We start from the raw sequence: 288358 nt of genomic DNA, 5'->3' as shown, positions 1-288358 counted from the left end.
GATAGAGCCACACTCAGATGGCTTCAGGAACCATTGAGGGAGACTGTTAACTGGTATTTCACACTATGGCAGCAGGGCCATATGGGATAAATCTGCAGTCTATATCTGCCATGAAATGTATGAGATTGGTGAGTTGGTGTATTTTTGTGTTGTTCCAACCCAGCCTCCTGGCAATGGGTGTACCTGGGAAACCAGTGAGTGTGATATATCATCCATGGTGACCTGATCTGGGATTTGGCTTCATCCCAGCAAGCCAGGAATGGTGGTGGGGTAGGGGATCAAGAACCTCTCTGCCCAGCGAAGGGGCTCCATATATGGGGAGGGCAGTGAGATGTCTCCCAGATCAGCCTCCATCTGGGAAAAGGGACAGTATGCCAGGAAAAGCATGCACACAGAGAGGGGAAAACGAAATAGATGGCTTCAAAAACTGACAGAGTGAAGAATTGAGAGAGCTGGATAGGAGTAAGAATTCATGGGTGGAGAGATGGATTGATAGGAGGGCTGACAGAAAGAAAAGCAACTGATTTAAAGGGATGTTGTTTTAATCTGCTCTTTTGGCCCAACAACCACCATTTAAGCTTTTCCTTCCAAGGTTGAGCCTCTGTCCCCTGTGTCTTCCCACTGATGTGTGTGACTTGTGCATGTGTGTGAGAGAGGGCTTGTGTGTAAAAGGGTGTGAAATGGTCAAACTAATTCTCTCCACTAAAGAGAACCTTACCCTCTGTCTCTCTGCCCCAACCCCAATCACAGCACTGCTATTCAACCCTACCCATACCATGCCTGACAGGCCTCTTGATGCACAGTGTGTGTATTATATGATTAATGGCTTTAAATGGTGTGTCTCTCCCCCAAAAACTATACATTCTCGCATAACACATATTATTTAGCTATTAAATAACTTTGAAAAAGTGAATATATATACTGAATATGACAGGGGGTTGCAATCAGTTTTACCTGATTGATTTAGTTTAGTTTTTTGACCAAATTCTATATTCATCTATCAAAACTTTTCCAAGCAAGTGTTTAAATGTTTCTGTGCCACTAAAGTGTTCTACTTTGAGTCTGTCCTGTAAAATAAAATGACCCCATAGGTTGTCTGTGCATGCAGTTTATTATCACCCATAGTTATGTTTTATTGTTGGGTGACCTTCAGCTGTAGAAGTAATAATGATGGGAGCAAAGTTAGGTGATGTAACGTTCAGAGTGACAAAGTCCACATGGGGTAGAAGGATGGTTTCTGGATCAAGATGTTTCTGGTGCCATATACAGTCAGCTCCAGTTGACTATGGGACTAAACCTGTCCCAATGGGACCCTACCTAAGCTGTTTTTATATAATAATGTCAAGTCAAGCAGAACTGCATTAATGTCTAAGCCAACTTTTAAAAGTTAAACAATATGCACATAAACAGCTGTTTGAAGTAATAAAAAATAATTCAAAATTATTGCATGAATATTACTAATGTATTGTATTATTACTTTTCTTAGCTGTATTTGTAAATCCATAATAGAACTGTTGTTGCTGTTTTGCATTTTCCTCATGGGGGGTTAATAATTGTCTAGGTTATTTTTGTGTCTGCTCTCAAACACTCCCTCTTGTTATGGCTCACACTGAGCTGCCTTGGCTCTTGTTTGCAGTGACAAACTAATCAAAATATTACACTGTAATTGGTGGGTAGTGATGTGTAGCCTGTAATTACTGCAGTCAAGGTTGCCTTTATTCTCCAGCACCATTGTTGAGGGATGAGGGAGAGGGTCAACATTGTGCAGTGTTGGAGGCTACAGTTTGTCAACAATTGAAAACTTATAGTAATACCAGACTGTTAACTCTTTAACATAAGATTGAGATTATTGTTGGGTCATTAGTCAAAGGGACCTTTTATGGACACAATCTGTGCAAACAAAGTATGTCTCTTTTATTTGTGCTTTTTTTTTTTGCTCAGTTTCCAGGTATTTGTCTTCACATTGAAGAGCCTGAAGAACTAATTCATGTCAAAAAATGTTCAATTAATCAACTGTGATTAAGTTTTATTATGGGTATTGTATAGGCTTCAAAAAATAACAGGTGACATTAGGTATCAAGCACACAGAGCTGTTCACTATTCATTGCATTCATTGCAAAGAAGAAATAAGATAGAAACAGTAGAAAATAAAGACAAACAAACCATCTAAGGAAATGACTGAATACAACGGAAGATAGAAAAAGAAAATGCAATGAGTAGATTCAATGTCTTAAAAATTAACCAATCTAGTGTTTCATTTCTTTAAAAACTGCATGAACCTTTGATGCCTCATGGATGAGAGCATGTGTCAGGAAAATGAAAAGGATTAGACAGTATTATATGTCAATACACATTTCCCTCAGAATCGTGAGGTCTATTTGATGGGCTAAAAGCAAAGATTTACAATTGTGGGCTTTTGTGTTACTTCAGAAGTCTTTAATGCCAAGTCTCTATGCTTGAAAAAGGATCACAGCTTGCCATAATATTGTCACCAAATGATGAAGCTGTTTTATAAACATGAAAATGTGAGGCATTGAGCCATGATACTTTTCTCAATCTCCTGCCTGTGACCAGATATTCTTGCTGTGACCTCTTTAGCAGCCTCATAGACATATCATTCTCTTCTGCAGGCAAGAGACTGATTCCTTTATTACTGAATATCCATGTATAATTTGAGATATACCGCCTCTACATTTTGAACCAGTATTTTAAGTGTACAGTATGTGTCCATGCGTGTCCCTAATTCTTATTTTTCCAGCATATGGATTATTACTTATCAGCACTTAAAAAGCAGACATAAAATGTCTTCTCCAGTGACATATAATAGTAATTCAGTCCCCTATGATGCATACTAAAAATTAAATGCCTTCTCTCACCAACCAACACGCACTTTTCTAGCCTACTTTAGCAGATAATTTCAGATCCCCACATGAAAGCCTTTTCCATTAGGTACCGTAACAGAACTCTCCTGTTGCTCAAACATCCCAGATGAATCTAACATTGCAACTTTGGACTATGTCTCCCTTTTGTTTGTTCCACCAAGGGCCACACTTGTTATTTTTGGGTAATTAATTTAGAGCCTGTGTGCCTTGTTTGTTCCAACACCATAGCATTGATTCATGTTTACACCTAAACGGCACAATTAACAGATCAATACCAAGTGGAGAAGCAGGGAGCTCTTCAGTCAGCCTTTGTTGGGCATAAATGAAAGCACATCCACACACATACAGTATGAGCGCACACACAAAACAGTGCCCCCTAACTACTCCATATGCAGATGTGCATAAGTAATGACTGCAAGGTAGACAGGGACTGAAAATGAAGACAAAGCAGTGCTACATGTTTATTTACCAAGCCATGTGGTGAAAAATATGCTTTGTCCTTGGATGCTTAATTCTTTGAGTATTCAATCTAACCTTTAAATAGTGTGTAAAAACATTAACGCCCATTGCTGCCATTTATTCTTCCATTACTGCAGCTCACATACACATCAGTAAAGCGTATCTGATTTAAAAGATGAGAAAACTTTACAATAAATAAGGTGTGTAAGGTGTGGCTATCCACATGGGAGAGATGCAATTTTCAGCTTCTGCCAGGAATGAGTCAGCTGATTTGTGTCACAGTGGTCTTGAGATGTGAGTGGCACAAGCATCAGAATTTGAACAAAAACCCAAGAAAAATGGACACTGAGACCAAAATTGCAATGAAATAATATAAAATACCCTAATAGAAGGTGTGGTGGTGAACTGTGTGAGAGGGGACACTGGATATAGGAGTGTAAGTCACATCAAAGCATGTTGTGTCATATTGTGTGATTGTGTGTGTTTTAGAATGACCACCCAGTGCTGGTCAGGTATGATGGATGTGAGGCAGGCAGGGGGTTGATTGCTGTGGTGCCACCCCACCCCAGGGAGGGATGAGGTTGAAGGTCTCAGCTCCCTGATCACCAGGCGGTAGATGTGAATGGAATGATAGAGCCTTTTAATGAGACAGCGTAAAGGTCAGTACGTGTGCAAGTGTGCACGTGCCCACACAGCATGTCTGAAAATGTGCAGGCATGTTAAGGTGGAAGAGAGGCGGAAAGTCCCCTAAATCTAGTGACACATTTTGTATTTCAGCAAAATAATCTGAGGAATAATGCCTGTTTTTTACTCCTGGCACACACCCAGTAAAATGTAACGTATGTGTGTGTGTGTGTGTGTGTGTGTTGGATCTTTTCCACAAACTACAGCAGGCAGCTGCTGCTGGGTGGAATCATCTCCATACCATAGAACAGCCAGACAGGCCACTGTCCAACAGCGAAGGATTTGGAGGATTTAAGCTCAGTGAAGGTGAGGCACTCAAACACACACACACACACACACACACACACACACACACACACACACACACACACACACACACACATACACACCTTAAACTGCACATACTCCAAAGAGAAAGAAAAAAGGACACCGGCAAACCAATTGAGTTGGAGGAAGAGGATTTTGCTCCTCTCCTCTTACCTCCTTTAAAGTGCTCTATCTCAGCAAACCACATTTGTTTTATTAATTTAATGTCACATCAGTAGGAGTCTGTCAGACGGCTAGTCCAAAACTCACTTTGCAGAAGTTTTTTTTTCCGTGTGCAAAGTACCGAACAGAACAAAGCATCATCATGTAATAACAAAGCAGGGAGAGAAAAAGAGAGAGGGACAAAAAGAGGAGGGGTGCAGGGGGATAAAAGTACCCTCCTTCCTCAGATTAATTTGCCCTTTAGATAAAAGTAAATCTAGTAAAAGACACTGCAGAAAAAAGGAAAATTATTAATGTTTTTCTCCTCTAATGTGATTTTCAGTCTTAATATCAAGGATGAATAATAACAAAAATTGGGTAAGATTTTGTGTTTCTTAGTGGTTTGGGAGCTTAATCCTTTTTAAACATCTCTTGATCTATTGGATCATAAACAAGTCACCTCAAGTGAAAAATATCTGTTTGGGAGTTAAAGCAAGAATTGTACGACTTCTATCTATCTCAGTAATGTATGGTTTTTCACTCAGTGGGGACATGCAACAACATTTTGATGGACTGTAGTGCAGCTGTCGTAAAGACTCCCCTGCTCTTGCTCTCCACTGCACTGTCATCTCTCACGTGTTTGTGTTGTGTGCATACTTTGGCGAAGAGGTTCACCTTAGATGCCGCTAGAGATGTAATTGGTTTGTTAATGGAACTAAAGAAGATGCGTGTGGGTGTGTTTGAGCGAAGCAATTTAACAGCAAATGAACACATGAATAAACTTGGAAAGGACACTGAGCAATTTCAGTGCTTTTAAAGTTAAACCCTAAAACCCTATCAGTATCTACTTGTTTTCAGTGACAATGTGATCCAATCATCTAAAAGTACTATATTTCTTTTCTAAGCCGACTACAACAATTGAAAATTGAGTTCTATGATATCTTTGGAACTTGATTATAGCAGTAATAAGCTATTTTTTATACTATTGTCAGAAATATTTCCAAATAAGCTGTAGACAATTTACAGTGATGAAAATGGTCAAGAAGCTTATAATCACATAACTAAGCACAAATGTCTTTCATGCAGCGAATAACTAGTAATGAGAACCGGGTGAGCCTGAAATGGACATGTAGTGTAGTTCCAGTCCTACTGTAGCATAACTCACCTATTAGGACAGCTTACATCATGTTGTCTTACAAAACGAGGGGGAGATCTTGCATGGCAGTGCATTGAAGACACCGAAAAGATTATAGCCTCTTTATCTTTACAGGTTATTAACATTAATAACGAACAAATGGGAAACAACTGTAACTGTCTGTAAGTGAGACTAAGCTATCTTTTCTGATTTCTGATCGTTATTTTTCATTTGACAGTCTTTGCTGCACCTTCTGCTGCTTATTTTACTTACTTTTGCCATGTATATGGCATGTCATTGTCTATTGTGAGCAACAGTCCTCACCTTTTCACGGTGATGAAAAAAAAAAGAATACTATTACAGTGCTGGATTCAGACGGACTGCTATTATTATCAATGTGCCCAATATCACTGTTACATCAGAGATGAGAGGGTGCTAATATGTTCAGCCTTCTTTCCTTGGATTTCTGTGTGACCTCCCCAATCAACATGTAGCCATCATTTTTCATCAGCACTGATTGTTGCATTCTTGCTACATGCAGTTGATTGCCCACTTTTGTATGTTCATCAGCATATAAACGTTTAGCCTCATCATGCTCAACCTACAGAGATTTCCCACATTTCTGCTCAAAATGAGTCTGTATTATCCTTCGTAGCCAAGGCTTGATTAAATAGAACCTTTCTGCCATTTCAATAACTCGATTTGTTTGACTACTCTGAATTATCATTTATCAGTTATCATGTTTCTGCTTGAAGGTGATGTTTTAAAAACCCTGTTCAAAATCTTATTGAGGAATATTCTGGTCCAGGAAGGGTAGAAGCTTTTCAAAATAACTGAAAGAAATGAATCTTTAACTTTTAATCTTAAAATTTCATAAAGAAGATTGCCAGTATGAAATGGTCAATCTCAAATAAGGCTTTACTCCCCCTGTGTGATGTTGTTTTTCCCACTATTACCGTTCCACTGGTGATGCTGAGCCCAAGAGGGGAGCGTTTGATGTCGGAATTGGTATCTTGCCACAGATGTGGAAAATAAGAAATGAGATTTGTGGCCTCTCCAAGGGATCAGCATGATTGTGGCAGCAGGTTTGCTCTGCATTCTTGACACTGGCTGGTACTCTTAATCTCAATAGCCCTTTGTCTAATTCAGACCACAAAAGAAAACTTTCCCCAAAACCAGCGGATAGCAGTGATATTATAGACTGCAATGCAACATGCTCCCACTGAGCATTGGTGACATTTGTAACATAAAATAGTAGGGTGTTAGTCTAGAAAATATGAGAGCTTCAGTTTGAAATTTCTCTCCCAGGTACAGGAAAATGTCATATTCTTAACAACATACTGTGTAAAAAGTGAAGCAGACTCGTCTCTGTGTGATTTTAAAGTTCTACCGAATTAGCTAGACTTCTACTTAAAGCACAAGGATGAGTAGCAGGACCTTTACATTCTGTTACAGTAGAGCCTCTGAAAATATTTCAATCTATGCATGTTCTCTCACCCTCATCCTTTTTGAAGTACAAAACAATAAATAACATAAAACTGAAAGTAAAAAGTAGATACCAGGCAGACAGAGAGAGTGTGTGATTGGAACGTAATGAAAAATGACTGATGAAAATAAATCAGTGATGAATGATGATGACTCCCCTAATATTCTTTAGAGGGAGACGACAACAATGAAACATTAATATCACTCAAAGCAATGCATTTTTATGGGTTGCTAAACCTGTTTGAATCACATGAGTTTCTGTCCCACTTGTGTGAACAGCATCTAGGAATCATGTTGAAAAGAGAACAGCGCAATGTATAGTATATAATGCATCTGTATAAGTACAATAAAGCATTCAAGTCCAACCAGTTGAAAAACATAGTCCTTTTTGCCAGCCAAAAGAAATATAAAGTGATGGTAAAATATTTTGAAAGGAGATCCCCATTTACGTGGATCGATACGTAATGACCCATCTACTGGAATCTGAAATATTGCCTTTTTTCCTCAGTGCATTTTAGCTTCTACAAGTTTTGCATTCTTCTTCCAAAATCTCAGCTTATCCTATGTTTTACTGTGTACATGCATATAGTGTAAATTTAAAGCAATTACCAAATCAAACCTTATTATTTCCCCCCTGTTTCTGCCTACCAAAGAAAATGCTCAAGTGATGTGAAGTTTCAATTCTTCTATAGCAGCTTTTGTGACTAAGCTCCAGTGTTGCTAATTCATAGCCTACAATTATGACTGATTTCTAATTAGCACTCATCTGGGCAAGACAATTAAAAATAACTTCAAAGGAAAACAAAAAAAAAAAAACATAAGCTTGAAAAAAAAAATATCTAAGCAGAGCAGGAACTTAAATAAATGACTCAGTCTTTTTCACAAAAAACACTCGCACACATACAATTCTATATGGCTTTTCCACCAGCGTCATGAGTATCATTCAAAATTATAAATCATCAAATATCATTATGCCCAGCAGTTTAACGTTAGCCAAGTGTACTTTATAATCTTTTCTCACAGTTCAGGTATTACTTTGTGTGATTATCCACATCTATAGGATGCCACCTAACGAGCTGAACTGTCTACAGTGAAGAAAACAACTCATGCAATCCATCTCATTATGATTCATCCCCTCTACAAGTAAGATGAAAGTTATTGCTGGGAAAATTATAAACAAGATTTCTTCTCTGTGCGTCACTTCTGTCCTGACCATTGCCTGATTGCTTTGTGAGCACGGTTTAATTGCCAATTAGGGGGAGGCCAGGACAGCAATCACAATAGGTATATGTGTGTTTGTTTGTGTATGTATTTTAATATGTGACTGTAGCAGATGAGGTAACTAGCTGTGAACCTTGAAACGCTGCTCAACATGTATGTTGTACATTCAGTAACCTTCATTGCAGAATACCAATGCTTTTGAATGCAAACTTTGCTTAGAACTAAATAAATTATAGCTTAAGAAAAATTTACTTAAAGGTCATGGCAGTAGTATCCATGGACGTGCATCTTTCTGTACATTTCCTGTGGATAACACATTTACATTTATGCTGATATTTTTTATCTGTCACATTATGCAGCTGTCTATAATTTAGCAAGAGCTGTCTTTCCTATTACTGACGAGAAGCAATCAAGAGAAAAACAACACCTATTACCAACAATGATTTTATTCTACTACCTTCAGTGTAATCCAAAGAAGAAAAAAAAAAGGTTGTGGCTAACGTGCACAGACTGCATGGAGGTCTTTGTAATCGTAAACCACAGGTATGCAGCACAGACTTTATCTATAAGCTGATGTTTTTTTACCATTGTGCCTTTTTCGGAGCTCAAAATACAAAGCAGGTCATATCACACACAAAGCCTCCAACGAACCCAGGAACCAGGAAACAACACGAGTAAAAACAAAAAAATAACTGCAGCAAAATCCCTCAGAAGGTCTGCCATAGAATTTTAGAAAGTGTTTGATGGCACAGAGGCATATCCTATATCACTATGTCACAACACAGAAAGTACTTCTTAGTACGATAATACCTTGTTAGTTCTCATCTGGTTGTGTGATTTGTTGACACTAATGAAATAGAAATATTATAACAGCGGTGTCTATTAAATACTCACATGAAAGTACTAATTACATGGTAAAAACACTGATGACAGTGTATTCCTGTGGCTTTATGTCTTCCTGCAGTTTGTAAATCCTAGTGCTGACTTTGACCTTTTCCAAGTCTGTTTTCCCGTTTCAGCCTTCATTTTTAGTGGCTTTTACTCCACCTCTTCATTATTATTATTTTTTTATTACAATAGAAGTGAATTCTTAGTCCATTCTGGCTGACTGTCATCCTCTCATCCTCTTTACTAAAGTTGCAGGTTTGGATTGATCTTAGTGTTTATCATACTCTAACTGCTGAGTCTTTGGTTTGGCAGATAATAAGGATGATTGTGTTGCTTGAGATGAGCAGCATGCTAAACCTAAATCATGGCATATAATCGACTCAAGAGGGCTTCGGAAGTTATACTGACATTCACTCTCAGGTTCACCCCAGAAAATTCAATTACCCCTTGCCCTGTTAAGTCCAGTCCATGCTGACCTGGACTCATGTCCACATTTGGGTTACTATATTAATGGGGAACCCTCTTCTGTCAAGTTTACATCCTATAATTTAAAACTTTTTATACGTAATAAAAATTTGATTGGTCAAGTGTCCCTAATTAAGTGGCCACGTCTGTAACGTTTTATAGCTACCAAGTGAAAATGGATTGCACTGTGTGTGTAAGTAATGTCCTTCACCGACTGTGGCCTTGTACCAAGTATCTGGCTGAAATCCCTACATACACTATTGATAACAGAACAGCAAAAGGCAAAACTAGCCTATTTTAGCATACTTGCATCCTCTCAATTTAACCCAGTTCAGTTTTTGGATGAAAATTCCCCTCTTAAGAAAGCAGCTGCTGCCACCATCTTTTGTAATATGCTCAAATCAAGTCGAGTCAAGTAGCTTTTTATTGTCATTTCAACCATGTACATTGAATACAGTCCAAAGAGAAGCGAGACAATGTTCTGCCAGGACCAGGGCGCTACACAAAGTGGTATATTCATCTTTGGATTATATAAACAAGTAGTTTAAATTAGTCTCAGCTATAGTGATGTGTGAACAGATATACTAAGATGTACAATAAAAACCTAATTCCCTTTTTAGAGAAAAGTTTTTGGTCAGTAGTCATAAATCACTGAGAGACAGTACAAGTTTTCTTGATTTTGTAAGTTGAAAATTTGGAAGCAGTTGATGAAGTTTCAAAAGAGGTCATAAATCAGAGTGGTTTAATTTCAGAATAATTATATTTTCTGTATTTCCTGAAACTTGGGAAGATGCATTTACTTTGTTGTTTTAATCAGTTTTATGATACAAACTTTCAAGTCCATCTTGACTCCTTTTATGATTTCTTTTATCAATGAGCTTTCATCTACAATTCGAATCATGAAATTTTTGAAGTTATAAGGCACAATCCCTGAACATTTTATGCTTCTGTTGCATTTAGTCAATCTGCCATAACTTCAGCTTGTGAAGGGAAAAGTGAAATTCAAATTTCTACAAATGCTCCTACTGTACCCACTGACATGATGTGACCATCAGTCCAGTGACAGATATTGCTCAGATTTGCTGGCTTGATTGGACTCGACACACTATGCTGACATTTGGCAAGGACAATTGATTATTCAATAACTCCTGTCAGGCCATGATAGATTGCAACTGAATCACAGGCAAGGTGCACTGTCTGCTTCTTTCGTAGTGGCTGCACACTGTTCTGCAGTTCAGTGCCAAATAAGCGAAGTTTACAACCACAGTCATTTGAGATCATGGGATGTTTCACTCACTGCAGTCACTGTGTTTTACTGTGGATTTATTGACCTGTGACATGTTGTTGTCACTTCTCACATCATCACTGATCAGTGTTCATGATTGAACTACAATGTTTCCCTTGGATAGTGTAGCCCCAAACCCCCTGTGGATACAGTGTCATGATTTTTTCAAAGGAAAGCATTGGGAATCATTATCATGCTTATCATCATCTAACTACTGAAGGTACAGGTTAAATTCTTCTGTTGCTAAAATAAGAGTAGCTATATTCAAATATTACGATTTAGATCAATAATGGCTAGAAGATGCAGAGCAGCAACACTGCATCACTGTGTACAAAATGGTAATTTGGTGCAGCTCAGTGTATGCAGCTTGGTTTGTTTAAACTCTTAAACAAATCTTCTGAGCTTGTGTCCTCTTTTTATTATTAGTGTCCAAATGCTTAAGTTCCCACACCACAAATTAATTAGTGCACGCTCACAAATACCCCACAGCGTTCCATCATTAAACATTCTTCAAGATGTAAACAACTATTAAACCAACTTCCAAGTGCTTTTGAGCTTGGTAAAGAAGACTATAAAAATGTACCTGACTTTTTATGATGTACAGTACATTTTAATTTTAGTGAAAAGATAAAACCAAAGTCACTGACTCTGCAAAGTTCTTTGGAGCCCATAACAACAGTCTACTCATTTTTGCTAATGCATAGATTTCGACTGTACTTATCTCTGCAGAAAAGTGTTGAATAATTTTAGTCTGCCATTGGCCGCTTTTTTTGGCAGAGGAAAAAAGGAGAAACATCTCCAATGAGAATGACATTGAGGACGCATCAATCTGATACTCTGTATGGGTATCTGCCCTGTTGACTGGCCTAAATAAATGGATCAGATATGGCCCAGACGTGACCAATCCACAGTAAAATGCTGTTTCTAAGTCACCGTCATTGTACGACGCTGTCTTGCCAAGAAAAATGACAGCATTAGCCATTTCAGGATATGCTCCAAAATGTCATTTGTTTAGCAGCTGTAGTTATTATGAGGCTTGTCCATCAATAAAAGAAAGTGATGTTGTTATAGAGCCACACACACCACTGAGAGATGGGTCAACAACACATAAGGCCTAGCAGCTCACTGTGCAATTCCAATATCCAACAAACAGTCAGTTCTGTTTTGCTTTTTTGTTTTTTTTTTTTTTTCAACAATGACTCAGATTGTCCCCTAACCTTATCCAAGGAGGTATTTTTGTAATCATAATAAGATCTTCTAACCTGGACCTAGTAATACTGTAATTTTAATGCAAAAACTGTGTATTTTTGTGCCTTAACATATAGGTACAATGTTTAAAATCTGAAAGATTTAGCGGCATCTAGTGATGAGATTGCAGAATGCAACCTTTTAAAGCTTCTAGAATAATGCAACATTTGCAAATACCTGAAGAAAATGTTGCTGTATGAATGCCTGTTATAATCCAGAGGTAATGTGTAGTTACAGCCTCACATTATAATACACATAAAGCAGTCAGGCTCATAAGCTCAGTATTCCACACCCTATGGTTTATGTCCAGTACCAACGCACACTGTCAATGCAGAAAGTAGCATGTCCTGGGTTTAACAAGACAGAAAGTGAGACTGACTTTAATGTAGGAGACTCAAGTTTGTGCCTTGTCATAAACCGACAGTTAATGTTTCTGCTTTAATAATCTTTCTATTACTGTAGGCCGATGTTTTAGTTGCCTAACCCTGTTCACACCTTAACCACAATTTTTCTTTGCCATGACATGAAATTTTCCTTGACTAGCCCACAGCTGTCATGCATAAATATTATAGAAAAAAAAAACATAAATGAATGTAATCATTAGTTTTGCAGAATTCTCCATCATTGGTCTCAATGTAGTAGAGATTCATGCAGTAAGGTGTTCAGATCTGTAGTAAAATATAAAAATGAAATAAAATAAAATCATTGGATGGGCATTGAGTCTCAGTCATCATCTTGAGTTCCGAGTGGGCTTAATTACATTTTGATAATTAATTGTTTATCTTCTTAATGTATCATCATTGCTAGCTACCTTAATGTGTTTAAACTAGAGTATTACCAAGGTGAATACACCTTTCACTTGTTTTTAATGATTTATGTTTATAGTGACATACTGTATTCCAAATATAGTAAAGGCACAGTAGGCTATAGTAGACTGCTGCAGTTAGTGGTGCCAAGCTGTTAATTTTTAAGCTAAATTTCATTTGCCCCATTTCTCCAATCACCTAAGTTGATTCTCATGACCATAGCAGTTCAAAAACTCAAACTGCGGCAGCACTTTATGACGAATGCTTTTTTTTCCACCCAGGTACAGTATTCAGTAGTTTTTTGCTCTACCCCCTTGTCCAAAAAAAGAACTGGGTATGTATTTCAAAGGCTTCAGAAGCATCAGTCTTGGATGAAAGCTTCGCTGTTGATTCAAACATTCAGTACCATCTGAGCACTCCTCCAATGATGACATATGCTCTAATCATTGGGTCATGTCACATCTGATGCTCTCACCAACATCAAAAGTCCCATGTTGAGATGCAGAAATTCTCGGAGAAGCAGAGGAAGGAGAAGTGAAACTGACTTCCTGGATTGGTTAGGTTGGGGAGGAGAAGAAAACGTTTGACACTTCCTTCTGTGCTTTCCCAATTTTGAAGGGCTCCAGGATATGAGGAGAAATGTGTAGCTGCTGCTGTACCTCTAACATCCATGGGAATTAAGCAAGAGCCAAAATGGGTTTTATTTCCATATTTACAGAGGTGCATGAGAAAGTCATAAGGGAGACAAGGCACAGTGTGAGGATCATAGGTCTCAGGCTCAATCTCAGATACTAATAGCTTGCAAAACGCTAGGCAAGCTGACCTAGTTAAAGCCCTTTAAATGCACTTTGTTAATATACTGTGGAGAATGTGTTCCAGTGTGGGCCTTTGAATGATTGGACAGATATCAGCCACACATCTCTCTTTACCTTGTGTCTTAAATGTACTTTCACTATGCAATTTAAGTCTCTTCTCCATTAATTAAAACTTTGCAAACATAATTTATATAGAGATGTTGTTAAAACATGAAAATTTGTCAAATTTATTCAGCTGTCTCAAAGTATTACAACTTTATTCTTTACTGTTTCAGCAGAATCTAAAGGAGGACCACTTGAATGCAAAGTTCAACATTTAATTTCCCCTGGACAGGTAAGTGCAATTTACATGATGTGACATTTGTTAATGCAGGATATAAAGATATGTGACAAATGGGTCATTTTTATTACTTGGACTCAAATTGTGCTGCTGTGGTCATGGCTGTTGCTAAGCCATGACCACAGCAGCAGCATACTAACACTGAGGTCAGTTGTCTGAAATGTATTTATGCCTGTGCATGTAAAATCAGTCAAGGTGCTCTATTTATAAATATGGAACTACTACAGCTTTTTCTAGAGTGCACAACATGGGGTCACTGAGCCCCTTAACCAAATCCAAATGGTTACATTTCAAATAGCGTATGTTTATATACAAGTGCGATAACCTTAACAGCCTGGAAATACATACAGAGCCAAACACAGTGTTACATCTCTAATGTTACCGCTGCATGCTAATAAATACCAGGATCAGGTCTCCAGGTCCTCACCGGCTCTTGTCTGTCCCTGCAGGTACAGCAGCGCATGTAATTCCGGGTAAATATGACCTTCAAGACCAATATTATCATACCAGTAATTTTATTTTTAATGTTTTATTTATTTGTCACACTCTAATATTCGATTGTGTAGAGAAAATGGGTGTGATTAATGAATGTGTGGCATGGAAACTTGCCCTACCACTAAAAAATTGTAAGTGGGAATGACAGATTGATCTCGTCTCCCCACTGCCCCACACACAGGAAAACCCACCTGTTAAAGACACTGCCAGCGATGCACTGCGGAAACCTAACACATACAGACACACACAAACACACCAACTTGGCCACACTGCACCTGATTACAGCCCACACATGGAGAAAACATACACACTGCTCCACTTGCCAAAAGAATCACAGCACATTGATGAGAGCAGTGGATGACTAATGCCAGAAGGAATAAGGAAGTCAAAGCCTTTTAGTGGGTAAAGAGCAAAAAAAAAAAAAAAATACAGTTTTCTGCAGAGTAGAGTTGACTACAATGTGGTTGCTCTGCTGACTTATACTTTTACACACTACAACTTCAGTCTTCCAGTAGAGCATTTGAATATTAACATCGCACAATACATTTTTTTGTAGCAGGTAGGTACATGTGGTGTTAAAAATAGATGAGGTGCATCATTGAAAGACCTTTTCTGTACTTCTCTTTCTGACTTCTCCATACCCCCCAGCTAACCCTCACATCCACTCGCCTGAGCGATCCAGTAATAGCACTCTGTTCCCCATTCACCTTTTCACCTCTCATAAGGTTCAAGTATTGTGGCATTGTGTGCTTAGTGCCAGGTACATCTCTGCCTCTAACCCCGCAACCTTATCTACCTTCTTGCAAGAACACGCACACACACACACACACACACACACACTTTGCTGATGCACACTTAAACATTCATATGCATCAGTGTGCACACATCTCGTGCCTTTGAGGGGGCACTGCCCCAGTCATAATGGCATAAGGCTGAATTCCTGAATTGATGTGATGTCCGATGTAGACTTCAGTAAACACACACACACACACAGACACACACCAACACACGCATACACGCAAACCACCCACAGATTTTTGAGGGCTTTTTTTGCATCACTGCTTTTTGTCTCTGAGGGAGAAGACTCCCTCTGTCCTGACAGGGCTGTAGTGAACATCGTTCTGCACAAATATATGACTGCATGTGTGGATACAGCACAGTATGCTCAATTTTCAAACTGGAGTGTGAAAACCGTCATATTAATATGTTAAATTAGCACAATCAAAACATTTTTTTTTCATAAATTACTCCTGGCTAATCCGCATTATGGTGTGATCACAGTTTGTGTTGTGTGAAAAGTTGCAACATGTGATTCTCTAGCAACTAATCTGAGGTGTAATTCGCTCTTTAGAATTTTAGAAAAGCTTTAATTATACTATTAGGTGGTGAGAACAAACACATACGCAAAAGCCTGATTCACTGGAGACATTTACATCTTTAGAAACTAGTTTATCTTCATTTCAAATACTTTACAATTTTTTTGACAAGCTCATTTGTTTGTTCTTGCCTATATGATGCAGTAAATAATCTGTGTGTGGTTGTCGTGGGTGGCCATCCCTGTGACAATAAACATTATGCAAACTCCCCCATCTCGGACAAAAAGAAGTTATTCACATATTTTATGTACTTATCTTATATACCTGGAAGTATTGAAGGAGAAAAGTTAACTATATTGCTTTGTTACCGTGGTGACAGCAAGCCAGTTGAAATATCTCTTGCTGATTACTTGTGAATGTGTTCAGTTCTGCATGAGCCCTGAGAAATGGACTCTGCAAGTAGTGAATTACAGTGGTAGTAGATGCACTTCCTGGCCAATAAGAACTTAAATTCAAATACACATAATGAGACTGGCTTTGTTAGGGTAACCATGGTGGAACATCCATGTTAAATAAATAAATTAAAAAAAACAGGAAAGTGTACAGGCCGCTCAAAGTAGGTTGCATTCATCACAAGTGTCTGGCCCAATACTGTTCATCAGGCGGACCTGAAAAGGGGCTTAGGACTAATAACCTTGTGTCACACAACAAAGATTTACAGGAACCTTTGGGCCAAGTTGTGGGAAACTATTATGCAAATTTTGCACATTATCTTGCTTTTCCTGTCTTCTCCATCAACAAAAACTGTCACTAATGTGCTCCGCCTGCTGTGTGGGCTACATCCAGACAAGAAAGAGACAAACAAATTCAAGCAAATAGGCAGACATGAGTAACTTCATGTTTTTTTATCTATATCTGTCTCTTTCTCTTTCTTTCTGTTTGTCTTACTGGGTCTTTCATCCTGACACATAGAGACACTTTGTCAGACTGATGTATGCTCACGCAAACATGCAGCATAAACAAAAAGACAGAAAGTAAACAAAAACGAAACCGAACCGAGATACGCTCCTTTTACTCTTCATGTAACCATATCTGTATGGACAGATCTGCACAGATAATCAGGCCTGTCTGCAGTTCTAATTACACTCACATCTGACATTTAGCCAGCCACACCAAGATAAACAAGCCCTTTGGTGTCACATCTCTGCAATCACAAGGGTGACACTTCGGCAATGACAGAGGGCAAACTGACACACTGAGAGGTGACATTAGAAAAATATAAAGTAAAACACCCACTGTGGTGTACAATTTTTACTGCCCCATAGCATAGAGGCCATAATATATCTGTTTCAGGTTGAAAAGGTTAACGGTGCATGCCAGTAATTCAACTATTACTTTACAGTGTGCTCAAATTTCTGGCCTTCAAAACTCGCTCCACAGCGTCCACTGTGAAACATATAAAACAGTCCTCATGTAACACCCACCTACTCACATTCTCAGCTCCTGAGCGAGGACTGCAGTTCCAGTGAACAAAGGGTATTGCAATAAATTCCAGATAAACAGCCCAAGACGCCTTATTCTACAGCAAATGACAAAGCAGCAACGTTATGCACTGTGATCACTTCTTCCTTTGCCTGAGAGTTTCTGAATGAAGGCTTTTGTTCTCTGATTAGCTAGCTCGCTTGTCTATGTTGTGACTTTATTAGTTGTTACAGGTCAGTGAAGCGCAAGCAGACGGCAGCGGTGGGAGGTTGAAGCAGTGCCAGAGACTTGTGTAGGGAGAGCTGAGTCTATTTGGTGTTGTTTTATTTGCTGCTGATTGCTGGTAAAGGTCATGAGGTCACACATCACATAATGCCAAGTTGTCAAGGCGTTGTTGGTTATATTTAGTGTGAAATTATTTGACAAGTTTCTAAAGCAGTTGAGGAGATTTTAGGATGTATGTGTCAGTAGCTTGACAAGCAACTTCCTATAAAATGAAATTTGACACTTCTTTAACTGGTTTGCATTGGGAGGATGTTCAGGATTTTTTTTTTTTTTTTTTTTATCTCAAAGCTGCTACATGTATAATTTGAACTGTGTTGACTTATCATTCATAGTTGCAGTTTTCTGACAGTTGTTCCACAAACAATCCCAAAATCCACATCAATCATTCAATCAGTATTTCATACTTTGTGACTATTGCTCTGCTGTCTGGAAGGATATTGATAAAGAGAGAATTTTATCTGACAAACACAATTCCAGTCAAGACTGTGACCGACAAAATAGTCTTAAAGACAATAGAGGTTGAATTAAGGCAGTTAGCTAAATGCTTCGGATAGCAGTCTGGTAAGACACCAAAGGACAGCTCATTTACTTGAACATAATATACTGTAGCTGTGAGCAGAGATGTTTCTTGACAATATGATAAAGGATGAGTGTAGCCTATTTTGTGCTTATTATCCTCCATATAATAGAATCCAATTCTCAAGATGTGACATTATTTCGGAGGTAAAAGCCCAGGCCCAAGTTATGAGAGTTCAGTATTTGATTTAGTTGTGTTTAAGCTGAAGCTGAAAGCTGCCAGAATTTCTAATACATCCAAGATTTGCTCTGATATTGCATGATTTGGCTCTTAGCTACATCACAATTACAAACTAAGCTTGTAGGTTGTAACTGACTGAGTGAAGTGGCAAACTTTGGGGCAGTGGATAGAGAAGGTGTTTGGTTTATTTGAACAAAAAGCAGTGTGACATTTGACATGAGGCTTCATTGTGATTATGACAGTTGCAGAGAGAGGGGAGCAGGAAACACACTTGGAGAAAATTACATTATTTAGTAGGAAAATTAATACAAGATGTCACTGTCAGGTAGTCCTGATACAGAGAGGCCTATATAGAAGCCAGTGTAATGAATCAGTCACTGACACATATATCATACACAGTATAGTTACACTGCTGGTTGGGAATTGAGGATGCAGCACCAAGATATTTGTGTAGTATTATAATGAAATTGGACTGGGTGCAGGAGATAGAGTACTAGACACGAACAGGACATAGACAAGACACAAATTTATTCTGAATAGTGCATCAGCTGTAGTTTATCTTGGTTTGTAAATCACACAGTGTGTGTGTGTGTGTGTGTGTGTGTGTGTGTGTGTTGTGCAATTCTTGCAATTTAGGATTATGCTGCCTTCAGGTGGTTGTTGAAAATATCATTTATGACTTGAGCATTAACTAAATATAACAGCTGATGTTTACCTTCTTTATTCTAGATTGCCTGTTGCTGTGGATACCTAAGTGCCATTTTAAGCAACATTTTGTTGTAGCTGCATCTGTATAGCAAGAAGTGTAAATCCTGGATTCTGAAGTGAAGTTAGTCAATATGTTTTGTTAATGCACTGTACAAAGTCCACAATATGAATACAACATGACGTGGCTGATAAGAGGCAAAATGATAGAGTGGGTTTGAACATTTCTATTTGGGGTTCTTTTGTGTCTGCCTGTGTGTGTCATCTCCGTGATGGACTCGTGATCTGTCTGGGGAGTACCCTGCCTCTCACACATACCTGTGCTCCAAGTGCCATATCCGTCACCATGGATGCGTCAGCAAGGGAACAGACACAAAAAAGTGGAGAGCATAATAGGACCGCAAAAGAGGATGGAGATAAACCCAACAGCAACATCTTGAACTAGTTATAATTCCCCCGTCTCACATTACTTCATGTAGAGCCTCAGTTGCTCCTGGTAATTGCACAAGTTAAAGTTAGAAGTATCATCAATAGAGGAAACTCTACTGGTTTTAGGCCTGTTTGTGGACATCTGTGCAATTTTCTCTCTGCAGCACTGAGACTGTTTCATAAAAAGGGAACACCCTGTACAGAAAGCCTTTTGTAAAACTGACCTGATAGGTAAAAAGACATCATCTAAAACTTGGAGCTTGGCTAGAAGGAAATAGTAGGTTTTATTGTGTGTAGTCAGTGTCTTTTGTCAAGATTCTGGCATCAGAACATTGTACAATATGAAGCTCTACAGAAGTAATCTAGTTAAAATAATGTAATGCAAATGAATATATCAATGATTGAACCAGCATCTTTGTTTGGCCAGTACTTACAAGAAGATGTTTAAAGATATTAATTGTGTAATATGTAATAATAATGAGGAGTCACGCATAGTGATATACATTGTCTGACTCTGCATTTTATAGAGAGTTTTACTGCACAACTTAAACTGTTTTGGTTCATGAGCTCCAATCCTACCCAGCCAACTTTATCATCCCTTTCAATGGTCATTATTAGTTGTTATCAAATCCATAATTATGCATCAGATTGAGCAAATGGCCCTGCCCACTTATGGGCTTATATGCATTTCATTGACCTAGCTAGACGACCTCTAGTGGACATATAAGCCAAAATGGCTAATGGTGAAATCGTTGGTTAGATTTAGTTGCTAAACCTAGTGTAGTTCTTAAGCCTCACCAAATATGTTTTTTTGTTTGTTTTTTTGTTTTGTGACTTGTGTGCTATTTTATACATTATTGTAACCAAAGTGGCAAAAGTCTAGCTCATGACACCTATTGAGTCAAATAGGAGGTAGAGTATGGCCCTATAACCCATGTCTATACTGTTAATGACAAATGGATAGTGGCCATTTAATGGGATGACATGGGGGGGGGGTCTCATTAGCCGGTGTCCCGACGAAACACACTACCTGCCGAGGCATGCTACTTTGCGAGTCTGCGCATGCGCGGAGTAGATATCTGGTTCGGCTTTTCCATGCCTATAAATCCATGCTACCTTGCTGTGGAAACTCATTTCGCAAAGATTTTGGCTGGTGGTAAGTATTATTTCAACTTTCTTATTCCTCATTTTGACCTGTAAACATGTAAATATTTGTATGTACATTTTCAGCAATAAGGAATTAGCTGATATTAGCGTGCAGTGAGTGTTATCTTTAAACAAGCGTCTCTCGTTATAAATGCGTATGTTGCTGCACCTTTTAAGACCATGTTTAATTTAAAAGTTAAACACATCATTAAACATTGTGTGCTCTTCATTCTTTACCCAATACAGCTATTTGTTCCTTACTTTTTCTTGATTAAGCCGATCATATTTTTTACTATTAAATGAGGAGAAACAAACTTAACTCCTCAGTATATTTAAGGTATTTCTTTTGTAGGTTTTTTTCTTGTTATCGTCATGTCAGCTATTTAAGCAATTTGCCTTGTAAATACTTTTCTTGTTATAACGAGATATGTATCATGTAATAACAATAAAAACACTGCTGTGTCATAAAGTTATCCCGTCTCTCTGCATAGCTATGGAGAACAGGTGGGACGAATTGTACGAGTTCATCTCTCTGGGAACATACCCATCTGGGTATAACAAGTCCCAAAGATTAAATCTTAGGAGGTACGCCTCCAAATTCACAGTAAAGGGTGAGTACCTGAAATACATTCAAATGTAACTAGTGTCTCAGCAAGATAGCTCTTTTATGATTCTCGTTCTTTAATGAATGTTTAATGAATGAATGCTACCCCTGCTCATTTAGTTAATAATACAGGGGTAGCATTTTTCGATAGGGTAGCGCGACTCGATTCGCGCTGCGGTAGCATTTTTCGAGAAAGCAGCAAGACCCGACAGAACACCGGATTTCTAGTCTCAGTAGAACCCAGATTTAAGTCTACTGCATCTACTGCTTCCTGCTCTTCACTATGGTGATCTTCTAGTTGCATTTAGCACCCTCAGATCAATGAATTTTTCTCAAGAACCAAAGCAGAGCTGATAGAGAAGTTAATATTGGATTTTTGCTTGCTGCAGTAAGTACTCATATACTGCTAAATGTATACAAATGTTGCCTTAATGGGTTTTAGGATATGTATGCAGGCACGCTTTGCTAACACATTCATGATATCAACTTTGAAAGGTGGAGGCCAAAACACATTCGTATGAATGCATAAAAAATGAATCTGATTGCATTTTCGAATGATCTTACAAAGAAGAAAAAAATGTAAAGACTAGTAACAGAACCAAAACAGAACTTAAATCATAAATATGTAATGTTAGTGTAAGCATATCTGAGGGTCAACCACAGGAAAAAATACACAATTTGAGCAGAAGTTGTGTAATTCCTTTCAAGACTCAATAGCAAGAAGTTAGATGAGATTGGACAACTATATGTGAGAACAGAAAGCAAAGATGTATTCATGTAAAATGCCTGTGGATATATTTAGCTTTCTGTAAGCTTTCTGTAACAGTGCTACAACTGGAGCTGCAGTTAGGGCAGCTTGGGGCAAGGGCTAATGAAATTAGAACAAGTTGTCAAGCTGGGGTGACACTGCAAACTGCTGTCATTAAGACTGGACTCCTAGAAACTGTGTTTTTCTTGGGGCTGGTTGACATACACATCAACAAGCATAACCACAGTACATGTTATGAAGAGCTCACTGGAGCGTCTCTGTTATATCTGTAGTATAAGTTACTTTGATGTTTCAGGTCATTGTCATGTTGTGTCACCTAACCTTTACAGAGCTTCAGCTGCTGGACAGCCACTCAGTATCCTCTAACATTACCTTGATACTTGGAAATTCGGTTTCGGTTTGAAAACCAGGCCCAGAAACAGGAAATCATGATGTTCCCTCATTCCCTGATTACATACTGAAAAACGTGAAAGCACTAGTTCGTATACATTTGTGGTTTTACACTGTAAAACTCTTTTTTGTATGGTTTTTTTTTTTCTAAACAATTTAAACTTAATTTTTTTAGCCCACAAAACATTTTCCCAGTAGCAATGTGGAATGTCAAAGTACTCTTTGGCAAACTGATGTGATGTTTTCTTTTCTTTTGCTTTTGAGGACCTTGGCTTCTTCTGTGCAAGCATCCATTTTAATTTTCTTATTATAGGCTCCTGAACACAGATGCTCCAATGACTCTTTCACTGTCACTTCAGAGTTGTCTTTTGTAGTGTATGAAGTGTTCTATGTCAGCGTATCAACATAATCCATGATTTTCTGATTCATTCTTGATTGAGCTCTATGTTTGGTACCTCTTGACTCCAAGTACATTTCATCCTCAGTAACACTGATGTCATTGGTCAAGGGAATCCACATACTTTTTCTAACACACTGTGGCTGTGACAAGAGCAATACACATATTTGTGCTTCATTAGTTAAACTAGAGTGAGTTTGTTCATAATTGTAACTTAGATGAAGATCTGGCTGACTGATACAATGATATGGGAACAGTGCTGAAATGTATGTAATCTGCGAATGTGGACCATGCATGGTCAGGACTAAGGTAAGCTTTATGAGTTTTGCTGGCTGATGGGGAAACTGAGTTGGCTAGGCTATAGTGGCCATGGAAGTGTAAGTATAGGCATCTATTATTCAAGACATAATTATGCAGTGGGCCGCTTTGTCAGCCAGTCAATCAGAACCCAGCTTTTCATTAGGCTGGCTGTCATTGCACTGTGCTGGAGGCATGCCTCATGCACACATTACATGAACAGAGACACACACACAAAAAACAGTGAACAAAACTAGACACATACGCACCTATGCACACATACTGTTCTCTCTGCCACTACGCTAAACAAGAGGAAGCTTCAAGAAAGAAGTGGCAGGATGGCATGTGCTCCCTCTTTTCATTTTCCTACGCTTTTGTCAAATAGTCCCCCACTGAGACTCAATTTAAATGCCAAATGAGACTGATTGGATTACGGTGGAGTGAAACCTGAGAAAGGCAGTATGAGAGAGAGGAGAGAAAGAAGATATTAAAAAGGTGTTGAAGGAGGGCAGAGATGAAGATAAGAGGGCAGAGAGGTGAGGTGCCTTTAAATACAGAGCAGCCTGGCACCATATAGATCGCACACACACAGTGCATCTTCCTTGACTGCAGCAGATCTTTGAATTAATAATTAAATCATACTTAGTGTCAAACTGGCACCACTGTATGTACTATGATGATTGAAAAGTTGAGCCCTCATTATATACTATAAGTTGTGTGAAGTAAAAATTATAATATATATAATAGATAATATAATATAATATAATATAATTATCCTAAATTTACATAAAAACTATAGCTCTGACTTCCTGCTGTCCCATGTCCATACTGCATATGTATTGGTCATTAACTGCTAGTTACTGTAAATGTAATCAGAGCAAAAGTTTCTCACAGACTGGAGAAATAGTTTCATGGGTTATGTCCCAAGTCTTTAGTTTTTCCAATTAAGAAAGCAAGTAGTGATTAAGTTTCCTCTTATTGCAAACAGACTCCTGATTTCATCACAGGCTCTTGGTCTAGCACATCATTTAGATGAAGTGGATAACAGGATACAGGAAAAGCATATTACTGTGTTCCCATAAAAGTGGCCTAATATCTACACTAAATGAATTACTATGATGAGTATAAGCATTGTTACTTCGTCCTATTTAGACATCAGTGAAAGAATGCTGACGGAGCAACAACACAATAGGAATTTGTGATGCTTTCTCCACTTTCACTGTGGAAAAACTCATCACCCCCTTGATCCTATCCTATTAACTATCCATTCATTATTGATACTGCTTATCCTAACAAGGGTCACTGGGGGACTGAGACCAATCCCATCTAACTCGGGTAAAGGGCGGGGTATACCACCGAAGTATCAGGTCCTGATTCAGGGGCTAGTGAGACCTTGGGTGTGGGAAACATGCTATAGGCCAGTCATTTTATTCAAAATAAATAAACAAATAAATAAAATAACAGAATTTTCCAAGATATACCCTGCCTCTCACCCAGTGTCTGTTGGAATTGGCTCTAGTCTCCCAGCCCATCACCCTCATAAGCAATATAGATAATGGATGGGTGTTTCAGTAAAGAACGAGTTTCATCCTTTGTTGAAGTTTGAGAACAATTTATAAAACTTTATGGACCATCAGTATTTCACCACAACAAACTAAATCAAAGCTGCTATAACTTGAGTTTGTTGGATTTGTTGAATTTCCACTGCTGTAATACTGTCTCCTTTGAATAAAACAATGTATTGTTTCTGATACATAAACTCTAAAATAAACAACAGGGCTTTATAGCGTGGCATAAATTCTACTAGAATGCATACGGTCCCTGGGGATACAAGAAAGAATGAACTGTCAAACAGAGCTACAATTAGTTAAAGCTCTCCTCCACACTCTCTCTCTCTCTTTTGAAAATGCCAAGAGAAGATGGTATGACTGAAAGGGCAACGATGGAGACAGTAGAGGGGCAGGCAGGCACAGGATCACAGTCATGGAGAGAGGAGGACTAAAGAAAAAAGAACAAGACAGATTTGGCAAACCAGGATATATTTGGGAAAAAATAGATATACCAATATGCAAAAGGAAAGTGGTTAGAGATTAGAAGACAGGCTAGAACAAAGTTGATGACTTCCCAACAGCCTGACAGAAAACCACTGCGGGAAGACAGAGAGCATGAACTGCTGCTGTAAGGCCTGCAGTTTGTGGTTTGCATGTGTTTGAGAATAGTCTCATGAATATGTATGTCTACATTTCATTTGTATACTGTATGTGCCTGTGTGTATCTGAATGTTTGTTCTCCGTTTGACCAAGATGTCTCATTACCAAATGTGACGGGTGATGAGCATAGAAAGGAGGAGGAGAAGGGGTCCATACTATAAACCTCGGGATCAAAGCCACCAGCGTGTACTTAAAAAAATCAGCTCCACTCCACTCCAGAGAAAAGCAGCGCGCAGTAATGATGTTGACTCAAGTCTAATCCATGTGTACACTTCTTCCTCACTTGGTGTGCCTAGAGAGGGAGGTTTGTGGATGTTTTATTTCGAGAAGAAATGTGCATAATAAGCAAGGTGACAGGGGACTGCAGTGAGATACAGTATAGTACACCAAGGCCATTAGAAAATGTTTGAATAATGTTGTCTAATTGGTACCCAATATGTTTGGGAGCAAACAGGAGCAAAGAGAGCAGTTAGCTATATTTAGCAACAAGTTAAGTCACTGAGCGCCTTGCAGTTGTGTTTGGCCTGTTGAAGAATGTATGGATCTAGAAATACAAAAACAATTTTGTTTTAATGTTTAGAGCTTTAAGTGAAATATTGTCAACCGACTTCCCTTTACTGCAGCATTACACCAGTTAAATTCCACACTGCTTACTCCCAGTTTTCCCCATGACTCTCCCTCCACCATGGAACAAAAGCAAATGAACAATCATTTTTTAAAATCCGTGGCTCTTAAACTGTTATTCAAATTGTAGACAGATTTATTCATTCAGAGCAAACAACACATGATCAAGCTGCCTGCAGGTGTGTGTGTGTGTGAGGGTGTGTGTGTGTGTGTGTGTGTGTATTTTAATTATGAAGGGGAGGTGACGGGTGTGATGTGCGTAAAGCACAGGGAGACAATGGTAGTGAAAAGCAAAGGTGACAGTGTGGGGCACAAGAGTGAAAGGAGGAGGAATTTTTTTTTTTAATTCTTTGCATGTTTTTGATGATAATAATTAGAATTTGAGATGGAAGACAGTTTTATACAGATAAGAAAATCTAGCCTGAGCTGAAAGACAAGAAACTTTCCTTCATGAATTCACTGGACATATAGTAAGTAGTGAATGGTCTTAAAAAAACAAAAAGAATGTCCAGTTTTTGTGAAAAAAGTCTGATATTAATATGTAAAGCAGCAGTAACACTTTTTGTCACAAGAAGGCCTATTGACGCATCCAGCAAATACAGTATCTAGCAATATTAGCAGTTAGAATATAAGTCCAGCTATTATAAAAATTCACCAATGTGTGAAACTATCACTTAGCTCTGTGCTCACCAGTATGAATCACTGTTTTAACATGAAACTTTATCATTTGATCAATTATTTATTTATTATTTATTTTTTGATTAGTGTGGCCTTAAAACCTAATATCTAATCTATTTATTTGGAGGATATCACAGTAGATTGCTTATTTCGGGTTGATTTAATATGATGCATGTTATATTGATGCACATCCTGCCTCATGACTGATATTTAAATTATTATGCTAATGCTAATGCTATTAGGGTTTTTCAGTATTATTATTCAGCATTACAGAAGACACAAAAGAAGAGCCATAGAATAGGATCAGTGAAACTTTGAAGTATGTGTACATTACTTTATCTTAGTGTGGATTAACATATCAAAAATAACTGAAGAGAAAAAAAAATAACACTATAAGCAGAATAGAATTGCTTCAGTATTCCCTCTAGATAGCATAGATAAAAGTGTAATTAAAATCTGTAATCACCTGACATCCAACAGTACCACTGTGAGGCCTTCAGGACAACTCTCAGAACATCTGAGCAAAATTATAAACCCACAACATAATGTAAAATAAAACATTATGGGTAAAATTACACACTTTGTGTAGATTTTTTTTTCTTTTTGGCTGTTTAATAATCCACAAATGAAAGCATAACAAGGATGAAGGGAGACTTGTGTCTATTATACCAGAGGAAATATTGCATGTCTACCATCATTACAAACCCTGCAGCCACCTGCCTTGTAGCTAATTAAAGTTATTATGTTGCCCTCACATCAATTTCTCTCCTCTACTGACTCAGAAATGTCAGGCAACTGTGTTTTTGCCCTTGGTTTGGATTAACAGGGGATTTGGTTTGCCTAGAACTTCCACCTTCTTAGGAACAATCCCATTTCAAGTCTCAAAGGGTTTTGTTTTATGGATAATGTCACCTTCCATTTTCTTGAAATGCTTTACAAAAACGTCATGCTTGCCTGAGTGACTGCCATTTTGTGTGTTTGTGTGTTTAGTTTGTCTGCATTGAACTACAGTAGGTATTCCATTTTTTTTTTTTTTTTTTTTTTACAATGCAGAAATGTTCTTTGGCATGGAACTAAAGCGATCAGTGGAACGTGAATGAAAGAGAAGCAGAAATGAATCAACAGCAGGGACAAGGGCCTTGACTGCCTTTCCATCTGATAATGCTTTTGATCAAATGTGTCAAAGAAGCATAGCTGACAATTACCTCTTTACCGCAGCACTCAGGAAAAAAAGCACTCACACCATTTCCAGCCACATACACTTACACACAAATATACAAACAATCATTCTGCCATTCGTCATGCCATTTGCAGAGACCACTTGGACCAGCCCCCAACCTGTTGAACACAAAGCCGAGATAAGATGGGTTTAGGCTCCCTGTCTTTCTTTGTATTTCTCAAGCAAAATGTCAACAATACAAGATGTCCAGGGGAGTGGCTAAATACCTCTCCTCTATCGTCTATCTATCCTCTGATCCCCTTTGATGCCATGTCCTTCCATTAAAACTGGAATCTAGTCTGTTTATCTTCTGCTTTCTCTGCCATTGTCATGCAACTGCCTGTGATGAACTACACAGGGCTTGTCTTGCCTCTGGGCATGTATATGTGAGCACATGTCTTTGAGGATGTTGCCACACACATGTGTAAATATGTGCATTTTTGCAGGTAAGTGGCTGTTGATAGTGCTCCTGGCATTGTGCACAGCGCCTTGAGTGGCATGTGGTATTAAAAGTGTCAGTGTCGGGTGACATGACTGTGATAAGGAGCCAGTGAGAGTCATCCTCATTAAACATCAATCCTTCTTGGCTCATAGGCTTGTTACCCAGGGCAACACCCTGCATTGTGAGACCTGGAACAACAAACAGTGCAAAAAAAAAAAAAAAAAAAAGAAGGGAAATTAAAAATAAAATAAAGAACGATCTGGTAATTGGCTGTTTTTTCTCTTACATGAATGTGATGCAATGTCTTGTTTTATATACATCTGATATGCACTGAAGGATTCATTGCTTTGATACTTCTATAGACAACATAGGAGCAGATTACGTCGAGCAAGAGGTGGATGTGTTTGTTTATTGTTAGCCCTAAATTAAAGTCTAGTCATCTGTTAAGTATTATAGGATTAAAATAGTTTTGTTACCAACTGCAGATGGTGCTGAAAGGGATTTGTTTGCTTCTTGTCTTCTGTGTTACTCTCATTCATTCGCTTCCATTAACACACAAATTTACACACACATTCACACACACACACACACACAGATATTATGGCAGGGAGGGAGTATATCAGTTCTCAAACCATTCCACTATCTCTATGTGCTTATCAGCTGTCCTTAGAGCACTAAATAGAAGCGCTGTGTCTGGGGATTTCTGCCTGACAATGCTGACTCCAGATGCTGCATTGTGTCAGCGTATTAAAATACCTGCAAAGATTTAACAGCATTGCAGCTACAGGTGTATGACTCTGTTTATATGAGTGTCATATGGCCTTGCTTAGGCACGCTTGCAGTGTCTTACTCCGTACTGTGGATGTTAACAAGCACATGCATGCTCACAGCTAATGATCAAAATCATAATCCTGTTTTTCGTGCACATTAAATATACAAGAGCTTGTCTAGGTTCATTTAACTACGGCTGCACGTGGCATGTATGTTGTAAGGATAACAGGAGAACACATTCATGGACAGTGTGAAATACCTACATGTCTGTTACTTACGGGTAACAGATATGCCCTGACATCATTAAGCAGTATAGCATTTTATTAATTTACATGTGCTGCGTGTAGCAGTCTTGGGTTTCAATGGAACTGGACATCATATATTTAAAATGTGCTTGGTGTGATGCTGGAAAACTATGAAGTTGCTGCTGTGGATTGTCTGAAGAACAGTAGTAAATGGAGATTTACATAATATTAAAAATCTGAAGAAGATCTGAAAAACAACACAAACCCCTAATTATTAATATAATAATAATAACAGTAATATGAGTACACCAAGCAAGAAATTCAGTAATGACAAAAACAAATATGGAAGATGGGGACAATATAGTTGCCTCATTTTGCAGCAAAGGTAATTGTAGTTTTAGACTATAGCCAGCCATGCTATGTAAAGTACAACTCCAGTCTTGTTGATGCAAGCTCAATGCACTTCATAATAGGTCTTGTGAAATTAGCTATGTGGGAAGTGCAGTTGACTAAAATTGCCAGAAATCAATGTGATGAAACAGCAAGATCACTGATTATTGAATTAAATTAGTGAGTTATCATAACCCCATCACAGTGAATGGCAAACATTAGCTGACCTGTCAGATATTTTGCCTTATACTGAAATTGTGTGTTATTCAGGTTTAAAATTGAGCTTGTGTACAGTGTGTGCCTAGCTTTAGATATAATCTGACATGTACTAGTAACAGTACTTCATTCCTTGTTTCTCAGGAAAGTCTCCTCAAAAAACTCTGCTTTTCTAGTGAGTCACAGCCAGATTCATTTTAATGGCAGCATTTTTTATTTTCTCTGGAAGATAATGCTGGAGTTTGGTGATGTAAACTGTGTAGTGATATTGATCTTGCAAAATGAGATGCTGTAGCAGAATCCCAAGCAAATTGAAACACCTTTTTTCATATGCTCATTTTGTCAGGTGCAAAATGAATCACTTTGGAAAGTGTGTGCTCCATTACCCTGTCAAAAGCGAATAATGTGCTTGCTTATCGATCAGAGAGATGCAGAATTGGCCAGCATGTCAATTCTCACAGGGATTTCAAAGACCAATCAAGTGGTTTCCTACCTCAAAGAACTTCATCTTTGCAGACTGGGAACTAGGTTACTTCTATACATGACTCATTGCTGACCATCTCCTCATCTTCAAAGAGCCTATAGTGTCATTTCGCCCTTCTGCTCCAGCTACTAAAACATATCGCTCTTCTACATCCCATGTGTTCCAGCAGCCAATCACATGGTTTAAAAGCTACTGTCGTGCTAATTGTTTTCAGGTTTCTGAGCCCAGATGCCTCAGTTCAGAGGCCACATTGGATCCAAGCTTAGTGATGAGTCACTGGCTACGGGCCTGGCACTAGTTTGGGTTATGTCCTGCAGTTGGTTAATTTACATGCAGAAACCTGAGGGCTTTGGGGTTTGGTTTTAAAAGATTAGGTTGGGTGGAATAATAGAGAATACATTGATTAAAAAGATTTTCTTTTTAATCAGTAGTGTCCTGAGGCCTTGTGCAAGTCTGTTCTGCAAGTGTTATTGGGAGTGCTTTGCTTTATGTTCTCTATTTATACTGAACATTTTGCTCACAGTCAGCAGTATTGGATGGGGTGGAGTGCTGGATACACTCCACCCCATCTGGGTGAGTATGAGAAAACACAGATTCTCCTCCTATTGCTCTTTGCCACCGATCTATCCCTCACTGCTATTTTTCTTCTTCAGTGTCACAGATGTCACAGGTATGACAGAGGTGCAGGGGTATATAAATCATTCCCAAAAGAATGATATCAAATTCAACATTCATAGACAGTTTGTTTTTTGGAAGATTTTAAATGTGAAGAATTAAGTACGTCCTAGATTACTTGTAATGATTACAAACAGGTAGTATAAGAACCTGAATGAATGTAGCTCTTGCAGCTATACGCAGTTGTCATAGAATTGTAAATGTTCAAAGTTAGAGTACTTGTTAAGAGTACTTGTGTGACCACTCATTCATGTTGGCTTAAGCACTGAAGATCATTCATTCTTGACCCTGAAAAAGGCAGCTAAGAACACAGTTTTACCACAAGGTCCAATCAATGGCTCCTTTTATCCTTATTTTTTTAGCCATCTGTTAGACGCATATGGGCACTATATATTTCAAATTAATTCCATATTACCCTAGATCAGTGTGGTCTTTGTCTGAAAACAGGGAGATGAATGACAAAAGCCTAGCCTTAACAGTGCTGTGATGTTGACATACCAGCCCCATGACAATACTGTGCCATTAGTAGTGAACCTTGATCCTGACAGAGCTTTTAAGACTCACGTCTGTGGTCCAATCAATAGCAGATAATGCAGTGACCCTGCAGTGATGCATTAAAAAGATGTGCCACAACAAAAGAGGGAACGCTGTTTAATTTTGAGGGTTTCCTCTACAGTGGAATTGACATACTCCATATTTCCATTTAAAAAAAAAAAAAAAAGTGTATTGTACCTTAATCCCTAACTGAAGATTTAATGTCTTTCATGTTCAAGCTAATCATTTCCCATGAATAACAAAACAAAACAGTGTGACCGATTATCTAGTTTAGAGTGGCAGAGAAAAGTGATATCCACATAATTTATCTCAGCACCATGCTGTCTTTTATAGCTCGTTCAATTCAGTAACATTTAGCGGGCTGTGCTGCATTGATATGTCTCATGCAATATATGTTTACACATTAATTTTACCTTAGGGTGTACATGATGTACTGTATATGCCTGTACACCTTTTTTCCTTTAATCATTCTGTATGCAATCCACACATGTTTAGAGACCACAATACATCATCATTTCTCTGCTGGAAGTGAAGGGGTGGGTCGGTTGCATATAGATGGCTGAAAAATAGAGACTAGAAAATGCGTAGGAAATTCAGTTAAGTCAGCCTGCATCTTGTAGCATTTTGCTTTTTTTGTATTTAATTTTTTCTATGTACTAATAACTAACTATATGTACAATTTTTTTTATGTGCATGATCTCTATATTTGCGATGTTGAGTCAGAGATACTGGCAAAATATGTGAAAATTATTTCCTATAATAGAGATAAAGTACTATTTTAGTGACATTAAGCAGTGTGAATTAGTATGACTGTAATTTTATACACCTTGGATGGATAATGTTTGAAAGCAGAAACAGCAGAGCAGTGCTTGCTACAGCACCGGTGTGCTAGAGTTGTTTGCAATTTTAATGTATAATATGGGTTTTTGTTTATTTTTTAACCATGAGTCTCATCCTTCCAGCAAACTTTAGGTGGTTTAAATCACTATGCTTTATATTTGATGTGTAAATGGAGATTACACCTGAATGACATAATGAAATAGTTGCACTTGCAAAAGACTATACATGTACATATAGTAATTTGGTCCAATTACAAATGACACGTGTTTGGTGTCGTCAGGGTGCCAAATCCATGGTGGCTCTTGTAGCTATACGCAGTGCAATGTAAGAAAACACTTGCAAGTACACAAAATTAAGAAAAAAACTTCACCAATATGACAGCATAGATGCAGCATTTAGATAGAAAATGTGCTGTGAGCCTAGGTTTCTGTTTCCTGTCTGACTCTTATTTTGGTGTTTTAGTTTCCTGTGTTCCCTAGTTTAGTTTTGGGTAGCTCTGTTTCTTGTTAGTTGATAGTTTTCACCTGCGTTAATTTGTCTTCAGTTCCGTCTATATATACCCCCTGTGTTTCTTTGTTCTTTGTCGGAGCATTGCATTGTTTGCAGCCATGTGTAGAGGCTTTTGGTTTTGTGTTCGTAACGCTGAGTGGTGTTTTGTCTGTCTGCCTGTCCGCCAAGTGGCGGAGATAATTTGTGTTCTTTTTGTGCCTGAGCCCTGGACAATCCAGGGAGAATAAAATCTGCTTGTCCTGCACTTGGGTCCTACCTCTCCTCCTTCATTATCACACCACCAGTATCATAAAGGCAAAAATAGAAAAAACGTCCAAACGTGCAAACATCCTATCAGCATTGCGTTTCTGTATTTGATTGTGCAAATTGGTGTTGAGCTCTCAGGGTCACTACACTAAACAGTCCTAAACAAACTCTTTATCTTTAGATAGTCTTTATCTTATCAATTGACTTGTGAGTTACTAAATAATAATCCATTTGCACTCTTATCAGAAATAGGTCATTCCTTTGAAATCCTGTTTCTTGTCACCCGTTGAATGGCAGCTGACATTCAGTGGCATTTCAGTCCTGTTAAATTCTCTATATGTCGAGTCTGCTGCATGATACTGAGTTGAGAACATCTGCCACTTTTTTTGTGACAGCTCATCACTTAGTTCTGTCAACCAAGATGTTCGTAAAATGTAACCCAGAATTTTTCGGGTAGGTATAAAATAAGGTTTGATAAATGATGTTGACAACAAGCAATTAATTATGCATTTTTGATGTGTTGCAACAAAACTTATTTTAAGTTATTGTTTGTGCACAGTGTATTTCTGCCTAAGAAAAAAACATAGTTGTGACCAAAAAGCAGGACTTTCAGAAGACTGGGCAATAGGGAAAATTTAATTTAGTTAGATGGGCATTGTTTTACTGTGGCATCAATTGATGCACATTTAATCCCCAACACACCATCTACCCTCCTTTGATGGTCCCTGCAGTTGCCACACCGGGATACTATGGACCAGGATTGATTTTAATCAGGGCTGTCACTGGATCAATAGGAGTTTATTACCCCCAGAAGGAGCAGTGGCAAGCAGCGGCAATGAAGCTCACCCCCCCCTTGGGAAGTGTAGTTTCACCAGGCTTCATCATCCAACCTGCGAACGCACCTTAGGGACCATATGGTATGGGAATAGCAGCTTTTATTGTGTGCAGTAAATCCCATTGTTATTCATCTGAAATGTGACAGTTTGGCCAACATTGGTATCATGAAGGGAAATTGAAAGCAGTGTCACAGCAGAGTACATGTTATAAATACATTAGCAGAGAGCACATCTGCGGTTTTGTCAAATATGAAACGATGTGGTCAGAAGTGGATACACAAAAGGGAACCAGAACAACAGCGCAAGGTTATTTATTTGTGCTCAGCATCCTGTCAGCATGATGAAACAGTCTGTTTCTGTGTCTGGTATTTGCGTGTACCAGGCGTGCTTTTGACAAACAACCAAGCAGCAGCATTTACAGAGCAGCATGCAATATTAGAATCATTTAGAGAGACCGCTGGAGCCCACTTCCCACTGCTATCAGAGCACTGGTTTTCAGTTGCCCAGGTGACCAGTATATAATTGTGATTAATTGCACTTTTTTAATAAGCAATAGCTTCAACAGTTGTCTGCTAAAGCAATGTGAGTACACATATCTATGTGTATTGGCTGCTGATGTCTTGTATATCTCAATACAAATAAAATGTTTCCGTGCCAAGCGGTGTGCCTCCATGCAATTGTACATGGTCATATTCACTTGGGGGTTAAACAATTACAAACAAGAGAGGTTTCTCCCCAATATTGTCCTCATCCCTCATTGTCCCCACCACTAGTATTTGTCCAGTGATATATGAGGTGAACCTAATACTGTTCTCACCAACCCAATGTCCTGATTACAAACAATTATTCATTGTTACTTACAGTAATAAACGGGTAATGGTGCCTCATAAATCTGCTTGCTGGTACTCCCTTTCACTCCCAGAGAGGTGTTACCAGTTGGCCCATTGGGGGATGCGGGACTGGGTACACAGGATGGTCAATGCCAATGTCAAATGTTTGACCTGCTTCATTGTTTTTTGTCCGTGACATAAAAAAGCATAACATTAATATTTACTAAATGTGAACTATAAATGTTTACAACTTATATTACTACAATAGAAACTTAAGTGTCGTGTCATAAAACCTATCAATAGACAGGGACAGCATTAAGATGCATGCCTGCCAGGCTCTGATTGGATGACTCTGATTAGATGAAAGCAGGCCTTAAGTGTGTGGAATCAGATTACTGAGCATAATTAAGAAGGTAACGTTAAATTATCTGCTGCAAGGTTTATGCATTCAATTACACCCAGGCACTGATGTTGTTGAAACATATGATTAGCACGTGGCTGGGGAGCACTGCTTGAATGGTTGGCCAGTGTCAGGACGTAAAAAGGGAGAAATAAGGGATGAATGTGGGCAAAATATTGTACTTATGCCATTTGAGCATATGATTTATGAAATGTCCTTTCACTAATTCAAACTTCAATTCAAAGCAAAACTTTTACACCAGATCAACATGTTTTTCATTTCCATGTTTTTTTCTCCCACATATCAAACGTAGACACTCATATGCTACATTCCTGGACTACCTTGCAACAATGCAGCAGTGTTACCATGACGCTACTCCAGTCAGTCATCAAGGACAGCTCGTTGAAATTCTGGTCAGCTCTTCCCTTTCTCCCTCACTTTCTATCCTCTATCCTTCCAGCCCTCTCCCCTTCCACAGCCAGGGTGAAGCGGCCGGCTTTTGTTAACAGCATTACATAAGTGCTTGATGAGAGAGAGTGAAGAGAGATGGAGGGGACAAACACAAAGAAAGAAGAGGGCCAAGAATCTGAAAAAAAAAAAAAAAAACAATAACCCATGTATATATTACACAGATAATCCTTGGTAAGTCACTTATTATGCGTTTTTGTAAAACAGGGATAAAATGATTAGGAGGCCATTTGAACAAAACCCTGCCTGTCTCCCTGTCTCTCTCTCGCCACCAAGTCCACACACAAATCACACACATCCATTCTTCCACCAAACCGATGATGATTGCCAGGAAGCACTTAGCTTTGCACTGACCTCAGTGTTTATTGTGAAGATGGAGGGTAGGATTATAGAAAACATATTATAGGGGTGCAGATGGAGGAGAAGGAGGGTGTGGAGTCTAGTCGGATAGAGAAAAGGGGATACTTAAGTAATTTGTGAAGGCAGACTCACTGAGGGAGAGATCTTTGATGGACTGCATGTCCGGTGTTTCAAGGACAGGTTGGAGAGAGGTGGGTGACGAGTGTGCGTGTGGGAGGAAGGAGAGGTTATGAGCAGAGGTTGGCTAGTATGGGGTGATGCTAGTCGTGGTGGTGTAATGTGATAAGTGGGCCATTTGATTCAGTCGTGTTCTACGTCAAACACGTGTTTCATTCTGCTTCATTTAGCTCAGCCAAGGCCACACTTTAACTCCCACTCATACTGAAACACACTGATACAAGTCAGGAAGCACCCGCTTACATGTGCTCCCTTTAATACACTCATAGGCTCCAATGGCATAAATATCCATTAATATTATGCAATAAGTTTAAAATGCTTGTACTGATTTCTGTCTGTGACACTCAAACACAAACACATGCATGCAGACACTGAGCAGCACCTGCCATTGGCTGGCCCATTAACGTTCAGAGGGAGGAAAGTCGGGGGCAGTGGAGTGTCTCTTAGTCCTACAATCAATCAGACATTAGCCAGATAGCATATCCAACTGAGCAAGCTGCCAACTAGACGGGGAGACAAAGAGCAGGAAATCACGGCCTAACACCAGGGGCCAAATGCATAAACGTCTTTGGAAGTTCAAGGCTAATAATATGTCTGCACACAACTGAAGAAATATTCATATATCTGTATTTTTATGCATAGTTCTGGGGAATTGTGTACTTACAGATTTCCAGCCGCACATTTAGATAAGCAGTTAATCAGCCGTTTTCTTATCAATATCATCACAGTTGATTATATCAAGCTCTCAGTCCACAAAGATTTGGACCTTGCAGTGAAAAGGATGACATTGTCAGCACTTGAGCAACCATCCTCACTCATGCCATTTCCAGTTAAAGAACCTGCACTTTAAACTGAAAGCCATGTAATTTAACCTACGATTGGCATACATTTGATTACTCTAATTATAGGTGTTTTAACAATCCAAAAACACAATTCCTCTTTCCTGTCACTGTCATAAACTGTAGTATGATCTAGTCTGCACATAGTCTCATCACATTCTCTTGTCTTGCCAACTCCAGTTTAAATATAGAAAATTTAGCAGAAAAGTCTTACACAGTATATATTTTTATATGAATTCAAGGTTTTGACAGTCATCATAATGCAGTGTGAACATTAATGAGTACATTTTAGCCTTTACAGCAGGTTAATTCTTTATTAACATGCATGTTCATTTATTCATGTTGTGATTTTAACCCCCCCCCCCGGGATACTGACTCTGTGATGACCCTTTTACTCCCACAGCTATGTCTGTCTGCTTTTCATTTTTATTTGTGCTTTGCTCTTCTATGTTAGAAGAGGTTCATTGTTAGTTCAAAACATCAAACCCACACTAACTGCAGTTAGATAATTATAAGTCAAGGGTTAGTTTGTGAATCTTTCTTATATAACACTATCCACCATTAAAACACTTACATTATTCCAAAAATTGTATGGGTCTTTATAGATTCTTCATAACATAAGCAGTTAGTGTTAGTTTCCATATTGACTGCAAGTAGCATCAGAAGAGCAAAAGACAACTTTGATTTGCTGCTTCAGTTTTCAGCTTCATTCTCTAATTCATGCTCAGTCATTTCACCACTTTGGTCCAGACTGAATAGCAATGATATGTACTTTTAGAGTTCCTAGAGGACTAATACTATTGATGTTGGTTATCTATCATGTTTCCAGTCATTTTCACATTCATCAATTAATGTTCTGAAAATATACTGGATGAAATGAAGCAAAACTTAGCACAGACATTCATGTTTCCTAGAGGGCTAACCATCTTGACCTTTGTGACTTTAACTGTAGCACTACCTGCAGGTTGTTCATTTGAGGTTTTAATGAATGAGCTATTGTATGGACGGATTACCATGAAAGTTAGTTCATTCATGGATAAAATGTAAAAACTCTTGATGATCCCCTGCCATGTTGCATCAGTAGGATGTCAGACTTTTACTTTGTCTAGTGCGTTGGTTTATGACTAAATACTAATGACAAAATAAATTATATTCCCATGCACCTCATCTGAACTTCAGGTTCATGCGTAAATTAGCAAAAATGCTCATCGGAAAATGTATGATATATCATATTTAGTTTAGAAGGACATAAGATTGACATGAACAGATGATGTGTATATAGTTTTGTATTTAAATTTCTAAAATCACGACAAGTAAAAGGAATTAAGCCACCATTAAAGGGAACATTAATATAATTAAGACATTAATTAGGGCACTGGGAATCCACAAACTGCAGCATGCTCTGGCACAGACTCTTCAGGTCTGATGCTCTACTGGGAGGATAGGGACTATATCCTTTACAGTGATAATGCTCAGTACAGTGTATACTTTCTGTCATTAAAGTTAAGCTTTAAGGGGTTGGATGGACCTACAGGAGACCCTGCCAGGAAAACCCAACTGCTTTCCCATTTATTTTTATTTTATATGTTTAGTTCACTCAGCTGTTTCTTTAAGTTTACCATAGTGTATTTATCAGCCAAAATACTGCAGTCAGCACCACAGACAACAGCACATGCTTCAGCGAAGAAGATTCAAGATTCATGTTTGCTTTTCTGTTTTCTGACATTTGTAAGTATTAAAAATGCATGAAGCTCCATTTTTTTTCGGCAAATAAAAAAGTTGCCGCTGCTGCATCAGCGGCCTTCCACAAACCTAATAGATGCAAGATGTAAAGTCATAAAACTGCACTTAATGTCACAAAACAGATGCTTTTATCACATCAACAAGTAAACAAAATATGTGACTGAAGATAACAGGTGGAGCTGTGCTCACTGAGAGGAGACATCAGAGAATTTGTTGGCGTTATGGAAAAAGAGAGCACATAAAAAATGAATGAAATTTTAATATGGTAAAAAAAGTGCAGCAGGTCCAAGCTACAGCAACTTTAGAAGTTAGCAGCAAACTAGCCAAGGCCACCTTAATGGAAGTTGAGGAGTCCGGACACGGTTGATTGATCTAATATGATTATGTTAAATAAAAGAATCCCATCAGTTTATCATAAATGAAGTAGTGATGCATGAGGTGTTAACAAACAATAAGCATCTGTGTGCCAGACTGGGATCTGTGCATTTTAATTTAGGGATGCATAATGTATGGTATACCTGTGCATCAATAATCATGGCAGACTGAATGTTCTTTTACACAAAGGTGTGTAACTGCAAATTAGTTTAAGGCGCTGAATTGTTGTGCAGCGTGTTCCTAATTATGATACTTGAGCTTGATCTCCTTGTTTAAATGTTTGTTCCTGTCATGTCTGTTTTAATATCTTGGTAAAAATAAAATAAATAAAATGTCAGGAAAAAAAAAGCAGAAGCTGAGCTCAAAACAAGACTGAATTTCCAAAGGACATATTCCCCAAGGATGTCACTTTGGAAGCATTTTCTCTTCAAAATATTTTTTTATCATGACACCCAGGCTTCAAGGGTTTTTCACACACACATAACCAGCAGCTCTCTGTGGAGCTAACTTTGTCAACATAATAGTGTTGTTACTATCTTGTAAATGGATTCATTCCATTTGATTCCTTTTTTTGCGGTATTCTGTACACTTAGTGGCTCAAATGATGATGTAAATGTAAACATCAGTATAACGAATATTGACATCACATTTTTAACATTGGTTTCTGACATTTCAGATTTGGAACCCTCTTAATTAACTGTGTCAGCTTTTTGCTTCTGTGGTCAATTAATGGCAAATGACTACAATGGCTACCAGCTGTTTCTCGCAATGGACACAACCACTTATATTCACATAATAGTAGAGGAAATAAATTAATTCCCATTTTCTCTTGACAGTTTTTTGGAAACCTATTTCAAATCTAAACTAAACTTTGACTAAAACCCAACCAGGGATACGCACACAATATTAGACACATTTAATTATACTTTTCTGACTACAGCAAACGTCTCCCTCTGTTATGATCTGGGCCTAAAGTGACTGCAGCGTCCTGAAATCAGTACCTTAAAACAAGAAAAACTGCCAAAATACAAACAGCAAGTGGCTTTTAAAACCTTTCCAGTTAAGACTGCTTTCAAAGGGAAAATAAGTGGATTGTAAATATTTAATCTTTACTGCAGCCAACTACCATTGCTGTTGGGACAGGTTTTCCTCTTCTGTTTCTTTGTGCTTGTGTGGTTATCAGCTCCTACATCCTCATCAGTGTCATGGCAAAAACATGCAACTCATTTTTCTTTTCTTTTTTTTTAATATTTCATGACCCACTGAACACTGTGTATGAACAGCATTCAGTGCGTGCAGCATGTTTTTATTTTTCTGTGTCACTGAGCACATGCTGTGGTTCTATTTGAGCCCAGCTATTAAAAGATTCCATGTATATAAATTATGGATGGACTGTTGGAGGCTAAAATTGAGCCAAAAATTGAAGTTTTGCTTAAGAAGAGCACATGCAGCTGCAGAGTTTTGTTGTGCTCTTAATGCAGGCGTCCGCACCATAGACACAGTACGTGCTCGTTACACCCATGTTGTACTATTTGTGTAACTCAACTAGAGTATTCAACAATCAAGGGTTTGCAGCCCCAAACAGACATCATGTGTAATGTTATTGATAATGGTCTTTGCTTCCCTTTCTCTCCTTTCAGACTTTTTTTTACCCTCCCACACACAATCGAAAACAGAATTGGGACTAAGGGCCATGGCCTTTACCTTTTAGTGTTTGCTGTGTTTATTGGAGCATGCTGTCTATGCCATGGCCCTGCTTTTAACAATGGCCTCAGCAAAGATCCCATTTAGTTAAGAGCCCATAGAAGACCTGTCTTGTGACCAAACAGGGACTGGCAAGGAGGAAAGGCAAAGCAAAATATGGAGTGTGACAGTCATCGAACGATTAGACAGAAGGCTGAGACAGAGATGAGTAACACTGTGGGTGACGCTTACTGGTGTATTATCTGGTGAGTTCTAAACACATTTGGGTTGTCTGTTCATATATTTCAATTGGCCTTAAAGTCATTCTCAAACCCCTTTCTATTTTAAATGAAAACATAACCAAGAGAAAACTTTCCCACTCACCATCAGTATTAGCTAATTAACATTCCCAATCTACACTAGCTCCCTCAAAGCTTTTGTCACTCACACCCCTAGACAGTCCAACACTGTACTTTCCAGAAGACCAAGTGATCCCACTTTCGTCTTGATTCCCTTTTGGTATTGTCAAAATGATGGAAACAGCAGCAATTCTTCAGTAAGTGTAGCTCTCTAATGGTGATGGGTGTTTTCTGCTGGCATGAAATCGCTAACTCATCTCCTAGAGCGCAACATCAAGCATCATCACTACTGTCGTGCCAGGTTTTATTCATTGCTTCACTCTGCCCAACTCATGGTGATTAAGCACAACAAAGCCTCATATTTCATGTGTTGTAAATACTCAATTAGGATCATGTCTGGCAAAGAGAACAATCACAGGTATATGTCATGATGCAGAAATAGTTCCATAACCTTTAATATTTCATGAACATTTAAAGAATACCTTACCACTAAAGCCATGTTTTTGAATTAGTAACTTCCATGTTATATATATGTTAGACTTTGCATTGGTCCTGATCCCAGTCTGCACTTTTTATTGCAACTTAAAACACTTTCCATGTTCCAGTGAGAATCCAATAATTCTGTCCCCTAGACTTTAATCACAAACACACAACTGGTATCAGTTGTAGAAAAATACTAGTGATGAATGATTGTTTTGGGTGGGGGGGACTCAAGGTACAGTCACTGCTTTCAATAAAGTAGCTGCTCTTCAAGTACTTGAAGTGCTTTTTTTAATTTTCAACACAAGGCCCTGGCCATTTTGAAGACCACTCGACAAGACATTTTATATACTGAAACTATTGATTGTGCCTTCAAGCCAATCAGAATTAATTCTTCCACACCATGCTGTACTGATACTTAATGATAGTGATGTTAATGATGACTCTCATTCCTCTACTACCGTCAGTTACTGTACATGCAACTGGTTGTTTGCTTAGAAGATAGGATAAATGGATTTACTGAGTTCATGTTTCTGTTTAATGTCAGAACAGGGGGTTGAAAATGTCTATTGATTATGCTTAACAATCAGAGGAGAAAATCAAAATTGTGCAAACAGTGATGATAAAGGCTGACAGACAGATCAGATGTTAGCTGAAGCCCAGACTTAATGAAAATTCTTTTTTCAGTAGTATTTTGGATCTAAAAACCAGCTGGGACACAACAGACTAGCCCGCCCAGCTGAGAGCAAGGTAGACTTAAATCATAGCATTTTTTTTCCTTGGACCTGTTTGGCCTAAAGTCAGCCATGATGGATGGGGCAACAAAGTGTGGTCTGCTGTGGGCTTCAGCTGCTCTTAAATGTATGGGCAGGGGGCTGGAGAGCACACAGAGAGATGAGATGGAGGGACCAGGGGAGATATATGAGAAGAAGGCCACTGAGAGGTGATAGATGTCTACAAAGAGGAGAGAGAGGGAAGGGATAGATGGGCCTACATGACCACAAAGAAGTTATACTGTAGTTGGGCCAAGGGGGGGCCATGGTCAGCCTGCAATCTGTCTCTGTCAGAAGGAGGTATTTTCTTCATCACATAATCTTGAAATTTAACAGCAGAGCTGATGTTAAGGATGTGTGTGTGTGTGTGTGTGTGTGTGTGTGTGTGTGTGAAGAAATCAACCACTAACTACATGTTACCCTGTAAACAAGTGATTTATAGCATGAGGGGAATGGAAACCTTGGTGCTCGACAATGTGTCTGAATTTGTTGACTCACTATCAGGTGTGCAGACGCCCCTGCATGTTCTGAAATAGATGAGGAGAAAGAGAGGAGGCAGGGTTGAAATGGCATAGTAAAGTAAAACATTACAGACAGTGCTGTCAGAATAAAGTTGTAGTAATCCAGCAACTAAACTGCATCGTATGTTCCACTGGATGACTGTAAGATGATACCAGTTCATTGTTGTAGTCATTGTTGCACATTGTAAAATTTACTGAAGAAAATGTTTTGGATTTGCAGTCATCTCAGATTAATGGACCCATAATGTAAAAATAAGTGGACTGGTGTGATAAATGGGGTTTTTTTAGGTTTACAGTAAATATATTCAAACCTGAGGAAATAATCTTTTCACTGAAAGATATGGGCAGGCTTTCAACAGCCATCCATGGCATAATAGCTGAAAAGACCCAGACATACAAATACTTGAAAGTGTGTTTAATGGTGCAGATTCACGGACACTTGCAGAAAAAGTGTAAATACAGATGAAGGTGCTGAGAAAAGCTCAGCAATGTCTCTTCTGCTTTTATACTCAGAACTCCTTTGAAGTGGAATGTTGACAACATTTTATACCTCTTTTATTGAAAATATTTTAACTAAACCTAGAGATCGCAATGTTGATCTGTTTGTTGATCTGCTGTTTTGGTCCAAAGTGAAATATCTCCACAAATATCAAAAGGAACTTCCATGTAGTTTTGCAGACATTTGTGGTCCCCAGAGGATTAAACATATAGATTTTGGCAAGCTTCTGATTTTTGCTCTATCACTACCACAAGGTTCACATTTGTGATTTTGAATGAAATGTTTTGTGCAATAGAAAGATTGCCATGACATTTGGTACAGACATTTATGTTCCCTAGAATGAATTGTTATAACTTTAGAGATTCAGTGTGCAATTGCTGCAGCAAAACCAGATACGTCATCTTTTTAATTTCATGTCAAAATGTGGTGCCTACATTACCCACAGACTTGACCACTATAGTAATTTGGTCAGAGATTTGCAGATTAATGTGTGCTAGTAGTCTCAAGCAGAGATGAGGAAAGGTCTACAAAAATCATGTAAGGTCACTGTTTTCTAACGTTGCACCCCCATATATTTGTCATTTTCAAACTTACAGTGTTCAGTCCCAACGGACTCAGGTGATGCTACTTGAGGCAATTTATAATATTCCCAGCAGCTCGCCCTGGGAGCCACACAAAGTTTTCTGTAACTTTTCCCCCAAGATCTGTAAACTAACTTTGATGTGTTTCAAATGATGAATGTGATTATTATACCAACATGTTAGCATTGTATTTGTATCTTAGCATTAGGGATGTGCAGAGAGTTCAGTATTTGTATTTATACTTGTATTTGCAAGTGGAGGTAGCTGTAGAAATCCTTGTAAAGTTCTGATTTTGATGCTAAAACAGAGTAAAATGTTTTGAGGACAAAACAATAATGTTGAAAATACACAATACCAGTTGCGTGTGGGAGAAAAGGGCAGCACGCTAGAGGATGGACAGAGAAGGTGGCATTAGGGAAGAGCTTTAAGGAAGGATGGGGGAGCCACAAGGGAGTTTTGTACCAAGGAGCACTATCATAATTGTCACATTTGATCAGGGAGGAACTCTAGTTAGCTTCATGGACCACTGATTTTTTCCAAGCTCCCACCCTACAGAGGATTCAGTAGGCTGAACATTAGACACACACACACACACACACACAAGAGCAGGCACATACAGACTTAATGTTGGTGTTCTTGTATATGGCTACCCATACACACACAAACACATGCAGATGTACAGTCAGTTATGCTAATGTAAGCATGTACATATGCGCATTTAAAGAAACATAAAAATAGGGGAAATGTAAGGGCTGTTCTGTATCAGTTCTGTTTATACCTCAACAGAACCTCCCCAGTGTACAACACTTCTCTTTGTCTTAATTTAAAATATAGGCAATGAGGATGCATTAACACAGGAAAGAGGATTTCTGGAGTGTATCTCTGGAAAGTGTGAATGGCAAAGAGGAAGAGTGAAAACATTATGGTGTCTGTGTTATTTTTATTTATTTATTTATTTATTTATTTTATTGAAGTTGGTGCATTGGCAAACTTCAGTGATAACCGCAAACTGAGATCAGAAAAATGAAGAATGAATCCTAAAAGCATGTAATAGGTATGAACATTCGAACAACTGATGCTTCACACACTCTTGTGAAAACACAACTCAAGTGAAATACTACTTTGAAAATATATCTGTCTCTATGTTTAAAAAGCTGTCAAAGTGATGGCAATTGAATTGGTCTCAGTTTTGCCTGATTCTAGACAAGTAAACAAAGAGAACTGAAAAACAATAGCATCAATGTAAGTTTAACTGAAAAATTCTCCTTGATTTGTGGGAGTCAAATCAAACATGCCATTGTTCAGGAGTCATTAAGCCCTGACAAATACAATCAAACAGAGGCAGTACAATTTTTCGACAAGGCAGGAATTTTAAAATTAGAGAAAGTATAGAAAACTACAGTTGTTTTTGACCAGGGGCCCATCAATGAGTTGTGTCTAGGTTTTTTTTTTTGTTTGTTTGTTTTGATGTGATTGCACACAGAAACTGAGACATATACAGTGGGTATGGAAAGTATTCAGACCCCTTTAAATTTTTCACTCTTTGTGTCATTGCAGCCATTTGCCAAAATCAAAAAAGTTCATTTTATTTCTCATTAATGTACACTCAGCACCCCATCTTGACAGAAAAAAACAGAAATGTAGAAATTTTTGCAAATTTATTAAAAAAGAAAAACTGAAATATCACATGGTCATAAGTATTCAGACCCTGTGCTCAGTATTGAGTAGAAGCACCCTTTTGAGCTAGTACAGCCATGAGTCTTCTTGGGAATGATGCAACAGGTTTTTCACACCTGGATTTGGGGATCCTCTGCCATTCTTCCTTGCAGATCCTCTCCAGTTCTGTCAGGTTGGATGGTGAACGTTGGTGGACAGCCATTTTCAGGTCTCTCCAGAGATGCTCAATTGGGTTTAGGTCAGGGCTCTGGCTGGACCAGTCAAGAATGGTCACAGAGTTGTTCCGAAGCCACTCCTTTGTTATTTTAGCTGTGTGCTTAGGGTCGTTGTCCTGTTGAAACCTTCGGCCCAGTCTGAGGTCCTGACCACTCTGGAAGAGGTTTTCTTCCAGGATATCTCTGTACTTGGCCGCATTCATCTTTCCTTCAATTGCAACCAGTCGTCCTGTCCCTGCAGCTGAAAAACACCCCCACAACATGATGCTCCCACCACCATGTTTCACTGTAGGGATTGTATTGGGCAGGTGATGAGCAGTGCCTGGTTTTCTCCACACATACCGCTTAGAATTAATGCCAAAAAGTTCAATCTTGATCTCATCAGACCAGAGAATCTTATTTCTCATAGTCTGGGAGTCCTTCATGTGTTTTTTGGCAAACTCTATGCGGGCTTTCATGTGTCTTGCACTGAGGAGAGGCTTCCGTCGGGCCACTCTGCCATAAAGCCCCGACTGGTGGGACGCAGTGATAGTTGACTTTGTGGAACTTTCTCCCATCTCCCTACAGCATCTCTGGAGCTCAGCCACAGTGATCTTTGGGTTCTTCTCTACCTCTCTCACCAAGGCTCTTCTCCCACGATTGCTCAGTTTGGCTGGACGGCCAGGTCTAGGAAGAGTTCTGGTCATCCCAAACTTTTTCCATTTGAGGATTATGGAGGCCACTGTGCTTTTAGGAACCTTGAGTGCTGCAGAAATTCTTTTGTAACCTTGGCCAGATCTGTGCCTTGCCACAATTCTGTCTCTGAGCTCCTTGGGCAGTTCCTTCGACCTCATGATTCTCATTTGCTCTAACATGCACTGTGAGCTGTAAGGTCTTATATAGACAGGTGTGTGCCTTTCCTAATCAAGTCCAATCAGTTTAATTAAACACAGCTGGACTCCAATGAAGGAGCAGAACCATCTCAAGGAGGATCAGAAGAAATGGACAGCATGTGAGTTAAATATGAGTGTCACTGCAAAGGGTCTGAATACTTATGACCATGTGATATTTCAGTTTTTCTTTTTTAAAAAATTTGCAAAAATTTCTACATTTCTGTTTTTTTCTGTCAAGATGGGGTGCTGAGTGTACATTAATGAGAAATAAAATGAACTTTTTTGATTTTGGCAAATGGCTGCAATGACAAAGAGTGAAAATTTTAAAGGGGTCTGAATACTTTCCGTACCCACTGTACATGCACAACAACTCATAATATCTGTCACTAAAGAAAATGCTCATTTTAGCTGCTCACACTCAAGTACAAAGTACAAGACTTTGTTAATATTATAGTAACAAATGAAAAAAGCAGCATTGAAGTATACATCATATATTTTTTCTAGTAAACAGCATCCACAAACATGCAGTTATACATTCCCACTTTTTCCTATTGCAATACAAAGCTTGACCTACCTGCTCCCTGAAATATGGCTCTGCAGATCAGCAGCGATGCCGTGAAATTGTTATTACTGACACAGGTAATGCAAATAATTGAATGGATGGGAAAATAAACGAGGCAGAGAAGTCATGAAAGCTGAAACTGAGTGACAGCTATTTAAATTTGTTTAGTTTTAGTCAGTGAGTTCTGTGAAGGCTACTTTATGATTTCAAGTCCTTAGCCATTCTTTCTTGTTTTTATTTATTCATATATTTCAATTTTACACTTATTATTATTATTATTGTCATCCTTTACTATTTTTTAATATCACAGTAAAGTCATGTTTCTCACCTCAACACAAGCTCTCTTAAAACACCAGATGACTGAATTCTTATCCAGGAACTATGATAAGCTCCACACTGAAGTAGTAATTATAATATAGAAAGTCCAACACATCTAATACCATATGCCTTATTTTAAGCGTCCCATATGTATGACTGTATCTAATTAAAAAGCCATTGTTGACATTGCACTAGACTTACAGTACAAGACCATATTCAGAAAATATTTGCTTTACTACAGCATAGAAGCACATGTTTGAAGCACCTGCCAGCCATCCCCATTGCATAGCACAAGAAAACATTTATAGTTCTGACAATGATTATACTGTCTGTGCCAAGAATGCTGCAAAATAGGCTTTTGCAGTTGATGAAAGTTTTCCTTTTCTGGTGATGCTGTTATTCCAAGGTGCTGTCTTGCCAGCTGGTTGATGTATGACGATGTGAGGATGGCATGTTTGAATGATGTGTGCATACCCACCTGGACATTTAGTTTCTGAGGGAGTCGAGCGTTATCCATTGCATGCCTTTTGTTAGAATAGTTAAGCTTATCAGAAACCCCTTTCCAATTATTCATGGCAACTAGTGCTACATTGTGAAGTGAGATTTGTATTAGTAAGAGAATTAAAGGGGACGCGTGAAGAATTTTTCATCAATAAAAAAATGTATATAGATGAAGAATTAGTTGTGATGGCATATTCTAATGCTAATAAATGAGCATGATTATCACAGTCTCAGGCAGTCTCCCTTTTGATCTGCTTTACGCTTTCATTTGGTCCAATTTGGAAGGCCACAAATTTGATTCTCGGGAGACTCCTCTCAGGCGAATAGCTAAATGTTCATAGAAAGTTGCTTCTAAGGGTTTAGAATGGAGGAAAAATGATAATTTCCAGATCTTGTGACAATCCAGCAAATTCCTAGTTTCTGTGAATAAAATTCATAATGCCACATACAGACACATGCATTCATTTGATATTTCATTTTCACACAACAGTGTTAGAGTTGCCATTAATCACCTGCACAAAATCATCATTTGCCAATTAAAGTCTGCAACACACATCTTTCAACTCAATATAATGATGCACCTCTCTAAGTCTTGCAGCATGTAGCATATTTGCGAACATAAACATCCATCCATCCATTATCTATACCCGCTTATTCCTATTTAGGGTCACAGGAATCTGCTGGAGAGTACCTGGAGAAAACCCACACAAGCACAGGGAGAACATGCAAACTCCACACAGAAAGGCCCCTGACGGGTTACAAACCCGGGACCTTCTTGCTGTGAGGCAACGGTGCTAACCCAAACATAAACAGTAACACCAAATATACTTACATAAACACATCTGTACATGCAAAGGAAATGTAGCAACCCCTTCATTTGCATAAATGTAGAAATAGAGAAAAAAAAATGTTGCCTTGTTTTTAGGGCGAATTTATGGACTTGCAGTGCCTGGACATTCGTGGTTTATCCAGGCTCTGAAACGTTGTAATCTGGCTGACACAGTTGTATGATAGCTTCTATTTTCTCTGTATCATCTGCTGCTGTGTTCAATGAGCCCAATGGTGAGCAATTTTCAAATCTGGGTTGTGAAAGTAATACATCCACTTTAGTCTTCAGAGATGTTGACTTCATTTTCACATTGTGTCCCCCTGTCTTTGACTGCAAATGTAGCACTAAAGGTTGAATGCTCATTAAAAGAAAAAAAAGTAAAATAAAACAACTTGGAATATGTACAAATGCTTTCATTCTCTTTGAATTAGCTAAATACTGATTGGGTCAAAGTCTAAAGCACTCAAAGAATAATACAAATTTAATAAGTTTAATTGTGCATGAAAATGGAGGCCTACAGAACTGTAAGTAGAGTGAAAAATTGATGATGAATGAATATATGGATGACTGGTAATCTGTCTACACTAGAGGAGCTGCACCACTCCAGCTCCTCCTTCACCTCCAAAAAAAGCACTTGAGCTGACTAATATCCTACCACTTCTACTCATCCATATGCAAATATATGCAGCAAGGTGCTCCAAAATGTAATCACATAGGGATGCATGTAATATAAGTAGGAAATCTAATACCAAAACTTTGAAAACACTGAAGTGTAATTATTGCATGAATTTTGTAATGATAGTATAAAAAGTGTCAAATCTCTTCAAAGTTTCAGAATATTTTTGACAAAAGTCATAAAATCTATATTATGAGATGTAGGGTGATTTGAAAATCACTTGAAAATGTGTCAATATAAAGTGCATGGTGCTTTGAAATTGTTTTTCTTGCCTTTTGGGTATAATTGTTTATCGAAATCTATGTGCTCATTTCTAATGAAAATGTATTCCTTTCAACTTAGAGAAACTGCATGGACAAAGAAAACAAGACTGAAATGTTGGCCCCTGTAAAAGATAATGCACGCCTACATGATTAGCCTTTAAACACTGAAGGATTTTTGAATACATGTGTGCTTGTACGCTCACTGTATTTGGAAGCTGCACGTGCTGACGTCACTACGGGCGATGGGAGCTGAGGAGGGGGTAGAGGGGAGGGCGGTGTGAACGCGCCTGACGGATCCCCGGCAGAGAGCAGCGAGGACGCGCATCTCTGTCATCCGCTTGTGAAGCGACTGCAGGGGAGCCAGATGCCCGACTGTGAGCCGCTGCCTGTGGATACCTATCCCAAATGCCAGAGCAGGCGAGAGCTACAGACACATTTCACCCCGTGACAAGGAAGAGAAGAGAACAGGGACAGTAAACGGAGTAAGAATTGTTGTTTTTTTCTCTTTTTTAAAATTTTCCTGTACCCTCTCCTCCGTCCGTTTCAATCTCTGCCTCAGATTGAAGAGCTTCCTTGGACTTGGAGTACCAGGCATCAGTAGATTAAAACCCCGTTATCTCACTCTGCCCCTGCTGCTGCGGCGCTGCTGCCTGTGAGCGCGTCCTCTCACTGCTTTGGAATATACCGCGTGTTTATATGCGCAAAACCATGGAGTTATATGACGTGGATTTATTTTTAAACAAAACTGGACATCTACAGTAACGACGCACCCCCCTTTTAGGATTTGTTTTGCACTGCCTTTTTGCGTTATTCTGTTCTCTTCTTTCATTTGACCTAATGGCTACTTTATGATTTCATGTCCTTAGCCATTCTTTCTTATTTTTATTTATTAATTTATTTAGATTTTACACTTATTATTATTATTATTGTTATCATTTGGTTCGTTTCGGAGGCGCAGAAGTGGGATGCCTCGCACAGAACATTTGTGGGGAGAAGATTCCGCGCAGCGGCGAGGGTGAATGAATGATAGTCTCCCTCTCCATCTGAGACGTGCCATGGATGGGAAACTTAATTTGTATCCACGGAACCGATCGGGGAATAGCCGTCGCATCAAATAACTACTGCTGACAGCGATCAGGTAATGCGTTTTATCTATTAAACCCAAACATCTCTGTTAAACACCTTTGGACTATTTCTTTGCGCCATGCACTCCAGATAGCTTTGCAGTGTGCCGGCTTATTTATTTATTTTATTCCTGATATCCCTGTGCGAAGATCACTCTCTATAAGTGTTTTACTGATGGACACATTCTCGGATTGATGTCGGATCCTGAACTGTAATTTTCGTCAGCCCGGGCGGTTTGAGCAGACTGAAATATACCGGCAGTTATCCGCGGATATATGTGATCTGTGAACCTGAACAGAAGTACCGGTCACAGACTAATCCCCACATACATCCCAGCAGTTGAATTACAGCCCATTAGTTGAGCACAGGTGGATAGCGGTGTATTCTTGAATACTGAATCCTTCAGTGGGAGATACAGAGAGCCGTGTGATTGCTGTTAAAACCGCTGGCAGACCTGTAACTTTGCGCAGTGCCCAAAAGAAACACACGCACCCACACACTCTCGCACACAGCACAACGTGCGCACATTGCCTGCACTGACACTTTTATTTCCACCTTCCATACTGGCTCGCCTTTCTCCAGCGCGTTCGCCCCCCCACCCCCATCCCCAACCCAACACACATATACGCGCAATGATGGTGGTTCTCTTTCGTCTTTTGGGGGGGTTTTCCACTATGTCAGTTTGAGTTTAGAATAACATTAATAAATCAGAGCTCTTCCACCCACACGGCAGCTTTTTTAACAGTGTCTGGGAAGGATTCTTGGCTGAAGGATGTCTCCTCGATGGCCTGGTTCACGTGTAGCGTTAGGTTATTGAGAGCTGATGTCGGTGTTTCTTGCCCCCCTGTGCGCACTGTGCGCCTGGGTGAGTGGGTGCCTTCTCCCGTTGAATGCTAAAGAGCCAGGATGTACCAAAGACGCCAGTGAGCGTGCACTGGGGATTGAAAGGGAGCTGCTTGACTTACATCCGTCCTGGCATCTCACCACGCAACAGAAAGCCCTTTGAAAGCTACCTGATCACGCACCGAAGTCCGATTTATTTGTGTGGGATGCGTCTGCCGCAGTGCCGCTTCTTGTTAGCATACCGCCTCCCAGTCTAATCCCTGTTATTTTCAGTAAAATGAGAACTGTGCGGGGTTTTATGGAGTCTGAAGAAACTCGCCTCTCGTCCCCACGGTAGCGAGCAGGTGGCTCCGGTGACGCTGAACGGGCATGACAACTGGGACGCCACAATGGGAGTGCAAAGGCGCTTCGGAGCATCCTCTGTGTGTATATCCGTCCCTCTATACCTGTCTGTTGAGTGTGTGCGCTCTCCTCGCACGCACCTCAGACCAAACTCCCAAAATTGCCACATCCTAAATGATTTCATTCTTCAGTAAGATATATTTGGCATGCTGAACATTCCCATATTATTCTGACTGATCTCAGCCAAAGTCTGCTACAGCAGCCAAAGGGTGAACTGGTGCAGGCTGTTTAACAGGAACACTGACTAATGAGCAGTGACTCTCTGGTTCTTGGCAGCATTTAGGATTTGGATTAACAGGTCATACTTACACTTTAATATCACTCGTGTTCTGAAAAGAAAGCTCAGTAATCTTGTGCTGGATTATTAGGAATCAAACTCATAAGAAAATGAAACAGTATGACCACAGAACAAAGGAATATTGTACTTATGGTTTTTTTTTGTTTATTTTTTGTTTATTTTTTTGACACCTCTCTGTTCTGCACCGGATCCCTGCACCCACCCAGAACAGCGAATAACCCCGTTTGTGTTATTTCTTGGGGCTGCTGTCGGAACTAATTGAACCAGTTAGGCCATATCCCCTCTTAGCAGAGATGAGCAACCCATGGAGGATGGTGGATGAGTTGGATGTGATGGAAGTCTCCTTTCTAACCCCGCTGGGTACAGGACAAACATTAGTTCAGTGAAGCTGCGGTAATGTCCGTCATAGTTTTAATATCATTTGCAACCAAAAATGTTCAAGCTTGCGCTAGGCAGTGACCGAGGGGTGGTGAACATTGGTTCTCAGTGTTGCACTGGTTTGACTTCTTTAATGTGACCTCCAGACAAAGTTTTGAGGTTTTTGTTCTGGGTGAGAATGAGGAAACCTAGCAGATCAAATGCGGATTCATTATGGTTCATTTACTCCAGTATGTGCCACGACTTGGAAATCCTGTGCATCTCTCTGGTGTTTGATACCTTTTGACCAAAACATTTTTTCCAGAATATTTTGGCTCCTGTGAATCTTTGACAGACCTTATTTTTCTTTAGAAGAGTTAAGTGAAGGCATATGGTACTTCTAGTGAAAACTGCTGGCATGGGTTCTGTTTGTTACCCAGTGTACTGGTAACTATTTTTTGTGGAAACAGATGCTGCTGTTCAAAATTTTATTGCACAGATAAAACTGGTTAAATAAAACAAAAACTTAGTAAGAAAACCTGCTTGTTTTCTGGATGAACTGCTCCTTTAATGATAATGGCTCTAAGGGAAGGGTTGGAGACATTGGTTTTGTTATTGTAGAGGATTTTTAATTGTACTGTTTTCCTGTCCCCAGGAATTAATAAATGCTGGTTGTAACTAGTTGTGAAAATTTAGTTGCATCACATTATACTCTATACATTAACATAATATAAAAACTTAAAATATATATATATTTTAGAACTGTGTTATTTATTTCATTTGTCTCAGGGCAGCATGATTATCACTAATTAGATTACCACTAATAATTAGTGGTTATCGCTATTGCCTCGCAGGTTCCTGGTTGGAAACCTAGCAGGGGCCTTTCTCTGCATGTTCTCCCTGTGCTTGTGTGGGTTTTCTCCAGGTACTCTGGTTTCCTCCCACAGTCCAAAAACATGTATGTCAGGTTGATTGGTGACTCTAAATTGCCCATAGGAGTGAGTGTGAGTGTGTGAGGTTGTTTGTCTCTATGGGGCCCTGTGATGGACTGGTGACCTGTCCAGGGTGTAACCCTGCCTTTCACCCAAAGAGAGCTGGGATAGGCTCCAGCAGATCCTCGAGACCCTACGTAGGAATAAGCAGGTATAGATGACAGATGGATGGATGGATTTCATTTATCTGGAAACTTTTGGCAATCCTGAAATTGGTCCATTTTGTCTGAGGTAAATGGAACAGGGAAATGAGATGACAAGTAATGACTACACTATCACTGAATGATCATCTGAGCATCTGCAAGAAATGCGACACAAATGACAGTGTGACACATATCAGCTGAAGATGTATGAAAAGCACCCAGCTCTGTGGCAGTTTTATAAGGACTGTAAATGTGATACTACTAGCATCTTCAATATGCACCCACATGTCATGCACTAATGCTGGCAATGCTAAATCTCTCTGCCTGTCTCTCGTATACACACACATACTATACACGCAAACCTCTGTCCCACCTATTTGTCCATTTCACATCTTACTTTCATTCAAGTAACTCTGATAGGTAAACATCTAAGAGTAAACATTAACATACACACAACGAGACGGAGAAAATACAGTATGCAAAGCGGCACGCCGAGTTGTGTGTGTTTGTGAGTGTGTGCATGCATGCATGCTGCTTAAATAGTGCATATGGACTAGGAGCCAGGCGACAGCTTGGGCTTGCCTGGATCACTGCACCCTGCCTGGGCCATTGTTCCTCTGGCACACACCCACTCCCCATTACACACACAAACATACACTTCTTCCCCTTTGCTGGCCTTTCTCTAACAAGGCTCCTTGCTCTCTCCTCCTCCTCCTCCTCCTCTTATCACTCTTCTTTCTGTTTTATACCCTCCAATCCATTTTCCATTAAATTTTTTTTTTAATTATTATTAGTCTCCTTGCTACTTGTTTGAAATTAGTGAGTGACATGTTGTGATTGCTATGATGATTAGTGGTCAGTATAGGTAAGGCCCAAGTTGATTTGATAAAATATTTTATGCTGGGCAGACCTATCTTTTTCTATCAGTGTGGTTGACTGAGCCTGTTAAAGTGGCACGCACCGTCAGCAAGGCTTCAGACTTGGCATAATCACATCCAGAAACTCTGCTGTCAGCCCTCTACACATCAGCCAGCCATCACTGGCCAAGGCCATTGCTTAGCAAGGAAGAGAAGGCCGAGGAGGAAAAAATTTTTTAAAATAGTCATAAAATGAGATCATGTTTGGGTTCAAACACTGCTCAGACAGATGAATGCACCGGGAAGCTGAAGTTGTTTAGTAGAGATTTAAAGAAATATCTCAGAAGATAAAAATACAAGAGGTGAAAGATTTTGTCGGGGCAAGCATCTACTTTCTTCCTCTCCTCTTCTCAGCATCATACACTCCAAGTTTGTATGCTCTACCATGCTCCATTTGGAGTCACAGATGCCTCTGTCACCGGGGCGGCATTCATTTGGCGCGGCCCCGGGTGACTGTGTCAATATTTGCAGTGAGTGCCATTTTGGTTTGAGGCGCTCTATAAGCATGACTGGACTTGGGCGAGGCTAAGGCTAAAGGAAAACCACCAGGAAACAAAAACCCCAGCCTTATAGACTTGCTCCCTACAATTAATTAAGCCTTTTGGCAGGAAAAGTGAAAGGATGGGCCTCTTTGGGAATAGCTAGGCAAGGGTTGCAGGATGGAGGGGAGAGAAAACAAAACAAATTAATTGCCTTGAATCACCGAGATAATTCACATCTCTGATTAATATTGATCACACATGGGATAAGAAACTGCCACAATACAACTGTGGAGAACAGTTAATTTGATGAGTTTTTGTGTTAATAACTCTTGTCCAAAGATGAACAAGGAGTCTTTGCCTGGCAATGACTGTGCAATTTGAGGTTGTTACTTGGTGTGTGTGTGTGTTTGTGTATGTGCTTATGCTCATGTTTGGTGACTGCAGTAATATTTGCCTTTTATGTAATGTTTTTCATAATGTGTGGCCCTTGGGGATAGAGAAAGAGCAAGAGCCGGCGGATTGTATTGATTCAGAGCATCTAAAACTGCTATTTTATAGTGCAGTACAGGAGGGCCCATGAGGATAGCCTAAGCCAACATGTTTTTGTGATTGCTTTTTTTTCTTTAGTTGCTTCTTAGCAGCTTACTGGACAGGTCTTACCTTTTTATTCCAGTCCCATCTCAATGTCTTTGTTTTCCTTTATGGCTCTTTTTTGTGTTTTTTTTCCTCTTGTCTTTGCTATAACCGGACTATGCACACTGTCCAAAACACCTTCTTCTTTCCTTTTGCTCACTGCTATTATGTAATTTCACATGGGCAAACTCCTCACACCTGCAGAGACACACATACACGTAAACTCTGCAGCTTATGAACAAGCAGGCAGCTAGTTCCACTGCTTAACTCGCCATTCAGAGGGTGCATCCTCATCTGCCTTAACACATTGGCCCCGTCATCAGCACAGTGCACTGCCGTGACACCCATCGGCCTCTATTACAGCTCCTTAGGGAGGAGGACACTGTGTTTGCTGGCCAACAAGTGGAATGCTGTGCTCTGCCGAAGCAGATGGAAGGAGCCCGAGCTCCTTTGCGGTGTGATCTAATGGGATCTGATGTGTGCAGGAGCATGTGTGTTCAGTGCTGCAAGTGTGGACTTTGTAGATACAGCATTCTGTGCATCAAAATGCTTTTAGTTGGAAACTAAGCAGGAAAAACACTCACTTATATCACAGCAGAACAATTCAGAGGAGCTTATGGGAATAAGGCTTTATAATTATATTTCCATTCATTTATTAGGTCAGTATTTAACACTTGTAAAGCACACGAAGGCCTCTGACTGCTCACAACCGGTGACATCTTTATACTTACCCGTGGTGAAAGAGAGAGAACATCTATGAGAAAGTAAGAGGCAGAAATTGTCTGTAGTAAGGATTCTACAATTCCTCAGGCTGTTGCTGTACTTAAAATGTGTTCTTGGAATGTGCTCACCTTCCACATTTGAATAAAGGTTGAAAAAAAATCTGCCAGGCATTCAAGGGTAACATCCTCTGATTTTATGTGCTGCCAGTTTTCATGTTTCATTAGTTCTGTGTGAGTTTGTGTGTTATATGTATGTATTTTAATGCAAGTACGATTATCCATGCCTGAGATGTGTTAGCGTGTCTTCGTGTGTATGCGTAGAGAACCTCCCCAGATCCAGTGGCCTGTCAGAGCTGCAGCTGGTGTGTTTTTGGGAGAAAAAAAACCCAAAGTGGACAGGTGGAATTTCAGCCCGGAGGCAGGTGTGTACATTTGATGGTGCAAAATTGCCATGGAGACGATTAGCTGTATCTCGATGTAGCGTACTCCATTATTACTATTACTTTATGTGTTTGGTTCATGCAAAAAGACAGAAAAATGGGAGAGGAGGCAGTGAACTAGGGAATAAGAGAGATCACAAGTTCCAGTGTAATAGCCTTTGACTGCAGACAGAAAGTTGCATGCAAATGTGACTCTCCGCAGTGGTTAAAAGTCTACTTGTATTAATGAAGTAATTCTTGATACAGTTAAACAGGCCCATTTACAGAGAGAAGGAAAGAGGGAGAAAACCAGGACACTTTACTAACATATCTGAGTATTTTTGAAAGAGCTATAAATAATTAGACATTTGGTAATTGGTCTTATTTTCAAAGGGGTTAGCATCTACTGAACCATCCAATGCATTTAAGAGTTAGACACAGAAAATCCTGAATTCTCTGTCCCTGAAATACCTTATAGGCTGCGGTAGCTCAGAGGCTGCGTGCTAATCCATCTCCATTGCAAGGGATGGCAAATAACCCTGAACTATTACAGCCAAACCCAACCTAAGAGAAGTGCTTCAAAGGTGATGTTTGGGGCAAAATAATGCTGAGAATGTATGTAATAGCACATGCCAACTTCCATCAACTTCAGCAGAACTTAGATTTTTGACTCATATAGAGGTTTACCTTATGTGTGTGTGTGTGTGTGTGTGTGTGTGTGTGTGTGTGTGTGTGTGTGTGTGTGTGTGAAAGTGAGAGAGAGGGAGAGAGAGATCCTTACAAGGTGCTCTTATTTCCCTTAAGACCATCATCTTTTGTTGCTGTCTCTGTACATTCATCAAGTGGGGTCATACTATATATTAGGACTCAGGTCAAATTTCTGTTCAGGTTAAAACATATTTACCTCAATTTGATACATGTTTTTCTCACTTTCTGCAACACACCTGGATCTGTTTGTGTTTTTACATCTTCTTTCTTTCAACCTTTCACTGTCCACCTTTAGATTCCCATTTAAGTTGAATAAATCAGCTGAGGGGGAGGTAGCATTAACTCATCTTCTACGGGGGAAAATTGGAGCAGTTTTACTCCCACTGTGAGTGGAGATGCTGGGAAGCATATTTGAAAACAGAATGTTTTGAGCACTGTCTGGAAATTGCTGCTGTTCCACTCCAATCATAGTGATAGAGTGGTGACCTACCCTTGGTGTGTCCCACCTCCTGCTGATCATCGGCTATTTAGTACAATCCAGCTATACAAGCAGTATAGCTAATGCATGAATGGATGGATATTTGTATATGATGGCATTCTTATGGTCAAATTTGGACCTTAAATAACATTTTAAGGCCTCAGTAATAATAGCCCGGTTGCCCCAAACCATTGACTCAAAGGTTACATAGTTAATTTTCTTAAAGTGCAGTAAATAAGATTTTATGCCTTGATAAATCAAGCTCCTTTACCCTGTTGTTGTGTGGTCCATAAATTGGCCCTATGTGCTAATTAAGAAAGGTTATGGTCATTTCAAATAGCCAGCTATGGAGGACCTTTCTGCAGCAATGAGTCCGATTGATGATTTAGACTGTCATTTTGGAAATAAACACAGCACAAGCTGCCATCTTTAGTTACCTAACCTTTCGTAAACTTTGGACTGGTGGCTGCCTTTTATACAGGTTGTCTCTCTATAGTTATAGCAAAACACAACAGGATGGTAAGGAATGATTTACGGTGTGAGTCTCACTAAACCCTCTAAGGGATTTGGTAGAGTAAGCAAGCACTCTAGAGAATGTGTTCACTAATGTTGATCGAAATGGTCAGCAGAGGTACGATATTTATAACCTGTCATGTTTAGCATGAACCTATAAACTTTAAAGACAGTACCCACATATGGCTATCAATACAATATCTTATATGGCTCCAGTTATCAAATAATCATCTCAGGGGAAACTGTGCAAATATATGGACATTCCAAACAATAAGGTTGAAAACAAGAAACAAGCTATAAAAAACAAATTGGCCCTAGCTTTGCAGCTTTAAATGCCTAAATGTGTGTAAATAATGGTCATAACTCAGATTTTCATAAACTACCACAGAGATGTACAGGTCTTTGGGAGCCAGAGTGTGGTCCCTTCACAGATGTGTTATGTAATATAGTGTCTCCCCACTAAACATCAAGACCAGAGGCTGTGTCATCATGTGGCCCTCCCGCTGCCTTCAGAGCAATTAGACAGGTAGATGAAATGAGAGTGTTGCTGAGGCCAGCGATGTAATTAAACTTAGTGTGAGAAGCCACTGAGCTCCTATGAAGTAATCCCCCGCTCACCCACACACTGTGTACAGACATTGCCACAGTGGCCCAAGTGTGCTCTCTTCATCATTATGGTTTATCTGGAAGCACATTCACACAGAACATGTTGGTGGACATAGGAACCCTGAACTCATCAAAGGCCACCATACTACACTTAACAGCATTAATATATTAGAAATAACATTTACCTTTAATATGTCTAATAACTAATCATCATCTGCTCTGACTAGATGTCTCAATAAACAAAGCAAATCATCAAAAGACTGATAATCAAACACAGACTCAATATACTGTGCTATATTTGAACTTTTGTGAGGCATGAAAATTAGAAAAGAGTTAGTTTCTAAGTTAGTGTTGCAGTGGTCAGTGCTGTCATCTCACAGCAAGAAGGTACTGGTTTTAAACTCTGTTCGACCCCCGGTGCTTTTCTGGGCCTAAATGACACATATGTGTAAATGTGTCAGCCCTGTGATAGACTGGCAGTTTGTTCAGGGTGCACACTGTGCTCCAGCACCCCGTTCCCCTGTGGCCCTCTAAAGGATAGATAATGATAATGGGTGGAATGATGTAAATCAGGAATGTAAAAGAGCAACTTTACTTGTCATAACTTACTTTGCATTAAGTAAAGAGCTGGAGCGTAGCCTAGTAGGGGATAAAGACAGGAGGAAGCAGGGAAACTAGCCTAATCTTCTTTAACCCATGCAAAGACAGAAATATCAAAATTACACTAATTGATTTATTGGGAAATTACACTTTGGAGTCTTTTTTTTTTTTTTTTATTGCTTAGCATCTTCAGCTACAGTGCAGGTCGGTGAGCACAGATGAATAGCATCAGCAAGTTAGTGTTGAGAATAGGATTCTGGTTTCAGCGGGATATGTGCCAGTAAATAAATGATATAGGTGCCTTCATAGCTGTGGGAAGTAGGAGTGCTGAAAGTGCTATAAAAGCCAGGCCCACCCCAGGATGAGGTAGGGTATATTTTTTTGCTATTTTTTAACTGCTATGGGCTCATTGGCATCAAGTTGAAGAGGTTCAGGTTGAGTCTTCCACAGTCAATATGATAACTTTCTACATTCTACTTTCCCTCACCTGTTCTCACAGCTATGGTTACATAAGTATTTAACCTAACCATATATAAATAAATTGTTTGTTGGCCAAGTGTAAAGATAAAGCTTGGTGACTTACCGCTTGGCCAAATGTTGTGTTCATGGAAACTAATATAACCATATGGTATAATTTGAGTTATTAAGCAGCAGGTATTTCTCTGCTGAAATTAAGGAGAGTTGTCTTCTGCTCTTGGAGACACGTCATATGTCGAAAGAGTTAGCTTTTGAGTTCAGAAAAGTACAGGTCAATTGTCCCAGGCCTGATCTATTTTAATGCATTATCTGCAGTGCAGCTTCATTGCAGGGTTATAAAACATCTTCTTAAACAGCAGATGGCACGATTAGAATTAGATGGTTTCCATATGTGTGGAGGTTTGAAAGGCTGTTTTATCCATTAAAGAACCCAACCCTGAAACACAGCTCATTGTAATGGTTCTCTCATCAAATATTCTAACTATATTTTCATCAGAGATAGATTCTTTTTTATTTTAAATTTCTTAGCTAAACAGTTTTTTTTTTTCATATGGTTGTACATTAGGATTTTTCTGTGTTGTTTTTAGTATTTTAGTATTTGTACATGTTTTATATACAAACTGCATATAGCAAAATAATCACTGTCAAGGCCAGTTATTGTATTTAACACAACATTTTCTCTCTATTGTTGAACATGTCTTTACACACACACACACACACACACAGTTAATCTCCACACAGGGATCTTGACGCTGCAGGAACTTAAACGCTTGCGTGTTCCCTCCATCTATTCTATTTTTTTCTCTGTTGAATTAAGACTTTTTTCCTGAGCCTTGCACTGTGTGCATATTGACATACAACAAACAGACACACACACATTGCCATGCTGTAGCAGCTCCACACATACTGTATACACATTCTGCAACACACTGTGACACAGGAAATCTTGTCACATTACTATTAACAGGTCAGCTCAGCCCGTATCTGAGAATATTGCCTGTGCCACACTTCACTCCATTTTACTGAGTCTTTCTTCTTGTTCGGAGTGTAAGTCTTTGATTTTATGAAGTAATTATGCTGAAAATTGAAGGTGACCTTACAAGGATACTTTGTCCATATTCTTTACATGTTCAAGTGACCTTAACAGAAATACGAATATACAGGAAACAGAGAGTAAGTAGAGTGGATCCATCTAGATTAAGTACTTAGTAGTCTTGTATTATCCACTTTAAACCTGATAGTAAGATGTTTTAACCTTATTTTATGTGCATGGATACACTTACAGCCCATTTACTGGCAAAATCTCAAACATCATTTCTTCATAAGCGGTCACCACACATAAACATTAAAGTCAGCCATTAACACCTTGCGACTTTCTCCATATGTTCTCTAGGGGACAAAACCCAAAGTGATGCTCAAATAGGTTTTATTGCTTGTGGCCTGACAGTCTTTTAATTCTTCTTATGGTTTCGGTATCGTAACGGCCCAATCTCCTCTCACCACATCATCAGCACATTTCTCCTGGACTCAATTTAGTCAGTGATCCTAAATCTAGCACACCAGCAACCCAGGAGATTCGGAACAGTGCTCTTAGTGGAATAGCACCCTTGTACCTTAAAGAAATAGACCACCTCAGAGTGTAATTAGATGCTGCCAATGTCTCGCAGCAGCTTGGAAATGCTGGGCTCTTTTAATGGAGATGGTCTCTGTATGGCCATATCCTTCAAAAGTAGATCAGAACTCTCATTTTCAAATCAACATCAAAGTATCTTGTTAAAATGTCTGTTGTTTTGAATGTCCCCCATTGGATATGATCCCATTTACTAAATGATGCTTTGTTCAACTTGCACATGTTGTAAAACAAATTCACAAGTCTGGCTTTCTGTAATTAGGAAACTAGGGTTATACATTTGTTTTGACAACAACAAGTGTTCATCTGTTGGGAGTACTGAAGATGACAGGTTATTAAATATCTTTCCCGAATAATATGACACTGTCCAATATATATATATGTATATATATGTATATATATATCCACTCCAAATGAGTCACCTTATACTATCTCCCCACAGATCTAATTGCCAATATGGTTTTGTCTAAGTTATGGTAGCTGATGGTGTGTTAAACCCTGATAACAATGTGATTTAAATCCTATAGAGTTTAAACTATAATGAGAAAGTAGAGAATGGGTCTCTTGCCTCTACTAAAACTATTTAAAACGCACCACCAATAAGACATTTTGCGGTTTTTAAAATATGGGGAATATATTAAATATGAAATAGCTATTACTGGAAGATGATCCTGTAAAGCACTGAACCAATAGGATATCCTTAAGCTATGAAGTCAGGGAAGGCAGAGAATGAAATCAGTGTTAATTATGACCCCTGGTTTTTATTTAGTTTTAGTCTAATTTTAGCCATTTGATATTTGTTAGATTTCTAAAGGCATTTTTTGTCTTGTCTGCCATGAGGCTACTGGAAATGGTTGTTTATTTGTTCAAATGCAGTGTTTGTGTCCCTTTGCTCTGCAAAGCAGAGAGTGATTCAGCACTTGGATTTTCTCACATTTGGGCCAAGTTAGTGGTCGATGGATTCAACTTGAGAGGAGAAGCTAAATGGTTGGACAGCATTAATAAGGTGAGATTTCCTCAGCAAAAATCTGGAGAAAGATTTACATGGTTGACCTCTGATAATAATATGGGAAGTCACTTGTTCTTTTTTGATAGCAACACAAAAGATGTTTGACTGAATCTTCAAGTTAAAATTACAGCAATAACTACAGCACATAAATCATCATACCTTTTTGTAAATGTTGGCATGTTGCCTAACTAGTTTTCATAGCTTTGTCTCAGCTGCATCTACTGGTCCTTTTCTGTACAGTAGATGAGTTTATTAACCTGTTTCTTCAAAGAGCCACTAATGTCATTTACAGTGCCATGACATTACCGAATATAAGATGCTTCTCATTAACGGCAGTGCAACAGGTCAAAGGGCTAAGCAGCTACATTAACTTTTAAACAAGAGATATTTTGGGCGCCAGAGGAAACTGTTTTAATTACCTACAGCTACAATTTGTGATTCCACAGATGCTGAAGGCTGTTCTGTAAGACTACTAATTACATTATTTCCATTCATCCACCTTTTATATTATAATATATGTTTTCATTCATTGACAAAAAATGTGTAATACAATACAAGGTTATTTGTTTTGTTTTTTTTTAGTTTTTGACTTGTTTGTATTATAAGAAATAGTTAGTCAAGCTTCTGTCACAGTTTTGTTGTTAAAATTAACTGAATAAATGCATAAACACCAAGCTAAGGATTGACTTCACTGCACGGCCTCTGTGGTCTTCGCTCTCCCTTAAGGCAAGGTTAAACGCCTGTAAATACCTACTGAGTAAATAAGAGGCAGGCAGAACCACATGCATTATAAGTGTGTAAAGGTGTGTGTTTCTATTTGTGTGGTTCTCTGTGGATTTCCCTCCATGAGTGTGTATGTAAGAGCAGTTATAGGGCTCTGTCTGCCTCTTTCTCACCTATATCCCATATCTGGACTGCTTCAGACAGTTAAAGGATTGTATTTGTGTGTGTCTGTGTGTGTTTGTATATAGGTTTAGGTGGGCTGAAGGTTGTTCAGAGTGAGAGGCACTGTCAGAGCTGGACGACAGAAGGTGAAAAAGAGGCTACTGGCATTATTAACTTCTCACTGGGCTGAGTGGAACAGGCAATTAGGACCAGTCATATGGCTGTCACATTGCCTGAAGGAGATAGCTCTAACACATACATATCACACACACACACATAGACATGCACACACATAGACATGCACACACAAAGTATCAGACTTTGCACTAAAAGTCTGATACTCTAATTTATTAGAAATTGGATCTTAGTTTCATCCCTATACTGACAATAATAAAATTTATTCACCATAATTCACGTAATTGCTCATACCTCAAGTCAGACAGGACCAGAAACATGAGCAGTTAGATTTTGAACAAATCCCCAGGTTAACTAAACTTATTTGAAAGCGAACAATAACAGTGTGAGGGAGCTTCACTTACTCAATCTTCCCTCAGGTGAAAGTGATTTCATTCTTTAGTTAATGTTTGGTGTTTGGAATATAATATGTTTAATAAAAAATATTTACCATTTAAACCTATGATAAACTTTACTTGATCAATACATCGCAATGGCTTTATTTCAAGGTCAGTGTTCTGCCATCTGCCATGAGAATGGTACTGTCATGAATGTAATCATGTGCCTCTTGCTCCAACAGGTGTTTGCATTTTGGACTGTACCATGTCAGAATTTAGGAGGGAGATACGGGATTTTTTTTTTGTATTTTTTTTTTTTTTTTACTGCAACCCGTGTTAAAATTCATTCTACCCTTTATAGTGTGTTGTGGAATTAATATTAAAGTCTTAATGGAAAAGTTAACATTACCGACTCTTTTAAATGGCTTTAGTTGTCTTTGATTTCACCCATGGTATTTACCAAGTGGTTCGACCAGGTAGTATTTAATGCTATTGTTTGACTTGCTTGACTTTTTGTCTGTGGGCTGGGGATCCTCTTTTTCCTCAGTGAGTTTCCTCCTTATGCATTTATAGTGCTTGTACCTTGTATCCTGACGTGATGGAAAAGTGAAAAGCAGATCTCAGCCTCTTTGAGACTTTGTAGTCGTTACTGTTCCTAAGCCTGGCTTTGAACAGCATCCTGATCGACATGGGTTAAGAGTTCCCCCTCAACAAACAGTAAGTGATTTCATATGCACTCACTTTCGGCTTAACTGCTGCTAACTATTTTATGGTTGAATCATTGCCTTGTTTACAACCTGCCAAATTGTCTAAATCCTCATGCTACTTGTTCCAATGAGCTTTGGTTAGCTGTTGCCATGTTTTAAGATCTCGGTAATGTAAGCAATATCATAGCCAATACAAATGATAAACGATACAACAAAGAATGAGACCAAAGCTGTACTAAATGAAATAATAATTAAATATAGCATTCAGCTTTTGTGTGCTTTATAGTCTGCACTTCATAATAACATCTATTATTAGTTGAGATTAAAAAGGATAAGGATAAAAGATGGATGAAACCTCACAATGGGCATCAGAGGAGGGGCCCTTCTTCCGAGACAGAATGATAGATGTCATTTGTGAAGAGTAGAAATAGTAATATGCAAAATATGGAGAACACAGTATATCGTGGCTGTTAATTAAGAAACAACCAGGTTCTGCCAAAACCAGTATGACCTGGGTCATGTGATCTCCTACCGTGAAGACAATTCCTAATTTGAGCCAGTCCATATCCATTTATAATTAAATCTTTTTAGTGGACTAGCGAATGTAGTGGAATAAAAATGACTATAAATCTCTTTAAGTAGTAAAACATTGCTTGAGTAAATGACCTCAATTACACTCCAACACTGTGTACACACACATTTCTAAAAGGTTTTCTCTTTACATAACATCTCTCTTTTCTGCAGCATCTTCCCCCATTTGCAGTAGTCACAAATGCCTGCTTCCTTGTTGTTATTGTCTTACAAACACTCCACCCACACCAACTCTGTCCTTCTTGTGTTCTATTTCAGGGTGTTAAGCTGCTGAGCATGGCCAAATGTGCTCACAGCAATATATCTGATCAAATCAATACCTTTTCACCCTCTCGCACTTTTTTTTTCTATTCTTCTCCCCTTGTTTCTGACTGCGGTTAGCCATGATAGGATGATTGGAAAGTGATACATCCACTCGGTCTGTCTTGTTTGTGTGAAATAGATAGATTAGAAGTGGGGGGAGCAAGGAGGAGTAAGATCAGTGGCGGAGTTTTGTCATGCTGCACTGCAATAAGGTGTTAGTAGATTCATCAGTGTAGTGTAACACGCTTGTGGAAGCCAACCCATGCTGTCTGTCAGATGCCCATATTTCTCACAAGTGTCTGCTCTTGCCTCTCTGCTCTGTGTTGTCGCTGTGGTTCCCACTCCTTCCACCACTACACTTGAAGCTGTAATGTAAATTTATATGCATCTTTTTTTTTTCTTATATTCTGTTCATTGAGCCTTTCCTCTCCTAGATAATTATGTCTCCCATCCTCAGTGTGGAGGAAGGTTTATTATCTGGGTGCAGTATACGAGGGATACAAAATGATTGTTAGTTTTGGGGGACCAGAGGGGGGTCAGTCTGTTCCAGATCTGCTCAGATGTCTTTGTTTTTCTTTTCTTTTCTACTTGGTGCCCACTTCTTCTGCTCTGTTTTGATGCTTCCATGTGTTGGCTCATATCCTCTTCCTTTTAGGAAAATGGAAAGAGCCAAAGTATTTCATTACAACAGCGGATGCCATCACAGTAGTGTGAACACACACACACACACACACACACAACACTGTGCAGCCATTTATTCAGGACTCAACCACCAAGCCAGCATGATGTTTATGTGTGGTGCCTTTGTTTTTGCTCTTTTATCAACATCTAAAGACCCTTCTCATGCTCTGTCTTTACACACATACGTCTGTATGTACCTGTCCATTCCTATCACTCTTAGTTGGGTTGGTCACAGCCTAGATCTTACCCTACATTTACGTTTACTTATAAAGCTGTGTTTTGTTTTGGAGGCTTGCTTATTAGTGGTTTGTTTTTCTTGTTTTGTCTGGCTTATCTTTTTTGTTTTTTTGTTTTTTTTTTGTTTTTTTATACAACTGTGTCTTGCATTTTAATTTTGCAGACCTGCTGCTGTGTTTACAAGCTATGTACCTTTGAAAATTCTAGTTATTGCATGTGATTTTGAAATTCTCCTCTGACATGCATATGCACGCTTTTCATGTCAGCCACTATTTTCAAACCTGTTCACATACTTGTATCTAAGGGACAGGGATTTATCGTCAGCCTCTGGGTTGGTACAAGGAAAACTAATTAACGAAAATAAAACATCAAATTTAAGTTTGGATACAAAAATAAATCCACATATCCATTTATGTTAAAGAGACAAAATAGACAGCCAAACCAATTGCAGTGAGGCAGAATTTTTATCGCAACTTTGTTGTTCAACATGAATCAGTTTGAAGACCAGTTGTTGTAAATGAATATGTGATGCGAGAAACTGAAAAAGTTTGATAAAATTAATGGATAAATGTTTTACAGGACAAATATTGAAATTAAAAGTATGGATAGTTTTGAAAGTTGCCTGTTAATGATTGGTAATGGGTAATTATGAGCTTGAATGGCTAAGCAGTTAACACGGCTAAAAGTTATTGATAGCAAAAATGAACTAAAAAGCATAGCTCACATATTTAAGATTGGCAAGCGGCATCTAGGCTAAAATTTAATTGAACAGTATTTAGACAGTTGAGCAGCTATAATGACATTTTGATTAATGTAGAGTATGTTGAGTTTTTCCTTAAACATATTAATGCTGTTTTACTATATTGTCAGTAAGTCTTATTGTTCCTCTCTCCGCCTCCAGCTCTGTCACAAACCCTTCCCTCCTTCCCACATGTTCCCTAACTTTACATTTTTTATTTTGCCTAGTGACTCATGGCTGGCTTTGTGGATTCAATCATCTCATATTTATGAGGAGCCCTCAAATACACTCCAGTTCTGGAGGCGTGGTGCTGAAAGAGATTTTTTTTTTTTTAACCTACTTATACTTTCTATGCTATTTATCTTTGGTGGCAGTCATCCTGCTGGTCTCTTTCCACTCCAAATTATATTCATCTAGGGGTCCTTTAAGGGATTAATGACACAGTTGGAAGATGATCCCAATCAAGGCCAAGCTCTGATAGGTTGACTAACACATCCCCTTTGTATGAGAAATTTGATTGACACCTTGTCATCTGCTGAGCCTAAAACAAGCCCACATTAAACGGATTTGTAGCTCTTTTTTTCAACAGGAACAGATTGTTGCTCCCTTTCCCACTAAATAATGAATCATAAATGTCAGTTACGGTTATGATCAAAATTGTTGTGATGGATCATTTTTTGTCTGTTGTAAGTAAACGACACCCCTTTTTTGGTTCTTCCTGGCATGCTTGGGTGCTAGAGATCAATTCATCATGGTAATCGGCCCCCTGAAAGCAGAAATTGTCACTTTAATGAGATACATAGCCTATATACATATGGCCACTAACTCTTAAAAGACCTGTGTCTGTTAAGAACAATATAGCAATAACCTTTCGGTAATAAAAGACAACCATGTGTGAACAATGTATAATTGGTAGTTGCTAGTGTCAGTGTGGTGTCTGTGAGCCCTGCTTACTTAAATGGCGTAGATTGTAGTTAGAAGAATGGGTTCTTTGCATTAGTGGCTGTTATACTAAGGCCAGGTTAGCATTTTGTAGGAAATCTTTATGCTCAACTAGTGTTCAGTATAAACAACCTAGACTCAAGCTAATCAAGACATAGAGCACGTAGCCATTAACCTAACTATTTTCTAGGTGTTTGTGTTTACCTTTTAGGTATGCAAGAACACCAAAGTTGCTGTATTTCCTTTTAACTATTTGCTGCTGCCAATAAAATCCAAGTTCAGCTGAGACCAGCAAGTAATGAATTATGACACTAATATCCTCCCCTGGCTGACAGCCAGCTCTCATCTCTATGCACTTTATAAAGGTATGTGTGTGTTTATCAGTGTGCTTGTCTGGATCAGGATGCCTGTGTATGTGCATTTGCTGTTTAAGGAGAATCATCTGTTATCAACATCCCTGTCTCCTTCATGGCAGGATGTTCCATCATATGCTTGCACATTTCAATAGAAAATGCGTCGTTATGTCATTTGCACAGCTAGCACGATAACCATTCTCAAACTGTAACCTCATCCATCTCAGGGGGGTAAAGGCAAATGGCTTTGAACCATCTCCACATTTAAGTTGAAGTGACAGATAACAATTTTCTAAATATGGCACTCACATCTAGCGGAGTTCATTTTATGATTGCAGGGAATAAAATTGACTTAGATTAAAATCCAGGACCAAATTCATAATCATCAGAGTGTCTTCAAAATCTAAGTGTCCACTTTGTGACAAAGCCCTGACTATTTCGGCTGACTTTAATTCTTTATAACCACTATAAACCCACATACTGTGCAAGTAAATCATCTCGGCGAGCAGATGAGCTCTTATACATTATGAAATATGTCCTGGGCTGCTGCTCTTTTTGGCAGATGTCTAAAATAACTAAACCTAATTGGAGGGAAAAGGCTAATCTCACATCTATACTTAAGTCATTCGCCTCCAGACCGGACAACATACAGACGGTTCGGTCAGAGAAGGCTTTAGTGTGAACACTTCTGTCATTCTATTTACACAAGAAGTGTGACATTTTGTATGTTTTCATATGAGAATGCATTAACACATGTTAATGTTTGTGTAAGAAAACAAAACCAACTTACTTGAGTCAGCTGATGGGAGGACAGAACAAATGAATTGTGTTTTCTTGCAGGCACTCTACACAGGCCTTTAAGCGTGACAGTAGCGTCATTTATCCTGTCAGTTATGTGCTAGGCACGTCTCTGCAGGGTTAATGACTGTGACAAGGTGTCATTCGTGTGTACATACAACACAGGCACAGTCCACTGGGTTTTTGTTCTTGTGATTTGTATTTTGTTCAGTGAAATTATACCTTTCACGTTGATATTGTCACAACATCACTTTTGTCCATGTGTGCAATAACCATGGTCCGAGACACGTTTATTTTTTTTATTTTTTTTTAAATTTTTTTTGCATTTGCATGTATGTTGCTGTTGTTCAAGAATTAAAGCAATGATTTTTTTTTTTTTTTTTTTTTTTTTAAATTCTGTGTTAAGTCTGCTTCTTAACCAAGAGCATGCGCAGCAGTCATTGTTATAAAACAATGATAAGGAGAAGCAGAGAGTAGAGTGTGGGAAGAACAGTGTCTGATTTGGCTGTAGTTCTGCCTTCTGTCTGATCTCAAGCTAAAAAGGCCCTAACTCCTACAACAGGCTTATAACCCCTTGCTAATCCCCCCCTCTGACTCATTTCACTGCAGATTGAAGCTCTCTCTTTAAATCTCTTGTTCATGCGCGCACACACACACACACATACATACATCCATACACACACACACACACACACATGCCAAAGACTGAATAACAAAACCCTTTAGTTGAAATGGAAATGTCTCGCTGGACCGGTAAATTGCACTGTGAGAAATATCTTCAGCCAAATGCTCACACACAGGCACAAGAGTATACGCAAGTACACACTGCAAATCCATTTTGTGATTTTTGTTTAATTATAAGTGCATGGATGGCAGCCAACCATGACCTCCATTACTGATAGTTTGGTTTTAAATGTTTTCTTGTTTCTGAACATAATGCTTTTAATGTGAGAAGAAGATGGACACCCCTGATAGATATTTACAATCTGCCTGGACACAGGCACCCACGCAGCAACTCTGATACATCTTGTCTGTTACATCGGCCTATTTTTCACCTTGCCTCTTGTCTTATTTACTCTAAAATTGACTGAATGGTTTTTTTTTTTTTTTTTTCATTCTACGGGCCAAATTGAAAATAGTGAGTCAGCCTGTAAGCAGTTTTGAGGGGCCAGGAAGTTACCCCTTCAACAGCAGGAATTTGTGTCATTATTAAAGATTGTTTTTATGAGCGCTGGATGAATTAGCATTAGTGATGGTTTTGGTGTCAAGCGCCTGTTTCAGAGCTGTCACTTACCCCCACCTCCCAGAATTGAGACGACTTAATATCATGGCACTAATAATACCACTGTGCCAAAATAGCAGATCACAGCCATAGGTTTAGTGGTAGAAAGAATAGACAATTCTGTCACACTGCACCCTGTTATTCATAAGAGGCTAAGGCTACCTCTGTCTTTGTCTGTTTCACATTTGATTAGCACATTTGTTCCTTGATTGCTATGTTGGCCTGAATTTAAAAAAAAAAAAACAAAAGAAAATGTAAATCAATCCTCTTTTAGCCATACCTGTTTTGGGGTAAGGATAAGCAGCATTAGTGGTTAACAAATGGTCTAGCTGTATATTTTGATTTTTTTTTTTTTTTTTAATTTTTTTTTTATAAATGCAAAAAAAATTCCACAAAGAATTTCTTTTAGATTGTTAAAGCTCAATGATATCTCCTGGTTTTATACACCTGGCTGCAAGGGCATCCTGCACAGATTATAATGCAGAATATTCCTCTCCAGCAGCTTCACCTGATAGATTGTCTTACCTTCAGTTTGGCGCTGCTGCAGCTGCACTCTCCATCTTCATTGTCCCATGCAATTGCATTGACCAGTCCCGCATGAATGGGATGAGAATACATTTATGAAGAGATGGATATTTACCATGCAGAACTCATCACCGTCTCCCCATTTCAAGCCGTTAGGCTCCATACTCAACAATATTTCAGCTCTTTTTTTTAAGGCCAGACTATCAGGGGATTTTTAAAAATGTGATCCAATTACTTTTGTTCATCAGACAGAAGCTAAATGTCAGTGATTCTCATTGTAGTTCGTGTGCTCTTAAGTGTCGTGACACACATGCTTAAACCCAGATACCAGTATACAGACTGCTGTGCAGTGTGTAAAAGCTAGTGTGTAATAGCTCAGTGATAAGGGTGGGCTTATCTCAAGAATGTATGAACCATTTAGGCTGCCATTATATGAATGAATATACAGTAGGTTCAATTATTGAACCAGCTATTGTAATCATTAGACTACAGTGCTGTGTTTGAGAAATTCTGTTTAAAGCATTGCACATTGGCACAGGAACTGTAAGCCTTAAACATGTATTAATGAGTATTTTTGATAATATGGAGCCAAATGAATTTTTGTAATGGGAAAGGGGCTGTTAGTAGTGTTTACAGTAATTCACATAGTATTAACATCCAACATGCAGCTCCATAGCCCTCATATTTACTGTATAATTAAGTCTAATTGAGTCTGAGCAGCCTCAACAACCAGTGGAAATAAACCCTGATACAGTTACGCCACATAGCAAGTACTAAATTGCAATGATAGCAACTAGCTACTGAAGATAACATAGCACCCAAAAAGCTGAAGATGTAGTGATATTTGCTTGACTGGGACAAAATCAAGCATAAATAACAGAATATTAGCTATGCTAGTGATTGTCTAGGTCTCAATGTGATGTTTTGTCTGCCCTCACATAGCTGGAAATTGAATAATGCAGATAAAACTGTGGGGAATGTTCAAAATCTGCTACTTTGACATATTTAACTACTTTATAATGGCCAGTTAATGTCTTATTGTTTCATTTAAGAGAGTTTGTGTGAAGGCCTTGCTTCCTCAGAGGAGTATCTTACAGTAGGCAATCCTTCCTTTCCTCATTCAGGACAAAAAAATCTTCTAACCAAACACAGTTACCCCTCAAATTATACTGTCAGAACTCCATTGGGGTGCGTTCCATCTCATTTCCGCCACTGTTTATTCCTAATTGTTAACTAATGAATTGTTCTCGGGTTCTCTTTAAACATACATAACTAATGTACAGTAAGACAGCTCCTGCTTAGCGAAGGAAAGCCATTACACAAACAGCAGAGAATTCAAATGAGCCTGGAGCTGCAGAGGCTTTCTGTAATATATTATGTTCACATCCTTTGTATCACTTCTGAACCTCCTTGTTTGCTTTCTGTCAACATCCATGTGTTTAAAGTTTACAGTAGGTTTGCAGAGAAAATCGTTTTCGCAAAATATACAGTAAACAAATGAACAGACATAAAGAATGCACTGCTGTAATTCTCCTATCTCCTTCCTTGCACATCTTTGCTACACAGCCACAGTACTCATATTTGTTTATCTTTAATGCAGGGAGAGTTAGCCTTTTGTGAATGGCAGTCTTAGTAGTACTGTGTCACTTAGTATGCAATGGACAAAAACTGAGGAGATTTCAACCAATGACAGCTTGTCCTGATTGAATAAACAGAGTAAGGGAGGAGAGAGGGTAGAGGGGACATGAAAGGATACATGTTTGATTAGCCTCTGAAGTGAGTGAGGGATGTGCTTTTAATCCCTCTTCTAATTAATACCTCTTCTCTTGGAGGGTCCTCGCTGCCTGGGGATAAAAAGTGTTGTATGTTCTGAGTGTGGAGTCAGCGGTCATTCTGTACGCCTTTTAACATCTGTCCACCCTTTGCATTCTGCACTTTGCCTTCTTTTTGTGCAATCTCATGAACAGCATGTGTCATATTCACTGTACAGTGTGTTTGATGTTGGTGGACTGTGGTCATTCTGTTACCAGTACAATGTCAACAACCAAAAATGTCATGCTGTAACCTGTCTCTGGAAATGGTGATGATGTTTGATCGGTCAGTCCATCACTTTGTTCCATTTTTGATTAGTTTTCATGAAATGTGTCGCAGTATATTCAAGCTGTTCAATGGTTGAATTCTAATGACTTGTCTAGTAGAACCAACACTAGGTCAAAGTTTTTACTTATCTTGTGCAGTATCTCAATATCTTCTCCACAGGCAAAACATTTGGGACTGAGAGTCATGGTTTTCAGATCATATATCCTATAACTTTGTTGAGCCTTTTAGTTGTCATTTCATTTGTACCAGCAGCTTATTACTCTAGAAATGTGTGCTAATTATGCAACACCTGACATTTTATCAATTATGGCACAATGATGGTGTAGGATGAGTGGTATTCTAAGGTACAGTAGGAACAAGCCTCCATCCATTATCTATACCTGCTTATTCCTAACCAGGGTCACAGGGATCTGCTGGAGCCTATCCCAGCTGTCTTTGGGTGAAAGGCAGTGGTCCACCCTGGACAGGTCACCAGTCCATCACAGGGCCACATAGAGACAAACAACCTCACACACTCACACTCACAATTTAGAATCATCAATCAACCTGGCATACATGTTTTTGGACTGTGAAAAGAAACTGGAGTAAACCTACGAAACCACGGGGAGCACATGCAAACTCCATACAGAAAGGTTCCTGCTGGGTTTTGAAGCAGGAACCTTCTTGCTGTGAGGCAACAGTGCTAACCACTAATCCACCGTGCTGCCTGCAACAAACATCATACTGTATATTGTTTAGGTTGGATGACTTGTTGATCTAGTACCATCACCTGGCTGCTCTATTTTATCTAAGCATCAGTTTTCTTTCCTTGATCTCTTACTGATGGGTAATGAAATTACACTTCCATTCAGTGCAGCCTCACAGAGCACAAGCATTACGCATATTTTTATACTTTGCTCTCCAGACTATCTCTCATCACACATCAGAATGATTTTTTTCCTTAACAAAAACTTTTAAAGCTACAATTATGTGGCACACTTGGAGCCTGTACCATATAGCAAAAGGAGGAAAAAAAAAAACTGGCAGCGAAAGCTGATTGCAATTCCCCAAGCACCATTTGAACATGAAGCCTCAGCTTGTAGCTTTATCCTGAATACTGAGTTTCAGCTGCCTGTATCCATTAAAAGCTTACATGCCAGAGTATTTCGTGTACTGTGCAATTCAATTTAGCTAAATGAATATCCACCGTCCAGATAGCAGGCTGTAGTAGCTACAGAAAACCACACAGACAGCAGCTGTCATGGAGGACCACTCACTGCATAATGTATATCAAATGCTTCACTGGTGTTATCAATGCGCAATCAATATGCAATAAAAAGTCATTAAAGCATTCTATGTTCTGTCATAGAAATTAATTCCGGAAGACAAACCTGCAGTGTCCATCCATGCAGAAAGAAGTTATTTAAAATCATTTATGGGGTGGGGGGTGGGTGGAATGTGGTGGGGTGGGGGATAAAATAACAGAGGTGGAGAGAGGAGAGGGGAGGATGAAACTAACCCATCTGGAAGAGGGGAGACAGAGTCTATGACAGCCCAGCATAATGAGATTTGGTAGTCTGTATGGCTTTCTATTCACCTGAAAGGGAATTAACATAAAAAATCCCCCACACACACTATTCTCCATTCTGCTCACATCTTTTCAAACCATCACTGCTCCATATCCCTCCCTCCCACTCTGTGATTTCAGCATCTGGTGGATCAATCATCTGACTGTTTATTGCAAATGGAATCTTTTTTTTTTTTTTTTTACCTGGTTTAAAGGCAGTGAGACAAAAAATGTGATTGAGTTATGTGATCTAAACATATGTTTTGCTGTAAATGTGCAGGATACAAATCACAGCTGGATGTCATTGGATGTTTTTGGCACAAATACTATTTTGGTTTAATCTTGCTTCGTAAGGCCTTCATGTCAGGACACTGCTGTGAGCTATGGGGGCAAACAAAAACAGAGTGAATTTTAATGCAGGGTAATCTATGTCTGCATTCCCCTTTGTTGGTTAAGGACACAGAAATAAACAATAGTAGCTCAGTCCATATGACAAAATGCAGCTGCTAGGAAATGCAACTTTCCTCCTACATTGCCTCTTCTTCTTCTTCTCCTTTCGGCTGCTCCCTTCAGAGGTCGCCACAGCGAATCATCTGCCTCCATTTAACCCTATCCTCTGTATCCTCCTCACCCACACCAACTATCCTCATGTCCTCCTTCACTACATCCAAGAACCTCCTCTTTGGTCATCCTCTAGCTCTAACCTCAGCATCTTTTACCAATGTATTCACTGTCCCTCCTCTGAACATGTCCAAACCATCTCAATCTGGCTTTCCTGGCTTTTTCTCCAAAACATCTAACATGAGCTGTCCCTCTGATGTCCTCCTATCCCTACTGCGGCTAACCTTCATTCCTCTCCTTTCCAGAGCAAACCTCCACCTCTCTAGATTTTCCTCCACCTGCTCCCTGCTGTCACTGCAGATGACAATGTCGTCTGCAAACATCATCGTCCACAGAGATTACTGTCTAACCTCAGCTGTCAGCCTGTCCATCACCACAGCAAACAAGAAGGGGCTCAGAGCAGATCCTTGGTGCAGTCCCACCTCCATCTTGAACTCCTCTGTCACCCCTACAGCACACCTCACCACTGTCTTACAGCTCTCATACATGTCCTGCACCACTCGAACATACTCTGCCACTCCAGACTTCCTCATACAAAACCACAGCTCCTCCCTCAGCACCCTGTCATATGCTTTTTCCAAATCTACAAAGACACAATGCAGCTCCTTCTGGCCTTCTCTGTACTTCTCCATCAGCATTCTCAAAGCAAATATTGCATCTGTGGTTCTTTTTCTTGGCATGAAACCATACTGCTGCTCACAAATGCTCACTTCTGACCTCAGCCTAGCCTCCACTACTCTATCCCATAACTTGATTGTGTGACTCATCAGTTTTATTCCTCTGTTTCCACAACTCTGCGCGTCTCCGTTGTTCTTAAAGATGGGCACCAGTACACTTCTCCTCCATTCCTCAGGCATCCTCTCTCTCCAAAATCTTAAGTAGCCCAGTCAAAAACTCTACTGCCACCTCTCCTAAACACGTCCATATCTCCACAGGTATGTCGTCAGGACCAACTGCCTTTCCACTCTTCATCCTCTTTAACGCCTTCCTCACTTCATCTTTACTGATCTTTGCTACTTCCTGGTCCACAACAGTCACCTCTTCTACTCTGTGCTCTCTGACATTTTCCTCATTCATCAACTCTTCAAAGTATTCCTTCCATCTTTTCATCACACTTGTGGCACTTTAGCTGCAGCTGTCCAGTCATCTGGAAGAACCTCCTGACCTCCCAGAGCCTGTTTCAGCTCGTCCCTGAAAGCCACACAACACTCTTCCTTTTTCAACTTCCACCAGTTGGTCCTCTGCTCTGCCCTTGTCCTACACACCACCATCCTATGCTGTCTGGCTACACTCTCCCCAACCACTACTTTGCAGTCACTGATCTCTTTCAGGTTGAAACGTCTGCACAAGATGTGATCAACTTGTGTGCTCTTGCCTCCACTCTTATATGTCACCCTATGCTCCTCCCTTTTCTGGAAAAATGTGTTCACTACAGCCATTTTCATCCTTTTTGAGAAGTCTTCCACCATCTGTCCTTCTGCATTCCTGTCCTGCATACCAAACTTACCCATCACTTCCTCGTCACCTCTGTTTCCCTCACCAACATTTCCGTTGAAGTTTCCCCCAATCACCACTCTCTCTCACCACTTGGGATACCCTGAATCACCTCATCCATCTCCCTCCAGAATTTCTCCTTCTCTTCTAACTCACATCCTACCTGTGGGTCATAACCACTGAAAACATTCAACATCACACCTTCAAATTCCAGCTTCAGACTTATCACCCTATCTGACACTCTCTTCACCTCCAGAACATTCCTAGCAAAATCCTCCTTCAGGATAACTCCTACGCCATTCCTCTTTCCAGCCACGCCATGAACCCTGCTCCTAATCTATAGGCCTTGCTACCTTTCCACCTGGTCTCCTGAACACACAAGATATTCACCTTTCTTCTCTCCATCATATCAGCCAACTCTCCAGTTTTCCCTGACAAAACCCTACATTCAAAGTCCCTACTCTAAGTCCTACACTCCTGCCCTTCCTCTTCTCTCTTTGCCTATGAACACGCCTTCCTCCTCTCCTTCTTCGACCAACAGTAGTCCAATTTCCACTGGAGGTCAACAGCACCAGTGGCGGTCGTTGTTAACCCGGGCCGCGACCGATCCGGTATAGAAGTCAAATTTATGATTCTCATGTTTGATTTTGGCTTAAATTTTACACCGGATGCCGTTCCTGCCACAACCATCTGCATTTACACAGACTTGGGACCGGCACATGAAGACACTGGATTGTGGCCCCCTGTGGTTGAATTAGCTTTCCTCCTGCAAAGGCTGATATTTTAATGTTATTTCCTGTGATCACTTTTTGATTGGTAGCTGATGTGCTTTTTTGTTTATAGGAAGATGGGAATAAGCAGGCATGAATGCATGTTTACACACAGACACATATGTCAGTGTAGGTTTTAACCACATGTATCAAAATCTAAGCATTTATTGATTGCCTTAGCTTCTTTCTCCACATTTGCCTGTATGCCCATGGGTAACAATGAGCTGTATTAGACACTGACATTCTGCATTTTTCAAAGAGGAACAGAGGAATATCAGTATTGATCTGGCCTTCCACTGGCTTTTATCTCAACAGTCTAATTCATCTACCAGACTGCTAGACTTTGAAGATGAACCAATGGCACATGCTTTCTAACTTGAACTGAAACTGAGGGCCTTATATGTTTTAGACTGCATGTTTCTGTGGTACATTATTTCATTTTCACCGCTGAACATATCCTGTGCTACACCAGTAGCTGACTAGTGATTAGTGATTTGGATTACTCACATGAATGACTTAAAATCAGAGTTAGTGTCTCATAATCATTATTATTTTTGCCTAAGGAGCCTTTTTTGTTGTTGTTGTTGTTATTGTTTATATAGAAAACCTAATGATGCTCTTTAGTCTCTGCAGGCTGATTTATTATTTGAGTCTTCTTTTTTTTCTCACAATAAAATGCTTGCTATCTGTCCCTGTCCTTTTGCTTTGCAGCATCATGTTTTGGTCATTGTTTGAATGCAGGAGGACTTGTAAGGTAAAAACGACTGAGTGCATGAGTGTGTACATACGCACTTTTGTGTGCATGCTATGACTGCAGTATTTTGTTCTGAGTCAGATCCTGTGAATAGCTCGGCTAATTTTTCCATTTATCCCTGACTCTGCGTTTACAAGTCGGCCCTGTCACATCCTATTCATCAGTTCCCGGCCTTTCATTTATTTAACATCCTTCTTTCTTTTATCACATTCTCTCTGTTTAACTTTCTCCTTCAAATGCTTAGGCCATTTGTACCCAGAACAACAGCATTGTCACAAAAAAAACAAAACAAAAAAATTCCTTCCAAGTCTGTGAAGGATGTTTCTTTGTAAAATCCCAGATTCCTGCATTCTTTTTAATTTTTCTAAGTGTATCCTTTTAACCATACCTCCTTCATATGTCATTTTTTTCTGCATTTAAAATACCCGTTGGAATATTTTTACCTTATTTGCTTACATTAAGCAAGTCCATAGGAATTACAAGCCTTGGGAACATTTGTAGTAGTCCGAAATGCATGACAACACACATTGGGTCCTCACTATGTAAAATTACAGATGAATATTTATAATTCTCCCCATCTGTTCAATGAATAATCATCATCCACATAATTTGCTCTGACTTATTAGAGCAGCCAATCACAGCCCACTTTGACTCGAAGAGCTACAGTTTCAAAAAGATAAGTAGACCAAAGCCACCCATTACACTGTGAAACAGGTTTAGCTTTTCGTCCTACCTACCCTCCTGAAGATCAATTTTCTTATTCCTTGACATTGTTGCTGTACATTTCTGATCCTTAGTATCATACAATTTAGAGAGCTCACATTGGACTGGGAATTCACTGGAGCTCTATAAATCCCAGCATGTCTGTCTTTCCTGTCCTCCATTACTTTGGGTTAGGACAGGGTTCAGTGGATTGATGTATAGAAGTGGCTGGTGGGGCATTTCCTTTACTACTCTTTTCAGATATAGCATGGAATCCTTGCCAAACTGCATTTAACCATGCCTGTGTTCATGCAAACACAGGCATGGTGAAACACATCATAAATCTGCTGTGGTGTTTTGAGTGTATTTTTTTGTCATGGAGCCTGATTGACTCTATGTGTTGGAAGACTCTTGCTGTCTATGAATAGGGAGTCTGAGTGGAAATGGCGGCTTTCTGCCATAGAAAACCCTGCGACAGCACAATGTATATGGCTCAGCTTGCACTGCCCCAGGCTCTGTTTGAATGGAATCTTATGCGATTTGTTTACTCACATTTAGCTGCAGCACATAGCAATATTTGGCTTGTCTATGTGGTATACCAAATCTGCTTTTCATTACGCAGCTTCCTCTGTGATAGACCTCATCATATTCGTCTCTGAAAGTGATATTTATCATTTTCTATGTATGTCTTTGAAGTGAAGACCATAGATATGCACTTTGAATTGCAATAACCTCTATGAAAGGTTTTATACAAATAGTTTTGATTGGGTAATTGACTGACATACAGGACCTAAGGTCATCCACTCTGCTCTGAAGAGGAAGATATGTTTATTACAAATTTAATTCATTCTTTCAGTGTTTCTAAATGGATTGAACCCATAATGAAAGTGAAGCAAAGGCTTTAATTGCATTTACAAGGATTCAGTTGAAATCAGTTTTTTGTTTCCAAAATTTTTAACTTGATGAAATTGTAGGTTAACACAACTGTCTGATAGTCAGTAAATGTTTTTCACTTCAGTGCAAGTACTGTAATTCAATTAGTAGGTCCCAGTAAATTCTTGAATTAAATGTGAACACTGGGAATTTTATGGCCTTACATGACCCACTGGCTTTTGCAGGTATACCTGAATTTCACACACTGCCATTTAACCAGCAGTGTGTCTGACACTAGTGCTGTATTAGAATCAGCATATGACTCCACATGTTTGTGTGGGTATGCATGCATGTCCATTGCACAACTAATCCCGGGGGGAGACCACAGCTGTGAGATGTTTTAATTGACTTCAGGGGGGCTTTAAGGGTAGATTTGTATATATATGTGTGTGTGTGTGTGTGTGTGTGTGTGTATTTGTCTGGTTGCGAACATTTATGGGGAGTTAACATAGCTATTAATGTCACAGCTGAGGGGAAGCATTAGTGTGGTAAATGGAATTTGTATAGTTTAATGTGCATGCATGTATTTGTGTTTATGTGTGTGTGTGTGTGTGTGTGGTGGGCACAAGTTGGATTGATGTGAAATGTCGCACCTCATGGGAAGCAGGAGGATTTGATGTGGCACGTGCACCCTTTTCCATTTTAAGCCCTAAAATATCTTCTGGGCATCCAATCATTCAAGGGGCTGAAGCATGAGAGTGGAGGCTGATGGGAAATATGGCTGGCCTTCATTTCAGGCATTTAGGAGTCTTTTCCAACTGGGAACATCAAGCTATGATTACCACTACATGATAATTGCCCCTCCCCCTTCCCAATACACTGTTGAAATATGCAATACACAGAATCTAAACACAGATTTCATCTCATTAGTGACGACATACATGTGGGATGACTGTCACAGTTTACAAGTCAGTGGAAAGTGAAATAAATAGAAAATAGGACAGTTTGTGAGGGCTTTCACTATGGGAATGCACATGAGAGAAATTGGGATGGCAAACACATTCTCACACACGCACACACACACAAAAACACATTCCAGCTGTTATGCTTCCTGAATAGACATACTTCCTTCTACCCCTTCTACCTGAAATAAGATGACCCTAATGACCCGTCTTCTCTTTATTTTGTTTATTTGTCTGTAAGAGGAGGATGGAAGTTTGTATAGTGTGATAAGCAATTCAAGACACGGACTTATGAGAAGCGAGCATTACTGTAGAAAATCTGATAAAATGTTGTTTTTGAACCAAGCAGATTGTCATTAAAATCATGTGAATTGTACTGAAAAGATAGTCTTTGGAAACTGTTGATTAGGCCTAGGCTGTATCGTGTTCTGAATGTTTATATTTGTGTAAATCTTAGGGTGAAAGAAAAGTGTTATCACTATTTTTCATGTTTCAATTTTGCAACATGTTGACGTTTTTATGTGGTGGCTGTGTACAGCAGCAACACACATGGCTGAAAGTGGATATACTGTTACTGCTGGGTTCAGGTGGCGAATTTGCTGAAAGGAGTGACTGTTAGAGCGAGGAAAAGATTTGAGAACATGAATCTGTAGAGATGCAACATCACGCACCAAATGCAACATAGTTTGTCAAAAGGACATTATATGTAACTATGTATGTGATATAGCTCACGTGACAATGACTGATCGATTGCCAACGTGCATTTGCTTTGATTCCTCTGGAGTAGTTTCCAATATGGTAAAAAAAAAAAGAAAGAAAGCTTGGAAGTGTAGATATTAATGGTGCAGTCATTCAGAGCTGGGTTCACTGCAGTATTTATCAGACCGACAGAGGATAGGCAGGCTGTTTTTGAACAACATAAAAGTGCAGTGGAAGAGGAAAAGTAGGAGCATCAAACCAAATTACATTAGCAGAGGCCATCTCCCAGCGGCCAGTCAGACAACTGTTCGGCTTATTAAAAGCCAAGACATGAAGGTGAAGTACAGAGGTGAACCGAGCAAGGGAAAGGCTGCAAGAGAGAACACAAGAAAAGAGGCGAGGGAAGAATGAACTTGACAGTTGGCGTTCAGAGAGGGTTTTCTGCTGACAGGTCCCACCAAGCCTGGCTCAAAGGCAGGAATTGAGATGGAAAGAAAGGGGGAATAAAAGGTGTGGATATTGGGAACATGGTAAGGAGAGAGGTAAAAAAAATCAGGAGAGTACATAAAAAGCTGCAATGAGAGGTTGCGTGTTACACTTTTATCTCTCAATGTGGACTATTTTGCTTAAGAACCTGCACTAGAAAAATAGAAATAATAACTCAGTGTGATCTTATCAGTCTAAGCTGTTGGTTTTTCATTTTGCACAAACTGATATCCTGTCACAATACATTTTCCAATTGGTGGTGGGGGAGGGGTGTGACAGCACTGAAATGTAATCCTCTCTCACAATAATACATTTAGTCAATCCACAGCCAGTGTATCAGTTGACATTTTGTGCTCTTATAAGCTCCTTCTTTTCACCGTGTCTTTCTCCAAATCACTGTCCTTCCTGGGATCTCATATCTTCAGCTTCACATACAGTAAATTTTTGTTTGAGGAGGGAGTCACTTGTTACTGATATCTCATGGGGAACATACAGTACGTACGTTAAAGAGTGAGTGACACCGAGCCCCAGTGACGGGCACAGATACGTGGATGGATAGCGATGTCTAGCATGTACACGAGGGAGGGAGATAGGGTGAGAGGAAGGGATAAAATGGCCATTGAGGCAGAGTAGAAGAGGAAAGGAAGGAAGTGAGGACAGAAAGGCAGAAGAGAGAAGAGCCAGGCTTTATCTGCGTTTGCTCATCGTATAGTGGATGAAATTACCCTTCACTGTCTCGCTATGTCTGCGGTCACTGCTATCTGCCTGGGTTGGGGATTTGTAAAAGGTCATAAATCTGTGTGTGTGTGTGTGCGTGTGTGTGTCTGTGTACTTAAGTGTGTGTAAATGAGACACGTGAAAGCAATGGTGGCTGGGCGAAGGTGGGTGTTCAGATGCCCTGTTGTGAAAGATGAAAGGACTTTGTGGATGGAATAAAATTTACGGAAATGAATCTGCGGCATGAGGAGCATGTACTCATAAATCATACGTGTGTGTGTGTGTGTGTTCTCTGTTTAAACCAAAGCAAGACTTTCCTCAGATTACTTATAGTAAAGCAACATTAGTAACAATTAAGTGCAAGTGTCTTTCCTGCATCTTTGCAGAGGCGTGTGTGTTTGCACTCATTTATTAGTGTGGATTAGCCTGCACTCAGACACTAGTTAAAAGAGCCCTCCAGTTGATGAATTCTCTTTAGCGAAAAAGTTGATTTAATTGGGTTGCTCCCCAATTCTTTCACCAATAACGACGCCTTGATATAAGATTACTCCCCTCTTTTGTCTTTACTTCATCTTCCTCTTACATTTCTTTTTTTTTTTAATATATTATTGCATATGCTTTCCGACAACATCTTTTAATTTCCTTTTTCCTATTCCTTCACCTTCACTTTTTTGCCTTCCCCTCTGTGTACAGACTATATCCTCTCTTGCTTTCCAGCTTTCCCTCTTCACCATGCCCCTCTAATTTATTTTCTGTGTGTGCTGTGTGTGAAATGCTAAATTAGAAGCCGGGTAAAAAGAGGGCCTTGGAGCAAGAGACATCAATAGCTTCCTTTTAATTCTGAGAACTCCCTCTCTCTTCCTCTTCTCTCTCTCTCGCTCTCTCTCTCTCTCTCTCTCTCTCTCTCTCAAAGTACCCCCGTTCCTCTCTCCTTTCCCCTGCTAATAAAGCCAAATTGGCATGAAAGCTGGTGACCTCTCCCCTCATCTTCTTTCTTTTCTGTGTTTAAAGAACCATGTCGGGGGAAGAAATGACAATGACAAAAAGGCTGATGTCATTTTTAATCCAAAAATATATCTCCTCTATATGAAGTTCCTTTCATTTTCATTTTTAGCTTTTATGCAGCCCTATGTCTAATCTGTTTGCTTCAGGTGCCATTCTTGCATGCCTGCCCTCTCTCACTAGAGATGTCTGTACTTTCTTTTTTTTTTTTTTTTTAAATTTTGTCTTTTTTGGCACTCCTTCGGGAAAAGTGGGTTTAAACATTTTTTTTTTTTAATGTCTGACTCACTTTGTGTGCTTTTAATAAGTCTGTCTGCCAGCCATACCTGCTCGCCTCTCTGACTGTCCCCTTTTGAAAGAGATGGCGTACAGCAACCCGAAGGTTTGCAGTACTCTCGCAGAGTTTAGATTTAACAATCACATTTTTCATCGGTCTTCACTGATCTTCAGGGGCACTTTTCTTTTTTCTTTTTTCACGCTAACTCCCTGTTGCTTCCTTTGCTTTGTAAAAATAAACTTCTTCAGTCCATAAACTTGGAAGGGGACATTTTTGAATTCCCAGAGGGGAGGTGAGAGTTGAGCGCACCTGTCATTCGCATGTCCTCTCTCTTCACAACTTCAGCCATGAATTATAAATTCACTTTATCCTTCTCTGGCCATGGAGGGAGCTGAGTGTTGTGTGAATAGGTACACACACACACACACCCACACACAAAATCTACCCCTTTTGAGTTATTCATATAGTGTACATGGCTGCCCTTGATGCATAGCTTATTTGCATTTCCTTTTTTCTCTTCTTCTTCTCCTGCCCTCCTATGATCCTCTCTCTTGTCATGCACTCTCTTTTTACCCCTCTTGCTGGCATCACACCTGAGAACGACAGAAATGAAAAGTTTTGCACTGGCTGCACCAACTTTTCCATAAACTATGTATGATCCACTGTCATTTGTATTCCAATTTTCCCTTTCTCTCCGGGTGATAAATTCAGCCAGAGCCATGATCTTCCCTGCTGATCCAACGCCCTTCTGGTATTTTCATGTTTGGGTGTATGTCAGTGCCTTTGCAATTATTCTCTACGTGAGTGCGTCCTGTCCCTCTGGGAGTATTTACACATTAAGTTTGAGCCTGTGATTATTTTGACTTGGTAGCAGTGTTGTACTCAGAAGAGCTGAGGCACTAATATAATTGGCAATTAAATTAAGGAAGCAAGCTTTCCACACACCCCTCGGTGAGTTTGCACAGTTCCTCCTGAAGTGCTCTGCACACATGCACTCAATACTCAGCGAACGCAAAGTTAATACGTTTCCAGAAGTGTTAAGACAAGCTGAGTGTGCAATGAGCAGATTTTTCTCTGTCCTGGTCAGGACTTTGCTGTTAGGAAACACATTTAACAATCAACACAGGCCAAAACATCTTTTTCTTAGTGATTTCATATGATACATGATATTTTTTCGATTGCTGAATGATTAAAAAAAAATGCATAATTCAGTTTGAGGTAATTCATGAAGAAATAATTTCTTACCATAGATGGTTCAAGTCATCGGATTGTTTTTATTAAATAAAACGTCTTTAAAAAAATAGAAATATATAATAATATAATATATAATCAAAAAGTTTTGCTTTAAGAATCCAACTTAGGCATTAAGTATTTCATACTAAATGTACTTAACATAGCAAAGGTACTTGTCAGTGCATGAGTTGCATTTCTGACTGTAGTTGTTTTAATTACTTAAACTACTGCATAGTTAGGGAGTGTAGTCCAGTGATTCCCACCCTAGAGGTCAGTACAACATAAATCTTGTGGGTTGTGAGATGATCAATGCTTAATTATACCAGAAAAACATCTGCTATACAACTTTGTTCACTTTTGACTTGTCACTCACCTTTGCTCAGGCTTTTTTGTGTATCAAATATTGGATACCTTTTTGCAAGTAAAACCTTATAAATTTAGTGCAGAAATCATGCTAACTTCATATAGACATCTGGAATGTGACAGAACCCCAAGAAGATGCTGTTAAAAAAATAAAAACATAAAGGTTATGCTAAATGTATATACACAGTTACTTTATACCATTAAATATTTGTAATTAGAGTATGTATGTTAAATGGATGCCCACTAAATTCACCTTCCTTGTTACTTCTCACAAGTGCAACAGAGAATTAAAGGGGCCTGCATTACTATGTAAAACACCCCTCTCCTCAACTTTCTAAATTGCACTCTGCTCTGCCCATTACTGCAAGCCCAATGGGAGCAAGGTTTGTTTAGCTCTGCTCCAATGGGAGTGGATGTTGTTTGAAGGCCTGCCATTTCAATCAGGGTTGTTGTTCAGCTGTTGTTTTCTTTTGGGAGAACCTGGCCAGGCTCATCGCCAGGGGGACACATGTGGTTCATCATGCCTGTAATTGGATTTGATTTCACATTCTCTGCTTTTTCCTGATGTTTAGCAAGGGGGCTGTGCCACAAAAGACCATGTACTGCAAAGGAAAGCGAGATAGCACCAACTGAGGAAAGGACTGACAGGGAACCCAAAGTGAGGTTGCATGGTGATTAGTGATTTGGGAAAAGTGGGCAGAGTTAATTAGTATATTTGGGTGTTTGTCAGTTTACAATTACTGAGTCTTACTTGAGGGAATGGAAGCACTTTTATACAGGCTTTACTTGATTGTGCTTGAGACCAGTGTTTTCACCTTGTGTGCATGTGCATATGTGTATCAGTTCAACAGGGGACACTACGAGAGGGAAGGGGAGGAAGTGATATACGTGAGCAGCTGCATCGATTATGACATGGCCTTCCTCTCAGGGGGAACCATGGTCAGGCCATTTGTTTGACAGGAAAACGAATGGGGGAAGTCTATTAGCACTGTGCCTTCATGGACTGATGACAGGCAGCTACAGCGGCCGGGGACAAGCCTGGTGGGGAGCGAACCCTTCGCTCCCCACCAACCCCACAGCTTTCTGCTGGTAGCTGAGGCAGAGAGGAAGGAAAAGATAGTGGGAGATCAGGCTAAGAGTGCTCCCAATGTCAAGATCTCTCTATGCTGACACATTTCTAAACGGTCTACTTCCATTTGAAATTCCATAGTAAAGCAGCACAGTAGAATCTGCAGTGATGGTCATCAGATAAAGGAACACTCCACAGAAAATTTTTGAATTAAATACCCTTTTGGAAGACTGTATCTTCAACATTATGTCAGTAAAGTTTCTGCAGGTGGCACTCTGTTATTTAGCCATGAAGGCTTTGCTCACTGCCTATTTTATCTGGTCCTGTGACTGGCCCTGGACATTCATTAGGGCAAATGATGAAAGGGTATGTTTGACCTTCATGGGGGGGTGGGGGGGGGGGGAGTATTTCCTGCTGCTGAAACAGTCTGAATAGAAGTAATGTCTGAATCTGACAGCAGAATATTCAATCTTCAAAAGAAATATATGTGAGGAAACAGTTAAATAGATGTAAAAATACTTAATAAAATTAAATCCGAAAAAAAAAAAAAAAAACCCAAATTTGACCTGCTCTGACTTGGAGGTCAGAAAAATACATACTTAAGCACAAGGACTCTGAATGGGGAAAACATTGTGAAAGACAAACAAAGGGCCATAAAGTAATAATTGTCTTCATTGCAAGTTTGAGCGACAAATTGTATCTGCTCTGTAAAACACATAAATTTCCTCCTCCATCCTGGGCATAACTGTGTGTGTGTGTGAACAAATAAAGACAGTATTTACTAGCTGTAGCCTCAATATGCTTAGAAGATACAAATATTAAAAGCAGAGAACAAAAATCAAACTAAAATGTCACTAATGAAACCAGAACCGATATAGATGTTTTTCAAAAGGCTCAAACTAGGACAAACATATTTTATTGCTTTGCACAGGGCAACAAATCCTTGAAATCCTCAAAATGTCTTACATGCTGTGCACAGAAGGATTTTATGTCTGGACGTTACCTGACACAGGGAGTTTGGAACATTCTATGTTTCTATTCATTAACTGGTGAGAGATTCAATTGCATTGCATCAAATGACAATTAAGAGTAGCAAACAGTAATTTATGGGACAATTGTGCAGATCAGTGCTCGCAGCATTTGAGACATGCACAATCAGTCAAGCTACTTGGCTTCCAAAAAAAAATTGCTAAGCAGCTTCCTTCCTGACTGTGCAGTTTTAGCCTCAAGCTAAGGCAACATTTGCTGTTCACTGCCTTCGCTGTCACAGATCAAATTTGGGTACTGATTCCAACTTATTTAAATTTCCCCACATGATTGTCCAAGCCCACGCACATAGCTCTGAGCCAAGCTTGAGTTAGTGGCACTTTTTTTTTTTTTTTTTTTTTTTTTTTTTTTTTTGCACAAAATGGAATTCAGCTTCCCAAACTGCCTTCACATTTTCCCTGCTGTAAGCTAAGCAGCCATTAGTGATGGGATATAACAGAGCATTCAGTTCTCCACTTTTGGTGAGTGGAGAATTGAGAGACTTTGCTCTATATTTCAGTAGAATAAATTTCACTTGCTACAGTTGCTTGAGGAATGAAAATTTTTATTTCACATCTTGATTTTGTGTTGGTGACTATGCAGGCCTCAGGCAACAAACTCTCACTGTGTATAAAAAGCAGAGAGATAGATACTGTTTAAAGGTGTACTCTGCAGCTATATTCCTGTACATACATACTTGCACTCAAAATAATGAATATTTTCTAGAAACGAGCAACAGAAACGACAAGAAAAACAAAAACAAGTCTTGTCAGGTGTTTTGCCACTTCAACAACTGTCATGTTCTTGGCTCTCCTATCTCCATTGTTACCGTTTCAAGCAGGCTGCAGGCGCAAGGCCGAAAGAGATGAGCCCTTCAATCTTATGAACAGCTGTCACTGAGAGAATTGAGATTGATTTTTCTCCCCAGGGTGCAATTGGTGATTCAAGCATAAACATAGTCATTTTCATTGCAATTCTGAAAGGTTATCTGAAAAGGAATAAAATAATGAATAAAAACTGAGTGCCTGTGCTGGAGCCACGCAGACTAAATTACCACGCAAGTCAAGTAAAGAACGGTTAAAGAAATGGAGTGACGATTGCACAATATAAATGACAGAGGAAAAAACACAGTGCATTTACACATTATTGTCGTGTAGTGAATTTTTTCAGAAAAGAAAAAGTGTTAGATGATATGCCAGGGCTGATCCAGAAAATGTTTGCTTTTGCGCATGCAAAATGTGACTTTATTTGTCAAGTTATTTTGACAAAGACACACTTTCACCAACATGACAGAAACTGTTTCAGTACGTGTTTCATTACAACATCAGGAGTCCTAGAAAAATGCAGCAGCGTTTGTCAGTCAACCTTCATTATCATGGAAACAGTGGCAAACATTCAGTTAAGACTATGTAGCACTCAGGTTCAGACAAAACGAGGCTGAGGGCGACAAAATAACCACGTCTGATGAAAGTAACGTTGACGTGGTTAAACACTGCTGCTTTCCCAAAACTTCCAGTTTAGGATTGTACAGCATAACTGTATTTTGGTGTTTAACATAGAAGTGAGGTAAATAAGGTGAATTCAGGATGTGTTTTATTTATTCATTTATTTATTTTTTTTTTGAAAAGAGAAAAGGTTTCTTCCTTGTGAGACAAAAATACACACATTTTCAGACAACCATGCTTTCATTCTTTCTAGTGTTGAAAATCTAAAGAGATAGTAACAGTTCTGCATGGGCATTAACGTGTGTGTGTGTGTGTGTCCGTCCATGCCTAGATTTGGCATCCAACTTGTCTGCAGCCAGCCTGTCACACACTGCTCCACTCAGCAAAACTGTAATATTCACTGATTCTCTTCTGATCCTTACACACAGGCAGACACAGTCTTCTATACACACACACACACACACACACACACACACACACACACACACCTACACATAAACAATCTCTGTTCTGTTCCTCTGGCTAATGTTGACTCAGGATATATGGTGACCAAAAGAACACACAAAGAACTGATGACACAATGTCGTTTGGCTCACGGTGAAAGGGTTGCACTGGCTGACAAACTTTACACCTCAGCAGCCGTAGCACTTGAACACACCATGAACCATGAAGTGTTTGCATTTGAACATTTTTCCTGTATTCATCACCTAAAACCATTCCACATTCCTCTGTCCTTTTTTTTTTTTTTTTTTTTTGGTCATTCACATCTTGCCTTCCTTTTAACTGTGTTGCTGTTTTTGTTCCTCCTTATCTCATCATTGATTGGCTGTTGGATTAGCCACCCGCGCTGAACAGTGTGTGCTATCGATGGGCTGCCTGTTACAGTCATGAGAGCACTCCAAGCCAAAGATAGTTGCCTCAGGATGGGGTATAAATGCCAACCTGGCAACCTGTGAACTTCAGAATGCTCTTATGGCTGTTACCACAGGAAGTCTTTTCTACTATAAGGCTCTCTGTGGCTGTTTAGGTTCATTAATGTTACACTTTGACACATGGCTCACCACTTATTTCAGCATGAATCATTTCAGTTCTGACTTCATGAGAGGGCGTGCATTTACCACACTACTCTGTATTTCCTCTGTATCAAAGTTGTCAATCCTGTGTGACCTCCAGAAATGAGGATAATTCAGTTGCTTCATATCTGTTTAAGAGAATCCAAACAGCCAACAGTGCCTAATCTTCCAGCTGACGTATGCGTTAAACTCAAACTGTTACAGTAAATGCAGCTTGAATCACTGTGTAAACGCAGATGTTTGGATGGATCACAGCTTCTGGAGATGATGGGCAGGTAGTCCATCTGATGATTGCTGATATTCTCCCTCAGAACAATCAGCTATGCATCAACTTTGGGGCAAACATTTAATTAAGTTTGGGGCCAAAATTAAATTAATCAAACAAATTGCCATCCTTGACTTCTTGGAGTTCAATGAGAAGAAATGAAGTATTTAATAAAAATCAGAAATGTAATATTGTAAAAATGGAGATACACAGAGATGACGGTCACGAGATAGGGCAGAGGTATTTTGGGCAAAGAAAACCAGTCTGTATTTCATTAAATAACAGCCTACAAGATGTCCTTGGAATATTGGCATCCAATCCAGATTTAGACATGATTCCTCATTCAACTTAATAGGACAGCACATCTGTGAAAGCTCTAAATAATTGTAAAATATCATGTTACAGCTTTAAAGCATGATTAGATTGGCACTTTACTTACTATTCTTACATAGATAGACTAACTACAAACATTTTATTGCATTATGGCCAAGTATTGTAACACAAAGAATGTGAAATATCCTTGTGTGTATTTTTGTTTATTTGGTTTGCCATGCATATATTTGTTTGTTTGCAGTTAATAATTTGGATTCTATTTATTCACATTGACGTGTACGTCACCTTTGTGTATTGTACATATTTGTGGACTTTTTTGAACATTACTACTGTTTATGTGTCTGAGTCTGAGTGTATTTATGCAGCTGGGTTTATGCTATCAGCTCCTTGCGATCAGTGCCATGTGGTTATGGGCTCTGCCTGGCTCCTGATTCATGCCGGGTCGTCAGGCCTCTTTGGCACGCTGCTGCCAGTCTGGAGCTGGAGATAAAGTTCTGGCCTAAAGGAAAGAAGGCAGGCCACATCCACCGTCTCTCTATTTAATCCGCCCTCTCGCCCTGTCATCCCCTGCCTTGTTCCCTCTCTCCATCTCACTATCTGTCCCCCCTTACCACCTCTCAGACCTTCAGTACACCACACTCTCTCTCTCATCGTTTCAACCCCCCACCCCACCATCACTTATTTTTTTACTTTCTTCCCTCCTTCTGCCCTGCCTTCCAACATTTTATTTTTATTTCCCTTTCCATCTGCCCTGCCAGACCAATTTTATATCAGCTGCTCTTTCTATCTGTCTGTATCTCACTTTCTCCTCTGTTTTCTCTGTGGTTGTAGTTTAATGTTATTTCATCATCCCCAGGTGGTGAATCACCATTTTCAATTGCTGTTTTTTAATTGGGGTGTATTTAAACTAATTGTACTACACTGCACTGCATTTTGCTTGTATGCAGTTGTTAGAATTTTTTTTTTTTTTTTAATATCGCTAGAGAGAAAAAAAAATAGCCCCCCTCACACCCCCATAAAAAAAAGAAAGAAAAAAATAAGAAACCACAAAACCCAAATTCAGTGCACTATACAATGGTATACAAAAATGCAATACAGACACAAAAAAAGGAATTCTTTCAAAAAATGATTTATTGATTTTTTTATTGTACATTTCTCTTATTTGATACTCAGTGGCACAGAACAAATATTGGAATAAACATTTGGCAGTCTTTCTGCTGTTGCAATATTTGAAGTGCATTATATATATATTTTTTAACTTTTATTACCTAAAATAACAAAAACCTGAAACACCAAGACTTCAGTTTCCTCAACCGGTTTTAATGAATGCGAAACAGGAGCTTATACAGATGTGCAAAGGCTAGTACTGAAAAAAAAAAAGCACCCAATTTTGTCCTTCATGCAAAACACGCAAAATTTGCATTGCACAGTGATAGTGTGTAGTACTATGCCATTATGAATGACATCATGTTTGCCTTTTAAGAAAATGACACCATTTTCTAGAACATGCTATTAGTATTTAGGTTCATTTTCTACCTTTCAGACTATAGTTATTTATTCCCCCTTGCGAAAATCATTTGGCCTCGATTTGAAATAATTCCTCCATGTAGTTTTGCTTGATTTTCTTGTGATAATTCAGGGGATATGTTTGTAACTGGAATTCCTTGGAGTTACATTCAAGGAGCTCAGAAATCTGAGACTTCAGAGATATAGGTCAAACAGCAATTATGTTTTCCATTTCCTGCCTAAGTAAGCTGTTGCTTGACTTCTTAAAAACATACCATTTGAATTCAATGCTTGTACTGTAGGCAACTATCATTTAACTATCAGCTATCAGTGATCCTTTAATTGAATCATAAATGAAGAAATTGTACTTATCCTCTATCATTTTCAGTCAGGAAACTAGAAAGGCATCTCTTATTTGAATAGTTTTGTGTTATAATCAGTATGGTACAAAATATATATTTGCTTTTAAAATTGGTCAGCAGCAATTAATTATGAATAATTTACATATATATATAAAAGCATGCAAAAACAGTGGTGAGAAGACTTTACGTAATCTTCGTGGTTCTTTAATTTGTTGCAAGCAGTTAATCTGCAGACGTGTAGTTACTTTAGGCAAGTATTCTTTTTAATCATTGACTTAATGGACATTAACACTGTATGACTTTTCCATGAACTCACACGTCTGGATATTGGCAGCCTCCAGAGCTGGAATGAATCTTAGATGCCAACACACCTCAAGCCTTACTGAAAATATGTAGTCTTTCCAAAAATTATGTCTTTTAAGGAAGAGCTTCCCTATGCTTGTACCCTGTTTTCTCATATCAGAGTGAAGTATGCACAATCTATAAAGGTATCCAGTCTGGGATACAATGTCAGATCCAGTGGGACTATTTTCTGAGCCAAATTTATTGTGCCTTTGTGTCTAAATATCCAGAAGCAGAATCTGTTTGTGCGAGAATGATTGTCCTCCATCACTGTCATTAACATTTGCATTTCAATAGACCTTGCTTGACTGAACACCAACAGCAGGGTAAGTGGATTGGCAAGGGCAATTTCCTTTTTGCTTCAAAACAAACATCCATACTTGTTGATGTTTCTCTTCATCAACATCACATTCTCTCTTGCTTTAATTTTGTCTGCTGGAAATTATGTTTTTATTTTGGTCTCTATGTTTTGTATTCCCTTTGTATTTGTTCTTTCATTTATTTATAGTCTTGTCATATCTTTCCATAGTCTACTTGCTTTCTTCAATACCATAGCATCCATTGTCAACATCTATACAAATGTTTGACTGGCAAAAATGTGGTAAAACTATGGTTCCCAGAAAATCTGTTTTAATGGCTTTGTTAATCCTGGGACTTTTCCTCTAGTGGATTCTAAAAACAGTTGAAAGTTAAAATTATCTTTGAGGAGTAACTCAAAGATAATTTTAACTTTTTGTTTAGTACCATCATCACATCAAACGTTCCCTTTGTCTATTGCTTTTTCTGACTGAATACCTCCAAAATTAAAGACATTCCCATCAGCTTCAGCTGTACACAAAACACAATCTGCTTCTAGTGTTGTTTACATCATCAGTTTCTTTCCCTTTGCTCTTTTAATTTGGTTATTTTTATATATTTATGTGATCAGGTTTCAGAGACCATCTTTCCTGACTTTACCATCAATACATCTGCACACTACAGCAATAATAATAAAGCTGTGCCAGACTCCAGACAATGCCAGAGCAAATTTCACGCTTAGAGGTTGTCAGGGAATGAGTGAGTGAGTGTCTGTGAAGAGGGGAGGTGTGTGTCTCATATTAGCCTGTTGAACCTGCCTTCTACCTATTGTTCTTCCAGTTATATGATGCTGTGCCTGCTGTGTTTCACTCAGGGGTCATTTTATATGATTTTCATTATGAAAAGTCACCATTTATGGTAATTGTTTATTTTTTCTTATCCTGAGTCCTATGTCAGCTCCCCCGATCTAGAATTCACCTTTTACGTGAGGCAGAGATATCTTTTTTTTCCTATTACTTTTTCTTTCATTCTCTTAGTTTTTTCCTTTCTTTTGACTTCCTGTCTCGTCTCCACCATGCTCTCTATATATCTGTCAGTGCATGAGGCGAGGAGAAGAAGTGAAGCAGACAAGAAATATATCCCGGTGAAAGACAGGCCTGGATAAATAAAGAAGAGGTATACTCTGCCCTACCTGAGAGGGAAGGCAGGAGGGAGACGAAAGAGAGATTAGCCTCCCCCTGCCTCCCACCCTACCCCCGCCCCTTAAAGCAGCTGTCAGACTTTGAGAGGACGATGAACGCTAGAAGAAGAAGCTAACAACAAGGAAGAACTGAGGTGAGGTGAGGGGTAGCCCGGATGAGTAATAATGAGAGATGGGAGTGAGGTGGGTATTGGTTAAGACAAGAATATATGCAAAATAACATGTAGACACACACATGGCCATCTGATCAATACTAATATTATACTAATACTTATACTACAATACTAATAAATTGCTTGTTTGACAGCATAACACAAATTCTATATGTGGCTCTATACATACACATTGGCACCACTGTTGTTTAAGAGAGACTTTGCATAAAAACCACGTAACCTCAAAATGTCAGGAGGTAAGAAATATAAGCTTTGATTTTATTAATTAGTTTTGAAAAGGTGTCTTAAACCCACAGGCTATTTCCCCATCCCACAGAGCAGCTCAGAATCCTTCTGTAAAAGTGAAAACATGAAATACCAAAACTGCAATAACAAGATTTTCACCTGACAGCCATGATATGTCAAAACCACATGTGTTTTAATGGGGCCTCATTTACGTCACACTGTCAGGACTGTTTAAGTATATCTATCTTAGTCCCAGCGCTGCTCAAAATAGTAGCCTTAAAGATAGGGAATTAAATGGGGGTGTACTTGTCTTGATCTGAATTATCTTGACTTAACTACTAGCTCCTGCAGACAACCATGACAGCTCCTCCTCTCATAACTGTTCTGACCAAAGAAATGCTCAAAATCAAATAACTAAAAAAAGAATCCCTTTTTTATATGACTGTCTCCCACTATGTTTTTAAAAAGACAATGCAGTACTGACATTTTGGTATGAGGAGAAAAGCTCAAATCATACTTCTATACTCCAAAACACCTGTCTCTCTTAGTTAAGATACACACCTCACAGTTACACATTGTATATAGAATTCGTTATATGTAATAATATATATCTATTTTAAAGAGGAGCTCAAAATAACATAATGTTTAAAAAGTGCTGTTCATATAAAAGAATTACAACCATCACATATTCCTCAGAAAGATCCCCTCATTTATAGTAATACTGTGGTTTATGTGCTTAATTCGTTTCAACGGGAACATGTCGGACAATACCAGAATAGTTGGAGGAGTTTGAAAAAACTGTTTAGGCTTTCAAGTCAGGCTTTTTTTTTTTTTTTTCCTGAGTATTGGCTGTCATCCTTATTTGTTCATAATTGTGTCTGAATGAGAATGTACTTGGCAAACTCTGTGTTTTAGACTTCAGTTTGGCAAATCCAGATTCTCTTCTTATGGGATTAGTTTTTCTAACAAACAGTACAATCTCTTTTTTTCCCTGGTTTGTTCCAGGATTTCTGCAGAGAGCTGAAGATTTACACTGCCAACACCACTGTATACTGATACTAAACATTACTACACTGTTACCACTTGCATTAGCTACCTTATGCAGCTTTTATATTGGTCTTCTCTGCTCGTTAATATTGACATGAATGATTTGAAAAATGTGTGGATAATGGGTCATCTTTGGATGCAGCATGCCACATTGCACAGTGTAGTTGATGATGCTGCCATGTTGAGAGCCTGCTCTAATATGTCCTCTTTACTAAGTCTGCCTTTAATGTTAGTGTTGCTAAATTGCAGTGTGAAGGTGTGTTTTGACTATTTAACAGAATAGAGACCGTGCATTTCAGTTCACATACCAGCAATGAAGCTATAGCGCTTTATTTTATTTTATTTTATTTTTGGCTTTTATATTTATATGAGAAAGCTGTATAATTCAATGGTTATGATATATTTAGATGTAAATTTATAGTTAGTAATAGAATGTGTATGAATTTCCTGCAAATTTTTTTTAAAAAGATCTGTTGTATCTGCTGTATACTATGGTGTGCATAGTGATAGACATGAAGTGGTCAGTATTTATTGGAGTAAAACTTCAATACTGCACTGCAGCTCTCCTCTGTGACCCTGTGGGTGGTACAGCTTCACTATGAACCCAATCAACTTTAACCCCTATAACCTCTGAGCTGAGGTTTGACACATGTCAAGCAGACACAGAGAGAAAGGTGAAGATGCGGGATGAATTCATGTGCCCTTCAAAGTCTCACTGTGTTTCTTGCTGATGTGATGGTTACGTCAATAGTTGGAGCATGCTCAGTAGCTTCTTAGACTTTTACTGAGACCCACAGGTGTGTGTGTGTGTGTGTGTGTGTGTGTGTGTATGCACTATGAGTATTAAATTAAAAATTGTATAATAAATAAATGATCCCCATGATTATAAAATATGCTGTAATAGAGGAAAGGACTGGCTAATATGTCTTCCTTTTACATGCCTTTCCATGCTTGTAAAGACACACTAACACACACAGTCCAGAGTTGTAGCCTGTACCTGCAGCGTCAGCTTTCCCTGCCACAACTCCTGTCTTCCTCTTGATACCAAGCCTGAAAAACAAGGAGAGGAAATAGAGAGGGAGAGGAGATAATGAAATAAATACCCTGCCTGGCAACACTTCAAAGGCAGAGGGAAGAGCCTGATCTGCTGTACTGCAGCTAGAGAGGGAAGAGATGTTACATAAAGAGAAAAGATTTGGAGATAACAGCAACTACCACCTCCCAATACATTCACGCGAATACATTCACACAGAGAAGCGCATTAACAAAGTCTGCCTGCATACTTAAAAATCATATTTTGTATTTTAAAGCATTTTGAATAACAAGTCAGCCATTGTTATACTACCTAGGTTCCTTATTAGTTGGACATAAACAAGTTATTCCACAACTTTAGCCACGTACTGAATGAAATAGCTGTCGAAGCTGAACAAACCACAATGATTCACATTTATTTCGGTGTTTATGAAGCATGGGCGTTCTCTTGCATTGTGCTTATGCCATTATTATTCATATATTCATGTAATACATGTATGCAGACTGACAGATGATATGCCCATTTTAAAATATTATTTTTCTCTCTGAAGACTGGGATCGTGTATGTGAATGTGAATGTGTATTTGTGTGTGTGAGAGAGAGAGATGGCATGTTGTCTGGGACACTGATTACTCTGCGGTACACAGATATTATATCCGTAATATCCAATCATACACACACATGCACATAAGATCAACTCAGCTCATACACAGGTGTCATTTATTCATAGATGCCGAATGAATGATTTTTTTTTTTTCCTCACTAGCTTACCAAACGTTCATACTTCAACATGCTGATGAATACATGTGATCAGTCTGTCATGCGTGCTCATACACACTCTCCAGTGCACACACACACAATACAATTCATATATTTTTCCTTCAGCTTTAACAATTATTTTAGCACAAACAATAAATTTTGCTTTGGCTGGTTTTTATCACTGAACCCGAGGCCACAATTACATTACGTATGTATACTATTGCTTTGGGTGACATATCGTATTTTATTAACAAATATCTCTCCATGCAGCCCACTTACTGCTCAATCAATGGGTTTTGGAACTAAAATGCTTCTTTAATGGCCTCTACATCCCATTCAGATGACTTGGCTTACAGCATTCTTTAATATTTCAGTCCCAAATCAAATTCCGTCTGAGGTTTCCTGCAGGGAAATCGGGATGGTGATGCACAGCTGTCCCTATTTACATTGGCAGTAATCAATTGCTGCGCTTTCTTTTTTTTTTTTTTTGCCTGGAAAACTAATCATTTGCTTGCAAGAGCTCCCTTTAATGCTGTCGCTGAAGACATGAACTCATTTGAGTGGCTTTGTTTCCTCTGTGTTCATTTGACTAGACTTTTTATTTTTTTCTGCTGATGACATAATACTGTAGAAACTGCACCTGTATTAAAGCATAAGTTTGAGGGAATCTAAAAATATTTAAAATAAAAAATATTATTGGTGCATTTACATCTGATGTAGAAATTAAACAGATTGTTGAAGATCTGGAAGAAGATATTTAAAAAAGTTAGAAATAGTCAAATCAATGAAGGAAAAATTAGAAAACGACTGGCAATTTATTTTTTTAATTTATTTTTTTTTATTAATGAGGGGAAAATATTTCCTGGAAACTTTGGGCTGAACATTTCCAATTAGGAAAAAAAAAAACTTAAAATAAGGTGTAATTCTGATGATGTTCTCTTTGCCTTTCCTCCACAGCATATATCTTTGTCCTGAGGAAAAAAAATTTTGAAAAAAGCTAGTGTAAGCTGGCAGGGATATGCTGCAGATGAATGCTGATCTTCCTTTCCTACAGTCTGTGACTTTTTATTTCACAATGAGATTCAAATTCCCCCCAGGCCCACCACAATACTACAAGGCCTTTTTTCAACTCTTTATTGGACTCTTCCCCCAACCTCACACACACATACTTAGATTTATGCAGATATATACATGAATACGCATGCCCATGTGTTTTGTGCACAAGGGGATGATCTGCTTTGCTTTCAGTTCAGTGGAATATGACTGCTTGTGTGTGTGTGTCACATCAGATTCTGTCCAAACACTCAACAGATGGTGACATTTAGTTTTTTTTTCCCCAGCATGACAACAAGGTTAAGGGGTGTGAAGATGCCTGCGTGGGCGTGTTGGGGTTTGCAGGGTCAGGCCTGACACATGCTTTTATGTCTGCAAATCTAGAACCTTAAAAAAACACAGTTAATTAACATAATTCTAGTCAGGCAAAATTTTTATGTGAATGTATTTTTGCAGAGAGGATGAGCCACAGGAAATATCTGCTTTACACTAGCTTAGCAAGCCCAGTAGAGTCATGTTGTATCTGAACCAGTGCTAAGATATTATGTGAAGGTACCCTGTGTGAAGTTAATAGGGGAAGAATTTAGCCATGATAGCTGTCACTGTCATGTAACCTTAAAGCAATTACTGCACACTTGTTTTTGTTTATTTCAATTTCCCACATTTATCTTACTAATTATTGTTGTGCTTTTTACATCCATTCTGTGGAATACAAACACTCATTGGATAAAAAGCAAACTTACAGAAGCAGATAGAGCTAATTTTGTGTAAAACAATGTTGTGTGGTTGTATAGTCACTTATGTATAAACTATACATATTTACAGATGTGTAATCCACACCAACCTTGCCAAACAACAACCTACTTAGGACACCGTGTTAGAGAATAATGGGTCTAACATGAAGTCCACATTTTTAACATATTAGGCTCCTTAACCAACTGTTTGCCTCAAAGTGATGTGCCACTGTGTAACATTACTTTATCATTGTCAAGTCATAGGTCAGTATAATCTATAATGAGAGATATCTATAATAGTTTTGGCAATTCCTAATAGTGGTATTCCGCCTTTGTTTAATTTCTAGTAGCTGATATGCTCTTAAACATAAAAAAAACTTGCAAAACTTCAATTTCAGATTTTGCTTATCATGTTTATCACAAGCATTTATAAATGGACGTTAGGGCATACCCACACTGGAGACACTTCAAATCATGGTAATCAGTGTTTTATTTTGCAAGAAAAAAAACTTCACTACACATAATGCTACCTTGTAAGCCAATTTTCACTTCATTCATTTGGTTATTCTCATTTCCAACAATCATTTATTCACTCGTGAAATTAATGGGCCTCAATATCAATATCTCCCTCTGAATGCAACACAGATCAATATCGAAATTCAGGTTTGGAACATATTGAATAAATGTAACATGCTGGCAAATTGTTTTTTAAAGGCTATGAGACCATCTAATAATTAGCTTAAATGTTTTCCTGTTGAGTATGTTGAAGCGTGCTTTTCCTCTAAGTGCAAATCTATTAGTGTAGAGACTGATAAATGAGGTGTAATTTTCTTAGAACATTATGAGATGACATGTCAATGAATTTTTACCACAATATCACATTACTAATGGCATTGCCATTTCTACTTTTTGTTTACTTGATGCAGATAAGGACACAACACATTAAAATACAGTGCTGATATTGAAGCTAACAGCTGCAACTGGGTTTTAAAATCTCCCAGAAAATTGCTTCCTGGTTGTGTTGGCAGCGATGGTGGTCATTTTGGTGTCTTTTAATCAGTTGTCATAGACATACTGCCTGCTTTTCTTTCGCTTTGGATTACAGATGTCATGGGCTTTTTATGGGTAAAACCTGCTGTAATGAAGTTGCAAATCACTACTTTCCATTGACACCATAAATAAAACAAGTTATTTTCTTTCTCTGATTCCTTTGTGCGCTACAGCACTTTGTTTAAGGTCACTTTCTTGGAGGCACTTTTACTGCATTATTCTCCTGCTGGTCTTCTCTTAGCAATGTTATTCTTAGCCCCCCACTTCTTTCCTCATCACTTATTTGACACCTTTTTAACATCTTAGTTTTCAGTTCTTTGCTTTCAGCAGCCAAAGCAGTTGAAGGAAGAAAAAAAAAGCATACAGGTTAATTCTATAATGAATTTGGTGATGAAAACTGCATTAACAGTGGATTGCTTTCCATTAATTCCCATGCGTGTCACCTCTTGATCCACTCCTTTACTTGATTTTCTAATGCTTAAGCAATTCCCTACTGGATTTCATCACACATTTATGATATTTGCTTTATTCTTCAAATAAGACAGAGGTCACATATAAAGATGACTGTAATGTATACATATGTTGGGCGCACAGGTGTGTGTGTGTGTGTGTGTGTGTGTGTGTGTGTGCGTGCATGTGTGTGCGCGCATGTGCATGTGTGTGTGTGCATGTGCATGTGTGTGCCATAGCTGGAAGACAAAATGCCCTTTGCTGTGATCAAGGGGTTTAGTACTGCTTTCTCTTTTCACAGCATGAGATCCTCTCAGCTTGCCTGCCATTTGTGAATAACTGATAAGGTAAAGTGAAAAGAGCTGACTTGATGGAATGCACTTGATAAAAGGACCAACAGAATACTGACTTCTAAAATGTCAACCGGGCTAAATCATTTGAACATTGGTGCTTTATACTGGTTTACAGCCACAAGATCAGAGAAGATGTGGATGTGTGTAGATATGGGATGCGTGTAAATAAATTAAGCTTGACTTTGAGGAAGGCTGAGATTTCTAAGGGGATGAATCAAAATATGAGAAGGGGCAGAGTTGAGGATTTTTCTCCTGGAAGGCAGAGAGACAGATAGATAAACCTTTGATGACTTGTTAATCACCAGTAGAGAGTAACTCCAAACACTTGGAATCAGGATGCAGTGATGAATCGAGTTAGCATTCAAATGGGCGTGGCATATGCGCCAGCATATGAATGCACATTCATTAAATAAAGTGTGCGCGATCATACGAGGGCCACATGCTGATCTCCACTGAGGGCTGCAAATGAGAAAAATACTCCACATCAATAAATCACACAATAGCATTCTCTAGCACAGTGCACTTAGATGTCTGCATTAACAATGGGACATTAGCTTGGAGGCAGAAAAAGAAGGAGGAAGGGAGAGGGAGATGAGACGGGATATCATGATTTTCTCTTGAAACCCTCTTGAAATGGATTTCCTGAAACACATGCACCATAACTGCCCAGTCCAAAAAGCTTTACCGGAAGATACTTGTGATTTAGTGTATAAATTTCTATTAGTTCAAAAAAATCTATTGGCATTTACCTTATATCGTAATGTTCATTGTTGCATATACAGTAGACCACTCTTGGCAGAGGAGCATCTTACACATTTTAATTTTATATAACTGTACTTACTATTATAAATGAAATACACAATGTTCTATTTGCTGCTGGCATTGCACACAGCTAAAATGGGTTCACAGCTGATTGCTCAAGCAAACTTCAACATGTGGCTAGTATGAGCTGGGGATCAAACCAACAACCCTGTGATAAATGGACAATTGACACTACCTGCTGAGCTACAGCCACTCTACTAGCTAGGAGGAAATCAGGGAAGAGAATGAAGTTGTTCATGGTTAATGTCTTAAACCTCTAGGCAACTCGTAGCCCTAAAGCCAGATTAAAGTTTTTCTGATGTAACACCCTGACTCAGTGTCCTGACAGCGCCAGTTCAGTTGTCCCATTGAAATGAATGAGTCAAGCTGCCAACGTTCATCTGGACATGGCCTAAGTATAGAAAGTCCTTTTACAACATGCAGTGTTTATTGTGCTTGTGGTTTTTTGTTTTTGTTTTTTTTTTTTTGGTGCATAATTGGCAAGTGGAAATGCCTGCTGTATACTGCAGAATGTGATAAGCAGCTTTTCATGTAAACTCACTAGCCAAGATGAAATGGTTGAGGGTTGAGGCTTTGCCAGTAAAAGTGTCAGGCTCAATGCATCGATTACACAACATCGATTACATTACGATACACACGTTGGGTTGTAAAAATTGCCTGTGGGACATATCTGAGTTCTAATGATTTGTACATAATGGATATATTTTTACTTTGAAGTCCACATTATGAGGAGGTTGTTGTGGATGGTGGGTCAAAAAAAGACATCAGACTGCCCTAAAGGACACACATGTTTCAACCCAAGACGTTTTAGAACCAAAAGCAAACCACAAAGTTTTTTGTGCGTAAATTATATATGTTTTAAGTATCTGTGGCATTGCATAGCCTACTTACATGACTGGATTAATATGTCCTTAATTGAGTGATAAATATCTCATTTGATAAATATCTCATTCTATGCGTTGATAGACTTGTGTGTCTGATGCAGATGCCGGATATACAGTATCCTTTAGCGTCTGTATGAGATGCTAAAGGTACTTGATAAAGAATTTGTTATTATACCCTGGGATGAGAATGTGTTGTTCTTCAATATGAAGATTTTCCATTTCTTAAATTTAATTGTCTTATTTTGAAATACCAGCTTGTAGTAAAGATTGTTTATTGGAGCAATAAGATCCTTAATTGTAAACAAAAAGAAAACAGAGAAGATAACTTGGGTTTATTGCAAGGATCATCCACCAGGGATAAATTATAATTGTAAAATGTTGCACACAAGTGTTAGGTGGTGTAGGCTTCACACACAAATATGGTTCAGCAGTGCACTTATTTTTTCTCAAGGATAAGATGCTTGAATATAGTCTGTGGGTATTTTGTAATTCAGTTACTGCAAGTGTGTCTGTGGTTTCACAGCATGTTAAAGTGGCATTTCATCGCAGCTAGAACTAAAGCTGTTTAAACTTCTGTACCAAGATTGTGGGGGTTCCTGAGACAGGCACATGGGGAATATTATAATTGGTGAGAGTTCCCGTTTGTTTGTACCATCAGGGAAAAAACACAGGTCCCACTGTGAAACTGATATAAACATTCTTTTTTCCAAGTCTGTTCAAATGCTGAGTATATGTAGAGTAAGGTCACATTTCTAAAGTTTCACTGCAAGTGGTCCACGTGTTTTGTATTGCAACAAAGTTTAGCTAAGTTTTTATCTGTATATGTGGAAGTAGAGCAATTAAAGCACAAAAATGGTTATGGCATCCTAATGTGCTATGAATATTTGGTTAAATATTTTCTTACCTGTGGAAGGTGATACTTTGGCTCCTTTGTGGACTTTAGTGTCCAAGCACTACTTTGTGTTTTTCATGAGTTTTCCCATGAAGACAAAAATCCAATGAGTCATATTGTCACTTCACCACATGAAATAATGAAGAGGGAGCCTAGAGGAGAGGGGGAGATAAGAAAGACAGGGAGTGAGAGATATACATATTTTGCCATCCTTGGTGATAACATTAATGTCAAGGTGGAAGGGGGAAGGAAGACATCAAAGCTAATGAATATTTATATATGCCCACAGTAAAGTGCTGTTTTCGAGTGAAGTGGGACAGAATGGCCTCATGAAGACAGCACTTTAGGGCCTAGTCTTGCACAGACTGTGGGTCTATGAATATTCATTGTTCATTGTCCCAAAAACAATTTGCTTAACGCTTTTGACTTCTTTTCATCCGTAAAATGTGCACCTATGCATGGTTTGGCCTATCATGCTATATATCTTCACTTCTGATTGGTCTGTGACAAGATAGCCTTTTTTTTTTCTTTGAACAACAAAATACTAAATATTGAATTTAAAGCATTGTCATACTGGGCAGCATGGTGGATGAGTGGTTAGCACTGTTGGCTCACAGCAAGAAGGTCCTGGGTTCGCAACCCGGCCTTTCTGTGTGGAGTTTGCATGTTCTCCCTGTGCTTGTGTGGGTTTTCTCCAGGTACTCTGGTTTCCTCCCACAGTCCAAAAACATGTATGTCAGTATGTGAGAGTGTGTGTGGTTGTTTGTCTTTGTGTGTCTATATGTGGTCATGTGATGGACTGGTGACCTGTCCAGGGTGTATGGATGGATGGCATTGTCATACTATCTGAAGTCAAGCTGTGTGTACAGAACAGAGTATGATTTACATGGACAGGCTACAAAAACACAAGGGGCATAGGCCTAATCATGGCACACCATTGCATAGAAATTGTAATCTATATGCATCTCCCACTTCAGCTGGGTTCCAGTGGGAAAGCAGAAATTCTATTTGCCATATAGGAAATTGCTTTACATTCACACTGGATATTTGGATTTAACACTTCAGTGACACATTGCTAATGGGATGCATTACTGTCTGTGGTGCAGTCTGAATGTATGGTATCCCATGCCATATTTGTTTGAATGTATGGGAGCGTGTTCAAGTGGCTGAGTCTGTATCCCCATCAAATACGAGACAGCATGATGCCCATGCTACATTAGCCCTCCCCTGGCCCCAACTGTGCCATGCATTTGTCAAAGTGTCACAGCAGCCAACACTACCACTGTTTAAAAACCTTTTATGTCATATATATTCACTGTGAAACATTTCAGGTGAGAATGTTGTATTGGAAAACCCATTCAAACATTGACAAAAGAAGATTAAAGCAAACTACCAGAAACCAGAAAAAAGTACTTTTTCAGAACAGGAGATGGGATGTTGCTATAGTTACCACGTCTCACACTACTACCAGCTCCTCCCAAAGTAAACACTGCCTGACAAGAGAAAGGAATTACAGTTCTTTTATTTAGTGCAGTCTGGTGTGGTCTAACGTAGTAAAGCATTTTCTGTGTGCAGGTGCATATCTAATTTGTGAATGTGTCTAGCTCGTTTTGATTTATGAATATGTCTTCACTCTGTCGCCCAGTTAGTTTGAATAAAATTGGTTGTGAAATATACATATCCTGCTTAGAGCATGATCTTTTTATCCTCATTCTAACTTAATCAGCAAGTTTATACTTGTATAAAACAATCCAACACTCAGATCAAGCCTTCTAGGCTGTATTTATTCAGTGCAGGGTAAACTAATAGTTAGAGACCTTTCTGTGACTTCAGGATAGCTGATTTAATGCCTGCTAAAAACAATCCATGTCTATCAAAAACTTTGTAGGTGAACTGTCCTTGAGCCTGACAGTAAACTGTGTAATGCATTGTACATCACTCTCCGTTAGTGTCAGCAGAATGCCTACAGGTGATTGTTGATTTTTCATGGGGAACAATGCAAATTTGCACACATTTTCATAATTCTCGTGTAATTGCAACAATTCTAATATCCTGCTACCTCGAACATCTCCTCCTCTACCTCTCCTCCTCCTCGTTGTCAGTCTGTATGTCATGTGTTTTCAGCTCTCATTAACAGCTATACGCCCAGGTGCCCTTTCACTGTCCAGCCTCTGTGGGCTCACCTCTTGACAAGGTGAAAAAAGCACAGTTTTTAGCCTCTTACTGTGGCCCTTGCATTCAGTGCTTGAGAGCCTTAAGAGACTTCCATAAATTCTAAAATTCTTTGAAGTACAGGCTACTGCTGTGTTTCATTAACCTGGGGCCTTGGGGAAGTGGAGTTCTTGCTCTAAAGGTGCACACGTGCTTTGTATAGAAGCTTTTTGCAGTTGCGTCACACATTCAGTAACCTTGGCTGGTGCTACCAGAGAAATCAATTTGAGACAGACAGGAGAAGGAGCAGTAATTCTGGTGTGTGTAGGTGAATTTACCAAAAGTTGGTGACTGTCTGTTGAAGTAGTTTTGCTTCCATATGTTTATTTAAAAAAAAAAAACTGGATGTCTTGTCAGTACAAGTCAAATGTACTCTGTGTCATTGTCTTGTACTTCATGAGCACTTTTTTTTAAGATGGCATGCATTTTTATTTTGAACATAACATAACATGTTCAGCCCCACCTCGTGAAGGTAGCATGTTAGGTTACCTGTCTGTTAACCTTAGCTGGTGAACTGATAATTGCAAAAATTGCCCAGAATTATGAATAAAATATCATTAGTACTATTATTTTCTATGGGGCCCTGGAGGGGACATGGTGGATTTTTTTTTTTTTTTTATGCTGAGGGCATGTTTAAATACAACATGTAAGTGAAATACAGATCACTCTCACCTTTTAACAACATCGTTCATGTATTAAATAAATCGTTCACACATTTTAATTAATATGAGTAGCACTAAGCCAAAACAGATAAGCCTTTCTCCAGTACTGCAGTGCACCCGCTTGAGGTAGGCAAAAAGCCTCGGTATGTGCAAATTATTACTTATTAGCATACAAGGCAGCAGTAGTTAGCCATGTAATTCAAAAGCTTTCAATATTCCTTTAAAATGACTTTTAGTAATGATGAATCCATGCAAAACAATAGATGTCATGTCTTCAGAAGCTAGGCCCAAGTTAAAATAAAGCTTTATTAAAGTATCCCTATCCATAAGGCCCAGGAATTAATAAATGATGCCTCATGTACATGCACTCCCAAAAATGTTAAAAGATTGGAACAAACTGAAAATCAATTAAAACATGAGAACGATTTTATTTAAAACTGTCCTCGGTATAGGGCTCTGTTAGTTGTTAAAGACTTTCTTTTAATTTACTTTTCTATATCATATATTATGTTCTCTTTTTCATCCATAACCTTCTTGTTTACCATCCATAACCTTCTTACAGTTGCTGAGTATTAGCACTTGTGATATTTTAGAAAGACTTTTGTGGGTATCATGGTATAAGGTTATTGATAGAGTGCTGTGAGCATTTCCCATCTCCCACATATCCTCCTCAAACCACATTTGTGCAGTACCACTTGAACATTTCTGGTGATGGAGCAGACACATGGGGCATACAAAAAATGTAGTAGATATTGAAGTAGTTTAAAGCAAAATACTAAAACATTGTATATGCTGTATATGGATATTGTGTCAGCAGTGTGTGTATTGTGTGAGTCAGAATCAGGCTGCTGGCGGACCCTCACTGTGTCGGTGATGGTAATAGTTTGCCAGAGCCTTAGGGGAGCTGCTCAGCAGGAAATAGTGTATCTGTTTGTGTGTGTGTGTGTGTGTGTGTGTGTGTGTGTGTGTGTGTGTGTGTGTGTGTGTGTGTGTGTGTGTGTGTGTGTGCGCGTGAGTGTGTACATGTGGCTGTGTGTTTGTGCACATATCAGCAGGAAAGGGTAGAGCAGGCCCCACAGTACATGTCTCAACAGCCAAGTCATCAACCCTTTTAATCCAACCCAGCAGGGATGTGGTTGTGTTTTTCACAGCGCATGTGTGTGTGTGTGAGCTTGAAGAACTTCTGCCATAAAGTTATGTTATACTGTGAGGAAAGGCAGAAATCTGTGCAGAAATATTCCCAACCAGACTGGGTTGTTTGGTCTAGACTAGTACAGGGATATTGATAAGTTCTTCTTTTGTCCTTGTCATGTTGATTTTATCGGGTTGACTATATTCCGTAATGTGTCTAATGTACAAACCACTCTACCCCCGTCCTTTTTTTCTGTCTCCCCCTACAGGACGAATGTCATAGGATGAACACTGCTGGTGGGGTGTGTCTGTCTGTGCTGTCATCTCTCCTGGCTGTGGCTGGGGCCCTGGCTGCTGTGTCTGCCCTTGGTGTAGCTCCTCTCTCTGCCCTGGCTGAGGTTGCCTATGGGGCTGCCGATGGCATCCCCAGCACCAGGGCAGAGGGGGCCCCCTTGCCCATCTCCTCACCCTGCTCTAGCCTTGTAACTGGGGTGCTCTATGGATCTTTCTCCCTAAGGGAGCTCTTTCCCTCTAGGGCACCGGGCTGTTCCTGGTCCCTGGAAAACCCTGATCCCACAAAGTACTCCCTCTACCTCCGGTTCACCCGGCACCCTGTCATCTGCCAGACACACTCCCCCATGCTCCTGTCCCTTGACCACCACCTGGCCAATCAAAGCTGTCCACTTCATTTACAAACGTCTGCTGCCAGGGATCAGGAGGTAATAGATCTCTGCGGCAGTCAGTCCAACTCAGATGGACCTTACTCCTTCCTACAGTTTGATAAGAACTTTGTCCAACTATGTCTAACGAGACATCCAGCTGCTGATGAGCCTCAGGTAACCAAGGAATTGCTGGAGCTGAGACTGGTAGAGGTGCTACTCATTAACAATGAGAACTCCAGTCAGTTTACCTGTGGTGTGCTCTGCCGATGGTTTGAGGAGTGTTTACGCACAGGACACAATGGAGATCATGAGATTTCTGACGGAGATGGTTGTGGGATTACCCAGACGGGATGTATCTGTCCAAACCATAACATCATGGCACCACCCATTCCCTTGCTCCCGGAAACACCTCACACTTTCAGTAATGGTTCGCTGGTTCCTGATGACTGCTGTGTCACTGAGCTGCATTCCAATGATGCAATCGCCATAGCACCCAGGGATGTCCGACAAGGTAGGATTATGTTTCTGTCAGATAATGAGATAATCTTTCGGTGCTTGTTTGCCATTTTCAGTGTTTTACATGAGCACACTTCTCTGCACTGAGATTGTTATTTATGCGCTATTATTTACTTAGGCAGACATTATTTTTAGTTGATAGCTCATAATCATAAAAGAATTTTATCACATATAAGCAGTTGTTTACTTGTGTATCCAGCTTGCAGTGGCAAATAAGACATGAAAAGTTTGTATTGCCCTGGCTTTTGATACCACCTCTGAGAGGTCACATGCTGCTGCTTGACAGAGAATTTATTATTTCAATTTAGTCTCTGACGTGTTGGCCTTTAATTAAAAACCGAAGCAGTTCAAAAGGGGCCCTTTAAACCTTCCATCAAAAGATTTGTAAATGCCTGTCAAAAATTCAGGCTTGTGATCTATATTTTAGAGATCCCCCATGTGGCCAAGAGGTGTGGTTCCTAGGACTTCAGTTTACAAGCTGCACATTATTGTGTGTGTGTGTGTGTGTGTTTGTGTGTGTGAAACCATCTGTTGATAATGATCAGATTTGAAACCCAGGCACACAGATGCATGGCCATTTGTACATTAATGAATTGAACATGAGACAGGCAATCCCTTCGCACATGTAATAAATGAGAATATGTACACATATTATGCATTTGCATAGATCTCCATGTGTTTGGTTATGTTTCTGTGCGTCCTTGTGAGGGATATAAATAATTGTTTTGTCCATACAAGTGCTTGTGCTAAAGCTTTTTCTTAACCATTTCAGTTTTTCCTGTAATGTAATTGAATAAGAGTAATGTAGGAGTGAACACAGAACTAATTAGAATTTGGTTATTCTTAATGCAAGACTTGGCCTGTCTTCAACAACACGCTAACACACATACTGAGAGCTCTAGGGAGAGTCTTACCTTGCTGATGGGAAGGTTATCATTCTCTGGATTCAATCAGCATGGGGGCTTTTATCATTTAACGTACTCAGAGAGGGAGAAATGGAGGAAGAAGAGACATGGTGTAGGAGGATAGAGGAAGAGTGAGTCTTTTGCTAGTTTAACTTGGACTGATGCACTGCTACTCGAGACAAAAGCCAAACAGCTCTGCAAAATGATGCCAAGCGTTGGGGTGATATTAAACTTATGCCAATTGCCTGGAAGCTCTGTTGGCTTTTCTGCATTTCACCTCAAAGACACTGATGTGGCATACATATTGGTTAGCAGCTGGTCACTCCATGAGAGCTCGCTAACAACTTGCGAAGACTGCTGAGAACTGTGGCAAGTCCTTGATGAGAAGATAGCCTGGAGAAGTGTGGGCAAGCCTTTGTGTGTGTGTAAAACAGTTTTTTTCCCTTATGTCACAATTATCGTAAAATATCAGAATTACTATAAACCCAACATCATGCTGTCAGAGTGCGAGACAGAATTTTGCCTGTTTCGTCTCCTACCTGCTGTTTCTATCCACTAGAAGACAAACACTATCACCCTCGCTGAGTCAGACAGTAATCTTTCTCTGTCTACATACGGTAACTGTCTCTTTTATAAAATCTTTCTCTCATGTCTCGACTCTGCACCCCTTCCTGCAGTTCTACATTTACAATGCAGATAGGAGAACAGTTGGCTTTTTCCAACTTTGTAAAATACACTTCCACGTTCTGATGAATTCATGTCGATGTGTTTTTCAGTTTTCTTTGTTTTATTTTAGATATTGTTTTTACTTTTAGAGGAAATAACAACCCCTATAATTTTTTAATAGAAGAGGTTAGGGTGGGAGGGGTCTACATCAGATCCACATCAGATGCATAATAGATGCACAATTATAACATTGTTATTGTGGAGTGCTGACTTGAATCCAGAAAATATGTATTACCCTTAATATTCATATAAAAGTAGTGGCTGGAAACTTGCATTTATTAGCATTTTCTATTGTGGAGGTTCCCTGAAATTTAATTAAAACTGGCATTAGTCTAGGTTTTATTATCTACCTGAATAATGGTTGGTAAGGTGGATGGACTTGTTCTCTAAATGCAAGGTTTGTGCTTCAATCACTGCCTCCTCTGATTTACATACTGAATTTTTCTTGGGTGTGTCATTGAACCACTAATTGTTCTTAATTAACCACTGGTTAGCCTATGTATGTGTGAGTGACAGGTAATTGCAAAGTCCTTTGAATAAGTGCAGATGTTTATTTTTAATTTTGCAGTCAATATAGTTATTACATTTTCAGTTTGAAAAAGATCAAATATAAAAAAGAAGACAAAATATTTCTATAGCTAAGCGCTTAGAGACTTTATTTACAGTTGGTATATTTTTTTTTTCTTGAGTGAAAAGAAAAAAAAAATAGAAGCTAATAATTTTTACATTTAACATTGGAAGATTATTAACTTTGCATCAACTTTGCCTGAAAACTTGAACTGTTGACTTTCTTTTGATTGTGGCTGTGATAGACAGTAGTTTATTATACTGAAGGACCTTCACTAAGCTCATTGTATTGTTTCTGTATCAGCAAAATCCTCATCCGGCCTGGCTGCCTGAAGCTGAGGAAGGGTGTTCATAAAGATACTGTATCTTTATTATGGCTCTGACAGTTAACAGTGACCAAATTATACTTTGCTTGGCATTAGGTGACCTGTAGGGACATCGCTTTTCTGTGCCAGTGGAATCTGTCAATAATGAAAGGTATTTAGTGCAGAAGCCTGTTTGTCCTTTATCCTCTTAGTTAGAGGAGAAAGAATTTTAAATACACATCTTAATGAAGATTTGTTGTGTAGAGTCTGAACTGTGACATTATATGGCAATCTTTATATATAATTTTAGTAAGAGAGGTCCTGTCCATCACATCTGTGCATGTATTGCTTTGACACTAAACGGATTTGAATCGCATATCTATGTAAAACTCAGTTAAAAAAAAAAAAATACAGTCTCATTTCCATATAAATTGGGTATTGAGGAGAAAATGCAAGCAGAATTATGGTATATAAAACAAGTTTTCTATTTCCTTTCTACTTATTGACTTAGTGCAGGTATCTATCCCTGATTTTGTTTAGCACAGAGAGGCATCTCAAATGCAAATTCATGTGTGTGTTCCTGTGTGAGTGTTCATTAGTTTTAGAAAAGTTCATTCTCAAGTATTAATGAAGTTTAAAGCAAATCTATGTTATATTGTGCTAGGTGCCAGTTTCACACCATATAAATTTATTAGATGTTACACAAAAATGTATACACTATACTTTTCTTTGTGACGTGATGTAGTAGGTTCAAGAAACACTGCTGAAAAAACACATTTTTATTCCATATTTAACTTCCAACGCTGAAGACAGAAATCAGGTTAATTCTAAAACAATGCACTTTTACATAACCTGGTATATATAGATACATAGATCAAGACAGAGACCAAAATACAGCATCTTTGTAGACTAGAGCATTATGGCTGAATTCTGCAGATTTTTGTAACTTGCTCATGATGCAAGTCTTAGAAACCACATATATTCGCACAACTATGAACATATACCCACACACACACATTCACTTTTTGAGTTTCTGACATGTTGTGTGACTGAATGTCAGCTCTGCTAGAAAGAAAAAAAAAATCAAATTCCCTGTTTCTCCTGTCAGTCAACACCCCAGCTCCCCCACCCCAGCCCATTCCCCTACCCCCTCAACACAGCCTTAACACTGACACTCATCCTAACTGGCACTGAGTGTGTTTGAAGCAAAAACAACCATCCTGCTGTGTATCATCTTCTCATTTTCACTCATTTTCTTCTCCTCGCCATGGTAACATTTTCAACTGTATTGATCTCTGCACTAACTTTCCTTCCATCCATCTACCGATCATTGGTTTTTGTTTCAGCCAAAATATATCAGTAACAAATTGTTCATGTTTGATTTCTCCTCAAATCCTCAAACTGTGTGTGTTTTGCCAGTAAAATTACCCAATTGTTCTAACACATGCAGCTAGCATTTATAAGTCTCAGATCATTTGCACCACATGGCACTGCTTATTTACCAAGTCTATTAAACCAAGGGCCTTTACTTGCTCCTTCAGATCATAAGTCTGTTTTTGGCGATTGGAAAAGAATCTTCTTTTCTGCAAATTTCATGAGACTAAAACTCTCGTCAGATCTGCTTTCATTGGACTAATGCATGTAAAGGTTTTAAAGAGGGAAGAGCTCCAAGGTGGTGTGCTTTCAAAAATAGTGGTTTCTATGAGTGACATTAAGTTTAATAACAGAAACGTCTCTGTATATCTGAATCTACAGAGTTGCTGTCTGATCCACTGTGTTGTTTTTTCAGTGATGCCCTAATTATGTGCTATTAAAATACTACCCTGTAATGTTATATACCTGCATGTGTGCCATGCACAGCACTTCTAGCATACCAGTGAATATGTCACCATGATCTAATGAACTTTTGTAGGGTAGCAAGTCAGCACCATTATTCCCACATCACTCATCAATCATTCATGGAAAAATGACACCATCCTTTATATGTTGGCACCTCCATCACATTGCGGTAGCCACCATTACTGTCCTTTTAATTTAACTACTTTGCTTGCACACATTAACTTGTGGCTTTAAATCCATGGCTTGTCAGACAGGCTAGATGTTGCTTTTTACTTGTAAACCTGCAATAAATGATTTCTTTGAAATCAAGAAAAACAAGCTGTAAGCTTAACATTGACATACTCCACCATCACCTTTGAAGGTGCCCTAATGAACATGTTTTTATTTTTTTTGAGCTTTGGCCATACATGATGCTTTGAGAGCCATGAGAGTGAGCCAAAATAGTTACAGTGCAGGCCATTGTTGTATTGCCATTATTAAAAACTGTGATTGATTTAACTTAAGGTATACAGTATGGTCCTTTATCCAGGTGTCAGCTTGTCCCACAAGTCTTGTTGTCAAATATCTACCTAGGTCTTTGAATTGACACCTCCCCATGGCACCCACACATATGCTGCACTTCCACAGCAATCATTGTGGCTTCTCATTAGCACAGATGGAGTTCGTGGACTGTATTTTAGTTGTGATTGAGGGGGGGGGCAGAGAGAGAGACAGAGAGAGTAGCTGGAGAGACAGAAACTGAGAGAGAGAGAAATGGGATTTGGCTGGGACTCTTGGGACCAGATCACCCTAGCAATGAGCAGGAGCCATTGGTCCGTCACTTACAAACACACACACACACACACAGACACAGACAGCTCATCCCGTCCTCATGGAATACTATCTGCTACCCAGTAATTAGAGCAGAGACAAGCATGAGTGTGTTTTTTTCTGCATTTGTGTCTGTAGCAGCATGGGTGAGAGAGGTGTTTATTTTCATGCTGTCAGTGTGCAGTACATACAGGTGTTTTTATATCCCCTAACTCTATCCAAACACATGCACATGCAGTGAAAAATGCACATATGGCACAGCTGGTGTCAAAGAATAATTCCTTGCAGTGCAATACAGTGGTGTGATTTATTTTTTCTTCTTAAAATGAAGGAAGGAAAACTAAATTCAAATGTGTGAAAGACTGCTCAGGGTGAGTTGCAACAAAATTAGTATTCTGTGCTCATGAGCTATGGCTCTCTCTCTGAACGGGCTTAGCACTGAGCCCCTTTATGCTCCAGCAAAGACCCCGTAGACACACACACACTTTGACTGACATATACACTTTGTCATTTATAGCCATTTCTGTTTTGTCAAGAGATCTCAGCGGATCAGTATGGAGTGGTATACAGTACTCTGTCGTGCTAAGGCTGTTTTCCTGTTGATGCTCTTAAAAATGTCATAAATCAAAAGAAGGGGAGAGAAACTTGTATATTGTATAGTTTGGATCTTTTTGTCCAGTACCATTCTGCACTGATACATTAACATATATCTAGGAAAATACATTATTTTCTTTCATATGGAAAATACATTTGCAGTTAACCTACATGATCTACTCTACCCTATACATATTAATTTCTTATTTTACCACTCCATATATTGTTTCTGTTTTCATTACATAAAGATGATCCACATTGTGCAATATATCAATTAGCCTATACATGGATAAAACAGTTGAACCTTCATTTTCAGTGTGAAATATCAAATTCTATAGAGTTTAAACAATTAGCCAGATATCTATTTTGATAAATGATTAAGTTAGATGTTTTTAAGCAAAATATATAGCTACCATTTATTGGTTCTTTGTTATACATCATCCATCCATCATCTATATCCACTTAGTCCTATTTAGGGTCACAGGGATCTGCTGGAGCCTATCCCAGCTCTCTTTGGGTGAAAGGCAGGGGTCCACCCTGGACAGGTCACCAGTCCATCACAGGGCCACATAGAGACAAACAACCTCACACACTCACACTCACTCCTATGGGCAATTTAGAGTCACCAATCAACCTGACATACATGTTTTTGGACTGTGGGAGGAAACCAGAGTACCTGGAGAAAACCCACACAAGTACAGGGAGAACATGCAAACTCCACACAGAAAGGCCCTGGGTCCACCTGGGTTCAGACCCTAATCCTAACCTGCATGTGTTTGGACTGTGGGAGGAGAAAACCCACAAAAGCACAGGGAGAACATGCAAACTCCACACAGAGAAGTCCCTGATGGGTTTCGAACCAGAAACCTTTTTGCTGTGAGGCAATAGTGATAACCACTAATACACTGTGCAGCCCACTGTCATAAGTCATAGCAAATGTAATGTAATGTAATTTGTAGATATGTTTTATGTACAAAACATACATTACTTACTGGAGAAGATAATTGTCAGACTCACTGATAATAAAAACTTATGGATAATTAAAACATTGATAATAAAAACTGTTGCAAGTGTAGAAGTCTCTTTTTTTTCTTAAAACTCACTATGCTTAAATTTCTTCAATCTTTTAATACATATAGTTTGTCCTAACCTCCTAGGCCTAAAATACAATTATAATTAAAATTCAATTCAAAACAATTCACAAATTATTGTCAAAACACTGAAAAATAAATCCACATAGCTAATTAACTGATTGCATGCTAAGATACTGGAAATAAGCTCAGTGTACCAGAAAAGAGTTGTTCAGTTTAATAATGAACATGTCTAGTAACAATAGATCTGTGCAAGGAGCTGGTAATGTTTCCTCAAAAACTGAAGAGACAGACTGAAGAAATATACATCACACATGCATACATGAAAGCAAGAGCAAAGTATCCAGTCCCCTGCCCTGAACCCTTTTCAGATCACAAGGGATTTAACTCGTAGGGAAGATAGGGTGAGGGCCTGAGGTTGCCTCTGAATTAGGTGCATCACTCTCTCGGCACCTAATGAAAGTTGTATGATGATAAGAAGGGAGCGGCAGAGAAACCAGAATAGATTCGTGTGTACGGTGTGTTAGAAGAGCAGAGTTTGATGAGAGATGTGAATGGGATGAGATGAAGTGAATTTAGGTAGATGAGGTTAAGGCACCAGTGGGCCAAATTACCCTAACCTCTGAAAACCCCATCATTGCCTACCCACCACAAAATACTGTGTGTGTGTGTAGGTGTGTGTGTGTTTGGGATTTAGTGAAACAGAAAGCCTCAGAGCTGTAGTGTGTCTCAGAGGCCTCGGCCATCTCTAGAGTGGTCGTAGAGTAATTCGATAACAGAGTACAGAGATGTATTTCCACGCACACATAGGCACACCACTGCACACAGTCTGTATCACTCTCTAGCCCACTGAGTTTTAGTCAAGGTCCAGTGGCTTCATGTGATCGATTAACTGCCAAAAATAATCATCCATCTCATAGTGCACCTGTGCCCAGGGTCACGTGATGCAATCCCAAGAGGTCTTGCCTTTGTGTGGATGTATGTGTGTGTGCGTTCTGTTTGCTAAAGTTTCAGTGTCAGTCTCTAAGCATGCAAATTTCTGTGACAGATTTGAGATTTTGTGTGAATATGAGTCTCTGTGGTTTTATATAAAAATATGTTTGTCACATTGTACACTGAGTTTGAGACAGAAACCTCTCCCGTTGTTGTTTCAGCAGCAGTGACATAGTGTGTGAACAAAGCCTTGACATGAAGTTTGGAGCAAAGCATTTGATTCAGACAACTATCTGTGGGAACTGAGTGATGGTTCACCTGTATGAAAAGATCCTTTTATTTCATTGCAGCGTCCCAGTTTCAGTTTGACACTGGCAGGCTGTAACAAGAAGTCAACTATGGGTGGAATCTTTGGACATTCAAAGCATGAAAAATGACTCCAGAGTGTATTTTAAAACGACAACATATGGGTATATATTCAGTTTTAAAGGCTTTGTAAATCAGTGGTATGTATCTTGTGTGGCAGATGTGACACAGTGGAGCATATGAAGCAGAAAAGTTGTGGGCGGGGGCAGTCAACAATTAGCTAAAGCTTTTGTTTTCACATTGTCATGTAATGCATTGTTAATGTCATAATATTTATTAATGCTGCTTTTATTGTACACACTTGGGTGAACTCATAACATTTTTCTATTTGCCTAATCATTTTGTTACATCTTGGTTATAGTCTTGTTGCAAACGTTCACTGCATCACTGTGAATGCAGTGAATGACTCACATGAAAGCTTTAAGCAGCTATCGCTAAAGATATTAAAGAAGAGCCTTAGTATATTGGAGTGGTCTAAATGATGTGAAAAGGCGTGAGAGTTTACTTTTGCTGAACCAAAACAATAGAAAAAATGTGGATATACAACAAAAGTTTGGACACACTTTCTCAATGAGTTGAATGAGAAAGCATGTCCAAATCTTTGACTGGTACTGTATAAATAGTGGTATAAGAGGTTTTGAGTGCATGTTGGTTGCCTTATGATTCACTTGTGCATGAAGAGTGATGCTATGACCCATGTGGTAAACAACAGGCCACCTGAGCCCACAACAGTTGCTCTGAAGTGTGTACTGCTGCTGTGTGAGCATGCACGTTATAAAGCATGTATGCACCCCTGACCGTATGTGAGCATTCAGGCATGTGAGAAGATTGTCTAACTTTCCGGGCCATCAATAAGATGTACAGTGGCAGAATAATTACTTATCGGTACTGTACAGTGATTTAGTGTGTGTGGTTTCCACTGAAGTAACACTTAAAGTGCCATAGCAGTTGACGACCAGTAGTTATCTAATGCTATTGAGAAGGTGCTATACAGTAGTTGCTGCTTCCATCCATTTTAAGAAATATGTTGATGGTATTGTCACCAAGAGAGAGACATACCAATGAGACAGACAGAAGGATCTTATTGATATAAAACAGCAAGTGGTATGGCAGATTGATTGCCATTATGGACAGTAAATACATTTTTACATCACAGTGTCAAGTCAAGATCAGCATGAAAATGTCATGCTGTTGCAGCAGCATTTTTAAGTGTAATGCTTAGCTGGAGTCCTGAGGGCTTTCCATGTTTGAATACAAGCTTGATGTATGTAACCATGCTTGCTTTCTGGCTGTCACCCACACCTCTTTTTTACCTACAGTATAAGATGTCCTTCACGATAAGTGTCACAGGGACACTCTTCCTCCAGAAAAGTCTCCTCTGGGGAACATATTTGTATTCATCTAGCTTGACGTGAAGGGAATCTATTTGCCAGGCACAGCTTTACATGATAGACAAGGCTATTCATCCTAATACAGGAAGAGAGGCTTTCCAAACACACACACACATACACACATACACACACATACAGTAAACCAATGTCAGTATACACAAACACATATTCATATATGTGCCTCCACAACAAGGCCATATAAGTACATGCATATGCTTACAATATGTAGATGTATGTGTGCGTTTGGTAACAATATCTCCATTTTATAAATATAAATACACAAAATTGGAGCATAGATGAAGACATAATGGTTAGTGTGTGGCAGTGCAGGAAGAACACAATAGCCTGGCATGGACGTGAGGACGTGTGTTTCTAACAGCAGCTGCTACCAGTAACTACAGTATTAAAAAAAAATACCCTAAAATGTCAGAAAAATGGATTTGTATAGCTTGACCACTGAGTGATAGTCGCTTGTGTCCTTGGTAAGTCAAAGTAACTTCAAAACAAGTGTGCCTCCCCCTCTCTTTTTGTCAGAGCGCATTAGCATCACCAGCCAGTGTGTAGCAATTAAATATATCCCTGGGCAATGAGGCCCTATTTAGAAATTATTACAAGACAAGGAAATCTTGCCCCATGAGCTGGGCAAAAACTGTGTGTGTGTTGGTAGTGGCTTGTGTGTGTTCTGTACCTTCACCATCCGTTATTTTGTTCCACTCATCCATGGCTCTTTGCTTCCAATATAGCTCTCGTCTCCCCTCCCTCCCCCTGATCTCTGTCTCCTCTCCTGCATGCTGACTAAAGATGAGATCATCTGCATGCAAGACTAATGGATAGGTGGCAAGACGCCATGGTCAGCTATATATATGTGGGTCATGAGTGCATATATGTCTTTATGTCGAAACTGAAAAATATCAAGGTGTGGTGGTTTTAAAAACACAAAAAATTGGTTTCATATTCTCCTTACTGATGAGCACTGTTTATGTTCTGCAGGGAGTATTGTTTTGTTTGCATATGTGTGTTTCTCTGGAAGGATTAGTGGAATTAATGCTTATTCTGTCAAATCAGTTTTCCCAACTATCTACTCATTTGTCTTTTTATCATTTCTTTAGATAGATAGATAGATACTTTATTCATCCCCCATGGGGGAAATTCAGATTGTCCTGCAGCTCTTATATTAACTTTAACATAGAAATTTCACTATAAAATATAATAAACAAATAAAGGCACAGTCAATAACATATAACATAAATAGCATAACTAACATATTAACAATTACTATTAAAAAGTCTAATGGCTGTGGGGACAAACGATCTTCTCAACCTCTCAGTTCTGCAGCGCAGTGAGATGAGCCTCCCACTGCAGCTGCTACTCTGTTTAGTCAGTATATCGTAGAGGGGTTGTTTATTATTGCTCAATATAGAAAGCAGCTTCCTCCACATCTGCTGCTCCACCACAGTTCTGAGAGTATCCAGCCCCCTGCCTAGCACTGAACTGGCCTTCTTCACCAGTTTGTCCAGGTGCCTACAGTCTCTGTCCGTAATGCCACTCGCCCAACAGACAGCATCATAGAACGGTACACTTGCCATGACAGTGCGGTAGAATATGCACAGCATGTCACTGCAGACACTGTACAAACCGAGTCGTCTCAAGAAGAAGAGGCGGCTCTGCCCTTGTCTGTACACTGCATCCAGATTGGCAGACCACTCCAGTTTTTCGTCCAGTACACTCCCAGGTACTTGAAGGTCTGTACAGTCTATATCTCCTGTCCATCAATGCAGACTGACTGGCATGGTGCTTTTGATCTCCTAAAATCCACCACCAGCTTCTTAGCCTTGGTGGTGTTCAGGAGAAGATAGTTCTTTTTGCTCCAGTCAGTGCAGGCCTTCACTAGGTCCCTGTACTCACCCTTCTGTCCACCACGCACACATGCTACAACAGCCATATCATCAGAATACTTCTGAAGGTGGCAAGACTCTGAGTTATACCTAAAATCTGATGTGTAGACGTGAACAGAAAAGGAGCAAGAACAGTCCCCTGTGGATCCCCAGTACTGCATTCCAGTGTCCCAGAAACACATCTCTCCAGCCTGACATACGGATGGATGTCAAATAGTCCATAATCCATGACGTCACGGAGGGGGCCACCCCCATACATTGTCTCTCAGTATGGGAGGCTTTATAGTATTGAAAGTACTGGAGAAGTCAAAGAACATAATCCTAACATATGAACCAGGTACATCAAAATAGGCATATGGCCAGTGCAGCATGTAAAGCACCGCATCTTCCACTCCCATGTGTTTCTGATAGGCAAACTGAAGGGGATCAAGATCCTCCTCGACCTGCAGCCTCATGCGATGGACAAGGAGCTGTTCTAAGGTCTTCTTGATATCGGATGTCAAAGCCACCAGTCTATAGTCGTTTAGCTCCACCGGCCACCCTGTTTTGGGCAAAGGTATTAGACAAGAAGTCTTCCACAGCACTGGGACTTTTTCCAGCCCAAGACTCATATTAAAGAGCCTCTGAAGAGGAACAGCTAGTTGTCCTGCACAGTCCTTCAGAAGCCTTGGACATACTCCATGTGGTCCAGCTGCTTTTCCTGGCCGAAGTCTCCTGAGCTCAGCTCCAACCTCTTCCGTTGTTAGAGACAAGCAGCTGTTCAGACTGTAACAGAAGGATGGTGGAGAAAGAGGGGGCAGCCATACAGGTGGAGATGGAGATAGCAGTCATAGAGGATAAGATATAGTAAGGAGCTGCAGAGGTGGGGGTGGAGGGAGCATCTACCACGTTGGACAGGGAGGGAGCAGCCGCAGAGGTGAACGAGACAGCTGAATATGTGGAGAGGGCAGTCTCAGAGGTAATGGTGGAGGGAACAGCTGTAGAGGTAATAATGATGGAGGGAGAATCCATGGAGTTAATGGAGGGAGTAGCTGTAGAGGTAATGGTGGAGGGAGCAGCCTTGGACATGCAGGTACAGGAAGCAGCAGCAGAGGTGAAGGTGGAAGTCGAGGGAGCAGGCATAGAGAATGTGGTGTAGTGAGGAGCTTCAGAGGTGGACGGAGCAACCGCTGGGGTGGTGGTGGAGGGAGTAGCTGTAGAGATGTAGATGGAAGTAGCCACATTGTCAAACCTGATGTAATACTGGTTGAAGGTACTGGCTTTATCCACATCACCATCCAAAGACTGAGAGTTGTTCAGTTTGTAGCCAGTGATGGTCCTTACCCCTCTCCACGCCTCCCTGGTATTATTGTTCTCCAGCTGTTTTTCCAACTTTTTCTTGTACTCCACCTTAGCTCACCTCAGTGTCTTTTTGATCTCCCTTTGTATACTCCTCAGCTTCTCCCTATCCTGGAAAGCCCTCTTCTTCTGGTCCAGGAAGTCTTTGTTACTGGTGATCCATGGTTTATTGTTAGGATAGCACCGTACTGTATTAATTGGGAGTACAGTGTCTCTACAGAAATTAATGTAGTCAGTGATGATGTTGACTCTTCTGTTCAAGTCATTGTCCAATTCCTGCTCCTCCATCTCTCAATGAATCGCTTGCCTCTAGTGACCATTTCCTGAAACACCTGGTGGTAACAGGAAGCTTCTGCACACGGGGTCTATATGTGGGCTGAAGATAGACCATGTTGTGATCCGATCTATCCGGTGATGGAAGATGTACAGCCCTGTAGGCTTCTTTGATGTTAGCATAGAACAGATCTAATGTACTTTCTCCACATGTTGGACAGTCCACATACTGTACAAAGTCAGTCAGACAGGAGGACGGAGACGTGATTGAAATCTCCTGTAATTGCTATGAATGCATCAGGGTGCTGGGTCTGTATCCTAGCAACGGCATCAAGTATGACGTCACACGCCATTGCAGGCGCCGCCTTCGTTGGAATGTAAACAATTATGTATGTAAACTCCTTTGGCACATAGTATGGGCAGAAACCAACTGAGACCAGTTCAGTGTCCAGACAGCAGACCCTCTGTTTCACAGTCACATTTCGGGGGTTAATCCATTTCTGATTGAAAAGTAGGATAACTCCCCCACCTTTCGTCCTTCCGCTTGTCCTTGGGCCTCTGTCCGCTCGTACAGCTGTGAAGCCAGGTATATCCACACGAGTCTGGTATGTTGTCGTTCAGCCAGGACTCAGAAAGACATATCAATCTGCACCCCCTGTACAGCCTCTGGCTCCTCACAAGCACCTCCAGTTCGTCACACTTGTTATGCAGTGAGTTAATATGAGCGCAGGCAGAAAAGGCTCGCATCTCCAAATTCTGTTGTTCCTCTTAGCCTTTAGCTTAGCCCTGGCTCTACAGCCACAAAACTGTCTCCTCAGCATAGTCGGGATTGGGTGAGTTACTCCGTGTCCAATCTTCGACAGGGCCAACAGTTCCTTTCTAGTGTACACTACTCTACTTGTGCCAGTACACATTGCAAGAAAAAAACACGAAAAAAACTTTAAAAAAACACATGAGCTACTCGGACTTGCTGCCATTCAGAACGCCGCATTTCTTGAAAAAAAAAACAAAAAAAAAAACATGAAATGAAACATGTTATGTTGGAGTCTTGGATAAAAGATAGTATATACCGTATATAATTTTAATTTGGTAGAATATCCCGGATGTGTTGCTTCCGCGTATTATAAAAAAAGATGAAAGGAAAGGAAAAAAAGGTCTGCAGTCACTGATTTGCTACCAATTACAGACTTTTCCATTAGAAGGGTTGTGTTGATTCAGAGGTTTCTCTTGCTCTTTTTGCAATTCAAATAAACATGGCATGTTTAATTATCTGAGTAACTTTTAATAATGATCCCATTAGGCTTTTTAATAATTGTGAGTGGACCATTAGTGTTTTATTGCTTTTATTTTTTATTTCTTTATTTATTTTTTTGGATGATACAGTAATCTCCATATCTAAAGTGATGTTTGGAGGAGTGAGCTTAATCACCAACAGTTCTGCCTAATGTTTCAGTGAGACAGCATCCATACAAATGAAGAGAAATTGCATCCAATAAATACTCAACAAAGAGAGATATATCTGTAAGATGATGAAAAGTTAAGGCTACAAACAATTCATATATATTGCTTAAACTGTCCAAGAATACTATAAAAGTTTTTGATGCATCTGAAGCCATTAATATATAAATAACAGGACAAATAAGTGGATAGAAAAAAAAATCACCTTGCCTTCTTGTTCTGCAGGGGACATAAAGCGAGGTATGCTCCCTTCGACCTGCAGGAAATAAATGTGCTTGGGATTTATCGACACACTGGCGGTTATAAGCCTACTGTCACACTCCAGCAGTTACCCATGGCGGATTTAAGACTCAAGGAAGAAGAAACACTCTTAGTCTCCATCTCAGTCTCGTTTCCCTTTTCTTTTGCACCCTGCTGCAAGTACTTTTATGCCACTGCAGCCAATCCTCACTCAAATGTGGTCAAGTGGAACCGAATAGGCATTTTGGAACATAAATTTAGTTAAAGTTTTTCAATTGGAGAATCTACATCTGTGCCAGCTGCTCAAATCCTGACCTATAATTTCAGTTGATGACAACACGCTTGGCACAGAGCCACAGATCCTCTCTGTGCCCCTCTGTTCCATGTGCACAGCTGCCTTGAAATTGCATTTTGTTTATATGATGGTAAAATATTCATAGAGAAAAATAGCTGTGGAAGCTGTCCATATAATCCCCCATAAACTGATATCTAAATCCATCACACACATACGTGCACACACAAACGCACTCGCATACCCATGCAATGAGAGCTGACACCCTCAAGGGCACAATGAAATGAATGACAGCAGCACCCGCATGTGTCTATCCTGAGTGCCAAACATCTTGCTCAAACTCCAGCAGATATGTACGCAGAGATGGGCATACACACAATGTGCATGTACACACACACACACACACACAGCTCCCAGACAGATGCTGCGGTTTGGGAATATCGATCGACACTCGTCAGCATATCCTCTGTAACAAGCACTGTCCCCGAAAGCACTGCAGCAAGCCTGTCGGGGAGGAGGATGCAGAAGAATAGTAGGGGAGAGAGAGAAACAGGGAAAGCATGGTTTACCTGTGTAGACAAAATAACAGGTTGACAGAAATTTGCTGTACATGAGTGACTACTGATCAGCCAATGATTATTTATACATGGATAACATGCTCCCTAATGTCTTTTTCCAGATTGCATTATTTATTTTGTTTAATACTCTTACTATTTATTTCCACTGCAAAGCCTGCTTAGACATTACCAACAAGGGCAGAGTGGCTGGAACCAAAGTACCAGTCTGATGATAATGATGAAGTATCTAGCCACCCAGCTAACTAGAGCCCAGATCAGCCCTGAGTCTGCCTGCTATGCAAATTTCTCTCAAACCAGCAATGAATCAAAGGCATAGCAAAGCAATGTTTCTCTTCGCAGCACTTTAGCCAAGCCATCATTCACAAAGGACACACCAAAGGCACGCACACTGTGGGAACAGGAGCACACATACACACACACACACACACACACACATTGAGAGCACGCTAACTTCAGCGCTTGCACAACAACCATATAACACATCAAACCAATTTTTATGCTCGTATTAAAATGTTGAAAACAATCCTAATGCTTATTTGCTGGGCAAATTCATGCACACAAGTTTGTGTGTGTGTGTGTGTGTGTGTGTGAGAGAGGCACGCACACGGCCACACAACCTTCTGTTGGTATGACACTTCAGAGCACAGTGGCCTCTAACACTGACTCGACAATAACAAGGCACCAGAGACAAATTCCTCTAAGTTCATGTTCTTGGGAGAAAAACATAGTGACATGAGACAGATCTTTTCTCTCTCACACCATCGCTGACTTCATAGTACCCTTGTGTTTCTGCAGCATAGATTTTTAATTCTACATTTCTTTATTGCCAAGTTGAAAAGTGAGGGATCTTAGAATTAAGGCAGACGGACAGACATGAATTTTCAAGCCATTGTATTTGCTTCATTCTCGCTTTCTCTTCCTCAGTCTCTCTGTCTCTCCCCATCTCTCTTTCTCTTCCTCGCTCTCTCATTATCTTGTTGCTCCACGAGGCCTGTAGGTTTGCCTCTGGGGTGTTGAACTGGCAGAAGTAGCAGTATGACAGTAATTTGCTGGAATGGAAGGTTGGACAAGGTCACCTTGCGTTTTAAAAGGCGTCAAGTGGCGAACCTTTGACATAGAGATTAATTATGTAACACATAAGAGGAGTCTTTTTTTCTTACTGGATTTATGTCTTAGTTGGATGTTTATACAGGAATATTACACTTATTTATGCAGGCCAACAAACAGAAGCACACACGTTCATGCATGTTCAATCAAAGGCATGCATTACATCTGTAAGTGCTGAAATTTAGAGACAAACACCTACACGCTTGTACTCATATGTCATTCAAGTGCACACACACACAAACAGATGACAGGCTTTTAAGCTTTTGTCAGATTAATGGCCACTTTCTCTATGTGGTCAATAAATGCTTCAGGGAGTTCCCTAAAAGCCTCAGGATAGCTCCCCAAGTGTGATTTTGTGTGTGTGTGTGTGTGTCGGTGTCAGTGTGTACACATGCAATCTAACAGGCCTCATGGGTCAATCTGTCACCACGAAGATGGCTAAGCAGTTGCTTGGCCAGCGGGAAATCAATGTAAGGTGATGAGGCTACTGTGTGTGTGTGTGTGTGTGTGTGTGTGTGTGTGTGTGTGTGTGTGTGTGTGTGTGTGTGTGTGTGTGTGTGTGTGTGTGTGTGTGTGTGTGTGTGTGGATGTTTGTCAGTATGTTTAAATGTGCATTTTTTGTGCCCTTGTGTACTCTGTAGGACAGAAATAAGAACAGACTAAGAGCTTGTTGCTTCTTGAATCAAATTCTTTTCAAATGCATAATGTAACAAATGTTGAGAAAATCCACATGTCATGACGTGGGGATGGAAAAATTGTTACAGTGCAAACAGCATGAAGCTCCATTCTTCTTGCATTTCTCTGGGTGGTGGGTCTGAAGGGGTGAGGGGTCAGGGCATTGAGACATGTGGCTGAGTCCTGATATGAGGCTGAACATTATAAAACTGGGAAGCACTAGAGCTGCTCTGCTTCTCCCTCACTCATGGGAGCACTGGAGCTGTAGTTTGCTTCTCTGCTAGTGAACCCTGGCTGTTTAAACGAGCCCCGGCGGTCCTCATTACCCTTTCCCTTGGCACACTCATGCACACAGATGCAAGCACACACACTGGTGAATGTACAGCATCAGTTGTAGATAGAGGATACGAAGCACTTGCACGCACACAGCAAAGCTGGACGTCAGTTTGAGAGTTTTCTTGCACAGCTTTTCTGTCCCTTATCAACCTCGTGGCTTACGGGGTCATTATTACGGTGATGGGTCTAATGATGCTTGGACTGCCCAAGGGTTGACACAGCAACACTCTAGAAACCTAAGCCTGGTTAAGTTAGCAATGTATTTCCACTGATAAAAGCACCAAAGAAAAACTCTATGCATGCAGTCAGTCATCCATGTTAATTGCACATGATGATTTCAGAGACTGCTTATGCGTGTGTGTGTGTGCATGTGTGTCTGTGTGTGTGTGTTGTAATGCAAGCATCATTACAGTATAGGCACTATTTCAAGCACTTAAGTGCAGCGATTTGAGCTCTCTACACGCTTCACCTCAAGAGAGCAGGAGAACCCTCAGTTAGGTGGGTGTGCACTCCCCTTCATCCAGTCTCTTTCCCTCTTTTTTTTTTCCCCCACAATGTTTCCCATCATGTGCTCTGCTGAATCTTTTGGTTTTCATCTTAGTCATATTTTAAGCCATCTACACACATATAAACAGCTACGCCCTTGTAGATGCTTCTCCTTTTGGGAACAAGGAAGGTGTTTTATGGGGGAAGTCAGTTTGAGGTAGATCACCAGGCAAGCCAGCATAAAAACAGCAGACAGCTTAAAAGTTATCGTGAGCAGCAACAAGGAGAACCAAGACTTGCTACACACGTCATGACTGATTGAGACTGATCAAGCCACACAAACGCACATTACCCCACACACACACACACACACACACACACACACACACACACACGAGTGCATGGTCCCAGGACAAAGGAAGACAAAGCACTGAAAAACCATGGCCTCTTAAATGTAGTTTAGCTTTCCATTTTATTCTTAAGACATTTATTATTTTAAGTGTGAGCATGTAATCAGAAGTGTCTGCTGAATTACACTTTTATTCCCCTAGCCTTAAGCCACATGGACCAAACAAACACAACCCATGTTTAAACTGTTTTATCAAAATTTGCTGCCAAATTCTGACACAATGAAGATGAGACAAGCCAGTGTGACTAGGGTCATACTGAAGCTCATCTTCCTTTTCTCTCTCTGTCTGTGTTTACATGTCACTTATGATCTCTGTGCAGCTGGAGATGGACCTGGCATTACAGAAACTGTTTTGACTTGTGCTCTGCAGTGTGTTTGTTTGCTGTGAAACACTGTTTGAAGCATTCAAGTGAAGTAGTGGTGACTACTGCAGGAGTGGTGCGGTGAGACAATGATGTAAGGTAAAAATGGTCCTTGAATGTGGCAGCACACTGCAGCCCCAGAGGTTTTTTAAACAAGTGAGTGAAATACTTCTCTTGATGCACTCAAACACAAATTTTGATAATATACGTGTTGCATCAGTCTCGTTTCTTCTTGTACCGATGACTTGAAACAGCTCAGGTTTGACGAGGGCAAAAAAAAAGATGACTTAAAGATGTTTTATTTCTATATAAAGGCATTTTGTAGCTGTCTGAGCAGAAGGCTTTTTCTATCTGTGGAAAAGAGAGCACAGTGTTCTTTGTCACTCAGTGGTGTGTGATCTCTCTAAGATGTCACAGACATGGCTCACTTGCTATGGCAGAGCCTTGCATAGATGGTCAAAACCTTCTTTCCATTGGAAGTCTGCAAAAAGTCCTTACTCTCTGGAGAGTCAACCATAAAACCATCACATGGCCCAGGTAATCGTTGTGACTGTGTTTATTTTCAGTCTATCAAACACAGAGAGTACACACACCTATCAGTCATGAGCAAAAAAATGGATTTTGCAGCAGGGGAAAGGTAGAGGCTCCAGAACGCAATGTGATAAGGCAGGTCGGATCTTATTTTCCTGAGCTGCTAATGTAAATTTCCATTAGACGCTGCAATGTGTTGATGACAAGTTCAACGGCTTGCCTCCCCCTGATGAAACATCATTAAATGAAATCAAAATATTGACAGGTTATTCATGTAGCACTGAAAGACAGCCAGACATTAGCTAAAGTGTAAACATTAGTTATTAGCTCAGACTGCTTTCCTGAGACTGTGTAATCACTACCTTGTATCGCAAAGTAGAACTACTACTGCAGAACATTCTGTTCTTACGATTTTGTTAAAAGTTGGTTTATGCAGATTTTTCGCATTTTTTTACCTCACTGTATTTGCATTATATATGACACACTATAAATGATACACCATCTGTGGAATGAGGACTATGATGCTAAAGCTAAAATACTATGGAGTTCACTATTGTGTCGGAGTTGTTCAGTGTATGGTTTTCGGTGTTATTTATTGGTTATTGCCTATTATTTTTGGTATGACCTTCTTGACACTAATTTCATTGAAAACATGACATATTTCTGTTCAGACTTGAAAGGATATCAAACAACTTGCAATGCACTTTGATTTGTTTAAAAATCTCACTCAATTAGATGGTTTTGCAATTTAGTGTGATATTATTCAGTGCAGTCTCCCCTTTGATCTAGCCAAATAAAAAAACGCACCTAAGGCTTTGCCTTTATTTGTGCCAAACCTATACAATATACATCTATATTTGCTTCAGACTTTAGAAGTAATACACAGCAAGCCAAGTGGACACAGAGATGGAGGTGAGAGAAGGAGGTGTTGGTAAGGCAGAGGAGGTGACTATTTCACTCAGTAACACCTAAGATTTTCAGTCGTTCCAAGGTATGACTGCTGAGAAAATGACAGCAGAAGAAAAGAGTGATTGAGAGTTGATGGGGTAAAGAAGACGAGAAGTCGGTCAAAGGGGCTGAATGGGGCCAAGAGCCAGAGAGAGTGGTGAAAGTGAGAAAACCATGATTGCAACAGACAGCACTGGATGTGTCACAAGCAGATGCAAGAGTGACTGATAGTGACAGGGAGACACTGTAGTTGGGGTGGCACATTTATGCCTTGAAGGGACAGGGGTATGATGGCTGATGGTTTATTCTTGTTCTATTTTTTTTCTTTTTCTTTAAGACAAACCATGAAGGCGACAGAAGGAGAAAGAAGAAGTGGCAAGATAGACTGCTTCTGCTTGAAACGCTGCCATGAAATTCCATGTACATAGCCATGTACATATTTCTAGTTCTGGAAGCAATTTATTTAAGCATTGCCATGCTCAGCACTAGTTGGATGATAAAGAAAATCCAAACAAGCACAAGCTTTATGTAGTAAGATGTAGAAAACTTTAAAATGCAAATGTATATAACAAATCAATGTAAAAATCTATTCTAAAAAAGTTTAAATTGTTTTTAGGGTGTATTCCATACAATGCATGATCATGCAGCTTAGTGACTTGCAGATGGGACTCACACTGTAGGGACTAGGGGTTCGCCTCTCACTGGGACATACTAAAAAGTGTCTTATGGTACTGCAGGAGATTTTGAAGGAGCATGAAAGTCCAACTTAAAATAATACTCACATGCATTTTTAGAGTGAAAGAGATATTGGTCACTGTATTTATTCAAGTTGCCCACAGTCCTTATTATGTGATTAAAAATGGATTCTCAAGCTCAGCTAAAACCACTATGAGGCTAATGTCAAACATACTTGTGACGGTCAAAATCCAAAAATTCATTTTATTGTTAGATGGTTCTGTCACATCGTGTGACACTTTGGCTGGTAGCTGTTTGACCTTCTCCAGCAGCCAGACATTTGCTACATCTCTCTGCTACATCCACTGGGCACAAAACACACAATTAGCTCTGAGAAGCAGCTGCCCACAATTTTATAGCTGTTGGCACTCAACCTTATGTAAACTACTTAACCTAAACAATGAGCTGAAAATTGCTAAAGAGACGGATTGATTCTCAGTAGGACTAGCAATATATTAACCTTTTCATATTAGAGTGTGTTTATTTTAATATTTAAAGGACAAAAGGCATTATACTTACAGTAAAAACTAAATCGGTGTGTTCACAGTGGCAGCTGGTGAAACATGTCTAATATCTGACAAAAAATCTCTTCAGTAAATTAAAACAGAGCAAACATACAGTAGAAGTGTTGCCACAGAAGGCGAAGAATATGCAGGAACAGATGTAAAAAAAAAAAAAATTCTAACATTTAGTTTAATTTTCTCACCAGAAATTCCTCAGCATTTATTCCTGGAATAAAATGAACATATCTGGTTAGTCCTGCTGACCTTGCTGACCTGATTAGCCTTGTGGCCTTACTACTTGTTTGGCTTGTACCACACCACACTGTTTCTCTCCATCCTTAGACTGAATTGCCTGCTGCGGGGCAGGAGAAGCAAAGAATAAGCCGAGAGGTCATATTTTAAAACCTGATGATGTCCTGCCACTGCAGAATATATATAAAAAAAAAACTTCACAGTATCTTAGCTGTTAGCTTAGCTGTTCCTAGCACTGTGCTCTTCTGGACTGAGAGCTCTGATATTGTTCCTGGGATCTGTTGGAGCCACTCTCCCAGTTTGGGGGTCACAGCCCCGAGGGTGCCGATTACCATGGGGACCACTGTTGCTTTTACCTTCCACATCTTTTCTAGCTCTTCTTTCAGCCCTTGGTATTTCTCCAGCTTCTTATGTTCCTTCTTTCTGATGTTGGGATCGCTACATCTACCACTATGGCTTTCTTCTGTTGTTTGTCCACCACTACTATGTCCGGTTGGTTAGCCATCACCTGTTTGACGGTCTGTATCTGGAATGTCTGTATCTTAGCGACTGGATAGCTCAAAGGGTTAAGGCCACTGACTTCGGTGCGGGTAGACCAAATGGTCGGGGGTTCGAATCCCAACCAGGGCATCACCAGTGTGGCAGCCTACCTTATCACAAATGAGCGATACAAATACGTCCCCTGGGTCAACAAGGTCCGCGTCAGGTGCTAGGGGACCAGGGCAACCTGATGAGAAATGGGCTACTGGAACAAGACACTCGTGGACGAGGGCTGATATATATATTATATTTGTCTACACAATTACATGTCTGCCTTGGTTGCCATCATGTAAATCATTGAATTAAAAGAGTGATAACTTGGTTTAAGGTTAAGGTACTATTAGGTTTTTAATGTTTAATGTAATTTTTAATAAGGGTAAATGTCCAGGAAATTAATGTAAGTTAATCTAAAGTCCCCAGTAGAAATGAAATCAATCGTGTGTGTGTGTGTTTGCGTACACATCGTTATTTGATTGTGTGTGGACAGTCTGGATGACAACAATGGCATCTAACAAGATCACATCATTGTGAGGACGTTATGGGCAGTCTACAAAAGGTTGTTTTAGGGTTAATGTTGGAAACACGTCAGGGTTGGGGCAAGGCAGTTAGTGGTGATGGTTAAAGTTGGGGTAAGGAACTAGCAAATGCATATCTCCATGAGTGTCTTTGCAACAATAGAAAGACACAACTGTATGTGTGTGTCTGTTGCATGTGGACTACCACACACAATGAAATGGAGTGAAGCGGTATTTTACTGTAGGTCAAGGCCATAACCCTGTTTTTCTCCACAACCAGGAAATACAAGAGAGCAAGAGACTGATAATATGGGAGACTGTGTGTGTTATACACTGCAAGGAGGTGAAGAGAAGAATTATGGGCAGAATGCAGAATTGGGCGGTATAGATTTTCAAGCTAACTCTTAATATCAATACTGAAGTAATACTTTTTCCATACCTTGCCTTGAGGTATATAAGCAAGTCTTTTTACTACGCTTGTATATCAACTATGCATCATCTTTTCCTAAATAAAATTATAAAAGGTTGAGTTTCAGTCAGGAACTACATGAACAAGAAATAAGTTCATTTTCATACCTCTAGTTTTGTTCATTTGGTCCGGAGACATGAAAAAGCATGATACATTGTTGCCTTTTGGTTCTCGATTGATTTGTATTTGCACTTATCTTCCTGAACCTAAAGGTGTAAACGCAAAAACATGGTCAGGTAATTCATAAAATCATATGAATGCTGCAACTTAAGGCTTCTTATTGGTATATTCATATTCCTCTTATTGGTATATTCATATTCATATTCTCTGCCGTCAAAAAGAGCAAACACCACACAACTAAAACTTATTTTTCTGCCTGTTTTAAATCATTCTTTTACAGTAGTTTACCTATAGTAAATGTTCAAATCCTGGTAAAATCACAATACCTCCATCTTCAGGTGGTGCTGCCTGAAGGTTGTCTAGTCTGCCTTCTGTTTGACCTACACTACAGTTTGAATGACAACTTTCACATCATGCCAAATGAACCAGACCAAACAGGTAAAATCTGTCTTCCTCTCTTCTGTTATTCTCCTTCTCTCCTCCCTCTGGTTGATGTGTCAGGGTTAGCCACCTCTTCTTTTTTATATCACTCATAAAGCTCATATGGGTCCAAAGTTATGGTCGCAGTTTAGCAGGATGCCATCCCTGTGTCAGGTACAACCGTGTTGTGAAATTCTTCTTTCTGTCACACAAGAGAAAAATGGCAATCTACAAAGCAGTAGGCACATTTGTTAAATTCAGATATTAATCACCAACAAAATGAGTGTTATTGTGAAACAGGACCTCTATGATTAATGGTTCACGTCACAGTGTATCTTTGACCTTATCCGGCAGGCATTTCAGAGATGATAATGTGCAAGAGACCCAGTGTGCACCCCAAGCAAAAAAACCAGAATATGAAATTACATCAATTTAAAATTTTAAACAGATACTTTGTTTCAGGAGAAATGGTAGATACAACAATAGCACATATAAAGAAGATGAAGGGCACTTCATCCCCCGTAACTATACAGTATGTTTGATGATTCTAAATTAACTGAAATGAAAAGGTTTTCAGTAGAACAACATCATTTCATTAATCTCCTGCCTAGTAAAATTAATTTAAATTTTCCAGACACCTTCAAGTTTCAGCTTGAAGTTAATATGCTCGTTGTTGTGATTCATTTAACAACTAACAATTATGATGTTATAATTACTCTTTTCTGCACAGAACCTAGTTCTTCCTACAATGATGTGTACAAAGCTAGTCCACACAACAATTAAACCAAATTGGTGTTCTAAACTTTTTTTTTTTTTTTTTGGAGAGAATAGCACTAAACAGAGAAGAATCTGAGCACCAATGAGGAAGAGTACGAATCCACCCAAAATAAACACACAGATGGACACAGAATCACATAATTAAAGAATAATACTTGCCACATAAGCAGTAGACTGGAGTGGTACACGCAAATCAACGAAGTAATAGTGAGAAGTGGCTAGTTATAATGGCTGTACATTAGCATTAATAGGATCAGAAGTTACTAGTGAGCTGGATGAGTGAAAACACAATTTTACTGCTGTGCCTCGAGATATGCTAAGCTCAATTTCTGCAAAAGCAGACCACGTTGTTTCTCATAGATGCACCTGACATAACTGTGAGATAGCATTTAATATGTCACTGAGCATTTCAGGTACAAAGATGTTTGCTTTGACTTTGTACATTATTAATGCTGATCGGGGAAGTAGAACTCTGGTTGCTATGTCTCCATTTTCAGTATACCAATTTTATTTGAAGCAAGCCATTGAGGTCAATCTCTATAGGCGGCGAAGAGAGTGGGAAGCGTGTGGGTGGATATGTGAGCATGTAAATACGAGTAAGCATATGTTTTTTATGTGAGCATGAAGTCATGATTGTGTCTGTTTATGTGAATGGGCTCACAGATTGTAGATTTTTTATTTTTTTTCCGAAATGTTGCTCTAAAGGCATAGCCTTGCCAAGAAAATTGCAGATATTGAGAGAAATAACACACTTTATCTGTTGTATTATGGAAGCCAATAGTGCCAAAGTAAATGGTTATTATATTTAAAGAACAGTGCAAAATCATCTGGAACCAAATAGAACATGCTGTAACTCAATAGTACAAAATAAAGCATATGGCTACTTTATGTAAGTCTGTAGCGAAGCAAAACAGTTGCACAAAAGTACTTACAATACAAAACAACATACACCAGCATATTGTCTTATTCTAAAATATGAGTAATAAAATCACAAGAATACATATTGTTGTATTTTTCAGGTTCCAACTAAAAACTTAATTTAGCTGTCCCCAGTTGAAAGAGAGAGCCTAACCATATAGAAATCTTGAAGAATCTTATTTTAGTGATTCCAGGGAGAGTTACTAGCACCTGGCCCTGTCAAATTTACTTTTTATTTATTTTGTCATTTTGGTTCATATCTATTTTCTGCTCTCTTATCATTTACTCTCACATGTTCATCTTTCCATTTCACTTAAAAAAAGTGAAAAAAAAGAAAAAAAAAGAAAAAGTTGGCCTCATTGAAGTTCCCATATGACTCTAGACTGGAGCACCACCTGTGTGTGTTCGTGTAGGAGCATAACAGTGCATGTGCAAGATCTCAAAGATAGCCCCACTGTACTACTAAATTGGCCCTTTCCTCTGATGAAAGGTAGTTGACAGCCGCAGGTGAGTGGTCTGTGAGTGTTTGTATAATCAGCAGAGAGATGTGGAGGGCAAGAGTTAGTATCTGAGTATCATTTTCTCTGCCCCCTCCACCCAGTAGAGAACAAAGTCTGGCTATTTAGGAATCTACTCAAGCTCCTCCATTATGAATCATGAAAAACTCCTGCCGGAGTGTGCTTTTGGCCTGTAAGTTAATTATCCATGTCAATGCGATTTGTGTGTATGTTGGTGTGTTTATGAAACAAAGCTGACACAAATGTGTTTGAATGTGTAGACATTGGCTTAAGCTAGTGTTTGATGAATTAATGGCAGCATCTAATGCCACTTCTTCTCCTTTCGGCTGCTCCCTTCAGGGGTCGCCACAGTGAATCATCTGCCTCCATTCAACCCTATCCTCTGTATCCTCCTCACCCACACCAACTATCCTTATGTCCTCCTTCACTACATCCAAGAACCTCCTCTTTGGTCTTCCTCTAGGCCTCCTTGACATATACTATTGTACTAAAAAGCACTTACTCCAAATTAGGAACTAAAAAATTCTTTCTCACCTAATCTCATCTAAGGACTATCATAGTTTTCAGTTTATGTGGTGTCGACACACACAAACAGGGGACCTTCCTCCAAATGTTCTAAGTACTATGAAAAAGTTCTTCTGGTCCAAAAGTGCCTCATGTTATGCTATCAGTAGTCGAGCATGACTCGTGGCCTGCGTGGGGTTTTTTTTTTTTTTTTTGCTTCAGTTCAGAGGCCAATATGACAACTACATGAAGATATTCACAATAACATTCTTACTAGTGGAAACTGTATTTGCTGGCAACAGCCATGTTGTTTGTTCCTATATATACAAATTATATGTAGAACATGTGGTAACCATGTCTCTTAGCCACGCCCTTCAGAGCCCTCCCGTCCATGCCAAAACAGTGACAGAAATACGAAACTGAAAATCGTTGGCATTAGACAAGTTTGGCATTGGAAAAAAAATAATTCAATCAATATCAGTTTTTTCAATGCCAATGTTTTTCTTTTCAGCGCAAATGTTTCAATGCCAATGTTTTATTTTTCTGTTCTGATTATGTTGTCAGTGTTATGTTTTAGTAGCCGAAGTTCAACTGTGACTGATCTGGCTCCATAATATCTTAACAGAAAACAAAAGGTTTGGTTAATAAAGTAATAGAACAGGAAAACATAATAACGGGAAAAAAACAATAAAATGAATACTAGAGTTGTATGACCACCACAGCAGCTGCCCTTCACCACAGTTAACCGTCTGCTGACTCCATTCACCTCTTCATCAGATGCAGCGAGTGTGGACACTGATTTATAATCCACCTCCACCCTCCACCCGTGTCCCTTCAATTCCTTTCAGCATGATGGTGTTGCTATGGCAATAGCATCCCAATGCAGAGGCAAATGTGAGCATCTAATCAATCTTTTCATGTGGATGCATTACATATATTTCACTGTTGTCATGTGAAAATCCTAATGGTATTATGTCAAGTTCAGTGCAGTATATTTCATCTTAAGTTTATGTAGAAGCTTACAAGCTCCATACAAGAGTGTATGATTGAAGCAGAGAATGTGAGCAAGTGGATTTTGGACAGCAGAGCAGCTGTTTTAAAAAGAAGGGAGCATTTCCCGATGTCCCACTTCAGTTTCACTCTGACACTATGAGCCTGAAGCCGATCTGTTTTGCACACTCAAATCACAAGTCAAAACCCAACCTATATTCCTTGTTGCACAGGCCTAGCTTTAATTTCAAATGAATTATTTCTATTTTAAAATAGAATTTAGTTCTTTCAGAAGTAAGGCTATGATTTACACTAAAATATTTTTTTCCCCTTTTTGGAATGCAATTTGAATGGAGCAGGATGTAATCTGAGTTGTGCACTGAGTGATATTATTTAGCAAAGTTTGCTGGTGCCAGTTTGAGTAAGGGGTGTACAGTTGACAAACGACCTCATGAGCGGAGGGCGGAAATTCTCAATGCTCTACTCCTGCTCATGTGCTCTGCCTGGTCATAATGAGTCTTTCGGGCCGCTGTTAAATCAACTACAGGAAGCTCACATTTTAGACATAAAAGTGAGGGTAGTCCACTCTTGATAGCTACACATCTGATCCAGGTAGGTTCAGCCAATCAGAAACTGAGGGGCAGGGATGGTTGTCAAACAAGCAGGGCAGTAGCTCTTGAGGACCAGAATTAGCTACCCATAAATGAGACTATTCTTATCATTAGCTTGTTTTGAGCCATGCAAACAGCTTGATGTTAATTTAAATAAATTCATGCTGTGTGCAAACACATCTGATCAAATTAAACCAGTTTGTGTCTGATTTGATTTAAGTTCAATCCTCTGGCTCCTCCCAAACTGTGATGTAGTTGACAAGACTAAGAGGTCTATGCAAAAAACAATGTTGTATGTTATATGAATCAGATTTATTTCTTAGCTGAGGCACAGAGCCCACCAAAAGCTCTGCTGTACTTATAGCTTAACTAAATTCATCTTCCCACTGTACTTTTTCTTGGTCTTGTGTCGGTCTGGATTTCCACAAGGGTTGGGCTGCACCCCTCACACACACACACACACACACACACAAGCAGAGGGCAGTGTGTTAGGGACCAGATTATTCAACATGCAGAAAAGTGACATGTCATTTTTGCCATTTTGCCCATGGTCTGCTTGTCTAAGTCCCTGTTTTACTTCTAAACCAGTATGTGTGTATGTTACCACATGGTGTTTGTTATGCTAATGCTGGAGAAATGATGGTGCTGACGTTAAACCAATAATGGTCGACAGCCCTGTGAGCAGCCACCCACTCCTCCTGCAATTTCCTGCAATCTGATTTATTACTACCTCCTCAGGAATGCCGCAATTCACTTCCTGGATCTCACCTCCAAAGCAGCGGCCAGTGGAACCAGAAGCACAACCAGAAACAAGGGATATAAGTTCCATTAAGGGTCAGTAAGTTCTTACAATGTAAAAGACATCTTTGAATATCTCGTATCAGTTTGAGGCAGACACATAATGGGCACCAGGGACTTAAGCTTATATCGATCCATCCATTTAACGTGCTTCTAGCCATGATTGTAAACAGTGCTACACTCACCTTTTGTAAGCACTCTCTAAAATGCACAAACATTCTAAATCATGGGTGTAATTGTCTGTAAGTGATCATGCCAATGCAGTGCAGTAATCGTGCTAACTCTACTTTGAATGACTTGTTCTGGCCATCTTTCACTGATTGCTCCCGAGCTTTGGTCAGAGTCCACTGGACTGTAAAACCATCTAAATTCTCATCATGTTATGGAACTGAAAGAAAGATCGAGATGTGAGACAGCAGGTGGGGGGGTGGAGGGCAGAACGAAAGACCAAATGACTGTGCGATGTGGGAGTAAAGAGATTTGAAAATATCTAATAAGAGAAAGAAAAACGGGGAAAAAAGGCAATTTGAGATGGAGAATGAAAGCAAAATGAAACAAAGCCAATTCGGCAGTTTGGAAGTATACCAGGGCTTGTGTTGCTCTGTGAGTATATATGTGGGTGTGTATGTGAAACAAAAACACCAGTCAGCCTGTGGGGCTGAGAAAACTAGATTCTGAATCCATTTTAAAGGCACACAAATGACCTTGAGGCCCCCATAGTCAGGCAGACGCTGTCCTGCACCAGCCAGATTCAACTCTCTTCATATCTGCCGCTAGGAGTGAGAGAGATGGAGTGGGTCTGTCTGCCGAGTAGCTTATAAAAAGTCCATTATGGTGCGCTTCTATCAGTTTGGGCTCTCCCAGATGGACCCTGGAGTAAATGGACAGCACCAGAGAGCTATAAGCTCAGATTTGATATACAGCTGAGAAATAGCTCTGTGTTTGTGTGTTTGTGTGTGATTGTGTGTGTTCATGAGAGTGTGCAATCAAGTCATATACACTGCACTAAAAGACCTGACACTAGTCAACAGAAAACATTTCTGTGCGACTATGTTTTTGAGCATTTACTTAACACAGCTGTTTTACCTTATTATCGTATGCATTCTCCCTGCAAACCACATGCACACACACGCACACGCACACACACACACGCACACACACACAGACACACACACACACAGATATAGTCTTCCCAGCAGGCTTAAATCCTGGCTCAGTCTGACAAAAGAGCCTCTGACTCTGACTAGCTCTGCCCCAATCCTGTTCTCCAGTCTGCTGCTGTGGACGGGCTGAAAACCGCTTTACTGCATGACATTTATTTATCAGCCATATTTAATTCCTGTTTTGTAGATCTGGATGTGCATGTTAGCATGTGGATGTATCTGTGCCAAATCAAGGTTTTTTGTTTTTTTTTCATTAGCTTGACTGCCACTGCTTATGGATGTCTTTAGATTGAAGTCAATAGATTTAATACATATTTAGATTGAATTGTGTGCATTCACTGAGGTTATCCCAGCATTCTTTGCACTGAGCTGGGGATGCTGACAAAAAGCCTCAGCCCGCTGTGTGATGGTGCCCAGCAGGCAGGGCGCTTCTTCCTTCAACACCCTACTTAATCAGCTGTTTGTTTGTGGGAAAGAAATAAAGAAAATTACTTCAAGCAAACAGCTGAAAGAGACAGCTCGCGAGCCATTTTCGTATTCTCAACAGCTGGTAAACATTTTTGAATGGTTATCCTCAAACAACCATCAGACCTTAACGTCTGGGCAACTGTTGTTCTGCTTCTTCATATGCCCCCAAAATGAACATCTAAAAACCTGGACCAGCATGGTAATGTCTCTGTACTTGCATTTTTCATCTGATGAAATTGTGTCATAATGTCCCTTGGCAGGATACAAGACATTTATTTTTTTATTTTAAATGGAAATGTTGCAAATTATCCCTTTTACCAGGCTTTGCCACCATTTTATTAGCAAAAACTACACCTGCCATAGCCAAAAACAAAATATTTAGACTGTACTGGTAGCTCTGAACTAGTTACTTCTTTAGTTTTTTTGTTTTTTATTGAGAAACATATAGACTACTGTAACTCAATCCTACACTAGAAAGACAGAATCTATTCCCTTTAGCTCTGTGCTCATCATAGGTATACTATTCCACACAAATTGTCATGGGTAGCTGAAATGATTGAAGCCTCAATATGTCTATGCAAACAGCAAGTTTGATGATATGAAAGAAATTTCTTTCTTTTTTATCCTTTGTTCTCTGTCTGAACAAACATCTCTGAACACATTCACACCCATAAGAAAACATAACTAACTTTTTTTTAACATGTTACCTAATAAGTTTTTTTTTTTTAGAAATTAGTACATAATCCCTTGGAGGGGAAACAGGCAACTGAAATTAGTTGTTAAAAAAGATCTACTTTCCTCAGTTTTACTCTGTTCTTTCAAGTCTTATTTAAATTGTCTCTACAAAGGCAGGTTCGGACTAGCTGCTTTTAGCACACCCTGACTTGCGTAAGCTCAGGTGGCCTCATGTCTGATAATAGCCTGATGATGACCTGTGATTTTTTTTTTTTTTTTTTTTGTCTTTGTCGGGAGGATTTTAAAATACATTTTCACTTCAGTGACACTTCATTCAGATGAAGTGTCATGATTGGAAGTGATACTTCTACCTTTAGATAGAAAATAGATTCCCCTGGAGATGAAGAAACAGCTGAAACGGGTGGAAAAAGTAGAATCGAGAGAGGGCAAGACAATTTGATAAAGTGTGCGATGATGTGTCTATTAAAGTGCCCAGGACATTAAACAATATAGTGGGGTTGGGAAAGGTCACTCCTCTCATGGGTTTATCCATATTGATCTTTACTTTCGAACTCCACACCAGTTTCCATCTAAATACTATTCCATGAGAGAGAGAGATGAACAGAGGTAAACAGAAGCAGAAAAAGAAAGATATAAAGGGAGGGTGAGGCAAGTAGTCCTCACTGGTCATTTTATGTGAGACATTACTCCTGTCCTGGTTTACTAACCTCTACATTTCATGAGCACAGAAGCAGAAAATATACACCCACACAGGACTTAATTTGTGTTGAACTCCAGAAAATGACTTAGAAACTTCCAGATACTGTCTTGTTTCACAGTAAATCAGTACATTTTCTGAAATGTTTAAAGATTAAATTCAGAAACTTTATATTACTTGTTTTATTTGGTAATTTTCCATGAATGCTAATAAGGAGCCACTGAGTTAGACCTTAGACTTAGCAACCACTTGATGGCGTGTTAGTCTGGTGTTAGCCTGATATATGCAGCACAGGTTTGATTAACGTCAGTAAGCTTTGTTAACTTTGTCACTTGTGTTAGCAGACAACTAACTCGTCTATAATAATGCTGCCGTAATATGCTGATCCCAAAGCTACTGTACATGTCCTTAGCACAAAGTCTTCTGTTCTTGTTGTTCTTGTTTTTTCAGTGTAGTTAGCCCAACTATTGCACTATAGACATAGTCACAAAGCAGCAGAGATTTATGCCTTTTTTGTTACATAATATATTCAGAACATGTTTCACTTTTACTGGAGCAAAAGCTTTGAGGATTATAACTACTTGATGAGTTTAGCAAACCTAATTTGGCTCCACAAACCAAATAAGGAGCAGGAAAGAGCTGATATTGTTGAAATAATCTTTTAACTTATTCCTATCATATTGGTGCTAGTGTTATAGTTAGCAGCTTACCTTAGAGCAGAAAATGCTACAGTTTAACGCATTCCTTACCATTATGGTCTTGTGTTTTTGGTGGTACATAAAGGCTTGCAAAGACTAACTACCTGGATTACCTGGATCAGGTGTGTTCAGCCAATCAGCAGTGGTTAGGCATGGATAGTTGGAAAACAAGCAGGACAGTGGCCCTCAAGGACTGGAGATAGAGAGCCCTGTGTTAGAGGGAGAGGATGTTAAGGAGCTGGAGTGGAAAAGTAAAAGTAGGTTGAAACTCATGATTGCACAGGTTAAACAGGCTTTTTGGTGACTGTTGTTTAGGTGGAGTTATGATTGTGATGAAGACTGTATTGTATGAAGATATTGCCAAACAAAATGCAAGTCAAACATTCATAGGAGAACTGCAGCTAAGCAACTGAATGTCTGTACTGTGCACTTATCCATGCACGGTATATTCAGCAGCCAGGGCTATGCACGTCTGTATTCTGTGCTTGTTTGTGACATTCGATGCAACAATAGTCTGTATATTTTAGGCTATGAGTCAATAAAGCACAAATTAAATCTGTTCATTGTTTTCTAAAACACTTAGTGTGATGTTGCATCATTTGATAATTTCAGTTTGTTTCTAAACAAAATGAAACTAGCGACCCACACACGTTCACACAATAGTTTTTTTTTTTTTTTTTTTTTCTTTTACTCAAGGCTGTAGCCAGCTGCAGCTATCATCTAGACAGCACACAAACAAAATGATTACACTGTCCCTCTGTTAAAATAATGTGCTTTTGCCTTTAAGTGCAAAGGCTCCTGCTGAGAACATCACACCCAACAAGTGAATGAAAGAGATGGTCGGGCAGTATGAAAGTGAGAGCGGGGGGGGGGAGCTCTTTTTCCTGACAAAGAGTTGTTTCTGTAAAAGGCCAAATTAGAGGCCTGTTTGCAATGGGCGTTTGAGCAATCATGACAGAGCCTCGGCACACATCCCATGCATTCATATTTGTGTGTTTATTCGTGTGTGTGTGTGTGTATTTTTCCTTAGGTCAACTCCTTGATAGAGGCTAATGTGAGCAAATTTCAGTGTCAATCACTTCTGCACTCTGTAATCTAATACACACACACACACACACACACACACACACACTCACTCTCTCTCTCTCTCTCTCTCTCTCTCTCTCTCTATTCACATTCTATGTGGATAATGTAGATATGCCGTATGTCTTAGTTTCTGTACATAAATACATCCACTGCAAAAAAAAATCTCATGAAGAAGTACCCTGCTAAATCAAAGATTGTTTCCCCTGCTGAGGGAGCTGATTAAGTCTTGTGTTGCTGAAACTAAGCCTAAAAATTCATTTGTACAGAACTGAAAAGTCTGCGCTCATGCTTCCAAACTGAGATAAAACCAAATTAGATATGTTACATGATTTCACTTTCTCAATACCTTCCTTACAGGCAGTCATTCTGGTTCCACAAATCTTCACCTATGATTTCATCACTCTGATACAGTATATCAGAACCTGGTTATTCTCTAGTGTAGAATCTGTGCAGAATTGTGAATACTATCACCCACCCTTTCATTCTGTAAATTTTACTGACATTTCATGTTTTCCATCTAAACTAATGAGACAGTCAGAACTGACTACCTCCTTATTTTTTGAGATGACACTGCAGACCTGACATTCTGTTAACTGTTTCTGCATGATGTGGGCTGAAATGTATCAGCGCGTTCTTTAAATATCCCACAGAGCAAGCCAAGGAAATGTAGGCGTCATGTTTTGGATGTACTGCAAAAACTCAGCTTCTTTGACTTCCCTGGATGTACAAATGGGATCTGGATGCTGACGAATGCTTATTTACTATAGCTTTATATTTAAGTATCTATATGCTGTGGCATAATTATAAATAGTAAACAAACTGGACATTTTATGCCAGTGTTTGTTTCATCTTCCCACAAATTAGGTAATTAGGTAAATATAGTACAATTGTATGTCCAATTGAATTTCTATGAAAAAAAAAACAATTAAGTGGAATCTCTCTTTTGTTTATTTTAGACCCATATGATGATGATGATCTGAAGGTTAAGACCCAGAGACCTCGATCAGCTGACCAGCCAGGTGTGTTTCAGGCACAAACAGGTGAGTAACATGAGTGTGTCTACATGTGCACACATGCACAGTAGGTATTTACTTATTTGAGCATGCATGCGTACTGTATGCAAACACACATACTGTATGTGCACATACACACTTCCATATTCAGAGCTACAAATGTGTGGAGGAGGGAGTTTCTACTGTTCAGGGAACCCCCTAGGTCTGTCTTGTCCTTCTCCTCTGTTCACCCCCTTCCTTGTTTCTCTCTATTCCTCCTTTTTCCCCAGGCATGTGTGATGAGCTTAAGCCCTGACTCATGGCATGTTAATGAAGATGTAATGCAATTAACGGACATGCAATTAATTAGATTTCCTTCTTTTCCATGTGACTATGCCTCCATTAAAGAACTTGGCGCTCATAAGCTATTTACAATGAGAGAAGAACAATGACTTCATGGTTTTCATTTTCAAGAAACAATTGGACAGCCTCTCAACAGCTGCCTGGAGAACTTAAAATCACCCACAATCATGTCTCAATACCCAATCTCGTATGGGTGCTTAAATGCATTTGTATTTAAGCACCCATATGAGTCTTAAAGAAGCTACACACACAAGCATGCAGGATTGAAGCACTTTAATAGTGAGAGCATATTGTATTCCCCATAATTCTATGAGTATTAATATTGCTGTAACATAATCATCATCCCCATGAAAATTCGGTCAAGGTTTAGAAACATTAGGGGGCTTAAATGCATTAGTGACATCAGGCCCGGCCGTGTGAAAAGAACAAGCTACGTAAATCTACCTTAGAACAACACAAGCAACGCTCTCTCACCTCCATCAAATTATAAATCTGGTATATCTTAACTTGTCTAACTGTCTCTCCTCAAGGCAAAAATAAAAAACTAGATTCTATAACTACAGAAAATCTGTTTGGTTATTGTAACCACAAAACCCTTTCATCATCTGTCAGCTTGTCCCTGGCTTGTCTCTTGACAGTTGTATAGATTATGATTGTGTCATTTTTATTATAGTAATATTCCTATGGTATAACAGTCATCCAAAATAAAAGCTTTATTTTACTTCAGTAAATAAAAAGCTGAGAAAAACAGCAATCAATAAAGCAAACATGTTTTGATACTTTTGTTTCTGGGAAAATTGGAAGTGAATAGACTTGTCGTACATCTCCATTCTGGCCTCTATCTTGTGACTTTATGACTCCCATTATACAGCAATGTATATATTGCAATTATGCAGAATGAGCAGCTAAATATTTTACAAAATGTTTACTTTCTGCATGAATGACGAGCCAGCGAGCCATGTTCAACTAACTAACATTCCCTGCCCTCCTTTTTGTGTTGCATAAAAACAATAGCACCATATGCAGTTGGAGTCATCAAGTACATAAACAATTAGCTTCTCTTTGGTCACTCATCTTGTTCTTCAGGTGACCCTGCAGCAGAGGAGTGGTCACAGTGGAGTGTGTGTTCGCTCACATGTGGGCAAGGCTGGCAAGTGAGGACCCGATCATGTGTTTCTTCACCCTATGGTACACTGTGTAGTGGTGCCCTGCGGGAGACACGCATGTGCAACAACACTGCTTCCTGTCCAGGTGAACCTGGAATCATCAGCTCAGGTATGTTTTCCAAACTGTGCACTGGCTGCCTTTAGCTTTTAGGGCATTATTAATGGTTTGCACTAAAATGCAGCTTTAAACCATATGCTTCCTGATTAGCACCTCACTCAGCCATCCAGCATTTATTGGTCCTTTTACAATGTGTTACAAAAGCTGTAAAATTGAAGAAAATAATGTGCCAAACACTGTCAGTTTTGAGGAAGGTGCACACACACACACACACACGCACACACACAAACCAACATACACACATCACATGGGATCTGCTCAGGCAAAACCTAATCTAACCATGGTGTGACAGAACCCCCGCCCCCACAGATTGTGATTGTCATTTTGTCATTTCACTTCACACTACTGGCCAGCTGAGAGAGAATGAGAGAGAGACATGACATCTGAGTTCCATGTCAGCAAGTCTATTAGACCTGCCACAGCTCAGAGGTTCATAGGTTCTGGTTTTTCTATCTTTAGCTCTCCCTGCTCTTTCACTTTTCATTTAGTATCTTTTCTTCTTTTCCTAAACTTCTCTTAATGTATATTGGAGTCCATGTACCAACCAGATTATAGATATTTGAACATTATTTGAACATTTCTGTTCTTCAGGCTTTGGACTTCAGCACAGTAAACGGATAAAAATAAATAAATAAATAGTTATTGCATTAAAGTGCCAAATCTCAGCCTTAATTTAAGTAGGTTTATACCAACATTGAAAAAAGTTTGTTAGAGCTTTTTAACATAGTACCTAAAGTTTGGGTTTTAAAAGTTATTGGAGAGCTACACATGAAGTGAAATAAAATGTGAAAAATCTTCTGCAGTCAATGACTACCTGAAGTCTTAACCATAGACATCATCAGACATGTCAGCCTTTTTCCTGTGCTGCTGTCCCAGGCCTTCACTGCAGGTTCTTCCTTTAGCTTGTGCTGGTTGTGGGTTCTATTTGTCTTAAATCCACACTTCAGCAAGTGGAATGCAACTCAGTCGAACTGAGGTTAGGTGACTAACTCCAAAAGCTAAGCATATTTCACCTCTTCGTCCTGAATAGCTTTTTAGTTGCTTTGGCCGTATGTTTAGGATTCCTGTGCTGCTGAATGATGACATACCGTCCAATGAGTTCTGATGCATTTGGCTGAATCTGAACACACACAATGCTGCTGTATGCCTCTGGATTAATCCTGTTGCTACTGTCAGCAGTGAAATCATCATTAAATGCCAGTGTGCCAGATCCACTGGCAGACAAACATGCCCAAGCCAATACAACCGCCACCACATTTGAGAATTTAATTGACATGTTTGGGTCAGACATATTTTTTTTTTCTACGCCACTTTCCATCATAGATGTTTTTTTCTTTCAACAGGGAAAATAACTTGTTCCAGAACTCTGTTTTTCTTATTGTATGTTTTTCGTCTTGTATGAACGTCAACCTGACCTTTCTGTTTTTTGAAACTTACCAGGGGTTTGCATCTTCTGGTGGATCCCCTGAGGTTATGGCCATAAAGTTTTCCTTTTATTATTGAGAAGGAAACATGAACACCTACATCCTTGAGGGCATTCTTGACTTGCTGTGCAGTCATAAAGGATTTTCTTCACCATTGAAATGATTATCTGCTCATCTGAAAGTACTCCCTGGTCTATTTTCTGCTGTACATCCACTCTTTTAGAATGTACTGTTTGTACCTTTTGATATTCCTTTGGTAGAGGTAAGATAAGTCTTACTATCTTCTTCACTTGCCTGTTCCCCTCTTTACACCTCATATTAAACTATTAAACTGGTAATGCTCTACCCACAGTCAGCTCCGAGCTACCTTTGAGCTCTTGTGAGCAGGAACTAATGACGATACACATAGCTACCTAAGAAACATTTGGCCAAGTTCCCCAACTACTTTTGAACCCTGGAACTGTGGGCATGTGTTGAAGGTCTCTAAATTATGCACAAATGTCCCAAATACTGGGTTTATATTAATGTAGACCCACTTAAAGCTGAGACTTGGTGCTGTAAGGCAGCATCCATTACATTATTTTACATCGGATGTGTTGATGCACAGGGAACAAAAATATGTAACTGTCATAATATTTATGGTCTGGACTGTGTCTCTATGCATACACACAGTCAGGATAAAACATGGTCTAAAGGCTTCATTAGCGGACCGTTTCTGTAGTGTTTTTAATTTTCAGTGAAAATTATGATCACCGCCTATACAAAGATGGAAATTGCTGAGTGAATGTTGTGTTCACAAAACAGAGATGAACATAGAAAACACTGAGAATGATAATTACAGCTATGTGTTTGCTTGAGCTTCAGAGGCTTTCAGTTGCAATGTGAGTGCTCAAATATGTTTAACCAATCAAATGCAATTTTCATATGAATACATGCTCTGGCAATCAGGTTGAGTGTAGTCAGCTCTATCTGCTTGCTGTCAAAATAATGAGCCACTCATCGATTTTTCCTCAGCAACACACAACACTATCAAGCCAGATCGTGTAACTGTGGAAATCCTGAAAAATATGAGTTCTTCTTCTGGTTTGATTGTCAGTGTAGGTCCTTACTAGATTAAATTGTGAAGTACTACCTGTCCTGCTCTGGTTTTATTGCCCTGATGCCCTTAGTGCCCTGAAGTGAAAATCCTGTGTGACATTGGTTCTCTTCTGGCTGACTTCCCCTAATTCACTGCTAATGCTCAGCCAACCAGAGGATGACAGAAATTCAGCACTGCTTGGTAACACTGATCAATGCATCATCCAATGGTGTAGTAGACTTCTGCCATCCTTTTCTTCTTGCTTGTATCCATCTGCAGCCTCTCAAGCAATTTTTTCCAGAGCTTTAGGATTTCTTTGAGTTTGGAGAGGTATCTTTGTGAGACTGTCTTAAGGTTAAGAATCTTGCATTAGGAATTTTATTGAGGAGGGCAAGACAAATGGTCCATGCAAAAACATCCACCAGCCTTTGCATTACCAGTCCTTATGCATGGCCCTCCCTGCAATGGATATTTCCCCTGTGCAGTCTTTTAAGGTTTGGATCAAGCAAAAACCTTCAGAGAAGCTGCAGACCTGTGTCTGGGGTGCATGAGATTTAACCTTTGGTTGGTAGTTCCTTTTCTCAGAACTACCAACAGCTTGAAATGCTGGACACAAGAAAGATGTTCCTGATTTATCTGCATATACAAGGGGGTCACAAGGGGTAACATTTTCTTGGCTACATGCTGTATATTTAAACTAGGTTAAACCTTTTTCCTGTGTGTGGTGTCACATTCTGAGTGTTTTTGTATGTTGTGTTTTTGTTTTTGTAAATCCCTACACACACATATTGTGTGTGTTCCCTCAGTGTTTGTACAGTATGCTATGTGTATACGTAAAGTATCTTTGCATCCACATGCACCGTAAGGGTTTTTGTGATTTTCAATACGTCTGGCTCAAGATAAGGTGCAGGTGTCAACTTTATCTTTTGTTGTTTACTGTAAGTGATGTTTAAGTGTCATTAGTCATTTCAGGTGAAATCCATATCCCATCAAAGGAGCAGCTGAGGATATTGTGTTAATTTTCCTTTTCCTGTATGTCCGTATGTGCAAAGCTTTATAATTTCTAAATAATTGTGTGTTTTGAAGCACATGGAAACTTTTGCATGTGAGTTAGGAGTCAGTCAGTCTTTACTGATGCATCTAAACCCTCAAGAAGGCGAAGGAGAATGTTTTCCTAGCCTGTTAGAGCATATGCTAATCTTGTTTTTATGCAAATGCCCCAACGCGATTTGTATGTCTAAGTGCCTCATTTTCCATTCAGTGTCGATATTAATATCCTCAGTTGCTCCTTTGATGGGATATTGGTTGCTGTGTTATGTTCTGTTTATTATTTCATTTCTTCCCCACTCCTCTGATGTTTTCTGACATGGTTCTGGAGGGAGGAAGGCACATTTCAGGTACTGTTTATAGTGATCGCACCAAATTCAAGTAGACTGTGAATGTGAGGGCAACAGTAAAGAGACATTTGACTTAATTTGGAGAAGAATTTCCATGCCTGTTTAATTGGGTAATCTCTTAAGGTTTAAATTCTTGAGTATAAGTGTTTTAGCAGTGGCCCCTGATTGCTGTATTTGGACTTTGAATTCAGCCATTAATATTATTGTTTTATATCCCAACAATTACAAACACCAAAACTGAATAACTCCAGTTTGAGTTTTTTGCCACAGCCACTTGCACCATCTTCCTGATTTATCTAATAGGTCTGCCAATGTAATGTTTTTGCCACAAGTTGTTTTAACAACCTCTATTCTGTTTCTTCTGCTTTTACAACCACAAATATACAAAGCATTCAGGCACTCTCACAGCTTCTTGCAGTATCCTGAGGTGAGGAGGGTGCAGTCAGCATACTTAATTTAGTAGATGGGTTTGCCAGAATATTCTATTCTATTTTTTTTACCATTTATTTGTGTTTGTGCACAAGTTAAGTCTTAGAAGTATGTGTTTCTTATGAGTGTGCGTGTGGGTGGATAAGTCTCTGGGCACCTATCCGTGCCTGTCTGTGTGTGTCGGAACAAGTTAGGGAACATCAAAGGAAAGTATCTTGGACAGAAAACCAATGAAGTGAAAATGGACATTTTTTTTCTCCTCATTTTTTCATGGTCAAAACTCCTAAATTAAGGTGATACAGATAATCAATTTTAAGTAATGGTCTGGCTCTTGACAAAGCAAACTAGGCAGTAATTGGTCCAGTGAATTAACTTTTCTTTTTTTTTTTTTTAATATGCATCCAACTATAAGGCTTTCATGCTCCAAAGCATGCAAAGTGAAGTAGTACCCTATTACCTCTGTTGTACTTACAGGAACTACTGTTCATTTGCCATAGATTCAGTGACATTTAAAGCATGCACTAGAACATTACAGTACATACAGTATGACCAGGTCACTGTGTAGTCAAACGCTCCAACACGAAACTTTCAATAATCATTCAAGCAAGGCAAACACACAAACATAAACATATGTACACACACACACGTGTTCATATAATACAGCCTTGCTGTGCTGTGACTCTGCTACAAACTATAAACAGCGTGCAATAACGATAATCAATATTATGCATGTCATATGATATTACACATTTTGCAGCAAATCATTAAAATTTGATATTTACATACAGCCTATATTTTAAACACAAGTCATGCATCCTTATTATACAGTTTTATTACATATACTGCAATTTTATTCTGGTTGGTGCTGTGAATGTGTGCTCTGCTACAGTAAATGTGTGTGTGCGCGCATATGTTATTATAAAGCATAAAAATTTTATTTTATCTTATCTTATCTGAGCTTACTTGCATTTGCATCAGAATCAGGACCAGTGTAATTGAGTCTGTGTGCCTCTTTTTCAGCATTTTTCTTTTCTATCACAAATATGAAAATCTGGAGTTCATGAACCTGAGTTTGTGACCAGGTGTTGTAAGACACAATTCTGTCACTTTGTTGTTTAATCTGCTGTAAACATGCTCTTTTCCACCTCCCTCTGTGACTACAACCCTGATAGCTTTAAACTCCCTTTAATGTGCATATCTGAAGTGAAGCAGTGTGTGTTGTATCACATTACTGTGGCTGTTGGTGTCAAGATAGTCAACATACCTGATATAATTGCCTTGTTCTGCTTTATTTGTTGCTCAGGACATCACTTAATTGTACTTGGTTACCAAATTGTCAAAATTTTACTCTATTTATCTGCTCATGCACTTTCTCCACATTGTCCCCATCTCCAATTGATAGTTTCCCCTTTAATGTGTCTTAGTCCTAAAGCTGCTTCAAGCTTGATTTTTATAGGCAAATTGATTGGCTTTGCACAGCTAGACTTCAGTTCACTTGTACTGAGTTTGGTAGATGGAGATTCGATTTGGATGAATAAGTAATGTCGCACAAGCAAACCTGTTGTGTTATAGTAAAAAAAGATGCTAAATAACAGAGCTCTGAGTGAATTGTATTTTTGTACTTTTTCCTCCGCCTGCTACTTTATCAAGTTGTGGAGTCTGTTTGTGTATGTCTCTTGAGAAGGTTTTGCAATTTGAAATGAGATACCCCCAAGAAATCTGCTTGCACTTTGAGGATGCCAGTTATTTTTCATTATTATCATGATTTATTCAATTGAATATTTTGGAAATAAGACTTGTTTCATGTATGATACTGAAATATTTAGGCTGACATACTTCAGCTAACTACATCACCCATTAGCTGCTTTAAAACCACCTTACACATCAGTAACAGTTGCCTCAAAGCAATAACTTTCTCACCGCGTTGCACTGTCTTGCAATTTCAAAGCAAAAGAATTTGGTGCCTGCATGACAGATTAACATGACAATGTTTTCCAATAGTCATTATAGTCATTTGGTGCCTATTATTATGCAGTACCCTTGTATGCTATAGATGCCTTGGCAAGTCTTACCTCTTGCTGCTCCATTTGTGCATTATGATTGTGAAAAATTAAGGAAATCAGGTCACATTAAGTTCATGTAGAGAAGATGTTGGGAAGGATGAGTTGACAAAAGATTTAAGATGAGTCACCACTGCTTATTTTGCTATTTCCAACTGACAGTTAATTCTTTTAATGATGACTACAATGATTCTGCAGCTTTAACCACACGCTTATTGTTGTAACCAAAAAACATTGTCTAACCTTAATTAAAAATGTACTTTAACTCAAAATATGATGTTTCCCTAAACTTAACCAAGCTCTTTTCTGCCTAAATCTAAACAAACCTTTACAATGTCAGTGTAACATAAAAAGTTTAGTTACTTTATTTCATCTGTGGCATATCTCCGGCCACTTGTATGGTGTGATAATTCAAGAAATATTCCCATCAGAGGATAGAGGCAAATAAACTTAATAACTTTTGTAAATTGAGATGTTATTGATTTCATAAATGTAAAGTAAATCGTTATTAGACATATTTAGGTATTCATTCAATTTTAGGAGCAACTTTTTCAGACAGTTACCTGACACGCCTGGTAGATAGTATGTGTAACAACTAATGTCTATATAAGAATGCTTTTGTACAATGCAGCCTTGTCTAAATTTAGTTGTGTGTGAATATCTTCTTAGTAAAGACTTGTGCTATAACAAGGCTAACCTTTAAGAACATGAACTGCTAGTACTGTAGCTCCCATTCAGTGGGACACACAAATGAGTTTACTTAAAAATTTCATTAAAAGTAAGAGCACAGTAACAAAAAGCCACACAAGTGCATATCGGCAGATGCAGTCCTTATGCTTTTTCTCCACTCACTCTTTTCAACATATGGGGAATTTGCATGTCAGCTTAAAGGCATATCGAAACCATGTTTTGCTGAATATAAGTGTATCTCACTATTTACTTGCTCTTTGTATCTTCATACTTTTTAATAGCATCCCTCTTTCTGAGCCTTCTACTCCTGCTCCTCTGAGCCTTTCCTCACAGAGTGGACTTAATTATTTATCGCCATGATTTATTTAGCTTTGCTCAACACAGGACCAGCAATCTCCATCCTGCTGTCTATAACTTTCTCTCCCTCCAACCCTCTGTCCCTCCCTAACTCTTTATGCCTTTCTTTATTCCTGCACCTCTCCAAATCTGCTTCTCTCTTTACCATTTCATAGAGTCCTCTGGTCTGCACACTTCTTTTCATGACCTCTGTTTTTCATTTCACCATATAATGAAATCTTTTTGTGTCCTTTCAGATTTGCTTCTAATCTTCTCTTTTTGTTTTTTTCATCTTTTTTTTAATTCCCTCTTTTCTTTACAATCATTAACCAACCTTGTCATTCATCTTCTGTTTCTTTGGGGACACTTCTTTCTGTAATATCTGTCATTCCATCATTATTCCCTTTAATCGGTTAAACATCTCTAAAATCTTTTTAGATTTAGATTTTATCTGTGTGCATGTGTGAACATATGTGAGTCTGTGTGTGTGTGTGTGTGTTTTACAGCCACATTTCTGAAACAGATCAAGTAGACATGTTTCTAAAAAAAACTGGTGCTCACTGAATAGCAGTCTTGAAGTCATGTTCATTATCTGCAACATTTCGGTGCAGGTTTTCTGCTCATTTATTCTATTTTGGTTTCTTTCAATTTCATCTGTTGCTAAAATGTGATGAGAGGTGCAATAAGAGTGGGGAAAAAAGTGGGCATAAAAGGGGGAGGGAGCGAAGAAACAATTTTAATGCTTTAATTGGTGTTTGAAGTGTTTGAAGTCAGCAGAGTCTCTGGATGGCTGTTTACTGTATATAGTAAGTGAAAGCTCTAATAATTTCAGACACAAACTTACCACGTTCATTTCCTTGTCATAAGTGAGGCTGCATGACTTCAAATCCCAAACTGTCCATTCCTAACCTCCATTTTCTTTCATGTTCTGTAATGTGTGGGCTCAGTGCAGCATGATTCTCAGCGTTTCTTTTCGTATGTAATAGGAATGTTTTCTGAAGGTCAAAATGTCACCTCCTTTATGTTTTGGAAGGAATATGCTCATACTCATTTTATATCTCGTGTTTTTCTCATTCTCTAATCCTCTTGCCTGTGATGGGATGCTCCACCCCGTCCCTTCCTCCCTCATCCCCCATCCCCATGTCGTGTGTGTTTGTTCGTTGTGTTTGTGGGTGTTTGCAGTGCATGGGCTGTGGGAGGAGTGGTCGTCATGGAGTCTGTGCTCTGTGACCTGTGGGCGAGGCTCCAGGATGCGAACCAGGAAGTGTGTGAACGGAGGCAGGGTCGTGGCATGCGGGCAGCCTGAAACTCAGACCAAACTCTGCAACATAGCAGTGTGTCCTGGTTAGTACCATCCCCGTTTACCATGATACCCCAACTCTCTATCCCGTAACGTCTCTGCCTGTCCAATCATGGCTCTGCCTTCTCCCTCTTTTTCCTTCCAAGTCACAAAAAAAAAAAACAACTGGGTCACTGTCACAGCTCTTGAATTTTCATGCATATGCAATTCTGTTTTTTCATCATAGCTCTTGTACTGAACAAGTCACTCTTACTCTTTCTCTCACTTAAAATGTGGCTGTTGGATGTATTGCTTTGAACTTTTGTGTCTTGACATTTGTAGTCCCTGAAAGATGACAAGACAACTTTGGCTATACCTGACTTTTCCTCTATAGAACCATGAGATTGGCATTTATGATGTTAGATAAATTATCTTGACTGAGGGTACCATAATATTTGGTACAGAATTTCATGTCCCCTTCACAAGGAATTGTACTGAGGTGATCCTTAACATTTCCTGGAGTAGCATTATCAGGTGAAAATTGTCAATATTTCGGTTTATGATCTAATATCTAACTAATGATGACCCTCTCAGCCTCAGATGTGCTTTGTGTTTATTAACTTCCTGAGACACGGTGCTATATGAACAGTGACAGTAAATCAGCACATTTACAGTAGCTTGGGGTTTCTTTTTGCCCATAGTGCTGCTTTTTTGTTTTGTCTTTTTAATTATTTTTCTCTTTAGTATTGTACAAATATACACGGTTGGCATCCAGTTCCACTTATTAACAAACCTCTGCACATGTAGCACACAGTTGAGGCTGCTGGTGAGGTGGAATTGGATTGACCGGTGTTTAATATAAAGTCTCATTAGAGCAGACTCAGGGGAGCAGGGTTTACCAACAATTAATGTAGTTCATCACAGTGCAGTTCAATAAGTAGTAATTTTGTAGTGTTTCTTAAAACATAAATGCTCCAATGTACTCATTTTATAAGGTAGAGCTCAAATCTGGCACAAAGAAAAAAAACCTTTGGCATTTTAGGACTTAAAATATACTTCAGGCCAATTTTAATTTTGGATTTCAAGTGTCTGTTTAGAAAACCACTTACATTGAAAGCATTGACATTAGGATGGAATATTAATTTCAGTGATTTAATTTGTTCCGTGCTTTTTGCGTCGGCAGAATATAAATGTTTCCTGCTTAACACTGGAATAATGGCATTAATGGATACACAGACACTAACATATAAGACAGCTTATAACAGAATTGTGGCTTGCTTTTTAAATAGTAACCTTTTTTTTCCTGAATTGACTTTACTAGTATGCAATCACTCACTGTCTGAGCAATTATCACAGCGTAAGTGCTTTTTATTTATTATTGCTAAGGGCAAGAATCCTGTATTAATCTCCCCTGGACTGTGAATCTACATGTACATTGTGTCTTCTAGCCTTTTTGTTCCCCCATCCTCTCCCGCTGACTACTATTTTTATTTATTTATTTATGTTTCACAAAGTAGGGGTTTCATGAGGTTTATATTTAAATAAGAAAAAAACTGTTGCGTTTTCCAGATGAAGCGGCTGCAAAGTTACGCCTCAAACAAGGAGGAACAGGGAGGCAACGCAATCTAAAGTATGGCCTTCAGGATGTTTTGCCATGCTGTTTAGGGAACAGTGATGGGGGAAAAAAGGGTTTGGGAGAAGGAATAGGCTCTTCTTTCAAGGGCCTTAAGGAAATATGTGTGTTTTCATTTGGTTTGTGTGTGTGTCTGTGTGTTTGTGAATATATCATAACAGATTCAGTATGCTTTTGGGAGTTCAAAGGCAATGGTCCTTTGAAATGATGAATACCAGAGTAGAAACACCCATGCATGGAGAATATAGCTTTGATGGGTCTTATCTATATGTGTATGTCTGTGTGTTTGTGTGTGCTGGTGTTTCTTTCAGAGATTGGACCTCAGTGCACATGAGACTGAATAAGCAATGCAGCATCTATGCTATCAATACTACAGAATACCAACTAAATATACTGTAGTATTTTATACTTAGCATACTAATACTAATTTTTTTAATTATCAGCTAGGCTAAGAGGAAAATCAGCAGAAATGTCATACATGACATTTAACATGGTTACATGTGCAAAATGAATAATTCATTTCATCATATTAGACCATTTAGAGCTAATGTCAAGAACTAAAAGACACTTGTGTAGGCAGAGAACTGGCTTTGCCTTTAAGTCTCTTTAACACCTACTTTTTTCCTACAATGTAAAGAGTCACAGCCAAGCATATGCACGGGTTGAGGGTGATGTCTTAATTACTGACTAATTAATATTTTGCGATTTTGGCAACAGAGCAACTTCATAAGTTTTGTACTGTGAATTTGTGTGTTTGTTTCTTAGCATGGTACTCTCTCCTGGCACCTCCAAGGAACTGATTTTAATGAATGTACTTTCATAGAAGTAACATAATTTGTGCCTTTAAAGTCACAATTTTTACACTTTGCTGTAAATACTTTTTTTTTTTCTACACGATTAGAAACTGCCTGCTACCTTCTCTCTGTGCTATTGTGTGTGCTCAGATGTTTATATCATTGTGTGGCTTTTATTTTAAAAACAGTTGTAGATTTAGCATTACGTATGATCAGATGCAGAAAACAGCCTTTCACTTTTAAATTCTAGTTTTCAACTTATTCTTTGTACTATATGCTGTCTCCACCATAATGTTGTCCCCAAATAGTTGGAACACTGTGACTAACACACAGCATGACTGACCAAAGAGAGTTGGCGAAAGCTTCCCACACTGGAGAACCAAATACATTTACAACACTGCACTTCACTTGCTCTGCTACTTAAAATCCCCTTGTATGGAATGCATGCCTCAATATATCATTCTGAGCTGAAGCAAGAACACCGCTCACTTTGAATTCCTGTTCCTGTTAATGCAAAGACAAATAGGTTACTGTACAGTCCTACAGCACATACAGTACAAAATAGTGGTTATATATATATATCTATATATCTATATCTATAGATATATAGATATATATATATCTATATCTATAGATATATAGATATATATATATCTATATATCTATCTCAAATGAGATAGACTCCCTCCATTGTGCCTTGTGTTATCTGAAGCAGACAACAACACCGTATGCTGCTGGAGTGCACCACTAACACAACCTCTGCTATGCTCCACTGTGTGGTCGATGCAGTATGCGCGGGGGGCCCAGGCCAGCTGTGTGTCCCATTAAGGTGTGCACATGCAAGAGCAGCTCAACTCCCAACCACATTATCTGGGTGTGTTAGTACAAATTAGAGAAATTTGATTTAGCATGATTTCAGTCGGACTAATGTTTATATTAAAAGCTCAGTTTTAGTTGGACTACCAACGTCATGTAAATGTACTGACTGTTAGCTAATAGCAGGTAAATGCAGTGGAGCATTTACTTTACAGTTATGTGCTAAAGAGCCAGATATGACCCTTAGTAGTGGGTGGAAATGCAAAAAGAGCAAAAAGCAAAGTGGATTTGAGATTTACTTTATATGTTCATACTGTGTAGATAGCTTTAAATCAAGGATAAATATGCTGTTGTTCCTTAATGTGTTTATCTTATCAACTTTCTAAGGTGATAATTATGTCAGTGTTATACTGTAGCCTTTTTTTACTTTACTTTACCAGCGAAAAAAATTAATGTAAATGTAAAAAAGTAATTTATAATGTTAAAACAGAATGGTGTGTAGTGCCTTTATCCATCTGTATTCTAAAAATATACATGGACATGGCCACGGGGCAATAAACAGCTCTTCAGTCAGGTTGTTGCTACAGTTACAGTTTTTCTACTAATAAAAAATACATATCAGGCACAGCAAACCGAAAAGTATTCACTGATCTTTTGTCACAGAGCTTCACCTAGTCAAGTGTTTGATGCACTAGAAAGCTGTGTTCTTTGCTGTACAAACAAATTTGTTTGAATGAATAATCTTCCTGTTTTGATTATTATAATTTGTTACATTTAGGGTGTTTTATTTGAGTACTGCAGCAATGATCTGTTATTAAAAAAGACACAGCGGGGGCTTTGATTACAACAGTGCATGTATTTAGGTTTCCGTTAAGATACTTGGTACTGTATTTGTGCATCATCTGACAGCCAGTACTGCATTGTATTTAAATTTTAATTATATTTTTATTTATCTGTTTTTGTGCAAACACTAGTCAAGAGTTGAAATGTGCTTCTTTTAATAACACTGCAAATGAAAATCCAACTGGCTGTACTCTGTATGAACTCAAAAACAAAACATTACTGGGATTGTAATCAGTTATTTCATAACAGACTGAAATATTTAAAAGGTCCATGAAATCGTGAAGGCTTTTATCTTTGTTTCTATTTATGGAAAAAAACAAATAGCCTCTGTAATTAATAATCTGTAAATAATTTGTTCTCTTCTTACCTCATTCTATATTCTGCTTTTTGGAGCTTAAGAGCTTGCTCTATCTTGTCTCTATCGCTCTCTGAACTTTTTTCTCCCCCTTATATTCTTCTTCCTGTTCTTCAAAAATCTGGATCAATTTGTCCTGATTTCCTTGTGTCTCTCAAAATCCTTTTCACTCCAACTTCATCCCCCTCCTGTCTTTCTTTATCTACTTTCATCTCTCCAGTGGAGGGCCAGTGGTTGGAGTGGGGTCCGTGGTCCAGGTGCAGTGTTACTTGTAACACAGGAACCCAACAGAGGCAGAGGCGCTGCAGTGCGTCTGTGCATGGTTGGGCTGAATGTAAGGGTCTACATCAGGAGAGCAGAGAATGCACCAACCCTTCATGCAGTGGTAAGACATGGAAATTAATTTTTAGTATTCACACTCATATGCTTTCAAACATCATTTTACAAACATGGAACCTGCATTAGCTAAAGGCATCTGCATGGCTTTGTCTGATTGGCGTTTCCCAGACCAGCAATATGTAGGTTGGGACCCAATTTGGCATGAGAGTGTGTTTCGAGTGGGGCCTCATAGGACAAAAAAATACCAGTGTGTTTTAATGAGCCTGGCCCTAGAATGGGGTCATATTGACTTAATTTGGGTTCTGCTCTCGAAACTACAACAAATGTAGAAGCTGCTGCCTTAGAGTTTTGGGTTAAATTCACTATTCATCAAGAGTTTCAGGGATTTTGGTTCTTTTTTACATTTTACATGCTGCTCTGTGTCTAGCCATACTTTTTCTCCATTCATGGACCTTCAACTGTGGCGCTTTTGTTGCTGTTATAGGTGGAGGTAATTGGGGCAGCTGGAACCACTGGAGTCTCTGCAGCAAGACATGTGACTCTGGTTGGCAGCGGCGCTTCAGGATGTGTGAGGGCACTGGTGTACAAGGCTATCCCTGTGATGGTTCAGGGGAGGAGGTCCGGTCCTGTAATGAGAAGAAGTGCCCTGGTCAGTAATACTATTGTGAAATGAAGGCAAACTATAGTATATGCTTATGCATATATTATTCATGCTTGACAGTCTGTATAAACACATTTTACTTCAGATATTTTTTCTGAGTGGCTGCATTTCTCTTCTAGCTGACAGAGAAGAGTGTGCTTATATCAGTGTATGCATGCATGTGTGTGTGTGCCCAATCTGCACATGCACAATATTTGTCAGGCAGAATGGCAGCAATTCCCAGTAGCTCACACCACAGCCAAAGGCTTCCATCGCAATTTTAGAACTGCACTCTTCTCATCTTTATCTGCACCCTGTCTGTCTCCCTGTCAATTCACATACCCATCCATCTTTACCTCTTCATTGATTTTGCATGTGTTTGCCTGGTGGTGCTTTTTTAATCCTGTGTTTATCTGTGAGTTGTTCCATTTTTTTCCTCATATCTTTCCTCTTTTCCTCTGTCATCTCACTAATCTCACTCATTTTTTCTCACTTGCTTTATTTTTCTGTGTTTCTCTGTCTGGTGGAGGGCGAGATGTTCAGTGGCCCACTTGGTACGATTTGTCAGTGTCAGCCACTGCAGGAAACAGTGTGTTTAATAAGCATGACTCCTGACTGAAGCTGCGTGCGCATGTGAATACGCAAGTGTGTTTTCTGTGCGAGCCACATGTGTACGTGCTCGCACTGAGCTCTGACAGGCTACAAATGATAAACTTTTGAGTGCAGCCTCCACTATGACCCTTTTGTTTGAAATGGCTTTCAAGCCTCTTTTACACAAGACAAGTGTCTTGTCTGTTGGCATTGCAGGGGGACATCATATCATATTTTCTCTCTTTCTGTGTCCCTTTCTCCCTTTGCTCTCTGTTCCTCTTCATCTCTCTGCATCGCCTCTGCCAGCACTGCTCTGCCCCCCTGGAATATCTTCAGAGCACTCTCCCCTGTTTTTTCATCAGGGTTATGAAAGAGAGGGAGGGGGGAAAACAGATGAATAAAGAGAGGGGGTAAGATGAAGAGGGGATGAGATACTGTACTGAGGCAGCGACACTGACAGAGAGCATTGAGCAATGTACAAGGGAATAAGATTGGGAGCTGCTGCAGAAGAACACTGATTTGAATCTCGTTTTTTGTGCGTTTCTGTCTCCTTATTTTATTTATTTTTTTCCTCTGGCTGTGTGTGTATGTAGGACTGTGCATGGTGATTTTTCTCTTCTCCGTGCCTGCTTGACTGTGCTTCACTTTTTTATGGGTTTCTCACTTTCTTCTACAGCTCCTCATGAGATATGTAAAGATGAGAACCTCCTCTCTATGTCATGGAAGAGAGCGTCAGCTGGAGAAACGGTCTACAACAAGTGTCCAACTAATGCCACTGGTCAGTCATCATGTGCTTATGTGGCAGTAGAAAATGTTCCCATCAGTGAGAAAAAGAACCTCTGAAAATGTATATTCTACCAGCAGAAAAACCGAGAATAGAAAGTTAAAAAACTGGTTTAATAGTCAAGGTACTCAAATATTTGCTAGCACCTGAACAGAGATTTCTGCAGTGAGTAAAGAAATCACTCATGATGTACAAACTTTAGTTACAGTAGCATGATTAAGTATCAAGAGAGAGAATGGATGAACCTACACAAGGTCATAATCAATGCTAAATTCTAGGAAAATAAAAACCTTCAAACAATTTTTCGAATGTTTGTCTGTCAAGTGAAGTCTGGGAAGTACAGTGGAACAACAGCACATCAATAGTCTAATTAGTACCAAAGAAAACATTGTAAAATAAAATCAATTTATTGTGCTTCAATGTCTGGAACAAATTGGTACTCAGACTGATTTAAATGCTGAAATAAGATTCCAGTTTCTAAATAGCCTTACTGTTTTGAGGTTTGATGTACCAAGGCAGTAATTATAAAATTTCCAATTCATATATTATCCAGGTTGTGCCCATAATTGCTACACTAGACATGTCCTGTCAGAACTTTTCTTTTTACTTCCAGAAACAGAAAGAGAAACAAACCTTGATTCTTCTTCAGAACTTAAGCAAAGAGCAGATGTGTTTCAGAATGCATCATAATATAAATGGCTGCTTCTTCATCTTTCAAGCTATGGCACTGGGTCCCACATCAAAATATGCTTGCCTGAATCTGTTTAGTCTCCCAGTAAAATATTATGGCTTAATAAACATTGCATTTGAGCTAAATCATTGTATTAAATTTAATTAACTGAGAAACTTTACAGTTTATTTATGTCGGTCTATTACTCATGAAAAGACAGAGCCAGAGTTTAGCAAGTGCATTTTTATTTGGCTAGGGAATACATTTTGTCTTAGTAAAGTATTTTGGCAGCCTTCAGTACTTTATCTCTTAGCTGCAGGTTAAAACACCCATCAGGTACTAGCTGCCAAACTCTACTGAACTGCTACAAATGAAATATTCGGTAGTTGTAACAATCCTGCATAATATTTACTCAGAAAAAGGCAAATGAACAGGCTTGACCTTTGTTTTAAATTTTGTATGTGGTAATATTATATATATCTGTAGTGATTTCCCTATATCATTTAAAATCCATTATGAACTCTGACCTTATAATAAATGGAAATGTCTTTTGGTTTTATCATTTAAAAAAAAAAAAGTTTGTGTTTTGTGACAGTAGTAGTATTTTTAGAAGGTATTAACATTTTTCGTCATGGATCCTTGAACATGTTTCTGCATCATGTATTTCATACTGATGTATAGTGCAGCTGCTTATAGAAACCATATTCACAGAATTTGTGTAGATAGTGATGGGCCCTGAGGCAGATTTTAAACAAAAAAAAAAACTTCTTGGTTCCATTTAAAATGTTTGTGTGTCTCATTTTCCCTAGGATCTGCTAGTCGTCGTTGTATGCTGGACAATAATGGCGTTGCTTTCTGGGGTCTTCCGAGCTTCGCCAGATGCATCTCACTTGATTATAGATATTTACATTTAACTGTAAGTTTCCTTTAATAAAACAAGTGCTCTAAAACTACGAAGCTCTTTCTATAATTTTGATTATTATATTATTTTTTTCAAGATTGTATCATTTGAGCCAATTAGTTGCAACTTCACTCAGTCACCATAACTCACCTTCCTCAAGCTTGTCTGGCTTGTTAGTGAATTCATGAGGAAATGAAGTCTGTTTTCAAATCTTATTCTCCGCCTCAGTTCTCCCTTTTTCACCCATGATGTTTCTCTGTTCAACTTTCTTTTTACTCAAAATAGTCTCTTTACTAAACTCTTGCCAGTATCTCTAATTAGCTTTTCCAGAGCTTTGCGCTCACACTTATCAATTAATGAACATAGCTAATGAATGTGTTCATCAGCCAGACTATTTTCCTGCTCTGTAAACTTCAACCTTTTCCATCTCCTCAATGATGGCGGAAGGAGATGGGGGTTAGGGATTGTGCGTGACAAAGCTGATTGCACTGTTCGTTTCTGTTCCAACCTTTCATTAACACCAGGAGTCAGTAATTAATTTTCTGTGATTGCTGTTATCTGCTGTTGTTTCAGGCTTACCTATCTCCCTGTCTCTCTTGCATTTTCACATATACACAGTATATAGACATACAAACACACACACACACACACACACACACACATATATATGTCTTTGTGTGTCTCATTTTTCCAAACTGTGTGTCATGTATATAAACGCACTGTTTTTAACATTTTTACTGGCTACATATTTTGAATAAGAAGTAAGTAACAAAGGGCTTGCATCTGAACACCTTGACTAGACCGATCTTTTCTCAATTTCTCTCTCTCTCTCTCTCTCTACACATTTTAGTTACGAGAGCATCTCGCGAAGGGTCAGAGGACCCTGGCTGGGGAGGGCATGTCTCAGATCGTTAGGAGTCTCCTGGAGCTCTTGCAGAGGAGGAGCTACTACAGTGGCGACCTTCTCTTTTCCACGGAGATCCTGCGAAATGTGACGGACACCTTCAAAAGAGCAACCTACATCCCAGCTCCCGACGACGTGCAGGTAGACAGACTCTTCACCTGGAGGCCTCTCAAATCACAAATCACACAGACTATGCAGTCAAAGACACTGTCTCACACACAGATGCTTACATTTCCAAAAGTATTCAATATAGAAACCCAACTTTCAACTGCACAGAGTGCATAACAATGAACTACACTGCTAGTGCCTCAAAGGGGATTTTTGGGAGCGTTTTTCACTCTTCACTGCCTGTAAGAGAGCAAAATGCTCCTGTCTCAGTCAGTCATTTGAGAGACATTATGCTTTATTATATTCCTATGTACAAAAGACTACTGCTCTAGACTTGACAGGGAATAAATGGCAGTACTAGTGGGTGGTTTCAAGGTAGATACATAATGGGGGACAGTGGTTAACACTTAAGTGTGACAATCTTTCTGCATTAACAACTGAGCTTATCTTGTGTCTAGAAATTTTTCCAGATAGTCAGTCACATGTTGGACATGGAAAACCTTGAGAAATGGGAGGACGTTCACCAGGTAAATCATTTTGTTTGTGTTTGAGTGTGTGTGTGTGTGTGTGTGTGTGTGTGAGGGTGTGTGTGTGTGTGTGTGTGTGTGTGTGTGTGAGGGTGCGTGTGTGTCTGTGCATGCGCCTGTGGGTGTCTGGACTTGCGCATAATTTGTTACCCCAACCCGTGGATGCCTACTGCTGTACCAAGTGTCCTAAATGTATGTGTGTGTGGTTAAATAAGTAAAGTGTATTTATGTGCTAGAGTGGGTGTGACCACATCCCACATAAAACTTTTAATTATTAGTCATAAAAACTCACCTGTTTGCTAAATACAATGGGTACCTATTAATTATAGTAGGTGTGTGTATGTGTGTCTGTGAGCATTTCTGTGTTTTTATGTGTGACCAAGCTTGATGCCCTTGACTTGAGGTGTGTTTACCTCCCATCTGGATACAATAAACAACCAAATATGATATTATACCACATGTGGTTTCAATTTACAGCCCTGGAACACATTCAGTGGTCGAGATGATGTAATGAATAAAAATGTTTCAATAAGTGAGAGTCCCATAGGACGTTATCTATAAATTTTAATGATGGCATCGTGACGGGGGGAGCATGGTGGTTCCTAAATAGGAATAAGTGGGTATAGATGATGGATGGATGGATGACATGATGACCAATCTCCTGTTCATGGCTTCATCCACAGGTCGCTCCCGGTGCTGCTTTGCTGATGAGGATATTGGAAGATTTCATTCACCTTATTGGAGAAGCTCAGAAGCCTTTCCAGAGTTTTTTAGTGGTTACAAACAACCTCAGTAAGTGTCACACAGTGGATCCACATGACATGGCAAAATAATTTCACACCAGTATCAGTGCTTAAAGTCGTTCATTGATTTTAATATGTTAGTGTTTTTTGTTTCACTACAGTCAGATTTTTTGTCATATCAAACCAAATTATCAAATGAAACTTAATATTGTATCTCATTTAAATGCACATCTGAATCCAAAAACATTTTTTTTCTCAAGTTTTGTCACGACTCAGTGATTTTTCAAGATAGTGAAGTTTGTTGCTTTTATTTTTTTGTCTAACCTTATCTTTCAACCGTATTCTTTGTTTCAACCCAAATTTTGCACTGCAGCGAGTTTCAAGTGTTTTTGGTATCTCTTATTTGTCTAGTGATAACTATTCAGCGAGAGCCAGTGTCAGCAGTTTCAAGCGATATCAACTTTCCCATGAAGGGCCGGAGAGGGATGAAAGACTGGGCCAGAACAGCAGAAGACAAGCTCTACATTCCTAAAGAGGTCTTCACAATCCCTACAGAGGGTAGGAGAACTGTAATAGATGTAACTTGCCCAGGGTTTGTCTAAACTTTAGGCATTCTACTTAAAACATGCGATCAGATGTATTTGTTTAAAGGGTTTTTCTAGCAGTTATTGACTAGACATGAAAGCAGGTACTGTATACCGCAATCCAAGAAGCAAGGCCGTGATTGAAAGGGGCTGTAAAAGGTGGTTTAATACACTTTGTTTTTTATGCTTGTCGATGTTGATAAGCCCTCCGACAGAGCACCCTGGACCCACTGCAATCATTGTGTTTTGCACATCGCACAACACATCTCACCATTATTATCAAAATGAGACAATGATGCTATTTTAAGCACAAACTAAAATCTGTCTTACGTTTTTAGTTGCCCTTACTCTAAGACTCACTTCTTAGACATGTAAGGACCTGCCATCACCCCACTCAACACTCTCTTTAGTCAAGGTCAGAGCAACTCGCCAAGAAGAGTTATCCCAGTGTGAATTCATGCACTTAGAGATGTGTCTCCTGGAAACGGATAGAAGGCTTCGCAAGGACGTTAAAGGGGAATGCTGAGAAGGATTTGGACTGTGAAGGGGCCCTGAAGGGGTTCTCAAGAAGATGCATGTCTTTCATCTGTGAAGAAGTGTGCTGTAGCCCCCTTGGGAGCATCAAGTCCTCACACAATTTCAAAAGATATCTCTTCGGTTTTAGCAACACAAGAAAGTTAAATGCTGTTAGTCTTTATCTTTATTTGGCTTTAAGTGAAGCCAAGAAACCAGCAAAGTGATTTTTGCAAACGCACACCAACAAATAAAGATGGAGGAGAATCTAAAGAGAAAGAATATACAAGGAGGCGTAGGAGGTACACAAAGGGACTGGAGCTTATATTGGATAAGAAAATTACTGTGGCAGATACACTCATCTACCAATCAAGGCAAAGGTCACATCCCACAGGAAATTACACCGACACACTTCCTGTCTGTCTCCTGCCCAAATTAAAGCTTAGAGAGGCTGCAGGCTGAGAAAAGAGACCTCCGACTTGCCCTAATAACACTGAATCTTTTTGATTGGCATTCAAGGCATCTAATATGCCAATCTCAGTGCACCTCACCTTACAGTACCTCACATACCTTGTCTTTGTCTCCTTGTTATGCACACTGTAATATGCTTATTGTAAAATGTCTACTATCTAACCATCCACCTTGTTCTTCGAGCTGTCTGTGAGGTGTTTATTCAATTCAATTCAATTTTATGCAACAGCAAATTCATATATCTCAAAAGATGAATTTTAGGCTGAAACTGAGGACTAGAGCGTTAGTAAGAGCTTGTTTAATGCTGCATTTCATTGTTTTATTCCTTTCATTCATCATGTCTCTCTTCTTTAGTTTACTGCATTTCATGCCTTTTTACCTGCACCTAGATTTTTTTACCCATTGTTCATGGTGGTGAATGTTTTGTCTCGTGCAGTGCTCATATGATATTCAGCACATGCCATTGCCATTCTAGCATATGGTATTTGGTAAATTGTTCTATCCAAATTGCAAATAGCCTTATGAGTTAGGACATTATTAGTATTCTTTGCTCCTGGGGGATCTCTGCTTCTTCCTGTTGGCAGTCCATGAGTTGAGGTCTTCAGTTGATTGCTATCAGTTAGTTTGGTTCATTTACTCCGTAATGAAAGCCTATCACAGATGGACAGCTTAAACATGCTCATAAGGGCCCATTGGCACCTTTGTGTGTGCACGTGCACACATGCAGGCAGCCAATTGATAGGTTCATGAAACGCTTCACTTAGCAAAGGCTGGGAATGTTCTTCACTGATTTTCAAGATGACAAACTCCCTGCTCTCCCTCCCTGTCTTTCTTTCTCTCCAAACACATGACAGACTGCATAGTGTCTTGCAGGCATGCACACACACACATACTGAACATCCAAACATACAAGGCAGCACTGCCTTTGTATTTTAAATACACCATTGCTTGTACATGTACAGGGGTTATGAAGTGTTAACTGCATATTACTCATGCTAGAAGACACACCACATGAACTGTGCTCTCTAATATGTTAACTACAGACTTCCTTATGTGCGATTTACTTTAAATTTAAGTAAATGACCTGGACATGGAAATGTTTGGGTTGCTAATTGACACCAAATCAAAGTTTTTGTTCTTTAATTAATAAGAATTCATTGATGTTTTAGGAATAAAGTCCACATATTGGTCCTTTTGACATGAGTGCAATGGGAAGATTGATGCCATCAATTGCATCAATGCATCAATTCATTTTAAAAAGTCAATTTAAAACTATTCTACACTATTTTTTATATTTTTTCTGTGTTGTATATAGCATTTGTGCAAAAAACAAAAGTGCAGAAGAAAGACACTTGGAAGGAAGGGAAATTGTAACTCACAAGGAACTGCTTGGATGGAGTTTTTTAATCTTTGATTAAAACCATAAATAACACCATAGCATCATCTCCAAGCATATCTTTTCCTGACAAATGGCATATTAAAGTTCATGGGTGGTGACTGGTGCTTTGCCATTTTGCTGGATTACAGCTGACCACCAATCACTTGGATGTTCAGCAAGGGAAGAGTGACAAAAAGTCCGTTCATGCGAAATTAGAGTTTTGTGATTGAGTGCTTTTGTAGTATTAATCATCCTTGAGTATAGGAGTGCCGCGCCCCCCCACACACACAGACACACAGATTTACCATTTACCCACAATACACTGAGTTTCCCATTTGCATGCCTTTGCAGACACTGTCCAATTGGGATCCATCACTTGGGTCTGTTTTTTTCCCCCTCAATCTCAAAATTGCTTTTTTTCTCCACTTTTGAGATCTTTTTGTCTTTTCTGCTTTCTTTCCTCATCTGTCTTGCATAGCTTTCTCTCTTCCTGAGTATTACCTCTACCTCTTAGGCAGCAGCACAGACAGATTTTGGATGAGTCACTGAGTAGATCTGATAGCATCAGCCTCCTCTGTCTCTTCCTTTCTCCCTCTCTTCCCTTGTTGATGCTTCTCCATCGCTTCTCTTAGCCTAAAAGGGCAAAGGAGGGAGTGGCATCTCTCAACATGAACTCTCTTCCTCATACTTTTCCTCTCTCCTTTCTTCCCCACTTCCTCACTTGAGAAAAAGTGACATTTACAGAGGGACACTACGTCTCTTTGGGAGCCCCTGCTCTTTTTGCCAAAAGAACACAGAAAGAAATGATGGAAGGCAGAGGTAAAGAAGAATTGTTGAGAAAGATGGAAAAGTTTCAAAAAGTGGGCTGCAGAATGGCAGCAACATTAGGGGTAAATACTGAGAATGAGGAAAGAAAGAATAGATTTTGAAACCAAAAAAATAGAGAAAGGAAGGACATTGTCTAAAGTGGGCTGAACACTCTGACTTGATTTTGACTGTATTTACTCAAGTTAATTACATGTTTGAGCGATGACTTAGGTTTAGGAATAAGGCTGCTGTAATACATCTGCCTAAGTGGGAGGTGAACTGCTAGCTGATAAAACGCAAACACATTGACACAAATATTATCTCTGCTCTCACAAAGTGGGATCTTGCATCTGAACTAGAGGTAGCTGTTTAGCTCAGATGCATATCCTAATTACTTTGAGCTGTCAGATGCTTCAGGACTGTGTTGCACTTTGCTAAAATGTTCTTATTTTGATGTAGCAAACAGATCATTTGTCAGCAACAGTTTAAGAATAAATGTGAAGTACAAATTGCAGGTTGACGAGACAGGTGGAATTAGTGCTTGAGTGTTTTACCAGGTATTAGATGTGCTTGCATTTTTTTTTTTATTATCATTTTATTGTATACCAAACTGTCTACCACCTAGACTTTCTTTTCTTCTAACATACATTTACTGTGTTCTTTTTCACATATAAAACTGTACTTTTTGCTTTTTGTCCAAACTTTTATTACTGTCTCAACATATATATATGTAAGTATGTATGTATGTATGTATGTATATCTTGAAGGTCCATGATACTGATTTATGTGTTTCAGAGACAGAGACGGAGTCTACAGAGTCCACAGTGTACTATGTCATTGGTGCCATCTTGTACAGGACCTTGGGAGTCATCTTACCTACTCCAAAGTGAGCTATTCTCTGTGTCTTTTCTTTCTTTGTTTCTTTAATATTTCAAGTGTTTCAAACTATATATCGCTGTCTACTGCTTTCCATGTACTTTCCTTAATCTTTATGCATGTTTTTTCCCCAAAACTTTCTAGACAACTTTTAATCTTCCTTGTAGCCACTTTTTTTCTTTTTTTGGTTTGTTTCCATTTAGACTACCCTTCTATTTCTGTGCCCTTTCTTCTGTCTTTTCTTCCTTCTACCTAATTCCAACCTCCAATTCTCCATCTGACTACTTCTTCTTCTTGCGTCTGCCTAGTAATCAGAGAATATCTTGGATCTCTGAAAAAGATCCCTGGATGTTTCTCTCATTTTGCATTGTCAGTGTATTTTTGGACAGTGTACAGTGGGCTTTGAATGGGTGAGGGCCTAATGGGTCTTGAAACTTGCATAGAACTTGCAAAAATGAAGTTGGGAGAGATTTCGAGGTTGTCAAAAGGCCATTGGGATATTCTGTTTGTGATGGCCCTGGGCCCTTTTATTCAGGTCACTGCACTTGGTTGTGGATGAGCTAGATCTGTTAAAACCCTTTTTCCCCAGTAGCTCTGCTGAATGCAAATAGGTCCACTGTTCTCTTTTTACTTATGGGCTCTCTTTGACGTTCTCCTTTACTCATTAGGTTTTATTTATATGTTTATTTATTTATGAATATATTTATTTCTGCAAACACATTCAAAAACCCTCAAAAGCATGGAAGTGGAATAGATATGTGTGTCTATATTTGAGTGTTTGCGGGTGTATGCATGCGTCTGTGTGTATGCAATTCAATACAATTCTCAAAGCATACCTCTCTTGTATATGTTTGTGTCTTTGTAGTCCCCCTGCAGTGATCAACTCAAAGATCCTGACAGTGACAGTACGACCCGAGCCACAACCCAGCGAGCCCATGGTGGTGGTGGAGCTGTCACCACTTTTTAATGTGAGTAGAAAATCTTTTTTCCACAGCTATTAGAGTCACTTTGTTTTTATGTGTCTGCATGTATTTTAATATAAAGAGTGGCTGGTCATGAGTTTGTAAGATAGTGTAGTAGTGCATTTCTATCGTCTGCCACCACAGATATGTATTGGAAAGGTGTGCGTTTTTGGTGCAGCAGATGAAATCCCTTATTTGTGTCTTAATAGTATTATGTGTTACTTGTTTCATTTGGACTTTCCAATGCAAGGGTGTGTCTTTTAATGCAACCACAGGGGGGCACAATCCAGTATCTTCATGTGCCGGTCCCAAGTCCGGTTAAAGGCAGAAGGTTGTGTCAGGAAGAGCATCTGACGTAAAATTTAAGCCAAATCAAACATGCAAATCACAAATATGACTTCCATACCAGATCGGTCACGGCCGGGGTTAACAATGACCGCCACTGGTGCTGTTGACCTACAGGGTGCCAGTGGAAATTGGACTACTGTTGGTCGAAGAAGGAGAGGAGGGAGGCGTGTTCATAGGCAAAGAGAGAAGAGGAAGGGCACAAGTGTAGGACTTAGAGTAGGGACTTTGAATGTAGGGACTTTGTCAGGGAAAACTAGAGAGTTGGCTCCCAGGCCCTGGGAGGTGATCAGGGAGACAGGTTACTTGGGTACTTGGTGTGTCATTTGGAAAGAGGAAAGCAGATAAAGAGACTTGGTGGTGGAATGAGGAAGTTCAGGAGTGTGTTAAGAGGAAAAGGTTAGCTAAGAAGAAGTGGGACTGAGAGGACAGAAGAGAACAGACAGGAGTACAGGGAGATGCAGCATAAGATGAAGGTAGAGGTGGCAAAGGACAAACAAAGGGCATATGAGGATTTGTATGATAGCTTGGACTCTAAGGAGGGAGAGGTGGATTTGTGCAGTTTGGCGAGGCAGAGAGACAGAGATGAGAAGGATGTGCAGAGGGTTAGGATGATCAATGACAGGGATGGAAATGTGTTAACAGGTGCCACAAGTGTGATGGAAAGACGGAAGGAATACTTTGATGCCAGGAAAGAGTAAAACAGATGCAATATTTTTATTTTGAAAATGCTGATGGAGTAGTACAGAGAAGGTCAGAAGGAACTGCATTGTGTCTTTGTAGATTTGGAAAAAGCGTATGACAAGGTGCCGAGGGAGGAGCTGGGGTTTTGTATGAGGAAGTCAGGAGTGGCAGTGAAGTATGTTCGAGTGGTGCAGGACATGTATGAGAGCTGTAAGACAGTGGTGAGGTGTGCTGTAGGGGTGACAGAGGAGTTCAAGATGGAGGTGGGACTGCACCAAAGATCGGCTTTGAGTCCCTTCTTGTTTGCTGTGGTGATGGACAGACTGACAGATGAGGTTAGACAGGAATCTCTGTGGACGATGATGTTTGCAGATGACATTGTCATCTGTGGTGAGAGCAGGGAGCAGGTGGAGGAAAATCTAGAGAGGTGGAGCTTTGCTCTGGAAAGGAGAGGAATGAAGCTTAGCCGCAGTAAAACAGAGTACATGTGTGGAAATGAGAGGGACTCAAGTAGAACGGTGAGGTTACAGGGAGTAGAGGTGAAGAAGGTGGAGGATTTTAAGTACCTAGGGTCAACAGTCCAGAGCAACGGAGAGTGTGGAAAAGAAGTTAAGTGACGTGTGCAAGCAGGTTGGAACGGGTGGAGGAAAGTGTCAGGTGTGATGTGTGACAAAAGAGTGTCAGCAAGAATGAAAGGAAAGGTGGACAAGACAGTGGTGAGACCAGCAATGTTGTCTGGTTTAGAGACAGTGGCACTGAGACAAAGACAGGAGGCAGAGCTGGAGGTAGCGGAGCTGAAGATGTTGAGGTTCTCTCTGGGAGTGACGGGGATGGATAGGATCAGGAATGAGGACATCAGAGGGACAGCTCATGTTAGATGTTTTGGAGAAAAAGCCAGGGAAGCCAGACTGAGATGGTTTGGACATGTTCAGAGGAGGGACAGTGAATACATTGGTAAAAGGATGCTGAGGTTAGAGCTGCCAGGAAGGAGGTCTAGAGGAAGACCAAAGAGGAGGTTCTTGGATGTAGTGAAGGAGGACATGAGGATAGTTGTTGTGGGTGAGGAGGATACAGAGGATAGGGTTAAATGGAGGCAGATGATTCGCTGTGGTGACCCCTGAAGGGAGCAGCCGAAAGGAGAAGAAGAATGCAAGTTTGTGTTTCTTATAGACTTGTATATTAAGCAAGCTTTGACCAAGAAAATAAATTTCTTTAAGGCTTTAACAGATCGTCATCTCCCAGCTGACCCATGTTTCCTGAGTTCAGATGAAAGAGAAAGTGCTGGATGCTATAAAGCTCCATAGCGCTCAGTGAATTGCCTGAATAAATGCAGACCTTTTTGACTTCCCTATATCGCAGTGTCTCCCGGTGCCTATTCAGTTTATATTACAGTGGAGTGCATTATTATAAACGACTCGTGGGGTGTCTTCAGTGGAAAGGACTAAATGCAGGTTTAATGAGAGGCACTCTTCACGACCTCAATAAGATGCAAGCATCATTAGCCATTCTTATATGTAAAGGTGGGCATAGTTTTGAAAATCATATATTTGCACACACACACATACTAAAATCTCAGTTTCTTGCAGTGTCAATCAGGACATCACGGTCAAACTGATTGCACAGTTTTCATTAACAAGACTTTGTATCCATCACCTGCCCCTCCATCATCTTCATTGTATAATCATGGGCTTTTATTTATTTGCTTCTACTTTTTATTTTTCAGTTATTCAGCTTTTTAACACTTTTGGCAAACCAGAGATACTACAGGTTGTAGACACTCTGGATAGAGGGTAATGTCTTGATGGTGATAGCAGCATGCTGCGCTGTACTGCTAACTGCAGCCACCTGGGGAGGATAGACATTTCTCTGGCACAGGGCCAGGACGGAGTGTGCAGATAAACACCCATGAAAGGAAGGACTTAGTTATCCTGGTTAAAATTATACTATTTCAAATTACCACACATCATCTATACTCGCTTATTCCTATTTTTCGGGTCACAAGGATCTGCTGGAGCCTATCCCAGCTCTCTTTGGGTGAAAGGCAGGGGTCCACCCTGGACAGGTCACCAGTCCATCACAGGGCCACATAGAGACAAACAACCTCACACACTCACACTCACTCCTATGGGCAATTTAGAGTCACCAATCAACCTGACATACATGTTTTTGGACTGTGGGAGGAAACCAGAGTACCTGGAGAAAACCCACACAAGTACAGGGAGAACATGCAGACTACACACAGAAAGGCCCCGACTGGGTTTCTTGCTGTGAGGCAACAGTGCTAACTACTAAGGCACTGCTAGCCCAATTATTTCAAATTACCTTTCTATAAATTCTTCAGGAGATTGAAGTAAAACACAGTTGTGAAAAGCAGTAACAGAATCAAATGTCCTGATGCTTTTTATAGATTAAGGTCTAAGATGCTCAATTCTACATATCCCATGTAGTAATTGTCTTTTTTAAATGCTCATGGAGGGAAGACGTTGAACTACAGTGTAATGCCATTAAGAGGAAAATGTTTTTTTATGTGAAAAATGCACTATAAAATGAACCATCTCTGTCACATAATTAAATGATATGACTGCAGAAGGTAAAATGGTTATAATAACATTATTTGACATGCAGTATCATTTAAATCATCTTACTAATTTTCATTACTCATAGCCAAATATACTGTAATAATAATTGCTTCTTGAAGTTAATATAACTTTAATCAACTCATCACAGCAAAATAAAACACAAAAAGACTGTTTCATAACATGTTTCCATCTGTACTGATTTCTTCTAACGTATCCAGCCGTCCAGCTAGCTGCCATAACCGCTTCCCCCTGTTTTTGGGGGAAGCGGTTATGGCTTGACAAATTTGTGATTTGTGATACTGGGCTATATACATTTAATTTGACTTGACTGGACAGTTAAGTTTGGTGGGAGTGCAGTGTTTAGATCTTGACTTTGACTTTTGACTCCTGCTTATAGTAAAACATCCTAATCTGAACAGTTGTTAGCCATCAGTAGGAAAATGAACATTAAGAACACACATCTTCAAACTATCATTTTATATTAAAATTTAAAACTTTTTGTTTTTTTGCTTTTATCAAGAAGTGTGAGAACAAATGGAAAATTGGACAATTGGAGCTAAGTTGTATGAGAATCAATATCTCACACTGGCTTTAAAACTAAATATTCATTTAAGTAGACCTATCTCTAGGAGACATGAACTACACCAAAATAAAGAAAAGGTTTTATTTTCCTCTGGGGAGTTTCCTGTCATGGTCTTCAGCTGATGTAGGTGTCAACCTGGGCCATTGTAGAAACAACTAGCTGCTGAGGCAGTGCCATGGCAACAGCTGCCGCAGGCTTCACTCTCAAAGGGCATGTAGGGATTTCTCTGCACTGTCATGTATTCACAGGGAGGACATCTGCCCAAGTCAGACCCCCCACGTATTTTCCAGGTGTCAAAGTGTGTATATGACTTTATTGGAGAGTAAGAAGCAGAAGGCCAAAACACCTGTGATCCCTACACTAAACCAGTACTGTAGAACAGATAACAAGTGTTACCCCTTACCTCCCTCCACCTTCATTTATATATCATAAAAGACAGTGCCGGCTGGCTTTGTGAACATAAGCCACCAGCTTTTCTGGCAATTTCACTGTAATCTAATTCACTTTCATCAGTCAATCTATCCAGGTTGCTCCATTTTATTATCTGAATCTATATACTTTTAAACAGAGTAGGAGGCTTGTGGGACACCCTGAACCAGCATGGTCTTGGTCTATTACAGTAGCTCATTTCATCTGATTAGCTTACAATATTCATAGCCAGTGTTCACTAAGCAATTTGCCACCGAACGACTACCACATGTGGCTGTGAATACCTTGAAGAAAATTATTGTCTCTTTTGAGAGAAAAAGAAGACAGAGCTGTTAAGGTAGACACCATTATTACCATCTATAAAGGCAGCTGACATGTTTCTCCCTTTGAGAGGCATCAATCGAGCAGATGCTGTCATTATGCAACGTATCATCACTAAAGAGGAAGCAGACATTGTGGGAGTGTGTGGATGTCACTCCGGCTGTAGCATACAGTCAAGCGCGATACCCGCTGATTGATAGAGGAATGCTAAAAGAACCCACCACACTAATGCATGCCCAGGGACATCTAATGTTGGTGGTGGCAGTCTATGCATGATGCAAAACAAAATGCTGTCATCCATCAATCTCTGTCACCCAGCCTCTGATGCTGTGTATATAAATGTTGCATCATCCCATCCTCTCAAATTCCAGCCATGCAGAGACCACTGGATTCACTAATGCATGGGAGATCAGTGAGTTCTGTCAAGTGTTCTGGTAAGGAGCAGTGACCTTGACTTTAAAGAAATAAATCATATTGCAAACATGAATGCGTATCACCTTTTTCTCTAAACACTGATGATATTCAGAAAACTTTCAATTTGCTCTTCATTCAAGAGGAAATAATCTCTTCAAATTTTCCCCAGGCCCCAGTGAGTTTTTTACCAGTGGACATGATCCTTCTTTATAATGGAAAAATCAGTCTGGCTGTGGAATTACTGCTATAATCCTCTTTGCCATAAGGGGGAGCTCAAAGGCAAAGTGCTTAATGCAGGACTAAGAAAGGATCAACAAACTGGCACAGATAGGGATCCATTTTCCACTGCATCCTCTGCTCCATCAGCCCAGTGGAAGAATGGCAACTCACTTGTGACTAGTTAATAAACCTGAGCACTGTTCTCTAAGGGACTCACAAAATGTATCCGTCTGTTGGCTCTCTCGGATGTAGTCACTGTGAGCATTAAGCATTTAATTCTTTTGATTTAGAAATAAAAGACACCAGACACCCACAAAGTTCATGTTATACCCCAATCCCAAGCCACTCCTTAGGTTGAAAGAGTGTAGGCGATACTGTTAAAAGTAATCAATGCAGAGATCACTGAAGATCACTAGTGAAACAGTTTGTGAAGAGTCAGTTAAAGACACTGATCCTGTGATTGATTTACTGACTTATAGCAAGTCTTTCTTTGCCTCTGCACATCGCTGAGCTTTGAATACCAGATGATCCACTTCCCGTTTGACCCCCAGCAGTTGGTTTCTAATCTAGTGGATGAAAAATTAGTTCATAGTAAATCACTGGTGTTTAGATAAGGGATTGTATAACTTTACTACTTGCATTTTCTGCATGTTTAACTCATTAACTAGAATATTCTGTACTGTATATGAGGATGTTTAGCAATAAGGGAAGTAACTAAATTTATTTAGTGCAAAACATGGCCCAGGTGAGCTTTTACACACTCTGAAATTGTGATACTTAAGTATATTTTACTGCTTCATAGTTGTTTACTGCTTTCCACTGTGGTTGTACTTAAGTAAAGAATCTGAATGCTTTTCCACTACAGGATGTTTATGACTCCAGCTTGCTGTGTATTATTGTCCATGAAATGGCTTTTCTTTTTGTCTCTAACTTTCTCAATTCACTGCTCGCACACCTTCTCCCTTTCTGCAGCAGCAGCAGCAACAGCACCTATTTGCTGTTCTGTCCTCCGACAGAAACTTTTCCATCTCTCCCTCCCACCGTCTGTCTCAGTTCTTCTCTTTCACTGTCTGTTTACCTCTCTCCATCGCCCATGCAGCATCACTTTTTCTTCCGTGGCAATGAGCTATTCTGTCTTCTCTCTACCTCCCCCTCTTACTCATCCTCACGACTGGTAATAACAGCTTATCTTCTCTCCCCCCCCCCCCCCCCCCCCCCGGCCCCTCTCCTTTCCTCTATCTTGCAGGGTACATCAGATTCTCAGTGTGTTGTCTGGGACTATGGCAACCCGTAAGTTACTCTGAATAATTCTGCTAAAAATGTGTGCATGGGTGTATGTACAGTGCAGCAATGCATGAATCTGTGTTTGCGTGTGTGTCTGTCCATCTTATGTGGGTCCATGCCCAGTCAGATTCATTTTATTAATGGACTGAAAACACCCTAATGAAGTTCCTTGTGTTAGTGTTAATTAAATTAGTCAGTAAGAGCAAACACCATTCTCTTTGTGTTGCTAAGAGTTCAAAAGTAACATCACTCACAACGCATCAGTGGAGCAGGTTCTCCTTTGTTGCAGTCCCCTTTTTCAGTGTTTTACTATCTACTGCTTACTTTTACTAACATCATGTTGGAGGTAATTATGTTTCCCTTGTGGACATTAGTTAAATTTGAATTATCCAGTTTTATGCCATCAGTGACCTGAAGCCAGACTTTTAATAGGTTTACTTTTGTTTGTAGGCCACTGGCTCTTTGACATAGTTTTCTAAGCATTTCCTGAGTATCCCAGATAGAGAACTGCACAATTGATCATGCTTTTTTTTTTACCATTAAGCCACAAAGTGATTGCTGTTTTTGTCAATAACAAAGTCAGATCTGTTCAGAACCTTTAAAGCAAGGACTGGTTCCAGGTCAGGGTCACTTTCACACCCACAGACTGCTATAAAAATAGAGTTTTATTGTTTTAATTTGAGTTCCTTTATGATGCACAGAATTTCTAGGTATAAGGTCAAGGTGGCTGCCTGTATAAAGCACATTATATGTAGTTAGGGGTAGGCTACTAAAAACTTTGAGTTTGATTAAATATGAAATAAAATATGTATTTTATGATGTTTTAAGTCAGCATTGACTTTTATATTTTCAAAAGGCCCAGGATTTCTATACCTAAAAAGGTCCAATCTGGTGGTATTTTAGTTCACACACATAAAATATATTACCAGTGCACATTTTGTAGATATAATCAGCAAACATGATTTCTTGTTTTATTAAGGTAAAAGGTTCATTCTTGACCTTGTTAACTAAAGGTTTATTTACTTACTTTCCAAGAAGCTGTTGACCACATCCAGTAACATGGTCTTCATCAGGGGTTCACGTTCAAACTCTATATCAACTTTATTTACTTTTAGGACTTATTGTCCATGTTGGTTAAAGGCTGAAGGTTACTTTAAGCTTGTGCTCATTTATGGTTCCATGACAACAGAAAGAACTTCATCTGCTGATGAAGTCCTCGAGATAAAGTTAAATGCTCCAGAGCAAGTGAATAACTGAGTGTTAAATGGAGAACGTATTGTAAACTGTTTCATTACAATGTTGATATAAAATACCAGGCTGGGGGATAATGCAGATGAGTTGTATACAACCCATCATTGTTTGAACATCTTTTTTTTTTTTTTAAAGACAGATTTGACAGGTAATGCTTCACCAGAGCAAATGGCTATAATAAGAACTGAATTTGTCATGGGGCCTTAGTTTCTTTCCTGTCTACTGTGACAACAAGACAGATGAGTGCAAAATTCTGGTCAGCTCAGCTTTCCCCTTGAGATCACATTAGTTTATCCAGTTCTAGAGGAGTACTCTCCAGTGACCAAAGCGCACAGCACAAGTTTCCAAGAAGAGGATAAGACATTGTAACTTATCAAACTACCCTTCTTCATCAAGTAGGAGGGAGACAAAGCTTGGCAAAGTCAATTAACTAGCAGGAAGATTACAGCTGCAATCAAATTAAATTTGCAGACATTATGAGGGCAGAGAGCCAAACAGAATATAAAGTGGCAAGGTGGCAGTGATGTCTATCAACCAAACATACTCAAACTGGGAGGGATGTGGAACACATCCAAATGTGTTTGCCATGGATTAGGTAATATATTTGCAGACACACTTCTAAAAGGTGCACAGACAAATACTGAGAATGGCACAAATGTGACTTGGTCAATTCAGTTAACAAAATAATTATTACAAATGTATCTGTAGTAAAAAAATTATTAATTCATAATATTTAAAATTGTATTACATATCTGCAGTATGAGAAAGGAAATAATTTAAAATGTCAACTATACCACCTAGGGTAAAACTCTATTGCAAAGGCTATCAGACCTTTTAATTAGGTCACAAAATGTCTACTTTTTAAAATTGGTCACTACCATAACCAAGATAAATTCCTATAAAATAACACAAATCATAAGATATATATTAATAATACAAAAAAAGTCAGCATTAGTGTTGGTTTTGAGTGCATGAAGCCACCAGTTTGGTGCTGATCAATGATAAACACTGAACATGCTATTGGCCTGGGCTGGAGTATTTGCATGAAGGGACACAGACGACTGAGATCAGGCTTTGGAGGTAACTTGTCAGGTGGTTTCCAACCCCACAATGATCAATTAAAAAAAACAAAACATCAAACAAACCAAAACCATGAAACAAGAATTAAGGTAATATGAGGCAACACTGCAGCAGCACAAAATAAATCATCTTAAACATGCCTAAAACCTCATTACACTGACCCCATCACACAAACACATATGCTGACTGCGACCTAGGTTAATGTGACACACAGTAAGCAAAAGCCAACAACAAACCAAGAATGTTCTAATTATAATCACCGATTATGATTGTCTGGATTTTAATGACCATCAGCTATTCCAGCTTTCTGAAATGAAGGATGTCCATAAGTTGTTGCATTTTGAGCTAATGCACAGACTTGACTGCTTTAGTGTAAACAGCCTTAGGTCATCCACACATGTCGTTTGGGTGCACAGATGCTGCTAGGAAAGGTGTGAGTGTGTGAAACCCAGCCAAGTGGTGAACCTCAATTTAAAAAGAATTACTGAAGCTGCAAAATCTTATCTTCACATGTTACATTTTTATACATGCACAAAAACGTATGTGCATCATGTAGAGTAGAAAGAAGGACAGACACCTGCACGCATAATCACTAACCACACTTGATGGCATATCAGTCCTACTCCATTTAGTTGTCAGTTCAGGGCAGTAGAACTTGACTGGAGCTGGGCAAGAGCATGCAGTTGATATGGACAGAGAGCATGTTGTACAAAGCAGCTGTTTGTTTGCTGGAGGATATCACCTCTCTCAACCTGGCAGTCTCTCTAACTGTGCCACAGGCTTTGAGCAGGAGGCAGAGAAGAGGTGGAGACTGTGCACTGTAGATAGCAATGGGAAGAGAGGGCAAACAGCAGCAGCTGAACCACACAGCAGCAGAAAAGAAGTTCAGCTTGCAGAAAATAACTAATGCTGAATCTCTCTATGGCCTGTGGAGACTATACTTGTACACACATTCAAAAAACAGATTATATGCTGCATTTGTACTTTTGTATCTTTTCCCCATTAATTTTTATAATGCACATTGTTATTGTGTACTTAGAGATTACGGATTGTGCAAAGACTCAAACTTCTTCTTCTTCTTCTTCTTCTTCTTCTTCTTCATTTCTTTCGGCTGCTCCCTTCAGGGGTCGCCACAGCGAATCATCTGCCTCCATTCAACCCTATCCTCTGTATCCTCCTCACCCACACCAACTATCCTCATGTCCTCCTTCACTACATCCAAGAACCTCCTCTTTGGTCTTCCTCTGCCTCCTTCCTGGCAGCTCTAACCTCAGCATCCTTTTACCAATGTATTCACTGTCCCTCCTCTGAACATGTCCAAACCCTCTCAATCTGGCTTCCCTGGCTTTTTCTCCAAAACATCTAACATGAGCTGTCCCTCTGATGTCCTCATTCCTGATCCTATCCATCCTCGTCACTCCCAGAGAGAACCTCAACACCTTCAGCTCTGCTACCTCCAGCTCTGCCTCCTGTCTTTTTCTCAGTGCCACTGTCTCTAAACCAGACAACATTGCTGGTCTCACCACTGTCTTGTCCACCTTTCCTTTCATTCTTGCTGACACTCTTTTGTCACACATCACACCTGACACTTTCCTCCACCCGTTCCAACCTGCTTGCACACGTCTCTTCACTTCTTTTCCACCCTCTCCGTTGCTCTGGACTGTTGACCCTAGGTACTTCAAATCCTCCACCAACTTCACCTCTACTCCCTGTAACCTCACAGTTCTACTTGAGTCCCTCTCATCTCCACGCAGAGACTCAAAGCTATAGCATAAAGCCCATCATCAGCCCCATCATAACTGTCTGTGTGCATGTTTTTCAGCAGTGGTGGTCTATTTAGAAATCTGCAAGCAATTTCAGTGGTAGCTGTCTCTCATTTGTGCTCCCTTTCAGCCGGCTAAGTTGGCCAACAGTTTGTGGCACTCACAGTTCATCTCAGTATTTATGTGTGAGTGTTTATTTATTTATTTTGCCCCTAACAGGCCCATATGTCGGCGCCATCTGCCCACCCAAATCGTTGCACTCGCCATCCTTCCCTGTGTTCCCCCATGTGCCTGTCTTCTCAGCCTACTCTCAACCTGTTTTCATTTGCCTTGCCAGCTCAAAAAGATACTGTTATGTTTAGCTCTCATAAAGGTTTTACAGGATTTAAAAATGGGAGTTCAGATTAATGGAAGCAAATGAGGATATTAACAGTAAAATGTACTATTTCTGATCATGCTTGGCGTTATACTGTGCATGGATATGAAATAGAAATAGACAATAAGTAACTTTCATGTCATCATTCTTGTCAGTCCTCAATCTATGCTGGATTATTTCAGACTCTTTCACTGTTCTGCAGTCTTTCACTGACTCTCTCACTGTCTCGCTCCCATTAAAACTGATGATGGGTGTTCAGCTTCTCCTCACTATATGGTTTCTGACCTTGCCTCTGGCATCTCCACGGCCCTCTCTATGCCTGCTTATGAGATATCTGTCAGAACTCCCACTGATGCACACATACTCACATACATACTTATGTCGAGTGGATCATAAATGTCTGTGGCTACATTAGATTGTATATGTGCCATTCCCAAATGTACTGTACTGATTCTATAATGTAGTAACTGCTTTTTCACTTGGAACAACCTGCCTGCTTGTTGGCATTTAGAAAATATACATTCGACTACTCAAACATTTATTTATGCACAATTAGACATTTCACATTCGTGTGGCTTTTACAGTGTAAAAGCAGTATACAAGTGAGCAAGCTGACATAACTATGCATCATAAGTGGGCAGTATCATTTAAAAGCATGTTTAAAAATATGAGCCAGTAGTCAGAGATAGTTATATACACTGTGGATGGATGAATGATAGTGAGCTTGTGAAGAACTGAGGGTCACTTAATCCTGTTTTCTAATCCCCAGTGGTCTTTAGCTTGATTAGGAATCAGTGGTTAAAGACCCCAGCACCCCACCCTACTCCTCACCACTCATCACTTCCATAGAGTTAAAATGGCCTGGTATGCAACGAGTTGCTCTAACATCCTCAGTCTGACACGGTAGATAGAGTCATGCTTTTGGCTGACTGATCTGGCACAGCTATCAGCTTTGGCACAGACAGGTCTCAACCTTAAATGAAGTAAAAAGTCAAAGGGATATTCTGCAACCTGCCAAAAATCTAGTTGGACACAAATCTGGCCAAAATGTAATTACATTTATTTTACAAAAAGGCATTTCAGCTAGTTCAGACCTTTGGCAAGTGTGTAACGGGTTTTCTCATTCTCATATTCGCAGCCCTGCTATTAAAATAGAATCTGTTACACTTCATTTAAAACAAACAAGTAAATAAATTTTCAAAAATTGATGAATAAATACATTCCTCTTGGATACTTACCTCCACACGTTCATTCTGTACTGCGAAAACTCTACCAATTTATTAATGTTTGTCTGCATGTGTGTTACACCTTGTGATAGACCTTGCTCATAGTTTGACCGAGTGCATTCTGAGTCAATACACTGTGACCCTGAGCATGGTGATTGTATAGAATAGATGGATGGATAGTATGAATTATATATTGTGTCCCTGAGGAGACAACAGCTAGCTCAAGTTTAAAATAACCCTTTATGTCGTTACATGTAGTAGGTAAAGAGTAAAGAGTAGTAGTAATAGCTTAACGTTTTACTGCATGTAACTTTGCTTTGATGTTTCTTTCAAAGCGGTTTTATTAAACACAACTAAGTAAGCCCTAAAAATGACCTGTAATGTACATTCTGATGTTATATATATTTTAGTTGTTAATGAAAGAGTTTAACTATTTATCTTTCCTACCCATCTAAAATGTTTTGCATTAATTTACCACATTCATATATTTTCATTAGTCCTCAGCACAGACACTGACAGAGGAACACTAACACTCTTAGTGTAGCTACCAGGCGGAGGGGGTGGAGGACTGATAGGGCTTGCTCTACTTTTCCATCTGACAGAGCAGAAGGGATCAAGGCTGTGTCGAACAGTGAGTCATTGCAGGAGTCGTCCAGTAGGGCTTATGTGGGCTCTGCCTCCACTGGGTGTTACAGACGTGAACAGGCTCTTAACTTATTTCCCCAGCTATGACAACTCAGAGAGTCCTTAGAGAGTGCGTTAACATGGTAGCTTCGATTCTCAGAGGGTAATGCTCTTGGTACTAATCAGTTCTAAGTGGACGATACAAGTCTGGACTTAGGTTATGGTTGCTTTCTGCTACTCGACTTCATGGATAAATGTGGGCTGCTTGGACTTAAGAATAGTTCTTTCTTGGGTGATGAGGTTATAATGTTTATTTCCAAAGCTACTCATTTATTTATTTCATATGTTACTTTTATTGATTAAATTATCATGTGACCCACGAGGGTGAAGGAAGCACTGTATGTTAGCGTATGGTCACGCATAGCCTTTAGAGCCGATGCTGTTTGCCAAGTGCATAATATAGGGTTATGATGAATTTGTAGTGATTAGTATGTGAAGTTTAGATTAGAAATAGTGGAAAAGACTTGCTCCACTCTGTCGATTGGAATACATTGCCTCTTCAGTGTTGGATCTGTAGTTTGTGAGCGATTAGGTAAGTAATATTAATATCCTCTTCATGTCTATTCTAGGTAATTTTGTGGTTGTTGAGTTAAGCTCTCCAGACGATTTTGCACCACAATTAGACTCTAACAAAATCTTACGTGTAGCCTAAAGTCAAGTGTGCAGTATTTGTCTTATGCTTATCTTGTTGACTTGCCACATTATCCTCTTTACTCTTGTGCTGCTTAGAAGTAGGCTGAGAGGTCACTGTGTTAGTGCTTTACGAGACTCAGAGTTGTCACTTTGGCCTTAAGTATTCTGGTTGAGCCCCCTGTAAGATGCTGTGGAAATGTCCAATATGCAGACAAATCCACTACATTTTCTGAGAGGCATCGTTTGATAACTTGGTTGCATATAGTCAAAAAAAACTTTTTAATACTCCGTTTCTTCAGGAGTCACTTTCTTCTGAGCCATACAGCCTGTCCATGTTAATACATGAAAGCAGGCAGTCAGAACATCGGGCCATTTATAGCTGTAGCTGAAACCAGTATCTCTGTTTTTCCTGTTCTCTCACTAGCTCTCACCAGGAAGAAAGATAATCCAAGGAAAGAGGCTTAAAAATTAGCCCATGGTCATGCCAAAGGGCAGATTTGGGCAGTGGAGGCCAATGACAAAGCATCCTCCTCACATGACAATTAGGGAAGGAGCAGGAAGGAGGGTGTTGTGTGACAACCTCACAAGAAAAACAATTGGAATTCAACTACAATGTACTGGATAAACATCTCTATTAAGACGTATTCAACTGTCCATGTTAAAGTAAGTGAAATAGAGAACAATAAATACGTAGCAGAGGAGTAATGGTGTTGTAAACTACCTGTGAAGCATCCTGAAGTATTGACATCTCTGGCCTTGTGATGTCGGCTTACTTTATTTTTTTAATTTATTTATTTATTTTTGTTTTACATTGATTCCGTCACAATAATGGTGCATATATCAGAGGAGATTCATGTTTCGTCCCTGAGCCAATCCCTAAAATGTGGGACTCACATCAATAAATATTTCATGTTTGAGTTACTGCAACAGAAATAACATTTAGAAGCATAAGCCTTGCACATAAACATTACAGCAAGCAAGCTTCAGATAATCTTGCAGCATGTTTTTTATAAGCCACATCTTTACATTAGTCAGGGCAAGAGAGGAAAGCTTAGTTCCTCCAGAGTTAATAACTGGGTCAAATACATTTATCCATGGAGATATGCATGCACAGAGTGGAACGTGAACATAGGACTACATTGTGCTGAATATTGTAGTGCAAATGTGTACTGGCCAGTCCTGCATAATAGGTGGCATGAAAGGTTGAGTAAGTACAGATGATTTGTATAATGTGAGGATTTGCTTCAGTGCTTTCTAGCATATTGAGATGTAAAGGCCAGTATGCACTAGCTCTAGTGAATGTGCATTCTGGTTCCCTGATGATCTGGGTTGTAGGGTCTACCAGAATAGATTCCGTGAGTCAGAATAGATGTTCTCTCCCACACACTTTTCCCTCATTTCAATCAAGAATACTAAACTCCTGGAATCATAAAGAGTCAAAGCACAGAGTAATAAAAAAAAAGCAGGACTAACCTATAGCCAAGTATAATTTTGTCTGAACATTATGCATCCAGTAAAAGGAAAAATAGCTTGCTTGTTTTTCTTTTTTTAATGGGGTGACATATCTGTTTAAGCCAGACTCAACTACAGTAAAAAATAAAGACATGTGTTGAATCTTTCACAAAAATGACTGGATCGACATGTAGTCTAGTTGGCGCAAAGATTCCCCTTAAGCAATTTGGCCAGTCGAACTGCATACTAATTAGTGCATCTTGTACATATGGTCGTCGTGGACAATTTGGGAGGGAATTATTAGGAAATTAGATATTTAATGCACATAGATATATATTTGAATAATTAAAACACTGGTGAATGTTAATGAAAAATTAGGATATAAAAAATAAATAAAAGTCTTACCATATTGGCATATTTAATGTCACATTTGGCCAGAAATGCGCAATGAGCAGCACATGGACATAGGACATGTCTTTTCAATAATATCAGTGAAAACAGACTAAACATTTTTTTTCATATTGCTGTAGTCATCTGTTAAATCAGTCCTGACTATGTTTGCCAGCAGCTAAAATTAGCTGATCCATATTATACTAGTGACAGCAATGTAAAACATTTTCCCATGTAAAATTGGTTTAAATGCTTAGTGTTGAATCCATCTGTATCATACCTTAATGCGCTCTGTTTATCATAAGGCTTTATGAGCATTTCTGTCCGTATTCTCTATGTCTACCTTACCAACATTATGTCATCTTTGTCTGCCAATGGTAAAAACATTTTCCTCACTTGCAAGACATTAGTAACACATCACTATTCATGTCTGTCTAGGAAGATGAAGGGGTAGCATTTTCAGCTACTGTAGCTTTACTTCTATACAGCTAACATCTGTGTATCAGTCTCTTCCATTTTAAGAATTCAAAGCATGTGTAGCTGTCTTTTTGTTTCTTTTCTTTCATAGCACTGCCCTTAGAGTCAGGAGTTTTTTTTTGTTTTTTTTTTTTGGTCACTTTATTCTCAGTAGTCATGGTACTGTAGATCCATGGAAGTATTTTTTCCTATTTTATTTACCTATTTTCTGCAATGTCCTTCTACTAGCAATTAGGGCATAAATTGGAAAGCATTGTTAGTGCTCCTGCACTATACATGTTCTAGCATACATTTAGAAATAATGCTATAAAACTGTTGATTTCATCACAAGCACAGCATAATGTTTATTAGTTATCATTACAGTGTGTCTTTAGGGATGGCAATTTCAAACTGTCAGTACCTCGGCACTGAAATAACTCAACAACTACTGCATGGATTGCAATATAATATTGTGCATTATTGTCCTCAGAGGATGAATGCTGCTGGGTTCAATGATCCCTGTTTTTTTTAATCTAGAGGCCCCATGAGATTAACATTTGAACATTCATGTTCACCACAGAATAATTTTAATATCAATTGAAGCTAGTAGACAAATTTCCACATGCTAACACACTAAAGATGATGAACATATTAAACTTTACATCTGCTAAAATCAAAAGCTGATGATAGTATTTAACTCAAAGCACTGCAGAGCCCAAGTATCATATGCATCACATGCATCCTCACAGAGAAGTATTGCTGTAGACTTCTCATTTTGAGAATATATATTATGGACAGATTTGGCTCAGGTTGATCAGTGAAAGCTGTGTAATGTGCACTGAGGGATAACTACCAGTCAAAATAAAGCCAACTCTAACATGTTTTAAATAAAACTTTATTCTTTGTTGAAGTCAAGACCAAACAACAGATGTGCTGATTATTACAGTGCTAGCCAACCGGATGGTGTTTTGTATATTTGCACATCTTGGCATTTTTTTTGGATAATGCCGGGTTGATATTTTTGCCATATACATTTGGGATCCACACCCTTATAAACTCACTGTACTGATATACACACCTGTTTGTACATCTGGTACCTGCTTTCCATGATAAGAGTCAGTAGAGGCTCCAGGCTCATTCAAATGCTTTATCAAATTGAAAACAAAAAAAAAAAAAACATTTCCTTTTAATCTTTCCTCACCAGCAAACACAACTGATAATCTAATACTTCTTTGAGCCCAGTGGGGTGCACAGCAGGAGTGTGTTTCTAGAGCTGTACTGAATCTGAAAAAACAAAGATCGGGGTTTGTTCCAACTTTGTGGGTGAAATAAAATTAGACAAAAGTCGAAGCTGGGTATTTTGCTGAAAGGCATCGAGCCCAACAATCAAAGCCAGCTAAAATAGATGAGGGTCAACAGTCAATTAAGCTGGAAATGCAGCAGCCAAAACAAAGAGGTCACAGATAATGTGTATTTGTGTGTGTATGTTGGTGTTATATTGAGAGACACCCTGTTGTGAGCTGTCAGACCGGTTCTCATTACTCCAACTTCCTTTTTGTTGCCAGACTGGCACAGAATAGTTTTGTGGATGTGCATGTATTTATTGCATGCAGTCAGACCATCTCTGTTAGTAAATGAAAGGCTTGCATGCCTTCCCATGTGCATCTACTAGCTATAAACATTAGCCAACATGCTTAAATCAATACGGAACGCTTCCCTCTATTTGTCAATAATGCACGTGTCCATATAGCCATGTTTCCTATTTGAGATGTCTTGGGAGCTCACTTACAATGTGCACATGTTTTATATTCAGATAAATCTTTGCAGGCACAAAGGAATTCATGTGTACATTTTTAAAATAGGAAATGTAAATGTGATCTAAAAACATACTGGAAGACCTCACAAAATGTACACATTTTGGAGGATTCCCCCGTAAAAGCTAACAAGTGAGGATATTCTCTCATTCAGACTATTCTTGTCTATTCACTCTCTTCCCTCTCTGTCTGACACATGCACAGAAACACACAAAGCCGTGCACCATGTTGCTACCTGTCAAGCTGTCTCTAAGCTTCACTGCTGTGACTCATTTTCTGATCTTCAGTCTTTGAAGTGTCACTGTGCAGATGATGATCATCGGGGAATTGCGCTCATATCTCATTACTGACATTATGAATTAAATGCACTGTTCTGTGTGTGTGTTTATCTGGGTTTATGAGTGTGTGTGTGTGTGTGTGTGCGCACGCGTATTCCTTCATGTTCAGATATACTTTTGAGAACTAACGTTGATGCATTCTTGTCATTTAGTGTCATGCTGGTAGTACATGAGTGGCCTGTGACAGCAGAAATATATTTAGTCTTCTGTGATGTATTGAACCATTTAGTCTTCTGTGGTGTATTAACCATGTTGTCATAGGCAGGGGTCCATGTACTTTTTAATTATTTCTTGGCTTTATTTGATTGACAGCAGCCACACATAGCCTATTTCATGATATTTAATTAATAGAGACATACTAAGGCTGCTTTAACCTTGCATGTACCCTTCCAAATAAAATCACAGCTGCACAAGTTATAAGTACATCTAAACCAATTTTTTTTGTAAAAATATAACTGTGCAGCTTAGAACATTGGGTGCTAGAACTACAAAATGAGGAACATACAGTATAGTTAGAGGAATATACAATAGATAGAAAAACATAACCAAATTGATTGTGAAGTAAAGACCTTCAGTCATATACTCCCATGTGTTGAGCATGTGTTTTATGGAAGAGTTGATGCAATAATAATGCTGAAAAATACCATAATATTCTAAGTGATTTTCTTTTGTTGGGTCTCCCTATATTAAAGCTACACATACTATCCATCTCTGTTGGGAGGCTACTACAATAAGGCAAAGGGTTTTTCTTATTATTATTTTTAGGTAATACATAAAAGAAGGACATTTTGGAATGCATGCCTGTCTATAAGAGCTTATTTCGCCAAAGGCAAGGTAAAATCCACAATTTCTCTGAAGATACTATGAATACCACCAGCAACAAGCCAGCTTATTGTTTCTCATAAAGAGAAACTATCACCAAAGCCATCCCTCAAGATGTAAACAGTGCTCAGAATATAAAATTGTCTGTCAAAGCCCATATATTACTGTATTAGTGTATTAAGTGATTTCAAGATTAGAAATCTGAATATACCATAGTCTCATACAAACAATTCTTTATTAAATTTTCTCTCCACCTGATGTTGAGGGTACTCGTTATTAGCTTGAGATGAGCTCTCGACTGAACTAATTAAGTTCTCCCCTAAACCATTAGCAGTGAAGGCAGTGTATATTGTGCTGTACAAATCTCTATAGAAGAAAACAAACATAATCCTGTATTCTGTTTATGAAAACACTAACAAAAAGGTTTTTTTGGTTACCAAGATTTTCTTTTATAAATTTTGTTTGTTTTAATTCCTATCATAAAGCTTCTTTATGTTGGGAATTAAATGTTGGGCTGGGTCATCTACTCTGTGCCCCTTGTGACACACACCAGAGTCACTAGATGTATTTTTATTACCTTAAAGCAAACATGTTTCCTATAGAAGAGCATTTCGTGTAGAGACTTAACTCAGATCAGCAGTAGTGCAACAACACTGACATGATTCCTGTGTGGCTTGTTGTGACCACATGCAGTTTTTCCATTGAGGCTGAAGATACCTCTGTTCAGAATGAAATACAAGTCTCTGTTGAGAAAGATGCAACTGGTTGTGCTGCTCTGCTTCTTGTGCATCCCAGTAACATGATTTTTGTTCTCATTTCTGAAGGCTATTTATCAGACGTGTTCTAGAAAGAACTGCTACATATTTAACATACTCTACCTGCTTCTTGAAATGCAGAAATTATTGATGATTTTTGTGAATATAACCCTCATACACTTACTCTAAATGTTTGCATGCATCTTGAAATGATCTTTTAGTTTTAATAATACATAGCCTCTTTGTAAAAAATTCTTTTTAACAAGTGTTTTTTAGAAAAAAATCTCTTCTCCTCCTCTAAAAACCTGGATTAATACCTGAAATATTTTCATGCAACTCTGATTAGTTATAACTAAATAAACAACTCAAACTTCGTTTATTATTTATTACGTCAAAAACTTTATCAGGCCGCCACAAATATGAGTAGATTCTGATTCTTAACCTCTTCAAACCAGTGAGAAGATACAGAAAAAAGAAAAGAAAAATAGAAATAGAAAATAGCATCATGAAATACCTAGAACTGTTCTAGCATTACAATAATGCGTTCATGTAGGATCTTATTACTCATACACAGATATTTATTGAAAAGGGCCTTTAAGTCCTGCTGTTGTTTTACTTATCAATCATGAAGTTGGCCTTGACCCCATCAGAACATCTGGCCAGTTGCTTTTATATCTGCCGCCTGTCTCTGGTGGCTAGAATGGAAGTATATCCAGGGTTAAAGATAAGGTTAATATGTAGTGTGGGCTGCCAGGATAATTAGTTCAGTTAGAATCTTATTGATCGACCTCCACACTCAACCTTCAATTGAGAGCATTTAGAGAGAGGTGAATGGAGGAGGGGGTGGGGGTGAGGGGCAAATAAAGGCAAGAAGAGAAAGATGTAGAGCAATAAAGTGTACAAGGTTCTATTGTATGAGATTCTGGGCACTCTACTACCTTCGTTGGCTGTCAAAGCAATTGACCATTTAGTGCTGAACAACCTCTTTCCGCCATTTAAACCACACTGGTTTTTGTTAAGTGTTAAGTGATGTAGCCCTGTTCATTTCTCCTCAAGGCATTGAGACTCTTCAGGTATTCTTCCATGGGAAAGGAGATGGGGTAGAAGAAAAGATCCAAGAGAAAAACAATGGAAAGAAAGTCTTTAGAGTGCTTAACAGACAGAATACTCAAGAACAAGTGGGCATGTGACATTGGATTCTAATGCCAGTAGAGTAAAAGAGTGTAAATGTGTGTGATTGCTGATCACTGCATAGTAAACCGAGTGAATGGGTGAACTTGGTGAAATTGATGAAAAGCTCCTGCCCTCTGAAACTCTCTGTCCCCATGAATTGAACCTTTTGATGGGTGTGTGTAGTCATCTGACTGTTTTTAACTCACAGTCTCTATTTATGTCCCCTGTGATACCCTCAACCCCACCCCCAACACTTCTCTCTACCTCCAGGGAAGCTGGCGCAGAAAACTGGGGCACAGAAGGCTGCCAAACGCTCGCGTCAACCGCTGTCCACACCAAATGCCTGTGCAGCAGGATATCCACCTACGCCGTGTTAGCGCAGCAAGCTAAAGACCCGGTGAGTCACCACTGTATACTCTGTACTGTAAGGGACCTGGAGGCTAACAAGGCAACAGCTTCCAGGGGCCAGGTCAGCGAACTGATGAGTTGCTATAATATGAATTTAGCTGGTGTCCTTCTCTGTTGGATTTTATTGTGAACTGCTAAACTTACGGGGGGAGGTATAGATAGTGGTGTGAATGATGGAGTTTGAATGACATGTCTTACCTCAAAACAGGCATCTTTCACTGGAGGAAAATAGGTGCAACCTCAATGGAGTGATCAGTCTTATACTGATCAAGATACCATTTTGATAACAGGGCAAGTTATATGTTGATTGCCTGCCACGCTGCACCATGCTTTAACCTTTTTGTGCTAAGAGTTGATGTAGTTGTTCTGAGTTACTTCTGTGTGATGGCAGAGAAAAGTGCTTTCAAGAGAAAAAAGAGAATATGTTGTGTCTGTGTGTGATTTTTGCCTGCGGCATGCAACCTGCACATCTATAAATAGCTCACACGGCTTGAGGTGTGGTTTTAATGTGATTAAATAAGTCTTTAGCAGTTCGGGGTAATGCCTGTACAGATATATTTACCCATCCTCCTGTAATTCATTAACTGCATAAGTGATCACACTGTGACCCTATTTATTCCACCTTCGTTCTATACACACCTAATCCAATTAGGTTTTTTTAATAACTAGGGTTAAACATTTTTACTCCCCTTTGTCTTCTTTGCCCTATTTTCCAGTGATGTGTCTCCTTATCAGTTTCCCTTGCTTCAACCTTTCATCCTTATCACTGCACTTTTGTCACTTCCACGTTTTCACTTTGTCGGTGCTTTCAGCTGTTATGCCACTGCTATTTGACAAAATCTTCTCTTTGCTTTTGGCTGTTAATATGTCTCTGAGTTTACTTTGCACCTGATGCCTGCAAGAACAAATTACATGAAGTAATTAGAGAGTGCAGGGAGCTGTAGTTTGGCTAAGTGTGTTGTGGAACATTAGAATATATGGTAGTTTTTTTTTTTTTTTTCCTTTACTCAATGGGTAGATTAGAAAATGGAGCAGCAAACAGCAAAGCAGATTCCCAGGAAGCACTATAGGGTAACTCTGAACTAAGAGAACGACAGAGACAGAAAGGAGATGTTGTCCACAGTGAGTGAGAATACATTAACAACCAGAGTGTTGTGAGATGAAGGGCTGTGCACTTATATGGACATCTATCTCTGTATAACCTGTTCAGTGTAAAACATTGCTTCCGTTCCAGTGCTGCTCATTCCCACCTGCTGCTTCAAAACACATTACTGTTTAAAATGTAAATGTCCTTACATGTGCTCTGCATCAAAATGAAAACTATATCTCATCATAGTGCGGATTGTTAATATCCAATCTGGTTTTGAAGTATGTTCTTTTAAAGCAGATATGATCAACATGTTATTAGTAAATATCTATGAAATGACAATGTTAAAGGGGTTTCTTGCAGTAATGACCCTACAGAGATTATCATCTCAATCTACAGCTGTCCTCAACTATATGGAACTTCATCGTTTCAGCTCAGGCTTCAGCCATGGAAAGTTTGGATCTACTCCACCTGCTCACACCAATCATTTTTGGTCACAGCATGCAGCTGTTTGTAGCAAAAGAGAAAAAAAAAACTTTTAAAACCCACTGTACTTTCACAGCACCAAATGGCAGACAGAAACAATTAGTTGCAAGCGGGTGAATATTGGATTTACATCCATCAAGTGGACACAAACACAACTCGAAATGAATGACAATGTTGCTCGTAACTGCTGCATGTGTGAATAAGCAACAGCTCTCTGTTATGTTCACAACTTCTTTCCGTTGCTCACAGGCAGAGATGAAGACTTGGAACTTTTTATTTATTTAGTGCATCAACATTAAGGAAAAGGCTGATGAGTGGAATATCATTCCTAGCTATGACTTGAGTATAAAAAACACATCATGGGTGTCACAAATATATAATAATTCATCATTCAGATACATTGATTTAACAAACTGGGCATACAATTTCTTAACAGAAAAAGATGGCAGCTGAAGAATCTACTGGATAATGTTGTGATCACCAGTTTTTAAAAAAGTTTCTTCAGATCTAATTTAAAGACAGTTTTTTATTGACAACCTAATTTTCCCAACAGAAACAAAAGACTATAAACAAATAAACAGCAAAATTTGAAAACCAAAATATATTCTCCTTTTTTACTAAAATGATAGTGTAGATGAAGGAGGAATGAACGGGATGTAATCACCATCCTGTATCTTAAAATGTGTAGAAGACATAAAGAATGAAAATGCAGGACAATATTTAGACTAAAATGTCTTTATTTCCCGGTAAATAAAATTATGCAAATAACTCACTTGACTGAAAGTTACAAACAATTTTGTGCGAAAATAAACACTAATAGTAACCACAGGCGGCTCGGTTGCAGCTGCTGTGGAGGAAAAGTCAGTCAGCAGAGAAAATTAGAGCTGAAGGAAATTGGAAATGCATTGTTATTGCTGTTGGGAACAATACATGGTGCCATGGTTGCCATATTCATCCAAATCCAGTCATACTAAGTAAATGTATTTATTTAAGTTGTAAATTATATTTTCTGTTTTCCCAGTAGCAGCCCACTTTTAGCAATGTATGCACTGTAACAACATTTGAAACTCTGTGATTTGATTTACTTAACAAAACAGTTAAGTTTTTTATGCCTCACATTCTGTATTTTATGTTCACAGGCTTGTAAAGAACCATTGGTTTTCTAATGCAATTGTCGTTTGAATGAGAATTTTACTACAAGGACTAAGGGCACCAGGGATTGCTCCTCCATCTATGCTAATTTTCTTTAAACATCCAATCATTTTAATTTAGATTGATTTGGAAATATTGTAAAGGTGTCAAATAGAAGTACTGTCAAGTGAAATACTGTCTGTCTCCCTCCCATAATGAAATGACAATAACCAGTCATCAGTTTTTTTGCTGGTGACCTTCACATTTGGAAGGATGGATCCAAGTGACAGGTGTCATGAACTTTTACTCAGATGGATCAAGACATCTAATCCATCCAAACTTGGATAAGCCAAATTGCACCTTGCATGTGTCACCAGTGATATAACCGAGTGATATAACTGATTAGCCCTTTACATTTTAGTTACCCTGCATAGTTTAAAGGCTGCCAAGGTGTCAATCATTAATACTCAACAAGCTTGTGAGGTTTGAGTTTTATTTTGGCTTTTCTTCTTCTCCTGGATATTTCTCTTTTCTTTATTTAATCACAAAGAGGGTAAAAAAGGTTGATAGCCTGCAGTTGTTCATCATTTTATTTGGAAGCTTGAATTATGAATTAACTTATGACAGGACTCCAGGAAATATTAATTCTCATTATATAGAAAAACACGATGGCTACGACCTGTGAACTGAACATGTCATTCTGGCCACTGTTACTAGTTCCTATGACTCCTCTTCCAACTGAGCAATATTGACTTTTCCCACAAAGCAAGCAGGTCAGCCCTGTTGAGTGAAAGAGGACTAGGCAGGAAAACACATTGACATTTGTGAAGAGTGTGTTAGTCATTAGCGATTCATCATCCAGCCCCCAGTACCACCATTAGGCCTAGTGCTGAAGACAGGAAGGTATGGGTCAGTGTTTTTGTGTCAATGGCTCTCAGTCAGGAGCTGTTATGGCCAGTACTGAGTGCACTTTGTTGCTTTAGGGTGCGCCAGAGTTAGCTTTTTATTCCAGCTGAGATTGGATTCTATAAAAGTGTAAGGGGAGACAGATTGAATTTGGCAACACATAAAAAACCCAGCCACATCTAGACATGCAAACACCAATACATATAGTTATATATATTTGCACTTTTATATACCCTCACACACATAAGTATGCATGCACAATTCACATTTAGATGCTCAAACATACACACACACACACAAACACACAAACTCTCCTGTGCTGTGTCCAGGCTGTGTGGCTGTTGGAGCAGAGCTGAGTATCAGCAGCCCAGCTCTGACAGCTTATCCTGGGCCACGGCACTAGGGACAAGGGGGGTTGAGGATTAACCTCCATGTTTAATAGAAAAGGGAGGCAGGGAGAGGAGGAGAAAAAGAGATGGAGGGATTTAGAAGCAGTGCTGCCATTACAGGCCGTTTACAGTGGAGTGAGGGATAGCCAGTTAATCCTGTTTACTTTCTATAGCCTCTGAGATTTCTGTATGTGTGTGTGTATGTTTGTGAGTATCTATAGAGACCTTTGCTATCAGACCGAGGTTGTTACTTCAGAGAAACACAGGAGACAGATGGAGAAAGAGGAGTTGATTGAGTGAGGTCATGAAGCCAGACAATAAACCAAACCACTTAATTCCAAAAATGACTGCAGTGAGAATACAAACCCTACAGACCTGTAGTCATTAAATTATTATATTATCATATACTCATTATTATTATACTCACTGAATTTCACTTCAGGGATTAGTTCATTTCAACTAATCTCATCTCATCTCATCTCATCTCATCTCATTGTCTCCACAATTCTCGTAGGGATCATGGGATTTGGAGTTGAAGGATGTATCCAGGAAGTTGGCCTTCCGAACATCAGTTTTGTGTCTGTACTTAATGAAGTCAGTTACTTGGCTTGATTTGTGTCATCACATAAATCCACTTTCCTAGCTGTGCTGATGTGGAAATTTTTAAGTACCTCTCTCAAACTTGCTTTCAAAGCTGCATTGGGAATCATAGCTCATGCTTGCCTAAGCAGGTACCCAGAATTGTGAGTGAAAAGGTCAGTGGTTCAAACAGCACCTGAGACCTTGATCCAGTCAGCACAGACGAACAAACAAGCTCACACATTGGCTAGGAGATGAAAAATAACACAGTAGGCTTGAAGAAGAGGGGGCACCTTTTGTGTTTCCATAACTCATCTATAAGCCAATTACTGTATCAAAGCAGTTTTCTCTGAAGGAGAGTATGTGAAGTGATGTCTGCTTCTCCTGTAAAGGATTTCTCACAGCTTCTGTTCCTCCATGCTAACTGCCTTTGGTCCAATCCGTTTTATGAAGTTATTTGGTCTACCTGAGATGAATTGAGTCTGTTTTCTGTGCTGTCATTAGTGCTCACTGGCACTTAATCAGACTGAAAAAATTTCACAGCAGAGTCTATTATTGGGACTAGTAATGCCCAAGATACCTTATCTGATCGTGGAGGGACGATGGGGATGACTAAGGTTCAACAAGATGGCAACTCATATTTTAACTTATAAACTAACTGGAAAGAGTTTGTACAAAGAAAACAAGGGCTGTCCTTGTAGAAGTAAGACTACAAGGGTACAGAATGCAAATATCTTTCACTTGTCAATTGCAATTAAAAGATGAGGAATGTTAAAAATTTATAAGGGATTCTGTGTGGAACTGCATTACAATCTCCGAATGTCTTGCCACATGAATTGAATTAAGAACAGGTTGACATGCTAATTAACGTAATTTGTTAAAATCGAGTAGAAGGCGTTGTTTTGGATATGATATGGAGCATAAGCATAAGCATAAGCATTCTCAGACTGTATTGTGCATACAGTCCGAGAATGCTTATTAACAATTTGAGTATGGCTGGTAGAGAATATACATGTATATAGATGTATTTTGATTCTATTCAGGGGCATGTGTGCGTGAATGGGAAAATAGTGTAAAAGCTGCTTTAAGTGCACCTGAGCATAGAAAAGCCTTATACAATTATAAGACCATTTACTATTGTTTCATGTTATGTAAAATTTGAGACTTTTATAAAGTTCTGTATTATGTATCTATAATTAGAACAAGATGGTTTTGAGGAAACAATTTAATTTAATTTAGAGCTTTGTATTGAATTAGGTTGTGTTGTGGTGGACACTGTACATTTTTCTTCAACAAATATTAAACACATGATATGCGAGGTATGTTAAAAATACCCGAAGATAAGGTCAACACATTCTGTGATGATTTTATATTTTAAGTCACCTTGTCAGGCTTGCAAGATTGTCACACACTGACAGGACACTTTTGGATTGATATATACCTTCAATTTTGAATGAGCAACATTTTCAACAATTATGCAGCATTTCACAAGGGGCATGGCATTTTCACAACCTGTATGGAATAATGTTATACTGCATGAGAATTAATAAATACCTGCAAATGTATACATATACCAACACATTGATCATCATATTAAATAAGATTTTTATTTACAATGATTTTTTTTGTGGCATGGTATCTCTACAGTAGAAAGCAAAGATAAAACTGTAAAATGAAAAACACCTTAGATCACTGTGAGCATGTTAACATGCCAACATTAACATTCAACGCAAAGTAATTCACTGCAGCTGAGGAACTTATGCTCCACTTGAAATACCCAAACCTTAACCAGAGGTGGCAAATAATGAAATGTTGAGAATAACTTGTATAACAGTCATATACCTTTGTAAGATAATGTCAAAACACTAATTTTAATTTTATTTTTTGGTATGAAATGTTATAGGGCAAAAAAGATTAAAAAGATTTCAAATATTAAATAAAAATGTTTTGAAGCATACAGTGGATTTTTTTTTTTTTTTTTAAGAATTTCACTAGAGACATATCATTTTCACTGTTAGACTATGACCTACTACATGTACTATATTAAATGTTTATTTTGTCCCTCATTAGGAATGAGGATCTAAGTTAATAGATAAGAATTAATACCAATGGAGATGGAGTAGAAGGGCAGGAGGATAGAGACCTACTGCTAAGCAGCAGCAGGGTGAGAGGTGAAGGTAGAGAGGAAATGGGGTAAGAATTGGAGGTACAGAGATGGAGAGAAGAAGAGGGAGGGGATAGGTAGGAGTGGGAGGAGGAGGACTGTCAGTGAGAAGAGATAAGTAGGTTAAACTTCCTGAGCTGAAAATAGCTATCTTCTCCATCACATGGTAGCCAAGCTGCCCAGGGGAGCCTGGCCATATACAGCAGAGCCTCAGCACACTCTTTCTAATCTGTAGTGTCTCTTTGTGTTTTGCTCTCCTGTCACACACATATTGCACACACACAAAACACAGTCACATCTCTCCTTCAACCTCAATATACTATCATTGTATCTATTTAGGACAAGGCGTTTGTGTGACGCTGTGGCCTCAAGCCTGATCTTTTCTGTTTGTGTGTTTTCTCTTTGTGGGTGCATTTTATTTTCATTTCCTCCTGACTAGAATCCTTCCACATTATGAATTTAGACACTTAATCTTATCACACACATAACCTCACCCTTCCAATTAAAGAAACACTGTTAGACAAATTGTCTGTTGAGTAAAATGTGTATAAAGTAAATTACAAGTAAGAATATAGATTAATTCATTTTCTCGTGTGGTAGAAGCTGCAGTAATTTTAAGACAATGTAAAAGAGATCAGAGAGAAAGAGGGAAATTCAATAAGCTTGTGTAAGTGTGTGTGCGTGCGTGCGTGCGTGTGTGTGTGTGTGTGTGTGTGTCAGTCATTCACATTGTAGGGACCAATTGCTGTATGTATGAGCATGTGCCTGTCATTTCCTATGCATCCTCAATGTTTGATCTCAGGCCTGACAAAAAAAAAAAAAAAAAAAAGCACACATGCATGTGTATACTTTGACCTTACTCTTTATATAATATCAAACACAGTAAGTCTCTGTTTTCTCCTGGGCCTTTCCCTTTCGCTGTTTCTTTTTTTGGGGGGTCTCTCCTTTTTTTATGAGACGGTTTTGATTATGTTTCAACTCCATTCTCATCTTAGCGTGTTTGTGTGTGAGCCATATTGGCATTCCAGCCTATTCCACTTTCACTTTCCTCTGGAGAAATTGGTTTTCTTTGATGGGCCATGGAAAACAACTAAAAGGGAAGCTTTGACTCCTCTTGTGTTTTCTTTCACCCTATCTTTCTTTTCCTCCTTCTAGTCTTTGCTTTCTTTTATTTCTCCTTAACTCTACCGGCTCCACTTCTCTCTGAATTTATCTCCTAGTCCTTCTTTTCAGCTTGAATTCTTTATCCGTTTTTGAAGGCTTCTCTCTTGCTTTCCTCCTCTGCCTTCATCTCATCTTGAACACACATACACACACAGACACACACATTCATGCAGCTTAAACACTGACTTTCAATTACTTGGCACATCAGCTTGGATGTGAATATGTATCTATGACCATGAACTGGAGTAAGAGACACTATGTGCAATGTGTGTGTAAAGTTCTAAATCTCTGGGATTAAAGGAAATACTATCCACCTTAGGAGGTAAATTGAGGTAAATTGTGTGATTGAGAACTTTAAAGCAGCCAAACATCAAGACCATTTGGGAGGCAGTGGGGTGTATGCTCCCCACACAGCTTCATTTGCCTGCTCCTCGTCCGTTCATACCCTCATGAGAGAGGCAAAGCAGTTGCACTGTACATTATGACCTAAATCGCTTAATTATGTGCTGTGGTCTTGTGCTTTTACCCTTGTACAAATGAAATTGTACACTGGGTGTTAATGGGTGTACAGCAGGAGTAAGCTTTTCTTGAGTCTGCATCATACAGGCTCTGTGTGCTTTCTCCAGTTTGGTAGTTGGTCGGCTGCCTCAATAAGTTTTCATGTGTCAGTCATAGTAAATAACAGGCTGTTGAAACAGTAATTATAAGAAAAGTTACATGGGTGACATTTCAGCACTCAAGATAGGTGCACTAGTTGTAACAAGTGGCAACTTTCAGAATAGTGTAATTAATAGTGTAATAATTATGTGTGATTATCCAGCTCTATCTAATAGACTCTTGTAATTCTAAGTAAAGGCAATTGCATATAATTAGTGTGCTATAATTAAAATGGGCTACCTCGACTAAGGGAGTGTAAGAGTTAATAGGTACTGTAAGTGCAAAGGAGGAAATGTGCTGAGAAGTACTATCTATTAAGGCAAAGTAACATGTTTCTTTCCAATCACTTGTTACTCTCCCTCCCACATCTGTCTGTCCAGCTCTTATACGCTTTTCCCATACTAATCCTCTGAATACACTGGATATTACAGTAAATATGGGTTCACCTTCATTAAGGCTGTTTGTCATGCTTGTTGGTGCTGACATATAACAATAGTGAGAAAACTGGCTTTATGCTTCTTATTTGCAAATAGGATTGTTTGCACCTCGCTGTAGGTATTGTTTTGTGTGCGTGTGTGAGTGTGTGCGTGCGGGTGTTAGAAACATCTAACATAGTAGCCATTGAGGACAATGGGGTAATAGGATTAATGAAGAATACAGTTATCAGTGGTAACCCTCTGACAGGAAAACAAAGGATTGTCTGAACTTTGTAAATCTTAATCAAGCAGGGTCACAAAGGTAATTGAAATAGGTTTTTTGGTGGGAGTAATTATCTCTGTTAGTCAAAAACCGTAGCTTCCAATAAAATAGCTTTGTTCATCTAATAAATAAACATAATTTTGTCCTCCATTCATGCATCTTTGCAACAGAGAAGAGTATAATCACAGCTTCTTAAGCTGCGATTATACTCTTAAGTGGGTAAGTGGTCCATAGGGGGTTTGTTATAAATCAATAATAATCCTATAGTTTAGCTTTTACAGATTAAGTCTGTATTAAGTCAGTTAAGCAAGCCAAACTCCCTTACTTACAGCCAGTGTAAAGACAGTAAAAACACTTGTCGTTTTGTGCTCCTGGGCAAATCATTCAATTATCTGATAGTATATGCTTTACTATATGTCAAAAATATAGTTTGTTTTTCTTTTGGAAAAGAATCTGAAGCTGAACTAACATAATATCAGGTCACTGGTATAATAATATACCACAAATATTAGGATTTGTCAAGTAAGGTACATTTGCCTTGGTTAACTATCCATATTCCCCTTTCCATCCTTCATCTTTACCTCCTTCTCTTCCTCTTCAGGACATGGGTCCTACTAGCATGCCCTCTGTACCCCTCATGGTGGGCTGTGGGGTCTCCTGCACCGCTCTGCTCATCCTGATGCTAATCTATGCTGCCTTCTGGAGGTGAGAGCATACACACAGAAGTATACACTGACTTTTCTCACAGAGCAGGCCTCCTGCAAATATATAAAACACATCATTTTGTCTGTATCCTCTGCTGTGCTAGAACTCTATTGAGGCTTAGTAAGAAAAAAATGGTATAAGTACAGTAGGTGTTGATGGTTATTTGAAATAACATACAACAGATTGTGAAATAAGCTAAAGACACCAAAAAATATACTGTTCAGTTCATTATTTTGTCATTATTACTAATACCTCACATCTGTCCACTCTCTGCTTCTTTATCTGTCTCTCATCATCTGTAGGTATATCCGTTCAGAGAGGTCGATCATCTTGGTGAATTTTTGCCTCTCCATCCTGGCTTCCAATTTATTGATTTTGGTGGGACAGTCTCAAACACTTAGCAAGGTAAAGCAATATGATAAACAAATAAGCACATGGCAGCAATTCTCTTCCAAAACATGGCAGTGATCCTGCACAGACCAAGCCCTTTAGCAACACAGCAAATCCAGGTCAAACTTATATTCTTCTACACAATATGTGCTTTATCAAACTCCCTTTTTCCCTTTGTCCTCTTTATTTTGCACAGGTTTCATTTTCTACTGCTGCCTAGTTCGAAGAGATGATTCATTTTGACACCTCACACAAATTACCTTTTGTTTCTTACTTTAAAATGTCGCCCCCTGTTTAATCTCTCTCTCTTTCTTTCTGATATTCTTTTCACTTTAGGGCCTCTGTACTGTGACTGCTGCCTTTCTGCATTTCTTCTTCTTGGCGTCGTTCTGCTGGGTGCTGACAGAGGCGTGGCAGTCTTACCTGGCCGTCATTGGCAAAATGAGGTCACGACTCATTCGCAAGCGTTTTCTGTGCCTCGGCTGGGGTAAGCTTTCACATGCTCTTCACTGCACTCCCACAAACATGACTGCTGACCAGAAAATGACACAGTGAAAGTCACAATATTTACTTATATAAACATGGTGATGTAGGAATTACTAGAAAGGGTTTTTGGTGAACTACTATAGAACTTACTGTAAGTGGAGAGCTACCCCACAGACAGTAATACATACAATACAATACAATAGTAAAAACCTTTGTCTGAAGCCTTATCAATGGACTCCTTATTAATATAATTATCATACTGTGATGGTATCTTGGCTTAGCCAATGCAATGCTGACAAAAAATAACATTAGCTGAAGTTACGACTGCATGTCAAATAGATTATGCTGCTTATTTAACATAACTGATTGACCAACAGAAGTGTTATGATTATGTTATTTTATCTTAATATCAACATTAATTTAATTAATCATCATCAACAACACCATGGCATAGCACATGCACTATCTCTCTGCTCCCTGCCTGCGAGTCCCAGTTATCATGGAGCCAGTCCATGCTTATAGCTTCAGCTACTCCTACTCACACTCAGCTCGTGCTCACTGTGTCCTTCCTCAGCCTCCCTGTAACGCCTGCGGCAGCGGCCATGATCGGCTACCTCTCCCTCTTCAAGTTCCACCTGTTGTTTATTTCTGCACATTTTGTGGCACCTGGCTTTAGATTTTGGTCCACAACTTCTCCACACCACTTTTTTATTTTATTTGTTCTGACACTCTTACATATATATTTTTTGCTCTGAGGGTGCATGTACACTGTATGTGCCTTTCAGACTCTCGAGTATCAAAGGAGCATTCACTGTAACGTTTACCCTGCTGTTGCACCTAATATTAACCACCCCTGTGTAACAGAGTATTTTCAGCATAGCAAATGAAGACACATTATGAACTGGGTGTTGAATTGAACTACTGTTGTGTGACATAACTTGGTAAGCAGAAATACAAGTATTCTGTTTTCACAACAAAATGTTACATTATGTGGGAGGGAAGTTGCCTTAGACTTAATAACCTTCATTTGCTCTATTCTAATTTAGCTCTTTTTTTTCCTTTTTGCTTTTTCATACAATCTTTTTATACAATTATTTTCTGCTCCAAGGACTCCATTTCCCACAAGACTTTCATCACAGCTCATACATACCCATGCTATACATACATACCCTCAACCTCCATGCCGCTATTATTCTGGCCTCTCAATGTACTACAACCTGATACAACAAAAACAAAAAACTAAGCAATATGAAGCATCTTCCCTGGTAAGATGCTTTGAGATAGCTCATGAAATGAAACCCATAACACACACATACACATACACACACACACACACAAACACAAACACACGCACCGTCTGTTCATTTCACTTGATATTGATCCCACCAGTCTATAATCTGCCAAGTCACTGATGCCCTTACCTGATACAGAGAAGGGAGAATGTATAGATGTTGTACAGTCACAGACAGAGAGAGATACTGACACCGTGTGTGTGAGTGTGCACGCACGTACGTTTGTGTGTGACAGCTACACTTACCGATGCCCATGAAATGCATGAAACAGTTGAGCAGAGTGGAGAGGATCAAAAGCTTATCCTTCTCACGTCCATTTTGCAATTTTCTCCCCAAATTATGTGATTGAAATCAGTTGCCATGGAAACAGGAGATTTTGGGGTGTGACTGCATTAGATTAGCAGTAGAAGTCTGTATGCCTGACATATACGTATAGGTGTGTGTTTACCATATTATATCAGTAAATGCTGGATTGATGTTGTTTTCTAATTGAAACTTTTCTCATGCTGGTTAGTGGACTACCATGGCTCCTCACCATCTTATTTGTTAATGTTAATGTGACTTTTTCTAATTGCTTTTCATTTGCAGCCATAATCACAGCTTTGTTAATTACATGAATATTTCAGAGCCAAGCTCATTACGGGCCCAGCATATTTCCTTCTTTTTTGGCACACACTCTGTGACTCTCACTCTCTTTCTCTCTCATTTACAGACAGGCATACCCACACGCAGACATACACAAATTGCTTGATTTAGCTAATTAATGCATGACTTATTGACCACTACAAGCTATACTGCACAGTTTCATAAGCTCTTTTCAATCTTATGTGATCCCACCTTGCACGTGTTGCATTTGTAGTCACCTGCAAGATCTGCAAATGAACAGTCAAGATGTCAGACCTTTGTGTCAAATAGCCCATGCAGCTCATATATGCTTACCTGTAGAGCGGTTAGTTTGTTTCAGTCATATATGCACATGTTACAAACTATTGCATGGCTGCTTAGCATTTGAATAGGAAAAACTATATGGAGCTCCTCAGTCTGGAGAAGCTTATTTGTCTGACATGCATGAGTGTCTGCATAAGACCTCCTTTTATCCTTTCCTAACTCTTTTCATCTTTCTCTCTGTCTGCAGGTCTTCCGGCCCTCGTTGTAGCGGTGTCAGTGGGTTTCACCAGAGCAAGAGGTTATGGCACAGCCAGCTAGTGAGTACTGCATCTTTACTCTCCAGTACCAGTTTTTACTTCTGAATTCTGTTTGGGTGGGCTGGAGGTACAGCACCATCCATTTCCGTTATTGCCAACCACTTATGTAGTGTTTGGCAATAGTTCACATAGTTTTTCATTGAATATATGGAAACAGCTGAATGTATAAATCCTGTATGTACATAATAGTCCTTTTTTCCTGTATTTCTCTATGTATCTAATTTCAACACGTTTTCACAGGGATACCTGTGCCAGCATGCATTTAGCAAAATGTTGAATGCATTTTGGTATAAACATTTATGAAGGAAACAGGTGTGCTTCCCCTGTGCTGAAAATTCTGATATATATATTACAAAAGAATCACCTCATATGAATATTATATACACTTATTTGGCTTGACAGACCTGCTAACACATTTCAGCATACAGCCTTCTTCAAATCACACATTCATGCTAATTGTAAGACAGGCTGTGGAAAGTCTACTTGACATTAACGCCCATGTGTTTCTCTATAACTTTAAATAGCCAGGTAGTCATTTAACTTAGGAGCAGAAGCCGATCCTACCTCACACTGACCAACAGGCAGGACATTACAGGGCTGACATACACAGACAAACACATTCACACCTATGGATAATACAGACTTGTCAGCAAGCCTAATCTGTGTGTCTTTGGACTGTGGGAGGAAGAAGGGGAACCTGGAGAAAACCCACACAGACACAGGGACAGATGGATGGAAACACTGTGAAAGATTCGTAATCTTATTCAAGAATTTTCAACAATCAGGTGGCACATGTAAAGCTTTCACTTGTTTTGTTTACACATAAACATAATATTTGAAAATACTATTGATGTGTTTGCCATTAAACAAGAAAAGCACACAAAAAGGTCTGTTAACACTCAATGGTGTAATTTATTCAATGAAAACACAGCACATATTTGTTCTCTCTCACTTTACTTAACACATCATTAATATAAAGGCCGTGCGTTTTTTCCATCGTTAGCTTTCTCATTATTGAGCTGCAATTAAGACAACAGAGGGATTTCAGTATGCTGTGATGACATCACTGGAGGACACACTGAAGCTCATTAAGCCTCAGCAGTTTTCACACCAAATGAAATTTCACACGGCCATTTACAGTTTGAGGATATGTTTTAGGTAATGTACATAATCAATTTGCTCCCTACTGAGAACAGTATTTACAGAAACAGAGAAATGACTGCTTTATCCTTTGCTAAGAACATTCAAGTGAATGTGATACTTACTGAAATTTAATCTGAAAGACATGAGTCATTTTTTTACACATGCAAACATTTCCCTGTTCTTTTTCTCTAGCTGCTGGTTATCCTTGGAGGGCGGACTGCTTTATGCCTTTGTTGGGCCTGCTGCTGTCATTGTATTGGTGAGTCTCTCTTAATATAACTTTCCCTCATTTTCCCTCACTTTCCTCCAGACTGAGTTCACTGGTCACGTTGCAGATTTGACAAATGTTTAGTTACCTCCAAAACTCAGAGCTTTAAGGCAGCTACCTATTGACATCTAAGGATTTTCCTTTTTGCCTTCACTCCTATGTACATACACCAGTGGGTGTGCATGACAAAATGATAAGATGAGCATTTTGATTCTTCTACCTTACCAGCCAAATATTTCACTTTTAAAGTATGAGTCACGACTATTTCATTTTTGTAAAAATGAGAAATACATATATTTTTAACATAAATACAACTAACAATCATAGTACCATATTGTTAATTTGTTTAATTGCTCTATATTGGTCCACAGTAAAATTGAATGCATTGATTGCATCTCAGTGGTGTTTTAATTATCTGTTGTTGTGTACTGTTGTATGTGGGTTTTTCTGGGATTAGCTAATTTCTCCTAAATGAATTGCTGGTCGTATATTTCTACTGCTCAGCTTAATAAGTCTGGATGGGGTGCTGAATTTTGGTTTGGTAATTGCTGCCACTGCTGCAGGTATAGTTGTTTGTGCTCATGTGTTAGGACTTTCTGTTACTTGTACACCTCCTGCATAGTGCGTAACAGCAAGGACACATGGCCCAGTGTCAGAGGTTTTCATACTGATATGCATGTTTCTGAAGTAATGTCCTAATATTTGGGATGCAAATGAATACAGGACCATACAATAATAAAAATTCATGATTATAATGTAATAATGGTTTCCAATGGTAACATTATTACTAGTTAGAAAACGCTGCATAGAAACCAATAATGAATGTTTGCCTCTAAGAGAAAATATTTATTATTCATTTAATGAAATTGTGTGACTTGCAGGTTTAGGCTCACCATTCTGTGAAAAGCCACATAAAATGTTAATGTAAAACCAAGGGACATTTATCTTTATTAATTGCCTTTTTGGTGTCTTGTGTTTTTTGGTAAGTTTCCATCTTTACTCTGTTCCTGCCGTCACAATGCCAGTGTACAGTCAACGGCCCAGCTGCTATGTGATGGTCCCTGTCCCCCAGTGTTGTTGATGGGGCCCCACTCTAACAAACAGCTGTAATGAGAGTGGGACACTGGGCAGAGAAACATAGACCTTCCCACAGGACTCTCCTCTAATTAATGAACCTGGCCTTGGGCAAATAGCAGAGCAGGATGACGCTGACTCATAGAGCTGGGGCCAGACATGACTGGCATGACAATAGTGTGCTCACAATCTGGCACATTGTAGGTAGTTGTCAGTATGTACATGAGAGGGAAGAAGATCAGAGAGAGAGCAATAGGGTTTTAAAGGCAGCAAGATATAGTATTTCATAGATGTAGCAAAGAAATAGGCTTCAGCAGCTTTTGCTAAATTTGCAGAACTGAAAATTTAACTGGCTACATGGAAGTCTGACTTTAACTACTCAGCTACTGAGCTCTTTGCTTAGGATTTAAAACAGATGTGTACAGAATATATAAAATATTTTCCATTTGCTAGAAGCTTCTTTTAGTAACAGAGGAATCCAGGCAGACATTCAGATTAGGACACATTAGGATAAGAGCTGGAATGCATTGCATACACACTATAAACATTTACTAGACTGTGAATGTTATTTTTGCTAATACACCTCACCACTGATATCCATTTGAACACAAACAGATAAAAAACAGAGACACTATGGAGAAAAACTAGGAGGATAAGAGAAAGTGCGGTAGAATGCTGAAAATGAGGATTATGAGGAACATATCACCAGTGTAGAAAATCTCCCAGATGGGCGGCGTTCATGGAACAAAAGGTCTGCTTGTGGCAAGCTTTGGCTCAGATTTGTGAGTGCATGTGTCTAATAGAATCTGTATCACTGGGTCACTATGGCCAGATGTTTGGCAGGGTCCTCATTAGTAAGAGAAGCCAGGATCAGAAGCAATCAGTTATATATATATATATATATATATATATATATATATACATATATATATATATATATATATATATATATATATATATATATATATATATATATATATATATATATATATATATATATATATATATATACATATATACATATATATATATATATATATACACCACTATTTAGTGTAATATTAATTACTGGAGGTTCTCTGGTTTGTATTAAGTGCAGCACTTTACCTAAAAGCGACGTTTATGCCAACTAATGCAACTGGGCATGCAGCAATGCACTGGCAGCAATAGCAGTGAAAAAGACTGGTACATGAATAAAATATTTTTAAAAATGATTTTGGTTTGTTAGGCCTCAAGGTGAGAATCCCTGACTGCAAATATACACTTTTACAAGAAAACTCTACAGAATACTTTCATAATTGGCACATCATTTCTTCCTGGACACACTGGACAGATTGCTGCACATTAGCATTACATTTACTGCCAACAATTTCAAACCTTATTTTTACCTTTCAAACCTTATTGTACCTTATTTTTCTTAAAATGGTACATTTTCTCAGTTTAAACATTTGATATGTTTTCTATGTTCTATTGTGAATAAAATATGAGTTTATGATGTTTTTATGTAGATTTTACACAGCAGCCCAACTTTTTTGGAATTGGGTTTTTAAATTTTAAACCATTTTCCAAATCTGATTGCACCATAAGGGATTTATGCCTCCATTCCTAGAACATTGTAAGAAGTAATGTTTATGATAGGAGAGTTTTGCATTACATTACATGGTTAGATTTAAGACAATTTTAATACATCTAATTTTCAAAATACTTTATATGTCCCTTAGTCAAAGCACAGCACCTGTTTGAGCAACATGCACAGATATACAGTACATGCAGTGCTAAGATGCTGAGATATCAAGTGTTTAGCGATTGTGTCCCACTTGGTCTTCAGGTATTTGAAACAATCGTTTCTTCATTATGTCAAACATTATTGATTCAAAACTGTAACTGTAAGTAATAGCTGGGTAGAAGAAAAACTGTGTATAACCTCTCTGAGACAAGCTAAAGAGATGTCAGCCTGGGAAAACTGACAACAAACGCACTGCCACTTTCAGCTTTGTGTCTCTGGGACAATTAAAAAGTCATCTTCAATCAACTGAAACGTTAAGAAACGAATACAAGACAAACTGTTATATACAGAGCACAAAACTGAATCCCTTTTGGCAACCCTGCTCTAACACTCCTCTGTGTCTCTCGCAGGTGAATATGCTTATTGGAATCGTGGTGTTTAACAAGCTCATGTCAAGAGATGGCATCTCAGACAAATCTAAAAAGCAGCGTGCAGGGTAAGTCAACTTATAGACACTTGCAGAATACACACACCGTTATCATCCATCTGCACATTTCTTTCTTGGAACTGGCTACATAAATTTGCTGCATTAGAGAAGTTTTAGCCTCAGTACGACAAACTTGGGGAGACATTTTAATGGCAACTACTCAAACTTCTTTCGGGCATCTCTGAATAGATACCTACATGCACACCTGTGCCTCCAATAAAAATAATCAAAAATTATAATCTAATTTAGCAACAGAATGACAAGACATCTGTTATATTATGTTGCTCTGCAAAATCTATCAGAATTTCACCATACAAACACTTCCCATCTAGTTTTTGCAGTTTTATGTGACATAGATGAATATGGCAGATATGAAAATCAATGGCAGATGGAAACCTAATTGCATACTGTAAACACCAGGATTATGTGGATGAAACCTTATGCACTATTGAAATCCTGTAAGATTTCTCTCCATTACATTACTTCTGTTGAAGCACTTGGCAGTTATTCATCATCTTAACTAATCCAGCAACTGGAGATTTCATCAGATCTCACAGTAACGTTCAAATTCTCATTTCCATACCTATTGATTTAACTGTTTTATCTCTCGCTTTTTCTCTTTCATACTTTTTCTCTCTCTCATTACACTCCCTCCAGTGTCTGTCTCAAATTGACTGACCAGATCGATCATTTGTGTATAGCTACAAGGGTTACATATAGATCCACTCTCCGGAGAGTTGATTAGCTTTTGTTTCCTGGTGATGCAACTGACATTAAACCACACATACACCCTTGGTTTTTTTTTTTTTATAAGAAAGTCACTGCTGTTACCCAAGTATTAAGCACATTTCCTTTCAGATTCTCAGTAATGTGTAAATAGAAGGAAGCACACACTAAGCGCTCCCACACACAGTTGATGGTTGTGTTACTAACAGGACAGGCTGTCATTAGCGTAATGTATTTCTTTATGAAGCCATGGGGACATGGCTGGCACTAAGGCAATGAGCTGTGATGGGATGCTAATGTAGCATAGCCCGTGCATGGCCCCATCATTCTGCGATACATATACACACACAAACATACACACATGCTGTTTCTCTCCATCTGAGTAGTCAACTGTAAGTAAACAAGTCTTTTCCTTCTCTCTCACCTTAATAAAGCTTCATTTTGCAGTCACATGTACAGATGAATAACACACAAACCTGATTATACTGGCAGTGGAATAAGATGCTTGGCGGTTTTCCTGTCTGTGTCATTGTAAACTGTTAAACCACATGACTTTGCTGTAACATTGCAATGTTTGTCTCTCATGTTCTCTCTACTTATTCTAAATCAGTCTTCGTATTCTGAATGTTTTTCATTGCTGCTATTTTTTAAGATCTGGTTTTAATTTGCCTTTCTTTCTTTTCTCCCTCCCCTCCACCTTTTTTTCTTTTCCCCTCCCTCTCTTTTTTGTGTCCACCTTTTCTCTTTTTTTTTCTTCTTTTGGTTCTTTTGCAACTGTGACACCTGCACATTTACCTGTTGTCATAACTGGAACTTGTTTCCACACATCCCCCACCCTGCTCCCCTCTGTCCTTCCCACATGGTCGTGTGTATATGTGCATGTGTGCACATGTCCTAAAGTGTCCCAGCGGAGGCGCGTAGCCGACTGCTCCTGAAATGCTCCAAGTGTGGCGTGATCTCGAGCACCGCTCTGTCCAGCTCGACTGCCAGCAGTGCCATGTTAGTCCATCTTCATCTCTCTTTTTTCCTCTCTCTGTGTCTCCATCATTCGTTCTCTCCTCCATCCTTATCCTCTCTAGCTGTCGGTAATGATGCTGGACAGCATACAGACTTGTCTGGAAGAAAGAAAAAAAAAAACACAATGAAAGGAAAAACAAGCACTTCAAGCCACCACTGTTTAATGAGAACATGATCCAAGCAGATTTTTCATACAGAACAAACCTGACCTGTGTCACCCTGTTTTTATAGCACAGGATTGTATCAGGGTAGTACAGTGTCAGGAAGGCTGTTATAGTGTTGGTGTCAGATATATTATAATAATTGACTTTGTGGACTACATTACCTTTAACACTTCATTTAAGATACTCAAATCTAATTAGATAATGGAACAATGGAATTAAATTAAATATATAATGTCCCAGTGGCATTTATGTGTTGAAATTGTAGCTGCCGGTACCTAATTCTGTCTCATATAAAGGACTAAAAGTCAGGATACCTTGGCCTCAGTTTTGCATTCATTGATTTGTATTTTAGTCTATTTCTAAAAAAAAATCTCCCACCTGTTTAGTAATGCTTTATGTTTAACTGTGTGTGTCGCCACAGTCAAGTAGCTACAGGTCATGTTTGAGTTATTAAGAAAAAAATCTACGAAATTGTGTAGTTGTGACGTTCCTTAGCCGAGCCGATAATTTGAGTCTGTGGACATTTGTCACAGGTTTCCCCCACTCTCTTTGACTTTATTTTAATCAGTCCTAACTTTGAACTGCCAGTCGGCCAGCTTCATTTCATTAGTTTAATCAGTTATTTCTGTGTTTCTAACCGGTATGATGATAAACAAGTAAAACACACTCCAAGACGTTCCACTTAAAAAGATATTTCTACTGAAATTCCACAAACCAGGCAGGTGAAATAAAGATAAATACATAAAAGTTAAATAAAAAGACTATAAAAAGATTCAGTATCACACACTTTCTGTCTAATCAAGAATTAATGAAGTGATAAATAACTATTTTTTAAGAAGGTTTAAAGGATATTCATATCAATTTATTTGCTACTTTTTTAATTGCTATGTAATGTCCTAGTTTTTATCTTAAAGCCAGAGAACACTCACTTACAATTAGTAGCAAGTTGCACTGGTCTTACACACAGTAAATACAGGCTCATTTTTAGGAAAATCTAAGGACATTTCCCAGGAAATGATTTTGGAAAAGTGTTCTGTTTGAAGCAGACACTCTGTTTATAGTTGGAGCATGGTTAGATGCTATGATTGAAGGGCAATGGGATGAGACTCCCTATTTGCAGTCACAAATTTGTATTATCTTTTTGTTGTCACTGGTCCCACACATGTCCATTACTGACTTTATGTTTCATTCAAATTTCCTGCTTTCACATTTGTCCAAATCTCTCTGAATACACGTAGAGTCTGTTAGACTTGGTAATTTATATTCAAATTACTCCACTTCTTCTTGCTGCTTGCAGTGTATTATCTGGTTGAAAGGTCATTCAAATAATCTGCTTACAGAAATCCTCATTGTTAAGCCATAACCAAACAGGATATGCCAAATTTAGCTTACATGTTATACTATCTAGTACTACACACTCCTTAATTCTGTAGCTGTGTCTTATATTAAGCCTGGTCTACTTTTACCCAAGTGTCCTGATAAAGGCTATTACTTGGGAATTTCTTTCTAGGATGAAATAGCCACCGTTTGAAATTTGTGACAAAGCAATTCTGGGCTTTTCACACATTTTTTTCTCCCAAATGACTTTGTAGCAGTTTGAAATATAACTGCTCATTAAAAAATACTTACTATGTACAGCAAGGTGCAACTGCAGTGTTAGTGCTTTTTATTTTTTATTTTTACACAGGATGCAGGTTGCTATTGTTGCTGTACTGAACTGTATTGCTCTTTAAACTCCTTACATGCCTTAGATCCTCTACAAGGACATGCATACTTTATATTTTTCAGTGTAACCAGCTAAACCTGTCCATCTGTCAGACTGATGGCTATAAAACCATGAATATGTGCTCAAACAGCATGAACATTTTAAATTGGTGTGGACCACACAGAGGCTTACTCCTCAAAAGCCCCTGTGTCAGTACTTGTCAATGCCCCTTCTTCTCCCTCCCTGTTGGATCTCTGCCTATCATTTCATAGCCCGCAAGCATGACACTTAGTGAGCATCTACCATGTAATTCTGAGCAATTGTCAGTCTCAACTATCTACATGATTACACATCATCCTTCACATCTCAGTTGGAATATTAACTCTACAAACCTCAGTGTGACACTCAGCTGTAAATTGCCCACCACTGAACCTATGACTGATGTGTGTCGTGTGTGGGTGGGTGTGTATGCGCCTTCTGGTGTTACTCACCACCATGTAAATCACAAAACTTTAGGGGGGGGTGACTTGGTTAAGTAGCAGTTATGGTCATGTCAAATCCCTGCAAGAGAGAAAAACAAATATGTATGTGTACATGTGCATGCATGTGTGTATGAGAGAGAGAAGTGGTGTAATATGACTTAGTAGACCTGGCCTGTCTGGTTTGAGACTGAATCCCTTGTTCCTTCTTCTCTCCTCTCCTCTACCCCTGTTCTTGCCTCCTTTTTGTTCTCTGACAGGGCCTCTCTGTGGAGTTCCTGTGTGGTTCTTCCTCTGTTAGCATTGACCTGGATGTCAGCAGTGCTGGCCATAACCGACCGACGCTCCACACTCTTCCAGGTGATATGTCTCACAACATCAACAGACATTCACATAGTGAGACTAACACACTCCTGTGACCCATCATCATAGGAAAGCAGCTATAAAAAGTTGTAAAGAGAAAGCACTGACATTTTATCTCATTTCTCCGTAAAATAGATTGAGCCTTGAATGATTAATAGAGAACAGTCCGAAGAAATAACAGAGTACACATTAAACTGTGTTAAATAATGAGCAGACTAATGTATAAATTTGAGTGGTCATGAGTCGTAACAGTCTGTGAATTAAAGTATAAATGACTGATGATTTATTACAAATAAACATGACTCAAGTGACTGATTTCTGTCAGTTTCTCTACTAACTATATTTTAATAGTAACGAAGGATAATACAGCGGTTCCCACAGTTTCCCCCACCTCAAAAAGCCCTTCACATGATCTCATATCTTATATTACTATCCATGTACTTTTGAAATGTATCACAACAAAAGATAAAAGCATCAAACTTATATTTCCATTAAAAGTTGTGACAGTCTCTCACAGTTGTTGGTTGTCATGGTAACAGAAGACATGTTTTCTGACACCTGGGTTTTCCAGATGAACCAGAGGAATAGTGTGTAAAATTATGAAATCAGTGATGCAAAGATTTGCCACTGAAAACTGAGCTTAAAAAAATGCTGAGACATCTCAGGTCTTAACATTTAGCCTGTAATAATCAACTGCAGTAATTTAACAATATGTGACAGATGACAATCAGATATGACTTTTCTGCTCCAGGTCCTCTTTGCCGTCTTCGACTCTGTCCAAGGTTTTGTCATTATCACCGTCCACTGTGCCATGCGCCGAGAGGTGAGTCCAGTTTTAGCGAAGCAGCTTCGTGAATCCTGCGCGTGCAATGCTTCCTCTCATAATGCTATGATAATGCTGTATTGCCCATCTGATCCAAGGCTGCTTTAAGGAGCTTACTTAAGATGCTGTAAGGAATAAGACGATAAGTCCCTAACTAATACCCCTTAGTGCCTATTTTCCACAGGCTTTACTGTGCCCCAGGGATGCTAAATTATAAACTCATTATGCACATACATGTATTCATGCCCTTGAGACAGACATTTACACACATCAACACATACACACACACTCTCATTTTCCTGTGCAGTAATTCCAAATTGCGCTAGTTGCAATTAGCAGATTTACAATGTCATCAGTTTTCCATAACTGTAAATATGTCTCGTGTTGCTGATGCATGTTCACCATAGACTGCCTAACCTATGTCAAAGAGATCATTATGATACTGAATGCACTGCGTAGTGTAAGTGAATTTTTTAAATGCTGGGAATGCTTAGCTGGCATTAAATCAATATCACAAAAGCAGCAGGGATCAGGGTGCAGTAAATCCAGGAATTATTTATTGTAAATGTATGAAAATCCCCCTGAAAGAGACTGAGTGTAAATCCTTTGTACTGTAGCTACAGAAAGGTGGGAGTGCCAAATGTGGGGGGGGGGGGGTAGCAAGGAGGAGAATGATGAAGTTTTAACAGTGAAGAAGATGAGAGAAGTACAAAATATGATATTATATGAACTAAACTCCATAAGTCTTACATCCACACCCACTGTTTATTTCACTTATGTGACTTTCACTGTGACTACACAGTCCTTAAACTCAAAAAACTAAATGCAGCATGAATATTATTAGGATGAGTCATTTCATCTTAGATGCTTGATTGTGTTTATCTGAACCAGAGTAAAGAAATGAGGAGCTAAATGAAATGGAAGAGAAGATGGAGGCAGAGAGAGAAGACAATGAAACCATCCCAAAGAAAAGGTTCTTTAGGGAGCTGGGGATGTTCCTGTTGTTACTGCTCTCAACAGCTGAATGACAAGGAAAACATAGCTGTAGGAAGTGGAACCTGTTGATTCCAGATTTGGCAAAATAGATGAAAGTGATTGCAGTGGTGTAGCTACAATAAATGATTTTGTGGTGCTTTTCAACATTTCAGCAGGGTTTTTATTTCACAGTGAGAATTACAACATGTGGATCACACTAGCAATAAACAGTATTACGGGTTACATTCCTGCTATCAGACAAAATTACAATGATAGCCAAGAGAAAATGTTACATGAGTGTTGGATAATTATCTCCAGGTAAAAATACCTGTTACCTGTATATAGTTTATGTGAAATATGGCAGTTTGAAATAAACCAGAATTATCATTTAAATAAGGACAGAAGAAAGGGAGGAAAGATAATGGAAGAAAAAAAGCAGAGGGTGATGGAGAGAGTTGTATGGACCCAATGGCTTTTCACTTTGAAGTCAAAATGAGCTACGCTGGGTGCGACGCACACACACACAAATGGAGAATGGGGAACAAATGCCACTAATGATGAGTATGGACATAAAGAGAAGAGACAGGCGGAAGGAAACAATGGAGGCAATAACATATCCCATGCAGTATTAATCAGCCATGGATGCTACTCCAATCCACTCCATTTGTAGCAGCATACACACACACACACACACACACACACACACACACGCACACAGATGAGACCACCCAGCAAGAGGGAAGATGCCCTCCTTTGCTCTTGCACCACTTCTTACATGAGCACTCTTGTTTCCACCCATGAGATTCTTATGGGATTTGACAGCAGCAACATTGAGAAATGATGTTGCTTCTCAGCCAGTAACCAGGATATCTATAATACAGAGCCTGACGGGGGAAAGAATCTCTGAGTTGGCTGTAAAACATAATGCACAAGGATCCATTTGATCTGAGCTGTGTTACAAGAACCGGTCCTTTAACAGAGGGCTGGCGTGTGTGTGTGTGTTTGCTTAGATACCTTATGTGGGCGGATAAAGAAAAATAATATGACACTGGTAATTCACAGGGGTAAGAACATCTATATACTGCGCTGTTGGTTTTAATTAGGACTATGCACCACTGATCTCCCAAGGCTCAAATAGACCACTTTGTAATACTGTTGTGGTATTGCTGTGTGCTTTATATACCACTCCAACGTCTGTTATATAAGCTGAAAAGTGAGCTATTCTGTGAAGAATATGGTGTTTCCATTTACTTTGCCATTTTCACGTAATTTAGTATTCACTGAACATCTGTAATTTCAGTGATAAAGTGAAGAATATAAACTGTCTGAGCAGTGATTTCCCCATGCTGCAACATTTGCCAAACTAACTTAAGTAAAAGTTCCTACACTAACTTATTTCCTTTGCATTACCCAATCCTCTCCCTCATCATTCTCCCCCTACCCTCGCTCCTTTCCTCTCTGTATTCATCCTTCCTCTCCCTCATCCTTTTTACTCCTCCCTTCAGGTGCAGGATGCAGTGCGCTGTCGGATGGGGGGATGTAAGGACGACAGCGAAAACTCACCAGACTCCTGCAAGAATGGACAGGTGCAGATCATGGTGAATAGCATTCCATTTCATCCCACATTGCAATCCACTAGCCTTGGACTAACATTAAACCAAGCTGAAGATTTTCATAAGCTTCGAATCCAATAGACTGTCCATCAATAAGGGCTCATGCTCATACATGGCTCTCTCTCTTTTTTTTGCGCTTAACCATGTTTTCCTGAAGAAGAATTTATAATCGTTTATTAATTATGCATTTTCACCTTATGTTTCATTCCTCATACAAATGCATATTCACTCTCAAGCTGAAACTAACTTCCTAAAGTGTCATATCAAGACAAAAAAAAGCTGTCAACAAATGCCATTAATGAATAATATCCTGCTAAAATTAAAATCAATACATTTTTCCACATTCTTGTTGTCGCTGTACAGTACATGTTCCCAATGTGGGTAATAGTGTGATAAATCATATAGACTTGAACTACCTTGCCAATGTCAGTACGGTCACACTACTGCTATTAGAGCATGAGCGACTCTCACATCTCTATTCCCTTTATTTCTCCCTCAGACCTGTTTGCGGTAACGATTATGAGTTCCTGAACGCCCCTGTGAGGTTATCAGGATTAAACTTTGGAGCCATTATTCTGTTTAGGGAACTCATTATGACATATTCTCTGTCTGTTTTCATAATCGAGAGGAGCAATTGCACTCTAACTCTGCTTATTTAAAGTTTGGTTAAAGATTTCTTGTCTACATATGTACAGATTTTAATCATGCACATATCTATTGAAAATTTGTACAAATCCCCCTGAGAACATTAATTGTTATGGATAATTTCACTAGTTATAGCAGTATCTTAATTACAGCAAACACTTGGCATTTAAAAGCATCATAAATATATAAGTTTTGTAGCTACAATATCTTGGAAAAATTTAATCAAAACCATCTCTGCAAAAATTATATATTCTGTGATCAAATCTCAGTGCTCTCCTCCAGAACGCTGCTTGTGTCCTCCTCTAACATTTTAACTTGATGTTTTCCATTAATTTCTTTGATATCATCAGAAGTGTCCAAATGTGAGCTACTGTGGGCAGCAGTGTGGCTCTCTGCGTTATGGCACAACCTCGTGCCTGTTGGGTTGCCACTTGCAGCCCCTCCCACCATCGTGCCACCAGGCGTGCCAGCAAGGCTGTTATCACGGTCTGCCCTGCAGCAACCACAACCCCGGGCTAGACCACCCCCACGCCCTCAGCCACGCACATGAGCATAACCCCATTCTGAACAATACGCACAACCACGCCCATAACCATAACCACGGCCACAACCACGGCGGCAGCCAAACAGTATGTCACCTGTAGAAAACACATGGTAGTCAAGTTCATAGAGTGAGAAAGGTGCAATCTGTAAAACAATATTATATAAGCGAAATATGCTTATTTGACAGACTCCATTCTCAAAAACATGGCAAAAATAAAGCAAGTGAAAGCAGTTGGTTAGCTTTGCTTAGTTAGCACAAAAAGTGGAAAAATGGAAACAGCTAGCCAGCATTTCCAAGAGTACAACTTTTTTTCTACAAATTAAGCAAATACAATATAATCCATCCAGCCATTATCTATACCTGCTTAGTCCTATTTAGGGTCACAGGGATCAGCTGAAGCCTATCCCAGCTCTCTTTGGGTGAAAGGCAGGGGTCCACCCTGGACAGGTCACCAGTCCATCACAGGGCCAAATACAATATAATGTTTTAGGAAACTACAGGCTGAGCCAGGGTAGCTGTTCACCTTGTTTCCAGTGTTCATGCTAAGTGAAGCTAAGAAGCCGCTGCTGGAAGCCTCATGTTTACACTACAGAGAATACTCTGTACACTCTTATTGACTAATTCCCAGTTTAAAATAAATAAACTATTAATTTAACTGAAAAAGTCATTGTTTTGATTACATATTGCACCGTTACAATAGCTGTAGATGTATACTGTAGTAAAGTGAGCAAAATGTATTTTTATATGTATCAGTTTTTCATTGATTTACTGTATGACTGTTCCTTTTCTACAAAATGTTTATTCAGTCAGTAGGGTTTATTCATCAGGACTGTTTTCCCTTATGATCTTTTTAGTTGATGTTGATGACTCACTGTACTTAACCTGTGAGGCTGTTGCAGAGAGAGAGAGTGGTTGATGGGTAAAATAAAAATGATTTGTTTTTTCTCAATTTGGATATGAGAGAGACTGAGAAAGAGAGAGCAGTTTCATTCATATCCTCATTCGTTCATTTAGTAGAGGCCCATTTACGGTGCTGCGGGTGATTTGCGTACTAAGAGCTTTTCCGCTCCTCTGAGACCTTTCCACGTTCTCTCCTTCTCTCTTTCAATTTTTCATTTCCTCCCTTCCTCTTCGCCTCTGTGGCATGCCTACTGTCTACGATCTGTACTGTAGTTTATTATCCAAACAAAGGCTTTTGTAAGTGAATCCCTTCGAGGAAAGGAGGAGGCTATATGGCGAGAGAACGGAAGACCACAACTGCATAGCAATGAGCTTCCCTTTTCCTAAAAGTTTAGGAAAACTTAAGCTCAGCCATTCTTCTTCATTCAACGTGCTGCCTTATAGCTTTGAGAGTGCTAATTTGCTTCAAGGAGCACTACATCATCTCAGTCCCAGACCGAAGAAAATGCACATAATTTTTGGTTATGCCTGAAACACATTCTCTACATAAAATCTGAATATTCTGTGCAGGTTACTGTGTTATGTGAATGTTTGTATATTGTTCACAGATGTGAATGAGCTGTAAAACCTTTGTATTCTTACATTGTAGATTTATTCCCAGAAACTTTCCCTCCTACTGTAGAAGCCTGTGAGGTTTTGTTTCAACTGGAACAGCAGATAATACTTTTGCTGTTTTGTAAATTTCTTTCCTTGTTTCAATTCGAATGACAGCAAGGTGACTGATGAAGCATAGAGTAGCTTTACCTACATGGCAAAACTCACCGGCGTTCTGCTCATCTCACTCGAAGTCTGTATTTGGATCTGCTGCTGTGAACCGATACACATCATGTGCAGTGCAGCCCGAGAGTGTGCCATCCTCTGTTCTTTCAACTGATGGCTTTGGACAAATTCATATTAAAAAAATAATAAAACTGATCAGGCTATGACTTAAGGCAACTTTTTTTTCTTGCTCGTAGAGGACATTACTAATTAACTGAGTTGGAAGGTATCGCCATGGTAACAGATCCTTTCTGCATTTAAGTCACTGGATACAGCTTAACCATTCAAGATCCAATCACCTACTGGACCTATTTTACTACTAATGTGCAGTAGTTCATGTAGGTGCACACACTCATTGTATTTTCTCTCTTCCCACCTTGCTTCTCTTTCTTAGACTGATTTTGAGAAGGATGTGGACTTGGCATGTCAAACAGGTGAGCTCTTCTTTCCACTTGATTCCTCTTTCCCTCTGTCTCTCTACATTTGAAGCTCCCTGCTGTGCATGTTGATGAAATGACAGGAAATTACATGTCACATCTCTACACAGTTGCGCACAAATTATTATGAGTTATCAATCACACTGATTCTGCCCAGTAAGTGTTCAGCCAGCATATGCTTGGAAGTGACTGTTTAATTCTGCATGATAAAACGCTCCTGCAGTGTGATCAGACCTGTTTCACTCACCTGTGATGATGGGGGTGTGTGTCTTTGTGTTTGTGTGTATGTGTCTCACAGTTAAATTGTGTACAAATGTACCACACTGTGTTGTGCTTTGAAATATTAACATAGTCACTTTCCCCCTCCACCCTTGCAGAGAGAGGACACCCATGTAAGTTTTTCACTCCACTGACCTACCTAACACTGCCTGGTTCTTTCACAGCCTTTAATTATTTCTATAGACGAATCCAGATTGTAATTATTAACAAACCATTACTGCAGTGGCAGCTTGATTTACATAGTGTATAATACGGTGATGTACAATAAACATTTGCATGTTCTAAATAAAGTCATCAAATCCTATGAATGTGACTCAAACAATGTCTATAATCTAAAAAAACTGCAGGTTCTGGCTGCTCCAAAAGCCCCATGTTTCCCTGTTTAATTTTTCAAATAAAAATTAAGTTGGGAATCAATAGTTCTTTGGTTTCTAAGAAATCTGCACCACTGAAGTACAGTATCAACTGTGACAGGTCCTCTCTCCACTATTTAGGGTCTTGGTCTCAAAGAGAACCCCGTTGCAAGACTTTGTAGTTTATGTTGAGATCATTTGTTGTAAAGTGGTGTTTTATCAAAATGCACTATTGTCAATAGGTAGTTTTCTTAAGTAATTGATGGTGCATATAGATTGGTCACTCTGCCCCCATATTAATGGCACTGCAGAGCACAGCACGTACAACAGCCACTGGATTCGTCTATAGGCCTGTTTTCTGGGCTTCCACTGTTGGATGCAGATGTGATTGGTCAGATTTCCAACAACCTGTTCAGTCATTTCACATCAATTTGCACCAATGGGATGGTAAAACAGAGAAAATGCTTGGTTCTGTACTCAGCCAGTGCTCAGACTCAAGAGGATCCAGCTTCAATTTTTGATCAAGCATATAGTCTGACATTTCATCACATCAATGTAGTTCAATTGAATATGGTCTGAGCAACAAGCCTTTGTCTAGAATTGGCACTAGAATTGGATTATGGAGCCACAGAGTAAATATTCTTTCATCTGATGGTGACAGAATGAGCATGATGTCCAGCATGAACTTCCAGATGGTTTGATTTGAGAAAATAGATTGTTAGTTGTAATTCAGCATCATCTTTCATCAACATGTCATAGCTAATTTTCAAATAGGTATTCTCGAAATGTTCAGCATCTATCTATTCTTGAGCAACATGCATGAAAGGTATCCTAAACCAACTGTAAGTGTTGTAATGCTGTCTTTTAGTTATTGCATTACCAAATAAATACATGTTCTCATGTATTTAAATAAATGTATCCATATGTGTCAAATTACATAAATACACACAGACTCAAGTAATAGTAATAAGCTGTTGAGCGGGTTATGGCACAGAAATCAGTAGCGAGGGAATTTGGCTCCATTTCATTGAAGGCACACATTTTGCACTAATGATCTCGTTTCAAGTTATTAAAAAATCCTGGCTTGTCAGCAAATGTGGAAAGATGAAGCAAAACCTAAGGTTCCAGTGTCAGAGACAAACTCATCTTAGCTACTGTGAACCACATAGGCCCAAAATGAGAAGTGAAACCTTTCTATGGAGATTGAATCTGTCTCACTGCAACATCAAAGCTCCAAACAAACCTCGAGGTCAATGCCTAAATTGTCAACTGTCAACGTTCTTCTTTTTGGCATAATATAACGTCTTGTCCATTCAGATTTCATTCCCCTTTTTTATCCCATATATTTTGTGTGCCCTTTTTTTTAACCACACTTACAATTTTTTCACCTCTCCTTTTTTTTCTCCTCTTTCACCAACTACTCCTACTCTGGTATTCCTATCATTTGCCTGTTCATCACTCTCTTCCTGGCTCCCTGGCTTCTTGTGTCTCCTACATCTTCCCTCTAGTCATTTTCAAGGAGGTGAACACCTGTAACCCTGCCACCATCACTGGGACCCTTTCCCGCATCTCCCTGGATGATGAGGACGATCCCAAACTCGCAGCCCATCAGGAGGGAGGAGTTGGAGTCAACTTCAGCTCCCTCCCTGGGAATATCCCGCCACCCAATCTTATCGTGCAGGTGGAGGATTAAAGTTTACTTTACTCTGACTGACAAACTGGATGACTAGTGTTCTGTGTAAATTCTATACAAAAAAAAAAAAAAGATTTAGAGTCTGCTGTCAAACTGTCTTACTATTAAAAATTCATATGTGGCAGCTGAATCTTTGTTTTGTTTTTTTCGCAAAGGTTCCACCCCTAGGAGGCCTCAATGAGTTAAGTGAGACACCCCTAAAGAAGGAGGTGAATGTGGATCAGCAGAGGCAGCAGGGGCAGCAACGCAGTGGTGCTCCAATCTACCTGTGCACTGAGAGTGGCCTGGGCTGGGCACGACCTCCAGCTTCCTCCAATAATTCCCAAGATGGAAGTGCTGGAAGCGGAGGAAGTGGGGGAGGAGGAGGAGGAAGTAGTGGAGGAGGGGAGGGTGACTACATGGTCTTACCTCGTAGGACGGTCAGTCTCAAACCTCCAGCGCCCTCCTCCCAAGGAGGAGGCCTGGGACTGGGGGGCGAGGACAAGCCTCTCAACATTACGGTAGAAGATCCTCCCTTCCCTCCCCCTCCGTCTCCCCTGAGCCTCCACCCAGCTGAGAGTGAGGCCTACCCAGCAGATTTTGTGCCATCTAGTGTGGGTGACATGAACATCACCATGAACCTCAACCGCTCCTATGGGACAATCAAAACCATGCCCCATGGGCACGGCCACATGATGGCTCAGGGTGGTCTTGTACATTCACATGGAGGACACATGCACACCCACGGGCATTCACTCCAGCTGAAGCCTGGCCAGAGGCCATCTGTCAGACAGATTCTGACAGGGGGAACTACAGTGGAGAGAACCAGGACCCTGCCACGCAACCTGGGCAGCACCAATGCCAACACCAGCATCTCAGCAGGATCCCTGGAGGTGGGTGAGAGGTTGAGGAATGAGGAGAGAAATGGTCTCCCGGTGGTGGCGAAGTTTCTTCACTGCTTTCACCTTTCACCTGAGCCAATGGTTTAAAGCTATGAATGTGGCAATGGTGTGGCTGTATAAGTCACCTGGTGAATTGAGTGGGAGGACATGCTTGGAAGAAAAGGTCCAGTTACTTAACATGGCTTTCTCTTAGTATGCATGTAAAGCTCTTTAACAAATATCTAAATAGCTTAAATCACATATCTGTGACTACAAAATGATCTGGGAATAAGTCAGTCAGTGTAGTGTGTAATATCTCTACAATTCCATTAGTGTTGCTTGCTAACAAGTTAAGCAATTTCTGATACACATGGTCTTGATAATAGCAGTTATGTGTGTTAAAGTCTTCTGTAACAACTGCCCTTATTTGCATCTGAGTAGGATTTGTTGCTTCTGATTGAGACAAAGCATTGAAACATTACTCACATATGGACACCTTCTTCTTAGTTTACTTTGTGTGTGTGTGTGTGAATGAGTGTGTAAGTGAATGTGTGGGATACCTCCACCTAATCATACAAAGTGGCACATCAGAGGGACTGAGACAGACAGGATCAGAGGAAATACCCCTGGTAAAAGTCTCTCAGCCCACCTTAATTTTACTCTCACACACATGTACATACACACAAAAACAAAAACGTGATAACATGCATGCATTAACACACACTAACACACACACTGGTTCATCTCCCATGTTTGCTGATTCACAAGGTTGATCAAAGACACTTCTGAATGACACTTTTTACTGAAAATGCAGATGCTTCATTAATGGCTGAGAACGTTAAGGACGAGTCTTTAGAAGTCGCTGTCAGAAGAGCTACAACTGAGTTCATGAATACAAAAAAAAAAAAAAAAATCTGCAGAGAAACCTGTGGGATGTAATTTACTGCTATAATTTCACCCTGTTTGAATATGCTTGATTTGGAGATGGATATCAGAGCGTGTCTCCCAAGATTAAATCACAGCAGTATGTTACTCCCCCGATTCGAACATGGTGATGCATAATGGAGGAGTCATGTGAAGGCACTCACAGTGTTCATTTCACTGTTGATTTTAGTTAGAGGTTTGTAAATTTTACACAAAATGATCTAGTCAAAGCAAAACAGTTCACAGGGTATGTTATCCTGTAATCATGCTATAGAAAAAATTGGAGAGAGTATTGAAAATTAATTAGTATCAACACTGTTGGCTGTTGAGATTGGGTTATGACATAATTACAACACTGAATAGAAGGAAACAAATGAAAAATAGTGTGTGGCTCTGGTTATTTGGTGATTATTTCTATTATACCATATATACTATTATACCATCATAACAGAAAATCACAGGAAGGAAGGATTTGTTATTTTGTATGAGTGAGTTGATGACTGCTTCTAGTGTCTCCCCACCAAAACATGCAGTATACTGCACATGTATATGCATGTTGCATGTCTACCATATTACAAAGCAAACTCAATCACGGAATTTCTCTGTTTAAGGTAAGGATCCCTCTATAGTCCAGTAGTGTTGTGTTATCTAAGCAGTGATGGGTGATTTCACAGTATGAATTGAAAATTTCAGGGAGAAACTTACCTCTATCTGTTTGCATTGCTTTACCTTTTAAAACCTTGGCTACCATAACATCGGATCAGCAACTCTGCCCTTCCAGACAATGAATACAGCTTTTAACTAACTGTGGAGAGCAGCTCCTCTCCCTGCCAAATGAAAATCTGGCAGGCAGCGAGAGCCAGATAGGAAGTCAGAGATGGAATGTAATGCAATGCAATGTCAGGACCAGATGAGTTGGAAATGTCTGCAGCTGTTAAATTGGTGGCTTGTGTGCCACTCACTATAGCTACAGAGTCATTTAAGAGGAGAGCAACGAGGTCCAAACAAGATTAGAAGATGGAAACCATATCTCATATGTTTGCTGCAGCGCCTTTAATCCCAATGTCTCCAACAAATTCTCCAAAAATAGCAAAAAGGATGATTAATGCCAGGGTTGTAATGATTGTATTTGGGAGTATGTGAGCCGAGAAATTATTATTTAATTCTAATTCTGGGTTTTTCCACTTCACTAATCTCATTCCGCGGAAATAGACTGAATAATTTGCATTTTGCTTTGACATTTGTAAGAATATCTGGATCATGTTGAGCAGCCAGTGCACATTAGCCTTTCTCTTGTTACTGAACAATGGCTCTGAGAGATCCACAAAGAGATTGAGATAAAGAGGTCTAACTTTCAGTGATGGTCGAGGGGTGGTCATTGATGCTTTTTTCTCTCCCCCTGCCCCCCTCCTCTTCCAGAGGAAAAGAGTACGGTACTCTGAGCTGGACTTCGAGGTAAGATCTCGGACCTCATCCCCTGTCATCAGCCTGTTTCTGCTTTCTTGTGCTTCTGCCAGGACTTAACGCACAGAGGAGCAAAAAGCATTGCTAAACCCCTCCCTCCACACCTGTGTCTCCCTTGCGTTTAAAACTATGAATTGTGTCAGGCCTACCTTACATAGCATGCTGTTTCTGCAACAATGGACTTAAAACTCTCAACCCTTACCTGTCTTAGTGAAACAATCTGTGTGTCAATTTACCATAACATCATGGAAACAAAAAACATCATACAAACATGTGCAGTTAAACCAAATTATGCTGTCAGAATATTGCAGGCGTCCTGGTTGAAGAAACAGCAAGGTAGACTGCTTTTTGTGTCTGAATGAATACCAGTAATTCAATTCTGGGTTGATACGTATGTGGCCATAGTTGATTGGCTTGTTATATCTGTTGGAACGACATGGGTTGGCAGTGTGTGAGTATGTTTGTGTTAGAATGACTTGGATGTCCTGTGAATCTCCAGTCTCTGATAGAGTAAGAAAATACAGCACCTCTCTTTGCATCGCTGCTCTTTTTGTGACAATACAGTTTCATTATGACTATAAAGACTGGACATTCACCTTGTAGACATATAGATTAGTTAGAAGGGATGTGTGGTGAACAGCTACTAACAGTGACTATGGCTGATCATTTTACTTACTCTATCTAGCAAATTTACAGGACAATCATTAGTGGCTGCTGCATGAACAAGGAGATTGGCTCTCCTGGATTTAAACTCTTCATCAACTGACTATTGACTTTTGAGAAAGAGATTGACATAGGAGAGCCACTTAAGCAAGGAAGTGTACACTTCCATGATTTAATAGAAAGCAAGCCCATTTTTAACCATGTTTTTTTTTTTCTGTAATTGAGTTTGCCCAGCCTTTTAGTCAAAGATCTACTTTAAACTTTATGAGTAGTTTTAAATTTATTTAAGAGGATAATCGACTCTTGTATAGGAGAAAAAATACTTTTCTCTTAAAAGTTAAAGGGGAACTCCAGTGAGTTAATACTGGACTTAAAGTGGAAATGGTCTAGGTCTGTGCAGCCGAAGTGAAGATATATTTAGTTTTAGTTCCTTGTATGCAACCAGCTCCAAAATCCTACATTTCCCAGGAAGCAAATGAATAGAATCTTTTATTAGCATCTTCTGCCTCCTACTGTAAATCTCCATTTCTTTCAAATGCAGCACCTGATTCTCACAGGCTTTCAATTACAGATTTTAAATCACAAGCCCAAGTCAAAATAACAAGTGGTGACATCCATGTTTTTAGTGTGCTGAGTAAACCTTAACTAAGTGTTCTTTAATGTTGAGATGATCACCTATCGGGAATCATAGTGTATATAGGTTGCATTTTATATGGTTGAAATGATAAAACTGCATGAACCAGACAAGGAAATTTATCAAATACAACAAAAGAAATGAAAATACATAGCAACAAAAAAGCATAACAAAGAGTTTGTTAGACTTTCATAGCTGAGCGGAGATGTGAGTGCCCACTCTCAAGTAATTGGAGTCAGTGCTAAGCACCAGTTCTGGCCGGTAAGTGTGCGGTTGTGAGTGCTGGCATCTTGCCCCTCTGTCACTTTCAACCTAGCAAGCTGCTTTGACGATTAGCTACTGCCCAGCAGCTCCAACACTGCCTGTTAGCACAGAAAGACAACAGTGGTGGCATCGACAAATGCAGTATCCTCTCAAAGAATTACAGATCTGGATTTAGCTGCCTTCTAGACAGACATATTTTGAACAGAGGGAAAGCACTTTTTGTCAAAAATCCTTTCACTAGGACATGAGGTAAATTCTAGCCCATCTGTTAGACATTTAATGAGTTAGACAAAATCCTGAGTTAACAGGACCATCAGCTAGAAGGCACCAGTCTGTGACGATGGCATTTTTGTCATTTTCACCAAATATTCACTTAAAGGACTCCTCTGCAGCACTCCCAGTTGCCAAATACTTAAAGACTGAGGAAGTGGATGATGTATGAGCATGAGCCAGCATTCAATCGATCTGTCAGCGTCCCTCTCTAACCACTTTTCATGGCTGGAATCACTGCAGTCCCTCAGTCTTTTTTCCATTCCCGTTCTCCTGCCTGCCCTTATATTACCCCCCACCCCTTTTTTTGTTTCTATTTGGTTCATTTTTGCTGTCCCTTCCTTTCTTCCCTTCCAGAAAGTGATGCACACTCGCAAAAGACATTCTGAGTTGTACCATGAGCTCAACCACTCGTCCAAGTTCCACACCATAGACAGGTATAACAGGGACCCAGCCATGTCAACATTCAAGGTAAGATCATTGTCCAAAAGTGGATGGGAACCCACTGTTCCCCCTACACATACCACTGTCCCCTCGCACAAATCCCATCTCGTTAACACTAAAGAAATGACACTGGAAAATACTCACTGCACAGATCACAATTGCAGTAATATGATTCACAGAAAGTGGTCAGCACTGGTGAAATATTATCAGCACAACTGTGGCATTGCATTTACTTTAAATGCAGCTTTCAGACAATTATAATCATAAAAATTCAGAGCGATGCTCCCAGTCATTTATAAACATGAGGTACTTTTGCAGATGTACCTCATTCTTTTCATTATGTATTTTTTCAGCCAAATTAAATTGCTGGTTTAGAAATGTTGAAAGATTTCTTGCTCTAACAAGGGAACTTGAATTTTATGTGAATGCTATATTTTTTTTTTTTTAAGTAATTCAGTGGTGGACTTATCACATGCATGGTGAATCACACAATAACTACCTCATACATACCAGCTTGAGAGACACATTCTGTTTCAGCTTTCTTAATATAAATCCCTTTTATGCCTGATATAATTAGCCTGAAATTAATTCATTCTTTCTTGTGGTTAGTGCCATATTAATTACCTGTCAAAAAAGTTTATCACACAAGCTGTTAGCTGAGGGATAATCCACCATAGCCTGTTAATGAAATCTGTATTCTGCAATTTAAGACCTGTGGATCTTGTTCTCACCACACAGTAATGCACTACAGAAAACAACACGTCTACATGCACAAGCGCTTCGTCTTTGCCTGTCTCACTCGTTAATATGTGTGTTTAATGGTTTCGTTCTTTATGTAGCAAATGTGACTTTTTCCTGTGAGTGTCTCTGTGGGTGGTTGGGTGGGCGTATGTGTCAGAGGGGTGCTTGGGTGGGCACCTGTGCTCATGAGACACAGAAGCACCTTTGAATCATTAATACGCCATTAGCAGCAGACGAAAGAGTCCCTGCTGGCTCTTCACTGACCTTCAGGGGGCCAGGTCCATTAAGATTTAAACACACCCGCACACACTCACACTCCCTTGATCTGCCGAGCTTCAGTGCATTGAGCCATGATGAGTTAGTCAGCCATGATAGGTATATTTTCCCCTGGTGTCCAAGGCATGTTGGTTCAAATCTAATTTACACTGCCAATAGAGGAAGAGAGGCCGAACTGACATCTCTCATATTCTCCATACCATGTAGCCGCACACATATACAGTGGGTACGGAAAGTATTCAGACCCCTTTAAATTTTTCACTCTTTGTGTCATTGCAGCCATTTGCCAAAATCAAAAAAGTTCATTTTATTTCTCATTAATGTACACTCAGCACCCCATCTTGACAGAAAAAAACAGAAATGTAGAAATTTTTGCAAATTTATTAAAAAAGAAAAACTGAAATATCACATGGTCATAAGTATTCAGACCCTGTGCTCAGTATTGAGTAGAAGCACCCTTTTGAGCTAGTACAGCCATGAGTCTTCATGGGAATGATGCAACAAGTTTTTCACACCTGGATTTGGGGATCCTCTGCCATTCTTCCTTGCAGATCCTCTCCAGTTCTGTCAGGTTGGATGGTGAACGTTGGTGGACAGCCATTTTCAGGTCTCTCCAGAGATGCTCAATTGGGTTTAGGTCAGGGCTCTGGCTGGGCCAGTCAAGAACGGTCACAGAGTTGTTCCGAAGCCACTCCTTTGTTATTTTAGCTGTGTGCTTAGGGTCATTGTCCTGTTGAAAGGTGAACCTTCGGCCCAGTCTGAGGTCCTGAGCACTCTGGAAGAGGTTTTCTTCCAGGATATCTCTGTACTTGGCAGCATTCATCTTTCCTTCAATTGCAACCAGTCGTCCTGTCCCTGCAGCTGAAAAACACCCCCACAACATGATGCTCCCACCACCATGTTTCACTGTAGGGATTGTATTGGGCAGGTGATGAGCAGTGCCTGGTTTTCTCCACACATACCGCTTAGAATTAACGCCAACAAGTTCAATCTTGGTCTCATCAGACCAGAGAATCTTATTTCTCATAGTCTGGGAGTCCTTCATGTGTTTTTTGGCAAACTCTATGCAGGCTTTCATGTGTCTTGCACTGAGGAGAGGCTTCCGTCGGGCCACTCTGCCATAAAGCCCCAACTGGTGGAGGGCTGCAGTGATAGTTGACTTTGTGGAACTTTCTCCCATCTCCCTACTGCATCTCTGGAGCTCAGCCACAGTGATCTTTGGGTTCTTCTTTACCTCTCTCACCAAGGCTCTTCTCCCACGACTGCTCAGTTTGGCTGGACGGCCAGGTCTAGGAAGAGTTCTGGTCGTCCCAAACTTTTTCCATTTGAGGATTATGGAGGCCACTGTGCTCTTAGGAACCTTGAGTGCTGCAGAAATTCTTGTGTAACCTTGGCCAGATCTGTGCCTTGCCACAATTCTGTCTCTGAGCTCCTTGGGCAGTTCCTTCGACCTCATGATTCTCATTTGCTCTGACATGCACTGTGAGCTGTAAGGTCTTATATAGACAGGTGTGTGCCTTTCCTAATCAAGTCCAATCAGTTTAATTAAACACAGCTGGACTCCAATGAAGGAGCAGAACCATCTCGAGGAGGATCAGAAGAAATGGACAGCATGTGAGTTAAATATGAGTGTCACTGCAAAGGGTCTGAATACTTATGACCATGTGATATTTCAGTTTTTCTTTTTTAATAAATTTGCAAAAATTTCTACATTTCTGTTTTTTTCTGTCAAGATGGGGTGCTGAGTGTACATTAATGAGAAATAAAATGAACTTTTTTGATTTTGGCAAATGGCTGCAATGACACAAAGAGTGAAAAATTTAAAGGGGTCTGAATACTTTCCGTACCCACTGTACTTTACACACACTCACTCACATGCAAACACACTGCCATGTCCCAGTGCCAGAGCAGTGGGCTTTTCTTTCACTCTTCATTTGCTCAACGTCTTAATCAAGATTTTCAGAAATCGTGGCCAACTCCCCATTCATTATTGCCAAGCAAATGTTTTATGGAAGAGAAGAAAAAGGGCAGGCTACTTACAAAGGTGTGAGCCATATATTAGAAGTCTGTAGTTCTTAACAGTTGCACTGCGGCATGCTAATACATCTCAGAGAGGGGTCAGGTGAACTTTGAGTTTTGACCCAAATGTAAATGAAATGAAAGGCCAGCAACAAATAACAGATAAGCTGTAATTAAACTAATTATGACAAATTTGATAGTATATTTTCTCTGACGTCATATAAGTTATGAAATGAAAGGGCAGCATACTCATCCAAGTCCATTATGTTAAAAGTAAGTAGGCAGTTCACTTAACTGTGAATAATTACACAGATAATGCTATCAGTGTCAGGCCTTTGACAGGACCCAGCTTGAGTTCAGCTCCACTGTTGTCAACATCTCACTTTGAGAGTCACCCCCAGACACAGACATGCTGACTATACAGTAATTATGGAGATGAGATGGATGTGCGTGCATGTCTGTGTGGGTGGACGTGTGTGTCCGAACACTTGCATATTAGGGTGCCTGCATGTGTGGCTGCATGCCTCTGTGTCGTCTCTGTGGGTTGTTGTGTGCGTGTGTGTGTTTGTGTCAGTGTGTGTCTGTGTGTGTGTGTGTGTGTGTCTGTGTGTGTGTGTTTGTGTTTGTCTGTCCACTTGTTATTTTTTGTTAGCTTCTTTAGCTGTTTTAAGATCACTATACTGCACAGCCTGTGTTTGAACCACATAAAATGTGTTTAGTAGACAATTACTGCATGACATACAATATAACCATTTCATAATAACTTTAATAACCTCCTTTCTATGCCATATTACAAACACTGACAGTGACTGTCACAAATATTACATGAGTTCTGTTACTTAATAGTAAACATCATTTAATTTCGCTAGGATATCTGCTCAGTCCTGGGGAAATTAAATAAAGTAGTAACATAAAGATAAGCAATACTGAGCACCTCATGTTTTAATGATGAAGGAGGCTGCCCAGTTCCAGACCAAACTAAGAGAAGGAAACCCCTCACGCCCACTTACCTGCCAAACAAAGTCAGCTACCTTCAGCAGTGATACCACAAAAACTAATTAAACCCCTTAACCTTTGCAGGATTCTTCTTTAAAGTGCCTAAATAGCATTTTTACCTAAAAACCATGTAACCTCTTCTAACCACCTTGGCTGGTGTTCATCCATCACAGGTCCCTCCTCCCCCACCACCGAGGCACAACACTGAGCCATCGCTAGTTCGCAGAGCATCCCTCGTTTACAAAGAAAGTCAACGTAAGATGTACTAAACCTGACTTAAACCTCAGGCAGTAGAGCCCCTCTAACTGTAAAGTAGGCCATGAGTTGATGCATTACATATCAGTGTATGTAAAGCATCTCATAGTTTGCCATTGTGTGTTTATGTTTTGTGTGTGTAGTTTACATGTTAATGATTTTTTGTTAAACCCCTCCCACTGACAGTGATTGTCCAATCAACAAGCCTGTCAAGCTTTGAATTTCCTCAAATGCAGAATCAGTAAGCACTGGACTGTAGTAATGGCAATTCACTACTATTGTTCACCAAACACATCAGTTAGTCCTTATCCTTAAAGCATTTTCAATTATTATAATTCTAATGTTAAAAGTAGCCCTACGATGGACTGGTGACCTGTCCAGGGTGTACCAGCAGATCCCTGTGACCCTAAATAGGAATAAGCAGGTATAGATGATGGATGTTAAAAGTAAGACTATATTGCTGGGAAAAACAAAAATGGAAGCGAAGTACTTAAACAGGGTTTTGTTAGGGCAAAATAAAACGTCAAACAATGCTTTTCATTACACTTGATCACACTCAGACTACATCTTAAGGCCAATTGTTTGCTAAGGATATTAACTTGAAGCTTTATTTTCAGTCCGTAATCATGATATCATATATGTAGCCATCAGGTGCGTACTCAAGATGCATAGACTCGATTTAATTAACTAGCTACAGATCATAAAAACTGGCAGTGCCGTTTCAGACATCAAAATATACTATCACATGCTACAAATGAGCATTATGATTTTGTCTACCTCTGCCTGAAAGGACCTGTTGTTTAAAAGACCACTGTGACCTGCATAGTACTGTATGTCATGTGCGGAAACAAAAGGCTTGACAGATACAGCAACACAAATTAAGGGGAGTGGAGTTTAGCCAAAGGTCAATTCAGAGTATGGCACTTCATTGTAACATTACCTACTACAGTGGGGATTTTGTGAGTTACAGACTGTAATTTCTATAGTAGATTTATTTTAACAAAGAGATGTAGAATATTAAAAAACAAAACAAAAACAGAGCAACATATTATATGAAAGCTTATAAACTGACATTAAACTGGCATTTGAGTGAGTAAAATAAGAATTTGATTCCAAAGCAAAACATGACTTGGTATTTGGTGGAGAAATCCTTGTTGGCAAGCACAGAGGTAAGATGTTGCTTGCAGTTGGTCACCAGGTTTGCACACATCTCAGGAGAGATTTTGGTCCACTCCTCATTCCAGATCCTGTAAAGTTTCTTTCTTCGCAACTTGAAGTTTCAGCTCCCTCAACACATATTTTCTATAGGATTAAGATCAAGAGACTGGCTAGGCCACTCTCTCAGCCTAATCTGCTTGTTTTTGAGCCACTCTTTTGTTGCTCTGGTGGTATGTTTTGGGTCGTTGTCATACTGGAAGACCTATCCACAATCCATCTTCACTATTTTGGCTGCATTTCTCTCCCTCCAAACACAGTGACTTGAGTTGGTGCCAAAGAGCTTAATTTTGGTCTCATCTTACCACAGCACTTTCTCCCAAGCCTTCTATGAATCATTGAGATGTTCACTGGCAAACTCCCAACAAGCTTGTCCTTGTGCCTTCTTGAGCAGGGGGGACCTTACAGGCCCTGCAGGATTTCAGTCCATTACAGCCTGTGTGTTTCCAATGGTGAGCTTGGTGACCGTAGTCCCAACTGCCTTGAAATCATTAACAAGCTCCCAAGGTTCTGGGCTGATCCCGCATCTTTTGCATGATCATCCTTTCCCCACCAGGCAAGATCTTGCATGGATCTCCATACTGAGGTTAATTGATTGTTACTCTATTTTTGCCATTTCTGAATAATCACAACAACAGTTGCTGATGACCTTGCTGATGGGCTTGTAGCCCATTCCAGCCTTGTGCAGGTCTACAATCTTGTCCCTGATGTCCTTTGACAGCTTTTTGGTTTTGTCTGTGATGGTGGAGAGTTTGGAATTAAAAAGATTTGGTAGACAAGTGTCTTTTATAAACATAACAAGACAACTATAGGAGTAATTTTTTAAAGCGACAGGATTAATCGGTGTTCCACATGGGCACATAACCATTCTGTGGGAGAAAGAAGAATTTCTGCAGGTTTGGAGGGGATCAAATACTTATTTTACTCACTGGAATGCTAATATATTTATAATATTTTATATAATGTGTTGTTCTGTTTTTTTGTTTGTTTGTTTGTTTGTTTATCTCCCTCCGTTTAAAATAAACCTACCATAAAAATGATATGTTGATTTGAAATGATGATTTCTTTGTAAGGGCAAACTTATAAAGGGGGGATTAGTAAGGGATCAAATAATTCTTTTCCCCACTGTATACTGAAAACCTACTATTTCAAGAATATACATATATATATGTACCCAAACACAGTGTCAAACTGGGTTTACCCCATGTAGTACCTCCATCTACTACCTGTTAACACTGTCTCATAGTGAAGTGATGTATTTGATCTAATATTAGATGATCCCCTAGTGGTGTGATGGTGAAAAGGTTCAGTGCATTACAGGTTATACTACTTGTGCATCAGCAGCCATGTAATGATTGTTAATGCCTATTCCTTCATCAACTCCACTACAAGTTCACTGTGAAATATACCATCTGGAATCACCACTGTATAACCACGGAGAAGGATGTGTAAGGTGGTCTGATGTAGGATTGGGTTTATCTTCCATCATAAAACATAAACATTTGAATAATTTTTTTGTTGTGTGATGTGACAGTCCATGCAATCATTGTGTCCATTTCAGTGCCTGAGTTAAACCTTATGATCTAAACACCCTAACCAAGTGATAAATCAGTTCATAAAGACAATGACCCATTCAAACCAATTTATAATCACCTCATAAACCACGATATTCTGTCCATAAACCAGCTCATTGGCACTAAAACGGGCCAAACACAATGCAATATGTATGGGTGCTGATGAGAGACTGTCAGTAATGTCACAAAGGCTTATGGGGTCAGAAGAAACTTGATCCATTTTTGCTTCTGTAGAAAGGTAGGATCTTTGTGTTGGCTGTGATGAGAAGATGAGTGGGTATCAGAAAAAAATGTCCCACACACACACATGCACACACAAACATGGGCACATTTTCACATCTTATCCAATTTTCCGTGTAAGTGTAGTGGGCTTTAAGTGATCTTGGGTCTTACATGTGCCATCACAGATAGAATCCACATACTTTAATCTTTTGATTTCATGCTTTTCTTGTCTTTGTCCCTATCCCCCCCCCCCCCACACACACACCCACACACACACACTCACGTTGCCCTGTACTTGGTAATCCCTATTTAACAGACTGATGGCCATATGCTGTTAGGTGATGACTCAATGTTACACTTAATGACAGAAATGAAGAGGGAAAAATGTGACCAGAAAGAAGGTGGAGACTGATTTTATATCACAAGACTCCCCATTAACCTCAGTGTTGAACATCACCTTGTCTGTCTTTTTTTAATAGGCTGCTGAGACTAGTGGACCTATTCCTCTAGCCTGAAAATAAATGTACACTTTGCCCTCTGTTACATATCCTGTTGGTGTTTTTGAAAAACATAAAGAGGACCTTTAAAATACAGCTACATCCACATGACAAACTGTGCTGTGTGCATTTTAACTTGTTTCTTATGACATCATGGTGACTGACCTTGAATCAAGCGTTTTTGATATAGATATTGTTTGTTTTTGTCTGCCTATTTATGAGAGTAACATCTGTGGTCACCCTTGTATTATACTCCATTGAAGTGTATAGAAAGGGGCTTCACCTTAATGCTAATAATGGAAACAACTTCAAATCATACTTTGTTTTAAGTACAGTGGATGCTCTGCCAGGGCCATATGGGTAGCTGAGGAATGGAGTTCATTTTCATTGTGTCTCCCATAATGGAGCCATGATAGAAATCGAGTCAGCGGGGTTACTGTAAGACAGCATGTACGCAGTGTGGATGGAACACAGTATGTTTTAGCATTAGTGTCTGCGCTAATGTTTAGATTTAGAAGAGTTTCCTGTCCTCTGTCATTGTGCAGCTAGACTGTCGTTTTCTATCCTCTCCACAGGGTTCAAGAGGTCATAACACAAATTTGCACACAGTGCCCAATGATGCAGTGTGTGCCTCCCTGTGTGTGAGATTGAAGGGGTTGTGTGTGTGTCAGTTATGTGAGAGAAAGAGTAGGAGAGAGACAGAGTTTGCTCTGCATAATGGCCTGGTTGATGCATTTTTCAGCTCTCAAATGGGATATATTTCCATCCCATCGTCTGCTGTGTTCTTGATTAAATGAAGCGTGCTTGGCTTCCTTCTCCAGATAGACAGTGAGGAGTTTTGCTGAACGCACTGGGAGGGAGAAAAAGACAAAGAAAACAAGTACTCTACTTTGCTGTGATTTCACTCATGCTAGAGCAGGAATGGCGAGCAAATTTTCGATTATGAAAGAGGCAGTCAATCTAAATGACTGTATGCATGTGTGTGAATTCTATGATAAAACACTGAACTATAAGGCTACATATGGAAATATATTGTGGTATAGTCCTAGAGGGTTCTTCCATTAGCCTGCCCCATAAAATGAAGGTGCGACCTGAGGTGCTCTCTTTATGCATGCACAGTTAACATTATTGGAGGTTATTGATATCCCAGCAATGTTTTCAGGCCACAGTAGGGAAATTTAGCGAAGGTAATGTGTATGCTTTGAGGATGTCTTGTGTAAAATGAAGATGTATAATTTTAAATGACAAAGACAAAGCACACCCCATAGGTCTTGATAGTCAATTTGCTGGCATTAAGCTAAAGGGCTTCAATTTCACATTCCAGCAATAAAGCAAGTCCTCCCCTCTTCTTCCTCTTCATATCTCATTCTCCCCTCTATTCGTCCTCACGGCTTGACATTTTCTCTCTTGCTGTCTCCCTCATTTACCCATTTCTCCCTCCAAGCTCAGCCCTCGGTGGCACGTTTGAGGCATTAATTGAATAATTAATCCCTCTCATTAGCTTGTTTTTAATTATTTCCTTGCCCCCTTCTCCGTGTCGAGCATAAACTCATCAACTGTTTTCATCCTTCCTCACAAATTGCCCATGAAAACTGAAGACTGGCGGAGTGTAGCTTTAGCAGACTGGCTTTATCAGTGTCTCCTAATGAGAGGACAGTTAGCCCAGGCGGAACAAGCCTAACACTACTTTCGTGCACCAAGAGGCACAATACTAATTTAACTCATTTAGTGTCCTTGGGCCAATTAAAGGGAGGTGAAAAGGGCCAAATTGCTATCTGGAACTGTTTTCACTATAGAAACACTGGTCTTGGATTGCATTATGCTGCACTGCTTAGGCCCAAACAGCATAGCACCAAGCCTGTGTGTCTGATTGCTCGTTTGTTTGCAATGTGTTGCACTAATGGACTTTATTTGCCCTACATTCTCCAGATTTGGCTCCTTAAAGGGGCCTTATTGCTTGTGACACAGTTTCCTTCCCACCTAATGGGTAAATGGTGTTAACGACTGATTTGCCCAGTTAGTGTGTTTTTGAGCCCCTTAATAAATTTTTCTAGTGCTGAATAACCAGTCTAGATCGTACCATTACCTCGATGATATAATCAAACAAACATAGAAATCTTGACATAGTCCAGTTCTGGTTCAGTGACCTAAAGCCTACATACAGCTGTACCACACTCATGTTGTGGTATCCACTCAGTCTGCTCCTGCACTTTTTGATGTTACTTTCATTTTATTCATCTATAAATGTGATTTAAGTTTGTTTCATGTGGACCTCACACTCACTGTATGTCTGTGCTTTGCCTTACAGCTACATTTTATTGATTTTTTTGTTTTTCTTTGTTTCTTTGTTGGTTGTCTGGGGCTTGTGTTGCATGCTTGTTGTCATGTCCCAGTTTGATTGTAGCCAGACAGTCAGCAGAACCATGGGCATCCAAGTCAACAAAGGTAAAGTTAACTCGCTTACCTGCAGCAACCTGTCCTCTCCCATCATCTCCTAAAGGCAGCCTGCTCACCCATTGCTCACCCACATCCAAACATGATTTCTCTTCCATGCTCCAAATGAGGGGGACTCTGACTGGCAGAGTGGACCTCTTCCACCAACACTGTAGGATGCCTGTGCAGATGGCTTTAGATGTGTGTGCAGTAGCATATTTGTTTTAGTATGCACTTTCCCACTGAATCCTAAACAAACTGTTTTCTTCACTTGCTTGTAGTTGGTAGCATCTTCTCTCATGTGTCATGTCGATTGCCTAAAACTTGTAGTGTTGGGCAATTAGGGAAAAAAAAAAAGAAAGAAAGAACTTCTGGTGTATCTGAAAAAAGTACACCAGAAACTATTTTATACTGCACGCCCTTAAAGCAGATTTAAAAGTCACAGTGGAGCACTGCATGCAAGCTGTTAAATGGTTGACACTGTTCACGTATGCTATCATTGAATTAAAACCCATACAGTGGGTTTCACTGTGACTTCTGTTGTGCATAAACTGTGCTTTTAAAGATTAATTACTGAATCATGTTTGATTAATTGAATACTGCTATTGAAGATGAGATTACTGGGAATGACACTGGCAAGAACAAAAAAAAGGTTAATCTACTATAAATTCAGTTTATTGCAGCTGTCTGACAGTGGTCATTGTACTGTCCAGGCCCCAGACAGACTCAGCCCTGAAACCTCTATTGTAAAGCTGTAAAAAAAAAAAAATATATATATATATATATATATATATATATATATATGATGGAAAAACTGAATTGGTGCTTATTCATACCCAGACATACCCAGAATGCAGAAGAATTGCCACTGTGAGTGTGCAGTTAAATGAGTTTGTTTCTATATATACAACTAATGATTTGTTTTGTGTATAAAATATTATTTGAAGTAATTACAGTAACTAGGTTATCAGATAAATGTAGGACACTTTGGCAGTATGATGGCTGCATTTTTATAGTTTGCATCTTCTTTTCCATTAACCTGTTCCTTCCTATGGGCAGTTACATCAGATTGTGGAGACATGCTGTTACTGAATGCAAATTGCTTCTAATTAATGGTAGTGCAGCAACTAAATCACCTTTCGACAAGAGATTTTTGGGCATCGGTTTTATTTCCCAGGAGCTACAGTTTGGGATTTCACAGATGCCGCAGGCCATTAAATGAGACTACAAATTACTTCAGGTCCATTTATTATTGAGTTTTTAGTCACTGATTAAAATACATCATAGGTGTTTTCAAAGGTTACTTTTTATTTAGGATCAGTCATAATACGTCATCGAGGAATATTTTTGTCATAGTGATGGAGTGACTGACAGCTCTCCAAGAAATAATGATGTGAGATTTTATCTGATACTTTTTGTACACATTTTGAATAAAGGCTTAAATATATGTGTTTTTTAAACGTTTTGCAATAGTCTGAAAAAACCTCTACTCAATACAGTGAGATCAAACATCGAGGAATCATAGGAAATGACAGGCACATGCTCATACATACAGCATTTGGTCCCTGCAATGTGAATGACACACACACACACACACACACACGCACGCACGCACGCACACGCGCGCACGCACGCACACGCGCACACACACAGCTGTATTGAATTGCTGGCCAGTCAACAGAACTGCCAAAGGAATTGGAAGACCAAACATTGAGATTTTTCTTTTTTTGTTGTTGACTGTCGCTGGACTCGTCATCGACCCCAACCCTGCCTACCCACTAGGAAAACACCTGTTACTTCAAAACAGCAGATCATGCTGTGAACAGTAAAGAAGGAAAGAAATAACAGATGTGTCACAGAGAAGCAGACTACCATAAGTGGAGAAAAGACAGGAACATTAAAAAAGGCAGATAACACTGCAGGCGTACAGAAGGTTTATGTGTTTAAACCAGAGGCACAACATACAGAGTCAGCAATGTCCAATTTATAGCTGTTTTATGTGTTGTGTTAACACATACAGTATAAAATCAATAATGCAGATAGTGTAGATAGCATTTCCATGCAGTAACAACCAGATTAGTTTTCAATACTGAGACATGAACTAGAAACATGAGCTCCGGAGGCTCTAGGTCTGTACAGTAGATTCAGCATTATGGCTTTTTGAAACAGGTTCCTTTACGCCCACATGGAGCCCTTCCTTTAATCCCATTTAGAGTTGTTGTAGTTGCTATTAGTGGTGCAAATTTTCAACAACTTTGTCCTTGCTTCCTTAGTTTTACATTGCGTTTAGACAGGTCAGGATGTTAAAAATACAGCCTGTTCCACCACAGCTTAATTATGTGTGTGCCACCAAGTGTGTTCAATCATTGTCTGCACTGTTTCTATTCCATGTGTGCATGTTGTCAGAGTGTACATGTTATTTTCCCTCATGAGAGAGCTGGTGAAGGAGATTGAGAGATGGAGACTGAGAGAGAAGGGGTAAGGTGTAAGCACAAAGCAACAACTGCCTGTTCACCTGCTAAAGGTGTGGGAACAATGTTGTTGTTTAAGGGCAGAGTTGTCAGTGATTGTGATTCCCCTCCTTCTTCTCTCTCTCTCTTTCGTTTTTCCTCTCTCCCTCTCTGTCTTTCTCGTCACTCCCCTCCTTGTCTCTTCTCCCTCCCATTTCATCACCACAGAGGGAAAAGCGATGGAGCATTTCGTCTGCCGGAGGTGAAAAGAACTTGTCGAGTGTAAGTAGAGGGGTTTCTGGTAGAGAGGAGGGGGCGGGGGGCTGAGATGGGGTTTTGGGGCAAAGAGGAAATGGAGGCAGGAAGAGACGGTGAAAGGGAATGGATAGACACGCAGTAGCAGCACAATCGCGTTAGTCTAGTCTCCCAGGGATAAAGTTGGGCTTAACTGTAGCATTACCCACACTCCTGCATTACAAAATGTTCCTTCGCCAGCATTTAGCATGCAAATTGGCTCCCAGATTATGCCTTTTGTATTCATTTTACCAACTGTCAGGCTGTGATGCAGGGAGAATGATAATCAGGCAGATATTGCCCCCTAGCGCTCCAGCAACAATCATCACATTGCAAAGGGGGTGGGGGGTTTGGGGGGGTTGGAGGGAAGTGCTGTGCTACTACAGATCAGTGAATTTGTGTGTGTGTGTGTCTGTGTGTGTGCGTGCGTGCACGTGTTAGATGAAGAGATAGACAGAGATTGAGGGTATGAATAGCTCAAAGTGAATTACATGTGAGTACTTTAGAAGAGTTGCTGCAATGAAGAGAACGTGGGATTGTGGGTAAAGAATATAAAAGAAAAGATGCTGAGTTTCTCTGTGATACATTTGATGAGCAGATGCCCTCTGCTTTAATGGCTTTCATACAGCAGCCTGTGCATAACCAGGCACGTAGACAGATAGGTGAAGCACATTTGGTATTTTCAAAAAATTGACTCCCAAATACACTTTTTAACAAACTCATCTTAGGATCTGTTGTCCTGCAAAATGCACAGGAAATTCTGATAACTATTAAGTATTCATTATATTAATGTTCATGTTAAGTATGAATATTCTGCTCCACGAAGTCCAAAAAGCCCTACTGCAGCTGGGTCCATCACATCAGTGGAATTCACCACAGTTAGTCTGTCTCATTTTTGTTGTCTTTGTATGTTTTTCTCCACCAAGAGTCATCTGGGCAAGCGATCCCTTGTGCCTTTTCCCAGCTCGTATCTGTGAAATCATTGTCTCTGTGAGATAATGAGTTCAATTTGAATAATGGCCCTTATCTGATGCATAATAGTACCTCTAATTCCATTTTTAGCTAATCCCCCAACATGTATTTTACATGCATGGTGGGCACATCTACAGTGGGTATGGAAAGTATTCAGACCCCTTTAAATTTTTCACTCTTTGTGTCATTGCAGCCATTTGCCAAAATCAAAAAAGTTCATTTTATTTCTCATTAATGTACACTCAGCACCCCATCTTGACAGAAAAAAAACAGAAATGTAGAAATTTTTTCAAATTTATTAAAAAAGAAAAACTGAAATATCACATGGTCATAAGTATTCAGACCCTTTGCAGTGACCCTCATATTTAACTCAGATGCTGTCCATTTCTTCTGATCCTCCTTGAGATGGTTCTGCTCCTTCATTGGAGTCCAGCTGTGTTTAATTAAACTGATTGGACTTGATTAGGAAAGGCACACACCTGTCTATATAAGACCTTACAGCTCACAGTGCATGTCAGAGCAAATGAGAATCATGAAGGAACCGCCCAAGGAGCTTCGAGACAGAATTGTGGCAAGGCACAGATCTAGCCAAGGTTACAAAAGAATTTCTGCAGCACTCAAGGTTCCTAAGACCCCAGTGGCCTCCATAATCCTCAAATGGAAAAAGTTTGGGACGACCAGAACTCTTCCTAGACCTGGCCGTCCAGCCAAACTGAGCAATCGTGGGAGAAGAGCCTTGGTGAGAGAGGTAGAGAAGAACCCAAAGATCACTGTGGCTGAGCTCCAGAGATGCAGTAGGGAGATGGGAGAAAGTTCCACAAAGTCAACTATCACTGCAGCCCTCCACCAGTCGGGGCTTTATGGCAGAGTGGCCCGACGGAAGCCTCTCCTCAGTGCAAGACACATGAAAGCCTGCATAGAGTTTGCCAAAAAACACATGAAGGACTCCCAGACTATGAGAAATAAGATTCTCTGGTCTGATGAGACCAAGATTGAACTTTTTGGCATTAATTCTAAGCGGTATGTGTGGAGAAAACCAGGCACTGCTCATCACCTGCCCAATACAATCCCTACAGTGAAACATGGTGGTGGGAGCATCATGTTGTGGGGGTGTTTTTCAGCTGCAGGGACAGGACGACTGGTTGCAATTGAAGGAAAGATGAATGCGGCCAAGTACAGAGATATCCTGGAAGAAAACCTCTTCCAGAGTGCTCAGGACCTCAGACTGGGCCGAAGGTTCACCTTTCAACAGGACAATGACCTTAAGTACACAGCTAAAATAACAAAGGAGTGGCTTCGGAACAACTCTGTGACCGTTCTTGACTGGTCCAGCCAGAGCCCTGACCGAAACCCAATTGAGCATCTCTGGAGAGACCTGAAAATGGCTGTCCACCAACGTTCACCATCCAACCTGACAGAACTGGAGAGGATCTGCAAGGAAGAATGGCAGAGGATCCCCAAATCCAGGTGTGAAAAACTTGTTGCATCATTCCCAAGAAGACTCATGGCTGTACTAGCTCAAAAGGGTGCTTCTACTCAATACTGAGCACAGGGTCTGAATACTTATGACCATGTGATATTTCAGTTTTTCTTTTTTAATAAATTTGCAAAAATTTCTACATTTCTGTTTTTTTCTGTCAAGATGGGGTGCTGAGTGTACATTAATGAGAAATAAAATGAACTTTTTTGATTTTGGCAAATGGCTGCAATGACACAAAGAGTGAAAAATTTAAAGGGGTCTGAATACTTTCCGTACCCACTGTATGAACCACATGCACTGGCTGCAGACCCAGGCCTACAGGAGTCATGCTTTTATAGGTTTATTTAAAAAGTTACTGACTGGGGAAGGTGGGAGAAGATGGAGGACAGGTTTTGTATCTGTTAACAAAAGAAGTAGGTTTTTCATGATAGAAAGATGGGAAGATGCCTTGAACTACAGGTATGTATGGTGCTGCTTTTTAGTGTTTGTGGGGTTAAATAAATTCTAAGAATTGGCACCAAGTGGTGGGCTCCTCTGTTTGTGTTCTTGGAGTACATATTTTTATGTATCCATCTCCAAATCTGTGTGCAGGCCAAAACTGGCAAAAAAAAAAAAAAAGGTCTCTGTGTACAGTTACCAAAAATCATTGCTAAGATTTGAGAACACTGATGTTACAAAATCTGAGATGGCCAGAGAGGCATGCGGGAGATGAAAAGACCAGCATCTGAAACAAGCATTAGAAGAGTTTAATGAGATAACTGAGTCCATCATATTTAGACATTAAACTAGAAGTGAGTGCAGCTAAATCCCTATAACGGGCCATCATTGTGCTGGAAAAATGTGTACAGCAACGGTAAGTGCAGTAGATTAAAACTAAAGCAGGAGGCATATTGGGCCAAAAGGGCAATGTTGAATTGTGGGTTCCCGTTTTGCCCACCCCCTTTTTTCCTTGTTATAATTTGATTTGAGAATGTGTAAGAATAATGCCATATTACAGCATCACATCAACTAACAATATTTCTTCACCAGGTCTGTTTACAGGTCTTAGGGAGTACTGCCAAGTTCATTAAAAAAAAAAAAAAAAAAAAAACTCAAATAAATAAATATCAGTGGTTCAGTTGCATTGTGGGTAATGTATTCACCAGGTTTTAACAAGTAAGAGGAATGCATGGAATTAAAACGGACAAAATGTCTTGTTTACTGTGTAATGACAGCCCAACAACGCTATGGAAGTGCAATGCTAAATCAGTGGAGTGTTCTATGTAGATGTTAAAGTTGTTTTTCTAGAAGTAAACATTAAGTTGGGAGTTTTGCCAAATAAATTTGCTAATTATCACAAAGTATTTGCTCTTGATAGTTCGAGGCCTGTGGGTAGCTGCCTTGTTTGGTTGTGTCCTAATCTGGCTTTGCAGGGGGCTGTAAACTTTAATGGATGTTTAATTTAACTATTCGCTTTTATTTTTTCATCTAAAACTGTAAGACTATCTAACTGTTTGTGTTCCGTGCTCTGTTAGGCTATACTTTGGCAATGGCACCACTGTGATTATTTCCAATTACCGTATTTCTGGACTATAAATTGCACCGGAATATTAGTTGTGTTTGGCGAAAACAGCCAAAAAACATAAAATAAACCCAGTTACAGGTGCCACCATCAGCTGCTGCTAACTTTTCTTTATGTGGCTCTCTTTCTTGTCCCCCTCCTTCATCAGGACAAGTCAACCCCGGAGGACCAGAGCTCTTGGGACAGCTTCAAGACCATGACCCCTGAGCTGTCCATCGTGCCTGGGGAGCAGAAGGACCGGATGGAGCTGCACAATAAGAACTGGGACTCCTCCTCTGCTAACACACCTGAGTCATCCGAGGGCGACTTCCAGACAGAAGTGTGAAGACACACAGATGCACAAACACTCACTTGAAAACACATACACGCCTATACACACACACACACACACCCTCACACACACACACACACGCACACACACACACACACACACCACACATGCTCAGATACAGATGCAAACAGAGATACTGAACTCCTGAAAAGCTATACATAAGTACATAATTTCTGGCAAAGATCTCCCACACACTGCTCCCCGTCTCCTGCAATGTGCTCTGTCGGATCCCATACTCTATTTGTTTACTGCTACAGTGGACAGACATGGAAAGAAGACTGTTCTACTCTATATTTTCGCAGAAACTACTGAAAAGAAAGAACAGGGGTCTGACATATCTGTGACTGAGGAAAATTTTTAAATGAACTTAAAAAACAAAACTATGAAGAGCCTATTTCTGAGAAAAATGTCTTGATTTTATTCTGGGGAAAAAAGAAAATCTCTTTCAATTGTTTGATGATTTGGGGGGTTAAAAAAAGAAAAAGAAGAATATTTCTGCACCACTGAGTTCTTTTTATAGCAAGGGGAAAATAATCTCACTGAGGTTTCTCACCCTGGTCGCCCCCCGGGCACCCTGCTTTCATTTATTTCCTTTTCTCTCCTAATGGATGACGAAAGCATTCAGTCTCTGTCTTTTCTTTTTTTCGTTTCTTTCCATCATTTGGATGGATAGGGGCTGGGGGACAGGGACAGAGCTGCTCACTGATATGTGCCATCCTCTCTGCTTTTTTTCAGGTTCCAGTTCAACAATCCCATCCATCCATTCCTCTCACATCCTCTGTGTCAACATTGTCAATATTGCCCTTTTTGTGTATTTTCTATGGTTTAGTTAAAAAAAAGTCCTCCCTTATGGTTTGAAACTTTTAATGAAAAAATAACATGACTGAAACAAATAACTATCAGCTGAGTTGTATTCTGTGGCCTAACTTTTCAAGCCGAATTGATTTATTTCCAGACTGGTTTGGTTCGTGCATGTGCTTTTTTTGTTTTTGTATTATTATTTTTCTTTTCCTTTCATTTCCTCTAAGAATTAACCCATGTGGAACTGCCAACAAATGATTTAGGACAGACACACCACGTAAATGTGAGTTTTCTTATAGAGGTAATGTGCGACGCACGTTAACCTCCAATGAGGGAAAAGAAGGCTAGTGATTCTCCTATATCCCCTTCTCCCTCCCCACCCCCATCCACCCACTGATCTGAGATAAAAGCCTTTAAATATTGCGCCATCTGAATCCATTAGTAATGCTAGAAAAATGAGACTTTCTAGTTCAAATGAAATCCATGCCAGCTCTCTGTTTTAGCTTCTCATTCCACAAAAAAACAAACAAACAAAAAAAAAAAAACGTTTGTGCCGTGTAGAGTGAAGTATTGATCAGGTTAGTTGCTGAGAAAATATTGGTAGCTTCACTTGACCTGAAGAGCTTTTCAAATCCACAAACACCACTGGAAGTTCTTTTCACAAGAACTTGAAACCAAACATGACTTCCTTTGCTTTTATTTATCACTTCATTGCCATTTCTTCTTCTCTGTCGTCCATTCTGCCCACCCTGCCTTGTGCTACTGGGAAGCCACATGTACAATTCCTTATCCACATTGATACCTCTTCTGTGTGATTGTATCCTGCCCTTTGAAGCACAGCACCTGAAGAAAGATGGAGAGAAATAGACAAAAAGAATAGTCACAGAGGATACAAGGGTACAAAGTTACAGACTAAAGAAACAGCCAAAAAAAAAAAAAAAAAGCCAGTGTTGATGCTTCCTGTTTGACATTCTACATCTGTACTTCAATCACTACAAGAAGATGACCAGTTTCCTGCTTTTGCTCCATTAGCACATCAGTCCTCAGCACACTGACAGAGAAAAAGTGTCAGAGTGCAGGATGAATTCAATAGATGGCTCAGTAACTTTTCTGTCTATGGTCAAAGCAGCGACCATTAATCTAACATTCTGGAGAAAGAGATGAGGTACAATTTAAGTGGGAACAAAATAAGTGTGAGAGAAAATGGAAGCCCAGGAAAAAGATTTAAAAATATATAAAGAGAAATCTAGAGATGCTGATTAAGAAAGGGGGACTGCTCAAAACAGTAATTACCCGGGGATGGCGATTTGTCCTGACATTTTCCAATGCAGGCCTCAAACCATCTGTTTAAAGATCCCTAATGTGGTGGTAGAGCAGCGCGGCGCAGATGGTGAGACAAGAGTGCGACCCTCCTAACCTTTCAAGCTACAGCTCAACCCCTCTCGGAGGAGAGCGATATGTTCAGCCCCAAGTTGCAGGGCTAAGGTCACGTTCACCTGACCTTCTGCGAGACTCAGGCTCAGTGCTGCCTTTTGATCAGCGTGTCCAGACAATGCAGACGGTACAGCAGGCCATGGGCCACACAGCGTCGGTCAGTGATTGTCACTCTACAGCAGAAGAAGACATCAGTCAGGTGATTGAGATTCAACCTTTGCACAGATAAATTTCTTTTATTTTTTCATTTATAAAATGGAATATTTTTGAAAGCCTTGTTCCCATGGTAACTTTTAAATGGGATTTGCAAAACAGAAAGGAAAAAATGTAAATGTGTGGTTTCAATTCAGTAGGCCTGTAAGATTTGTTTTACTTCTCTCAACAGTAAGATTTTTCATATTTTTGTCATTGCACACGAACAGTATGGCAGTTTTTAAGCTCAGTGAGGCCTGGATTTCAAGTTTTCACCTTCAAGAACAGTAAGTCAGATGCTGCTTGATTGATTGAGACAGAGATTTTGATTTTCTGTTCTAAACTCTAGTGTGATACGAAAAGAAAAAAAAAGATGCTGGTGTTCAGAGTGTGAAAGTGTGTCATCTTGTTTTCTTTTTGTGTTAGAAGCTTGCCAAACTCAACAGACCATAAATAAATATGAAACACGGACAAGCTAATTTGCAGCTTAACTCAATGTGGAAGCCAGCTCAAAAACCTTTGCTCACCACCACCTTTTAGCTTCTGATGCGTAGGTGTTAACTGACTGCTACAACCATCCAACACTGCAGTTGATTTATGACTGATAAACTCTCCCTTTTCTCCCTCATTTTTGTTCTTTTTATACATAAGATTGTACAAAGTAGCCCTCTAATGTTTTCATAGTGTCTTTTTATATGAAAATAAATTTTCAAATTGAGTTCAGTGTTTCATATGTGCATAAGCTCTTTTTGAAGAGCGTCTGTGGATGAGACCCACTAGGATCTTTTATGACTTTCATTGTACGTGCAAGCCCATGTTTTCATAATATCACTCTTGGTGTTGGGCATGACAAACTCTGTTACCCAGAAGCACTGAAGCTTAACTGTGACCAATCAGAGGTGCCATCGGGCTGTCTGAAAATATAGGAGCAACAGTCCTGGGGTTTTGAAGTTATGTTGCATTGGAATATCCAAAGGCAGAAATGTCCCCTCAGCGTGATTATTTCATTAAAAATGTATAAACGTTGAGCAATACTATGTTAAAATCAAACCTCTTCCAAAGCAGAATTCCTAAAGAAAAAGAAAAAAAAGCTTTTGTTATGTAACATTGTGAAAACAGCAGCAGTGGATCTTTTTAATAGTCCAGTCAGAAGAGGGGATAACAGTGCGCATGCCTCAGTCACTCTACATTTGCCCTCCAAGGGGCTTGTGGTTAATTAAGTGTGGATGAGTCTGCCCATGGAGCTGCCATCAGTCACCCTGGAGAAAGGCCACCAACTGGAACTTTCTCAAGGGATTGAGAAGGATGAGAGTGAGGTCAGAAGAGGAAGGAAATAGAGAAGGCTGCCCCAAGGACATAATGCATGGTGATGGAGTAAAAGCAAAGAAGGGGCTTTCACATATCGCCTGGCAGTAGAGTCACCATAATTTGAATGCCTTTCGGATATCTTTCCAGAGGTTTGTGGGTAATTAAGTTGTGGTATTGGTGTGTCACCAGTGACCTAAGGAGAAAGCCTGCTGACAGATAACATAGAGAGACAAACATGAGTTGGAAGAAGCTATAACAAATTTCATTTTGACTAAGGCTGTGTCCACCAGGAAGGTCCTGTCAGTGCTGCCTTTTGCTTTATATTCACAATACGGACAGGACATGCTATTGCATGTTGCTGCCAGCACAGGCAGATAAGTGTGTTTTAGTGCTCAGAAGTCGAACAACAGAGAAATGCTGAATAATGACACAGCACAACCAAGAGTCACCATAAGCTTATTTAAAGTTAGATTGATATTTTTATTTTACTGTGTGTATGATTGACTACATTTTCATCAACAATCATTTATTGCTGTGTGTTTTGTTATTCCCAGCAACCACTGCACAAAAGGATTCAAAACATTCCAGCATGGGTTGTAGTCCAGCAAAACATCAAGCTGTTAATACATGCAGGATTAAACTACAGCAAAACACCAGTTAATTTTTCTGTTTTGGGTAATTTGATTGATTTAACAACAGTATAATTTTGACCAATGAATAATTTATAGTAATAATGTGGTTTTGCAGAGACCTTGTTATATATTGTGCTCACTGTTGATATTCCAGGATAAAGATGCATTTCATCATATTAACAAATATGGCCAAACCTCGTTATATGAATAAACACAATAAGTTATGAGGTTATCCAGTTGCCAGATCTTGTATAAAACGCATCCTACTCACACAATCGACACATCAAATTTCAACCCATTGTTGACCTCAACCTGGCAACCTACAACCCAGATGCGCTGTTGATACCTGCGCAGGTAGGCGCGGGAAGTTGAATCAGGCATCACGTGTAGAAATAGAAGAAGACTGAGGTGGCGCTCCAGCGACAAAATAAAATAAACATCGGAGTTTTAAACAGCTGCACGGAAGAATTTATTGACGTATCTCAAATTGACAATGTCCCCGACTTTAGCACAGTGTAACTCACAGAGTGTAATATCGGACACGGCGGGGAAAGTGACATTACTCAGGACATGAACTCACAGCGACACTACCCCACAGAAAGGCTCGCCGACCATTTCGACCCTCATCACTAAAGGACGGACGACAGAAGAAACTATGTTAAATTTGTAATAATAAAAATAAGTAAAAAGAAGCACAAGGCACCTTATCACGGCGTAGCCTAAGCTATGTGTTTTTGGACTGTGGGAAGAAACCAGAGAAAACCCACACAAGCACAGGGAGAACCTGCGAACTCCACACAGAAAGGTCCCTGATGGGTTTCTGCTGACAAGGAGAAGCTCCGAGCTGCAGAGGGGTGAGTATAAAATGACTGTTGTTATAATGGTGACTTTGTGCTGTAAGAATGTGCCATATGTTCATTTTACCACATTGAGAGATGATGTTGTAACCTATACCTGTAAACAGGTAACTTTGCCCTTAGTTTGTTTTTAGCAACTGCCTTGTGAGTTTGTGGTAAATAATACACAATTTAAAACATTTAACAAATCTGTTTTATGAAGCACTGAAATCTTGTGTTAGGCCACAAAGAATCACCTGATGTGTTTTGTTGAGAAACACTGAATGTAAACATCAGCCTTGCTCACAGGAAGGTCCGGCATGGTATACGGTTTCTGTTGGCAGATAAAAAGACAATTTATACACAAAAACAGAGAAAAACATACACATTTCCAGGTGGACGGGGCCTCGGGCTACTATAGCTCTGCAGTGACTTGGATAATTTCAAGTGAGCGCCAGGGGAGATGGAGAGTGAGAAGGACTCAGATTGACAAGCAAAGTCAAAAAACAAGCAAAACAAATACTACAGGGAGGAGAAACAAAGAACACCCTTGGAACAGTGAGGAATTTGGGCAAAGCGACTGTGTGAATACTCTATGCAGCATTCGGTGAGTGGGATGACATGCCTCACTTTGACGCAGCAGCATAAGGTCACAGTGTGCAGAGCAAGCAGTGCTGAAGTTTCAGTCCAAAGAGGGGAAATCCATTGCTCTAATGGTTGTAGCGTGTCTCGCTGTCCCTCTTGACATATGGTTTTCTCCCACAGACTCCTGTCTGGATCTGCTCAGATAGCACCCTGAGAAAGGAGCAGGCGGACGGATTAAAGGGCAGGATGCAGTAGTCGAGGCCACGGTGGACAGGAGCTCTGATGAAAGTAAGAAGTTAACACTAATAATGGTTCTGTGAAGTTTTTCTTCATAACATACGGCACTGTGCAAAAGCTTTAGGCTCTAAAAATACACAGGGGATGCTTTTAATAGAAATTCCATAAATTGTGTTTTCATTTATAAATTAACTTCATACCAAATGTAGTGAATGGAATAAAACCTAAATCTAATCAGTATTTGCAGCTCTCCCCTTTGCCCTAAAACCAGCAGCAGTTCTCTCTGGTTTGACCTGCAGACAGTTCCTCCTGGTACTTCGCAGCACCTTGGAGAAGCTGCTGCAGTTCTTCTGTAGATTCAGGCTTCCCCAGTGTTTCCATCACTTCATGTGATCCCAGACTGACTCCACAGTGCCCAGATCTGTGCTCTTTGGGGATCAGACCATCTGATGCTGAACCCAGCCATCTCAAACTTATAAACCAAGATAAGCTGTTAATAACCCTTTTTGGAAAACGCCACAGATGTTTTTTTCCTGGTGTTCGACTGAACAGCTTATTCTCATCTGTGCTGTTATGGATCAGATCCCTGAGTGCTTTGCAATGGCAGTATTTCAGTTTTGGCCCAGTTCTCTGGCACTGACAGTGTAGTCAGACTGCTCCTTTGAGACTGCCTTTACACAATGGCGGTAGAGGGCTGTCCATATGAAATACCCTCATCCTGTCTCTCATCCTGATTCTGGCCCTGCTAATCCTTCGTCCCCATCATACAGGCTGGGATAAAACACAAGTGGTCTTTGACACTCTGCGGGTGATTTATTCAGCGCTGAGGTAAAGGACTCATTGACGCTTCTTTTGGCTCCACCAAGCTCTCTCCACAAAGCACTCTTCACATATCATGGCAACCTACATTTAGTCAGAATGAATAGCCTCTCCACCCTGCCAAAGGGCTTCTCGAAACACTGGCATAATTTAGTAGTAGGCTTAAGCTAGTGCAATCCAGCACAGCCTCTCTCACATGCCGAGAAACCCACAAATGCAATGACTGGGAATTGCTGGATGTTTAACATCAAGTTAGTCCTCTCATCACTTACCAAAAGGCAAGAAAACCCAAGAAAAAAAAACAAAACATGAACGCTGGGCTGAGACTGTGCAGGCGACTTTCAACCTCCAGGCTGTTTGTCAGAGGACAGAGTGTAGGAGATACGCTGACAGAGGGGTGAGAAGTCGTGCATGTGCCTTCGCACTCATCTGGTTGCAGGGGTAATAAGACAGTCAAGCCACCCCCTTGAACTCCAACTGTCCAATAGCAGTCAGTAGTGAGGAGACCAAATGAGGGCAGCCACCTCCATGCCTCCCAGATGGACTTTAGTCATTCTTTACACTGTGTGTGTGTGTGTGTGTGTGTGTGTGTGTGTGTGTGTGTGTGTGTGTGCGTGTGCGTGTGCGTGTGTGTTCGTGCGTGTGTGCATGTGGTGGAGGTGGATGAGGTTTCCTGAAATTCTTCCTGAAATTCATTTAAGCTGTGCTGAGACTTTGCTAAGAAACTGGTATCAGTGTCATATTTGTGTGTTATGAACAGAGCTGTAGTCTTGTAGCACTATTTGGCCTAACTTAGCATAGAGACTGGAAGAAAAGAGAAATGGTATGAAAATTGTGTACAATTTATCTCTACCAATACGCCTGTACCACTCTCCTGTTTTGATGGCGTCTTATTTTATTTTAACACAAACAGCAATTGGTAATTCAAGGGGTAACTCAAGTGAGATTGTATAATTTGTACACAAAACATCTTTCTTTCTTACACAAAATGTTGGCTCTAAGTAATATGAATAATGTGCCATATCCAACCTCCATTCTGTTTTGTGGTTGTAGTACATCACTTTGTTGTTTGACAGGTACCCTAACTCTGAAATAGAACAAAAACACAATGCAAAGGCCTTACATCAGAGGAAACGCAACAGCCACTAAGTTCACTTTCATCTGCCTGTTGCAGTGTTTAAATTAACTATTAACCTGAAGCAGGTTGCTCAGTCGCTCCCTGTTAGCACCTACATTTTAGCACGTGTTTGGGTTCAGATATTTTTTTTCTTGGTAGTTGGATGTCACAACAGTAGAAAGAATGCTAAAACCTTTTCACCTCACTTAAAGACATGTTTCCTTCATCCTATGGTCTGGTGTCAAAGTCAGTTTCTCTTCTAACAGTGTCAGCTCTAATATCAACAGAATTAGTTTTCTGTGTAAATTGCGGCAGTTGAGGCCACTGTTGCCGCTGTTCACTAAAAGTTGCAAAAGAGACAATTTAAGATTCAGCGAAAAAACACGCTTAGATAGTGTAGGCTCTGTACTTTACTTTACTACTTACTTCTTGTCTTTGTCCCAGCATCAGCTCTCTTATTGAATAATTTCAAGTAGTTGATTTTTTTATTCAGCAGAGCTGGGGATATATGAATATGTTATCTATGCTGCAGTGATATCAAATGACATAAATAGTGAAGTTAAGAAAACTCAAATGGAATTTGAAATGTTACAAAATTTTGTTCTATTTTTAGCATGCACACAAACTAGCTGTGTCCTCTGTCTTTACAGTTGAGCCCAAAGCCTTAAAATGAATTCTCTGATGGAAAAACAGAATTTTTCAATGCATATTTTTGAGCATACGTTTGTGTGTGTTGCGGGAGTATATGTGCATGTAATTTCATGCTGCATTCATTCATGCACATAATATGTACTGGCATTACCTGCATATTATCGCTCTCCCTCTCTCTTCTCTTTTATGTACTTATAGAACTGAACATATGGCCCTTTTCCTAACCTTCAAACAAAGCTACTCTGAAGCAAATATGCCACATAAATATTATCACCAACATACAGACAACATATGTGGTTGCCTCAGTCTTACTTCACTTTCCTATTCATCCCTCTATTTTCCAAGGCTCAAACCCTTGTAGAACGACCTGAGATAAAACCACGATGTATTCAGGGACCCCATTTTACCCATGAAGTAGTGGAAATATTATTTGATCCCACTCAAAGAACCTTTCTGTGCCAGGTCAAACCTACCCACAGCTATGCAGGAATAGATTTCTCCATCTCCTTCTTTGCCCGCCTATCTGCGATCCCTCTCAGAGAACCTTCCCAAGTCAGAAATATGGTTTTAATTTGCAAAGCCCAGGTTTTTGCATGGTGATGTTATTGAACAGCAAAGCCCCTCTTTACCCTGCTTGTTCAGTATGAATTATCATTCTTTATAAAATGTATGAACCTGGGAGAGGATGGAGGTTGCCTTCATCCTGTATTGTTTTAGCAGTGAAGTTGTCTGTGACCTGCTGCCATATGTACATGTTTTTTGATCAGATGCATTCACAAAATCTGAATCTGACTGTGATCATTAACGATGCACAGCTTGAATCAGAACAGAATTTCAAACATTACAGAGGTCATTGACTTACCACCATTTTAGCAGAGAATATTTGCAGAATATTTCCTTGTTTAACAGCCCTTGTCTATAACAAATGAATCTTTGCAGGTTGTCAAAGAAAAGTATACATTAACAAAGTCTCTATTTCTAAAAGTACCCAGAACATCATCTTAAACCCTTAAGACATGCAGCCTTTCTTCATTAGTAAATTTATGAAATGTTATTAAAAGTAATGTCACTAGAAAAATATGTTTTGTACTTAATCATTCAACTTCTGCAACTAGAGATGTGGTACCTTCAGAAAATGTGAAACACAGCACCTGTACTGGCATTCATTTGTACAGAAGTGATTAATGTTGTGATTAATGAACAGGATCTGTTCTTATTAGATTCTTCTCCCTCAGTAAAAGAAACTTGTTCCAAGAACCTCATTAATCTTTAAAGAGTTAAGAAAAGCACAGTCAGTTGAAGTTCGAACAATTGTGCTGAATAGAAGGTAAAGGAAGGTTTCCTTGCAGTCACAGTACTGTGTACTGAAAATTACACACACATCACAGTTGAATTACTTTTTCAGATGCTTTTGAATATCTGAAATGAGTATCTGAAATGATCATGTTGTAGACTAAATGTACTGAAAGTATGTTATATCATGCACCCCTTTTACAACACATTTTTCTTTAAATCATGGAAATGCCTCAAGGTTTTAAGGTCAGAGCACAACTGTGCACTAAAACCACAACAATACAATACGGTCCAATAAAAGCAGAAAGAAAAGTAATCAGACTTTGCTTTATTTGTTTAATGGTGTAGAGTGTACTATGTTGATTTAGCATTGCACTGCAGGGTGAACATTTTTTAGTAGCAAAATCAATATTGCGCAATCAGAGATGATGTCCTTTTTGTTCCATGTGTCCTTGTTCCTTGTCAAAATCTACATTACCCACAATGCAACTCCACTAAGCCGTTTGGTCGTAGATTCATCTGTGTTATGCTAGTGTCTAATAAAGCCTTGAGCCACTGCAGAAATGATCTGCAGGCAAGTTTGCAAAGCTGTCTTGTTTTTAGACTGCTATAGACTGTTTTAGACTGCTACGAGGAAACAGTACGCTGATACATTTGACTTTTTGAGGTTGTTATATTGAAGCTGGTGAGTTATTGTTCAGTGTTCTTCAACTCATAACTAGCAGGATTTTTTTTTTTTTTTAATTAAGAAGTGTGTCTTATTTTATACATGAACTGATAAAATAAAACAGACTTATCAATCACCTGTTCACTAAGGTTTCAGGATTTCACGTGTCTGTCAACCACTCCTAAAGGAGTTGACTGAGATGCATTTAAACAGCCTTTTAATTAGTTCTGTTGAATAGCCTAAGAGAGACCTTTTTCTCTGACCTGCAGACGCTAGTGAAACTGGAATCTGCTCTTCAATAACATTATTTTTCATAATCAAGCTAAAAGACCTATGAGGGCCATTCCTGAGTGACTGCATTTCTTCGACGTCATCCAGTAAAAAATGTAACACCGTACTGCATGATCGAGGGTAGAGATTGCAGAATTTGAGCAGCAAACATCTACTAAGCCTAGGTATTAGGAGTTTTTAATTTAGTTTGTACCTGTTCTTGCCCTTGGAGACTTATCACAGAGTCCTCCCCAACAGATTTCCTGAATTACTGTGGAATTGAACTACAGACGTTTTCACCTCTAAGCTTCTTGACCATGTTGATTTAAATTGCTGATGTAGTCCTGAGTGGGCCTTGAATAATAGTTTTTAGTGTTGTGGAATGAATTTATATTAAGTATAAATTTATATAAATCATTAATATTATGTGTTAATTTTACCAATAAATGTTAATATCCAACATGTAAATTAATTATGGGACATATTCAATCATTTTTTAAGGTCGACACCAACTAATTGAAGGATCTCCTGCCGCTGTGGTGTACAGTGTTCTGAGGCACATAGGCAGCACCATATATCTCTGCTAAAGGGGAGTGCAGATCATCCAGCACCTTTGAACAAGCTTAAAAGGTAACATTTTTAACTGGCACACATTAGTATCTTTACAGTGATTTATACTGCCTAACAGGTTTACATACACTGGAGACAAAATATATAATTTCTCTTTTGTGGCAAATACCTAAGATGGCGTTGATGTCAGTTGGTGCTGCCCCACCCATAGTGTTTCACCTCTGGTGTCCTGTGGCAGCTGGTGGTTGTCCTGCTACATCAGCATCTCTGTTGCAGCAGAATTTGAAGCTTGAAATTAATTTATTAATGAAACACAACAGACTCCTCAACTGGCCAGAAAAGTGCTACTTCCAGACAACTAAAATGAAACAACCTCCAGAGTCAAAGAAATTGGTTACAACAATGTGATTTGACTGGTTTCTGTTGATACAGGCTAAAACCAATTATTTCTGGCTGGATTCCATATAGATACTTAAGGGAATTTAGAATATGAACCTGTACTTGTACATCTGTATGAGCTCAGGGGCCTGCAGTGTGTTCTCCCACTATAGCAGAGCATGTGTATCAACCTTGAACAGTTGGTATTAATGTGATCTCTCCTGCAAGTCTAACGTTGCTGCTGCTCCTACCTTGCAGCACCGCCTGAGCCTCAGGGCATCAAGAGCATCATGGCAATCTAGTGTCAGTATTGTTGTGCTGAGGGGCATCAGCTGCTGTTATGTAGGTTGAGATACTTTAAAATAGAGATTTAAAAAAAAAAACATATATTTTACCTCTTTTGGAAATATAAGAAGCTATTGAAGCAAATGCTATAAGTCTGTCCAAACACACATGGTAATCAGTACATTTAGCCTTAAGATGTTTTGTTAACAAACCCCTGTAATGTTAATACGTAACTTTTTAGAATGTTGTACAATTAGGATGATTTATTCAGTAGGCTGGCACTAAATATTTTTTTCCAACTGTTCTGCCGAGCACTGCACACCAGCCAGCTGTTCATGCTTTCACTGCCAATGTCAGAAGGGATGTCATTCTGCCTCTGCCACACCAGGATTATCATCAGGTTCCTTTGAAAGAAAAAACCAGAGAGGAGTGTCCTTCTTTTAGCACAGAAATTTCACTAGAGGAACCAATTAGGCACGTCTCTATCAGATCAAGCCCAGCGGGTTGATGTAACATTTGGGCTTTCAGCGGGTCTGTAGAGTTTGCATGCACAAGAGGCTTTTACAGAACTCCTGTGAATTAGATTATCTCTTTTAACATGTCACATATATTACCAGTTTCCTTTAAGCATCCTGAACCCTGTAAGGAAATGCTACAAATGAACTGATTTATATGAGGAAACCAGTGCTGTTATATAACTGATTCCGCCGTTGTCCTTGATTCAACGCATTGACCGTTATTTTATAAATTGCTTATGTTGACTAGGACGTTAAACTCTCCGCTAAGTCAGCATAATTGCTGCCTCATGGACTAGAAATTCAGCAAGATTTAACAGCCTGGTCCAGTTGTATAACTCTAAGGTAGAACGGGACATTATTAAAAACTGTTAAACATCCTTTTATGGAGTCCCTAAAAGGAGAATTCAACATTAATTTATTTAGCCTGCAAACAAACACTACAGTGACTTTTGTTTGTTTTGAAAACTCACCCGATGTGGAGAAGAGTTATGGGGTATTAACGTTATAGTGTGCATTTAGTCAAATGGACAGCACATTCAGTTAACTGAAGAGAAATAAAAGAAAATAAACTCAGTGGGGTATGTGCAGAAAACACCAGAGTATAACACAGTATCATAGCTTCGTCTTCAATATTTCATGGAGCCGAATAGTAATTTCATCATCAGATTCTCTTAGCATTATATCAAAGGTAGCCCAGTCTACTTTTTACAAAGCAATGAATTAGATTTGTTGCTTAGTGGGGATGTTGTGAGAGTTTCATTAAAGCAAATTATATGTTCTTTAATACACTGTGTGCTTGTAAACTTTCTCGATTAATAAATCGTAAACTTTGCATGATTTTCAGCTGAAACGTAACTTTTGGCCGAGAAAAGATACATTGCTGCAGTGCATTGTTTATATCCTGATGGCAGATAAATGGTTTTATCTCACTCTTACTTTGAAATGTATCACAAAAACTGGCTTTTTAACTAAAGCTCTTAACTTACATTTATTTAAACCAGCATGTAGCTGTAAAATTTAATAGTTTTGATTTTCTGATTTTATATGGTACTACTGGGTGGCTCAGATAATAGAGGCAGTATTTTGGTTTTCAGACAAAGTTACTGCACTTTGTGATGATGTGAAAAACATAAGCTACCTCTTCTCGACTTTTTAGCTGTTTGTACTCTGATTCCTTGAAACACTGAAAACAACATAGCACCCTTTGTTCAAAATGCAGTCGAAGATTGGTTCATACCTCATACCTCCTTTGCTCCTATAGTGTATGCTCTAACAGGGATAAATTTATTCTGTGGGCTTGTCTTGTTGGTTTAAGCAATTTGACACTTTACTCTTCTCACTTTATACTTCACTTTAGTCCTATATGTCTCACATATTTATTAATTCTGAGAGACATATGGTGTCTACATGTGATTGAATATAAGTCTGACCTACTGAATATTCTCATTTTTCCTGCTAATGTTATTTTTATGATGGAGATACTGTCGCCTGGTTGTCCTCCACAGCCTCCAGATGTACTGTGTGATATATGGCTCTTCAGAGCTGCCTGATAAGTAGTAATCTAATGCTTTAGAGGCCATCGTTAAATGATGCCTTTTATAACATGTCCAATCACAGGTGACATCCAATGACACCATGATTTGTCTCAGTGGACCTAAAATTGAAACCACTGGAGGACATTGTGGGAGCATATTTATACGCCTCCAAAGCTATGATGCTGTAAAAGTACATAACACATTCAATTTTTCTGTCTGCCTGACTTCTGCCTCACTGTTTATTAATCGGTCTGGCTTCGTGTTTGTTGCCTTGACAACGCTTTCTCTCCTCTCCCTCCCTGTGAAACTCTTCCTCGGTTTTTGTGCAGTACACTGGGTGGTTTAGTGAAGACTCTTGTTACGAGCAAGGGAGGGAATTCGTTGCAAATGCATCTCACACCTCCCCAGTGAAATATTAATGCCTAAGTTGTCCCTTAGGTCAGAGAGCTGTAAACACTCATGAATGTTATGAGGCGCCTTGACCATAAAGCCTAGAAAGGCCAATGGATTTGAAAGGTTTCAAAGAAAGCCAAAACACTGAACTGGTGGTCAGGGGTCATTTTTTTCCAGTTATATGTGATATATTACTTAAGTATTCTTTTGCTTCTGTATTTAAATTTCTTATCAGTACCCTGCTCCTTTCCTTTCTCTATGACACAGTGTACCGTTGCTATTAAAAACAAAAAAAAAATTCATCCCGCTCTGTCTTTGGGCTGTCTATAAGTGCACTTGGTGGTTAGAGGCTGTTGTTTTGCAAGTAGGGGAAGGGCATGTCTTGCAAATGGACATAGCATGTGGAGCAATGCCCAGTCATTTGCACTATAGAGACCCTGGAGCCTAGAGCAGAGCAGCCAGGCAGTCACAGAGATAGAGGGAAACTGTCTTTGGCCAGGCAAGACAGGGTACTCCCAGGCCAAAGTACTGGAGAGCTAGAGAGAGAGAGAAAGAGATGGAAGCAGGCCAGAAAGAGAGGCGAGTGGCGGGGTGATGTTGTTGATGGCACTAGCAAACAAATGTGCTCTGTAGTGTATTATAAGACAGGGAATATGGGCCCAGTGAACTCAAGGAAGCCCATTTAAGACCGCTACACTATGTTTCACATGCAGATGCTCAAATAAAATATGTTAGAAAGATAAACGTTAATACAGATGGAATTTAAGTCTGTCACACACCTTTAAGCATATCTGTAGGCTTTTGACTATTTACTTTGTCTCAAAATGAATATGTTTTGGATGCATTATTTTCTTTTATCTAATAAGCCAATTGTCATTTATTTGCCATTTATTTGAAACCAACCTATATAAGCATTATCTGATCTGGCAAATGGATCGACAGGATGATAGTGTTGTTCGTAGTCTTTCAAGACTTTTACACATGACTGCCAGAGCAGTTGTTCCTATGACCGTTTTTCTTATGTAACTATACAGTATATAACACTATTTTTGAGCGTGGTTGTGTTTAGGCATAAATATACGTTGTTGAACTTAGAGTTCCTCATAGCTTAACATGTCAAACCATTGTGATGATGCCATTTTTCTGCTACAGCAATTAAATGTATTCACAAGTGGTAAGATGTTACTTTAAAATTTGGGGAAGGTTGTGATTAAGGTTAAAAAAGATGAAGTTGAGGTTATGAAATAGATAGCTCATAGCCATGATAATAACAAAACTAAATGGAAGCAAACAGGAATTGCCATGGTTAAAGTCACACACTCTGTAGAACAGACAGTTCCTGTTGATTACTGAGAAATTTTGCAGCCCTCTGTGCTGATGGACCCTAAAAGTAACAGTAATAATTTACACGGCCACAAGAGGTCATTGTCAGGTTAACGTCAGGGTATTGTAGTTCGTTTTATGAATTTCAACAAATGACCAAGGCCGTCTTTTTCTTAGGGTTCACTGTCTTATTTTGCTGGATCCTCAACTGAGATGTTCCATATACTACACTTACATGCTATGTAAAAAAGTGGACCTCTAAAGCAGTGGTCAAATAAGGAATAAATAAGGTAGAAAAGAAGAGAAGTGTAAGGATAAAATGTATAAAGTGAGGGAAAGCACATCAAGATGAGAAGTGAAGGGCAACTAAGGTGAAGTTAGGAAGTGGAATCCAGGGAGGGGAGAGAGAAATCAACCAACTGTATTATTTTAATGAAGTATCACGACTCCCTCGCTGTTCGTCTGACCTCCCCCCTTCCAGACTCTCCCTTGATGCCACGCTGTCATCCCGACAAGGAAGGTGTTGCTGTGACTGCTGCCGAGCCTATCCTGTCATGGTGGAATTTCTGAACTAATTTGGAAACATGACCCAGGGTCTAGAGGGCCTGAAATGGATTATGCGGGGAAGGTAATGTGATTCCCAAGCGTTTCCCTTGAAATTAAAGACTGTCTTGGTGTTATTCATACACATGAGGTAAAATCAATATTCCCCATCTATTGCTCAATTGTTCACATTATGCCCATGTCTGATGTGCTGTTTGTTTTCTTTACTGCACCACCCACTCTCCTTCTGTAGCCCTTTCTCCAGTCAAATAATAGTAATAATAATAATGATTATAAGAATGTATCTTCATCATGCCTCAAAAGAAACAGAATGAAAAAGAATAAAATTAATATAATTTAATATGGTTGCAAATCTTAGATGAATACCATTCTTCCAACCTTTCCTCCATTATATTTTTCCCAAGCAGCATAGGTAGATGAATAATTAAAGTAGAACTGTATAAATAGCAGGCAGCTCCCTCTTCTCCCTTTTCTCTGTCCCTTATAAAGTTGTGAGTGTGTCTCTGTGTGTGTGCGCTTCAGCTGTGCATGACTGTGCTGAGACCATGATTGGATGCTCTTGAGGAAGGGAAGTGTTACAGCTGCGAACAAGACTCAGAGAAAGAGTTAGAAAAAAAAACCCCCAGCAAGACAAAAATGCAAAATGAGGAGAGGGAGAAATGAAAATGAGAAAGCCACTTTAAATCAAGCACCTTTTAATCAGCACTCTCACAATGGGGGACATAAAGATAACAAGGCAGAGAGAGGCTCCTGTTGGCTCTGCAGGCAGTGAAAGTCACAGATTTATGGCTAGCTGGGGAGAGTCCTCTCAACCATGTTTAAGCCACAGTGCCAAGCTCCTGGCGATAGGGATTACACTGTGAAGGCCATCTCCAGACAAGTTATGAATTTATCTGGGATTTAGACTCCCAACCCGCTGTCCACACATTTGGCTGTGTGCCTGGGTCCTTCGTCAACACCTTGAAGGAATTATCTACCTTTAAATAAGTTTAGAGTGCACACAAAAGGTCATTAACTGTAGTGTTGAATTTACCTTTTTGGAGAAAGCACAGTCTTTTAACCTAACTGTGCCTCAAATAATGAGAACAGGTTTACCCAAAAGACCACAGAAGCTTTACTGTTTTCTTTATAAAATACAACATGTGGTTGCATAGAACTGTCCATATAAAGTAGTATCTATTTCTTTGAGCCTCTCCCTGGAAACGTGTTGAATCTGAGCACAAAATGACAGATCTCTGGGTGGAAACTAAAGCATGTTTTCATCAGGTGACTTGGACCTCTATTTGAAAGATTGTTCAAAATCTCCAACCTCACAGTAGGAGTATAGTTATTTATGAAGTTTCCCACAATTTCTGAAAAATCATCTAGCCTGTCAATGTTTGTGTATCTGAAAGTACATAAATAATGGGCTATAATCACAGTGACATATTTGTAAGGGCTTTAGCCATGCTGGCTCTCATATTTATCCTGTAATTTTCCATGTGATACTAATATCAGATCAAACTTTGAATTAGTCAAAACCTTTGAAATTTATGGCCAAATACCTTTGTGTCAGCCTCCGCTGTGTTAAGAGCATATTAGCTAATTTAGCAGGACTAAAATGCTAAATTAAGGTGGTCAACATTGTAGACCGAAAGCACCACAGAGCCAGTAATGTGGCTATAGAGTTCTAATATTTAGTTTTCACGGCAGCGCATTGTTTAGCACTGTCACTTTACAGCCACTAGAAAACACTGGCTTGCAAGTTCGCATGTAGGCCCCATGTTACATCCTTAAGTTTAAACACTCGGTTATATTTAGGTATTAAACATTTTGGGTTAGGTCTAGGCATTAAAACGTGTTGGTTAGGTTTAGGCATTAAAATGTGTTGGTTAGGTTTAGGCATTAAAACATGTTGGTTAGGGTTAGGCATTAAAACGTCTTGGGTTAGGTTTAGACATTAAAACGTGTTGGGTTAGGTTTAGACATTAAAACGTGTTGGGTTAGGTTTAGACATTAAAACGTGTTGGGTTAGGTTTAGACATTAAAACGTGTTGGGTTAGGCTTAGGCATTAAAACATGTTGGTTAGGGTTAGGCATTAAAATGTGTTGGGTTAGGTTTAGGCATTAAAACGTCTTGGTTAGGGTTAGGAAATAAAACAAAGAAAAACATGCGTTTATGTCAGTTGCTAATGCTAATCGCCATTGACTCTCATTGTCTCTAGTAGGTGTAGTAGGCTCCTACTGATCTATATAAATAAAACTCATAACTGATAACACCTGTTCAATAGTAAGACAACAGTCAAATCAGCTGGGCTCTATGTGTCAGCCCTGTGATAGCTGGTGATTTGTCCAGCTGTCACTCAATGTCAGCTGGGATTGACTCCATTAATGAAACTATGTGTATAAAGCATTTCTGCTTATGAGAATCAGTCATATGTTTTATTTACCTAACTTTTCTTTCAGTACCAATTTTAACAAATGCAGATTTTGTTATTAAACTCACAAGAAGTCTCTCTCACACACACTGTTTGCCATCCTCTCTGCTCCCTATCAGCTCTGCTTGAGGTGATCCACTCCAATGCAGACAAACACATCCATGCCTTTGGGCAAAACAGCAGGCACAACATTTCCTCTGCAATAATTCTGTGTTGTGTCCGAGGAAACACTTTTGTCTCTTTCAAGGAGTGCATGGCCTTTAAGCAACTAAGCTTGACATAATGATGGCTGGGAGGGGGGATATAGCTTGGGGTGTTGGAGGAGTGCTCCAGTCCTGCAGCTCCAGTTTGTGATGACTGTTTGCTTGCCGTAGGGGCACTGCTGTGCTCTGGACACTGTGTTCTGTGGTGGCACATTTTCCAGTGAGAGTGCCCGCTTCGTACCGTATACTTCCATTTTGAGTCTGCGACCTGTTGTGTAGTGTGTGTATTGGCATTTTTGACTACCCAAAGGGCAAATAGGTGTGTATGTGTGTGTTTGTGTACATCTGGTCATTGCCTACCACCCACTGTTTTTCCATCTATTTCCACTTCTCCTTCTCCCTAGACAGCAATGTTTTAACAAAAGTGCGAGTTACTCTTTTTGGGTTTGTGAAATGGATTTTATATGTTTCACATTTGAACTCCATCCCCCAAATGCACTTGCAAAATATGAGAAAACAAAGTGTTGGTCAGAAATTTCCACATTTTGTGAGTTTGAGTTTTATTGCTCAAGAGATTCAAAACTATAAATAGTGAAAGTATATGACACATGAGGACATTTGTACCTGTGTGTGAAAATACAAGGATGGAAAGCGGGATGGATAACTATACAAAGAGCCAGATACACAGAGGGTGACGTAATGGAGCGATAATTCTTTTACTGCCCACTGTTAGGGAACTCTTCCTGACTTTGATAGATGTGTTTGGCCAAATAATATGACATTTCCACACTGTAGCAAGAACTCAACTTGAAATGTCAGACTGCCCACTACCTCCCCCCCTTTCCACTTTTGGTACACTTTGTCTTATGTGACCAGGCGTTCATGCTGTGGTATGTGTGCACACATCTGTCGATTTGTACACTCGTGTGTCCTGTCTCCAAGGTAACAGCAAAGAACAAAGTCAGATAGCCGCATCAGGGAAGTCAGTATTTTCGTTGTACTCTGTTCTCTCAGGGTTTTGTGGTTTTTTTTGTTTTTTTTTTTTTTTTTACTATTTTTTTTTTGTCAAAACTGTCAAAGCTTCTGTTTGATTTGTCTTTTCAACAGCCCAGGTTTGATTAGAAAATGCATCCAGCAAAGTTTACTTTGACCGCGCAGGTTAATAAAGTGAAATTATTACATTAATTTTGTCTTCTTACTGAAACAAACCAAATCTTGAAGAAGAATTGCTCTGACATGTTATCTTGCTTCAGTTCTGTATTGATTTTGATTTTGAGTAAAATTGCCACCCATCAGATTTTCTTGAATTATTTGTATTATTTGCCATTTTCATTTTGGCTGCAGTGCTGCTGAAAGTGTGAGGCTGACTTATTAACTATGGAGTACATTGTGTCCTGAGTTTTCTGGAGTATCTCAGTGCAAAGTAAGTCCTAGAAATGTTTGCCTGAGATTCCTGTGTCACCAATAAGATTTAGATTTCCTAAACTACTCTCAAACTGAACAAGTAATTGAGCTGCTACAATGTCGGACTGTTGATGCTAATGCTTGGCTATGTAATGCAAATCAGAAGTAATGACTCGATTTAAATAAATAATTTACGGGGTACTGGGTGTATATTAATGGTGATAAAAACTTATTTTAAACAATTGTAATATCAGGCTGCAACATAAAATTTAAAAAAAATTGAGGAGATATGAGTCTGAATCCACTGCGTAAGAACTTTTGCATCTAGGTATTTTCAGATGATGCTTTGTATGAACACTGAGCTTTACATTCTGTGGATTTTTCTGTCACTGTGTACATGAGAGATGGATCTGAGAGTCCAGTTTAAGGAAATTATAGATTTATACTACACATCATCCCATTTTTCATATTTTTAGGCACAATGTCAGACCCTCCAGCTCCTGACATTTAGTGAACTGTTGCTATGTACTTTAAAGTTTGTGCCATTTGTGTCACAAACGGTAGCTGCAGGGAAGAGGCTATAATTCATCTTTACAAACCCAGATAGAAGGGAAGTGGGTCAGAAATAGGATTCTGTAAAAGCTAAGTTGGTGAATATGTTTTTTTTTTTCCTGTTATTTATGCTAAGGTTTACCTATATGTTAAAAAGTATTCAGCTCAGCTTGATTGCATCATCATACAATTTATTTAGAGTATTTTTAAGCAATGTTAAAATAAGCTAGCAGGTATTGTCGTCCACAACAAATCATTATAAGCTTTGCAGTGATTGGGTTCTTTTCAAAGCTTGTACTCCTCACATGAAGATAATCATTTACTTTTTTCGTATAAGTCACAGGTGCAAGGCAACTTTGTTAATCATAATAACGCTGAATTTGTGTTTCTGTGTCTGTCCCTCTGTCTATGCCACCTACACACTTCTTTTCTTGTGTCATAAATGAGGGAGCCCTACAAGGCATTGTTTGACACAGATCCAAGCTGACAGCTTGAAATAACAGTTAACAGTTCTTCTGCCTGGCTCCCTCTGACAAATTCACAGTGCTGTAATGTTAAATGGAGTGTACCGCAGACCAGGGAGAGGCACAGGTGCTCTCTGACACTGCGCCAACTTTACCTCAACAGCCCTATCCTACAACAATCAATCCTACATCCCACCAACCCTCCCTTTTTCACTCTGTCATGTTCCACCATGTTAATTTTCACCCGATGGCACCTGCCACCCTCTTTACGATCATCTCTCTCCAGTGACTTGTGTTTTTCCTCATGTTTCCTGGTAAACTTCACAGATAGCTCTTCACATAGCTCTTCCTTTCAGATAGTGGAATGTGGATGGGAATGTGTGTCAGGATGATTTTCTGATGTGCAATGTTGAAAATTTAAATCCATCTGAAAGTGAACTGAGTTTCTGCTACAGCTCAGATCAGCATTTTAAATTCCATGCTCTGTTCTCTTGTTTTGGGGGAGGGGAAATCATATTTTTCGTCTCTCTGTGGAGTCAGAGAAATGTACATTTAGTTTCAAACTGTATTTGTGTAAAACGTTAACAGTCACCATTCTGTGATTGCTTGGTATTAGCTTAAAGTGAGAAAGCAACCATGTCTGAACCCTGTGTAACTTTCAAGCTTTACAAGCACGAACATATCTTAAATCCCTGTCTTCTGAAAGTCACATTTCCTATTTAGATTATGGTTTTATCAACATGAATTTGCAAATTTACAGAATATTGATTCTCAATATATCAGCAAAGGTTTCACTGACAACTTATTTTATTTTCTTTCCCTAGAATAGTGGCTTATAGCTTCAGCAGCATCATTCAGTATTGTAATGATTATGTTTAGTTGTACACAACACAAATATTGTGACAGCAGTTAAAAAAAAGTGACAAGCCATGATGTGTTTATTTGGATTTAACTCAGAACACAATATTCCTAATCTGAACCACAATGCTTGTAGCCTAAATTTCTAAGCCACTGAGAGTATGTGAACCCTGACGCTCAGTGATCAAACTTGGATTGCATTGTGCCTTCCCCATTCATTCTGACCACCTTCCTTTCAAATCTCATGCGGTAAATAAGCATGACATTTACCTCACTCAACAAAATGTTGCTAGTGAAGATAATCTGCCCAGCAATTATGTTTCAGACAAAACTTAATTGGGAAAATAAACTGGTCGCCAAAGCAAATCAGTTGATCTGCATGACTGATTTGGCACAAGTTTTATGCCGGATGACCTTCCTGATGCAACCCCCTCAAGTCCCTGTTCTATAAGTAATATAATAAAGATGCTACTTTTTATTCTTCACATAAATTGGCACCTCATCTTATCTACTATTTTAGCTTTTACCGTTGACGTTTAATTGGGTTTTAATTAATTTAATTAAAATTTTAATTTTAAAATTTAGCTTTTACCGTTGATGTTTAATTGGATTTAGATTAGTGGACAGTGTATTTGATTTTCATTTCATTGTAAATAAAGTTTGGCATTGAAAAAAGAAGCATTGGCATTGGCACCTTTTTTGCAAATGGGCATTAAAAATATTTTATTGTATTTTTTTGCATTATGGTGTGTTTTTCAGTGATAATCTTTTAATACTTCGTGTTTTTTTTTTTTTTTTTTCAATAACAATTCTTTTTTTCAATGACGATGGTGCACCTTTTTTTTTTTTTTTTTTACAATGCCAATGACTGCTTTTCAGTTCCAACTTGATGACACTGTTTTGGCGTGGAGGGGAGGGGGCTTCAAAGGGAGGGGCTATGAGACCATGATTTACATATCATTTGCGTACCGCCATCGACCTAATAACCAAAGGAGAAGCTCAGCTAATGCTAGCTGTTAGCTTATTTCAGCAGCAAAAAGTCATTTAGAAGTTAATGTTAACAGATCCTGCTTCTTTCTGAATAAACAATGGCAGAGAGCACAGACTCATTTGTGGTTTAGGAGCTCCAGGAGAACTTGTATGTGAATTTATGGCCATGGTGACCAACAGGCTGAGTCAGTATAGTGCAAGTTGACCGCTTCTCCTTTGGCAAACAGTGTCAGAAAGTGAACTGAAAAAGAGTCATTGGCATTGTAAAAAAAAAAAAAAAAAAAAAAGGGGCACCATCGTCATTGAATTGTCATTGAAAAAAAAAAACAGGAAGTATCAAAAGATTATCACTGAAAAACACACCATAATGCAAAAAGATGCAAAAATAAAATAAATTATTTGAAATGCCCGTTTGCAAAAAAGCTGTTTCAATGCCAGTGTTTTTTTTTAAAAGCCAAACTTTATTTACAATGCCAAAACTTTTTATTTTCAATGCCAATACTTCTTTTTTCAATGCCAAACTTTATTTACAATGCCAAAACTTAGACATCGAATTGGCTCCATAACGGTGGCGATGGTGGTGTTTTCTTTGAAAGCTTTTTTTTTTTTTTTCTTCTGTGAACATAGAGTTGATATAACTTACCAAAAAACTCTTTTTGTTTCATCTGTCCAGAGGACATTCTCCCAGAAGCAGTACAGCTTGTCAACATGCATTTTAATAAACTCAAGTCAGGTCTTTATGTTTCTCTTTCAAAAACTGGGTCTTCCTACAACTTCTTCCACAGAGTCTGCTTAGAAATACACATCATGTATGGTGCTTCTGAACAATGTTGTCGCTTGACCTTGGAGCTCAGTTTGTTTTCCTAGGTTCTTTTTGCACCATTTGAACTATCCCTTGTATTTAATCTACATTCAATTTGTGGTCATGTTAAGGGGACGTTGGTACAGTTTAAATGACTTTAATCTTCCAAAACGCATTTGTAACTGTGTTCATGCTTGGAGCTGCTTGGAGATGGTCTTGCACTTTTCACCTTGGCTGTGCTTGGCAATTATTTTCTTCCTTATCTCCCCAATAAACTCTTCTCTTTTCTTTCTGTTGCCCATGTTCAGTGTGGTGCACACAATGATACCGAACAGCATAATGAGGACAATTCTCCATTTAAAGAGGCTGAATAACTGATTGTAACATTGCAGACACTAGTTTGAAGCAGCACTGCTATCAACGTATTTATCACCATTTCTATGGGCTGTCAATAATGTTTTTAGTCCAATGCACTCTGCAGAATTACTGGCAGCTTCTTTGTTTCATTTTATGGCAAACCAAATACATGCAGATATGTGTGACTAGAGCTTTTTAATAAGCACTTGTCACCTTAGGGAAACAGTTTTGCTTTGTATCATTTGTAGCTATGGTACATTGCTAACATCAGTCTGCAGGCTTTCCGATTAGGTAGTCGATTTGCACAGATAGTAGCTTTACTGTTAAGAAAAGGAGTCATTTCATAATGTCAGCTGGACTTGAGTTTGGTTTTATTTGGAGATGAAAACATTATTTTAAGCTTCTCTCTGTGAATTAAACAAACTTCTGTCATTTCTGTGTTTCTCATATGCAAATTTGCTGTGGCTCAGACAAAAACCAAACGCCTCCAAACTTTTGTCACATCATGCATACATCTGTTAAAAACCCAATAATACATGACCCATGTGTAAAGCACATTTCTCATCAACAGAGCCGCTGTGGTGGAACCCGCCTCTCTGATTGCTTCCCCTTCTTGCTGTGCATATTTCTTTCATTTTTCTCCAAATCTCTCTTCTATTCAGCCTTTTGTTTCAGAGCAGCCACTTTAATTACTTTAACCCACGATGTGAGCTTTGCATGACAGATTTTACTCAGCCCTGGCATTGGGGAATATGGGGAGAGATGATTTGTATTAATGACGGGTGGTGATGAAGGGGAGATGACGAAAGGGAGGAAAATGATATGAGACAGAAGGAGAGGAGGAGCTGTCTGGAGAAATGTGGCTGATGTGCCCCAGATCATGGCTGAAATGAAGCCTGTCTGACCTTTTACCTTTCAGCCCATTATCAGTTGTTTATCTGTCTGTCAGCATGATTTTTGCATGCTTGTGCCAGATCCTCAAAGTTGCACTATTATGTCCGACAAATAACACACATTTTAAATACAGAGGCAATTCAAAGAGCTTTACAGAAGCAAAGAAAGGTGTTAACATTAAAACGATATGCATTAAAACAAGGATCAATTAATGTGAAATAAAATGAAACACAAAACAAACTAAAATACATAAAAGGAAGAGAGAAAAATAAAGATCTAGAGCAGTTACAGTGCATAATAACTTGTAAGTTGCCTTGATGGTAAAAAAAAAAGTGCAACAGGAACTGATCAATCATGTTAAAGTTTTTCAGTTTGAATTTCAAAGTGGCTTGAGTTTGGCCACATTTCAGGTCATCAGGAAGTTGGCTCCATGTTTCTGCAGCATTGTAGCTATAAAAGCAGTTGCACCCTGTTTTGTTTTGATTCAAGCTTCTACCAGCTGACTCCTGAAAGATCAGGAGACGCCTAGTTTAAGACGCCTAGTTTTCCAACTCAAGTTTTCACTCATGTTTTCATCATGTGCTGTAGTGTTAACCTGAAATATTAAGTGGAGGATTATATGTTTTATGGAGTATTTTTTTGCTGTGCAGAAAGCATTTGTTTGCGTTTTGACTTAAAGTATGTTGGTCTACAGTATACCAATGCAGGTGGCAGCTCTCACCCATCTATCTGTTTATATTTCACCATGCTCAAACACTATGCTTTATCTGAAGACATCTCAGACTGTGAGGCAGCTCATCGATTGGCACTGATGTGAATCCAGAGCATGTTAACACACATGAGGTGAGCTCACTTATTCTCTGAGGTCTTCAGATGACATGGGCCTCCACGGAGAGTTGTGCAACAGGACATAAGTGTTGATCAATGCAGTGAGTGAGAGAGGACAGACGGAGGGGAGTAAAAACAGAGGAGAGAAAGGCCACTGCCATCGCTCTTCCATGACACTGAGGATCTGGATCCACTGGGCTCCCAGGCTAAATTAAAACAACCGGCGTCCCATTGATTCCAGCGCTGACAGGGACCATACATCACCCCACAGCCAGGGAGAGAGTAAAGAGAGAACAAGGGAGGGGGGAGATAATAGAGAAGCAAAGAACACACTCAGGAAATAAAATGATAACCAAAATGATAGGAGGAGAAAAGAATTAAGAGAAGGGTAAAGGAGAGACAAGCTATTAGAGAGGGGATATCTACTGAGCAGAGTTGGTGGAAAGACTGGAGGGAAAGAAAGGAAAAAGATAGGGTGGCAAACTAGATGTAAGGAGTCGCCCATTGACAAGTCAATTTATTTCCTATAGATGGTTGATGTTGCTGAGAAGTAGAGAGAAACTTTCGGGTAAAGAATTTGGGCTGAAGAAGGCACTGAAAGACAGCAGTAATGACTTTTCAGTAAATATGTAGCTGTTGAGATGCACAAAGCCAGTTGGGATAGCTGGGAATAGAGAGACAATTGGGGATTGGTATGAACTGCATTCTGTTGAATCTATGAACCGTTTTCTTATTCTTAAGAATAGAATAATCTGTTATCTTCCAGCAGTATCTTAAGAACCTCACTTTATCTTAAACTTTCTTGTTTCAAATTGCCTTCTTCCTTTGGACCCTGTGAAAAGAGGTACTTCACTTATTGATTTGAAAATGGCAGGGTTATTCAGCTATTGTTCTTTTTCATCATCAAGCTGGACCATGATGTTTGCAGATGACATTGTCATCTGTGGTGAGAGCAGGGAGAAGGTGGAGGAAAATCTAGAGAGGTGGAGGTTTGCTCTGGAAAGGAGAGGAATGAAGGTTAGCTGCAGTAACACAGAGTATATGTGTGTAAACGAGAGGGACTCCAGTAGAACGGTGAGGTTACAGGGAGTAGAGGTGAAGAAGGTGGAGGATTTTAAGTACCTAGGGTCAACAGTCCAGAGCAACGGAGAGTGTGGAAAAGAAGTGAAGAGACGTGTGCAAGCAGGTTGGAACAGGTGGAGGAAAGTGTCAGGTGTGATGTGTGACAAAAGAGTGTCAGCAAGAATGAAAGGAAAGGTGGACAAGACAGTGGTGAGACCAGCAGTGTTGTCTGGTTTAGAGACAGTGGCACTGAGACAAAGACAGGAGGCAGAGCTGGAGGTAGCAGAGCTGAAGATGTTGAGGTTCTCTCTGGGAGTGACGAGGATGGATAGGATCAGGAATGAGGACATCAGAAGGACAGCTCATGTTAGATGTTTTGGAGAAAAAGCCAGGGAAGCCAGATTGAGAGGGTTTGGACATGTTCAGAGGAGGGACAGTGAATACATTGGTAAAAGGATGCTGAGGTTAGAGCTGCCAGGGAGGAGGCCTAGAGGAAGACCAAAGAGGAGGTTCTTGGATGTAGTGAAGGAGGACATGAGGATAGTTGGTGTGGGTGAGGAGGATACAGAGGATAGGGTTAAATGGAGGCAGATCATTCGCTGTGGAGACCCATGAAGGGAGCAGCCCAAAGGAGAAGAAGAAGCTCTTTGTGCAGGTATCAAAATCCAAATGAGGTCTTGCAACAAGAATGGGAGTTTAACACTTGAGGTTAGCTTTACAGTGACTACAGAAAGTCACTCTAATAAGATTTGTCAAGGACAAAACACAGAGTTGAATGAGAACTGCTGTTGCAGAACTGCAATTATTCTGCCGTTGCTGATTTACTGCTGTACCATATAATTGTGTTCCAAATGTCAAACTCACATGCTCTTCCCTTACTTATTCTGTCTATAGTTTTGAATGACTTTTTATTAGTAAACATTTTTTTTTTTTAATGTTCTATTTAATGTTTTAATGTGTGTGTATCAGTACACACTACAATTGAAATTCTGTGATTGCATGATAGTTAAATTCTGTTAATTTGACAGCATGGGGCACAACTTGTTTATTGTCTTAATTGAAGTTTGAGGGATGGGTAATATCAGTGTGATCCCTCTGCATGGAGTAAAGAGACCAGCACAGAGTTTATTAGCTTAACACAGGGACTGGATGGAAATGCATGGTTGGCAAACTTCTACAAAAAGACTGCTACTCCCAGAGATTGTGAACATTCCTCAGTATTAAGCCATTAGGGAATTTTTAAAGAGTGGCCAAAAACAAACAAAAAAATTGCCTAAAAGGTCTTTTACCAAAGTGTACCTTGCACTGATAAAGAAGCTTTCTTTGGCTTACCAATCTCAGTAAAATATGAAAAGACAGACATGATACATGTATTTTTAGATAATGTGATTTATACTTTATGAACTGTCGTTATCTGTGGTGTCCATCACAAATAAATCCCCATATATCCATGAACTATAGCATTTTAGTCTGTACAAATCCCAAGACAGTTGTTGTAAAGGTAATTTCTAATACTATTTTTGCATACTATTATTGGAGGCAAATGTAAGCAAATATAGGCTTTGTTTACACCCAGGGCTTAAACTGTAAACCCTGGGTGTACACATACAGTCACCAGAGATAATTAAGCTAGAAGGTGATGGTCAGTACAGTAGATTTGTCCAAAATATAGGCTCACCGAATGTCTTATTTTCTCTTTCTACATGTGTTCTGTTCTACTTAAGGAGCATTAAGCAACAAGTAAACAGTTCAGTTTGTTGTTGAGTAAATAGGAATATAACAGATTTTTTGATTAGTGAAATGTAAAGTGATTACATTGTCAAAGAATTTGCTCAACAATGCAGATATTTGGTGATATGTACTGACATGTAACACTTACAGCCCCCAAGAATAGCCAGCGTGTTAACAGCCCAAGGCTATGAATGCCAGAACAAGCTTGCACACATGTATCCACATGACTGTGCAGACAGCAAAAACAGCTGAGCCCCAGGAAGCCCTGCAGAGACAAAAGGGAGGACACAGACTTTCTCTCTTCAACCTTCATTTAAAGGTTAATTCTGGTTATTTTCATTTTGGGCATTATTACCTTCCCCTGCAGAGTTGGCAGGGTCATGTTTTTCTTTGTTCTCCCTGTTTGTCTGCTAGTAGGATATCACAAGAACTTTCTTTTCCCAAAACTTTATGAAAAGTTTGGTCATGGAGCAGGAGAGATGGACTTTTCATAAAATGTTGTTGAAGAATGAATGACTATGGTTTTCTCCTAAAAGTCCAGGAAAACATATTCTCTTTGATGAAATCTTGGAACTGTGGATGCATCTAGATACATCTTTACTTTAAAATCTATGTGAAATAGCCCATCAATCTAAAAGCACAGAAGTCCATGAACATCTTTCCCAGAGCTCAGTGAATAAAGTTATCCAGTGATTAAAGTTTGGTAGTTGTGCAGCACTTTGGTAATGTGTAGTACAATCCCTCAAATTAGAAACTGCAAATGGAACACACACATCACTCCTGTATTCAAAGGCTACAGGTACAGTGGATCAGTTGACTAAAGATATTCCATCAGCTGAAAAAAGGGGCACCCCTCATACTGTATATCCTAGATGCAGTTATGGATGCAATAATGTACATTGATAAAATCCAGCACAGATTCTGCACTGAAAAACTGAAAAACAACAAACTGCTGCAGCCCCTCCAGACAGATTATTTCCTCATTTGCATAAAGCTTTTTGACAGCTAACTTTGTCACCATTGGCCAGTCCCTCATCACTTACAATTCCACAATAACTTGCACAATGGTGTGTTCACATTCCGTAGAAATTGAACCAGGCTGAGTTTTGTATTATGTTCAGTGGGGCTTCATGGCCAGTTTAGAAAGAAGGGATGATATGGGATAATGAAGACCAGTAAGACAATTTATATGGCTTGTGAATTTTGCAAAAAAATTGACTTGAATATTAGATCATACTAGAAGCGCTATCTGTAAAGTGAGTTTTACACTGAAGAAGCTGGTAAAAATAAAATAATACCTAAGTGGAGCTGGTGTGAGTGACAATTGCCCACTCTTTAAGTGTGTCAGATTATGAAAGGTTACAGTGTGTGCATGTTTGCGTATGAAATACAGCAGTGTGCCAGAAATATATTTTTATACTATTTCTACTCTAACTCCTTTCTCCACCTTGTCCACCTCACCTTCATTCCTCACTCTGTGCTTTTTTTTTTCCTGCTCAAGGCCTGTTCACCTCTCTCATCTTCAACACTCTCGGATCTCATCTCAGTTGCTCAGTCATGAATATACTCTGGTCATGCTTCCCTTTTCATCTGTCTTCCTCTCGCGCTCTGTTTTCTTCGCATTTGCTCCTGTTTTCATCACATAAGCACCATTTCTACATCTCTTTCTTCACTCTTGATTTGTTTTATTATATATTTTTGTCTTTTTTTTTTTTTTTTTTTACCTCTTTAGAAAGTGAGGTGCATTCACTGATTCATCTCGGCCTTCCTTATCTCTTTCATCCTTTGCCACCATTAGATTTTATTCCTCCTTTGATACCCCACTGAAGCCTGTAGTTCTTCCTACAAAAGAGGATTCACAAATTTGCATTTCTGTATATGGGAACTTTCTCTATCAAATATGATCTTGACCTGCATTTTTTTCAGTCATTTATAAAGTCAAGTGTTTTGATCTTTGTCAAAATAAAGATGCATCCTGAAGTAACTTCTGCTCTGCACTTTTGAAATAGTCATTTCTTTAGTTGGGTTGCTTTTCATTTATTGTATTCTTAGTTTGTGGTCATATTCTCTGGTTTTGATACTGAGATTTATGTTGATAAGTACAAAAAATAGATAATTATTAATTATAATTAACCAATGGGTGGGAAATGAAAGGAAAATAAAATAATTTTGAGTAAAATGTTACATCTTTATCTGAAACAGTGAAGCCTAAATTTGCCATAAGGGTATAGCACTATGTCACATTTTGCATGGCAGACAGAAATTAGAAATGAGTCTCTCCCTACAGGTATCTGACAAGTAAGCAGAAACAACAGTGGATGAGTGTGACAGCATGACAGGATGGCACCTCAAGCAAGTAAATTAGAAGATGTCAAAGTAGCTATTGACAGTGCCACTTCTCCTCCATTTAAAAAAAAAAAAAAAAAAATAGTTAGCTGTGTTGATGGTGCAGTTAATCAAACCAGGAGAACCTAAGACCCAGCAAAACCTATGTATGTATCTGTGAGACTTGTGCAGGCCAAGCACCACAGATGTGAGTGTATCTTGGCCAAGATGCTTAGTGTTAATAATGATTCCCTATGAGTGGGTGTTGTCAGACTTTAATCAGCAGCCTTAAGATTTTGTAGCTTACCTGTAATTATAAATGGTGTACTTTCACAACTACAGTGTATCAAGAAAATCAGACATTGTATTGCATGATGTGAAGTGATGAAAATGGGTCAATCTGCTTTAGTAAGATGTGTGTAGCTGTTCTAGTCAGCTAGCAGTGCACAGTGTGTGTAGTCAGATTTGATGATTTTCAGCACAGATATAATAGTCCGTCTCCTGAGTTGAAACTTTGTATGCCTTCATCTTTCTTAAATAAAGACATGCTAAATCTCTTACTGGATTTGAAATTATCACTTAAATCAGTGAAATTACATGGTTTGGAAATGCTGCAGTTACAGGTAGACAAAGGGAGACAGACAGGGAGGTATTCATGTTGTCCAGGCACAAGTCAGTGCACAGACTAGCAAATGAAGTGATCCTTAACAAATCCATGACTGCTTTCATGTGGAATAAAGTCTGTGTTTGAGCAGACCTGGGTGCATGAAAAACAAAGCAGTCCACCCAAACTCTGTCTATGCCAAATTTTGATTAAAGCCAAAGGCACTGAGGAGAACTCATGAGCAGAGCTTTACATTTTTAATTATGCCATCGAAACACAGTGTAAACGTGGCTTCATTTTATAAGAGTTGTTACTCAGTCCAGCAGGTGTGTTCCTCTTTATCTTGTTAATTGTTTGAGAGCATGCTACGTATATGATACTAAAATATTATTGCATTTTTCATAATTTTATCTACCGATTTAAGGAAAAATTGAACTGGTCTTAGCTGTTGCAGTGTGAAATGCTATTTTCTCGGTAGACATGCCTACACAGTATGTAAAACCCTAAAAGAAAGAATGGAAATGCTTCCACTAAATTAGCTAAATGGTACCATTATTGTTTTCTTGTACTCCCAGAGCACAACACCCACTATTCCTGAAAGGATGGAGGCATGTATCCAACAGAGCCATCACCTAAAAACTGTAGGTTTAGAGAATCACTCTGATCTGATTTATGATGCAATTTGGATGTTATAAATCCTTATATGTCTACATGTTGGAACATCAGTGCAGAGCTGAAATTTATATTTACTTTCTCTCCTCCATAATGAGATGTACTGTGTGGTTTTGCATTGCTGCTTTCTTTTGAGCATTCCCCAATGTGACTGACATGAGATAGCTGGTAACAGGTGGTTATCAGCTTGTGGGGAAAAAAAAGCGAGACTTGTAACTAAGATTGATTTGTTTACAGAGGTCTTGTGATTGGTGCTGTATTGTTACAAATGCCAGTTTAGGCTTCAATCCAGCAATTGTAAGTTCAGGCTTAAACCTTTACACCCGTAGCATTTTCTAGTTTGATGGAAATGGAAACGTGCCACTGGTCATCACAGTGAAAGCTATTCCAAGGCGCTTGGATGGTGCTCCAGGGTGAAACAACAGGACATATTTCCCCCCACCTGGCCTCGTTCTTTCTGAGAGACAGGCGATATGGTAATGAGCGGAATGAATAGTGGGTCTCTGGGAAGACTTTCCTCTAACTGTGTGTGTGGGTGTGTGTGTGTGTGTGTCCAGCTGCTCTCTTGGCCACTGCGGCCATTACTGAGCAGTACCAAGCAGCAGAGCATGACACGCACCAGCTGGATCTGCACACACCTCGACTGAGAGAGGAGCACTGTGCCAATGAGACAAGAGGCAAGAGAGAAAGGAGGGGGTGAGCAAGAGACAATGAGGGATAGAGGTGCCGCAGCCATAGAGACAGAGGAGAGGAGAGCTCCATCCTCAAAGTAACATGAAACAGAATGCCATTCGAATGACACCAACAAAGTCACCAACACCAAGCCCCCTGTCACATATTGCAAATGTGCACACATAGATACACAGTTCCAAGCAGATAATTGCACTCAAATATATTATCCAAACCTCTGTGTTGGACTGAGTTTATGCATGTGTGACAAATTGTGTGTGTGTGTGTGTCTGTGTGTGTCTGTCTCTGTAGGTGGGCAGCTTGTAGTGAGAAAAATTTCTACCATGTGTCATATTGTCATGGTGACCATCAGAAGTGCCATAAATACAACTCAGATTTACTGCATGTGTGCATGCACATATACTGTATGTCCTGGACATATTGAGGCTGCCTTCTGTGTCTGCAAGGTATTTTCTCTCACCTTATTTCCCTTCGTTTTTTTTTTCTTTCTTTCTTTTTGCATCTCACTGTCATGCAGCTATTTACATGCGCATTTTCCAGTGATGAAGAAAAACATTATGCATGGAGGGATGGGGAGAGCTGAGGTGGAAGGTGGAGGTGACAAAAAGATTATTTATATGCCAGAAGATAAATGTATTTTCTCTACTTGCCTTATTCCCTCCCTCTTCCCCCTTTCCCTTTTTTAGTCATTTTGTGTTCCTTGGTCCAGCCACGTTATTCCTGCTCCCTCTCCTCCTTGCTGCTGTCTAGTCGGCTGACACAGAACGGCACAGCATTCTGTCATGGTATTTGGAACACTCTCAACATCACTTGTCAGCTGAGGGACAACAATGGCTGGCATCGAGCGGAGGGTACTCAGGCAAAGCAAGACATTCTACTTCAACCTATTTCCGTCTTTGTTTAAATCCTATTATAGGCAGACCCGAGTGCTCGTGTCTTGGCTGGAGGTCAATGAGTATCTCACTTTGTGTTCAAAATGTTTTCTACTCTGCAAGAGGCCAGGAATTCTAATTCTCCAAAGCTCAGCTATTAAAAAGCATCAAATGTATCTAATATTGTTTGGCACTAAAAATGTCCAGAAGGCTCCTTACATTGATTAATTCTGCAGGAAAGCAATGGAGCCAGTGATATGATATTATTTTGTTGTTTTTTTAGAGAGCTTCACTAATATGAACACAGTAGATGTACTTTTTAGAGAGTTTATGAGATTGCACCCATTTGTAAGTATCAAAGCCATATGACCATTTACAGTAGATAAGTGTCATTGTTTAACAGCTCATCATGAAGCCATAGAAAATTGATATGGCTAACGGGCTGCAAATTATTGTCTGATTACACATCCAGGGGAAATAGAGCAACCTTAGCATTCATTTGGAGTGCTGCTTCTGGCAGCTTGGTGAATGTAGTCTGGCATTTACTTTCTCATTCTTTTATGGTCTTTACCAAACCGAGTGAAAAATATCTTGCTTTGGCTGCAAACTAACCCACTGTCTAGCTGTTAACTGTCTGTGGTCTGTTGGTAGGCACGTACCGAGACTGAACCCAAACATTAAAAATTGTGGGCTGTAAAAAAAAAAAAAAACATTAGGAAGCAGCCAAAGCAGAAAAAGTATAAAATACTTTCAGACATACTTTGTTTTTCTTTTTTTTTTCTTTCTGAATAGGTCTCTGGGTAGTAACTCTTAACTTTGCATGGCTAGTAAACTTAGCTAAATTTGACTAATTAACAGCAGACCACATCTGCCTCTCGATGCTCTGTACAGTCTGCATGTTGAATTTATTTTTTCATCACCTATTTATCATTTCGATAAGGAGTTTTTAGGCCTACTAGTGGCTGATGCCTGTGCCATCTGTGTTGGTCATGAGTGACCTATTTTGAGCAGCTAATTCATCATGGCTTGAGAGTTTATATACGGTACAGTACATATAATTACCCTACCAACACCACCACCCAACACAAACAAGACCCTTTCATTCCTTGTGATTTATGGTCGTGTCAACGGAGAGGAGACGTTGAAATAATGAAGCGATAGGCAGGAGGAGGAGGATGAGAGAAGAAAAAGTGCGGGAGGGATGGAGGTGAGTCTAGAGCAGTAGTTGAAAATAAAGGAAAAAAGGTGAAAGCACAATGAGACTTTCGAGTAGTGATATTGCTCAGCAGATCCTTGGGTTAGACAGTATTAATCTATGTCTTGCATGTGAATTGTGGGCTTTGCCATCGCTGGTAAGACGCTGTGGCTTCACCTATTGTTTTCCCAGAATCCCACCTGCGTTGGCTGTTTTAAAATGCATCACTGGCCTGTTTCAACTGTACACCTGAAGGCTGTAGAAAGGAAGATGAGGGAGAAAGAGGCGACAAGAGTCACAATTACAACAGGCACTGAGAGCAGGTGGAGGCTTTATCAGCCTATTATCAACCAAATAGCTCCCACTGAAATGTAGCACATATCTACTCTTTTCTGCACTCTTTCTGTTCTGTATCCCCAATCCCTGTCTTATCAGATGTGTGCTCACCCCTGCCTCCATCACCATACATACCGTGACCTTCCTAACCTTATCTTTTACCATTCACTCTTCTACCTATTCTGTAGCATTTTCTCAACTCTAGTCTCTCTCACCCTTATTTCTGTTCATGTATTTGACTTTATGTCTCTTGTTCAGTCGACACTCTTGCCTCTTTTTTTTTTTTAAAGCTTATTCTTTTCTCTCTGCTTTATTGCTCTCACTACCTCACTGCCGCCTCTCCCTAGCTCCCTCCTTCCCCTAGCCGCTGGAATATTTTCTGTCTACTTTGCTTACGCCGTCTGTTTTCCCCCCATGGCCTGCCTGTATATCTGCCTCCTCTCCGTAACCCATGAGGGCTCTTAATCAATGGCAGTTCACCCTAACTCCCTCTCCTTCTCCCTTTCCCCTTTCAAATCTTTCTCCTCTACTCCAGCCCCCAAACCCTCCTCCTCTGAGAAAAGCAAGGCACCTAAGGGTGAACAGGTTAATGTTCTGGCAGTTTGAGATACGCTTGTGACATTTCAATCCGGCATCTGTTTTTATCGTAGCTGATTTAAGAAGTGCGGGGGTACGTGAGGGGATAATGGAGGGATGAAAGGAGCAATGGAGTGGAGGAGGAGAAGGCGGAGGGAGCCCATGGGATGCTACAGCTACCTAGAGACTGGGCCGTCGCAGCAGGGACTGTGGACCTGCAGTTGCAGATCAGTTAATAAATTGAAGCATATGGGCATGTCGCCCCCAAGTGGCAGGCAGCAGAACTCTTAAAGGAGGGACAAACTGCGGCAGTGCAACAAACAAAATAACAGCATAGTTCTAGACGTATGGTAAAAGAAAAACATGCCTGACATAACTTTTATGTACACTACTAGACAAAAGTTTGAATTCACTTCCCTTTTGAGCTGAGTGTTTGATTGGTAATGTAGGTGGCATGTAGCATTAAAGAGTAATATGTGATGCCTGTGACTTGGATGCAGAGAGAGGATTACAAGAGTAAAGTTAAGTATTGTCATGTGAGGGAAATAGCAAGTGGTAACAGTTGAGGTGAGGTGAGGACAAATAGAGTGGTGATAGAAACATGGGTCAGGCAGAACTAGAAGGAAAGGCAGGGGTGTATGCTCTGGATAATAACGCAGATTCCTAATTTTGTGAGAGTAAAGCACTCAAACATTTCGATAAAGAAAGTGAAACAGAGCTCCAGAGGTTTGACCAAGTGAAAAGGATGAAGAGTAAAACAGTGAGAGATAGTGAAGACAACCAGACTTTCAATGAGCAGAAAGTAATAGAGACAGGGAGGGAGGGAGGAAGAAAAAGCCCAAAAATAAGCGAGAGGGAGCAGATATGACAGAATAAGTAGGTGAATTAAAAGAAACTGTGCTGTAGATGAGCTGTGGGGTGTTGGAGGGTGGGAGGATGGATGGGTGATGGGGGGACTGTGGTTGGATCGTAGTACTGCTACACTGCACCTTCTGCCGACACTTTCTCCAGAGTTTTATTTGATATGAATTCAATAAGCAGCGGCCGATCTCCGTGCCCCGAGTGTAATTACCAGCAGAACAGCAGGGGCATTGTGAGTGCCGCCACCGCCTAAACGCTCCCCTGCTCGCTTCCAGGTCAGCACTGATCTTGTCTGAGAATGTCAATTATCGTCTTAAACGCTGACTGAGGAGCAAGGGAAGGAGAAGAAGTGGGGTGGGGCTGAGGAGGATGAAATATGGCAAGTTATGGAGGAAATATTTTCCCAATATCACAGATTAGGAGAAGGGGGAGGAGGAAGAGTGGGAAAGAAAAGGCTATAGGCGAGAATACTAATGGGGTCCTCTTCAGTGTTTTATATGAGATACACTAGTTGGTAAGAGAGTACCTTATACTGCATTCTTTGTGCCACTTCACTTGATGTCCCACCATCATGGACCTATTGTACAATACGTGGTGCAGCTGAGTTTGAGGAGGCAGCCTGTAGTCTCTATGCAGTATCCAAAGAATGATGTACATGCATAGTCCTAAAAGAAGAGTGTCAGTACACTGGGATATAGTCTCATTTTAGATTTTATAATTTTGACCTTGATCCTTTTTGATACTTTTGTCCTCGGTCTTTCATTCAACTCACATTCAGTCAGTCTTTCAAGGTTTACTACTTTTGTCCTTTAACAGAGCACTCAGCAGTGCTTGTCATCTTTAATGTTTACTTTAAACCGGTTTTGTTTACACTGTTTGCACTGAATTTATTTTCATTGCTGCATGTTCTGATAATCCTTTTTCTTATGCAGTGACAACGGACACACTGATTATACTTCTGCCTATACAGTAGCAACACTTGTACTACAGATCAGATGCGATCCTAATGTAATGTATACTTACCGGCCACTTTATTAGTTACACATTGCTAGATTTACCAAGGTGCTTGAAACATTCCTAAGATATTTTGGTGCATATAAGCATGATGATAGCATTGCGCAGTTGCTGCAGCTCATATATGGTACTAATCTCCTGTTCCGCCATATCACACAGGTGCTATGTTGGATTGAGCTCTGGTGACTGTGGAGGCCATAAACAATGCTCAACTCAGACTAAGGGGCCCAAAGTGTGCCAGGAAAATATCCCCCACACCATTACACCACCACCCAGCAGCCTGAACCACTGATACAAGGCAGGATGAATACATGCGTTCATGTTGTTTATGCCAAATTATGACACTACCATATGAATGTCACAGAAGAAATCATTCAGTGTATTGTGCTTTTACAGATCCTCTTCAGCATACCTTGTTTGTAATGAGTAGTTATTTGAGTTACTGTTGCCTTTCTGTCAGTTTGAACCAGTCTGGCCATTCTCCTCTGACCTCTGGCATCAACAAGGTATTTTTGTCTAGAGAACTGCAGCTCACTGGATATTTTCTCCTTTTCAGACCATTCTCTGTAAACCCTAGAGATTGTTGTGCATGGAAATCCCAGTGGATCAGCAGTTTCAGAAATACTCTGACTAGCCCGTCTGGCACCAATAACCATGCCACATTCAAAGTCACTTAAATCACCTTTCTTCCCCATTGTGATGCTTAGTTTGCTTTAACATTTCGTCCTGACCATGTCTACATATCTAGACGCTTCCACGTGATTGGCTGGTTAGGTATTTGCATTAATGAGCAGTTGAACAGGTGTACTTAATAAAGTGGCTGGTGAGTGTTTGTCTTCATGCATCTGTCTTTATAAAAATCCCTCATCCACCTCTATTTCCTTCCCTGATCCCCACTGTAGCCACACCCCCCACCCCCCACTCCCACACGTTCTCCGCTTTGGTGGGTGCCAGTGGGAGTGGTTCGCCCTTGATCTGCTCTCAGAACAAACAGCCTGGTAAACATCATGAAACATTTAGAAGAGGCAGAGCAGCCTTCTCTCTAATTCGCACTGGCAAGCCGGAGATGCACAAAAACAGCTGCTCCCAAGGCTCATCCCTGCGGAGGGGTTTGAGTTATAGTGCGCAGTATATGCCTTTTTATATATGAGAACTTTGACATGAGCACAAAGACTGAGCATGCGTGTCTATAATCAAATTGCCACAAGTATCGAAGAATAATTCACATTGCACTGTCGAATAAGTTGGCATATTTAGATAGATTATCATATTTGGCAAATTCCTTGTTGAGAGGGTGGAAGAACAAATGAACGGATTAGAATCACAACTCACTCAGCTAGAGGTCTAAGTCAGTGCCTTGTACTGAACAAAAACCAGAACAAAACTCTGGCACAGGAGACTGTCTTGTGCTCAACATTTAGAGTTATTTGTAAAACTGGATTGCCTGTGTGGCTGGGTAAATGGGGCAAAGCTGCTTTGAGATCTTACCTGCATGTAAACATCACAACTCAAATTGCTTACCTCCCTAAAGCCCAGAGACATTTACGTCCTGTCACAGTGTGATGTCCCAATAAAACCATACCTTGCTTTGTGTTGTGCAGTGCAATCTGTTGTCAGTCTGGTAAATCAGATTTTGACGTTGTTTTTCCACAAAAGCAATAAGTTGATTAACCGGAAATACAAGTTTGCTGAAGTTTTGAGCTAGTGGACGTTTTCTTTGCTCTTTCCTGTCTTTCACTGTGAAATATCCATTCAAATCAATGAATAATGAATTAAGGCGTGCAGCGTCTTAACCCCTTTAATAAAATGTAGCAAGCGGAACAGCTTATTCAGTAATGTCACGCATAATTAGCCGTGCTGCCTAGACCACCTTCATGCAGTAATCCTTCGAGGCCTGACCTGCATTCTGTTTCTCCTTTTTTCCTCTCATCCTTCACTCATTTCTCCTCTCTTCTGTCGCAGATCTTCTGTCTCTCTGTCTGTATCTTCCCTCTTGTTTAACTTGTTTGGATTTTACGCTGAGATCATAAACCAGGAAAATCCCTTCAAGTATGGTGCTCAAAGGACATACACATTCACACGCATACACACGCAGTCCTCAGATGAAAACAACAAACAAGCATGAGTGGGTGAGCACTTGCAGTGATAATAGGCCCCCCGTGTAGTGCAGACTCCCATGTGGTGTGGCAAATTATTTACTCAGTAAATCTGTGAAAGTGTACATATGGGGGGCATGCATGCCATATTAAAGCTGTAAATTATCTTTCACAAGGAATCATTTGAAAAAATCATTTGACAAAGGCTCAGTGAAAGAGATTGAGGGTTAAAAACCGAGTTCCACTATGTATCGGTAAATGGCTGCAGCAGTGTTGTGTAGGCTTGTGTAAGGCAGCTACTTACACTACGATCAATGCTACTAGGCCCTGTTAGAAGAGAATCGATCAGCTTAGGGCTTGATGCGGAACAGTGTATCCCCCCCCCTAACTGTGTATGTTTTCTGTCTCACGCCATCACTGATCTCAGGTGATGATAGTAAGCATATCTTTTCTGTAGGAGTGGTGGTGAGGTCA

At 39.4% G+C, this 288358-nt stretch overlaps 1 protein-coding gene across 1 annotated transcript; it reads left to right on the top strand.

Annotated features, from left to right (window-relative positions):
• Positions 1 to 109384: 109384 nt before the first annotated feature.
• Positions 109385 to 248052, top strand: adgrb2 (adhesion G protein-coupled receptor B2). The gene is made up of 35 exons (XM_026300500.1): positions 109385 to 110273; positions 145168 to 145251; positions 146653 to 146841; positions 155447 to 155608; positions 160205 to 160369; positions 160808 to 160972; positions 162231 to 162332; positions 163818 to 163924; positions 164760 to 164954; positions 165380 to 165448; positions 166132 to 166240; positions 166603 to 166749; positions 170740 to 170830; positions 171686 to 171788; positions 178603 to 178646; positions 193124 to 193250; positions 203125 to 203228; positions 203531 to 203633; positions 203955 to 204105; positions 206532 to 206601; positions 207937 to 208003; positions 211223 to 211308; positions 212926 to 213024; positions 215651 to 215750; positions 216505 to 216576; positions 219057 to 219149; positions 220160 to 220438; positions 222467 to 222506; positions 222887 to 222901; positions 224650 to 224822; positions 224990 to 225706; positions 228038 to 228073; positions 230271 to 230384; positions 243264 to 243317; positions 247491 to 248052. Exons 1-35 carry the CDS (start codon positions 109385 to 109387, stop codon positions 247665 to 247667), a joined length of 5298 nt encoding a protein of 1765 aa, XP_026156285.1. The 3' UTR covers positions 247668 to 248052.
• Positions 248053 to 288358: the final 40306 nt, after the last annotated feature.

The sequence above is a fragment of the Mastacembelus armatus genome, chromosome 11 (genome assembly GCF_900324485.2).
Source record: "Mastacembelus armatus chromosome 11, fMasArm1.2, whole genome shotgun sequence".
Taxonomy (NCBI): domain Eukaryota; kingdom Metazoa; phylum Chordata; class Actinopteri; order Synbranchiformes; family Mastacembelidae; genus Mastacembelus; species Mastacembelus armatus.
This window is presented reverse-complemented; position numbering and strand designations above follow the sequence as displayed.

Excerpts from the sequence above, each read along its gene's own strand:
- adgrb2 (XM_026300500.1), top strand. The coding sequence starts at position 109,385 with ATGAACACTGCTGGTGGGGTGTGTCTGTCTGTGCTGTCATCTCTCCTG. Across the intron at positions 166,241-166,602 it reads AGTGGTTACAAACAACCTCA|TGATAACTATTCAGCGAGAG; the intron begins GTAAGTGTCACA and ends TTATTTGTCTAG. Across the intron at positions 224,823-224,989 it reads CACCCAATCTTATCGTGCAG|GTTCCACCCCTAGGAGGCCT; the intron begins GTGGAGGATTAA and ends TTTTTCGCAAAG.